Source organism: Scatophagus argus, chromosome 2 (assembly GCF_020382885.2).
Source record: "Scatophagus argus isolate fScaArg1 chromosome 2, fScaArg1.pri, whole genome shotgun sequence".
Taxonomy (NCBI): Eukaryota; Metazoa; Chordata; class Actinopteri; family Scatophagidae; genus Scatophagus; species Scatophagus argus.
In genome coordinates, this window is record NC_058494.1 from 132,779 (window position 1) to 421,136 (window position 288,358).

General features: G+C 42.9%; 4 protein-coding genes and 1 non-coding gene across 12 annotated transcripts; 2 read left to right on the forward strand and 3 right to left on the reverse strand.

Annotated features, from left to right (window-relative positions):
• Positions 1–3,309: 3,309 nt before the first annotated feature.
• LOC124064755 (glycine receptor subunit beta-like) lies at positions 3,310–44,402 on the forward strand. Its single transcript, XM_046399468.1, has 4 exons — positions 3,310–3,705; positions 5,264–5,412; positions 36,902–37,060; positions 42,900–44,402. Exons 1-4 carry the CDS (start codon positions 3,609–3,611, stop codon positions 43,191–43,193), a joined length of 699 nt encoding a protein of 232 aa, XP_046255424.1. The 5' UTR covers positions 3,310–3,608; the 3' UTR covers positions 43,194–44,402.
• Positions 44,403–60,966: 16,564 nt separating this feature from the next.
• Positions 60,967–212,003, forward strand: LOC124064720 (glutamate receptor 2-like). Of its 5 annotated transcripts, XM_046399427.1 has the most exons (20): positions 60,967–61,571; positions 77,182–77,210; positions 77,421–77,561; positions 86,492–86,731; positions 108,632–108,753; positions 110,238–110,312; positions 113,615–113,668; positions 114,502–114,660; positions 131,640–131,807; positions 133,438–133,542; positions 133,645–133,752; positions 134,110–134,173; positions 134,328–134,470; positions 140,583–140,798; positions 143,487–143,641; positions 155,267–155,465; positions 158,924–159,171; positions 183,839–183,953; positions 191,476–191,610; positions 210,056–212,003. In XM_046399427.1, the coding sequence occupies exons 3-20, from the start codon at positions 77,474–77,476 to the stop codon at positions 210,188–210,190; spliced, it is 2,529 nt and encodes an 842-aa protein (XP_046255383.1). In that variant the 5' UTR covers positions 60,967–61,571; positions 77,182–77,210; positions 77,421–77,473; the 3' UTR covers positions 210,191–212,003. The 5 variants fall into 5 exon arrangements, 4 of the variants coding, with proteins under 4 accessions (XP_046255383.1, XP_046255365.1, XP_046255374.1 ...); XR_006844306.1 differs by lacking the exons at positions 77,182–77,210; positions 210,056–212,003 and adding an exon at positions 184,739–184,853 and having other exon boundaries at positions 191,476–191,599; XM_046399409.1 differs by lacking the exon at positions 77,182–77,210.
• Positions 212,004–239,670: 27,667 nt separating this feature from the next.
• Positions 239,671–260,312, reverse strand: LOC124064764 (zinc finger protein 239-like). 4 transcript variants are annotated; one of them, XM_046399517.1, is made up of 4 exons: positions 260,175–260,312; positions 258,105–258,227; positions 247,439–247,518; positions 239,671–242,476 (listed from the first exon to the last, which is right to left on the reverse strand). In XM_046399517.1, the coding sequence occupies exons 3-4, from the start codon at positions 247,449–247,451 to the stop codon at positions 241,380–241,382; spliced, it is 1,110 nt and encodes a 369-aa protein (XP_046255473.1). In that variant the 5' UTR covers positions 247,452–247,518; positions 258,105–258,227; positions 260,175–260,312; the 3' UTR covers positions 239,671–241,379. The 4 variants fall into 4 exon arrangements, with proteins under 4 accessions (XP_046255473.1, XP_046255454.1, XP_046255464.1 ...); XM_046399498.1 differs by having other exon boundaries at positions 239,671–242,474; positions 247,434–247,518; XM_046399508.1 differs by lacking the exons at positions 258,105–258,227; positions 260,175–260,312 and adding an exon at positions 254,489–254,591 and having other exon boundaries at positions 239,671–242,474; positions 247,434–247,518.
• On the reverse strand, positions 248,971–251,754 carry LOC124064762. The gene has a single exon (XM_046399482.1). It carries the CDS (start codon positions 251,297–251,299, stop codon positions 249,092–249,094), a length of 2,208 nt encoding a protein of 735 aa, XP_046255438.1. The 5' UTR covers positions 251,300–251,754; the 3' UTR covers positions 248,971–249,091.
• Positions 260,313–280,262: 19,950 nt separating the features above from the next.
• LOC124053872 lies at positions 280,263–280,454 on the reverse strand. The gene has a single exon (XR_006842249.1). It is a non-coding gene; the product is annotated as a U2 spliceosomal RNA (small nuclear RNA).
• Positions 280,455–288,358: the final 7,904 nt, after the last annotated feature.

Genomic DNA, 288,358 nt, shown 5'->3' on the forward strand with positions numbered 1-288,358 from the left:
GAGGAATAAGTAACTGAACCATCACATTTAATATTTTGTGGCCCCCCTTTGGCAGCAATAACTTCAACCAGACGCTTCCTGTAGCTGCAGATCAGTCTGGCACATCGATCAGGGCTAATCTTGGCCCATTCTTCTTTACAAAACTGTTGTAGTTCAGTCAGATTCCTTGGATGTCTGGCATGAATCGCTGTCTTGAGGTCATGCCACAGCATCTCAAGTCTGGACTTTGACTTGGCCACTCTAGAATGTGTATTTTGTTCTTCTGAAACCATTCTGAAGTTGATTTTCTTTTGTGTTTTGGATCATTGTCTTGTTGCAGCATCCATCCTCTTTTTAACTTCAACTGTCTGACAGACGGCCTCAGGTTTTCCTGCAAAACATCCTGATAAACTTTTGAATTCATTTTTCCATTGATGATTGCAAGTTGTCCAGGCCCTGAGGCAGCAAAACAGCCCCAAACCATGATGCACCCTCCACCATGCTTCACGGTGGGGATGAGGTGTTGATGTTGGTGAGCCGTTCCATTTGTCCTCCACACATGACGTTGTGTATTCCTCCCAAACAATTCAACTTTGGTTTCATCAGTCCACAAAATATTTTGCCAAAACTTCAGTGGAGTGTCCAAGTGCCTTTTTGCGAACATTAAACGAGCATCAATGTTTTTCTTAGAAAGCAGTGGCTTCCTCCGTGGAGTCCTCCCATGAATACCATTCTTGGCCAGTGTTTTACATATAGTTGATGTGTGCACAGAGATATTGGACTGTGCCAGTGATTCCTTCAAGTCTTTAGCAGACACTCTCGGCTTCTTTTTTACCTCTCTGAGTAGTCTGCGCTGAACTCTTGGCGGCATCTTTGGTGGACGGCCACTCCTTGGGAGAGAAGCAACAGTTCCAAACTCTCTCCATTTGTAGACAACTTCTCTGACTGTCGATGGATGAACATCCAGACTTTTAGAGCTGGTTTTGTATCCTTTCCCTGCTTTATACAGATCAACAATTCTTGATCGCAGGTCTTCAGACAGCTCTTTTGAGCGAACCATGGTGCACATCAGACAATGCTTCTCATCAAGACAATTCTTACCAGGTGTGTTTTTTATAGTGGGCAGGGCAGCTTTAAGCAACTCATCAGTGATTGGGCACACACCTGACTTCAATAGTTTGGTAAAAATTGGTTTCAATTGCCCTTTAAGTCTCCTTAGGCAGAGGGTTCAGTTACTTATTCCTCCCCCTTCTGTTATTGTTTGCATGCTATTCTCCTTAAAATATGAAAACCTATAAATGATTGGGTGGTTTTAGTTAAAGCAGACACTGTTTTTTCATCTGTGTGATTTTGACAAAGATCAGATCACATTTGATGGTGATTTTATGTAGGAATGTTAGGATTTCCAAAAGGTTCAGATACTTTTTCATACCACTGTAGGCTGATGAAAGAGTGAATTTCTCCGTGTGTGTGTGTGTGTGCATGCGCACCAGCGTGTACATGCGCCACAAAGTCCAAAAAGTCTTTTAATTTTCCGACGCTGCCTCGCCTAATGTGCATGTTTTTGGTATTGTTGGAGGAATCCGGAGTACCCAGAGAAAACCCATGCAGGCAGAGGGAGAACATGCAAACTCCACATAGAAGGGCCCAGACCGGGATTTGAACCTGGAACCTTCTTGCTATGAGGCGACAGTGCTAACCACTGCACCACCGTGCTGCCCTAAATAATAATAGTCAGTAATAGTAATGTAAAATGTACAATAGAAGAGAGCACAAAAAGGAGATGTCTCTGGCAGTCATATCATGGGGAGGATGTCTATGAGTGTAATGTCACATACATTTTACTGGATTTAATTAAAAGTTCATTGCAAAATAAGTGTGTATTTCAGTACTGGTAAGATTGTCTTCTCAAGAAACTGGAATGTCTGTGCAGTAGAAGGAAGAAAATGTACCATACCAAAAATGCTCTAGTTGATGAGTGGTGTACTGTGAGTTAGGCTGTGCTCGCTTTGGCTTGCCTGAATGGCAGCTGGCTGCTAACAAACAATCTTGTATTACAGCTAAACAGTACAGTAAATTATGTTTCTGAAATTGTCTGAGCCAAGTTAAACGTAATGAACAGGGTCATGGTTAATATTTTGTCAGCACTTTCTAGTTTTATTGTTTTGTTTTATTTATTTATTTATTTATTCACAGTACAGGTAAGAATATGGAAGAATATCTGAAGAAGAATATTTTTTCTTTGTCTTTGAAATTTAAAGAATATATTAGGTGAGGATGCAAATCTTATTTTTTCTTAAATGCATCTCCATTCAATTCAATTCATTTTATTTATATAGCACCAATTCACAACAAAAGTTATCTTATGGCATTTTCCTCTTTGATTAAATTTATACTGGAATGGCTATGGAAATATATTTATTTACAATCCATTCAAATTCTTTAGCTTCTTAACTTCTAAAGGAAAGTAGAAATATACTATATTGCCAAAAGTATTTGCTCACCTGCCTTTACATACATATGAACTCAAGTGACATCCCATTCTTAATCCATAGGTTTTAATATAACATCGGCCCACCCTTTGCAGCTATAACAGCTTCAACTCTTCTGGGAAGGCTTTCCACAAGGTTTAGGAGTGTGTTTTGGGGAATTTTTGACCATTTTTCCAGAAGCGCATTTGTGAGGTCAGACACTGATGCTGGACCTGGCCTGGCTTGCAGTCTTCGCTCTAATTCATCCCAAAAGTGTTCTGTCGGGTTGAGGTCAGGATTCTGTGCAGGCCAGTCAAGTTCTTCCACACCAGACTCGCTCATGTCTTTATGGACCTTGCTTTGTGTACTGGTGCACAGTTGTGTTGGAACAGGAAGGGGCCGCCCCCAAACTGCTCCCATAAAGTTGGGAGCATGGAATTGTCCAAAATCTCTTGGTATGCTGAAGCCTTCAGAGTTTTGTTCACTGGAACTAAGGGGCCAAGCCCAGCTGCTGAAAAACAGCCCCACACCATAATCCCCCCTCTGCCAAACTTCACACTTGGCACAATGCAATCAGACAAGTACCATTCTAATGGCAACCACCATTATACTACATGAAGGAGGTCTGTAGCGATTGACTCTGCAGAAAGTTGGCGATCACTGTGCTGTCTGAGTTGCTGTCGTTCCCAGTCGCTTTGTTATAATACTACTGACATTTGACTGTGGAATATTTAGTAGCTAGAAAATTTCATGACTGGATTTGTTGCACAGATGGCATCCTATCACAGTACCACACTGGAATTCACTGAGCTCCTGAGAGCAGCCCATTATTTCACAAATGTTTGTAGAAGCATGCCTAGGTGCTTGATTTTGTACACGTGTGGCCAGGGAAGTGATTAAAACACCTGATTCCATTATTTGGATGGGTGAGTGAATACTTTTGGTAATATAGTGTATGCATATAATACTTATGGTATATGGTTTTGATTCATTTTAGGTATGTTATTTTATGAAATTTATCTTACTTTGTGTACTTTCAGCAATTATATTCTCTAAATATTGCAATATTTTTGAGTGATTCATATTTACTCTGTCTTGCTAGGATACTACACCTGTGTCGAAGTGATTTTTACATTGCGTCGGCAGGTTGGTTTCTACATGATGGGAGTTTATGCTCCTACTCTACTGATAGTTGTATTGTCCTGGTTATCATTCTGGATCAACCCCGATGCCTCAGCTGCAAGGGTGCCATTGGGTGAGTAACGCAAATACATATTATTATGTGCATCAATTCGCATTCAAGAACAAGTATATATTGTCCAAATATTTTGAGGACTTAAGTACATTCTTCAACACTTAACAAGTAGGTGCACGACACAGCACAGAATTTTACAACTCTTTTTGCCAAAAATCAGTATCTGACACACCACTTCACTTGTAGGATTAAGTACAGGTGTTGGCCAAACTGCTGACATAGCTATAACACTACATCGACACAGGGCATTTTGAGGAGGAAGAAGGAGGAGGAAGATGAGGAAAATAAAAAGGAAGAAAGAATAAGACAAATGAAAAACACAGAGGGGTCCATCAGCAGAACTGACTTAGTCAAAATTATCATTAAAACTTGAAGTCAGGTCTGTAATTCACACAATGCAATGCCACAGTAGATGCAAGATGATCACTCTGCATCACCTAGGTCTTAAACTCACAACCTTTGCCACTATAGTGCACCACAGTTATGTTGAGCTGTGTACAGAGAAGTGCTTTGAGCTGACAGGAATTATGAGTTGCCTTTACACGAGGTTATACAAATACATGACGGTCTGTCAAGAGAGTCCTGGTCCTGAAGACTCCCTTGTCCTGCATGTTTTACAGATTCATATCAATGGGTTGTTATCAGGTTTCTCCAGAACTTTATGATGAGTTGAGCTCATATGAATCAGGTGTATTAGAAAAGGGAAACTACTAAAATATGCAGGGCAGAGTCCCCTGGACTGATTAGGTATATCATCCATCACCTTGGGTGATACACAGTCTGTTCTCGTCTAGTTTTGGAGAAGAACAAACATAACAGGGCTAAAATTAAATCAGGAAACAGACAAGAAAACCTACGGACCATGACATTAATACAGTGATTCCCTAATTAATGCTGAGGGCATTCTGTTGCGTATTTTATAAAAGTACAGCCACATAAAAACATTGAATGACAGGATGAGTAGTAGCGGCTTATTTTCTATTTGTTCACATGCTGTATATTTTCTATGTTGCTGGATTCATTTATTCATTTGCATTCTCAAGCAGGATTTTCTTTCTTGTGTATTAACTCCTTCACCCAGCCAATCATTGTGAGCACTTACCATCATTATGTGCCATTTGTTATGAACACAGAATGACCTCTAAGAACTTGCACTGAAACACTGAACCTGCTCCTACTTGTCTTTTTTGAGGAATGCACTTAGAAGTTGTGATTGCATCTAGCGCTTGTTATGGAGGTTGAAAACAAATGCTGCAAGCAGTTTTGGACAAAAGCATCTCCCAAATGAATGTAATGTTATGCACTGTTGTTATGGACATAATTATTACAATGAATTAATAATAATTAATACTGGTTTTCACAGCAGATTATAATGTTGCCGAAACTGTAAGACTCCAACAGAATGTATTTCAATGAAGAAATCATTGTGAATATTTGAAGTATTATTAATTTTCTCAGTTCTGCTTTTATCAGGTATCCTAGCGTTCTCATAGTCCATTAACTCATTAATTCACATCATAACTAATTGATTAACGCATAAACATATGTGTGTTTCTAGGTATTTTATCAGTACTCTCTCTGTCCAGTGAGAGTATGTCCTTGGCATCAGAGCTACCAAAGGTTTCCTATGTAAAGGCCATTGACATCTGGCTCATTGCCTGTCTACTTTTTGGATTTTCATCACTGGTTGAATATGCTGTGGTGCAGGTTAGTTGCTAAAACAAACACACATTTATGTCCAAATGAACATTTACACAACATGTCCATACCCACTTAAGAGTCTTGGGTTATGAAGAAAGCTGCACTGAGCAATGTTTTACTCATTACTTTTAAGCATTGGGAGGTCTAAACTGGTGGGTGTAGTTATACTACTACTTCTAATAATAATAACTTTAATTTATTTATTTATTTATTTTTTGATCTTTTCAAAACTCAAAGTGCTTCAAAATAAAAATTTGGCAAGCCAGAAAGTACAATCAATAATTAATTAGGTAAAATGCAGTAAAATTCAATAAAATAAAACAGGATGAAGTATTAAGAAGAGATTTAAAGTAGGACACTGTGTTTGCCCACTTGAGATCCTCTAGCAAGGAGTTCCAGAGTTTGGGGGCGTGGCCAGCAAAGACAAGACAAAACAAGACAACTTTGCTTGTATAGCCCATTTGTACAAGCACTTGGTCTCAAAGGGCTTTACATAACATCATAACAACATCCTTTGCCCTTAGAACCTCACATGGACTGAGGAAAACTCCTAGAAAAAAAACTTTAACAGGGAAAAAAATGGGAGAAACCTCAGGGTGAGCAACAGAGGAGGGATCCCTTACCGAGGACAGGCAGATGTGCCCGTTTAATATGGCACCCCCTCCATCGGCAATTTACATATGCTTATAAAAGAAATCGAATTGCATTGTTCTTACCACTGTCTTTAATTTATAAGTCACCCAACATGTCACCTAATATGCTTACAAAATTGCTTAACAAATTACAAAAGAATACAAAAAAATCTCAAATACAATATAAATAAGTATATACAAAAGCTATATAAAATACCTATATACAACCATATGCAAAACTATGTGCAAAAAAGACATTTTACAGACCTCTAGTAGTGCTTTTTATTACTGCATCCACTAGAGTGATAAACTATGCCACTACCTACTCAACCTCACCTCTCCTGCTACAGCTGTACTTTCCTAGATTTTCTCCCGGCAAAGACATCTATGAACTCATAACTCACTGGAGACCACATGATTTGTGCTTATTATTGAAAGTCCACAGAGATGAGTTTGCGTCATGGTAGACCTCAGGTAAGTTTTAATGAGTTTAAGCTTAGAAAAGCTTCTTTCAGCAGCAGCCACTGTGACAGGGAGAGTTGCAAAGATTCTTAGAGCAGCCCACATGTTGGGATAAATTTCTGTCAGTTTCCTCTCATGCAGGAAAGTCAACAGATCCATGTTGGTCATATTCTTTGTTGGCAGAGGTCGAAAATTGTACATTTCCATCGCAAGTTCAGTGCCATCAATGTCTGCCTGGCTGTCACGAGTTAGAGCTGTGCTCAAGGTTTGACAGTGTTTTAGAGCCTCTTCTTTTTTATGTTAGGGAAGTTGAGGAGCACTCCAAATTTGTCTTTTAGCTCTCAAAGGTTCTGAAATCTCTCATCAATAGAGGAGATGACTGTATCTACAAGCACTCTGAAAAATGTAGTTTCCATTTTTCACAGTGCGTCCTCAATGGGCTCATCTTGAGACTCATACCCAAAGTGCCTTTTTGTAGTTCTCAGCTGCTTCGGTTTTAGCTCAGCCTCTGTATTCATCTCATTACAAATTGCCTGTCTGTGCGTCAGAAAAGCCAGTGTTTCTGTGGGACATGAGAGCATCTCTGGCTTTCTTCAGTAAGTCAACTGAAACATCTAGCTGCATGGAGGGTGACTGCGTGAGTTTACTCACATGCTGGATCTTGCTGAGAACTTCATGCCAAATAGCTGTATAAATGCAAAAGCAATAAGATCCAATCTCCTCAGCCAAAGACTGAGCCTCAACTCTCACCACGGGTTCTGCAGTTGTTTCCCTCAAGAAGAGTCTCTTTGACTTGCCCCACCTGATATCTTACCGCCTCAATACTTCTTATCTTACTTTCCCATTTGGTCTCTGCCTATGATTTTAGACTTTTCTCTTGATTACTGATAATGTTACTTGTAATAAGTGTAGCCTTTTTGCAGCCCTGGAAGCGAGGCTTAGTGTTTTGGAATCCCGGCTTTGCATCATAGATAATGTTGTGCGACTTAGTAGGAGCAATTTGGTTATTGGCAAAGAGTCAATGATTATGGGAAATAATCATTAAAGTAAAATCACTGTATGCTTAATACACATAAATATCGGGGCACCACCCTGTCACCAGGGACCAATAGCCAAATTAATAAATGGGAAATAACAGTCTCTTAAAATTGTGAAGGATGATTCCGAGCACTGGCTGTAATGAATTCAGCTGTTATCACAAGTACATACACAATAACCACAGACAACGACAGGTTAAACTATAACAGGATTTATTAACCAGCAACAACCATCCAGAGATAAGTATCACTTTGTAAGAAACACTATTATAGTATATTTATACATAGGTGTGCATATATACAGGAGTGTGTGTGTGTGTGTGTGTGTGTGTGTGTGTGTGGGTGTGTGTGAGAGAGAGAGATGACAACAAACAAGGTGGGGGCTAACAAGCTAGCCAGGTAGCGGCTAACAAGCTAGTGGCTAAAAACAAACAAGATGGCAGTTAGCAAGGTAGCGGCTAACGAGATAGCAGCTAACAACAACAAGCTAGTGGCTGACTACAATTAAGATGGCGGATGGCCACATGAGTGGGGAAACTACAACCAAAATGGTGGAGGACTACAGGAGGGGGAGTCAGCACACGAGATGAACAACCACATAAAGGATGACTCAGCAAACAAACAGCTAGTCAACACGAAAGTGATGACTCAGCAAAACCCAAAATGACTATAGAAGAATACGCCGGCCGTATTATTCAGAGCCAAGTGATAACCAACGTGATGTTGCTTATGTGGTCACAGAAGAGAACAATGGGCGGAAGCCTTTGAGCGCCACGTACCCCTTGGTTACGGTTCGGCCTGCGAGTTGCAGAAACTGTGACCCGGGATCTAAGATGATGATAATCAAACGTCTGATTGTTGCTCCCTTTGGGCGGTTTGGACACTTGGAGAGCCTGGAGCAGCTCTCACTGTCACAGCACGCACGGGAAATAGCAGGGGCTGATGGTCGCAGTGACCTTTTATTACCTGAGTGACGTCACCTCGGACCCCCGTGGAGATGGCTGGCACACAGCCAATGTCCGTGCCGGTTCTGAGTTTGAACTCAGGAATTTATGACTAGGTGCATGTCATGAGTGGGGTCTCTAACTGTTAGTCACTCTAACTCAGGCTTTATGGGTTACATGTAGGCCGCTCTATTGTTCTCCAGAGCGCATGGCCAGAGATCCCAACAATAATAAACCATTAGCCTCTGTAGCTTGCCAGACCTCTGTAGCCGGTGTGGAGCAACCTAGCTTAGCCACTGTTAGCTGTTCTCCCTGCAGCTCCCGAGCAGCCAGGAAGCCAGGCTAGTTGGGTGATAATGTGAAGGGTGCATAGCTCAAAACAACGGCCCGTGGTTCACCACCAGCCCCTTCACGTCTCCAACCGGTATTCCCCACTCAGAGACACACCTGCTGGGAATCAAACTCTGGTCATTGGTGACTCTGTTCTTCGAACTCCAGCGAACATAATTAGGTGCCTCCCCGGGGCCAGAGCGGGCGACATTGAAGCTTACTTGAAGCTGCTGGCAAAGTGTAAACCTAAATTCAGTAAGATTGTAATTCATGTTGGTGCTAACGATACCCGACTACGGTAGTCGGAGATTACTAAAGTTAATGTTGAGTCGGTGTGTAATTATTAAGATAATGTCGGACACTGTAGTTTTCTCTTGTCCCCTGCCCAATCTGGCTAGTGACGACATGTGACGACATGAAGCATATGGTCGCTTCATTGCTGGATGTCTAGGTGGTGTTCAGCAAACAACGTGGCCTGTATAGACAACTGGGAAACTTTCTGGGGAAAACCCTGGTCTGGTTAGGAGAGATGGCATCCATCCTACTTTGGATGGGGCAGCTCTCTTGTCTATGAACACAGTAAATTCTGTACGCCACCCAAAACCATGACAACCACACAGAGTTCAGACCAGGAGGCAGAGCTACTGTCTTACATGCCCCTCTGCAAACTCCTTTCTACTGTCACCCGCCCAACCCACTTTTTTAGATTAGATTAGATTAGATTCAACTTTATTGTCATTACACATGTACACAAGTACAATGCAACGAAACGCAGTTTGGCATCTAACCAGAAGTGCAATAAGCAGTAAGTGCCAGGTATACAGTAATTTACAGTATGTACAGGGTATGTACAGGTGTCTATGCTACAGATATACTATAAACATGATATACAGGTAGTTGTCATGATATACAAGGTTTCTAAGTACTATGAACATACTATACAGATGGATATGTGCCTTAAGGTGCATCCAGTGTAAGCAGAAACTATAACACAATTTACAAATGATACTTACAGATGTTAAATTAAGCTGTAAATCACTAGTGCAATGGACAATATAGTGTATACAGCAATAGGCAGTAGGCTAACTATATTAACAGTGAGGCAGAGGAACTAGTGCAACACTCGGTACGCAGTACTCAGTTAGGATAGGGTGGTGTAGTGGAGTGTGGTGTAGGGTGAGGGTGTTAGTGGGGGACTGGGTTCAGTAAGGAGACAGCCCTGGGGAAGAAGCTGTTGCTTAGTCTGCTGGTCCTGGTCTTGAGGCTCCTGAAGCGCCTGCCAGATGGCAAGAGTTCAAACAGACCACGAGCAGGGTGGGAGGAGTCCTTGAGGATGCTGCGAGCTTGACGCAGACAGCGTTTCCTCTGGATGTCTTCAAGGGCTGGAAGTGGAGTCCCTGTGATGCGCTGGGCGGTTTTCACCACTCGCTGTAGCGCCTTGCGGTCTGCAGCCGAGCAGTTCCCATACCATACTGTGACACAGCTGGTCAGGATACTTTCACACAGCGGTAAAAGTTTACCAGGATGGCTGAAGACAGATGGTGTTTCTTCAGTGTCCTCAGGAAAAAGAGGCACTGGTGAGCCTTCTTCAAAGGCTGGAAGTGTTGGTGGTCCAGGTCAGGTCCTGTGAGATGCAGGTCCCCAGGAACTTGAAGCTGGAGACACGTTCAACCAATCACCAATAACTGTGGTGTCATCAGCAAATTTGATGATGGAATTGGATCCATGTGCAGGCCTACAGTCATGGGTGAAGAGGGAGTAGAGGAATGGGCTCAGCACACAGCCCTGTGGTACGCCTGTGTCGAGTGTGATGGTGGAGGAACAGATGTTGCCTGACCTAACATGCTGCGGTCTGATGGTCAGAAGTTTCTGATCCAGTAGCAGAGGGAGGTGTTGATACCCAGGTCTCCAAGTTTGGTGATTAACTTGGAGGGTCTGACGATGTTGAATGCTGAGCTGAAGTCAACAAACAGCATCTGTGCACATGTGTTGTTATTGTCCAGGTGTGTGAGCACAGAGTGCAGTGCTGTGGAAATTGCATCCTCTGTACTCCTATTGCTGCGGTAGGCAAACTGATGTGGGTGGGAGGTAGCTCTTCAGGTGCGGCAGAACTAGCCGCTCGAAGCACTTCATGACAATGGGTGTGAGTGCAACTGAGGGGCTGGTGGTCTGCTGAGAGTCTGGTGTTGGTTCCCGTTTCAGTGTTGTCCCTGTCAAAACTCATTCAGAAGGGAAACATCTGTGGCTGTCATGGACGAGTTACCTGGTTTGTAGTGACTGATGACCTGGATGCCCTGCCACATGCGTCTTGGATCAGAGTTGGAGAAGTGCTCCTCTACCTTTAGCTTGTAGCAGTGCTTGGTCTTTTTAATGCCCCTCCTCAGATTAGCCCTGAATATGCTGTAGGCCTGTGCATCACCTGATCTGAAGGCGGTGTTGCGGTTTTTCAGCAGGAGCCGCACCTCCTTGTTCATCCATGGCTTCTGATTTGGGTACGTGGTGATCTGCTTCTCTGTTGTGACACTGTCAATGGTGGTGTTGATATAGTCCAGCACAGAGGAGGTGTATGTATCAATGTCTGTGTGAGAGCCACAGATAGCCTGAGCAGCAAACACACTCCAGTCTGTGTTTTGAAACCTGCTCTGGAGTACATGGTCTGTCCCTTCTGGGGGACAGACAAACAGCACACTTTGATGATTTTGGTTGATGGCTTCACACATTGGATAAGTGGTGAGATAAGAGGGATAAGAAACAAAGAGAGATGGTCTGACTGTCCAAGGTGGGGTCGTGGTGTAAGCCCCAGGAATTTTTGTATGGACATGGTCCAAAGTTATGTTTCCTCTTGTGTTGCAGGAAACATGCTGGTGGAATTTTGGAAGCACTGTCTTCAAGTTTGAGTGATTAAAATCACCGGCAACTATAAAGGCAGCTTCTGGGTGAACAGTATGTTCTTTGCTAATGGCTGCATAAAGTTGGTTCATAGCCAGCTTAGCATTAGCGTCCGGGGGGATATAAGCAGCAGTTATAACAGTGGACGTGAACTCCCTTGGCAGATGGAATGGTCTACACTTAACCACGAGAAATTTGAGGTTAGCTGAGCAGTGCCTCTCAATAATGACAGAGTCTGTACACCAATATTTGTTAATATAAATGCACAGTCCTCCACCTCTTGTTTGACTGGAGTCATTTGCCGCTTTGTCTGCTCGGAGTGCGTGGCGTCCGGGTAGCTCAATAGCGTTGTCAGGTACACCGCTGTTTAGCCATGTTTCGGTGAAGATCATGACATTACAGTCCATAAGTCTCCTGTTGTTTGTAATACGGAGTTGTAGCTCATCCATTTTGTTCACCAGGGACCGCACGTTGGTGAGAAAAATGCTGGGTAGAGAGAGCCGGTGTGCTGTTAGCTTTAGCTTAGCTCTTAGCCCCCACTTCCGCGCACTTCTGCCCAGCCGGGTAGAATGCATAGCCTCCAGTGTTCTGGCGATCTCAGGGATAAGCCGAAGATTTATTATAAAATTGTTGGAATGTAGAAGTCCGATGTCCAAAAGCTCCTGTCGGGTGTAGGATGTTAAGCAGAAGCTGTTCTGTACGAACAGGCCCGAGATGAGCAGGTAGATTACTGCAAAATTGCAAAATCTGGAGAGACGCTGAGCCTCGCGGTGTACATGTGCCGCCATCTTGGTCTATAAAAAAAAACAAACCAAAAAACAAAACAAAAAAAACATAGAAACTGTGTCTCCATGAGGCTGTATAGACCTGGAGGAGTTCTTCATAAAAACCTAGTTAAAATCAGAACAACTACTTTAGTTGACCAATCCCAGTTAACTATTAAATGTGGTTTATTAAATATGCATTTCTTCATGTCCAAATCTCTGCTAATAAATGATCTGATACTCGATCACCATATTGATGTAATGTCACTCACAGAAACCTGTTTGCAGCAGGATGAATTTATCAGTTTAAATGAATCAACCCCTCCGTGCTACATTAACCACTGAGTTCCCAGAAGTATTGGTAGGGGAGGAGGAGTGGCAGCAGTTTATTAGTCACATCTGCACGTTAACCCTAAACCTACTACTAAATACAGCTCATGTGAAATTCTTACTCTTAGCTTATCACACCCAGACTGGAGAGCAGATAAACCACTCTTATTTGCTGTGGTATACCATACCCCAGAGCCTTACTTTGAGTTCTTAAATGAATTCCCCGATTTTCTATCATACTTGGCAATAAACTTAGACAAAGTTATCATAGTGGGAGACTTGTCTGACTGAATGACTGTCTAGTTTCTTCATTCAAATCACTGGTAGACTCAATTGGCTTCTCCCAGAGGGTAAATAAACCCACTCACTCCTTTAATCATATCCTAAACCTAGTGCTAACCTATGGCATTGAGGCTGAACAAGGGAACAAGAAAAATCAATTCAATTTCAATTTATTTATTTATATATCACCTTATACAATCAAAATTGTCTCTAGATGCTTCACAGAGACCCAGAGCCTGAACCCCCAAGCAAGAAGACAGTGGCAAGGAAAAACTCCCTTTTAATGGGAAGAAACCTTGAGCAGGACCCGGCTCACAAGGGAGAACTATCCTGCTGATAGTCGGCTGGGTGAAGGGGGAGAAAAAGAGATAGACAGGACAGAGAGGATGAAAGAGAGAGAGAGAGAGAGAGAGAGAGAGAGAGAGAGAGAAATGTACATGCAACAAACACCACACATTACAAAGGACAAACAGGACTTGTTGTTATAATTGGAATTCTGAAGACTATGTGTTGTAAGTATTTGTTCTTTAGCTGATATGTTGCTCGAGTTAGTTATAATAGCACTACACAGAAGAACAACATGGGCAGATGTTGACAGTAGACACTGGGTTTGTCAGAGGATGCAGTTCAACATCTGGATGGAGAGATACCTGCAGAAAGATACAGAGAGAGAAAGAAAGGGAGGGAGAGACACAAAACTACAAGGAGAACTGGACACAGTTAGTGACATAAAATAATGAATCGTATATTGATCTGATGAGAGGAGAGGAGGTGGGGGAGTAGAGATGGTGGTGGTGTTGGGGTTGGTTTGTGTCCCCCGGCAGCATAGACCTATTAGATTAAAGACTAACAATTAGTCAGACCTATTCTACTTGTGGCTGTATGTCAAGAAGTGACTGTAATACCTACCAGCCCTACACACTTTGTTCGAGGCTAACTATACACTTTACTAAACAGAAAGGTATTAAGTCTAGTCTTAAAAGTGGAGGTGGTGTCTGCTTGTCGAACCCAGATTGGAAACTTGTTCCACAGTGTCAAGTTTTGGTGTTTTTTTTTTTTTTTTTTTCTTTTTTTCTTTTTATTTGATCCCTCAGTTAATGCTCCACTTGAAAGAGCTTGGTCACGCAAGGAACAACTCTTGACAAGGATTTCCCCTTTTTATGTTTTATTGAACTTTGTTTTGTTGATGAAGGGGTCATTCAGTCATTCAATAGCAGGTTGAAAACCTTGAACACAAGAATAACAAGACATTGCGTTATTTGAAGTTTAACAAACACAAAATCATTAACATGTAAAATAAAAATCCATGCAGTAAGTACTATTACTAATTACAACTCTTTGAATGCACCAAACTAGCAATGCCTTAGCATTAAGTCAGCATGTGCTAACAAACCTTTAAGATTTAACCTTAATCACATATAAACAAATACATTTTTTTTCAATATTTAACTCAAGCAAATGAGTAACTCCAGTGGAGTGTTAAACAAAAGCAAAATTCAAGTAAAGCATCAGCTTTGCTGCTCCAAACAATTGAATAGGCTTGAGCCATTAAAAACTGCTTTGTCAAACTTAAAGTGCAGACTACAAACTACTGTAGGCAAACAACAAATTAAGTGGAAATAATCAACTGAAAGTCACTACCATTAAACAAACTAAGTCAGATGCCCAATGAGGCCAAACATTTTGCATGTGCACATGTGGAGCACATGTTGAGCACAAGTCCATCCATTCCACAACAACAGGTGAGTAATTTAAGAAAGTCACATCTCCTACCAGTTGCGTTTGACGGTGAACTGAGGGATTTTAGTTTTCTTGGTTTGGTTTGTTTCTTTAAGCTTTTGCTCTCTTGTTTTTGATGTTTTGGTTGTGCTTTTTTGTCAGTTGGCGTGACACACAGTAAAGGTGCCTGATAGCTAAAGGCTCGTCCTCCAATTCTACTTTTATGAATTCTGGGAACTGCTAGTAAACCTGCACTGTGTGATCTGAGTGTTCTATTGGGAATATATGGGACTATTAGATCCTGCAGGTACGATGAGGCTAGTCCATTTAGGGCCTTATATGTAGGTTGGAGAATTCTATTCTGAATTTTACTGGAAACCAGTGAAGAAAAGCCAAAAACAATGACCTCAGTTTTGTCTGAGTTTAACAATAAAAAATTGGAGGTCATCCAGTCCTTTATGTCCTTAAGACATGCCTGGACCCTGGCTAACGGCTCTGTTTCTTCAGCCTTTAAGTGTCATCAGCATAACAATGAAAGTTTATGCCATGTTTCTGAATAACAGTTCCTAGAGGTATAAGGTATAAGTGTATATATATGTATAAGGTGAACAGGATGGGCCCGAGTGCTGAACCCTGTGGAACACAGAGGTTAACCCTTATATGCGAAGAGGAAACATCATTAATATGAACGAAGAGAAATCTATCTGATTAATATGATTTAAACCAGCCTAGTGCTGTCCCTGTGATCCTCATCTCATGTTCTAATTTGTGTAATAAAATACTGTGATCTACAGTGTCAAAAGCAGCACTGAGATCCAGTAGAATGAGACAAGCCGACAGTCTGATGCCATGAGGAGGTCATTTGTAACTTTAACCAGTGCTGTTTCTGTGCTATGATGGGCTCTGAAACCAGACTGAAACACTTCAAACAGACTGTTCCTGTGTAGGTGATCAGTTAACTGACTTGCAACCACTCTTTCCAGTATTTTAGACAAAAATGGGATGTTGGATATCGGCCTAGAATAGAATAGAATAGAATAGAAAGCTTTTATTGTCATTGTACAGGTACAACGAGATTTCCGCTTTCCCATAAAGTGCACACAGCAATAAAGTACAGAAATGTAAACAATAAAGTACAAAAGTATAAAAATAAATATGTATGGCAGTATATGTCAGTATACAACAACCTCAACATACAGCAGAGCAGCGATAGTGCAGGTGACAAGAGTTCCAGGAGTTCCTGGATTTAGCAGCATTATGGTGTAGGTGGCGTTGCCAGTAATGTGCAAAGCCTGTCAGTTCTTTTGTGCTAGACTTGTGTTGAGTCTAGTGACAGCTTTAGGAAAGAAGCTGTTCCTCAGTCTATTTGTTTTTGTTTTGATGGCCCTGTAGCGCCTGCCAGAGGGCAACAGGTTGAAGTGGTGGAAGCCAGGGTGTGTACAGTCCTTTACGATGCTCCTGGCTCTGTTGAGGCAGCGGGAGTCGTATATGGAGGTTAGGGGAGGAAGAGGGCGGCCAATGATCTTCTGTGCGATGTTGGTCACTCTCTGCAGTCTCTTTCTGTCAGCCTCTGTACAGCTGGAGTGCCACACTGACACAGCATAGGTCAGCAGGCTCTCTATGGTAGATCGGTAGAAGGTCACCAGCAGGCTGGTGTCAAGTTGCCCCCTCCTAAGCACTCTCAGGAAGTGGAGCCGCTGCTGGGCCTTCTTGACCAGTGCTGTGGTGTTGGCTGACCAGGAGAGGTCGGCAGTGATGTGGACTCCAAGGAATTTGAATGTCTCCACTTGCTCTACACTTTCACCATTGATGTACAGGGGGGCGTGGGCAGCTGTGTTCCGGCGGAAGTCTAGGATGAGTTCTTTAGTCTTTGAGGTGTTCAGTGCCAGGTTGTTAAGGGCACACCACTCACTGAGTCTAAGGACCTCGTCTCTGTAGGTTGCCTCGTTTCCCTCTGTGATCATCCCCACCACTGTTGTGTCGTCCGCAAATTTCACAATGATGTTCTCGGGGTGGGTGGGTCTGCAGTCATGTGTGTAGAGCGAGTAGAGTAGTGGGCTCAGCACGCAGCCTTGGGGGGAGCCGGTGCTAAGCGTGCGGGTGGTTGAGGTGTGGGGCCCCAGCTTCACGTGCTGGGGCCGGTTGATTAAAAAGTCCTTTATCCATGAGCAGGTGGGGAGTGGGAGACCCAGGTTGGCCAGCTTGGGTATGAGAATGTCCGGTATGATTGTATTGAACGCTGAGCTGTAGTCAATGAACAGCATCCTGACATAGGCCCCCCTTTTCTCCAGATGGCTCAGTGCGGAGTGGAGGGCAGTGGCTATGGCGTCTTCTGTTGATCTGTTGGCCCGGTATGCAAATTGGTGTGGGTCGAGGGTGGGGGGGAGACAGTCTTTGATGTGTCTCAGCACTAGTTTTTCGAAGCACTTTGTGATGACTGGGGTGAGTGCTACTGGGCGAAAGTCATTGAGGTCGGTGGTAGGTGACTTTTTGGGGACCGGGATAATGGTGGCCGATTTCAGGCAGGCTGGGATGCAGGCTTGCTCCAGTGACAGGTTGAAGATGTCTGTGAATACTGGTGTCAGTTGTTCAGCGCATGCCTTGAGCACCTTCCCTGGTACTCCATCCGGACCTGTGGCCTTCTTTGGGTTGATGGCCCTAAGCACCCTTTTCACTTCATCCTCGTTTACAGAGAGTGGAGTGAGGGGGGTGTCAGGGGTTGGTATGGGTTGTAGCGGGGGTTGTGGTGAGGTGGCTGAGTGCTGCGCTTGTGACTCAAAGCGGGCAAAGAAGCTGTTAAGCTCCTCTGCCAGTGCTACATCTGAGTCCCCTGGTGTTACAGCAGAGCCCTTGTAGTTGGTCAGCGCCTGTATGCTCTGCCATACCTGTCTCGGGTTGCTGAGTTGCTCCTCTATTTTCCTTTTGTGGTCTGCTTTGGCGGCTTTGATGCCTCTTCTCAGGTCTGCGCGGGCTGTGCTGTAGAGTGCCCTGTCGCCGGATCTGAAGGCTGCATCGCGGGCCCGGAGGAGTGAGCGGACCTGGCTGGTCATCCACGGCTTCTGATTCGGGAAGACCTGAATGGTTTTCTCCACAGTAACCATATCCGTGCAGTACTTGATGTATGATAGTATTGTCTCTGTGAATGTGGCCAGATCTTCATGTTTCATCTTCATGGCCTAACACTATAATGACTTTATCTGTACTGAGCACGGGCGGCACGGTGGTGCAGTGGTTAGCACTGTCGCCTCATAGCAAGATGGTTCCAGGTTGGAATTCCGGTCTGGGCCCTTCTATGTGGAGTTTGCATGTTCTCCCTGTGCATGCGTGGGTTTTCTCCGGGTACTCCGGCTTCCTCCCACAATACCAAAAACATGCACATTAGGTTAATTGGCTACTCTAAATTGCCCCTAGGTGTGAGTGTGAGAGTGTGTGGTTGTCTGTCTTTGTGTGTCGGCCCTGCGATTGACTGGCGACCAGTGCAGGGTGTACCCCGCCTCTCGCCCGTAGTCAGCTGGGATAGGCTCCAGCTCCCCTGCGACCCTGACGGATAAGCGTTATAGAAAATGGATGGATGGATGTACTGAACACTAAACTAGATAAGAAGTCTGAAAACCGAGAAAGGAACTCTGAGCAAGCAGCAGCAGGTGGGCAATACACAACAACTAATAAAACTGACATTTCTGACTTCCAGTTTTGGTGAGACAGGCTGTGAGACTCTCCAATGAACTATGGATAGATTTGGGTTTGGGGTTAATCTGAAGACTGGAGTGGTAGATTGCTGCCACTCCTCCTCCTCGGCCTGTGCCTTGAGGAACATGATAGTTAATATAACCAGACGGAGTTGATTGATTTAAACTAACATACTTTTCATTCCGTGACCAAGTCTCAGTGAGACCGAATTTTATCGGACTGATGATTAGATCACTGACTAGGAGGGATTTAAAGTGGAGGGATCGTATATTTAATAATCCATCCATCTGGTTGTCCTATTTTTTGGTTCCAAATAATTAGATAGAATTAGCTAGATTTTTTTATGAGGTTATTCTGATTAACAGTGCTTAAATTTTGTGCTAGTTGGACTATGGGAGGACTTGGAACTGACACCATTTCCATGGGATTGTTAAACCCCAGGATGCATTTGACTATGGTCGCTGGTGTCGGCTTCACGTATTGCAAAACAGAATCGCCAATAACCAGGGTCAGGTTCTCAGCGGGTGTGTTGCTGAGTGGGGAAAAGCGGATAGATACATGAAGTAGTTGGTGGCGAACCACGGGCCTTTGGTTTGGGCTACGCTTCTTTCGAATTGCCACCCAACCTCCCTGACCCTGGCAGTCCCCCAGCAGCCGGGGGGATGACTGACATCAGCTAAGGTAGGCCAGTCCGCACAGGCTAACTGCTGCTGGCTGGCTGTCAGGGCTACTGGACCATGATCTACAGTACGGAGTTGTTGCTTCAAGTGTAGTAAAGTTACTTATGGTGTACCTCAGGGTTCAGTATTAGGGCTGTTATCTTCCATTGTCCTTGTCTTTGTGTTATGTTTTTGTTCATTTATTTAAGTTAGAATTCTCTTTTCAAAGAATTTATTTGCACACCATAGCGTGTTTTCTTGCAGAAATTAATTTTTCTGCACTTTTATTCTGGTTTTAATCATCTTTGGAGTACTCTTATCATGCCGGTCCCCTGTCCTGGCAGAGATGCGCCTGGGGCCCCATTGTTTACTCGAGGGATCAACTGATTGGCTTCCAACAAAGCGGTGTCTTTGGCGAAAAACATGAAATCCCTGCGGAGCTCAGAAGTAAACGTCGGGGGTGCAGAGCAGGGAAGAGACCGCGACTGCCAAGGAGGAGGTATAGACTGTACCTTCCAGCTATTATCATGGGGAATGTTCGGTCACTGGCAAATAAAATGGACGAGATAGCGGCACTCATGAGGAGTCAGCTTGTGTTTCGGGAGACCTCGGTGATGTGCTTCACTGAGACTTAGCTCCGCAACAATATACCGGACTCTACTGTGAGTTTACCCGGCTTTCACTGTATGCGGGCAGATAGGAGCTGCAGAGAGAGAGCGGCAAGAGAACGGGAGGAGGCGCTGCAGGGATGCTGTGAGGATGGAGCTCAGCCGCCTACGTCCAAGCAAGTCTGTAGGCCCAGATGGCTTGAGCCCCAAACTCCTGAAAGGATGTGCGGCCCAGCTGTGTGATGTTTTCTTCCTCTCCCTCTCCTTCTGCACACATTCATGTCCCATTAATGCATATTACTAACTCAACTTCTTCCCTGGAGTCCTTGTGCTTTCTTGTCCTGCAGATTCCTATCGATCATGACTGGACCTCCTGCTGCGGTCCTGCTGTCGTCCTGCTCAAAACCTACTGCAATTACTACTGTTTAGTCATAATCTGATTTAAATCTGTTACGACTCAGTACAGCTACTACCATTATTGTTACTACTATTGTTATCCAAATCACCACAATACCTTCTGTATACTTCATTGTCATTGTCATTATCTACATTTCCGATACTTCTGTTATTATTACTGCTGCTATGCATCCCTGCTTGTGTGCTCCTTCTCTCACACCCCACCCCCTCTGCCTCTCTCCCTTGCTCTCTCTTTCTCTCTCTCTCTCAACCGAACCGGTCAAGGCAGATGGCCGCCCATCTTGAGCCGGGGTCTGCTCTGAGGTTTCTGCCTTCTAAAAGGCAGTTTTTCCTCGCCACTGTCGCCAAGTGCTTGCTCAAGGGGGAATGTTGGGCTCTCTCTATTTACAATTTAATCAAAGAGTTTGGTCTAGACCTGCTCAAATTGGAAAGTGTCATGAGATAACTTTTGTTGTGAATTGGTGCTATATAAATAAACTGAATTGAATTGAATTGAATTGAATTGACAACGCCATCATCTACCTGCTGCACAGAGCCTACACGCACCTGGACAGGGCTGGCAGCACTGTAAGGGTCATGTTCTTAGATTTTTCCAGTGCTTTTAACACCATAAGACCTGCTCTACTCTGCAGTAAGCTCCTGGACATACAGGTGTATGACTCGATAAGACCTGCTCTACTCTGCAGTAAGCTCCTGGACATACAGGTGTATGACTCGTTGGTCACCTGGATTGGGGACTGCCTCACTGGCCGGCCACAGTACATGAGGCTGCAGAACACCACCTTGGACACCATATTGAGCAGCACAGGGGCTCCTCTGGAGACGGTCCTCTCGCCCTGTCTGTTCACACTGTACACCTCGGATTTCAGGTACAGCTCACAGTTCTGCTATCTGCAGAAGTTTTTGGATGACTCTGCCATTGTGGGCTGCATCACCGGTGACCAGGAAGCTGAATACCGAGATGTGGTGGACAGCTTTGTGGAGTGGTGTGGACACAACCACCTGCAGCTCAACAAAACTAAAGAGCTAAGGGTGGACTTCAGGAAGATGAGTACCCCCCACAACCCTATCAACATCAGGGGTACTGAGGTGGACATTTTGGACTGCTACAAGTATCTCGGGGTCCACAAAGACAATAAACTGGACTGGACAGTCAACACCAACGCCCTCTACAAGAAAGGGCAGAGTCGCCGCCTGAGGAGACTCAGGTCTTTTAATGTCTGCAGGACAATCCTGCAGATGTTTTACCACTCAGTGGTCTCCAGTGTCATCTTCTGGGCACTCCCAGAATGCAGGTCTGCTGGTGTGCTGGGGCAGCTGGGTGAAGACAGCTGATACCAACAGGCTCGATAAGCTCATCAGGAGAGCTGGCTCTGTCCTGGGAGTGGAATTGCAGTCTCTGGCAGAGGTGTCTGAGCAGAGGATGCTGAGGAAACTACTCAACATCCTAAACAACAAGTCACACCCCCTGCGTGCCACACTGGAATCCTACTGCAGTACCTTCAGTCGTAGACTGAGACCACCGAGGGGCTCCACAGAACGCCACAGGAGGTCCTTCCTCCCTGTGGCTATCAAACTCTTCAGCTCATCCCCTTTCTTCACATAGGACAAACAATTTATCCTGCACTACAATTAACACTTTAAGATTGTATCCGCACCTTATCTGTTGCCATTCTGCACCTTGTCTGTTATCTATCTATACCTTGTGTTATTTTCTATAGTACTCTGTTTTTTGTTTTTTTGTTTTTTTCATATATATTATTCTGTTATTTTTATATTTTGTGTGAAAAATTACTTGCTACTTTTGTGTGCTTCTTTGTATTACAACCCTGGCACAACAATTTCTTGTTCAAGTTCTTATCTTGTGCTTTTCACTCTCTACATGCTTCCATTGGGGAATATTATCTTTGAAGCACTCCATCAATTTTCATTGTTATGCTGATGATACTCAGCTATACTTATCTATAAAGCCAGATGACAGAAGCCACCTTGCCAATTTGGAAAACTGTCTGAAAGACATTAAGTCCTGGATGTCCACAGACTTCTTATTACTTAATTCAGAAAAAAACAGAAGTTATTGTACTTGGACCTAAACATCTCAGGGACTCTTTTACTAGCTGGACCGCCACCCTGGGTGACATCAGCTTTAACTCTATTACAGCGACTTATTTTAGTTATTTTCAACCAGGACCTGTCCTTCATTTCCCATATAAAAATATCACTAGGACTGCCTTCTTTCACCTTTGTAGCATAGTTAAAATAAGGAACATCCTTTCTCAGAGTGATGCTGAGAAGTCGGTCCATGCATTCATCACTTACAGGCTGGACTATTGTAATTCTCTTTTGTCAGGATGTTCTAAAAACTCTCTGAAGAGTCTCTAGTTGGTCCAGAATGCTGCAGCAAGGGTGCGAAGAGAGCATATATCTCACCTGTTTTAACCTCACTCCATTGGCTTCCTGTAGGATATAGGAACTTCAGAATCCTTCTATTGACTTATAAGGCTCTCAATAACAAAGTTCCGTCCTCTCTCAAGGACCTCATTGTTCCTTATTGCCCCAGTAGAACACTTCACTCCCAGAATGCAGGTCTGCTAATGGTCCCCAGTATCTCTAAAACCAGACTGGAAGGTAGAGCTTTCAGCTACCCAGCTACCGTGCTCCACTACTGTGGAACCAACTCTCTCCATGGGTCAGAGAGGCAGACACTCTCTCAACTTTTAAGTCCAGGCTAAAAACATTCCTCTCTGAAAGAGCTTTTAGTTAGGACTGGCTCAGGTAACTGAACCATTTTATAGCTATGCTGCCATAAGCTTAGACTGCTGGGGAACTCATCAGGATACAAGGTAGCCATCTCCTCTCCTCTCCTTCTACACATTTGCTGTTCTGTCTTTATCTGTTATACTGTGTAGTCTGGCCTTGGTGTCTTGCACTCTCTCTGTGTCTTCACAGATTTCAAACTCGACTGGCATCACCTCCTTTCCTGTGCTTCTACCCTGCCTGCCGTCCCCCTGCTCATCAACCAACCTACAGCTCCTACTTTCGCTATTCACGGCCCAGCCTGCCCACCAGGAGCTGCCTCCATCAGCTCTTCCCTGACTGAAAATTCCCCATCTATCCCATATCTCATGTTGTTAGCTGTTTTCCTTCCTGTTCAACCTCCATTGCACGTCTGTCTGTTCTGGGTGAGGGATCCCTCCTCTGTTGCTCACCCTGAGGTTTCTCCAATTTTTTCCTTGTTAAAGATTTTTCTGGGAGTTTATCCTTAGTACCTGGGGTTGGGGCTCGCAGGCGAGCGTCTGGTGGCCGGGTCTCCGCCCACGGGACCCAGTGGGGACCGCCCGAATAAGCGACGTGGGCCCGCTCTCTCGTAGGCCCACCACTCGCGAGAGGGTTCAGAAGGGGCCGGTGCAATGTGGTTTGGGCGACAGCTGTGGACGGAGGTCCTGGCGACCCAAATCCCAGACAAAAACTCTGGCTATGGGGACATGGAATGTCACCTCACTGGGGGGGAAAGAGCCCGAGCTCGTGCGGGAAATTGAGCGGTACCGGCTAGAGATAGTCGGGCTCACTTCCACGCACAGCCTGGGCTCTGGAACCCAACTCCTGGAGAGAGGCTGGACTCTCTTCTACTCTGGAGTTGCCCATGGTGTGAGGCGGCGAGCTGGTGTGGGCTTGCTCATAGCCCCCCAGCTTAGCCGCCATGTGTTGGAGTTCTCCCCGGTGAACGAGAGAGTCGCTTCCCTACGCCTTCGGGTTGGGGATAGGTCTCTCACCGTTGTTTCGGCCTATGGGCCGAACGGCAGTGCAGAGTACCCGGCTTCTTGGAGTCCCTGGGAAGGGTACTGGAATGTGCTCCGACCGGGGACTCCATAGTTCTACTGGGGGACTTCAATGCCCACGTGGGCGACGACAGTGATACCTGGAGGGGCGTGATTGGGAGGAACGGCCTCCCTGATCTGAATCCGAGTGGTGTTCTGTTGCTGGACTTCTGTGCTAGTCACAGTTTGTCCATAACGAACACCATGTTCAAGCATAAGGATGTCCATCGGTGCACATGGCACCAGGACACCCTGGGCCGGAGGTCAATGATCGACTTTGTGGTTGTGTCATCTGGCCTTTAGCCATATGTTTTGGACACTCGGGTGAAGAGAGGGGCTGAGTTGTCCACCGATCACCACCTGGTGGTGAGTTGGATCCGCTGGTGGAGGAGGAAGCCGGACAGACTTGGAAGACCCAAACGTGTTGTGAGGGTCTGCTGGGAACGTCTGGCGGAACCCTCCGTCAGAGGGGTTTTCAACTCACACCTCCGGGAGAACTTTGACCAGATTCCGAGGGAGGCTGGGGACATTGAGTCCGAGTGGACCATGTTTTCCACCTCCATTGTGGAAGCTGCTGCTCGGAGCTGTGGCCGTAAGGTCTCTGGTGCCTGTCGTGGCGTCAATCCCCGAACCCGGTGGTGGACACCGGAAGTAAGGGATGCCGTCAAGCTGAAGAAGGAGTCCTATCGAGCATGGTTGGCTTGTGGGACTCCCGAGGCAGCTGACGAGTATCGGAGGGCCAAGCGTGCAGCAGCCCGGGCAGTTGCGGAGGCAAAAACTCGGGTCTGGGAAGAGTTTGGGGAGGCCATGGAGGAGGACTATTGGTCGGCCTCGAGAAAATTCTGGTAAACCATCCGGCGCCTCAGGAGGGGGAAGCAGTGCCCTGCTAATACTGTTTACAGTGGAAGTGGGGGGCTGCTGACTTCGACTGGGGATATTGTCAGAAGGTGGAAGGAATACTTCGAGGATCTCCTCAATCCTGCTGACGTGTCTTCCGTTATGGAAGCAGAGGCTGAGGACCTTGAGGCGGCATTGCCCAAGCTGAAGTCACTGAGGTAATTGGGAAGCTCCTTGGTGGCAGAGCACCGGGTGTGGATGAGATTTGTCCTGGGTACCTTAAGGCTCTGGATGTTGTGGGGCTGTCTTGGTTGACACGACTCTGCAGCATCGCATGGCAGTCGGGGACAGTGCCCTTGGACTGGCAGACCGGGGTGGTGGTCCCTCTTTTTAAGAAGGGGGACCGGAGGATGGGCTCCAATTACAGAGGGATCACACTCCTCAGCCTCCCCGGGAAAGTCTATGCCAGGGTACTGGAGAGGAGAATCTGGCCGATAGTCGAACCTCGGATCCAAGAGGAACAATGCGGCTTTCGTCCCGGTCGTGGAACACTGGACCAGATCTACACCCTCCACAGGGTGCTTGAGGGTTCATGGGAGTTTGCCCAACCGGTCCACATGTGTTTTGTGGACTTGGAGAAGGCATTCGGAGCAGGAGCTTGGTCCGCATTGCCGGCAGTAAGTCGGACCTGTTCCCAGTGCATGTTGGCTGCCCTTTGTCACCGGTCCTGTTCATTATTTTTATGGACAGGATTTCTAGGCGCAGCCAGGGGCTGGAGGGTGTCTGGTTTGGGAACCACAGGATTTCATCTCTGCTTTTTGCGGATGATGTTGTCCTGTTGGCTTCTTCAGGCCAGGACCTTCAGCGTATGCTGGGGAGGTTCGCAGCCGAGTGCGAAGCAGCTGGGATGAGAATCAGCACCTCTAAATCCGAGGCCACGGTGCTCGACCGGAAAAAGGTGGTCTGTCCCCTTCAGGTTGGAGGAGAGTTCCTGCCTCAAGTGGAGGAGTTCAAGTATCTCGGGGTCTTGTTCACGAGTGAGGGAAGATGGGAGCGTGAGATTGACAGGCGGATTGGTGCAGCGACTGCAGTAATGCGGTCGTTGTACCGGCCCGTCGTGGTGAAGAGAGAGCTGAGCCGCAAGGTGAAGCTCTCAATTTACCAGTCGATCTACGTTCCTACCCTCACCTATGGCCATGAACTTTGGGTCATGACCGAAACAACGAGATCTCGGATACAAGCGGCTGAAATGAGCTTTCTTCGCAGGGTGGCGGGGCGCTCCCTTAGGGATAGGGTGAGGAGCTCTGTCACCCGGGAGGAGCTCGGAGTAGAGCCGCTGCTCCTCCACATTGAAAGGAGCCAGTTGAGGTGGCTCGGGCATTTGTTCCGGATGCCCCCTGGACGCCTTCCTGGGGAGGTGTTCCGGGCATGCCCCTCCAGGAGGAGGCTCCGAGGAAGACCCAGGACACGCTGGAGGGACTATGTCACTCAGCTGGCCTGGGAACGCCTTGGGGTCCACCCGGAAGAGCTGGAGGAAGTGTCTGGGGAGAGGGAAGTCTGGGCATCCCTGCTCAAGCTGCTGCCCCCGCGACCCAGTCCCGGATAAAGCGGAAGAAGATGGATGGATGGATGGATGGATTTTTCCTTAGTAAATGTGAGGGTCAAATGGCAGAGGATGTTGCTATGATTTTATGTAAAGCCCTTTGAGACAAACTGCTTGTAAAAATGGGCTTTACAAATAAAGTTGTCTTGTCTTGTCTTGTCTTGGAGGGGACAGAAGGAGTGATTGAGGCTGCTGAAGTTATGATATCTGTTAATGGCCCAACATTTGCAGAGTCTGGAGTGATGTGGTGATTCCTAGGAAAAAAAATGAAAAACCTAATATATACATGTCGCATACTGTGCATGTATAATATACAATGTATTTTTTTCTGAAATGCATATTACATTAGAAAAAACTTTGAACGCTGATGTAAAGTTTAAAACAATTAACATGCTTTAGACATGAACTGTGTTTTGAACCGTAACACAACTAACAACTTGTGTTAAAAATCTGATATATAAAGGGGTGAAAAGGCAATAGCATTTTGATTGACTATTAAAAGCAGGAAAAACGTTAGCTAGCCAGATGTAAATACAACAAATAATAAAAGCGTAGATTAGCCCAATATAGGCACCTACTGAGCAGGTTTAATCTCTACAAATGATCCATAACAGTTAAGACCCCTCCATGCTGCCCAGCTACAGAAATATAAAAGTGGTTATTTACTGATCAGCATACCATGTTGAGGCTAATTGCGCAGAAGGAAGTTATCAGCTTAACAGTACACTATGCTAAATAACTGACGCAGTACAACTGATACTTCTTTTATTACTGTATCTTTACCTCTTCCTTTCTCATGTTTTTCCTTAATACAATTATATTGAAGGTGAATTTTTTTTCCTGATTTTGGGGCGCCCCCTGGGGGCCACAGCGCCCCTAGCATTTGCCTCTATTGCCTAATGGACCAGGTGGCTCTGCGTGCAATGGAGGTTGTACAGGCAGGAAAGCAGCTAACAACATGAAATATGGGATAGATGGGGAATGTTCAGTCAGGGGAGAGCTGATGGAGGCAGCTTCTGGTGGGCAGGCTGGGCCATGAACAGGGAAAGCTGGAGCAGCAGGTTGGTTGATGAGCAGGGACGGCAGGCAGGGTAGAAGCAGAGAGAAGGAGGTTATGCAGGTGGAGGGAACTCTGGAGAAATCTGTGAAAACACAGAGAAGGGCGAGACACCAAGGCCAGACTACACAATATAACAGATAAAGATGGTACAGCAAATGTGTAGAAGGAGAGAAGAGAAGAGAGGAGAGGAGATTGTTCCCTGTATCCTGCTGTGTCCCCTAGCAGTCTAAGCCAATGGCAGCATGCTATAAAAAGGTTCAGAGTTACCTGAGCCAGCCCTAACTAAAAGCTCTATCACAGAGGAATGTTTTTAGCCTGGAATTAGATGTGGAGAGAGTGTCTGCCTCTCTGACCCATGGAGAGAGTTGGTTCCACATGTAGCTGAAGGTTTTTAGAGATACTGAGAACCACTAACAGACCTGCATTTCAAAAGTGAATTGTTCTACTGAGGCAATAAGGAACAATGAGGTCCTTGAGATAAGACGGAGCTTTGTTTATGATAAAATAAGATAATCCTTTATTAGTCCCATAAGGGTCCCTCAAGTTATGATTAGTGGATTATTGTACCGATTTGTTTCAGGAAAGACTAAGTATGTAGGTACTGATCCTAGTAGTAGTGTTACATGAGTAAGGATTATTGCACATGTATTATTGTAGGTCCAGTGTGACCATTTGTCCCCATTATTGATTTATTGTACAGTTAGCACAATGTCCAGTCTATCAGCTGTGCTTGTTGTGGAGTCTGACAGCAGTGGGCAGGAAGGAGCGGCAGTACCTCTCCTTCACACAGCGCGGCTGTAGCAGTCTGTCACTGAAGGAGCTGTCCAGTGCTGTCAGAGTGCCTTGCATGGGGTGGAAGGGGGTCTCCAGCATGGACGACAGCTTGGCTATCGTCCTCCTGTCACCCACCTCGTCCACTGAGTCCAGGGAGCAGCCCAGGGCTGAGGCGGCCCTCCTCACCAGTCTTTCCAGCCTCTTTTTTGTCCCGGGCAGAGATGCTCCCTGCCCAGCAGACCACACCATAAAAGATGGCCGATGCCACCACTGAGTCATAAAAGCTCCCGAGGAGTGGACCCTGTATTCCAAAGACCCTCAGCCCCCTGAGCAGGTAGAGTCTGCTCTGGCCCTTTTTGTACAGGGCGTCCGTGTTGTCAGTCCAGTCCAGTTTATTGTTGAGGTGAACGCCCAGATACTTGAGGCCGACGATCGCAGAGTCGTCTGAGAACTTCTGTAGGTTGGAGGTTGGGGTGTTGTACCTGAAATCAGAGGTGTAGAGAGTGAACAGAAAGGGAGCCAGAACTGTTCCCTGTGGTGCACCTGTACTACAGAGAAGCATGTCAGACTCACCGCTCTGCCTTCCTCACATACTCTGGCCTGTTTGTCAGGTTGTCCACGGTCCAGGCACCGAGGTGGTGGTCTACTTCTGCACACTTCAGATTGTCTCCCAGTAGGGTGGGCTGGATGGTGTTGAAGGCACTGGAGAAGTCAAAATCAGAATCAGAATCAGAAATCCTTTAAAAAACATGATTCTCCCAGTGCTCCCATCCCAGGCATCCTCCACTCCAATTCCTGGCTGGTAGGCAAACTGCAGGGGTTCCATTGATGAGCTCACTAGCGGGCGCAGGTGGGCGAGGACAAGTCTCTCCAGAGTCTTCATCAGGTGAGACATCAGACGCCACTGGCCTCTAACTGCTGAACTGCTTTGGATGGGGGGTCTTTGTTACTGGTACCAGGCATGATGTCTTCCACAGCTGTGGGACTCTGGCCAGTGACAGGCTCAGGTTGAACATGTGCTGGAAGATTCCACACAGCTGGTCAGCGCAGGATCTCAAGAGCCTGGGACTGATTCCATCTGGACCTGCTGCCTGGAGTGTGCAGTGGCTGAGGGCTGAATGGAGGGGGAGCAGTTCACAGCAGGAGAAGTGGGGGGTAGCAGCAGGGACTGAGTGGGGGGAGGTGCAGGTGCCACATCAAACCTGTTGAAAAACTTGTTTCAACTCTTTTGCCCAAACCTGGTCCCCCCCAGCCAGAGTCTTGGGTTCCTTGTGGCCTGAGATGGTCTTCAGGCCCTGCCAGACTCTGCTGATGTTCTTATTCTGCAACTGGTCCTCCATCTTCTTCCTGTAGCACCTTTTCCCCTCTTTGATCCTCCTCCTAAGCTGGTGCTGCACAGGCTTCATCTCCTCTCTATTCCCTGACATGAAGGCCCTCTTCTTTTCCTTCAGGAGAGCATTGATGTTGGGGGTGATCCAGGGTTTGTTGTTGGAGAAGCACCATATGGTCCTGGTGGGTACAGTGTTCTCCACACAGAAGTTGATGTAGTCTGTAACCATATGAGTCAGGCTGTTGATGTCCTCCCCGTTGGCATCACTGAAGACTTCCCACACAGTGGAGCTAAAACAGTCCTTTAAAGCCACTTCAGCTTCATCAGACTATTTCTTCGCTGTGCGGGTCACAGCTAGCTGCCTGTGCACCAGAGGTTTGTGCACAGGCTGGAGGAGCACCAGGTTGCGGTCAGCTCTGCCCAGCGGGGGGAGGGGGAGTGACGTGTATGCCTCCTTGGTGCTGGCATAGAAAAGGTCCAGTATTTTATTGCCTCTGGTGTGGCAGGTAACATACTGAGTGAATGAAGTTAGAGAGGATGAAGGAGCGGCATGATTGAAGTCTCCAAAGATGAGGAACAGGGCATTGAGTTGCTGTGTCTGCAGCCGGCTCACAGCTGAGAGCAGGAGGTCACAGGCCGCTTCGCCGCAGATGGAGGGATATACACAATTATCGCGATAACCTGCATGAATTCCCTTGGGATGTAGGAGGGTCGCATGCTAACCGCTAACAGTTCAATGTCCTTGCCGCAGAGTTATTCTTTGATAGTGATGTGCCCCGGGTTACACCATCTATCATTCACAAACACCACCAGCCCTCCTCCTTTTCTCTTACCGCTCTCTTTCATCCTGTCAGCCCGTATAAGTTGGAAGCCATCCAACTTGGCGACCGCGTCCGGATTCCCCGTCGTTAGCCACGACTCCGTAAACAGCATCAGGCTAGCCTCCCGGAAGTCCCTCTCATGCCGGGTTAGCGCCGCGAGCTTGTCTATCTTGTTGGGGAGAGATCTTACAATCCCCATTATGACGGAAGGGAGGACAGGATGATAATGTTTCCTCCTGGCGCGGTGCGCGGCACCCCCATCTCTTCCGCCCCAGCTCACGGGGGACATCGGGTCTCTCTCCATACAGTAGTAGGGGCTGCTGCAACAGGCTGAGAGAGAGCCTTATGAGAGCCTAATAAGTCACTAGAAGGATTTTTAAGGCACGGTCACCCTTAGTGACCAGGATTTGGGGACCAGAGTCAGCTGTAGTAGGTTGAGACTTTGATAAGTGCAGTCTCTGTACTATGACGGCTCCAGGAACCAGACTGGAACTTTTCGAAAATGCAGTTCTTGTTCATAAAAAACTGTGAGGCCACAACTTCTTCTAGAATTTTGGATACAAATGGTAACTTAGAGCTGGGTCTGTAGTTACTTAGAACACCGTGGTGGAGTGATGGCTTCTTTAAGAGAGGGCAAACAATAGCATGTTTGAAGGGAGATGGAAAGATTCCAGAGAATAGAGAGCAGTTTATAATGGCTAAGGTGTTGGGACCAACCGTGTGAAGTACAACTTTTAAAAACCAGGTAGGGATACAATCTGAGAGACAGGTGGTAGGCCTCAACAATGCAGCAAACAAATTTTGTTGTGAAATAGTTAGAAACTGTGACCTTTGCAATGGCTTGAGAACTTTACATGTTGGGTCAGACTGAAAGATTGTAACAATTTAATGAAGTTGGAGGCAAGTGCAGAGGAATCAGGACAACAGAAGTGAACATTAAAATCCCGCAGAATGAGGACCCTGTTGTATTTTACCAGTATGATCAGCTAAAAACATTTCTATGGATAAGAGCAACCCCGCCCCCCTCGATCTGTCAGTCTTGGCTGGTGAAGAAATGAATAATTAGGTGGAGATGACTCAGTGAGGGGGCATGTTCTACAGGGGATAGCCAAGATTCTGTTCTGCCAAAAAAGTCATTTGTCATAATGAAATTCTGGCAGCTGAAAGATTTATTAATGAGAGATCTTACATTGAGTAAACAAAAGTTGGCTGAGTTTGCAACAAGGGTGGTAGAATTTTTATCTTAATGAGTTTTTTTCCACTTAAGTTTTTAGAGGGGGCCGATGTTGCACTGCCTCTCAGATATCTTAGCTGAGGTGAATGAAACAGTACCAGCAACAGCAGGATCCAATGAAGTGAAGTGCTAAGGCAATAGAGTCAGAAAACTGCACTGGGTCATGCTGTGAAGAACATTAGTCACAACTAAAAGCAATAAAATCAATAAATTAGGTAAGTATTTTTGAACCACTTTTGTTGAGATGTATGCCATCCTGTTTAAAAAGATTCGGTCTGGTCCAGAAAGAATCTAAATTACTGATGAACCCAATGCCAGTGGCACTGGTGAAATTTTTAACTAGTTATGCAGGCTAAAAAGACGGCTGAAATGCTCGGGATTTTGGGAAATCACAGGGATGGGACCCGAGAGGACACACCTCCTCCCCACACTTTGAACAGTGGAAATGAGAGATTCAAGTTCACATTGCAGTTTTGTAGACTGCCTAGCCATAACATCATTAGGCCCTGCGAAACCACCGTGCGCACAGATGGATACATGTCAAGGAGAGCTGGGATAAATTCATTAAAGTCAGTAGTTTTGCCTCCAGAGAGCCAATAAGTGATGCCACCAGCAACGCTTAGATAACGGATTATGGAGTCTCCAACCACTAAAGTCTCAGGAGAGATCGAATCCAGACTGCCATTGATCACTGCAAGTTTTGAGTTGGATTCGAGCCTGGTAATTAACGAGGTGGGAGAGTGCATGTTAGCCGAGTGATTAGCCAGCTCAGTTGCTCGAGTGAGAGCAGGAGGGTGAGCAGAGGAAACAGCAGTGGCAGCAGCGGCAGGAACAACAGGTAGCTGTGGGGGAGCCTCTTAGGCCGCGGTGGTGATAGCCGAGGCCGTTGGCAATGCTGAGTCGCCAATGAGGAGAATAGAGAGGAAGGTTGATATGAGGGTAGACTGACTCGCTTTAGAGAAGAGCGTTTTTGGAAAGCATGCTGCGCTACCTGCATGAGGGGAAGGTGGTGAAGCTGGCTACGGGGAAGCAGGAGAGAGAGAGACAGCTTCTTTGTCTCCTTCATGACGGATGACCAGGTTGAGTTGAGTTCAAGCCAGGGACATCAATAGCAGGTCCTGCAGGACCCGCTGGCTGTAGCCGCTGGTTTTCCGGATGCTCTAGACAAGATAGCCCGGAGCCCAATGCCGACTGCCGCTGGAGAAGGTCCTCAATAATCCGTTCTGAGGACCAGAGTTCCGACTTCAGTTCAACAGTCACTGCTTGTGAGGCCATCAGTAGAGACAACAGGGCCCCATGAGGAGTCTGCAGCGGTGAGAGAGCAGATTTCGCTCCGATAGCTTGTAAAGTATTTTAGACGGAGAATGGAGACTTACCACGAGGGCCGTGATCAGACATACTGACATGAAATGGCTCTGGTAAGTCAATCCAAATCGTTTTTCTAGCAGGATCCGTTGTATGATTTCTCCGTTGTATACTTTATCTCAAATAAATTCTCTTGATTGAAATGCTGGTTGATGTCAGCAAAGGGAACATAATGGCCTTTAAGGTTTAGAGTTAAAATTGAACTTCCAGTTAGTACAAATAGAATATAGAATAATAAGGTTTGGGAGGTTTTACTAAAAGAGTCTGACTGTAGCAGCATAAATAGGGGCAAGACTAACAGGTCAGTCCTAACAATAAGGTTTATCAAAAAATAAAGTTTTAAGCTATATCTTAAATGTAGAGAGGGTATTTGCTGCATGTACTGAGACCAGAAGATGGTTCCACAAGAGAGGAGGTTTTTAACTGAGGGCTCTGGCTCCTATTCTACTTTTTATGGACTCCAGACATCACAAGTAACTCTGCATCTTATCCTACTATGAGATTTTTCAAAAATGATTGTGCCTGCCAATAAAGAGCTTCATATGGGAGAAAGGTTTTTAAGGATGTGCATGATTTTTGCAGTGTTATGCCAGTGAAAGAAGGCAGTCCTTGAAATTTGTTTTTTGTGTGAGTTAAAAAACATAGCCTGTATTTTCCAGATTAGTAGTAGTATTGGAGGCCAAAGAAATGCCATCCATTTGCTATATTATTAGATAATGTGTTTCTAAGATGTCTGAGTTAAGCAGCAAATAATTGTAGGTCATCCAAGCTTTTATGTATTTAAGATGTGCAAAAAGTATAGTTAACGGATTGGTTTTATTCATAAGTGTAATTGTGTGTCATCCACATAACAGTGAGGATTTGTAGATTGTTTCCCAATAATATTGCCTACAGGAAGCATACATAAGGTGAATAGCATTAACCCAAGCAAAGAATGTTGTGGAAGTCAACTCACTAACTGTATGCATGTATGGAATATTCCTTGTTGGCAAGAACCAACTGATGGATCTAAAAAAACAGGGCTTTAAACATCTTGCAGCAGTTCCATTAATACCTTTAAATGCTCGAGTCTTTGTAACAGGATGCCATGGTCAGTGGTATCAAATGCAGCATTAAGATATAACAATAGAAGTACAGAGTTCCCTCTTCTAATGCAATAAGAAGGTCATGTGTAACTTTGACCAATATTGTCTCTGCCCTGTGTGCACTTTAAAACTTGAACGGACATCCTCAAATGTACTATTGTTATGTACAAAATCATGTAGCTGATTGATTTGTCAAAGATCTTGGAGAAATAAAGGTTAGCTATAGGTCTGTATTTGGCTGAAACTTGTGAATCAAGATGAGGATTTTTGAGAGGTGGTTTGATTACAGCTACTTTAAAGGACTGAGGTACATGACCTGTTAGAGCAGAGGTCGGGAACCTTTTTGGCTGGGAGAGCCATGAAAGCCAAATATTTTAAAATTTATTTCAGTGAGAGCCATATAATATTTATCAACACTGAATACAACTTAATGCGTGAAAGTAAGACCAACGTTTTTAAAGTATAACGCATCTCTAAATGAAATACTTCTTACCATTAATGCGACTTCTGGGGCTGCATGGTTTTGCTGATGGCCTTGTAGTGTGGTTGATACATGGTGAGGTTACGCTTCATGCAGGCGTTGAGGCTTCCGTCCGTTAATGGTAGCTTAGTCTTTATGTTTTTCAGATGTGACAAAGATTGTTTTTCCACTTGTCCAGTAGTCCACTTGTACTACCTGATTAAAAGGAGGGAAGTTTACTTCTTGACCTTACAACCACCCGTGTCGTAGGCTACCGTATTATCCAATGAAAATAGAGTTTTGGTGTCGAGCCCCCTGTACCGCCCTGTGATTGACAGACTCCAGCCACCTGCCGCCCTGAACGGGATAAGCGCTAGAAGATGGATGTTTTACTTTAAAACGACAGTAGAATTATTCATTACTCATCGTGTTAAGAAATGTCAGCTAAAATTTGTCTGCGAGCCAGATGCAGTCATCAAAAGAGCCACATCTGGCTCACGAGCCATAGGTTGCCGACCCCTGTGTTAGAGGTACAGATTAATAATATTAACAGTAACAGTAAAAAAGTGATTGTTAGTAGTAGAGCTTCTGCGTTCCAGGTCTAAGAGACAAGTTGAATGTTTAGATGAAGAAAATGTTGAAGTTTGAAGACTGATGGGAGAAAAGCATATCTGGTCTTAAAGTTGTTTCTAAGGTTGCTGTGTTTCAAGATACACTATATAGTCAAAAGTACTGGGATGGGGCTGTTTTTTTGTTTGCTTTTTTGATATTGCCCCAGTGCACCAAGCAAGGTTCATAAAGACATGGTTGGATGAGTTTGGTGTGGAAGAACTTGACTGGCCCACACAGAATTCTAACTGGAATGAACTGGAGCAGAGATTGTGAACCCGACCTTTTCGTCCAACATCAGTGCTTGACCTCACAAATACTTAAGTGCATGAACTGCCAGAAATTTCCACAGAAACACTGTGGAAAGCTTTTTCAGAAGAGTGGAAGTTGTTACAGCTGCAAAGGGGCTAACAACTCCATATTAATAAGTATGTACTTAAAATGGGCTGTCATTAACGTCCCTGTTGGTGTAATGGTCATGTGTCCCAATACTTCTGTTGATATAACGTAAGTAAAATAGTATGATTGAAAAAAAAAATCACAAAGTTGTTACTACTGGAGATAATAGGAAAACAAGGCTCAATAGAGCCATGGCTCTCTGTCAGCATGGCAGATCTAATGCTGAATAGTTTGGTGTCATTTTCCTCTATTATTACCATGATTTTACAATTAAATCTGTCAACCCATCTTAATACTGTGGTGATGAAAAAACTGACATGGGGGAGACAAAACATGGCATGACAAAAAGCATAGCATCCAGACAAAAGAAAAAGCAACGAACTGACAAAGAGTGACAGGGAAGACGAGGACTAAATAGACAAGATAACAAGACACACATGAAACACATTTGGGAGGAGCAAGCAATCAAGATACATGAAACAGAGACACACAGGGGAAGCGACACTTTCAAAATGAAACAGGACATGACAAAAACTTGGAACATAATACATGGAAACACATGACAAGACAAACATGAAACATGATACATGGACCAAAAAACCAAAAGACAAAATATAACCAAAAACACACGGCGTGACACAAACTTGGAAATCAAAATTACAGTTGCCACCCTTTTCTTTGTATTATGTACTATATACAACAAAATATACTATATCTGTATATGTTTAAGGTATTAAAAAGGCAGAGAGCAGAATCTGAACTTTTTGGGTCATCATTCAAATAATTTGTCACGTGTTCAAGGTCATAAAAATACTTGAAGAATACATATTTGATAAGCACATAACCTCTGTTCTATCTACAATTTTGGCTGGATAGTCAAAACAACTTTGAAGCCGTGTTTCTCAGTTATATCATTAGGTACATCAGTTTGCCTTTGTTTGATGGTATAAGTCTTATAATTGGACAATGGTCAGATGTATGGCAGAGTGCAGTATCAGTATCTGTATGACATCTTCCAGTCCAATCTAACAATCACAGCCACCTGAAATGCTGCCCCTTTGATTCAACACAGTGAGAAAATAATAAGTTCAACAGGTATTCCTTCAGTGATCTCCAAAACTGATGCAACCTTGTGCAGATATTCAAAGGCTTTAAGGGGACACATTTACATAACCTTTTCCATAAATGCTTACAGCTGAGTTAATCTGAATAAACAGCATAAATGGGACATTGTGTATTATTGTATGTTAAATTTACATGCAGTAAATTGTGTCCATGAAATTCTCTCTCTCTCCTTCTCTCTATCTCTTTCTTTCCCTCTTGCTGTTTCTTTGTAGGTGATACTGAACAGTTCCAAACTGATTGAAGAGGAGAAAGCCAAAATGGCCACAAAGGAAAAAGCTTTGAAAGAGAAAGAAGGAAAGAAACCTCCAAATAAAACTAACAACACGGTGAATGGGACAGGTGAAACACCCATACATGTCAACACTCTGCAAGTAAGTTGGCCAAATGGCCTGCATTTCTGCTGCTCACATCATTTGCAAAAAGAATTATTTGCATCCTCGAGATGAGATTATTTTACTGTAGTTTATAAATATATCATTTTTTAATTTTAGATTTTTTTAAAATAGACTCCATATTAACATCTATTTATTTAGAATACAATGTCATTAAAGTCCCTGTTAGTGTAATGGTCAGATTTCACAGCACTTTTGTCCATATAGTTGAGCATGTGGTACAATCCGACGATGAGTGAAGGATGAGTCAGGGTTCTTACACTGGTGGTTAATGTGCTATAGGAAGAGAGGTATTTAAGAACTGCCATGTGCTCAGTATACACACACACAGACTGGCAGACAGTGGACAAGGAGACACAAGGGAGACAGGAAAACAAGAGGGAGCCAGAAACATGACAGGAACAGTGTCAGCCTCAAAGACGATCATCTAGGATCACCAGACAGTGAAGGCAGGGTGGTCATTCATGGTCCATGGCGGTGGAGGGGGATTGGCTGGGGGGCACAGGGAACTGGTGGAGACAGGCTCAAGCAGAGACTCATGCAAGGTAGGATGGATATTCAAAGATGCGTGAAGTTTGGGACTGACTGGTTAGTGGATAACCTTGTCTAGTTCAAAGGGGCCAGTGTGACTGGGCAACAAGTTCCACTTGACCTGAGGTGGAGCTCACAGGAGGAAAGATAGCGGTAAGTCGGTAGCACGCAGCAACCACTCCGGATGCACTATGGTGTCACTTCAGGACTGCTTTGAGAGCACTCTTGGGCACATGTTTAGAAAGCTACAACTGATGGCGACCGCACCAACTTGGAGGTGTTATGGTTTGTGCCTTTCCTTCCTCCCCATGTGTCAGCTGTTTTCTCCCTCTCCTTTGTTTCTTGTGGTTCCTTGTTTGTCTCTCTCTGTGTCTGTGTTCTGGGTGTGGCTCATCAGACCTGCTGCCAATCAGCCTGCTCACCTGAGATCCATCCACTAATCATCTCCAGCAGTACAAATACCCCGGTTCTGCAGTCTACTCTCCGCGAGATCATTCAGTCTACCTTGTGGTACTAATGTTGGCCAGTTAATTATTGTTAGCCTTTTTTTTTTTTGCACAACAGAACGATCTGGCCAGCATGGACCAGCAGATTCAGACCCATAACTAGCCACTCTAAATACCATTTCCAATCAAGGAATTCTTCTTGGACAACATGAACAAATGTTCTGGGCTTCCTCTGACAGCTAACAAGCCATTACTCAATTGTCCAATCAAGTCGCTGCATTACTCAACGCAGTTCCGCTCAGCCTCCTCCAGACTCCTCTGGCCAGATCGTTCTCCAGCTCCGCCTCCAGTCCCTCCTTCACCCAGAGAATCACATGCTTCAGACCTGAAACCCTTTGCTGGAGACTTGGACAAATGCAGAGGTTTTCTCTTCCAGCACTCCCTGATTTTTAGCCAGCACCCCTTGAAGTTTCCCTCAGACCAATCCAAGGTACATTATACTGTGGGTCTACTGCGGTGAAGGGCATTAGCCTGGGCAAAAGCAATTAACGGTAGCAAGCCTCTTCACAGTCTCTCACTAAGTGATTTTGTTTAAAGGAGTGTTTGATCACCCTGACCATTGTGGGGATGCCTCCAAACGTCTGCTAAACCTCCGCCAGGGAAATGGAATTGTGTCTGATTTCTCTGTGTTTAGGACACTGGCAGCTTATGCTGGGTGGAATGACCAAGCACTTCAGGGGGCGCTTTTGAATAGACTTGGCGAGTAATTGAAGAATGAACTTGCTGTTCGTGATGAACCAACTAATTTTGACTCTCGTTTCCCTCGCCATCAGACTGAATAATCGTTTACGTGAGTGGCGCAGGGAGAGGGCTGGTCATTTCCAAACATCACACACTGCTCGGTCTTCACCTCCAACTCTCACTAGAACCGGGTTTCATTCATTCCCTGAGACCAGAGTTTATACACTTCCAGTGACATTAGAGGAACCCATGCAGCTGGGTCAAGCTAATCTCTCCCCCGCTGAGCGCCTCCGCGATCAAGGTGGGTGAGTGAATTTACTGTGGAGAACATGGGCACTTACTTGCTGCCTGTCCAGTCTGACCAAAAGACAGGGCTCACCAGTAGCAGTGGGTGTACTGGTGAGCCCAACTACTCCCTCAGCCCCTGATTGTTCCAAGATGCAGATTCAAACCACACTGTGTCATAAAGAGCTTTCCCTGCCTCTCCTTGCTTTAATTGATTCTGGTGGTAATTTTTTGGATAAGGAGTTGGCCCTCCAATCTGGCTTCCCTCTTGAGAAGCTTGAGCTTCCACGCACTGCCAGTGCTCTAAAGGGAAACATTTTGGCTCAAGTGACCCATTGTACTGTTCCTTTAACGCTGGTTCTATCTGGGAATCATAGAGACAGCACTGAGTTGAAGATCCTCTCCTTCCCCAAGACTCCTTTGGTTTTGGGCCATCCCTGGTTAAAACAACATAATCCTCACATTGATTGGTCTGCTGGAAAAATTCTCAGCTGGAGTTCATTCTGCCACTTATCATGTTTGAGATCTGCTCATCCTCCTGAGGTTACAGTCCCTCCTCCAACCACTGAGTACCCTGATTTGTGAACTATACCTGCAGAATATCATCTGAGTGAGGTTTTTAAAAAAGATCTGGCTCTCTCCTTACCCCCACACCATCCCTATGACACAGATTTGCTACTGGGTGCTCCGCTTCCTACTAGCCATCTCTACAATCTCTCCCGTCCAGAAAGAGAGGCTCTGGAGAAGTATATTAAAGACTCTCTGATTACTGGCATTATCAGACCATCTTCATCTCCTGTTGGTGCTGGTTTCTTTTTTGTTTCCATGAAGGATCACTCTCTGCACCCTTGTGTTGACTGTCACAGGCTAAATAACATCACTGTAAAAAATCACTGCCTTTAATCACTTCAACCTTTGAGCTTCTTCAAAGTGCCACCGTGTTCTCAAAACTGGACCTCAGGAATGCCTACCACCTGGTTCGAATCAAAGAAGGGGATGAATGGAAGACGGCATTCAACACTCCCCTTGGACATTTTGAATATTTGGTAATGTCTTTTGGTTTAATTAACGCTCCAGCACTCTTACAGACATTGGTGAATGGTGTGCTGAGAGATTTCCTCAACTCTTTTGTTTTTGTGTACCTTGATGACATTTTGATTTTCTTCCAAAACATAAGCCATAGTCTGAGGCAGAGAAATGCAAATTCCACGCCAGTTCTGTTACCTTCCTGGGCTACATCATTGAGAGTGGGCAGGTGAAGACTGATCCTGATAAGATCAAGGCAGTCACAGAGTGGCCAAGACCATCCACCCATTTTTACCACAGGTTCATTCGGGACTACAGTAAGAGAGCAGCTCCCCTCACTAAACTCACTTCCTCCTCTATTCAGTTTGTCTTGACCCCTCAGGCTGAAAGCACATTCTCTTGTTTGAAGACTCTATTTATTTCTGCTCCCATCCTGGTCCAACCCTTTCCATCCCGCCAGTTCATTGTTGAGGTGGATGCCTCTGACACTGGAGTGGGCACAGTCCTCTCCCAATGCTCAGGCTCAGACCAGAAGCTCCATCCCTGTGCCCTTTTCTCCTGGGTGTAACTACGATGTTGAGCAACCATTTGTGGTGTGGACCACAGACCACAAGAACCTAGCCTACATACAGACAGCTAAGTGTCTGAACTTTCGCAGAGAACGCTGGGCATTGTTTTTTGGTCGTTTTAACTTTTCTCTTACTTACAGACTTGGGTCCAGGAATGTGAAGCCTCATGCTCTTTCCTGCCAACACACCACGGATGAGACTCCACCTAGTCCAGACACCACCCTCCCCTCACCATAAAATGTGGCAGCAGTTTCCTGGGAGATTGAGTCCATAGTTAGAGAGGCTCAGCAGACTTGGCCAGATCCAGGTAATGGCTCTCCTAACCACTTGTTTGTACCGGATTCAGCTTGTTCCCAGGTCCTCCAGTGTGGACACACGTTGCATTTCGCCTGCCATCCTGGTATGAACCGCACCCTGACCCTCCTGAAGTGACACTTCTGGTGGCCCACCATGGAGGCTGAGGCCAGAGGGAAGTATTCCCATCGCTCACCTGCTGGTCTGCTGCATCCTCTTCCCATTCCTAGTCATCCATGATCCCACATTGCCCTTGATTTTGTTGCTGGATTACCTGAGTCACGAGGTAATACTGTCATTCTTACCATAGTTAACCAGTTTTCCAAGGCTGTTCACTTTGTTGCCCTCCCCAAATTCCCCACAGCCTGTGAGACAGCACACCACCTTATCCAGCATGTTTTCCATCTTCATGGTATTTTGCTGGACATAGTCAGGAGGAGTATGCATCATCAGTGACTAGCTATATTGGCAAATGCTTCAACAACGTCACTGGCAAAGACCATCACCACAAGGGCCAACCACAAGCCATAGGTGACTGCGAAAGTGTGCTGAGGATTTGAGTCAGAGCCTTCAGAGCTGGCGACAAGGTGGTGGTGAGCACAGTGAGGGCCAAATAATCCTGGCCCATCAGAGAGGCGTACATGCCCAGACAACCCACAACCACTTTAAGGACAGCAGATAAACTCAACACTTACACACATCTTCAACATATCCCTGAGATGTTATTGTCAAAGTCAACAACCTGTCAACAAAGTCAACAACCTGTCTTTGAGCAAGACCAAAGAGATGGTTTGTTCAGAAGAGTAAGACAAGAGTGACCACTGTCCGCTCAACATCAGTGCCTCCTCTGTGGAGATTGTAAAATCATCAAATTCCTTGGTGTCCACTTGGCAGAGAATCTCACCTGGTCCCTCAACACCAGCTCCACCATCAGGAAAGCACAGCAACAGGTGGGGGAAGAAAGATGAGCTTTCCTGAAGAAGCTGAGGAAAGCTCATCCTCCCCCTTGGACTCAAAGGCAGACACAAATGGATTTGAATGATAGGTTTATTATAGAAAAGAATATTAGCTTAAGCACAGGAAGAGGTGTACACTATAGTGAGCGGCTGAGAGAGTAGCGACCAGATTGCAGGCAGAAGATGAGTGAAGGATGAGCTGGTGTTCTTATACTGGTGATTGATGAGCTGATGGAAGACAGATATTTGAAAATGCCCACAAGACATGCACAGAGAGACAGACAGACAGGAGGAGGAGGAGACACAAAGGGGACAGGGAAAACAGGGAAACATTAGGAAAGCTGGAGTCGCAGAATGAGTCATGACAAGAATGGTATTTAACTAGTATCTCGGTAACAACTGAGGCATTATGTATTTAGCACTACCAGTTTCCTTTTTCTAAGGTTATTGAGTTTTGAAATTGAATTATTTGAATAAAGGAATGACTTATGTTTTCCTTTAATGAAGGGAAAATTAACTGAAGAACATGATCCTTCATGTGTTGGGAATACAGTGTTGCCCTCATTAACTAAAACATCACATAAGCAGGGACATTTTTAATTATTCATTTATAATAAAAAGACATAAATATGTACGCTCTCCTGAGGTTCCCCTCTTTCTTTACACAGCAAAATCAAATGTGTGACAGTATTAAAATAGTATTCAGTCTGTCTCTTTTAGCATCAGCACAGAGACTCAGTGGTTAGCACCATCACCCTGTGTTATTTTCTCAGCTGGGGAAGAGCCTTCATGTTAATCCTCCAGCTAGTGCCCTTAACAAAGGCGCTGGATTAGATGTGGAGTTGGCCCATGGGTGCAGTGTGGAGGCTGACCTTTTCATGGTTGTCTTAAAAGTAGAGAACAAATTGCATTACGTTGCACCTATGATTTTAATAAAGGTTTGTTTTCTTCTTTGTCTTCTTCTTACCAGGTGGTAGAAACTCGATGTAAGAAAGTTTGCACATCCAAGTCAGACCTTCGCTCCAATGACTTCAGCATTGTGGGGTCTTTGCCTCGAGATTTTGAACTTTCCAACTTTGATTGTTATGGTAAACCAGTTGAAGTAACAGGGGCCCTCAAGTCTCAGAACATAGCAAATAAGAAACCCCCACCACCCAAACCTGTCATACCTGCTGCTGCTAAACGCATTGACCTCTATGCGAGAGCCCTCTTCCCCTTCTCCTTCCTCTTCTTTAATGTTGTCTACTGGTCTGTCTATCTGTGAGACTGAACGGAGGATAAAAGGATGAAAATAAAGTAGTTTTTATCCCATTGTTTGTCACCATACTAATATTGCATTTCATAGCAAATTCATATGCTGAAGTGTGGTATAAACTGGTACAATCAAGATTTCCAACAAGATTTTTTTTAACCATGCTTGCCGTGCTGTAGCAGCTGCTGGGAATCCTTGCAAACAGTCAAATCAGCTACAAAACCCCTGGGCTCTTGGCCTGAGTCTCTTTTAAGCCCAGGCATTAAGTAGGCTCTGCATGTATGTCTCTGTCTGACACAGGACAATATGCTTAATGTAGACCATATTTTGCTGTGGCTTTTTACTGGAATTACTGGTAACACTTTATGTTAAGAACTCCAAAATGGCCATTAGCAAATAAGTATTATTATAAATATTACACAAGATAAATCAACATATTGTAAAACAATTCAATAAATCATTGCAAACATGTAACTTCTATGTCATGTCATCATTCATACTTTAACATTTATCATTTTTGATGGGTGTCATCATGACAATAAAATAAAATATTTTCTTGCGTCTATGAGATCCTTTTGAACAAGACTTGAACAAAAGAGCAATTTTGGCCACCAGTAATAATAATCAAGGATGATTTGAATTATTGAAAAATTGAATAAAGCTCATTAACCAAATTTAACAGCACACCACTGGGAAAACCCAGATCCATGACCAAAATAGTGAGTTTGACTCAAATGGGGTGTTATTTGTTATTTTCATTGTTATTTTCACTATTCATTAACACTTAAGAACACAATGAAGACCAAAACAATTTTAATTAAGACAGCCTTTATTAGGCTGCTAAAATATTAGTATGGAACAGTCAGAACAGGCCATTTTACGTTGGATCAGGCCCACATGCACATTATTCAGCAGCAAATGATGGCCAAAGGAAAAATTTATCTGCAGTCTTGAGTTACAGCTAAATTAATCTATTGTTATGACACAACAGGCACTGGTCTACCTTGCAAGAGCAGTCACCAAAATCACATCAGGTTCCAGCTGTGTCGAATATAGAATATTGTGATTACCACTGTCTAATTTCAAACAGGGAAAGATGGAAAGTACCACTGAAAATTCCTGCCTTACTTGATTGCATCTATATTGTCTTGAAAACATTTTATGGGTCATATGCAGTCATATTTGGGGGCAGGTAAAAAAAAAACAAACACTCTGACTAAAAGTAAATGGGTTTCAGTTGGCTGAAATAATACATAATTAGTGATTCTCCTGCAACACAAAGAATATTTGGGTCTCTATATTATGAGAGATACCATTTACTTCGCTCATTATTTAGCTCTGATACGCAAAAAGGTTTGGTCAGTATTTTATGATCTTCTCACATCCAGTCACATATCACATGCTCCAGGTTAGAAACTAAAATAAAGCAGCAGTCCTTCTCATAAATTCTGAGCTTCATCACAGTTTAAAATATTTACTTCAGAAGCTAAAAGCTAAATTCAAAGTTTTCTGTTTCCCTGTTCTTTCAACTTTCTAACTACTGTTTTTAATTTTACAGTCTTTATATCGAAATTATAGCATCACGTTTACTAAAACGTTATGTGCTCGTTAGTGCTCCAGTTTCCTGAACTATTGCTGTTGAAACCAAATAACTGTCCACATTAAGGAAATTAACATTGATGAGCTGATCTATTATTGGACAAAATTCTGAATAGGCTAAACAATTTATAGCCATATTGACAATACAATAGGCCTAAATAGTCTACTAGCAAATAGACTACGGAAGAATGCTTGGATCTTGCTTGTTAGGCACGGACAAGGACATCCACGATTGCCAGAACCCAAGGTTTCGCCATAGAACATAGCATAGCATTTTGTACACAGACGATTAATGTTACTCACTTCAGTGATATTATTGCTGTGGCTGATCAGTGTATATGTCAGTGGTCCTGAAATGATGTCTGATGATGATGTTTGTCAGTCTATTGATTAGTCTCCTTTGTTTTAGTACTGTTCACAGTTGCATTAATGGCACACCCTCTTGGAACACATGTTGTTGTTGAGGGATCACTACAGGTACAGGCATTGTTTTGGTTCCATTGTTATGGTTAAAAAATTTGGAATTTCAAAACGCAGACCACTCAACAATAAAATTAAACGTTTGAAACAAGTCTTTACTGAGGTCAAAGAAGTCAAAATTTACTAACTAGCAAAAGTCTTAAACTTATACAAGAGGTCCAAACTGACAGGGTGGCAGGTGAGTGCATGAGGTCTTAATGAACAAAGGGTTTCCAAAAGGAGCTGGTAACACAATAGGTGCACAGAAGGGGGGAATGCAGGTAGGAATGCCCAGCTCAGCTCCAAATTGATCCACACAAATGGACCAGACAAATGTACAAACCACACACAGGGAGAGAGGGGGAGAGGTGGGAGAGAGTGGAAAAGTACCAGAACCCCTATCCTGAGACCCATCCTCAATTGGAATGATAATTACTAAATCTTTAAAAAACATTCCTGGTACTCCAGCTTAGTCGCTGCTGGTTATATTTGCTTTGCACCCTCTATAGCCTGTTTGCTGCTGCAACACTGTAATTTCCCAGTAATGGGACTAATAAAGGATTATCTTATATTTGATGTCATTTGCAGGGAAGAAACATGGTAATTTCACAATATAAAAACTGTGAAAACACAGGAAAATAGACAAACTCTATTTTTTAATTGAGTGGTTATGTCTCCACTCTGATCTCCAACATACAGCTGATTGATACTACATGACATAATAGAACTGTATGTTTAATGGATTCAGCATGACAGCTTCAGATGCAGCACAATGTTTGACGCTCACATGCAGCTAGAACACGAGTCCCACAGGGCAGACATATTTAGCACATCTATATCATATAGCAAACAGAACTCCTTGTGAGCAAACAAACCATTTTACCCGTTACCTTCTTCAGGTTTGCTCAGCACAGTCACATGAGAACTCACAGGTGTGATGAATACATGTGGGTCACATGATTCATTACCACAGTTTTTACTATTTCTATAAAAAAAAAAAAAAAAAAAAAAAATCACTGTCCAATGATATTAGTGGCTTAACACTTTTTCAGAAGTGTACATTCATAAAATAACTTGCTTATAATATAACACTATATCATAACACTATGACATACAATTGACTGAAGAGGATATGACAAATATCTTGGAAAGATAGACTATAAACTGACTATACTACACTATACTATACTGAATATAATCTCCAGTGTTAAGTGGAAATGGTGTATGCTAGGGAACCTAATTGTTCTTTTATTTTAATTACCTGTCAAGAAAGATGATAGTTATACCAGCATAACTGGGGGCCTAAGCGTGCTGAAATCTATAAACTTCATTCAATGGAAAGTTTTAAGTCTACTCTTAAACGTGGAGGGGGTATCTGCCTCCTTGACCAAGACCAAAAGTAGGTTTCACAGGAAAGGAGCTTGATAATAGATAGATAGTCTGTTGAAAAAGGCTCTTCCCCAGCTGAAGTTGAACTTTGTGGGGTTTCAGGCATTTCTGTAGAACAGCACATTTGATTTGGCATATTATTCAAAGCACACAGCAGTGGAACAAAACATGGTTTTAAGAAATAGCAAAACTGGATTAATCACAACTAACAGGAAAAAATGTGTACAGGCAGGTAAAATTCACAGATAAAACACACTGCTACTTCTATCTTCACACACAAATGAGAGCAAAATACCACACACCTATAGGCTCCTGCTGGGGAGAAGCAGCAGCAAACTCCTCGTGGCCTTCCTGAGACATGGTAGGAGATGCCATAGAAGCCATAGCGGCCATAGAGGTGGATGGGATCTGCTCATCCTCTGCTACAGATGAGGCCTCTGTTGCTGGAGACTCATCCTGGGCAGGAGGCACTCCAAAATATTTAAGCAGTGCCCCTGGAAAAGTGCATCAATGTAAACATGCATGACCGGCACACTTAAATACATTAGCTATCACTTAATGTCATTACATGCTATTAACCTCCAGATTAACCAACAGGGAGAAATGCTTCATTGCCCAAATTCTATTAACGTTATACTGAGACAGAAAATAATGGGCGAAATGTGGGCAACGTCCGTATTTTTAAGGATAGCTTACTGCATGGAAAATTCAGACGGCAAAATACAGTACCCAGCGATAACCAAATGGCCACAAAGCAATGACAGCAAAGGTGCAGACTGCTTAATTGTAGACACATTTGTTGGTATGTATGTATGTTAACTCAGAAAATTAGGGGCAGTCGTGGATCAGCGGTTAGGGTGTTGGACCCGTAACCGGTGGATCGCTGGTTCGATTCCCTGTCCCGGTGTCCATGGCTGAGGTACCCTTGAGCAAGGTACCTAACCCCCACTGCTCCCCGGGCGCTGCACGCGGTCGCCCACTGCCCCGGGTTTGCTGTGTGTGTGCACGTCACTTGGGTGGGTTAAATGCAGAGAACAAATTTCATTGGAGTGAGTTCCCTCCAATGACAAAATATGTCACTTTCTTTCTTTCTTTCTTCTTAAAATGTTCAGGCAAACTATAACTAGCACACAAAACAGCAAACAAACTAATGACCACTAAACAATTAACGTTAGCCCCTTTTCATAACGTAATTACAGTCGTACGCTACAGAGGGAACATTAGCTACATACCTTTGTTTTTGGACCGTTTCTCCTCTTCAGTCCTTTTCTTTCTGAAGTAAGCACCTGATAACTTTGGCCTTTGTCTGTCCATTATGTTTATTACCTGAATCGGAGTCGCTTCGGTAATCAACAGGTTATGCTAATACCAATGCCCTCTGACGTGACGGACAGCAGGGGTCAAGACTAAACCTGAAACCAGGGAGTATATGGACCCAAGTGCAACACACAGGACAAAGTCAGTAAGGAGCAAAAAGACTTTACTAATTAGTAAAAGGAGGCTTTGCTGAGGCAGTAATGTCCACCAGGGAGCGGGGCTGGTCAAGGAGTCCACTGAAAGGTTAAATAACAAAAATCCTTTTCAGCAAAACTTTAGCGACAATGAAAAAATCCTTCTTTCTAAATAAAACCTCCACAATAGTCCAAAAACAAAAATCTCTTCAGCAAAAAATAGTTACAACAAAAAACGAAGGGAAAAAATCAGAGCCTACTTTACCAAAAGAGAAGGCAGGAGGCAAAAACGGAAGCAGGCAGGGTTATCAACTGGCAAGGCAAACAGGAATACAGAACTGGAGAGTCATGCAGAGCAGAGGGACAATCCGGCAATGAGGGAAGGACAGGGGTTGCCTTTGTAACCTGTGAGGAGAACAGGTGAAAGCAGTGAGGCTGATTGAGGTGATAATGGGCTGAAGGATGAGGCATTCAGGGGAAAACAGAAAAACCAGTGACTGATAGACAGCAGATCATGACAAAACCAATACATTGGTGGTGTGTAGACAGTCTCATTTTTGTATAGTAAGGCTATATTATTGGCCTTCGCACAACCCACAGACGACAAACAAGAGTGTATGGAATCTGAAATAGGCCTACAGTAATCAACTAGTGTTATGAATGAAATTTACTTTGAGTGTTTTTTGATTCCATAACTGTGGAGCAATTAGGAGGATCCCCGTTCCCCCTCCTCCTTATTCCAGTGGTTTGACCTCGGTGAGTGACCCAGTGACCCTACCTCCAGGGTGGAGGTAACTTAAGTGAATTGATGGTGGTTGAGAAGACTTCCATAATAAGAGAATTCTCTTACGAGCAATAAGGGAGGCAAAGGCGATATGTGGAGTTGGGATTAGATTTATGCCTAATATATTTGAAATTGTTTTAAAGAATAGTTGCCAGAATTCAGACAGCTTGGGACATGCCCAGAACATATGAGTTAGAGGGGGTCTGTGAGCATCTACTACATTTCTCATCAAATTTGTCTGGATAAAGCTTTGAAAGATTTTCCTTACTATAGTGTAGCCTATGGAAGACTTTAAGTTGTATTAATTAAAGTCTGGGACAGCTGGGTGACAAGATAACAGCTCTCATGGCTCCCTACCAGAAGGTCTCAGAGAAATTCAATTGAAGTTCTGACTCCCACTTCATCCAGATCTTACGTAAAATCGGTTCACTGGTTGAGGACAGTAAATTATAAAAACAGGAGATATGGTCCTTTGATAAAGTTTTAGCCTGGAGAGCCAGGCCCATCCCACTGGGTGTTGGTATCTGTGGGAATGATGCAGCATGCATTTTTACAAAGTCTTGCAACTGGAAGTACCGTAAAAAGTCTGATTTATGTAGATTAAACATAGAAATTAATTAGTCGAAGCTTGCAAACACACCATCAATGTATAAGTCTCCCAGACTACGTAGTCCTTTGTCTTCTAAAGCGGAGAATTGTGGATTGATCTGTGCTGGAATAAACAGGTGATTATTGCAAATATGCAATAGGCAAATATACAATGGATAGAGAAGCTCTCATATCTAGGAATCTGACGTTTCTTATTAAACCAAAACCCTGAAAACCCAGAGTTAAGACCAGGAGGCAGAGTTGCAGTCCTACACGCCTCTCTGCGCTTCCATTAGGACAGTTACCCACCCAATATCCCATAGAGACTGTGTCTGTTCCCCCGACCACTTAAATGAATTAAATCAAATACAAAAAGAGGAGTTATACATAAAAATCTAATAAAGATCAACACCAGCACCTCCATAGCTACAACAAATAGGAGAAATAAATGTGGACGGTTAAAGGAAAGGAAAGGAAAGGAAAGTGACATATCTTGTCATTGGAGGGAACTCACTCCAATGAAATTTGTTCTCTGCATTTAACCCACCCAAGTGACGTGCACACACACACACAGCAAACCCGGGGCAGTGGGCGACTGCGTGCAGCGCCCGGGGAGCAGTGGGGGTTAAGTACCTTGGTCAAGGGTACCTCAGCCATGGACACCGGGACAGGGAATCGAACCAGCAATCCACCGGTTACGGGTCCGACACCCTAACCGCTGATCCACGACTGCGACATCAGATCTCTCTCATCTAAAGCTGAACTAGTAAATGAGTTAATATTGGACTATAATATAGATTTATTTTGTTTAACCGAAACCTGGCTTCGGCCAGAAGAATATGTCAGCTTAAATGAATCCACTCCCCACAGTCATATCAACACTCACATTCCCCGGGACACCGGCCGAGGAGGTGGAGTTGCAGCCATTTTTGACCCAAAGCTATCATTCAATCCAAAGCCCAAAGTCAACTACTATTCATTTGAAAGCTTTATTCTTACACTCTCACACCCTACCTGGAAAACAGTACAACCAAATTTTATTGCTGTAGTGTACCACGCTCCTGGGCCATACTCTGAATTTCTATTGGAATTTTCAGAGTTCCTATCGAGTCTTGTCCTTAAAACTAATAAAGTAATTCTTATGGGCGATTTCAACATCCATGTGGACAATGGTAATGATAGCCTTTGCGCAGCATTTATCTCTCTATTACATTCAATCGGCCTCTATCAGTGTGTACATAAACCCACTCGCTGCTTCAGTCACACTCTTGACCTTGTTCTGACACATGGCATTGAAGTAGAACATTTAATAGTTTTTGAACAAAATCCTCTTCTTTCTGACCATTGTTTAATAACTTTTGAGTTTGTACAATTTGACCGTACACCACCAAGAAAAAACTCCTACACTACATACCTGTCTGATAGTGCTGTGGCTAAATTTAAAGAAGCAGTTCTATTGTCATTTACTTCAGTATCATGTCCCGATACTAGTGAACATTACAATAATCCCTCTCAAATTGACCATTTTGTGAACAATACTGCAAGCTCATTAAGGACAATGATAGACTCTGTTGCCCCGCTAAAAAAGAAACACATAAAGCAAAAGAAACTTGCACCCTGGTATAATACAGAGGTTCGCAAATTAAAGCAAAATGTGCAAAAACTTGAAATGAAATGGCATTCCTCTAAACCTATTGAATCTTGCTCAATATGGCAAGACAGTCTTAGATTATAGGGCCCTACGGACTGCCAGATTATATAGGGCCCTACGGAATGCCAGAGCAGCCTATTACTCGAAATTAATTGAGGATAACAAGCACAATCCCAGGTTTCTCTTCAGCACTGTAGCCAGGCTGACAGAGAGCTATAGTGCTATCGAGCCTTGTATCCCTGTGACCCTCAGCAGCAATGACTTTATAACCTATTTGAATGACAAGATTTTAAACATTAGAGACAAAATTCAGCACCTACTGACCTCAGCTGGTACTGATGTGACATCAAACACTGGTGTCTTAGAACCAACAGTAGAAACAGATAATCATCTTGACTGCTTTTCACCTATTGATCTCCATCAGCTATACTCACTCGTATATTCATCCAAGCCAACAACATGCCTCTTAGACCCCATTCCTACCAACCTTCTCAAAGAAGCTTTACCCTTACTTAGCACCTGTCTATTAGACATGATCAATCTGTCCCTGATAACAGGCTATGTACCCCAGTCCTTTAAAGTAGCTGTAGTCAAACCTCTCCTTAAAAAACACACACTTGACCCAGAGGTTTTAAGCAACTATAGACCAATATCTAACCTTCCATTTCTTTCCAAGATCCTTGAAAGAACAGTCGGCAATCAGTTATATGACTTTCTTCAAAATAATAACTTATTTGAAAATTTTCAATCTGGCTTTAGAGCTCATCATAGCACCGAAACAGCATTGGTCAAAGTCACAAATGACCTCCTCCTGGCATCAGACAAGGTATTTATCTCTGTCCTTGTACTGTTAGACCTTAGTGCTGCATTTGACACCACTGACCACTCTATATTACTGCACAGATTGGAACACCTAATTGGCATCAAAGGAACTGCATTAAGCTGGTTTCAGTCTTATTTATCAGATCGATCTCAATTTGTTCATGTTAATGATACATCGTCCACACTCACAAAAGTTAGTCATGGAGTTCCCCAAGGCTCTGTCCTTGGGCCAATATTATTCAGCCTGTATATGCTCCCCATTGGTGATATTATTAGGAAACACTCCATACATTTTCATTGTTATGCGGATGACACACAATTGTACTTATCAATGAAACCAGATGAAACAAATCAGCTAGTCAAGCTTCAGGCATGTCTTAAAGACATAAAAACCTGGATGACCAGCAACTTCCTACTTCTAAATTCAGACAAAACTGAAGTTATTGTTCTGGGCCCCGAACACCTTAGAAACAAATTATGCAGTGATATTGCATTGCCAGATGGCTTAGCCATGGCCTGAAGCTCCACTGTAAGAAATTTAGGAGTTATCTTTGACCAGGACATGTCCTTTAACTCGCACATAGCAAATATTTCAAAGACTGCATTCTTTCACCTCCGCAATATCGCAAAGATTAGGCACATCCTGAGTCAGAAAGATGCAGAAAAATTAGTCCATGCATTCATTACCTCTAGACTGGATTACTGTAACTCCCTTCTTTCAGGCTGCCCCAATAAATCCATAAAGACTCTCCAGCTAATCCAGAATGCTGCAGCACGACTACTGACAAGAACCAGCATGAGAGATCATATTTCTCCTGTTCTGGTTTCTCTACATTGGCTACCTGTAAAATTCAGGATAGATTTTAAAATTCTCCTCCTCACTTATAAAGCCCTGAACGGTCAGGCTCCATCCTATCTTAAAGAGTTAATAGTACCCTATTATCCCACCAGAACTTTGCGTTCCCAAAATGCAGGGCTACTTGTGGTTCCTAGAGTCCTCAAAAGTAGATTGGGAACCAGAGCCTTTAGTTATCATGCTCCTCTACTATGGAACCATCTTCCGGTTTCGGTCCGGGAGGCGGACACCCTCTCTATATTTAAGAGTAGACTTAAAACTTTCCTCTTTGATAAAGCTTTAAGTTAGGGCTGGCCTAGGCCGGCCCCTAGTTATGCTGCTATAGGCTTAGACTACCGGGGGCCCTCCCATGATGCACTGAGACGGCAGATGGCCGCCCATCTTGAGCCGGGGTCTGCTCCGAGGTTTCTGCCTTCTAAAAGGCAGTTTTTCCTCGCCACTGTCGCCAAGTGCTTGCTCAAGGGGGGAATGAAATAATGCATTATTTAATTTACTCACACACCAAATATTTACACACAACACAATATCTTTACGCAAACACCACATAGCCAACACCATAAAGAAATATAAACCCCCTGAGTGCAATGGGCCGTGCCCCCTTGCTCAATAAAATCTGCCCCTGCAGCAGCGCGCTCTCCCGCAGGGCACGCACCCGCGTGTACATGCGCCACAAAGTCCAAAAAGTCTTTATTTTCCGACGCTGCCTCGCAGGCCACGTCACCAAAAGACAGTGACAAGGGGGGTGCTCACCTTCTCACAACACAGTAGATCACAACATTTTATTACACAGATTAGAACATGAGACTAGGATCACAGGGACTGCGCTACACTGGTTCAAATCATATTTCAGAATCAGAATCAGAATTCCTTTATTTATCCCCGAAGGGAAATTCTTTAAACAGATAGATTTCACTTTGTTCACGTTAATGATGTTTCCTCTTCATATATAAGGGTTAGCCTTGGTGTTCCACAAGGTTCAGTGCTGTCACACAGCGGTGAGGTATTGTCTCGTTTTGGTTTTATGTCTCGTCATTTCCTGTTTTATTTTGAAAAGTAACTCTCCTCTCGTTTCAGGTCACTTGCCCTTCCTCTTGTGTCTCCGGTCTGATTGTCTTCCCGATTACCTGATTGTGTCCACCTGTTCCCCATTATCCCTTGTGTTGAAATAGTCTGCGTTTCCCTTCTCTTGTGCCAGTGTGTTATCGTCCTCGTGCGTTCACTCTAGCTCTTTCCTCGCCACAGCCACAGCCTCGAAAGTATTCTTTGTTTGCCTTTTTGTTCGTTCCTCTGTACAGAGTGTTTTTTGTTGTAAGTTTCATAGCATAGAGTTTTTCGCCCATAGATTAGTGACAGGTTTTTGAGTTTTTGCTTTTGTTTTCCTCCAGAAGAGTGATTCTTAGTTCGATAGTAGTTTTGTCCTCCTCCTTGTGAGTGATTTTTTGTTCTCCAGTAAGTTTATTACCTACAGTTATTCTTTCCTCCTATGGGAGCGCTTTCATTTGTAGACAGAGCAGATATTCTCCTCAGTAATTTTGATAGCTCTTTTGTTTCTTCCCCTAGTAGGTTTCATAGTTGCGCTTCGTCTCAGGATGACACTCAGGTCATTTGTTAGCCTTTTGTTTAGTCACTCTGTTTGTAAATCTCTAGACTGAGCTTTCTAATAAAGACTGCTGTTGCGCAACTATCTCTGCATCTGAGTCCTATTGAGCCCGATCCTGACAGTACACACTGGCCAGCATGGACTCAGCAGAGACCCGCCCGATTGCATGGAAATGCCGCAGATGGCAGCTGCTCTGCGGGAACAGGAGGCTCGATTAAGTCGCCAGGAGGAGTTCCAGATAGCTATGGCTTCACACGTCAACAACCTAGCAAACCGTGTACAGGATCTCCTTGACCAACTGGCTAAGCCATCGGCTCCTCGGCAAGCTCCTGTCCTTCCCGCAGTCACCACACCTGCTCCGGCCTTTCCTACAGTTGGAACTGGTGCCAGACTGGCTTCTCCAGAGCGATACTCGGGAGAGGCTAAGAAGTGTAAGCCGTTTCTAATTGACTGTTCGATTCATTTTAAACATTCTCCTTACGCTTTTCCCACTGACAGATTTAAGATCGCGTTCATGATCCCCCACCTGGCGGGGCGCGCTAGGGCTTGGGCTACGGCGGAGTGGGCACGGGACTCAGCGCTCTGCAGCTCTCTCCCTGACTTCCAGGACGCCCTACTGAAAATCCTCGACCCCGTCTCCGGAGATCGCGAAAAGGCTCGAGAGCTGAGCAACGTGAGACAAGGTGCCGAACCAGTTAGCGATTATGCCATCTGCTTCCGTACCCTGGCAGCGGAGAGTGGATGGAATAGCACTGCACTGTACGACGTGTTCCTGAAGGGTCTGGCGCCTCCCATTCAGGAGAAAATGATTCCACTGGACCTGCCTCCTGATCTGGACTTGCTCATCGCTCTCGCCATCCGGACCGATAACCATCTCCGGGAATTAAAATCTCAGCAATGGAGCGGATTCACGGAGAGAATGAGCATCCCTCCCTTACAGCCTGCTGATGGTCGTTTCGACCGCTGACCGCCTTCGCGCTCCTATTCCCTCTTCCCCGCAAAGGAAGACGATGAACCCATACAGTTAGGCCGAGTGAAACTCACGCAGGAGGAGCGGCTACGTCGGCAGCAGGAGGGCCATTGCTTTTACTGCGAAGAGTTGGGTCACCTGATTGCTGCCTGTCGGGCAAAGAAACCCACAGCGGTGAGTCATGTCACGGCTGTCGGTCCTATTCAACGCATTCTCACACCAGTCAGGTTAGTACACCACAACTTTAATTCGAAGCTCCGTGCTCTCGTTGATTCAGGGGCAGACGAGAGCTTGATGGATATAGATCTGGTTAAGAAGATTGGCCTCCAAATAGAACTTCTGGATAGACCATTCAGGGCCAGTGCTCTGGATGGGAAGGAACTATTCACAATCACACATAGAAAAGAGTCTCTGGAACTAATAATCCAGGGGCATAGAGAACTCATGACTTTTTATGTGTTCAAGTCTCCTTCTCAGGCTCTGGTTTTAGGATATCCCTGGCTGAAAAAACACAATCCACATGTAGATTGGAGATCTGGACAGATTCTGAGTTGGGGGAAAGATTGTGAGGGAATGTGTTTGGGCCCGCAGGAACCTAAGATCACTGAGACTATGACTGATGTTGTTTCCTCTGACTCCGCCACAGACCCTGAGTACCCAGACCTAGGATCCGTGCCCACCTGCTACCACCACCTCAAGGAGGTGTTCAATAAGTCAAAGGCTCTGTCACTACCTCCGCATCGTCCCTATGACTGTTCCATAGACTTGGTTCCAGGGCTCACTATCCCCAAGGGACGCCTATACTCCGTTTCCAGGCCGGAAAGAGCAGCTATGAAGGAGTATATCCATACCTCTGGTCTTGGGCCAATCCTGTTCACCTTATACATGCTCCCTCTAGGAAGTATTATTCAGAAACATGGCATAACTTTCATTGTTATGCTGATGACACTCAGCTGTACTTATCCTTAAAGCCTGAAGAAACAGAGCCGTTAGCCAGACTCCAGGCATGTCTTAAGGACATAAAGGACTGGATGACCCCCAATTTTTTACTATTAAATTCAGACAAAACTGAGATCATTGTTCTAGGCCCCAAACATCTTAGAACTAGAATAACTGATGATATTCTCTCTCTGCATGGCATTACTTTGGCCTCCAGTACAACTGCAAGGAACCTCGGCATTATCTTTGATCAGGACGTGTCATTTATCCATAACATTAAACAGATCTGTAAGACCGCCTTCATTCACCTCTGTAATATTGCTAAGATTAGGAGCACCCTCTCTCAGAGTGATGCTGAAAAACTTGTCCACGCTTTTGTTACTTCTAGGCTGGACTACTGCAACTCATTATTATTGGGATGTCCAAATTACTCTATTAATAGCCTGCGGCTGATCCAGAATGCAGCAGCTATAGTTTTGACAGGAATCACTAAAAGGGATCATATCTCCCCCATCTTAGCTTCTCTTCACTGGCTTCCAGTAAAACTCAGAATAGACTTTAAAATTCTCCTACTTACATATAAGGCCCTAAATGGACTAGCCCCACCATACCTGCAGGATCTAATAGTCCCATATATTCCCAATACAACACTCAGATCACAGGGTGCAGGTTTACTTGCAGTTCCCAGAGTTCATAAAAGTAGAACGGGAGGATGAGCCTTTAGCTATCAGGCACCCCTGCTGTGGAACCATTTGCCAATCTGGGTTCGACAGGCAGACACCACCTCCACTTTTAAGACTAAACTTAAAACCTTTCTGTTTAGTAAAGCATATAGTTAGCTCCAAATAAGGGCTGGCAGGCATAGTTACACTCACCTCTTGATATATAGCCACAGGTAGAATAGGTCTGACTAACTGTTCATCTTTAAATCTCTATCATAGCTATGCTGCTATAGGCCTATGCTGCCAGGGGACACAAACATGATCCACCAAGCAGTTCCCCCTTCTCCTTTTCCTCTTCTATCCTCTCCCCTCATCAGATTAACATACAATTCATTATTTTATGTCACTAACTGTGTGTCCAGTTCTCCTCGTAGTTTTGTGTCTCCCCCTCCCTTTCTCTCTCTCTCTATATATATCTTTCTGCAGGTATCTCTCCATCCAGATTTTCATGTTGAACTGTAGCCGGCTCGATGACCAACCCAATGTCTACTGTTGACATCTGCCTGTCATTCTTCTGTGCACCGACTATCGGCGGGGTGGTTCTCCCTTGCGAGCTGAAATTGAACTGAATAGAATTGATAGGATACTGGTTTTCAACAGCATATGAAAAATACATGAATGATACAGCATTTCATTATTATAATTTCAGTCTTGTGAAATGTTAAAATCATATTGAAGTGGTATCAAAAGTGAAACTGAACAAATGAATCACATGAAAATGTAAAAAATTTTTATGAGTTGAGTTTTTTTTTTTTTACTTGTCTTTTTAGTGATGTCGTTCTCATGTTGTTAACTGCTTTCCTGCCTGTACAACATCCATTGCACATCTGCCCGTCTTGGGTGAGGGATCCCTCCTCTGTTGCTCACCCTGAGGTTTCTTCCATTTTTTCCTGTTAAAGGTTTTTCTGGGAGTTTTTCCTTAGTTGATGTGAGGGTCAAAGGGCAGAGGATGTTGTTGATGTTAATGTTAAGCCCTTTGAGACAAACTGCTTGTAAAAATGAGCTATACAAATAAAGTTGTCTTGTCTTGTCTTGTCTTCTATCAGGCTGCCCCAATAAATCTATAATGACTCTCCAGCTAATCCACAACGCTGCAGCAAGATTACTCACAAGAACCAGCATGAGAGATCATATTTCTCTTGTACCGGCTTCTCTACATTGGCTACCTGTAAAATTCAGGATAGATTTTAAAATTCTTCTCCTCACATATAAGGCCCTGAACAGTCAGGCACCATCCTATCTTCAAGAGTTGATAGTTCTCTATTATCCGACCAGAGCTTTGCGTTCCCAAAATGCAGGGCTACTTGTGGTTCCTAGAGTCCTCAAAAGTAGATTGGGAACCAGAGCCTTTAGTTATCAAGCTCCTCTACTATGGAACCATCTCCCGGTTTCAGTCCATGAGGCGGACACCGACCCTAATAAAGCTTATAATTAGGGCTGGCCTGGACCTGCCCCTAGTTATGCTGCTATAGGCTTAGACTTCTGGGGGTCCTTTCATGACGCACTGAGCTCTTTCTTCCTCTCCCTCTCCTTCTGCACACATTTATGTGTGCTTTCTCGTCTCGCAGGTTCTCATGGATTGTGGTCGGACCTCCTGCTGCGGTCCTGCTCGAAACTTACAGCAATTTCTAATGTTTAGTCGTAATCTATTTTAATTCTATTACTACTCTGCTGCAGCTGCTACCATTATTATTGTTACTAATATTGCTATCATAATCACCATAGTACCTTCTGTGTATTTCATTGTCATTATCATTATCTACAGTTCCAATACTTCTGGTATTATTGCTGCTGCTATGCATCTCTGCTTGTGTGCTCCTTCTCTCACGCCCCACCCCCCTCTCCCTCTCTCTCTTTGTCTGTCTATCCTTCTCTCTTTCTCTCTCTCTCTCTCTCTCTCTCTCAACCCAAACGGTCAAGGCCACACATCTTGAGCCGGGGTCTGCTCTGAGGTTTATGCCTTCTAAAAGGCAGTTTTTCCTCGCCAATGTCGCCAAGTGCTTGCTCAAGGGGGAATGTTGGGTTCTCTATATTACAATTTAATTAAAGAGTTTGGTCTAGACCTGCTCCAATTGGAAAGTGTCATGAGATAACCTTTGTTGTGAATTGGCACTATATAAAGAAACTGAATTGAATTGAATAATAGTGTTCTATGAGTATGTTAATTTATACTGCAAGATGGGGTATAGGGATTTGTAGGTGAGAAGGCTTTTAAATTCTTCCAGTATAGAGCAGAAAGTCATCTAACTGATAAAAGGGGATTCAGTGGAAAGACTTATGGTCAACTTCAATGTCATATGTCAGAACAAGGTCAAGGGTGCAATTAAAGTGAGTGGGTTCATGCACATTGACAAAAGGCATTCAAGTCTTATAATGATGATCAATCCAGGACCAAGGCTGTTGCTATCAATGTCCACATTAATATTAAAATCACTAACAACAATTAATTGTTTTAGAGAAGATAAGATGACATAGGCCTTTATTAGTCCTACACAGGGGAAAGTCACATTGTTACAGCATCACAGGGATAGCAAAAATAAAGGTGAATTTACTGAAGATGATTTTTTTTCTTAATATATGTTTTTTAACATATATTAAGAAAAAAAATACCAGGATATTTACATCCTTGTTTGAAGACATTGTCAAAAACACATGATACAAACACAATGTTTACAGATTTTACAATTTTTAAATATTTTTTTTTTACAAAAATGACAGTATTGAACTAGGAGATGGGGGATTATTGCACAATGATTTAATGAGATTCTGTTTATTGTGGAGTGCATGGGGTCTGCCGGGAGCAGTCCTGGTTGTACAGTCTCACAGCAGCAGGGAGGAAGGACTTGCGTTAATGCTCCTTCACACACTTGGGGTGCCACTCAATTAAATTTATTTATATAGCATCAAATCACAACAACAGTTGTCTCATGACACTTTCAAATTAGAGCATCTCTAGACCAAACTATAATTTGATTTTTAGAGAGACCCAACAAAACCCCCATGAGCAAACAGTTTGTGACAGTGGTGAGGAAGAACTTCCTTTTAGAAGGCAGAAACCTTAGAGCAGACGCCGGCTCAATGAGGGTTATGAGAGAGAGTGAGCGAGAGGGGGGGGGGGGGGGGGGTACACAGAGATGCATAACAACAGCAATAACAACAGAGTATTGAAATGACAATGACAGTATTAACAATAATGATTTTGATAGCAGCATAGTAATAAAAATAGAAATAGTAGTAATAATAATAACAATCATGCAGAAATATAACAGGTGGTAATAACAGTCGTTGTGTCAAGCAGGACCATAGCAGGAGGTCCAGACTTGATGCATAGGAACCTGAGAGACAAGAAAATGCAAAGACTCCAGGGAAGACGTCAGGTTAGTGACATGCATTGATGGAACATGAATATGTGTGTAAGGAGAGTTAAAGGAGGAGAGAGAAGCTCAGTGGGAGATCATTATGGGAGATCCCCAGCAGTCTAAGCCTATGGCAACATAACTAGAGGCCAGCCTAAACCAGCCCTAACTAACTAACTTAAGCTTTATCAAAAAGGAAGATTTTAAGTCTACTCTTGAACGTAGAGAGGGTGTCTGCCTCCCAGACCGAAGCCAGAAGATGATTCCATAGGAAGGGAGCCTGATAGGTAAAGGGTCTGGTGCCTGTTGTACTTTTGCTGACTTTAGGAACCACAAGTAACCCTGCATCCTGGAAGCGTAGAGTTCTGAACTTTACAAAAAACTAACAAACAACCAACAGACTGTGAGTGTTCACTGTGTAAAAAAAAAGGAAAAAATTAAAGCTTACTGTTTCTCTTGGTCTTGGTTTTTACATTCTTTACTGATTTTATGATGCAGGCCTACTAAAATGACTAACAGTGCATGCACACTAGACTGTCGAGCGAGAGATAGCTCACACACCTACACACACACACATACACACATATAATATTATCATATGCATACATTCTGGAATTTTTAATGACATATCACAGAAATGTGATATATCACACCCAAATATGTGTTACTCGGAAAATTATTTTAAATACTACTTAAACATGTCTAGAGGATATATTTTATATCATACTAATCGTAGGCTATAAAGTATATAATATTAGATTAAATTTTAATGACTTACTCACATTATCTAATTAATATATTTATAATATTATATTCTACCTATTACACATTAGACATACATTAAACACTAGACTACACCTCGTCTTGGTTTCATAAAAGCCACTTTATGTTGCTGTCGGCTGTTCTCGATTCTCTTTCGTGCCTCATCGGCATTCCTGGGCAATGCGCGGCGCGCGCCCCTGTCTTTCAGCAGCGGTGGCACGCGCATCTTTGGGAAGAAGATAGGACATCTGCAGAGCTTGAGTTTCTGAGCTAATCTGGACAGACGGCATGAGCTCGTATCGTGTGTGATGTTTTTGTGGGAACCACTACCATAAGTTGCGGCGGCGTCGCGTGAGGACCCTGAACAGGACTATGAAGCTACTGCTTGTGGTGACACTCTTATGGCGCGAGGGGTTGTGTGGATCTCCGAGCGTCCAAATCGGTAGGCGTTTCATTTCTGTCACCACCCCAACCATCCTTATCTTTAACTCTCATTCATCGCTCTCTTTTAATTAATGTCACGTTCTCCTATTCACTGTCTCTCGCTTCTACTATGTGCGACTCTTTCATCTCTCTCCTCCTCGTGCCGTTTTCATTACAAAGGGCCTTCTCACTGAGGCGGGTGCTGCGGTGCTTTAATAATGTCAGCATTTAATCTTATCGTGTGTGCGTGTGTGTGTGTGTGCGCGCGCGCACAAATGGGCGTGCATTTTACTAGCTGTGCAGTGTGTGACGTCTTTGCACGCGCGTGCTTACACATATGTCTTACTGAGTGAATTGGCAAACAGCTGAAACGTATGTTCATCCAGCACTTTCGACGTTTATCCTGAACTCCAAACCTCGGTGCACAGCAAATGCATGCGTTGGAATTTTACCCGCACACCACTGCATAAAAATATGACTAGACTTTCCAATTACCAAATATGTTATGTTATTATTATTATTGTTAAGAGTAAAATATTCCACTAAGAATGATTTCATGCTTACTATGGTGCTTTCTCAATCATTTCACATTTCAGTGGCCAACGAATATGTCATGTCACGTTATGTTATGTCATGAAGATTCAAAGAACAGACAGAGAAAAGAGAATCACAAATTAATGGTAACAGGCGATGATATCATAAAAGGCTTGAAGGCAAGGACATGGTGAGGTTAACCACTGTTGTCAGTAAACAGTTAATTTGCAAATTAGTGCTTTCTGTTTTTATTTACTCTAAGTGCAATGTCACAATTTATGGGAATTCTGGTTGTAAAACCAGCTATTATATAAACATCGAACCATGAACCAGCTATTATAAAAACAATGAACTGATCAAAACTGATTCTTTTTCCTTTGTCATGTCAATTATCTTGCACAAAAGCATTGTGTTTTTTTCAAGAATTGTATAAAAATGTCACACTGAATCAAAGTAACAAACATTAGGGTCAGACAGACTCCTGAAGAGAGTTCAGAGGGTAACTGCCGTTACTGCTGTGTACAGTAATTTGTAAGACTTTTGGAAGTATGATTCGGTTAAAGCTCTTGATTCTAAAATACAGCTCATGACTATAGCTAGCTCAAAGACAAAAGTACCATACTCAGTTCAGTTCAATTCAATTCCGTTTATTTATATAGCGCCAATTCACAACAAAAGTTATCTCATGACACTTTCCAATTAGAGCAGAGATAGACAGACAAAGAGAGGAGGGAGAGGGGGGTGGGGCGTGAGAGAAGGAGCACACAAGCAGAGATGCATAGCAGCAGTAATAATACTAGAAATATTGGAACTGTAGATAATGAAGTATACAGGAGGTACTATGGTGATTATGATAGCAGTATTAGTAACAGTAATAATGGTAGTAGCTGTACAGAGTAGTAACAGAACTAAAATAGATTATGACTCAACAGTAGTAATAGCAGTGAGTTTCGAGCAGGATCGCAACAGGAGCTTCAACCGTGATCCATGGGAACCTGCGAGGCGAGAAAGCGCAAGTACTCCAGGGAAGAATTTGGGTTAGTGATATGCATTAATGGGACATAAATGTGTGCAGAAGGAGAGGGAGAGGAAGAAAGGGCTCAGTGCGTCATGGGAGGACCCTCGGCAGTCTAAGCCTATAGCAGCATAACTAGGGGCCGGCCTAGGCCAGCCCTAACTATAATTTATCAAACAGGAAAGTTTTAAGTCTACTCTTGTAGAGAGGGTGTCCGCCTCCTGGACGGACACCGGAAGATGGTTCCATAGTAGAGGAACTTAACTAAAGGCTCTGGTTCCCAATCTACTTTTGAAGACTCTGTGAACCAAAAGTAGTCCTGCATTTTGGGAACACAAAGCTCTGGTCTGATAATAGGGAACTATCAACTCTTGAAGATAGGATGGTGCCTGACCGTTCAGGGCTTTATATGTGAGGAGGAGAATTTTAAAATCTGTCCTGAATTTTACAGGTAGCCAATGTAGAGAAGCGAGAACAGGAGAAATATGATCTCTCATGCTGGTTCTTGTGAGCAATCTTGCTGCAGCGTTGTGGATTAGCTGGAGAGTCATTATAGATTTATTGGGGTAGCCTGATAGAAGAAGTTACAATAATCCAGCCTGGAGGTAATGAATGCATGGATTAATTTTTCTGCATCTTTCTGAATCAGAATATGCAAATTTTTGGAATACTGTGGAGGTGAAAGAATGCAGTCTTTGAAATATTCGATATGTGTGTGTTAAAGGACATGTCCTGGTCAAAGATAACTCCTAAATTTCGTACAGTGGAGCTTGAGGCCACGGCTAAGCCATCGAGCATTTCTATATCACTGGATAATTTGTGTTTCTAAGGTGTTCGGGGCCCAGAACAATAACTTCAGTTTTGTCTGAATTTAGAAGTTTGCAAGTCAATCACGTTTTTATGTCTTTAAGACATGCCTGAAGTTTGACTAGCTGATTTGTTTCATCTGGTTTCATTGACAAGTACAATTTTGTGTCATCTGCATAACAATGAAAACGTATGGTGTGTTTCCCAATAATATCACCGATGTGGAGCATATAAACGGTGAATAATATTGGCCCGAGGACAGAACCTTGGGGAACTCCGTTACTAACTTTTGTGAGTGTGGACGATGTATCATTAACATGAACAAATTGAGATCGATCTGATAAATATGACTGAACCCAGCTCAATGCAGTTCCTTTGATGCCAATTAGGTGTTCCAATCTATGTAATAAGATCGAATGGTCAATGGTGTTAAATGCAGCACTAAGATCTAACGGTACAAGGACAGAGATAAGTCCCTTATCTGATGCCATTAGGAGGTCATTTGTGACTTTGACCAATGCCGTTTCTATGCTGTGATGAGCTCTAAAGCCAGATTGAAAATTCCCAAATAGGATGAGAGAGAGAGAGAGAGAGAGAGAAAACGAGAGGCCATTTGGACAAGAGAGGCATTGTGTAAGTAATGTTAACATGATACAAAAACTTTATAAGCCCAGCATTACTTTACAATTCTCTGATTATAGTCTGTGAACTACACTGCAAACTAGAATCTCCACTAACAGGCAACAGACTGCTTGACTCATGAATGGGTCCAACATGCGTTGAATATGAATAGGTTTGCATTATATAGCAAAAGTCTTGTGTTTGTAATGCCTTTATCCTCATTATACTGCATTTTTATTCATTTTTTAAAAAGTTTTATTGCATTTTTAACCATAATCTGGTTATGGGTCACTTCTCATTTGGTGCGGGCTCTGTGTTACTCCCTTTTCCTCTTTCTGGGGTTGATAAGGGCATATTGGGTCAGAATAGCAAGTGGCAGTTGTGCTGTTAGTCATAACATTTTAAAACTTTAAACTTTACTCAGTGTATTTTTTACAAACACCAGAATTTTTCTCTGCATTTAACCCATCATGGATTGAACACACACATGAAACATGCAGTGAAACACACAGGTGCAGTGTTGCTGCCATTGTCAGGTGCCTGGGGAGCAATTGAGGGTTAAGTGCCTTGCTCAAGGACACATCAGCTGGCTAATGGAGAGGAGGGCATTGATTAATCATACAATTGAGCCAGCAACCCTCTGGTCACAAGTCGCTTCTCCGACCTCTAGGCCACGGCTGCCCTCAAGCAGCACTGTGTTAAAAAATGTTACATAATGCAACTCAATGACAACGTTGATGAAGAAATCAGTGAAGTTAGTTGGTGAAGGTCAATGGGAGAAAAGCATATTGATAAATATATGGTCCTATAGTTATGTTTCTAAGGTTCCTGTTTGAAGACAGATACCAGTTAAGAACAGGAAGTGTCGAATTTTGTACTTAACTACTGCCTTTTAAAAAGGTCATAAAGTCAGCCTGGCTACACTGCTGAAAAGAAACTGAGGGTTGTTTTTATTTTCTTCTATTAATTGTTTAATTAATGGAATACAGTGTTTACTTGTTGTGAGTAGTTTCACATCAGGTTTTGTGAGAGGGCAGTTTGCAAAATGATGCCTGTAAATGTCTCTGGTAGGATACATCGAGCTCAGTGACCCGAAGTTCCCTGTGGTGGTTCCGTGTTAATATGACAAGTAATCTTATCCAAAGCTGCAGTTACCAAGTTTGACATGATCGCATACTTTGGTGAAATGTCCCTTTTATTTACACTGTTAATGCATTTCTGTTTTGTAGCTTGGCAGTTTTTATCATTGGCCATGTGCGTATTAGATGTACATCTGAAACTATGACATTGCACTTACCATTTAACTGTCTGTGATGTCCTTGAGGTGGTGCAGGTGTGGATGCTATAGTTGTTCACGTTCCTTTTTCCCCCCTGAAAATGTATGTTTGGAACATTGACAGCCTATTTTGGTGCAGTCAAGGCTGTACTGGTTGAAGAAAGCAGTGTGGCATTTTTAAAGGCTTTAGGGATGGCTATCATTAAGTTTTACTCTTGTTGATAGATGAGATGTAACTCAAAATATAACAAATTAAAGATGATGTGTTATTGTTCATTAAACTAGCAAGCATTTTATAAAAATAAAAAGCTCCACCTTGAACAGATATTTTTACTGCTTCCCAGTTGCAGTCTTTTATATAATCAAATTTGAACGTTCATGGTCCCAGTGTCTGTGTTTTATCATCAAACTGCTATTTTTTAAGAAAATTTTTTCACAAGGTGCCCCTGTAGCTCAGCTGGTAGAAAGAAAGATAGGAAAGTATTTGGAAATGTTGCATAACATAATAAAAAGATTCAGGGAATCTGGAGGACTTTCACTGCATAAAGGGCAAAGGCTAAAGGCCAAGCTGAATAACTGATCTCTGAACCTTCAGATGGCACTCCAACAAGGAGCATCATGGTCTACAGAAAGGGCAAGAGCCGCCTCTACTTTCTGAGGTGGCTGAGCTCCTTCAACATCTGCAGGACGATGCTGAGGATGTTCTATGAGTCAGTGGTGTCCAGTGCCATCACATATGCTGTTGCCTGCTGGGGCAGCTGCCTGAGGGTGAGGGACACAAACAGACTCAACAGAATTATTAAGAAGGCCAGCCATGTTGTGGGAGAGAAACTGGACTCTCTGACAGTGGTGTCTGAGAGGAGGATGTTGTCCAAAATAAGGACTATACTGGACTTTCCCTCTCACCCTCTCCACAATGTGCTGATCGGCTACAGGAGCTCATTCAGCAAAAGACTCTTACTCCCACGATGCACCACGGAGCGACACAGGAAATCATTCCTGCCTGTCGCCATCAAACTGTTAAACTCAGCACTGTGACCGACACACTCACTCACTTTATATATGCAATGTATATATTGGTTTTTTACACATGTACATACCTGTATTTTTAAATTTTCAGCGATAGCACGTTTTGAGATTTGATTTATGACATTTGGCGTGTTTGGAGTGTAGTTTAGCGTAGTTAGTGTGTAGTACAGTGTGTTTAGTGTGTAGTTTAGTCATTTTTCTGGTCTTTGGAGTTACAAATAACTTGTGGTGTATTTTGTTGTGACACTGATTGTGTTGTGCTATAGCTGTACTGTACATTACTGTACAATAAAACGCCTGACGCATTTCCTGCATTTTAGGGTGAATAGTTGTAAATAACTTCTTGTTTACTAAATGTGCACATAATTATTTTAAATTTACAATTTATATTTGCATTCTAAGTTATAAAAATTGCTCGTTTTCACAGTGAAAAATCAAACTTTTCCCCACTCGTATTTTACATTTTTGTGTGATTTTAGGTCCAGTGTGTTAATACAGTATGTCAAAATGAAAAATTAACAGTAAAGTCACACTTCAGAGGTTGTTCTGAAAAAATGATACTAAGCAAGGCAAGGTAAACCATTTTTAAGTTGAAATATAAAGGTAAAATCAAAAGTATTCAAAAACGGACAATTAAACAGATGACTCCAGTGGGTTAAGAGACAGGGAAGGTTTGAAATCGGTCTATAGTTGCCCAGAAACGGGACTTCTTGATGTTCTTTGCCATGTGATCTTTAATGTGAAGACGTGTGTGCGGAGGCTCTGTGAAAAAGTAGTCGTAAATTATAAATAACACCACACTTCTATATTGCAGGGGGTTAGACAAGTAAGGGTTTGGTATAGGAGCGAACGAGTAAGTTCTCAGCGCAGTTCAAGACCGAAAATGACCTCTTGATCAACTCGAACGGGTGGTGAGAAGCAACAGGTGACTAGCGGTCTGACCTCCTCAGCTAAAAAGGCTAATGCTAGCCCGACACACACAGACAGCATACCTCAGGGGGCTGGTGATATAATGTCCGAGATTAAAAGAGGCAATGTTGAAATTTCAAAATACAGAGAGGAGACAAAGACTGAGATTGCGATGTGCAAAGGAGAAATAGAAAAGGGGAGAAAAGAGACAAATGTAGAGATGGAAAAATGGACAAGGAGCTTGGAGGGGAGTACCAATTTGAGTTGTTATGAGGGGAGGTGAGGCTAACTGGCGATCAAACTAGCAGTTTGGCTAATAGGATGGACGTACGGGAAAAAGAGGTGGATGAGATGTTGAATGAGCAGTCTGACACCATAACTAGCGTGGGGACAAGGCTGAAGGAAATGGAGAAGGAGATACTGAAGCTGAAGGGATGGCGTGAAGATCTCGAGGCATGGTCACGTCGCAACAACATACTTGTCGTGGGGGTAAGAAACGGGGTTGAGGCAGGCAAAAAGCCATCAGACTTTATGGCTGGCTTACTGAAGGAAATATCAGCCACTCTGGACTGAGCACACCGGACTCTGGGCGCAAGACGAGATGGGAACGGAGTCCCACCGAGAGCCTTTGTCGTGAGATGTTACTACTATACAGAGAAAGAGAAGACATTGAGGAAAACGAGAGAAATGGAGAGGACACCGGAGGGCCAGAAAGACCAGATTCACATCTTTCCGGTCTACACCCAGGAGGTAAACAGTAAGAGAGTGGCCGCCAAAGAAGCAAGAAGCCTCTTGCGGTCATGTGCGGGGATCAGGTATGGACTTCGATACCCGGCAACTCTGGTGGGAGGGTGTCCAGTTACAAAATCAACCTAGAGAAGTGTTCTTTTCCCAATTAATAAACGGACAAGGAGATTATCATTCCAGGCCTACCCATTCACAACATGTAAGGGTAAGTTCACCTATCTTAACGTAACCAGTAGGTGCAAAGATTATTTATTAAATTTAAAGAAACATTAGATAAAGTAAAATTAGATATGGAAAGGTGGTCTTTTCTCTCTCTCTCATTGGCTGGGAGGATAAATTCTGTCAAAATGATTGTAATGCCACAGTTTCTTTTTTTGTTCCAGACAATACCAATTTTCATTCCTAAGTAATTTTTTAAAGAATTAAATAAATGTACGTCTACCTTTATTTGAAAAAAAACAAAAACAAAACAGTGCCCCGAATAAGAAGGGAGTTTCTGGAGAGATGGGAAGAGGATGGAGGCTTGGCACTACTGGGCATTATTGGGCTGCAAATATACATAAGTTGTTGTTTTGGATCTCACAGTTAGATGATGATGAAACTCCAGTGTGGGTACATATAGAAAGATATGCGTCTAGCCCAGTGTCTCTGTGGTCTTTGATCTGTGCCCCTCTGCCCTTAAGCAAATACCTTTACACAAACAACCCAGTTTAGAAATAGAAGCGCCCTCCTGTCTGCTCCTGTCTATGGCAATCATTTGTTTTCCCCAGCCCTTGGGGGAACAGCATTTAGGGAATGGTTTAGAGCTGGGGTGGAATGTGTCAAAAATCTTTTCAAAGATGGTGTATTTGTGTCTGCTACTCAGCTGGAGAAAGAATATGGAATCCCCTCAAAGACAAATTACTTCAGATACTTCGATGTTCGAGATTTTGTAAAAAAAACAAACAAAAAAAAAACACATTCTCCTCATCCCTCACATTGCCACAAGGTGGGTGGCTGGATGAGCTATTCAATATGAATCTGACTCTTAATGCTCTATATGAGTATCCAGAGGGTGGCTTCTGGGAAGAAGCTGTCCCTCAGTCTGGCGGTCCTGCTCTTAATGCTCCACAGCCTCCTGCCTGAGAGGAGAGGGGCAAACAGTTTGTGTGAGGGGTGGGTGGGGTCCAGGAGGCCCTTTTCCTGCATCTGGAGTTGTTAATGTCCGTGGTTGCGCATAGGCTGCATCCCACAGTCTTCTGTGCAGCTTTCACCACCTTCTGCAGAGCCTTCTTCTATGCCGCAGAGCAGCTGCCATGCCACACAGTGATGCAGGAGCACAGGACGCTCTCCACCACACCTCTGTAGAATGATGTCAGGACTGAGCTTCCCAGTACGGCACGCCTCAGCCTCCTGAGGAAGTAGAGGCGCTGGTGTGCCTTCCTGATGAGGTAGGAAGTGCTGTTTCTCCACGTGAGGTCGTCCGTTATGTGGACACCCAGGTACCTGAAGCTGGAGACCACTTCCACCACTGTCCTTCCGATGTGCAGGGGGGAAAGGGGGAGATGTCTGCCCCTTGTGAAGTCCACGATCATCTTCTTGGTCTTCTTCACATTAACTCTGCACCGACCCTCCAGGTGTTCCACCTCCTACCTGTAGTTGGACTTGTCGTTGTTGACGATGCGTCCAACTACAGCTGTATCATCTGCAAACTTCATGATCTGGCAGCTTGGATGTTGCGCTGAGCAGTCGTGTGCGAGCAGGGTGAACAGGAGGGGGCTCAGCACACAGTCCTGGGGGGAGCCGGTGCTGAGGGTGATGGGGGAGGAGGAGATGTTGTGGATCTTTACAGACTGCAGCCTGTCCGTCAGGAAGTCCAGGACCCAGTTGCAGAGGGTGGAGCTCAGTCCGAGAGTACTGAGTTTGTGGATCAGTGTCTGTGGAATGATGGTATAGAAGGCTGATGTAAAGTCCACGAAGAGCAGACGGACATAGGAGTCTTTATTCTCAGGGTGGGTGAGAACTGTGTGGACCACAGAAGGTATGGCATCCTCTGTGGATCAGTTCTTCTTGTATGCGTATTGGTGTGGGTCCACAGTGACGTCAATGACCAGTCTCTCAAAGCACTTCATGACTATCGGAGTGAGGGCTACTGGCCGATAGTCATTCAGGCTCGTCACTGTGGAGGTCTTGGGGATGGGGATGATCGTGGCAGTCTTCAGGCAGGTGGGGACTGCCACCTGTTGGAGAGAGGTGTTGAAGATGTCCGTCAGCAGCTCTGTGAGCACAGCCCTTCAGCACCCGCCACGGGATGTTATCGGGACCTGCAGCTTTGTGTGGGTTTATCCTCTGAAGAGTCCTCCTCACTTCTGCTGGGGTCACACTGAGGGGCTCTTCACCATGTGTGTGTGTGTGGGGGGGGGGGTGTCCGGGTCCTCAAAGTGGGCGTAGAAGCTGTTGATAGCATCAGGCAGAGAGGGGTCCCCGGGTTATTGTGCATCTTTGGTGTTATAGTCTGTGATGCACTTTATGCTCTATCCACATACTCCCTGGATCGTTGGATGCAAAGTGTCCCTGGATCCTCTGGGCATATGTGGTCTTGGCCCTCGTCACTCCTGCAGTCAGCTCTCTTCTCGCCGCCCTGAGTGCCAGTCTGTCACCTGACCGCAGCATCCCTGGCTTTCAGCAGAGACCGGACCTCTCTGTTCAGCCAGGGTGTCCTGGTACTGGTGATATCCTCTGTACACTTGTGGATGTAACTGAGGACAGCAGATGTATAGTCCTCCAGGACAGCTGCTTCCCCGAAGACCTCCTAGTCTGTTCGCTAGAAACAGTCTTGTAGTACATGGACAGCATCAGTGGGCCACACGGTGATGGTCCTCTTTGTTGGAGTGTGGCGTTTGAGCAGAGGACGATAGGCAGGAACCAGCATGATGGATCATCCATTCATGGTAAATATATAGAGCCTAATCCTCTAACAGCCATTTTTGGTGTGACACCAGAGGAAGCACAACTAACAATCTCTCAAAAGAAAACAATGGCGTTCTCTTTGCTGTTAGCCAGAAGATTGATTCTATTTAACTGAATAAAAGCAACTCCACCATCCCACAAACGATGGATAGAGGAGGTGATGGCACACCTCAAATTAGAACATGTTAGATTTACTCTGCAGGGCAACACTAAGGGATATTGTAAGGTTTTATTTCCTACATTGAACACATTTGTCTTTTTATTTGTTTATCCTGTGCATGTCTGGGATATAGGCATGATAGGTATGTGTGTTGCCTTGTTAGTATGTTGCGTCTTGTTATTGTTTTGTATACTTGTACCTTTTGGAGTCTCATTTCCTTCTTCTCTTGAGTGTGATGTTTGTTGTGTAAAAATGGAAAATTAATAAAAACACTTTGATTATTATTATAGTTGCCCAAAACAGTAGGGGTTTGATTTCAGCTACTTTCAAGGACTCAGGAACATAGCCTGTTATTAGAGACAGATTTATCATATCTAGTAGGGAAGTGCTAAATATGGGTAAAGCTTCTTTGAGCAGCTTTTACAAGGTTTCCTTTTGCTTTAAATAACGAGAGCAGTGAGTTTATTTGGTGAGGTCAATGGGAGGAAATCCGTGTAGATAATTATTCCTTGATTCCTGTGTTTGAATGTAGGTCAATACCAGTTGATGTTAGGACATTACGGAGATTAGCTTAATTTTGTCTCTAATGACTCAAAGCTAAAAAAGATCATAAGATTATCATAGTGCTATGATTCTCTGTCAGCCTACAGTGCTGAAGGGAAACCTGGGGTTGTTCATATAAGGGAAGACTACAAAAACTGGATGAAATCCAAGTATTAATTGTTTTTTTTTTTTAACCCTTTGGTAGCTGACCAGGGGCAAAGGTTTAGTCTCATAGTTTTGTTGGCATCATGCATGACCACAACAAAGTACAAAACGTGGTAGTATGGACATAATTACATTTTGTGTATCCCCGGTAACATGCCATTATTAGTGGCTATTACTATTAATACTATTATTATTATTTATCAGCCCACACTTTTTTCATGTCTAGCAGTTGATGTTTCGAATATCAAATTTGCATGTGATGTGAGCCCTATCACCTTCTCCCCTTCAGTAAAATACTAGCATAGCATTCCTAAATCGGTCATTATTATTAAGATAAGATAATCCTTTATTAGTCCCATTACTGGGAAATTACAGTGTTACAACAGCAAACAGTATATAGAGGGTGCAAAGCATGCAAGAATAAGGGAAGGCTGAGCATTCAGAGAATAAATACACATTGGACATTACACATGATATTAGGAAATTATATTGCGTATAATAGTAAGGATTGATATTGATATTGTCCATGATATAGTAGAACGGTGATAGTACAAATGTTTCCACAGTCCAGCCTGTTTCAGGGAGGAGTTCTAAACTTTGATGGACACTGGTAGGAAAGATCTCATGTGGTATTCTGTGGTGCTCCTTGGTGGTCTCAGTCTACGGCTAAATGTGCTCCGATATGACTCCATTGTGTCATGCAGGTGATGAAATGCATTATTTATGATACTTACAAGTTTTCTCAGCATTCTTCTCTCTGACACATCCTTCAAAGACTGTAGTATTGAATATTGAATGCACTGGAAAAGTCTAAAAACATGCCTCTCGCAGTGCTGCCTGCTTCCTCAAGGTGAGTTTAAGCCCTGTGCAGCAGGGAGATGATTGCGTCCTCTACTTCAATGTGGGGCTGATAAGCAAGCTGCAGGGGGTCCAGTGATGATTGGACTACTGAACAGAGGTGCTTCAGGACCAGCCTCTCAAATGACTTCATGAAGTCAAAGCCACTGACCTGTTGTCACTGTGTGTGTTTGGGTGTTCTTGGGCAGTCATCATGCTTAGATTCATGTTGAAAATGTGCTTAAAGTTAGCTGTGCAGTTTTCGTGTGAGCTATCTTGGCTTTGTACCCCAGGCGCCCGGAGAGCAGTTAGAGGGTTAGGTTGCTTGCGGTCTGGGGAATCAAAACACAAGCTACATCTCCAATCTCAAGGCCACGTCTAGATCATAGCTAGATCATATCTAGTAAAGACCTGCTAACAAAGGGTAGAATTTGTGAAGCAGCTTAGTTTGGATTAGGTCTAATAGACACGGTGGTGGGTTAGATGAAGGAGTTATTGAAGTTAATTGTTGAAGTTCGGTGGGAAAAATCAGTCTAGATGTCTAGGAATCTCCTCTCCTTGAGAGAACAGTCGCCAATCAGCTACGTGACTTTTTACATAGCAATAGTTTATTTGAGGATTTTCAATCTGGTGTAGAGCTCATCATAGCACAGAGACGGCATTGGTCACAAATGACCTTCTACTTGCATCAGACGAGGGACTCTCTGTCTTTGTACTGTTAGACCTTAGTGTTGCATTTGACACCATTGACCATTCTACCTTACTGCACAGATTGGAACACTTAATTGGCATTAAAGGAACCGCATTAAGCTGGTTTCTGTCCTGTTTATCAGAATGATCTCAATTTGTTCATGTTGATGCATCGTCCATACTTACGATGCATCAACGATGCATACTATTCTTGTACAGGCCATGGTTATCTCCCACCTGGACTATTGCAATGCCCTTCTGATGGGCCTCCTGGCATGTGCAGTCAAACCATTACAAATGATCCAGAACACGGCAGTGCGTTTGGTTTTTATTGAACCCAACCGGGCTCATGTCACTCCATTTCTCATCCAACTACACTGGTTTTCTATGGCAGCCAGAATCAAATTCAAATCACTAACGCTAGCTTACAGAGTGACTTCGAGGTCTGCATCCAGCTACCTAAGTGTTCTCATTCAGGCTTGCAACACTTCTCGGACTCTGTGTTCAGCAAATGAACATTGTCTGGCTCTGCCATTCCTTCACACAAGGCATTCCCAAGCCAGACTTTTCTCCCACAATGTTCCATGCTGGTGGAACAGCCTACCAGCCACATTAAGAGCAGGGGCATCCATTTCTTTAAAAAGCACCTGAAAACTCTTCTCTTCCAACTGCAACTTCTCTCCTACCAACCCTAATCCTCTAACACCCCTTCACTCTTTCATGTTCTCCTGCTTTCTATTCTAGCTCTTCTACTTAAGCACTTTTAATTATGTTTTTGCTTTTATTGCTTTAGTTCAATTCTATTGTACCAAAACTTGTTGTTACTCATTCTGTAAATCGCTTTGGATAAAAGCGTCTGCTAAATGAAGTGTAATGTAATGTACTATTCATTCACCTTTTATATGGAGATACTATTAGGAAACAGCCTGTGAATATTCTCATTCATCCAGGTCATGGTTATCTCAAGGAAATTCAATCGAATGCAACTGGACTTAGTTATTTGTCTTTGAAGACGTTTCACCTCTCATCCAAGAGGCTTCATCAGTTCCTGCTCGCTTGACTAGGCTGGGACTAGTCCAACTAGCTGGTGTGGAGATCCCAGTATTTAACCTCTGTGGAGGCATTCACATGGCCAGTGTTGTCATAGGCTCGTTTAGTGCCCCATTGTGCCAAACGACAGTCGTTGAGAGACAGTCTGGGGATGGTGAAGTTGGTTTCGACTTCGTTAATGCTCTATTGTGTTATAACGACAGTCGTTAGAGTCACATGGGGTCCTTTGTGAATGGCAGTTCTTAGAAGCTAAGTTGTTGAATCTCCTGGGAAGGGATGAAAGGGCAGCATTGTAAATTGGAGATAGGTGGTGTCGCAGACCTCCTCCTCTGTTGAGAGATGGTTTTTCTAATTTCACATAGATGGCTTCTTTGACTCCTCTTTCAAACCATCTATCCTCTCGTTGTTGTCGTTATAACACAATAGAGCATTAACGAAGTCGAAACCAACTTCACCATCCCCAGACTGTCTCTCAATGACTGTCGTTTGGCACAATGGGGCACTAAACGAGCCTATGACACCACTGGCCATGTGAATGCCTCCACAGAGGTTAAATACTGGGATCTCCACACCAGCTAGTTGGACTAGTCCCAGCCTAGTCAAGCGAGCAGGAACTGATGAAGCCTCTTGGATGAGAGGTGAAACGTCTTCAAAGACAAATAACTAAGTCCAGTTGCATTCGATTGAATTTCCTTGAGATATTAGGAAACACTTCATTATTGTGCCTTTTATCAGGTTGCCCCAGTAAGTTTCTAAAGGCTCTACAGCTAATCCAGAATGCCGCTGCATTATTACTCACAACAACCAGCATTAGAGATCATATTTCTCCTGCACTGGCTTCTCTACATTGGCTGCCTGTAAAATCCAGGATAGAGTTTAAAATTCTTCTCCTCACATATAAATCCCTGAACGGTCAGGCACCATCACATCTTAAAGAGTTGACAGTACCCTATTATCGTTCTCTACATTTAACAGTAGACTTAAAACTTTCCTTTCTGATAAAGCTTATAGTTAGGGCTGGCCTAGGCTTGCCTTTAGTTATGCTGCTGTAGGCTTACACTGCTGGGGGATCTCCCACGATGCACTGAGCTCTCTCTTCCTCTCCCTCTCCTTCTGCACACATTTATGTTCCATTAATGCATGTTACTAACTCAACTCTTTCCCTGGAGTCCTTGTGCTCTCGTTTTGCAGGTTCCCATGGATCGTGGTTGGACCTCCTGCTGTGGTTCTGCTTGAAACCAACTACGATTACTACTGTTTAGTCATAATTTATTTTAATTTTCTTACTACTCTGTACAGCCACTACTGTTACTATTGTTACTACTATTGTTATCATGATCACCATAGTACCTTTTGTATACTTCATCATTATTATTATCTACAGTTCCAATACTTCATGTAGGGATTGCTGTTGATACGCATCTCTGTTTGTGTTCACCTTCTCTCACCCCCAACCCCACCCCCCTCTCTCTCCCTCTCTCTCTGTCTATGAATACAATTCATAGACAGAGAATTCTATTGAATTGTCTCTCCTCGTCAGACCAGGTCTTTCCCAGAAAGTCTGCCAGTCATCTATAAAGCTAACATTGCTTGCTGGATACCACACTGACAGCAGTTGAATGATAACATGCTGCTGAACATGTCATCACTGCTCAGCTAATGATTTTGTTTCTATGGTGTGGCGTCATGTTTCAATCAGTATCACTGAATGAGGCAGATAAGTATCTTAACATTTGCTGCATCCAACACTAAACATGAAATAAAATTTGCAAGAAAGTTGTTAAAATCGGGACTATGAGTATTGGAGCTTAACAAATGTGAGTTTGAAAGTTCGTATACACACATCAGGAAAAAAGGGTAATAGGGTAATGCCATCTGTTGGGAGAACATCATACAACAGTACACAGTGTTATCTTGATTTGATTAAACTTCGAAAGAGGTATCTATATGTATAGAAATACTCATACAACTGAACCATTGCTGATCTTAAATCCAAACTAAAGTAAGGGAACCCATCACTGTAAAGCATTCTGGGGGAAAGGATGGGGAGAAAACTATATAGAGGCCAAAAAAAAAGAAAAAAAAACCCAACTAGTCTGCCTGCTGTCTGCCATTGCAGTAGACTAAACTAGATGAATCTTGGAGCAAGATTTCTCAGGAAAGCTATGTCCACGGCCTCTGTGTAGATGTGACATTAGGACTTCTGGGTGGTTGCCTCTGTTCACAAATCTGCCACGTACATAGAAATGTATGTTCTTGATGACCTTTATTTTTTTATTCTATATTTCTTTTTTTAGTTGGATGTGCATGCAGTAGCTGTATTGAGGTGAGGGTCACTCCAGTCAGCTTTTTCTATTGCCTCTGGAGTGTCATAATATTCTTCAAGTCTTAACCAAATTACACACAGAACAACTAAAGAAGTGTTTTGATTTACAGGCTCTGAGTGAAACCTTTTAATCTATACAAATAGATATGCAGATATATATATATATATATATATATATAGTGTAGTCCTTTCTGTCTGTCTCTGTCTCAGGTGGTTTATTCCCCAGGGGTGCAGATCAGGAGTACAGTGCATTCAGAGTTGGCATGGTTCAGTTTGGGATGGCAGATTTCCGACTGACTCCGCATATAGATAACCTGGAGGTGGCCAACAGCTTTGCTGTCACTAACTGCTGTAAGTATTGGTGTTTTTACGCTATTCTTAACATAGTTTGATAAACTACAGGTGCTATTGTAACAGTTAGTTGTTATATGCTTTTATGTTTTTGAGATTTTAAAAATGTATTATTAGTAGTTAAGAGGCTGACTAGTGAACTGTATTTTAGAGCAACAAACCTGGGGGTTGTTCTTCTTTTCCTCTGTTACTTAGCATTAGTGAGTAACAGGCTCCTCAGGCATTGTGTAGGACCTTCCTGCATGATTTAAGTCTAACTCGTCAGATTCTTTCAGTTTGGTGGAATGCCATTTCATTTCAAGTTTGCTTGAATTTGCAGATTTGAGAGTCATATCATTAAGCTAATCTCTTTTACTTGATGCGCTTCTTTTTAGGGGGCAATGTCACTGACAGTGAGCTTGCAGCACTAACACAATGATCTGTTTGGGGGGGACTAAACTTAGCAGTTTAGTCCTCTGTTATATTTAGACATCATTTTAACTAAATGCGGATGGAATCATTTCCCTAAATTTAAAGTGCTTCCTTAAACAGCACAATAACATAGACACCCAGTGTGTCCTAGTGTCTTGTAGTCAAGTAATAGAAATTCAGAGGTTATTAGATAATGGTCATATAAAAGAGGATACTGTGGAAAGACTATTAAATGTTTGATTTTAGTGTCATATGTTAGAGACATGAACAGGTTGGTGGTGAACACAGCAAATAAACTGCATTTACTTCTTGTACCAGTATTGCTAAAGGAGGCAGAGCAGTAGCTGAACATTGCACTCAGTGAGCAAGTGAGAGCAGGAGAATGAGAGACGTTATCACTGGCGGCAAGGCTAACCTACCTAGCAGAACTGAACAAAATAATGTACAAACAAATACACATAAAATAAGTTAATGTATACATATAACAACACCATAAGATAAGCCTTTACACTCAGATGAAACAATGTACGGCTTCACACATTGATCTGTTGTCACTGGTGTTTGGTTTACCATGGCCAAGGGGACAAGCGATGCTTCACAATCCCTGGTCATGGGTACATGTTATGCAACACAGTCCCTCCTGTAGCTATTGCTCACATGCAAAGGACAGACTTGACTGGTTAGAACCAGACCTGACTGGGTGGAAGAAAAGAAAAACATACTATACTAGCTTCAACCGGAGAACATCGTTGAGTGACCATGTTCTCTGATGCACTGAATATTTGCGCAGATGCTCCACTTGAAACACATTTGATAGGTATTTGCTGGCCACACTGGTAAGCATATATCCTGCGTATATACAAGGTCAAAGTTGTCTTTTTCCTTAGGGCCTGCTGCTAATCTCTCCTCTCTTGTTGTGTACTCCACCCTAATGTTGAGTTGACCCATTTGCCTTCCCAGTGCCATAATTTTTTCCTCCATCTCTTGTATTTTATCATTTACATTGTTATCATATTTTCCAAGATGACAGGAATCAAAAATGGTGCATTTTCATCACAGTCATTGGTCAAAGTCATTGGTATATTTGTCCTTTTTGTCCATCCCTGATTGCACTTGAGCTGTTAACTGCACGTCTCCTTCTGACTGGGTCATAGTGTCCACCTTCAAGACTTGTGGAATGAAATGAGAAATGTGGAGGATAAGGTACATAAGGATACATAAGGATCAATTTCATTTGTAAATGGATTTGAATAACAGATGTTGAATAGGGTTGAGTATATATAATTTTTTTATTTAAATTTTGAATCCATATCAGTACCAGAATGGGTACCTGGGCCCAAAGGTACCTTTGTGTAATTGTGTGTTAAAAAAACAAACAAACAAACAAACAAAACAAACAGAAAAACATTAGTCACCAAACAGTACTGGCATTTGGAGGAAGTTGTTCAAAGTTCTGGGAGCAGCAAGACAAACTCTTTTTACACATTTCATTACTCATTTACTGAACCTGGATAACCGCACTAAAATGAAGAAACTGATAGTATGTCAGCACAGCATTACACTAAATAAAAACTACAACTGTCAAAAGGATAATTAATAACAAACAGTGAAGGGTAGCAACACGCCACTGCAGTATCCAGTCTGCCTTATCCAAAGAGGAACTGTTGGAGTTATTGTCACTTTAACTGTAAATATGCAATTCCTGATGAATTACTGGTTTTATACTCAGGTGTTGGACATACTAAAAATCTCACATACTGTTTTAGTATGTTAAATATAATATTAGTAAGGAATTTCAAATGCAGTCAATGGCTGGCTATGTATTGAGGCTGACTGTTGGCTAATGCTAATGCCCCCACCCAAGACAGTGAAAAAGCCTAATCAGACGTACAGAATTCGGTACCCAACCCTTTCTTTATTAATGAGAAAATGTAAAAGTTATTTCAGTAAATGTTATAACCTATAATTACGAAGTATTACAAAAAAAGAAAATGAGAGAAGCTACAAGGAGTGAGGTTATACGCAAGAATCAGTGTCACTAAGTTGGTGATCATACACAGCAAAGTCAGGTGGAGCGCAACAAGGTATTGTCAGTAAAGTATAGTTTTTTTGGCTCTTGGCCTCCGTACTCCAGCACACTGAATTTGACATTTGAAACACTCAATATGTGAGCGAAGTGAAGACTTTCAGCTTTAATTTTAGAGATTTGACAAAAGTGTGGCATTAACCATTTATGATTTAGAGCCATTTTTGATGTGATGTGAGAGACCACGTTTTATTTTTTATGGAATCCTGGCTAAATGACAACCTCTCAGACTTCACTATCCAGCTAGCTGGGCTAACATGCTACTGTGGTGACCGAGTCTGTATAGAAGGAGGTAAGACTCACAGCACGGGAGTGTGTGTTTGCATCAGTGACACTTGATGCTGTATACAAACACTTTTCTCTGTTGGCAGAGTTAATTATCATTTAATGCCAACTCTTCTACTTACCAAGGGAATTTACATTGATTCTGCCGGTTGCTGTTTACATCCTTCCCACCACCACCTGCCATAGGAGTGAGGCACACAATGAACTCTACCAGGCTATCAGTGAACAACAGACAGCGGACCTTCAACCACGCAGACTTAAAGGTTTCATTGCCCAAAATACATCAACATGTGGATTTTCCAACAAGAGAAGACAACTTACTGGACTTGGTGTACACAAACTGCAAGGGAGCATACAAGCCCCCTCCACCTCGACCTCTTTGATCACATAACAATGTATAAAGACTCAGATTGAGAGCCATCTGTCCAACACAAAAGGAGGTATGTGTGTGACCAGAGGGAGCCTCCAAAGCTCTGAAGGTTTGTTTTAGCATTGCAGACTGGGACATTTTCAAACAAGGAGCCACAATGACCACATGGACATAGAGGAATACCCTGAGGCTGTTACAGCATACAATGCAAAATGCACTGATGATGTCACTCACAGCAAAACTATCACTGTTCGCGCCAATGAGCCCTAGGAATCTCACCCGTCAGTCAAGACTTCTGCTTGACTGACGGGTGAGATTCATAGGGCTCATAGGGCTGAGGGCTCGGGAAGCAGCCTTCAGGGCTGGTGACAAAAGACCACTCCTCCCTCGGATGAACAGGCCATGTGTCTGGGTCGTGCAAGCGTAAAGAGGACCCTCTCTACGATCAACCCATGCAAGGCAGCTGGACCAGACAACATACCTGGTCATGGTCTGAAGGACTATGCTGAGGAGCTCAAGGATGTTCTCGCGGACATCTTCAACATCTCCCTGAGCCAAGCTGTTGTCTAGATAAGAGCCCATTTCTGCTGCTCTCCACCCAGCCCTCATCCACCTGGACTCAAAGAACTCCTATGTGCGAATGCTGTTCTTAGTTCAGGATTAAACACAATCATTCCCTGGCAGCTAATACAAAACTCAGAGACTTGGGACTCAAAAGCTCTATCTGTAACTGGATGCTGGACTTTCTTACAGAGAGGCCACAAAGTGTGAGGGTCAGCAGCTGTTCCTTTCCTTCTCTGTACTTTTTTCTTGCCATTCTAGAACAAGTTAATCTTAGTTTCATCAGTCCAAAGAATTTTATTCCAGAACTGGGCAGGCTTTTTTAGATCTCTTCTGGCAAAGTCTGATTTGATCTTTCAGTTCTTGAGTGTTAAAGGTGGTTTGCACCTTGTTGTGAAGCCTCTCTGTTTACATTTATGAAGCCGTCTCTTGACTGTACACTTTGACAATGGCATACCTACCTCCTTAAGAGTGTTTTTGATTTGGCTAGACATTGTGTTCTTCACCAATAAGAGAATTCTGTGGTCATCCACTTCAGTTATCTTCAGTGGTTTTCCATGCCTTTTGTTATTACTGAGCTTACCAGTTAATTCCTTGTTTTTAAGAATGTTCTAAAGTAATGTTTTTCCTGTCTTTCTGTTGGGTTTATTTTGTTTTTTGAGGCTAATGATGGCCTTTGTTACTTGCATAGACACTTCTTTGGACCTCATGTTGGGTCTCCCGGTTAACAGCTACCATATGTATCCAGCCCTTTATCTGCTTAACTTCTCAAGGACAAACAAGGGAACAGGCCATAATGGGCCATGAAGCTGCTTGTCAGCCATTTGTTCAATCATTTATGAGCCACCAAAAGTGGTGGTTGGTTTATAGAAATGGCTATGATTCCTAAATGGTTAATCCCAGACTCTCAGACAAGCTGAAACTCATCACTTGTTTCACATCTTGAGCACTTCCTTTCAAATTCAATGTGGTGGTGTACAGAGGCCAAATGCTGAAAAACTTGTTCCAATATATATGCACCTAATTGTATGTACAACAGTAAAACTGCAAACAAACTGCTACAGCTGTGTCCACTGTAGAGTTGTTCAACCCTGTCATGACATTTGGAAGCTTCCTGTCGACAAACTTAACTGGAGGTCTCTCCCTACTTTCTGTCTCCCCCTCACCTTTCCTTCACTGACCAAATGAAAGAGCTGGTCACTGGTGGAATTTAATGCACCACTTGTCCTACTTCCATTTTATCTTTTAACTCCACTTTTGTGTTTCATTTATTGAAATTACTTGATTCTCAATTACAAATAGTTCTCATCTATAATTAAGAACCCAGAAATGAAAGGAACCTGTATTTAAACAAAATAAAATAAAAAAAAAATACATTTTACTAAATTATAAAATGCTCTGGTGAAAATTATGACCTTTGTGTTGTTAGGGTCAGTTTCGACTCAGTTATAATATAAGATTATAAAGCAATAATAAGTGCCAAAACTGAAATCACAACACACACACTTTCAGCCAACAGCCCACAGCCAGCTCCTCCTCCAACCACTTGAACTTCAATTAAAGGCTTCTATTTTTGCCTGTTTGACAAAATAAATAAAGACAGATGAAAACTTCTCAGGAGGAAACTCACCATAGTGGGCACAGTAAAAAAATAAACAAATAAATAAACCTGAGCTGCACCCTGAAATGTTGCAAGTGAAGGACAGGGGTCCACCTTCCTCAAAGTTTGTTTTTACAGAAACCACCACTGCTGTTTCATACTGTCAAAAGAAATGACGGAATGTGGTAATGATGTCCACTCTTCACAAAGATGCAGTTGTGTCATCTGGAAGAGATAAAAAGCCCATAATCATTCTGGACTATAAAAAACAAAGGAGGAGTGGACAGCCTGGACAAGCTGACCGCCACCTACACTTGCCAGCGAATGACCAGGAGATGGCCTGTGGTTGTGTTTTACAACATCCTTGATGTGTCTGCATTGTACATCGATTTGTGTCATGGACCCACATTCACCAAGGGTGGAACTCAACCAAAAAACAAGCAGAGAATGTTTCTTGTGGAGTTAGGAAGTTCCTTTGTCAAGGCACACATTGAGCGAAGCCTTGGTCAGACAGCTGGGAGCACACCAGGCACTCTGTCCACAACCACAGCAACTCGAAGAGCATCAGCGCCAGCATCCTCCCCAGCCAGCCCTGCCTCAACATCAACCACAACAGCCACAGCCACAACCCCAGAGAGACAAGACACAAGATAGGTTTATTTGTCACACACACAATCATACACGGTACAATGTGCAGTGAAATTTTTTATGTCCCTGCTACCAAAAAATAGGTAAGTAAAAATTAAAAATTAAATATTGTAAAATAGAAACCTTATTAAAAATAAAATTAAAAATGTGAGAATGTGCCATATTTACATGTGCAGTATTTACATGTAGTGCAGGTGGGAGTAGGATTGTTCAGATTAACGCTCACTGTTGAGCAGACTGATGGCCTGGGGGAAGAAGCTTTTCCTCATCCTCTCCGTGTTGGTTCTCAGGCAGCGGAACCGACGGCCTGTTGGCAACAGGGAGAAGAGTGAGTGTCCAGGGTGATGGGGCTGAGGATCTTCTCAGCTCTCGACCTGCATCGTTTGATGTAAATGTCCTGTAGGTTGGGTAAAGTTGTTCTGATTGTCCGCTCAGCTGAGCGGACTACCCTCCTAAGGGCCAAGAGAGATCCTGCTTTGTGCAGCTGCCCATCCATGTGGTGATGCTCCCACTCAAGATGCTCTCAGTGGGGCAGGTGTAGAAGTTCCTGAGCACCTTGAGGGGGAGCCTGAAGTCTGTGAGGCGTCTGAGGTGGAAGAGACGCTGCCTGGCCTTCTTAACAGTCCTGTTAATGTGCAGTGACCAGGGCAGGTCCCGTGTGATGGTCACACTGAGGTATTTAAAACTGTCCACCCTCTCCACCTCAGACCCGCTGATGCAGAGTGGACGGATGTCCTTCTGCTGCTTTTTCCTGTAGTCCACAATCAGCTCCTTAGTTTTGCTGACGTTCAGCAGGAGGTTATTCTCCTGGCACCGGTTCTCCAGGTGGGTGACCTCCTTCCTGTAGGCCTCCTCCTTGTTGTGGGAGATTAACTCCACGATGGCTGTATCGTCAGCAAACTTTATAATGATATTGCTGTCTGATGTGGACACACAGTCGTGTGTACAGGGAGTACAGCAGGGGACTCAGCACGCAGCCTTGGGGGGATCCAGTGTTGAGGGTGAGGGGGGATGAGCTATAGGGGCCCACGCGTACCACCTGTCGTCTGCCAGTTAGAAAGCTGTGGACCCACCTGCACAGGAAGGAGTTCAGTCCAAGATCACAAAGCTTAGTGACCAGCCTGGAGGGGACTATGGTATTGAATGCTGAGCTGTAGTTCACAAACAACACTCTCACATAGTTCCCCATCCTAGTGTCCTAGTGACCACCTGATTGTAAAAGAAAGAGGTGTCAGGTCTTCCCTAGCAATAAGGACAGAAAGACTTTTCATTTTGTATTTGTATTAAAGTTCTATTTTTGGAAAAAAAAAAAAGACTTGTTTTTTGCGTTTTTCTTGAAGTAAATATATACAGGTCAAAATTGACCCATAAAACCATGGATGTTACTATAGTTAATAATAAAATTATTATTATTATTATTATTTTAACAATTAAGATGTGTTCTAATTCCCCTCCATAATAGTCAGGTAACATAAAAACATTTTATTTATTTATATAATTCGCTTGAGTTGCATTTGGCAATTTTTTTTATATTCAAAACGAGGGGTATGCCATGAAAAGAAAGGCCCAAGGGGCCACAAGAAAAATACTAAAACCAATATTTTCATGGATAAGGAAGCCTAACAAGGTAACCAAGAGTTGTTTTTAGGGTATTGTATGGCTGATTTAAGACACAGGTCAAAGCCGACCCGTTAACATAAGAGATAGTAACAGAAAGCTAACACAAGAGGAAGGTTAAATGTAGAGAGAATGTTTTCTGTACTGAAACCGGAAGATGGTTCCAGAGGAAATTTTGGATTAGTTTAAGAGTCTTAGGGAGTTGCAGTAGTCCAGCATGGAAGTAATAAATGTATGGACTAATTTTCTGCATCTTTCTGAGACACTATGTACCTAATTTTTGCAATGTTGCATAGGTGAAAGAAGGCAGTCCTTGAAATTTGTGCTATGTGATTTAAGGGGCATATACTGATCAAATATAACACAGATTTCTTATAGTTGGGCTGGAGACCAAGATAATGCCATCTAGGATAATGCCATCTTCACAAGATAATTTATTTCTAAGATGTTTAGGGTTCGGCACAATAACTCAAGTTTTGTAAGTCAAGTTTTAATATCTTTAAGACATATTATTATATATTATTATATATTATTGACTATATCTGGTTTCTATGACAAACATAATTATGTGTTATCTGCGTAACAATGAAAACTCTACGGCCAGTTTCCTAATAATATCACTAATGGGAAGCATGTATAGGGTGAACAATATTGGTCGGAGCTCAGAACCTTGGGGAACTTTTGTGTGTTGAGTTTGAGCTGATTAATAACAATGAAACCAGTTTAATGCAGTTCCTTTCCGTTCCAGTCTGTTTAATAAAATGTAATGGTGAGTGGTGTCAAATGCAGCCCTAAGGTCTAACAGTACAGTAAGTACAGAGACAAGACCCTCACCTGATGCAAGTGGAAGGACATTTGTGACTTTGAGCAGTGCCGTCTCTGTGCTGTGATGAGCTCTAAAACCAGACTGGAAATCCTCAAAAAAACAAACAAAAAAACCCCACAAAATTATTACTATGTAGAAAGTCACATTGCTTATTGGTGACTGCTTACTCAAGAATCTCTAGATATTGGTCTTAAAACTGCTCAAAACCTCTGGATCAAGAGTAAGTTAAGGAGAGGTTTGATTACAACTGCTTTAAACGACAAAGCCTAATAATAGAGACAGATTCATCATATCCTGCAGGGAAGGGCTAAGCAAGGGTAAGACTTCTTTGAGCAGCTTAGTTGGGATGGGGTCTAAGAAGTATGTTAGGTAGGTAGGTAGGTATTATTGCATGTCTTTAGCATAAGAATATCCTACTTTTGTCACTTTTTTCAAAATTTTGTCTGCCTCCTATGAGTTTATTCTCTATGTTTGCTTGTTTCTGTTTAATGTTTTATTAAAATATTTCTCTATCTCTGTCTTCTAGTTTGTTCACAGTTCTCTCGCGGTGTCTATGCCATTTTTGGCTTCTATGACAAGAAGTCGGTAAACACCATCACATCCTTCTGTGAGACACTTCATGTGTCCTTCATCACACCTTCTTTCCCAGCAGAAGGAATGAATCAATTTGTTCTCCAAATGAGGCCGGACATCAAGGGGCCACTAGTTTCATTGGTGGAGTACTACAAATGGGAAAAGTTTGCCTACCTGTACGACAGTGATAGAGGTAATGAAAGTCTCTTCATTTATCAAATGCATGTGACTGTAGTGTTGCTGGTGCTTGACTTCTATGGGGACCACAAAAGTAACAGAAAAAGTAATACAGGATTTAATTAATCAATAACTAATTGTAAAATAAAAAGAGACAAATTAAATGAATATTTGCATTAAGAATTTGAATTAAATTTGAATAAAATTAAGAATACAAATTTCTGTTGAGGCATATAAAAGGTCATTGTCCTTTCTCATTTCCAATTTCATTTGCAATTTCTATTAGCATACCGATTTGCTCAGACATTTAGCTCCTCCTTTAAGCTTCTCCATTTAGTCTTTCTGTGACACTTTGGGCCATGCACTTGCAAAACAATGCAAAGCTAGCTAGCTTTGGAGTGTGGTTCGTTTTGTGCCAAGTCCAGGTTGAAGACATGGACTTGGCAGACACTGTTGCATCTGTAGGGAAAGCCATGTTCAGCACTCAATTTAGACAGGAGGATTATTTTCCAAGCAATATGCTATTCTGGATTGGATCATGTAAGACTGACCATTGCTGTGGTTACGGTACACATAGCTGCTTCACTTCATCTTCAGTTCATCTTCAGCTGGCAGCTGGAAACAACTCTGGGGAGGAAAACATGAGTTATACAACTTTTTTTTGCCTTTTTTACACCATAACGGCAGAAAGGTCTCTGTCATGGTGAGGTAGATATATCTATCTATCTGTTGTGCACTAGTAGGAGCAATTTGGTTATTGGCAAGAAGGGTCAATGATTATGGGAATAATCATTGAAACAAAATCATCCAAAATCATGTATCCATTATACACGTGAAAATCGGGGCACCACCCTGTCACCAGGGACCAATAGCCAAATTAATAGGTGGGAAATAACAGTCTCTTAAAATTGATGAAGGGTAAATCCGAGCACTGACTGTCATGAATCCAGCTATTATTACAAGTACATTCACAATAACCACAGACAACAAATTAAACTATAACAGAATTTATTAACCAGCAACAACCACCCAGAGATAAGTGTCACACGTGTCTCGCGAGGAGATTCGTGATCGCGTGCTCGGACCTCTACTTCATGCCCATGTAAAAATGTGACATGGGCATGTAGGCCTCTCTATTGTTCTCATGAGCACATGGCTAGAGATCCCAACACTGATATAGATAGACAGATATAGATAGATAGTACTTTGTTATATACCCTTTGTTGGTAATGACAGAGGTCAAACGTTTTCTGTAAATCTTCACGAGGTTTTCACACTGTTGATGGTATTTTGGCCCATTTCTCCATGCAGATCTTCTCTAGAGCAGTGATGTTTTGGGGATGTCGCTGGGCAACACGGACTTTCAACTCCCTCCAAAGATTTTCTATGGGGTTGAGATCTGGAGACTGGCTAGGCCACTCCAGGACCTTGAAATGCTTCTTACAAAGCCACTCCTTCATTGCCTGGGCGGTGTGTTTGGGATCATTGTCATGCTGAAAGACCCAGCCACGTTTCATCTTCAATGCCCTTGCTGATGGAAGGAGGTTTTCACTCAAAATCTCACGATGACCCCATTCATTCTTTCCTTTACACGGATCAGTTGTCCTGGTCCCTTTGCAGAAAAACAGCCCCAAAGCATGATGTTTCCACCCCCATGCTTCACAGTTGGTGTGGTGTTCTTTGGATGCAACTCAACATTTTTTCTCCTTCAAACACGACGAAGTTGAGTCTATTTTGGTTTCATCTTATTCTCGCAAACCTCTTCTGGATTATCCAAATGCTCTGTAGCAAAGTTCAGGCGGGCCTGGATATGTACTGGCTTAAGCAGGAGGACACGTCTGGCACTGCAGGATTTGAGTCCCTGGTGGCATGTTACTGATGGTAGCCTTTGTTACTTTGGTCCCAGCTCTCTACAGGTCATTCACTAGGTCCCCCCATGTGGTTCTGGGATTTTTGCTCACCATTCTTGTGATCATTTTGACCCCATGGGGTGAGATCTTGCGTGGAGTCCCAGATCGAGGGAGGTTATCAGTGGTCTTGTATATCTTCCACTTCCATTCCAGTATAGTCCTTATTTTGGACAACATCCTCCTCTCAGACACCACTGTCAGAGAGTCCAGTTCCTCTCCCACAATATGGCTGACCTTCTTAATGTCTGCATTGAGTCTGTTAGTGTCCCTCACCCTCAGGCAGCTGCCCCAGCAGGCAACAGCATATGTGATGACACTGGACGCCACTGACTCATGGAACATCCTCAGCATCGTCCTGCAGATGTTGAAGGACCTCAGTCACCTCAGAAAATAGAGGCGGCTCTGGCCCTTTCTGTAGACCATGTCCACGTTCTTGCACCAGTCCAGTTTGTGGTCCAAGTACACCCCCAAGTATTTGTAGTCCTTCACCACCTCCACAGTGGCCCCTTTGATGTTGATAGGGGTCACTGGAGCCTTAGTCCTCCTCAGGTCCACCACCAGTTCCTTGGACTTTGTCACATTGAGTTGTAGGTGGTTTTTCCCGCTCCGTGTGACAAAGCTGTCCACTACCGTCCTGTACTCTCTCTCATCCCCCCCAGTAATACACCCAACCACTGCAGAGTCATCAGAAAATTTCTGAAGATGGCAGGTCTCTGTGCAGTGCTTAAAGTCCATCCATCCATTTTCTATACCGCTTATCCGTCAGGGTCGCGGGGGAGCTGGAGCCTATCCCAGCTGACTACGGGCGAGAGGCGGGGTACACCCTGGACTGGTCGCCAGTCAATCGCAGGGCCAACACACAAAGACAGACAACCACACACTCTCACACTCACACCTAGGGGCAATTTAGAGTAGCCAATTAACCTAATGTGCATGTTTTTGGTATTGTGGGAGGAAGCCGGAGCACCCGGAGAAAACCCACGCAGGCACAGGGAGAACATGCAAACTCCACATAGAAGGGCCCAGACCGGGATTCGAACCTGGAACCCTCTTGCTATGAGGCGACAGTGCTAACCACTGCACCACCGTGCCGCCCAGTGCTTAAAGTCTGTGGTGTAAATGGTGAAGAGGAAGGAGAGAGCACGGTCCCCTGTGGAGCCCCGGTGTTGCTGATCACTTCATCTGACAAGCAGCACTTCAGGCGTACATACTGTGGTCTGCCCGTCAGATAGTATGCGATCCAGGACACCAGTGGGGCATCCACCTGCATCGCTGTCAGCTTCTCAGCCAACAGAGCCGGCCTGATGGTGTCAAACGCACTCGAGAAATCAGAGAACATGATTCTCACAGTGCTTGCCGCTTTGTTCAGGTGGGTGTAGACCAGTGCTTCTCAATTATTTTCTGTTGAGCCCCCATCTAGCAAGAAGAAAACAATTCGCGCCCCCCCCACCCCACCACCCACTCTCCGCCGCGACTATAAATAATAGTAATAATAATATGTAATAATATATAATAATATGATGCTAACAGTGCTCGCTGGTTTACTGAAGTAGCATTCACAAAGTGGGATGATTGTTGGTAATATTCGGCACGTTTTCGCTGAAAAAACTCCAGCGACTTATCAGCATGATTGGGATGTAATGTCTTCAAGTGGCGCCTTAATTTATTTGGCTTCATGCTGTCCGCTGCCAGCATTTTTAGACACAGTAAATACACCGGTCTTTCCTTGTCTCCCACTGTAGTCACAGTGAAGCCAAGCGCTACATATGCTTCGTCACATTTCCTCGTCTTAGCTTTCGGGTGAGCTTTCTTTGTCTCTCTCCGCCTTTCTTTTCATCCCTGTTAAAAATTTCTTCATGTTGTCTCTTAAGGGTTCGTTTACTGCAGTTCATATCGCCTGCTCGGTGCAAAAAAAACGCTACACCATAGAGCTAATACTCCCTGCGCACACTCTGATAATGAGAGCGCCACTGCCAACTACTGTAGTGGATGTGCAATTACACTTTATTCTAGTACGGAAAAAAAAAGCATGTTCCCCAGGGTCCAGGAAGAGTCTTTCCAGGGTCTTCATGATATGTGACATCAGAGCCACAGGCCTGTAGTCCTTGGGGTCACCGGGACGTGGTGTCTTCGGGATAGGAACGAGGCAGGATGTCTTCCACACCACGGTTGAAGACATGATGAAGTACTCCGCTTAGCTGGGGGGCACAGACTTTCAGGACCCTGGGGCAAACACCATCTGGGCCTGCAGCTTTGCATGCACGGAGTCTCTGCAGCTGTCTTCTCACCTGCTCAGCTATGAAGGTCATCGTTGAGGTGGTGGGTGGGGCAGGAGTGCACGTGGTACCCAGGTGAGAGTGGTCCATCCAGGCTTCTGGGGACAAGGTGTGAGCGAGGCCTTGTCCCCACTCCAGCTTCCTCCAGTACCTCTCCTTTGCCTCCCTGATCTTTAATCTCAGGATTCGCTGAATAGCTCTCACCTCCTCCCTATTGCGTGCTCTGAAAGCCCTCTTCTTATCGTTGAGAATGGCTTTGATGTCCTTGGTTACCCACGTCTTGTTGTTGAAGTAACAGTTTACAGTTGTGGTTTCAGACAATGGTGCCCACACAGTAGTTTATGTAGGCAGTGATGCACTCAGTGAGCCCATCAATGTCCTGGCTGTGGGGCTCACAGAGTGCTTGCCAGTCTGTCACCTTGAAACAGCCCTGGAGTGTCTCATTGGCCTTGTCTGTCCATCTCCTCACAGTCCTTGAAGTAACAGGCAGATGCTTTACGAGAGGCACATAGCAGGGGGAGAGGTGGATCAGGTTGTGATCTGACCTGCCTAGTGGGGGGTGGGGGGAAGAGCTGTAACAATCCAGGAGTGGGAGTGGGAGTGGAACTGCAGTCTCTGGCAGAGGTGTCTGAGCAGAGGATGCAGAGGAAACTGCTCAACATCCTAAACAACAAGTCACACCCCCTGCATGCCACGCTGGAATCCTACCGCAGCACCTTCAGTCGTAGACTGAGACCACCGTGGTGCTCCACAGAACGCCACAGGAAGTCCTTCCTCCCTGTGGCTATCAAACTCTTCGTTCGTCCCCTGTTCATAGGACAATAACAATTTATCCTGCACTGCAGTTAACACTTTAAGATTGTATCCGCACCTTATCCATTGCCATTCTGCACCTTACTTGCCGTTATCTATCTATATATATATATACTATACTATTATATATATACTATATATAATATATATAATACTATATACTGTTATTTTTTTTATAGTACTCTGTTATTTTTTTTTTATATATTATTATATTTTGTGGGGAAATTACTTTCTACCTTTGTACACTTGCTTTGTATTACCCTGGCACAACAATTTCCTGTGGGATCAATAAAGTTCCTATCTTATCTCATCTTATCTTATATATATATATCGATAGATATTTTTTTCCATTTCCCTAGCATATGTTGTGCACCACTAGGAGCAATTTGGTTATTGGCAGAATAATCAATGATTATGGGGGATAATCATTAAAGCAAAAATCAGTGTGTGCTTTATACACATAAAAATTGGGGCACCACCCTGTCACCAGGGACCAATAGCCAAATTAATAAACAGGAAATAACAGTCTCTTAAAATTAGGAAGGATGAATCCGAGCACTGACTGTCATGAATTTAGCTGTTATCACAAGTACATTCACAATAACCACAGACAACGACAGGTTAAACTATAACAGGATTTATTAACCAGCAACAACCATCCAGAGATAAGTATCACTTTGTAATAAACACTATTATAATCTAAGTTTATCAACACACATTAACTATTAACTAAAGATAACACAGGTACAACAGCAGGAGTATATCTATACATGGGTATACATATATACAGGAGTATGTGTGTGTGTGTGTGTGTGTGAGAGAGAGAGAGAGAGAGAGAGATAGTGGTGGAGACCAGGATGGCAGAGGGATGACACACATGTAAAAATGTGTTTGAGAGATAAGGATAGAAGAGGAACTTCTATTAAGAACCCAGTAAAGATCACCACTTCAGTTCTTTTGAGTCTCACACTATAACCACACAATAGCGGAGTCAGTAAACCGAAGTTTATCTGCTCAGATATTATTCTTTTAACCGGTGATGCGCGAGCTCACGGAACTGATGGATTTGGATGATCGATAACAAAAATGAAATGAGTGCGGCGCTTACAAGCGAAAGTCACACATTAGCAACTCTATCTTAATAATGCCAGTACACAAATTAAATGATTGCAGCACATATAAACGAGAGTCACACGTTAACAACTCTATCTTAATGCTGGTAACAAAAATTAAATGATTGCAGCACATATAAGTCAAAGAAAATCATGTGTAAATAACCCTACTTTACACTATCTCTGCCTTAATAATGCGTCTGCCTTAATAATGCCTCTGCCCAGACATAAACCTCTTACTGTGAGTTGCTCCGGTCCTCAGCGGGGTGCTGGCGATCTGTTGTTTCACTCCTTTGGCGATGCGGCGTATCACTGTGTGTCCCTCGGCAGCAGCAGGGAAAATCACAGATGAAGAAAAAAACTAACTTTGTTTCGTCCTTAAACAAAGTCGGCGCACGGCTTGTTAATGTGCGATCAGCTGATTGCAGCGATCCACGTCGGCAGAAGGAAAAAAAGGAAAGTTAAAAAAAGAAAGAAAACAGCAGCCTGTTTCTTGGCCTGGGAGTTGAAACTGTGACCTAGGATTTTAAAGTGATGATAATAATCAAACGTTTGACTGTTGCTCCCTTTCGCCGAGTTGGACACCTCGGGGAGCCTGGAATAGCTCTCATTGTCACAGCAAGCACAGGGAAAAAGCGACGACTGTGGGTCGCAGTGAACTTTTATTACCTGAGTGACGTCACCTCGGACCCCTGTGGAGATGGCTGGCACACAGCCAATGTCCGTGCTGGTCCTGAGATCGAATTCAGGAATTTACGACTAGGTGTGCGTCATGGGTGGGGGGTCTCTAACGGTTCGTCACTCTAGATCAGGTCTCTTGGGTTACATGTAGGCCTCTCTATTGTTCTCCAGAGCACATGGCCAGAGATCCCAACACATACAAAGCAGCCCTGATGGAGTGTCTGACAGAGGGATGTTGCAGGTCACTAAAGACTCTTGGGCATGAGTTCACACCTTACCAGAAGATCACCAAGAATACAGTGGGTTGCATCTCACTCAGTGGTCATGATTTAACACAGGTTTTGTGTCAAGGCTGAGGTTTGGACCATAGACTGCAGGAGACCAAAGACTGGTTCAGTTTTAAGTTTTAATTCCAAAGACAAGTTCAAAGGTTTCTTAGACAATAACTCGGCAGTGAAGGCTGGAGGCAGGCTAACAGGCAGGGCGCGCACACACAGGTCTCAATGTTCAATCATCTGGCAGAGTGGTGAAGTCAGACCAGGTTTAAGTAGAGCCAGGGTGATTGCTGCAGGTGTGTGATATCAGTCAGAGACCAGCCACGCCTCCCGTCACAACCTGAAACTCAAAAGGGGAGGGGAAAAAACAGAAGAGCAACAAAAAACCAGACCATCACAGTACCCCCCCCCCCTTAATGGACGCCACCCGGCGGCCTCCCAGGCTTATCCGGGAAGGCCCGGTAGAAGTCAGCGAGCAGAACGGGGTCCAAGATGAGGGCCTGGCTGACCCAAGATCTCTCCTCCAGACCGTACCCCTCCCAGTCAACGAGGTACTGGAAACCACGGCCTCGCCTGCGCACATCCAGTAGGCGGCGGACCGTGAAAGCAGGATGACCCTCCACGAACCTGGGGGGTGGAGGGGGCTCGGCTGGAGGGCTCAGAGGGCTCTTTACGACAGGCTTGAGCAGAGACACGTGGAAGGATGGATGGACCTTCAAAGTAGGAGGGAGCTTAAGCCTAACGACATTAGGGTTAATGATGCGTTCAATGACATATGGCCCGATGTACCTGGGAGCTAGCTTGCGTGAATCAGTCTGGAGAGGGAGGTCACGTGACGAAAGCCAAACCTCTTGTCCAACTCGGTAATCTGGAGCAGGGGTCCGACGTCGATCTGCCAATCCTTGGTTCCGGATCGCAGTGCGTGTCAAAGCTGCTCGGAGCAGGCAGAGACAAACTCTCGGGTGTCAGCAGACATGGACGGCCACCAGAATCTCTGCTGAAGCAGAGCTAGAGTCCTATAGTAACCTGGATGGCAGGCCAACTTGGACGAATGACACCACTGGAGCACTGATGACCTCACCGAGGGTGGAACAAAAAGCCGTCCTCTTGGGCAGTGCTCGGGAATGGTATGGCCCTGGAGAGCATCTTGAACTTCCTGCTCGACTTCCCACCTGGCTGCTCCAACCACACAGGAAGATGGAATGATGGTCTCCACAGGGGCCTCCTCAACTGGGGATGAAAACTGGCGGGACAAAGCATCTGGCTTGGTGTTTCGGGAACCTGGGCAGTAAGTTAGGATGAAGTTGAACCTCCCTAGGAAAAGTGCCCACCGTGCCTGATGAGGGTTTAGCCTATGAGCAGAGCGTAGATATGCCAGGTTCTTACGATCTGTCCATACTATGAATGGATGTACTGCACCTTCTAGCCAGTGTCTCCACTCCTGTAGGGCCAACACGACTGCCAGCAGCTCTTGGTTTCCTACATCGTAATTCCGCTCAGCTGGAGAGAGGCGTCTGGAGAAAAAGGCGCAGGGGTGAAGTTTGTGGTTGACTGGTGATCGCTGAGAGAGTATGGCTCCAACTCCTGAATCCGAGGCGTCGACCTCCACGATGAACTGTAGATTTGGATCAGGGTGCACTAAAACAGGGGCACTAGAGAACTTCTCTTTGAGGTTAGTGAATGCGGTCTGTGCTGTTGAGGACCATACAAAAGCCTGCTTTATTGAGGTCAACTGAGTGAGTGGGACCGCCAGCCTGCTATAGTTTTTAATAAATCGTCTGTAAAAGTTGGCGAACCCCAAGAACCTTTGTAGGTGCTTGGGAGTGGTTGGGACTGGCCACTCTAGGACAGCCTTGATTTTGGCTGGATCTGGTTTTAGTTGGCCTTGCTCAATGATAAAACCAAGGAAAGAAACAGTCGAAACACCAAACTCACATTTTTCTGCTTTAACATAAAGTTGGTTCTCCATTAACCGTTGCAACACGGTTCTGACATGCACTACATGCTCTTCTCTACTCTTAGAAAAAATCAAAATGTCGTCAAGATAAACAAACACAAATCTATTTAACATGTCTCGGAGGACATCGTTGATCAGGGCTTGAAACACAGCAGGTGCGTTAGTTAGTCCAAAAGGCATTACCTGATACTCAAAGTGTCCAAGGTGGGTATTAAAAGCAGTCTTCCATTCATCCCCTTCCCTAATTCTCACCAAATGATATGCATTTCTCAAATCCAGTTTGGTGAGAATCACTGAGTCGTGGAGGGGGGTGAAAGCAGAGTCAATGAGTGGCAAGGGATACTGATTTTTAACTGTGATTTCGTTCAAACCTGTGTAGTCTATACAAGGGCGCAGGGACCCATCCTTCTTTTCAACAAAGAAGGATCCCGCCCCTAGTGGAGATGATGAGGGGCGGATGAGGCCGGTAGCCAGGGAGTCCTGGATGTATCTCTCCATGGCTTCCTTCTCTGGCTTGGAGAGGTTGTAGAGCTTCTTTGAAGGAAGAGGAGAACCAGAGAGAAGGTCAATAGCACAATCATAGGGTCTGTGAGGAGGTAATGAAAGTGCCTTGTCCTTGCTGAATACCTGCTTGAGGTCATGGTACTCACTGGGAACAGCTGATAAATCAATCTCCTCCGGGAGGCTCTGAGAGATGGAAACACTGACGGGTATGGCTGAACGAAGACAGTTTGCATGACAGAAATTACTCCAGTTAACTATGGAGGCAGTGGACCAGTCAATAAGCGGATTATGTATCTCTAGCCAAGGTAGCCCTACTACAACAGGGGACATGGGTGAGGAAATAACATAGAGTTCTATCAGTTCATGGTGATTTCCAGAGAGAGTCAGGGAAATGGGTTCAGTGCGATGAGTGACTAAGGCTAATTGCTTTCCATCAAGGGCCAAGACCTCTTTGGGCTCTGGAAGAGCTATGGTGGGTATATTAGCCTGGCTTACCAGTTCATAGTCAATGAAGCTATCATCTGCACCTGAGTCTATTAGAACTTGAATGGGCAGGGTGTCATGCAACCAGCGTAGCATACCTTGAACCTGGATCCTTTTGCTTTTTGGGGGGGTTGAGGTTAGGGAAGTTTGGCTCACCAGCGCCCCCTGCTGGCTGATGAGCCTCTCCTTTTGGCAGAACCGGACACTTTGCCAGGGGATGTCCTTCCTGGCCACAGTAGAAACATAAGCCAAGGTTGAAACAACGTCGTCTCTCAGCTGGAGTCAATTTGGCTCGTCCCAGTTGCATGGGTTCCTCGGTGTTAGCCGGTGGCTGTGCCTTTGTCTCAGGACCTCCACTAGAGACTCTCCAGGAAGTGAAAGGCTGCTGGTAAAGACTAGAAGCAACGGAGGAGGACCTAGCTCTCTGTCCCTCAGCTTTCTCCCTTTGTCTTTCCCTTAGTCTATTATCTAGGCGGGTGGCTAACTCTATGAGCTCTTCTAAGGACGTTGTTTCATCCCTAGCGGCTAACTCATCCTTAATTTCCTCTGATAACCCCTTTAAAAACACTCCCTGCAAAGCTGCCTGGCCCCACCCACACTCAGCAGCTAAAATGCGGAAATCCAGTGCATACTGGGTAACGGAGTTTCTGCCCTGGTTCAGTGTTAATAACTGGCTGACTGCTTCCTTTCCTTTAACAGGATGATCAAAAACCCTCCACATCTCCGAAGTGAAAGCTGGGTAATCTGAACACAATAAGGGGGTGTTTTGGGAAATGGCTAAAGCCCAGGCGGCTGCTTTATCTGAACATAGACCCATTATGAACGCTGTTTTTGATTGATCTGTTGCATAGGTTGCTGGTTGCTGTGTGAAAACTAGTGAACACTGGAGCAGAAACTGTGAGCAAGTACCTAGGTCACCAGTATACCTGGCTGGGATTGGGATGAACGGTTCACGAGGCAGGGGAGATCGAGGATCAGATGGAGCAGCAGGAGGTGCTGGCGGGGGTGGAACACTGACAGGGGTTGTGATGCTGGCGAGCCGGGTTGCCACATGGTCCAGCCGACCATGGAGCTGCGTCACACTGGAAGTGAGCTGTTGCAGAGCCTCCATTACCTTTCCCAGCGTGGCCTCGTGTTGGCTGACGAGCGCACCTTGAGACGACAAAGCACATTTCAGTTGTTCGGTCTCTGCAGGGTCCATAGCTGGCCAGATGATTCTGTCAAGGCTGAGGTTTGGACCATAGACTGCAGGAGACCAAAGACTGGTTCAGTTTTAAGTTTTAATTCCAAAGACAAGTTCAAAGGTTTCTTAGACAATGACTCGGCAGTGAAGGCTGGAGGCAGGCTAACAGGCAGGGCGCGCACACACAGGTCTCAATGTTCAATCATCTGGCAGAGTGGTGAAGTCAGACCAGGTTTAAGTAAAGCCAGGGTGATTGCTGCAGGTGTGTCATATCAGTCAGAGACCAGCCACGCCTCCCGTCACAACCTGAAACTCAAAAGGGGAGGGGAAAAAACAGAAGAGCAACAAAAAACCAGACCATCACAGTTTTGTGTGAAACCAGCAGAGATGTTTTGGTTCCCAGGTTTCAGGGTGAGATTATTATGAGTCAGCCCAGTCCTACAATTCATATTGTCCTTGATCTTGCTAAGTCACATTTGTTTATTGGTGATGTACAATATATGGACAAAAGTACTGGGACACCTATGACATTACATTCTAAATACATAGACATTAATATGAATTAGTCCCCCTTTTGCAGCTATGACAGACCACTTTTCTGGGAAGGCTTTCCACAAGATTTGGGAGCATTTCTGTGGAAATGTTTGCCCATTCATGCAGTAGAGCATTTCTGAGATCAGGCACTGATGTTGGATGTTGGAGTCTCTTCCAGAATCCCTACTAATGTTTGAAACGTCAAATATCTTTATGTTGACTCGCCATCCTGACAGTTCTAGATTGTCTACAGCCACTTTATCTGCCAACTTGAAGACAGTTGTTCTCTTTGGGAATAACAGATTGAGTTCTTTGAGTGGGTTGAATATGTCACACAAGTAAGCAAGTTTTGTGAATCATTCCGTGTTACTGAAATATGCTGTCTGAAATGTAGTGACTGTTTTTCTAAAAGAAATCTCTGAAATGGCTCTTGTAACTCAAACAACCTGGCCAGTGATCTACCTTTAGAAATCCATCCAACTTCTGTGTATAAGAGAAGACGTTCTGCGTCCATCTCCTCACAAAGTGGCTCAAACACATCCTAGTTCAAAGCATATACTTTGATATGGTTAATAACTATCCTGACTCAAAACACTGTTAAGTCCAGCATTTTTCTATGAAGTGCGTAGACTCATATTCAGACGTGACCTCCTTGACCCAAGTACTGAAACCAGAAAGACACCCAATCATGGTATGTATACACTGACACAAGCATTATTATTCGCCACTTAGAATTATGCTCTCAGTGTAGTCACATTTGTTGATGTGGTGGCCTTTAATAATTGCATAATAATAATTAATCATGCATTTTTTCCTTCAAAAAACTCAAAAAGCTTGTCTTTTAATGCTAGGTGCTTGGTGTCTATGTGGCAATGCAGTTTTGAAGGCTTAATGGCCTCATTGGATAGCCAGTTGCCTCATACCTGTCGCGATAAACCCTTAATTTAAGTCTTGGTGTGTTCTTTTAAGTGCAGCTTTCTTTTTGTCAGCACTCTTAGAGTCTTCTTCTGTCTCATCATTGGGTCTTTACTCTTTTTCAAAGAGGCTCTGCAGAGATGTTTTTGATTAGAGATTATAGTTGTGTTATCATGTTAACTTGTGGAATTATTTCCTGGGAATCCTAGCAGTATGAGTCAGCTACTGTCAGAAGTTGACTATTAATGACATGCTGTTGGGGTCTTATGACAAAGATGATTACATGGCTAACTTCCTCATAAGCTAGTTAGTGCTGAGACTCCAAGGAAATATATTCGCTAGCTAACATAACCATAATTGTGTGGACTGTGGCAGCAAAAACTTCAATGTCGACAAAAAAGAAAAAACGTACACAATATACGCTAAGTACATGTGAAAGGCTCTCAATAAAATGCCTTGCGGCTTCACCTTATATACATCAAGGTCTGGACCTATCCACGCCTATTGTCCATCCCTTTACCATCTTTATTTTCACACCATTAAGTCATCTTCTTTCCCTGGGTCAGTTCAGGACTTTCCATGGCCCACATTTTTGGTTGTCTATTCCTAAATAGAATTGACAATTTGTTTCAGGGGTTTTCCATTTATTTATTTAATTTATTCCTTCTTAAACACAGTTTACACCAACATTTCTCTCCCCCTGACCTACTTCCAGTTTTAACCTAAGTTACTCAGACACCATTATTTCCAGGCCTCTTTGTATAATATTTTTTAAAAATAATTGTTTTGATGCAAGATTACAGTGAGATGTTCTTTCCAGGCTTACAGTGATTATAATGAGGTTACAGAAACAGTGTTTTACTACCATAGACAGTGTTTCACACAGTTTTTAGCTTCCATAGCTTACAGGCCCTTAAACAGTTGTACCTTTGTAATACAGCTGTATCTTGCTTTTCTTTCAATCATAATCAGAACATAACATGACTATTTCATGGAATCATATGGCATTGCATACTACAACTTTACCTCATCACAACTTACTTAAAAATTATACCACAAACCCCATAACTGAAACCTCAAACTCATGCTCTAGCCAAAGAACTACATCTGAATGAATACATCTGAAATATTTGTTGCTCCAATATGAACAGGGCCACTTCCAGAGTCATTAGCCGTACATATTAACGTGAAGAGGGTGTCTTGCAAGAGCTGATGTTGAAGATGTATCCACCGGTAAAACACTGGGGATTGGTGCTCCTTTCCCTGGCAATCTCTTCAACTTTAAAGCTTTAATCTAAGTTACTGCTGGCCTCATTTGGACATTTTCAGAGAATGAAATCCTAAAGTGCCTATTTTGCATCTGAACATTGTTGTAAGATGACAGCTATGAGGTGTGTGAGGCTCAGTAACCAATTAAAGAGCTTGTTATATCCCATGGCAAATTTGTATTGCCTTGCAAGTTGCAACACCCAAAGTATCACAGAAAGGCTAAAGAGAGAGACTAAAAGGAGAAGACTAAGAAAATCGACTGGCTGATAGGAATTGCAAATGAATGGGAAATTAATATGCCCTTTTGCCTGTGAATATTCTCATTCATCCAGGTCATGGTTATCTCAAGGAAAGCGATTGAATTTCCTTGAGATAATATGCCCTTTTAAATACCTGATTGATATCTGTATTCTTAATTCCATTTGTGAATTCAGTTAATTATTTCTCTTAGATACATACTTAGATCTTAGATACTACTTAGATACAAGATACATTCAAAATTGACTTTTGAATAATATTATCTATGTATTTCATTTGCTGTTTTGTATTGTTCTGGTAAATCCCACTTCAATTTGATCTATTTATTGATAGATTAACATTGCATTTTCTTATTCTTATTGGCCATTAAAATGTCAAATAATTATTAAATTTGTACACTGTTTTTTTAATAGTTTTGTATAATAATAACAATAACAACAATAACAACAACAACAACAATAATAATAATACTCTGTTTTATTTTATGATTCGTTATTGATTAATTAAATTCTTTATTACTACAAAAGATTCAATAATTTTACTTTTTCAAAATCCATCCTAGTTACTAAACTGATTGAATTTCACTTAAGTTAAACAGTGCATGGATCTAAGTGTGCGGAAATATATACCGGTATTGACAGTAACTGTGACATTTGAAAACTGAGTTATTAAGATCATGTTATTAATACATTATGCTAATATTGTGTTAATAACTCTTAGCAAATATTTGTTGAAACTTTTGTTGACTAATTCATTTGGTTTTCTTTTTACTGTTTATTAATGTGAGAGTTTTTTGTACAGTCTTGTACAGTTATGGTTACAGATGCTCTCTATATCTTTTTCCACTGCATATTTGCCAAAAAGGTGACAAAACACACAATAAACTAGGTTAAAGACAAATTTGATTGACTGAATCTGTAGCACAGTTTGTTTCATCCATCCACTTTCTATACCGCTTATCGCGGGTCGCGGGGGAGCTGGAGCCCATCCCAGCTGACTACGGGCGAGAGGCGGGGTACACCCTGAACTGGTCGCCAGTCAATCGCAGGGCCAACACACAAAGACAAACAACCACACACTCTCACACCTAGGGGCAATTTAGAGTAGCCAATTAACCTAATGTGCATGTTTTTGGTATTGTGGGAGGAAGCCGGAGTACCCGGAGAAAACCCACGCAGGCACAGGGAGAACATGCAAACTCCACATAGAAGGGCCTAGACCGGGATTCGAACCTGGAACCCTCTTGCTATGAGGCGACAGTGCTAACCACGGCACCACCGTGCCGCCCCAGTTTGTTCCAAATTGTCATAACACAATGAGACAAGGAGAAATTATCTTGAGAAATCAGGCACTCCACTCTGCAATGTAGTTCATACACATACACTCATACACTGTTAAACCACAGAACTGTAGAAAAACATTAGTCTTTGTGTCAACAATAGCTTTTATATCACGTCTACATTTCTGTCATATTCTCACACTCCCTCTTTTTGCTTGTCCACATGAGCTTTCTCTCTCTCTCTCTGTCTGCTGCAAATCCAAATAATTCATACCGAATCAAGTGGTGATTTTTCTGTTACTTTTTTGTTTGTTTTTAGCGTAGAGCACCCCTACTTCCTGTGTACACATTCCTTTTTAATTTCAATTCCATCATTGGTAATTAAGTAATATTTTAAGATAAGATAACATCTTTTCACTTGGTTTTCCTTAACAAAACAAAAACAAAACAGATAATGTGGAGCGATCTCGGAATGGGGGAGATGATTATATCTCCCCCCTTGACCTGTAGTCCTGGCTCCCCCTTGTCATAGCATTGTTGTACCTCATTGTACCTCATTGATCTCTAGGTGTGATAGCAGTTTCCATTTGCAGATGTTGGAACACTGTGCTAGTTTGCCTCTTTGTTAGCATACATGTTGGTTTTCGAAACATCCATATGTCCCAGAGCCTCTGCATGTATCCTCTCTCTGGATTCCAAAAGTTCCCTTTTATCCACTTTTGTCCACAAATGCCTTTGTTCCAGTAACCCATTTCTCTACCGGTCAACATCCAATAGCATTAAGGACCTTGCCTAAGGGTCTGCACTGCGTTTGTAGCCCCGTCCTTATTGGGTTTTGAACCCTGGCCTCCTGTACCAAAGGTTTCTAGACTGGAAAGCTCTATCCAGGTTGGACAATTCTGCTTTAAGATAAGGTAATCCTTTATTAGTCCCACAGTGGGGAAATTTGCAACATCACAGCAGCACAGGGACACCAAATAAAAAATACAGATTAGTAAAAAAGTACAAACATAAATATTTAAAAATAAATAAGGAAAACATAAAAAACACACAATATTTGTAATATCTCAGGAATATTTACATTATTGCAGTAAAAAGAGTAAAAAATACATTATTGCACATAGGAGATGGTTACTATTGCATAGTGACTTGTTCAAGTTAAATGTCACCTTTTGTCTTGATTGATACATACATAGATAGATAGATGGATATACTTTATTGATCCCAGGCTGGGAAATTACAGTGCAGCAGCAGCATTACACACAATAAACTACACAAAATATGTTAAAAATAGCAACAAACAAAGCAATATAAAAAGTGTATATAAAAGTGTATATACAGCAAATAAGCAGTGTAATGTTATGTGCATAATAAAGTAGAATGTAAGGTGCAGTGAACCAAGTGTGTAAAATATATAAAGTGCCGAGTGACTGTATGTTATGACCAGAGTTTAGCTGTTCTTGTACAGTGTGATGGCATGTGGCAAGAAAGATTTGCTGTATCTGTCCCTTCGACAGCGGAGCTGTAGCAGCCTGTGGGAAAAGGTGCTCCGCTGTCTGTCAGCTGTGTGATGGAGAGGGTGTTGATTATTGTCCATGATGGATAACAGTTTGTTCAGCGACTTCCTCTCCACCACGGTTGGACTCCAGCCTGAGACCAAGCACAGAGCCAGCCTTCTTGATGATCTTATCAAGTCTGTTGGTGTCACTGGCCCCAACACACAACAGCAGAGAAAATGGCACTGTCAACAACAGACTGGTAAAAGATCTCCAACATCTTGCTGCACATTTTGAAGGATCTCAGCTTCCTCAGGAAATAGAGTCTGCTCATCCCATTCTTGTGCAGAGCCTCGGTGTAACCTTCATCACATGAGATGTGAGGGCGACTGGTCTGTGGTCTGCCAGGTCAGATGACATCGACTTCTTAGGGACTGTACAAGGCAGGATGTCTTCCACAGTGTCTTGAGACACTCTCTTGAGATATGGGTAAAATGCCAAGATTTGATGAATGGAATGACCAGGTAGAATATGGAAGGAAGAGGATAAAAACAGGTTGAATCAAAATTTTACTGGAAGCCAGTGGAGAGATGCAAGAACAGGGGTAATGTGGGACATGGGACATAAGTGTGTGCAGAAGGAGAGGGAGAGGAAGAGAGAGCTCAGTGCATCTTGGGAGATCCCCTGGCAGTCTAAGCCTATAGCAGCATAACTGGGGACTAGCCTAGGTCAGCCCTAACTGTAAGATTTACCAAAAAGGAAGGTTTTAAATCTACTCTTAAATGTAGAGAGTGTGTCTGGTTCCCAATCTACCTTTGAAGGCTCTAGCAACCACAAGTAACCCTGCATTTTGGGAACACAAAGCTCTGGTGGGATAACAGGGAGCTGTCAACTCTTTAAGATATGATGGGGCTTGGCCGTTCAGAGCTTTATATGTGAGGAGAAGAATTTTAAACTGGATTTTACAGGCAGCCAATGTAGATAAACCAGTATGGGAGAAATATGATCTCTAATGCTGGTTGTTGTAAGTAATCGTGCAGCAGCGTTCTGGATTAGGTGTAGAGTCTTTAGAGACTTACTGGGGCAGCCTAATAGAAGGGAGTTACAATAATCCAGCCTGGAAGTAACACATGCATGGACTAATTTTTCTGGATCTTTCTGACTCAGAATGTGCCTAATTTTTGCAATATTGCGGAGGTGAAAGAATGCAGTCTTTAAAATGTGTTATGTGTGAGTTAAAGGACATGTCTTGGTCAAAAATAACTCCTTCATTCCTTACAATGGGGCTTGAGGCCAAGGGTAAGCCATCTGGAGTTGCTGTATCATTGCATAATTTGTTTCTAAGGTGTTTAGGGCCCAGAATAATAACTTCAGTTTTGTTTGAATTTAGAAGCAGAAAATTCTAAGTCATCCAGGTTTTCATGTCTTTAAGACTTGCCTGAAGCTTGACTAGCTGATTTGTTTCATCTGGTTTCGTTGACAGTACAATTGTGTGTCATCTGCATAACAATGAAAATGTATGCAGTGTTTCCTATTAATATCACCAATGGGGAACATACAAAGGTACAGTATTGGTCCCAGGACAGAACCTTGGGGAACTGAGTATGGATGATGCATCATTAACAAGCAAACTGAGATTGGTCTGATAAATAGGACTGAAACCAGCTCAGTGCAGTTCCTTTAATGCCAATTAAGTGTTCCAACCTGTGTCATAAGATAGAATGGTCAATGATGTCAAATGCAGCACTAAGTCCCTTTTCTAATGCAACTAGAAGGTCATTTGTGACTTTGACCAATGCCATCTCTGTGCTATGATTAGCTCTAAAGGCAGATTGAAAAACTTATAAAATATTACTATGTAGAAAATCTCTCAAGGAGCAGCAATGTACAGAGACGTCCTTGCTGACAACCTGCTCCAGAGTGCAGTGGACCACAGACTGCGGTGAAGGTTTCTCTTCCGACAGAACAATGACCCTAAGCATACAGCCAACATCACAAAGGAGTGGCTTTGCCAAAGCTTCAACAAAGTGTAGATCACAGGGTTTGAATACTTATGTACATGTTATATTTTTGTTTTTTTTATTTTTAATACATTTGCAAATAAAAATTCAAGCAAACTTGATTCACTTTTCAGTATGGGGTATTTTGTAGAATTTTGAGGGGAAAAATGAATTTAATCTGACTGTAACATAAATTGTGGATTCCTGGGTCTGCCTTGGGGCCTCCTCCTGGTGGGATATGCCCGGAACACCTCCCCAGAGAGGTGTCCAGGTGGCATCTGAAACAGATGCCTGAGCCACCTCAGCGGACTCCTCTCAATGTGGAGGAGCAGCAGCTCTACTAAGAGCTCCTCCCAGATGACAGAGCTTGTCACCCTATCTCTAAGGGAGTGCTCCGCCACCCTGCGGAGGAAGCTCATTTCAGCCACTTGTATCCGAGATCTCGTTCTTTCAGTTGTGACCCAAAGTTCATGACCACAGGTAGGAATGTAGATTGACTGGTAAATCGAGATCCTCACCTTTTGGCTCAGCTCTTTCTTCACAACGATGGACCGATACATTGACCTCATTGGTGCTGTCACTGCACTGATCCGTCTGTCAATCTCACACTCCCATCTGCCTTCACTTGTGAACAAGACCCCAAGATACTTGAACTCCTCCACTTGATACAGGAACTCTCCTCTGATCTGGAGGGGGCAGACCACCTTTTTCTGGTTGAGAACCATGGCCTCGTATTTGGAGGTGCTGATTCTCATCCCAGCTGCTTCACACTCGGCTGCAGACCTCCCCAGTGAATGCTGAAGGTCCTGGCTCGAAGACGCCAACAGGACAACATTGTCTGCAAAAAGCACAGATGAAATCCTGTGATTTCCAAACCAGACACCCTCCAGTCCCTGGATGCACCGAGAAAACCCTGTCAGAGTCCAGCATGCACTGGGAACAGGTCTGACTTATTGCCGACGATGTGAACCAGACTCCTGCTCTGGGAGTACAGAGACCACACAGCCCTCAGCAAAGAGCCCCGGACCTCATACTCCCGGAGCACCTCCCACAGGATGTCGCGGGGAACATGGTCAAATGCCTTCTCCAAGTCCACAAAACACATGTGGACTGGTTGGGCAAACTCCCATGAACCCTCGAACACCCTGTGGAGGGTATAGGGCTGGTCCAGCGTTCCATGACCAGGGCGAAAACCACATTATTCCTCCTGGATCCGAGGTTCAACTATCGGCCGAATTCTTCTCTCCAGCACTCTGGAATAAACTTTCCCAGGGAGGCTGAGGAATGTGGTTACACCCTCAGGTCCCCTTTCTTTAAAAGAGTGACCACCACCTTGGTCTGCCATTCCAGGGGCACTGTCCCTGACCTCTACATAATGTTGCAGAGGTGTGTCAGACAAGACAGCCCCACAACATCCAGAGACTTAAGGTACTCAGGACGGATCTCATCTACACCTAGTGCTCTGCCACTGAGCGACTTCCCAACTACCTCAGTGACTTCAGCTTGGGTAATCAATGGATCAGCCTCTGGGTCACCAGCCTCTACTTCCATGACGAAAAGCGTGTCAGCAGGAATGAGGAGATCCTCAAAGCATTCCTTCCACCACAATGTCCCCAGTCGAAGTCAGCAGCTCCCCATTTCCACTATAAATAGTATTGGTGAAGGACTGCATCCCTCTGCTGAGACGCCGGGCGGTTTGCCAGAATTCCCTCGCAACTGACTGATAGTCCTCCTTCAAAGCCGATCTTCCCAGACCTAAGGTCTTGCTTCCACAACTCCCTGGGCTGCAGCACATTTGGCCTTCCGATACCTGTCAGCTGCCTAGGGACTCCCACAAGCCAGCCAGGCTTGATAGGACTCCTTCTTCAGCTGAAAGTCCACAAATCCATTACTTCTGGTGTCCACCACCTGGTTTAGGGGTTGCCGCTGCACCAGAGACCTTATGACCACACCTCCAAACCGCAGCTTCCACAATGGAGGCAGAGAACATGGTCCACTCGGCTGTTTTCCCCAGCCTCCCTTAGGATCTGGTCAAAGATTTCCCAGAGGTGTGAGTTGAAGACCCCTCTGACAGAGGGTTCTGCCAGACTTTCCCAGCAGACCCTCACAATACGTCTGGGTCTGCCAAGTTTCTCCGGCTTCCTCCTCTCCCAGAGAAGAATTTGAACTTGGGACCCTTTTGTTGTGAGGGACTGCCTCCATTTCCAACATGGAAAATTAAAATAGATATTGCTATATTTATATTATATTGTTATTTATGTCATTATATATGAATCAAATAATATTTGATTGATTGAAGCCGCATATTTTTTAGGTATGATGTAAAAATCAATATCAGAACATTGGACATCAGAGTGAAAAAAGAGAACATGCAACCGGCCAGGACACTTGTGTCACTTTGAAAATTTCTGCACTCAGTAGGACATGAAAACTGCCAAGTGGCTTCTACCTGATTGTCAATGAGAGTTTTATTTATATTTAATAAGTAACCACAATGACATACAGACTTGGCCAAAATAATTAACAATTAAATTAGTGCATTATCTGCAGAAAATGCCATTGGCCAAATTCATCTGTAACTTTGTTAACTGTGTGTTTTGTCTAATTTTTGGTAAATGAATTACACTGAAGACACACGCTAGTGTGGTTGAGAGACTTTTAATCATAGCTGTACAAAAGAGTACAAAAACAACAATTACAGTGTATTTAATAAATAAATATAAAGGCAGCCATAACTGCTAAAAATCTGCAAGGGCTAACATCTGCACTGGATTACTTATGTGATAAATCATATGTGTAATTATATATGTACATGATATCAATATTTTAGTTATTAATTATCATGATTATAATTAATACTGGTATGCATTCCTGACTTACCTGTCTTTTTACCCCTTTAGAGAAAAAATTAAGTTAAAACAGTACATAAATAAGTATTCAGATTGGACTAATAAAATTTTTGTGTGCGTAGGCCTCTCCACTCTTCAAGTAATACTGGACACTGCTTCAGAGAAAAAGTGGGTTGTTACAGCAATAAATGTAGGAAACCTGAAAGACGAGAGGAAGGATGAAGCCTATCGTTCTGTGTTTCAGGTACTAATTTTCTGCTTGTCAAGATACACAAGAAACAAACACAATGGTCAGATGGTGGTGCATCTTTTCCCACTATTACTGATTACATCTCAAGATCAGCACTATAGTGTCCATGGAACAATGTGGACCACCCACCTGTTATGTCTTCCCTTTAAAGTCCATCCTAGCAGGTGAAAAGTGGCTGGTGACCCGTTGTGTCATGGAGTGTCTCATCAATTCAATTCAACTGAATTCAGTTTATTTATATAGCACCAATTCACAACAAAAGTTATCTCATGACACTTTCCAGTTAGAGCAGGTCTAGACCAAACTCTTTAATTAAATTGAAATACAGAGAGCCCAACATTCCCGCTCAGCAAGCACTTGGCGACAATGGCAAGGCAAAACTGCCTTTTAGAAGGCAGGAAACCTTGGAGCAGACTCCGGCTCAAGATGGGCGGCCATCTGCCTTGACTGGTTGGATTGAGAGAGAGAGAGAGGTAGACAGACAAAGAGGGAGAGTTGGTGGGGCGTGAGAGAAGGAGCACACAAGCAGAGATGCATAGCAGCAGTAATAATACTAGAAATATTGGAACTGTAGATAATGATAATGAAGTATACAGGAGGTACTGTGGTGATTATGATAGCAATATTAGTAACAGTAATAATGGTAGTAGCTGTACAGAGTAGTAACAGAATTAAAATAAATTATGACTAAACAGTAGTAATTGCAGTGAGTTTCGAGCAGGATGGCAGCAGGAGCTTCAACCATGATCCATGGGAACCTGCGAGACGAGAAAGTACAAGGACTCCACTGAAGAAGTTGAGTTAGTGATATGCATTAATGGGACATAAATATGTGCAGAAGGAGAGGGAGAAGAAGAAAGAGCTCAGTGCATCATGGGAGGACCCCCGGCAGTCTAAGTCTATAGCAGCATAACTAGGGGCAGGCCTAGGCCAGCCCTAATTATAAGTTGAGTGGGTTGAGTTTATGAACAGTTTTTGATTTTCAGAGGAAGTTTACTAGATAGAACTGGATTTATTATTGAGAACTCTTGACATATTAGTATTCTACACTGAGAATTTTGCATGTTTAGGTGATCTACTGTGTCCTAAAAAATCTAATGTATGTTAGCAAATAATTAAATAAGAGCCTCCTTAACAGATGAAAGCTACATCAGTTGTTATCTAAGAAAATTCCTGAGACTTTATGGAATCTGTGAAAAAGGCACTGCCAATAGGTTGTGCAGTGAAGATTTTTTTTCCCGTTTTAGGTTTTGTGATTTTAGCAAGGTCAGTATTGGTGCATTTACTTACCAATTATGTTGACAAATGCAGCACACAGACTCCTATCATTGAAGATGATGGGCAGTACACCGAGAATTTGGAATTGAGACTGATCAATTAAACATCTCTCTCGCTTACTGTATCTTTGAATAGCGTGTTTACAAACAGCAGGTGACTTACTCTGTGTGCTAAACCTTTAAATACTTCTCTGTTTTTAGGACCTGGAGATTCGTAAGGAGCGACGAATCATCCTGGACTGTGAACAAGACAAAGTCAAAGACATCATGGAGCAGGTTGATTCCAGTCATGTTACTCTTATTTTCACCTCTAGTATAAATAATCCCTGTCCTTCAAGCTTTTTTAACCCCTTCAGTGTACTACAGATCCATCCTCTGTAGTATCTGTAAAATACAGTACCATTTTCAGATGTTCTCTTAGGTCATCTGGTAACAAAAAGACCTTTTCTTGTACATTTGTTTAACTTCATTTTTATCATAATTTCTCCCAGCGGTTGGTCTTGGTGTCATTACAGGTTGAGGAGAAGAATACTCTGACTTAATGTAATACTTTCCAAAGTAGATATATCATGAGTGTTTTTCTATGTTTATGGCCCAGCACAATAACTTCAGTTATGTCTGTTATAACTGATTGCACTCTAAGAAATGAAACGCTGATGTTGTTTGCTTTACATAGTTGTTTTACTTTGAAATTATTAATACTATTTAATTTTTACTGCCAAAACAAACAGGTTTAGTTGTGTCTAAATAATAATATGACATGTTAAGGCTACAAAATAATGCCAAACCAACGCAACCAGTTCACTTTAAACATACTTATGGACTTTTATGTACCTACAGGCTTTCTGCACCCGCACATGCACAGTAATTATGAGTTAAGTTGTGAGCATATTTCACTGTAAATGGAGCAACGTTCGTTTTCTGTATACTTAGAGGACCAAGTAAGTTGTTTTAAGTTGCCACATATTCTATCCATACACTTTCACTTATGTTGCTGTCCTTTGCTTGAGTTCTACAGGATTTTTTAGCAAGTTGCTGTTGCTTTGTGTGGAAGAGTTGTGTTCACAGTTAGTAACCCCCATCCAGCCTGACCAACTCCTATCATGATTAAAATAAAAGGAGTGACCTGGGGGTGCATAATAGGAGTATCTTTTATGGAGTATCTCTACAATTTAAAAATATAAAGTTATTTTTTAATGTCTGGAAAATTAACAAAATTCAAGAGCATCAGTAGAACCTAAAAATGCTAAGTGCACATGAAGTACTTGTCAGTAGATTCAAAGTAATGTTAAGTTAATTTCACATAATTCTTTGATGTAGCATTTAATTAACACAGTTCAGTTAGATTTACTTCAAAACATGTTGTTGCAATTACTTGTACACTGTTGGTTACATTTAAACCAAGTTTTGTGGAACTGGTTGACAGAACTAGATTACGTAAATATAACATTTTATTTCTGTGTAATTTCATGAAAATATAATTTGGTATGATCTGAATATCAATTAAAAATAATAAAAATTGTGTTTTCCCCTATAATATTACATTAAAAAAAGAACCTTGTGGAACTTTGTGATTAACTTTTTGTGCACGGTGGATTCATCATTAACATGTACCAACTGAAACATCTCCAAGTCAGACTTGGTATGTTGTGTTTTTCCTGTGTGATTTTGTTTAGTTTTATCTGCTTTTTCCTCCCTAATTAGGATCAGAAACTGATTCAGAATGCATTATTGATCCCTGGGGTAAATTGGGTTTGTTACAGTTGCTCCAACCAAGATAAGAAGTAGGCTAAAGAATTATAATAAGAATAGAAATAAGAAAATATCTAGAATATAAAAATAACTATTAAGTGTGCAGGTATAAGATAAGATGAGATATACAGGTAAGATATACAGGTATTCTGCGTTGTGTATGTGTATGTGGTAAATTTACATTACATTGTGCAAAAACAGTGCAGCAAATACAGTGAAAATTGTAGAACCAGTCTCACAGTCTGTTGATTCAGAGTGTCTGACACGCCCAAGGAGGAGTTGTAAAGTCTGATGGCCAGTGGCAGGAATGACATCTTGTGGCACTCTGTAGAGCATCACTGGAAGAACTCCTGTGTCTGACCAGGACATTGTGGAGTGGGAGGCATTGTCCATGATAGTGTTGTACAAAAAGTCTGCTAGCATCCACTGTCCTCATCCTGCTGACTCAGCGCACAACAGCAAACAGGATAGCACTGTCCACCACAGACTCATGAAACATCCTTGTAGATGTTAAACAACGTCAGCCTCCTCAAGAAACAGAGGTGTCAGGCCCTTTGGCCCTGTAGACAGCATCAGTGTCCCTAATCCAGTCCAATTTATTGTCTTTGTGCACTCGCAGGTATTTGTATTCCTCCACAATGTCCACAGGGGGCCCTTGGATGAAAATGGGTGTCACCAGAGCCTTGGTCCCCCTCAGATGAACTACCAGTTCCTTGGTCTTTGTCACATATAGCTGCAGATGGTTTTGTGACAAAGATCATGTGACAAAGTTGTCTCAGTCTCCACCCTTGTTGATACATCCAACTATATATATCCAACGATACATCCAAGTCATCAGCAAACTTCTGAAGATGGCAAGACTCTGTTGAAGTCTGTGGGGTGGAGGTTGAAGAGGAAGGGAGAAAGGACAGTCCCCAGTGACAGTGCCCAGGGCCCCAGTGTTGCTGACCACTCTGTCTGACACACAGTGTTGCAGGCACACATACTGTGGTCTGCCAGTCAGGTAGTTAACAATCCAAGGCACAAGGGGGGCATCCACCTGCATTGCTGTTAGCTTCTCACCTAGTAGAGCTGGACGGATGGTGTTAAATGCACTGGAAAAGACAAAAAGCATAACCCTCACAGTGCTCACTGGCTTGTCCAAGTGAGGATAGACACGATTCAGGAAGTAGATGATGGCATCCTCAACTCCTAGCTGGGACTGGTAGGTGAACTGGAGGGGGTCCAGGAGTGACCTAACCATAGGCCTTAGCTGCTCTTTCCAGGGTCTTCATAATGTGTCAGTGCCAGGGGTCTGTAGTTCTTGAAGCCACCAGGACATGACATCTTTGTCACAGGTCTTCCACAGGGACCCTCTGAATACTCAAACATAAGGTGAAGACATGGGGAAGGTGGGGGTTGGTCGTAGTTGGCAGCTGACAACAGAGTAATCCAGGGGTTCGTGGGTCAGGGCCATGGTGTCAAATCTGTTGAAGTGCAGATTAAGTTCACTGGCCCTCTCCTCCTCCTTGCCCCCTATTTCCTTCTCACTCCATCCCCGTTAGCTGGCCATATTGTCACTGTCCAGGAAAAAACATGTATCTTCAAAATCTGTGATTTTAATTTTTTCTGACAGATTGAAATATAGTATTGTGTTTATGGCTTGAAATAACCTTTGAAAACTCACAAAATTATTATGTGTAAGTGTAAGCTAAAAACTTCTTTGGAGATTCATGTTTTCTGCTGAACCGCAATGAGGACTTGCAGATGTTTAAAAAAAAACATATATTGACAGTTATTCTGTTCTTGTTTGTTATTGAGACAGTTTGTATTTTTTTCCCCCTCAGGTGATCACTATAGGCAGACATGTGAAGGGATATCACTATATCATCGCTAACTTGGTGAGTCCCTGCCTCTGGTTCAACCTGACCAAATGCTGCTTATGCATGGCTGATGAAGATATGGTTAAAAGGCCATTGTTAAAAGGCACTTTGGTGTCAAATAGTAGTTTCAGGCTGTTGGGTGGTCAAAAAGTTAAAAATACAAGAGCAAGTAATCAAGGAAGTAAAGGTAGGCTGCTGGTGGCAACAGATAATGATTTCATTCAGACTGGGAATTAATAATATATGGTAAAAATCATATATACCAGTACAGACCAGACCTAAAAAATATTATTTTGACAAAAGTGCAAACATATACAATTGTTTGAACTGCTAGAAGCAAAGGTTGTCTTTGGGTTGTTGAAGATGTTTCACCTCTAATCCGAAAGGCCTCTTCAGTTCTGAGATTGATGGGGAGGTGTGAAAGAGGCTGTCTATGTCCAGATAGAACAAAAATCATTGAACACAGGTGGCTTAACCAACCAACACCAACTTTCAGCCACCCTAAAGTGAAGTCTTGAGATGCCTCCCCAGATGGTTTAACTCTGTTACAAAGAGTAGAAAGAGGGACAGAAGAATGCAGAGAAAAGTAACAAAACTATGCCCAGCCATTGTCACAGCTTTTATGAACAGGTTGTGATTAATCAGAAAAACCAACAAACAGGAATAAACCAACAAACAGACAAAGGTTAAAAAACACGATGGGAGCTGCAGCTGCAGGCTGCCATCTGAAACAGTGGCATCTCAAATTAGGTTGACCGAGATGACTGAGAAGCTACATCAGCATAAATGTAGTTGGATTTTTTGTTTTGTTTTGTTTTATGTAAATTTCAATGTTTTTCATCTTGTTCCAGGGTTTTGTGGATGGTGACCTCTCTAAAATCCAATATGGAGGTGCGAATGTGTCTGGCTTTCAGATAGTAGATTTTGATGATCCTGTGGTGGCAAAGTTTGACCAGAGATGGGAGGCACTGGAAGAGAAGGAGTATCCTGGAGCTGGTACACGGATCAGAGTAAGATTTACACATTCAACATTAGTCCATATGGTAGTTTCAGTTAGTTGTTAGTAGCTGAAATTATTAATGTACTGTGTGAGGGGGATTCAGAAAATGCTAATATTTTGTATAGTAATCATAACTTTTCATGTATTATGAGTGTTTCAGAACATCATTTTTTGTTGTGAAGCCACTAATGTTGACCTAAGGAAGGTGAAGCTGTGGACCCTCTCCATGCAGTCACCGTTGATGTGAAGTAGGGGTGGGTCTGCTGTGTGCTCCCTGAAGTCCAGGATAATCTCCTTGGTCTTAGTGGTGTTTAGGATTAAATTGTTACCCTGACCCCATACAGACTTCATCTCTGTAGGCAGACTCATCATCCCCAGAGATCAGCCCCACCACGGTAGTGTCATCCACAAACTTCACTATGGTGTTGCTGGTGTGGGCTGGTCTTCAGTCTGGGGTCTAGAGGGTGTAGATCAGTGGACTCAGCACACATCCCTGTGCTCAGTGTCCGGGTGGAGGAGAGGTGAGGTCCGAGTTTAACTGTCTGTGGTCTGTTTGTGAGAAAGTTCTTGATTCAGGAACAGATGAGTGAGTGGAGTCCTAGGTTGGACAGTTTGCTGACTAGGATGTCGGGAATGATTGTACTAAAGGCTGAGCTGTAGTCTACAAAGAGCACCCTTGTGTAGGTGTCTCTGTGTTCCAGGTGACTCAGCACATTACGGAGGGTGATGGATATGGTGTCCTCAGATGGTTGGAGGGAAGCAATCTTTGATGTGGCCTAGGACCAACCATTCCAGGCACTTGGTGATGACAGGGGTGAGTGCAACTGGACGGTAGTCAGTGAGGCTGGCTGCGAATGATTTTTTGGGTATGGAAATAATGCTGAATGACTTCAGACAGGCAGGAATGGAAGCCTGTGCCAGAGACAGGTTGAAAATTTTTGTGAAAACCTGGGAGAGCTGGTCGGCACAGGCCTTTAGTACCTTACCGGGAACACCATTGGGCCCAGCCGCTTTCCTGGGGTTCACCCTGCTGAACATCCATACCACATCCTGTGCCTGCACAGTCAGTGGTTTGGAGCTGGGAACAGATTGAGGCATAGGTAGTGTGATTGCAGACTGTTGTGGTGTAGTCTCGAAGCATGAGAAAAATGTGTTCAGTTCTTCCACCAGTGCGGAGCTGGAGTGTGCAGCTGTCCTGGTCTGTCCCCTGAAGTTGGTCAGCTGCTGTAGTCCCACACCTGCCAAGGATTGCTGTTGGAGAGGTGGTCCTCTATTTTACTCCTGTTATCCGTGGCCTTTCTGATTCCTCCCCTCAGGTCAGCTCTAGCAACACTGTATAGTTCTTTGTCACCTGACCTGAAGGAGTGTTACGGCCTTTTAGGAGTAGTCAGACCTCACTGGTCATCCAGGGATTTGATTGGGAAAGACCCGGATGTATTTCACTACAGAGACAGTCCCCATGCAGAATGCAATGTATTCCATCACTCCCTCTGAATACTGTCAGATCCTGGTTTTCCTGAGCGACATCCCCACTTCTGCTTCCCGTCTCTCCTCCGTCTCCTGCCGGCACGGATAACAATCCAGGTGACACCCGTTGGTCTCGCAATCTCCGTAGGAATGCCATGTGAATGGTGAAACTTGTCCGTAAAACCAATTTCCAGTAAGGTCTGTCGACTGTAATGGTTATTAACGTGTGCCGAGAAGCACGAAAAACAGCACAGAAAACACAAAAGTAGCAAAAATAACACCACAGTCTGGGAGCTGCGAGTTGCCGCATCCATACGCTCCGCCATCATATCTCCATTTATTTGGTAGTTTGGATTGGTTGCTAGTCAGGAGAGTTTGGTCCCACATTTAGGTTGTGTTGGAGCAATTATTCTGGTGTCAGCTATCCGTTATCAGTGACTGTCTAATTCTCCAGTGTGGTAAGTTTGAATGCTTGTAGAGTTTAATTAGCCAGATGCTAACCTGCTTGAAAACTAGAATTCAGTTCCACATTATTTTGGAAGGCACTATTATTGTTGTTTGGTGCACTAGTTGATCTGAGGGGTAATCAAATCAGGTTTAACATAGACAGGCTTTCTTTGTGTGAGCAGGCTCTGCAAAAGCTACAACTCCAGTCACAGATAAGTGTCACAGAGGTGGTTATCGACTTTTTTGTTGTTCACTCAGGCTTCAGATTGTGTGCATGCTCCCACAGAATGGGTCATGTGACGCTCTGAGTGACTCTCGCAGGATTTCAGTCAGCAGGAACCGAACCGAATGTAGTTTAAATTTATCTTCCGCTGCCCAGTGCAGAGGTTGAATTTACTCACAGCTGAGGGTCATTGGCCAGCTATCTCTGAGGTGAACAGGCCAGTCATATTACATCCAGTACATTCAAGGACGCACAGTAGGTTACACGAGTTCAGTAGAAAAATACAGTGTACACAAATAAAGTGTACACAGTAAAGGCCAATTATAACATCCCAATGTTTCTTTTACTGAGACAGAGTAAATTACATGACATCTTAACCATGCTTTGTCTGTTCTAAATCCGATCTTTTTTACCTAAACTTACATCTCTTTAAGGAATGCCACTGACACCTAGTGGCCTGAGGTAAAATACCACAAATCATTACAGTGCCCTCATAATTCTTTTAGTATCATATGCTGTGTAAAATTTAAAGAGCAGTGCTATTTATAACCATTTCAATCTGAACAGAACCCCCTCTGGACTAGGTTTGGTCCACAGCAGAAGTTACTATGCTGATCTAACCACGTTAAAAGAGATCCACTCTTGTGACAATGAAACCCTGCCACAGACTCAACGTACGTCAGTAACCCATTAATCTCATTTTGTCAGGTTTTGGCTCACGCAGGACTCAGACGCAGAGATAGTGATAAAAAATAGAGTTTATTCTCCAGCCCCAATCAAACCTCTCACAGAGCATCAGAGAAAAGGCTATGAAATTATTCTAGGCGAAAGGCTCTAACTAGGTTAAGAATTCTTCTATAATCTAGTAAAACAGAAAATCACTCCTACAGGAGGAAATAAATAACTAAGGAAAAAACTTCTAAGAACCAAAGATCACTCTAAGCAGAGGAAAACCATCTAGGGATAAACTACTAAGAACCAAAAAATCACTCTCAGTTGAGGATATCTATCTTAGAAAACAAATGGGGCTGGATGCTGGAAAACCTCAAAAATGAAAGATGAGGTCTATCAGTGCTCATCAGTGTGATCTGTAATACAAAATAAAAAGAGTTTGTATTCTTTTAGAAATTGTTCAAGAGCCCTGTCAAACACTTTTTTAAACTTACTTAACTTATTTTTTACTTGTTGTAGAATGTGAAATTTTACAACGTAAAGCTCAATAAATTTACAGAAGGGAGGGTCTGCTTTCACTGGCATTGCAGTGTTGCGGTATTAATGGAGTAGAAACAAATCTATCTGAGTGAGTTGGCTTGTTATCCAAATTATTCCATTAACATTTCATAATATTTACAGTTTTGTTATTGGGCTGATGCGAGCTTTACTCATTAGGTACAGTTGGTTACATCTGCAGCCATGACCTAGAGCAGTCCTTCTCAAATAGTGGTGCGATGCCAGGGGGAAGGCGTGTGACCCTGGGGAACATGCTTTTTTTTCGCCGTACTAGAATAAAGTGTAATTGCACATCCACTACAGTAGTTGGCAGTGGCGCTCTCTCTCTCATGCGCAGGGAGTATTAGCTCTATGGTGTAGCGTTTTTTTTGCACCGAGCAGGCGATATGAACTGCAGTAAACGAACCCTTAAGAGACAACATGAAGAAATTTTTAACAGGGATGAAAAGAAAGGCGGAGAAAGACAAAGATAATGAGACAAAAGTAACTCACCCGAAAGCTAAGACGAGGAAATGTGACGAAGCATATGTAGCGCTTGGCTTCACTGTGGCCACAGTGGGAGACGAAAGACCGGTGTGTTTAGTGTGTCTAAAAATGCTGGCAGCGGACAGCATGAAGCCAAATAAATTAAGGTGCCACTTGAAGACATTACATCCCAATAATGCTGATAAGCCGCTGGAGTTTTTTCAGCGAAAACGTGCCGAATATTGCTAACAATCATCCCGCTTTGTGAATGCTAGTTCAGTAAACCAGCGAGCACTGTTAGCATCATATTATTACATATTATTATTACTATTATTTATAGTCGCGGCGAAGAGTGGGTGGGGGGTGGGGGGGTGTCCCGAGAAGAAAGATGTCTTTAATGTCGTGAGTCTGTCGGCGAGTACAATCATGTATATGCCCAGCTGCAGCAGAAGACGAACCAATTTGACTTTTTTTCATTAGCACTGGATGCCAAACCATGGAAGAGTTGGACCTGGACTGGTCAAAGCTTGCCAGCATCACAACTGACGGAGCTCCTAGTATGGTGGGCACGTCTCGGGGTCTAATAGGACTCATGAACTGGGAGATGGAAGAACGTGGTCTCACCGCCCCGCTACAGGTCCACTGTCTAATTCACCAGCAAGCAATGTGCTGCAAAGTGTTGAAGTGGGATTCTGTCATGAAGGTTGTGGTGTCACGCATAAAATTCATCAGAGCAAAGGGACTTAAACACAGGCAGTTCCAACAATTCCTGTTTCAACTGGAATCTGCGCACGGCGATGTGCTGTACTACACAGAGGTCCGATGGTTGAGCCAGGGCAGTGTTTTGAGGCGTTTTTACAAGCTGCTACCCAAAATTAACGCATTTCTTCATTCAAAAGACAAAACGGTCCCAGAGCTGATCGACCCAGAATGGAAATGGCACCTCGCATTGTGACAGAAATGCTGAACAGCCTTAACTTGCAGCTACAAGGCCAGGGGAAACTCATTTGCGATATGTATTCCCACATAAAAGCATTTGAGGTGAAACTAACGCTGCTTTTGGAACAAGTGAAAAAACACAACATCATCCATCTCCCTGCTACCCAAAACCTCTCTGCAGAGAACCCAGCGGTCCCGTTCCCAGCTGAAAAATGTGTGGAAGCACTGGAAATGCTGAAAGCGGAGTTCGGTGTGCTATTCCATGAACTACATGTTAATGCAAACGAAATCCTTCTTTCCAGAACCCCTGTGTTGCCGACATCGATGAAGCCCAGCCTTCTTATCAGTTTGAGTTGGCCGAGTTACAGAACTGTGATGTTCTGAAAGACGCATTCAAGCCCAACAGTCTCATTGACTTCTATGCTGCCCTCTCAAATGACACGTACCCTAACATTAAAAAACACACCATGAAGATGTCCACACTTTTTGCAAGCAAACCTTTTCATGCATGAAATACCTGAAAACTCCGATGAGATCAAGATTGACAGATGAACATCTGCATCAGTGTTTGAGACTGGCTGTGACTAAAATGGAACCTGACATTCAACTTCTCACCAACCAGATGCAGGCCCACAGTTCACACTGATCCAAAAGGCAGATGGCCGCCCATCTTGAGCTGGGGTCTGCTCCGAGGTTTCTGCCTTCTGAAAGGCAGTTTTTCCTCGCCACTGTCGCCAAGTGCTTGCTCAAGGGGGAATGTTGGGCTCTCTGTATTTACAGTTTAATTAAAGAGTTTGGTCTAGACCTGCTCAAATGGGAAAGTGTCATGAGATAACTTTTGTTGTGAATTGGCACTATATAAATAAACTGAATTGAACTGAATTGAATTGATGAATGTACATAGGTTAGCTCACTTTTCTGACTTGAATGAGTCATTCTGAGTATGAACAAATATAATCATAATAAAATCTACTGGGATAAAATCCATCTCCACAACCATACTGGTAGTGAAATGTATTGTGCTGTGTAGGTGCTGTATCACTTAGTTTGGTTTCTCAGCCTGCTTGCTTTGTGGTTTTCACAGTGAAGTTGATGAGAGAGAGAGCTGCAAGCAGTGGTGTCTACAAGCCTACTGGAACCTACAAAAGAATAATAAGGAAGAAACACAAGAACTTTGAGAGACTGCTCATATGAGTCATTTAAGTAAGAGATTCTGCTCTGACAACTAAGCTGAACTGTCACCTGTTAAGATTGTGCATGGCACAACAGAAAGTTAATATTCCATGGACTTTTTTTCTGTGACGTCACACGCCACTAACCTCTGCTGAGACATCGCCCAACATTTCAATCAAGAAAATTTATTTGAAAGAAAGTATACAACGGAGAAATCATACAACAGATCCTGCCAGAGAAACGATTTGGATTGACTTACTAGAGCCGTTTCATGTCAGCGGTGGTCATAAGTCTCCATCTAAAATACTTTACAAGCTCTCTGAGTGAAATCTGCTCTCTTGGCGCTGCAGGCTCCTTGCAAAGCTCTGGCTTGTAAGTTTTGCTCTCGCTCGAACAACTGAGCTAGCTAATCACTCGACTTACATGCACTCTCCCACGTCGTTAATTACCAGGCTCGAATTCAACTCAAAACTTGCAATATACAAAGGCAGTCTGGATTCGATCTCTCCTGAGATTTTAGTGGTTCGGGACTCCATAATCCCTTATCTAAGTGTTCCTGGTGGTATCACCTGTCTTGCCTCTCTGGAAGCAAGATTACTGACTTTAATGAACCTATCCCAGCCCTCCTTGACATGCATCCATCTGTGCGCACTGTGATTTCGTACTCAGGGTATAATGACATCATGGCTAGGCAGGCATGGTTTTTCCTGTTTCTGACCACAGCGCAGTTCAGTTCCAGGTTCCGCTCCTTCTTCCTGACCCTAAACCCACCAAACAATCTACTCTTGCCCTCTGAGCTCACTCTCTGTTCCAGTTTTCTGTCAAGCTTTTTCTGAAAATTGGTAATCAAAGAATGATAATGGCACCACAGTAGATGTGCTTGTTAGTACCTTTAACAGCACATGCACTCGCATTTTAGCTCCATAACTCCAGTCAGATGCAAAGTGTTAAAGCCTGCAGCCCTGCCCTGACTTAATAAGATAAGATAAGATTTCCTTCATTGTCCCACAATGGGGAAATTCAGAGACAAGGAACATAAAAAGAAATTGCAGGAAGGCTGAGAGAAAATGGAAGCAAGACAGACAATCATCATCCCTGATGTCTTTAAAAAACTTAATGTTTACTTATCAACGTTGCGTCAGAGAAGATAGAAATGACTATTTTTCTAAACTCACAACAACAAATAGTCATAATCCTTTTTAAAACAGTCAATTCTGTATTGAATCCCCCTGCCAATGAGTCTGTTGAACCCTCTCCAGAGAAATGTGACAAATTTCTCAATTATTTCATAACAAAAACCAACGATATTCGCATGCAATCCCACTCTGTCTTTAAAGAACCAGAAATAGTCTGTTCCACCCAGGGTGACCGCACCTTCATTGTTCACGTCCCCAAACTCTGAAACTCCTTGCCAGATGATCTCAGGCGGGCAACCTCAGTGTTCAAATCTCTTCTTAAAACTCACCTTTATCGCTTGGCTCCTAGTCATTGATCCTATCAAACTCAGTTTGATAGAGTATTCCTAATTCTCCTGCTGATGGTTAGGTAACATATTGCATCACTTCCTGTTTCTGCTCTGTCTTACTCATTTACTTGCCTGCTTTTGGTGCTCGGTGGTGTGGATTTACTTCAATCGACATACTTTGTGTTAGCTTTCACTGTGGTTGGCTTTGACAAATAAGTACACAAGCACTTTAAGAAAAGTTTAACTGCATGATCCTCTGGATTCTTTCCTTTCCCAATCCCTGTTCTGTCTCTGTCACTCAGCTCGGCTAAGCTTAGTGCTAGCATGGCTTCTTCCACTTTTTCTTCCGCTCTCCCTCTCCCTCTGCCTCTCCCTCTCCCATCTTCTGTAAGGTGTGTGAAATGTTTAGCTATTCCTCTGCCTCCTTAAGTGAGAGTGAGCCCCCGAGCAGCCGGAAAGTCAGGGAGGTTGGGTAGCAGTTCGAAAGAAGCATAGTCCGAAACAAAGGCCCGTGGTTCACCACCAACCGCTTCGTGTGTCTAACCGTTTTTCCCCACTCAGCAACACACCCAACCCTGAGAACCTGACCCTGGTTATTGGCGATTCCGTTTTGCGATACATGAAGCCAACACCAGCGACCATAGTCAAATGCATTCCAGGAGCCAGAGCGGGTGGCATAGAGGGCAATTTAAAGCTGCTGGCGAGAGATAAGTCTGACCAGTGATGACATGTTTAGCCGCATGTCGCTGGCTGCCACGGTGGTGTCCAGAAAACAACGTGGCCTTTATAGATAACCGGGAGACTTTCTGGGGAAAACCTGGCCTTATTAGCAGAGATGGCATTCATCTCACCTGGAGTGGTGCGGCTCTTATTTCTACCAATATAGCCAAGTTTATTAGACAACCAACACCCTGACAACCCAGGGTCGAGGCCTGGAGGCAGAGTCGCTGTCTTACACACTTCTCTGCTGCTTCTGTAGGACTGCCACCCTCCGTTAAAAGTAGAATAAATAAATATATAAATGCACACAGTAACACTAAGTTTAACAATCCCATAAAAATAGTGTCAGTGCCTCGTCCTCCCATAGTCCAACTAGCACAAAATTTAAGAAGTGTTAATCAAAATAACCTCATAAAAATACAAACTAGCAACTATTTAGAACCAAAAAAATAGGACAATCAGATGTGGATTATTAAATATACGATCCCTCCTCTCTAAATCCCTCCTAGTCAGTGATCTAATTATTGCTCATCAGTCCGATATATTCTGTCTTACTGAGACTTGGTGACGGGATGAAGAGTATGTTAGTTTAAACGAATCAACTCCATCTGGTTATATTAACTATCATGTTCCTCGAGACACAGGCTGAGGAGGAGGAGTGGCAGCAATCTACCACTCCAGTCTTCAGATTAACCCCAAACCTAAATCTATCTATAGTTCATTTGAGAGTCTCACTCTCAGTCTGTTTCACCAAAACTGGAAGTCAGAAAAGCCAGTTTTATTAGTTGTTGTGTATCGCCTGTCTGAGTTTTCTGACTCCTTATCTAGTTTAGTGCTCAGTACAGATAAAGTCATTATAGTGGGTGACTTTAACATTCATATGGGTGTTGACTCTGACAGTCTTAAGACAACCTTTAACTCACTCTTAGATTCAATAGGTTTCCTTCAGATAGTAAATGAACCAACACACTGTCATAATCACACCTTCGATCTAGTTCTCACCTACGGCCTAAAAACTAAGAACCTGTTAGTTGTCCCTCAAAACCCTCTACTTTTAGACCATTCACTTATAACTTTTGAGTTAACTCTAACAGATTTTACAGCACACAACAAAAAGGTCTACTATACCAAATGCCTCTCTGAGAATACTGTATAATACAGAATAGAGATTTAGGGATACAATCCCATCACAGAGGGTGTGTTTATTTGGTCTACGTTGCGCTGGGAGCAGACACAGATTGTCCCACTTCAGCGTAAGTGCCTACTGATAGTTTATTGAAATCCTCGTTAAGATATTTGCAGTATTAAATATCGTTTGTCACATCGTGTGTTGTTACCCATGTAGAGGGGAGATAGAGAGCTGTGTGTGGTATGACTGAGAGAGGGGCAGTGCTCTCAAGCTACAGGCTGGGAGTAAGTGCACACACAATTTTGTGTTCTGATTACAGTGTATTGTGAGTGGATTTGGATTTGAAAATTATAAATTTTGTATATGTATGTTGAGTTAAAACCTGATGTGTATGATAAAATGTCAGTTACAATGAGAAGCGTGGCTAGAAATGTGTTTATGTATGTTTATTTCCTGTTTATATAGGAGAGGATTTGGCCACTGCTGTTGTCTGTTTTGTCTATTTTGCTTTGTTTTGTCTCGTTCTGACAGACATCTAAAGTTAATGCTGTCCTTGTTCAAAGGCAGTCGGGGTATTAAAGAACCACAAATAAATATTTCAGCTCAATAGAGCAAAACAAGAACAACCCACGTTTTCTCTTTAATGTTGTAGCCGGACTGACAAAGAGTCACAGCTCTGTTGAGCCTTGTATTCCAGCAGCTCTTGGTAGTGAAGGCTTCATGAATTTCTTCACCAATAAAATCACTAACATTAGAGAAAAAACATCAATAAAGATCTCCCCAGAATAGTCAATATACAGCCCTCTCCAGAATCCTTTTTTAGTCCTAATCAGAATCAGAATCAGAATTCCTTTATTTATCGAAGGGAAATTCTTTTTCGTACAGACATTGTACTTACAGTATTCCCGACCAAGAAAGAAAAGTGAAAGGTATAAAAATAGGATAAACAAAACAAGATAAGTATAAATCTAAAATCTAAAAGTACAGGTATCTACATGTGTTCAAAATTGTTCAAAAAAAATGTAAAAATACAGGTATGTACATGTGTAAAAATAATATATACATTGTATATATAAAGTAAGTGTGTCCGTCACAGTGCTGAGTTTAGCAGTTTGATGGCGACAGGCAGGAATGATTTCCTGTGTCACTCTGTGGTGCATCGTGGGAGTAAGAGTCTGTTGCCGAACGAGACATGCAGGCAACAGCATATGTGATGGCACTGGACACCACCGACTCATAGAACATCCTCAGCATCGTCCTGCAGATGTTGAAAGACCTCAGCCACCTCAGAAAATAGAGGCGGCTCTGGCCCTTTCTGTAGACAGTGTCCACGTTCTTGCACCAGTCCAGTTTGTGGTCCAAGTACACCCCCAGGTATTTATACTCCTCCACCACCTCCACAGTGACCACTTTGATATTGATAGGGGTGACTGGAGCCTTAGTCCTCCTCAGGTCCACCACCAGTTCCTTGGTCTTTGTCACATTGAGCTGTAGGTGGTTTTTCCCGCTCCATGTGACGAAGTTGTCCACTACCGTCCTGTACTCTCTCTCATCCCCCCCAGTAATACACCCAACCACTGCAGAGTCATCAGAAAATTTCTGAAGATGGCAGGTCTCTGTGCAGTGCTTAAAGTCTGTGGTGTAGATAGTGAAGAGGAAGGAGAGAGGACAGTCCCCTGTGGAGCCCCGGTGTTGCTGATCACTTCATCTGACAAGCAGCACTTCAGGCGTACATACTGCAGTCTGCCCGTCAGATAGTCTGCAATCCAGGACACCAGTGGGGCATCCACCTGCATCGCTGTCAGCTTCTCAACCAACAGAGCCGGCCTGATGGTATCAAACGCACTTGAGAAATCAAAGAACATGATTCTCACAGTGCTTGCCGGCTTGTCTAGGTGGTATAGACCCTCTTCAGCAGGTAGATGATGGCATCGTCCACTCCAAGGCGGGGCTGGTAGGCGAACTGAAGGGAATTCTGAAGTGGTTGGACCATGGACTGGAGCTGTTCCACGATGAGTCTTTCCAGGGTCTTCATGATGTGTGACGTCAGAGCCACAGGCCTGTAGTCCTTGGGGTCACTGGGATGCGGTGTCTTCGGAAGAAACAGAGCCGTTAGCCAGGCTCCAGGCATGTCTTAAGGACATAAAGGACTGCATGACCTCCAATTTTTTATTATTAAACTCAGACAAAACTGAGGTCATTGTTTTAGGCCCCAAACATCTTAGAACTAGCATAGCTGATGATATTCTCTCTCTGGATGGCATTACTTTGGCCTCCAGTACAACTGCAAGGAACCTCGGCATTATCTTTGATCAGGATGTGTCGTTTATCCATAACATTAAACAGATCTGTAAGACCGCCTTCATTCACCTCTGTAATATTGCTAAGATTAGGAGCATCCTCTCTCAGAGTGATGCTGAAAAACTTGTCCACGCTTTTGTTACTTCCAGGCTGGACTACTGCAACTCATTTTTATCCGGATGTCCAAATTACTCCATTAATAGCCTGCAGCTGATCCAGAATGCAGCAGCTAGAGTTTTGACAGGAATCACTAAAAGGGATCATATCTCCCCCATCTTAGCTTCTTTTCACTGGCTTCCGTTAAAATTCAGAATAGACTTTAAAATTCTCCTACTTACATATAAGGCCCTAAATCACATGTGTCAAACTCAAGGCCCGCGGGCCACATCCGGCCCGGCGTATAATTATATCCGGCCCGCGAGCTCATTTCATATAGATCTATTATTATTGTGACCAATGGCCCGCCAATATGAAGCACTGATAACACACGAACTACAGGTCCCATAATGCAGCGCAACTGCCGCCTTACCTTACTATTGGCTACCTGGGAACATTCCCGCGTCAATCAAGTCGAGCTCTGTTGCCGTATACAACCGAGGCTGTTGACTTGTTGGCCTAGCTTGTTCTTTTACGATTACTTTCAGCGCAACAACAACGTCTCTACTTGCGCAATTAGCGCACTGCTCCCTCCTGTCGGAAAACGGTCACGACACGCTCATCTGTGCCGCCCCGGGCTCGAAAGAGTGATGTATCGGAGTGGGAAAACCGCAGTGCATTGTGGGCTTTTCAGGCAACTGAAAAGTGTGTTTATGCCTGCTGCTTGCATGATACTGCTCTTGTGTTCTGTTGTTTTGTTTCAACAAGTTAAAACATGGTGCCAACGTGCTGTGTCGTTAACTGCCACAGTCGTTCACATGATCAAACGATCGGGTGAGTTTTTTTTCTCATTTCCTACGTGCACGCAAACCCAAGGACCTCGGATCTGTGAGCTAACAAGGAGACACCGAATGGCCTGGAGAGCAGCCGTGAGACGACCAAACATCACTTTCAGTACAATCACCCGACACATGTTGGTGTGTTCACGGCATTTTCAGACTGATGTTGGTGGTGTTTTTCTGAAAATAAAATGAATGGCTGGCTTTCTTCCTCTGCTTATTTCTGTTTATCCGTAACATGTCATTGATATGTCAGGCACAAAATCTCCTGATCTGCTACTTGCTCATATGGTGACAAACACCAGGCCTGCGCTTTACAAAGAAAGTTAATGAAACTATGCCTGATGGTGATAATAAATATTGTAGTTCACTAGCAATATATAAAACTATATTCCAACTACTTTAATTGAGCCATAATGTTCTCATGCCATTTACTCAAGCAATAATGTCTTGCAAGTCTTTTCAGCTTATTACAAACATTCTTGTGAGAAAGTTTTTTTTTTTGTAGCATGTTCGTATTTTTACTTGTTTTGACAGGAGATTGTAAGTTATTTTATTTATTTTGGAATGATATTCCTGTCTGTTTTTATTCTGTATGTTTAAAAATGTGTTCAAAGTGTTAACTTTAGATCGGCCCGCGATCTAAGGTGTGCTTTGAGTTTTGGCCCCCTGTGCAACTGAGTTTGACACCCCTGCCCTAAATGGACTAGCCCCATCATACCTACAGAATCTAATAGTCCCATATAACATAACATACAGTCACTAGTCACTTTAAATGTTTTTCTCACTCGGTTCACTGCACCTTACATTCTGCTGGCACCTTACAGTCTACTTCTACTTCTTTTTGCACAACATTACACTGTGTATTTGTTGTATATTCACTTTCTTATATTGCCTTGTATGTATATTTCATATTGCCACTTTCATATTGTTATTTTTAACTTTTGTATAGATTGTTATATGTATTGCTGCTGCACTGCAGTTTCACATCCTGGGATCAATAAAGTATATCTATCTAGTATATCGAGCCTTCAGCTATCAGACACCCTTACCGTGGAACCAGTTGCCAATCTGGGTTTGAAAGGCAGACACCACCTCCACTTTTCAGACTACACTTAAAACCTTTCTGTTTAGTAAAGCATATAGTTAGCCTCAAACAAAGTGTACAGGGCTGTTAGGCATAGTTACAGTCACTTCTTGATATACAGTCACAGGTAGAATAGGTCTGACTAACTGTTAGTCTTTAATCTCTATCATAGCTATGCTGCTATAGGCCTATGCTGCCAGGGGACACAAACATGATCCACCGAGCAGTTCCCCCACCTCCACAACACCACCACCATCTCTACTTCCCCACCTCCTCTCCTCATCTTCCTCTCCCCTCATCAGATCAACATATAATTCATTATTTTATGTCTATGTGTCCAGTTCTCCTCGTAGTTTTGTGTCTCTCTCTGTCTCTCTCTCTTTTCTTTCTCTCTCTGTATCTTTCTGCAGGTATCTCTCCATCATTCTGACAAACCCAATGTCTACTGTCAACATCTCCCCATGTCGTTCTTCTGTGTAGTGCAATTAGGATGAACTTGAACAACATATCAGCTTAGAAACAAATACATAAAATACATAGTCTTCAGAATTCCAATTATATCAACCTGTCATGTTTGTGCTTTGCAATATATGATGTTTATTGCCTGTATGTTTCTTTTTCTCTCTCTTTCATCCAGCCAACTATCAGCAGGATGGTTCTCTCTTGCTTGGTTGGGGGTTCAGGCTCTGGGTCTCTGTAAAGCATATAGAGCAGGGGTGTCCAAACTTTTTTCACTGAGCGCCACATGCATAAAAATATAGAAGGGGCTGGGCCACATACTAGAAATTAAGTATATAGCCTTAACTTTAGTGTATTAAAGTTAGAAAAATCAATTAAAAGTGGGCAAATATGTTAAATTGTTGAATATAATTAAAAACAAAACTGCCTTCATCACAGCTTTCTTAACTGATTTATTCAGAAAAAGCTCATTCTCAGAACAGCAGCCTCAGATTTAGACAGTTAGATTTACAGTACAGAGAAAAAACAATGAAGTGGAAAATGGAACGGCTAAATTTCAAGCTTGTTATTTAAGTTATTAGGGTTAGCAACACACCTATTAACGTTCGTTTGAAACGGAAACAACATTAACAGACTGAACTGGACTTAATAACAGGAGTGCATATAATTTTGGTAAATTATTCTGGTGAGTATCAGCTGCGCTGGGTATGTAAATTGGGCCATCCAGCTGCGGTGCTGATCCGACGCCACTCGTCCCAAAAATCCGGGCAAATTCACTTGATCAAGGAGCAAATCTTCATCAGATGAGATCAGCTGACTTTGCGTGTGCAGTGTGTGCACTGTGCACAGCGGTGTGTACTCTGTGTGTTAACAAGAAAAACGCATATAATAAAGTGGTGCGCAAAAGCAGGGTAGCGATAGAATTGATGCGCATTATTGATATTTGTTGCACATGCATGCTAACACACGGGTACTGTGGAATACATTTTACTCACCTAAAGTGGGAACGGCATTGCACTCAGTGGGAGCAGTGATGCTGCGCTTTGGATCGAAGTCTGACACAGCTTCAAAAATATCCATGCCCGTTGTTGTGCCTTTTAGACTTTTAAGATCGAGCAGCTCCTCTGTAACTCCGAAATTGTTGTCCACTCCCCGCAAAAAAATTAGCAGCTGTGCGGTGTCTGTGGCATCAGTGCTCTCATCGCATGCGATGGAGTAAAAATCAAAAGCACAAGCTTTATCAGGCAGTTGCAGTTTAATGTTGGCTGACAAGTCTTCAATGCGTCGCACAATTGTATTACTGGACATGCTAACGTTGTTGAACTCCTGCACTTTTTCCAGGCACATAGTTTCGGCGACTTTAACGACACAGTGTTTTATTAAGTCTCCATCTGAAAAAGGCTTGCCATGTCTTGCGATGAGTTGGGCGACCTCATAGCTGGCTATTGTAGACTTTTCCTGGACTTTTTGAGCACAAAAAAAATACTGTTGCTGACCCTGCAGGTTAGCTACCATTTGCTTTACTTTCTGCTCTCGCTCAGCACCAGTGTAGGATGCATAGGCCCGATGTTTTGTCTCATAATGACGTCGTACGTTATACTCTTTCATAACTGCCACAGTTTCAGTGCAGATCAAACAGACACACTTCCCCTGAAATTCTTTGAAGAAATACTCACCCGTGTCTGAAATTTTCTGCACTCACTCTCTACCTTTCGCTTCTTTGGTTCTGCCATGTTGAGTAATTTGGGATAAATTTCTTCTCTGATTAGTGTCTTTTTTGCTGGAGCAACTGCCTTGAAGGCCCTTGATCAACAGTAGCTCCCCCTGGTGTTAAAATGGAGAAGTGCAATACACTCAGGCAAAAGTTGAAGTGTGGGCCATATTCTATTCTATTTAAAAGAATTCTTGCGGGCCAATTAAAAATGGACCGCGGGCCGCAGTTGGCCCGCGGGCCGTAGTTTGGACACCCCTGATATAGAGAGAATTTTGATTGTATAAGGTGCTATATAAATAAAATTGAAATTGAATTGTTATTTCACTTCTTCTTTATCCTGTTTTATTTTATTTTATTGAATTTTACTGTATTTTATCTAATTAATCACTGATTGGTCTTTTTGGTTTGCAATATTTTTTTATTGTGAAGCACTGTGGTTTTTGAAAAGTGCTATATAAATAAAGTTATTATTATTATTTAATGTCCTCATCTTTTTCTGCCTTTGCCCTTCAGCTGCTGAAGGGCAAGAAATATGGGTCTTGTGGCAGTGGTCCAGGTGTATGTGAATGTTTGAGTTCAAAGTGAGAAAGAGATTTAACACTTTGTAGTCACTTATAGTTTTTTGATGTTCCTCTCTCTGGAGATGATATCTGTCAGTGATGAGGCCTTGTCCTCCCATGATAGATGGAACTTATTTCGCATTCGGGAGAGGTCTGTCCATTCTGCAGAGATTGTTCATTTGCCCTTGTTAACCCACCTGGGCTCCGGTGCAAGTTGTTTTTCACTCAAATATCCCATTCTGTTTAGTGTCAATGAGATTTTTGTAGAGAGTGGGTCAAAGAAAATCCTAGACTCTGCAAACAAGCATGTAGTACCGAACATTCTTTTATGGAATGCTCCTGGTGTGGCTGCATAAATGTATCAGAACCCTGTCGTTTTCATGTAAAATAGGGCCCTTTCATGTTTGGAGAAGTCATGATCTGGACTAGAATTTTGTGGATTTGTCTTTTTCTGGCCATTCAACATGTTTGTAATAATAGACTACCAGAGAAACATATGCACACAATACCCCTACTGAGTAATTGGTTTCAGAATTGAACCAAAGGGCCTCTACTTCCTTTATGACCCCACATTAGACAGCACAAGGGTGATGTTTCAGCATCTGGTATGTCAGCTCAGCTCTAACATATGTTGTTACTGAAGTGATAACAATTCTGTGTTTCTGTGTCTTTCAGTATACCTCTGCCCTCACCTTTGATGCTGTCCATGTGATGACTGAGGCATTCCGCTTCCTTCACAAGCAGAGAATAGACATGAGTCGACGCGGTAACAGTGGGGACTGTCTGGCGAATCCAGCAGTGCCCTGGGCACAGGGAGTGGAGATTGAGCGTGCCCTCAAACAGGTAACCATGGATTAAATCCTCCTTAGAAAGAAGAGTGAGAGATTTACTGTCAAGTGGTCCCTCACTGTTTAAGGTTTCACTTGAAAAAGGCAGGCAGTTTCAGGAAGATTAGACAGGGTTCCACTCATTGATCACACATTTTGCTCTTCTTTCATTTTATTTTAGAAGTTTTGATGCTATGTTGACCAATCAATCAGGTTAAAAACCTTCAACACAAATACAAACACCAATTGATAACATGAAAAACAAAATAAGCACATGAAAAATTCAATTACTCAAATTTCAAATACTTCAATCCAAAAATAATCCTTGTAAATGAGTAGCAAATATCACAGGTAAATAAGAGTGCAATAAAGATATTTTTAATAACATAATTAGTCAACAGCTTTCTACAGGATAAATTGTCCAAATGCAATTTTATTTAACCCACATGAATCTTAAATTATCAGCAACCATGATTTTTAAACTATTTATCTTTAGCACACATGATTTTTCCTTTTTATTATTTATCTTTAAAGAACATGATACTTAAATTAACTCCATTTAGCAAACATAATTCTTAAATTAACTGCATTAAGCATTTTAGTTATACTTGTCCAATATAACCCAGCCATCAATCAATCAAATCAATCAAACTCCCAAGCAGCCCACAAAATTGCCTCACAAACAGTACTCTAAAATAATATGACTCAGCCAACGGGCTGAAGCAAGGCATCTGGACTTAGAAGATTAACATGAAGACGCTTCATCAGTTCTGAACTGATGATTCAGAACTGATGAAGTTTGGCCCTTTGACTGAATATGACCTGAAGTCTTGATCTCTGCTAGCACACTGTTTCCCCCCGCTCTGCTGAATGATTCTGTGTGTGACGGACTGGTTGATTAGGTAATCAACGATCACATATATTATGGAGAGAACAAAACAATGAAAAGTAACTGGACATAAAAACTATTACGCAAATGGACGGTGACGCAAGTTGATTTTCTGCAGATTTATAGTAAGTTAACAGTTGTTTTCAAATTTGTTGGCAGCGAAAATTTGTTTGCCAATCATTTCGGTAAAGAAAAGGCCTTGGTTGACCTACAGTAAATACTAAATACCCACTTTGATCAATAAGAGCTTAATTTGTGCTCTTGGTCACAAAATGTGCTTTTATGCAGATGATGTTTTAAATAAATAGTGAAATAATTTTTACCCCCCATATATTTTTTACCCTCCATAGAGATACCCCCCAGAAGTTTCTGCCTTCTAAAAGCTAGTTTTTCCTCACCACTGTCACCAAGTGCTTGTTCATGGGGGTTTTGTTGGGTCTCTCTAAAAATCTAATTAGTTTGGTCTAGACCTGCTCTAATTGGAAAATGTCATGAGATAACTTTTCTTGTGATTTAGCGCTATAATATTAAATTGAACTGAAATGAAATTTAATTTTTGTAACACAAAGAGATGATACAAAAATTGTAGTGACTTGATTACTTACGTTGCAAAATCAAGTCATAAAGGGATCTTTTTATTGAGAATATATGGTTGTTATTCAAGTGTTTTTAATCCATTGAGGTGTAATAGTTTCTCTAAACATTAAAAAAAAAACTTGAACCTAATTATAAAACTTGAGTATTTATATGTATGTAGGTGCGTGTAGATGGTTTAACAGGAAACATTCAGTTTGACCAGTATGGGAAGAGAGTCAACTACTCTGTGACAATTATGGAACTGAAGAACAACGGACCTGTAAAGGTAACTGAAGAATTACTTTGCCATTACGAATACCATCATAGCATGTAGCTACACGTGGAAGATATATATGATGTATCTTTGTGTATGTGTTTGTGTTCTTAGATTGGTTATTGGAATGAGCTGGATAAGATGGTGGTGACAAAGTCTGACCTTTATCCTAACGACACCATGGGAATGGAAAACAAGACAGTCATTGTTACAACTATATTGGTAATGAACAATGGAATTAAGTGAAAAAACACTAAAGATTACAGTGGTTGTCCAAAGTTTCCTGTCAAGACCTGTTTGAGAATCATTGCAATTATTCATTGGCAGTGGAAATGAGTCGATCTTAATATAGATGTACCTAAAAAAAAGAAACCCCTCTGACTTGAGGAAAAGAACATATAAGCATGCAATGAAGGATTGCGAATGTGAATGTGAATACAAATGAAAATGGCAAAACTGAAAGTGAGTTAACATTAATCATTTTGCCAATATGGAAAACAGACCACAGTTCTCAAGGATAAATCCCTATGTGTGTGTGTGTGTGTGTGTGTGTGTGTGTGTGCACGCGCACACACATAGGAAGCCCCCTACGTGATGCTAAAGAAGAATGCTGAGCTGTTTCAAGACAACGACCGTTACGAAGGTAATATACTGCTCTGTTTGTTTACTTGTTTTTTATTTATTAAACCTTCAAAACAGTCAAATTTTTATACACCTAACACAGTAACACAACAATGGTCACCATGCAGTGAAAAAGCATCATATCATATCATAGCTCCCTTTGTGCTATATGCTAGGTTACTGTGTTGACCTGGCAGCAGAGATTGCAAAGCACTGTGGTATACGCTACCAACTAAGGATTGTGGGAGATGGCAAATATGGGGCAAGAGATGCAGAAACCAAGATCTGGAATGGTATGGTTGGAGAGCTAGTGTATGGGGTAAGATTCAATACACACACACACACACACACACACACACAAACTATAATGTAGGAAAACTCAGTTTTACAACTCCTGATAGTAACTTTAGGATTGACTTTGGGTGTTCTGACTTCTTTCATTGATTTATCAGCCAATGCCACTTCACAAAAATTTGGACCAGGTTGGATGTTGGTAATGTAGTTTTTGGTAATTTGACAGCGATAGTCGAGCGAAGCAAACACTCAAGAACCCATGGCATTCCATTTGGATGAACTCCAGATGAGATTTAATGTGAACTTCCTTGAAGAGTGGCTCTCTCCCATAAAGCTTTGACTGGTGAAGAACCTAGGTGACAGTTGCTATATGCAGAGTCTCTCCCATATCAGCTGTTTATGCTTTTAACTCCTTCATAGTAGCCACAGGTGTCTTGGTGGACTCCCTCACTTTTCTCCTTGCACGGTCACTCGGTTTGTGAGGATGGCCTGCTCTGGACAGATTTACACATATTCCTTCCATTTCTTAATGATGGATTTAACTGAACTCCAAGAGATACTCAGAGACTTGGAATTTTTTTTGCATCCATTGCCTGACACTTTTCAATACTCTTTTCTCACAGTTGCTGGGAGTGTTTATTTGTCTTCATGGTGTAATGGTAGCCAGGAATACTGATAAAGCAGTGACTGTACCTTCCAGACACAGGTGTCTTTATACTACAGTCACTTTAGACATACTCTCTGCACTCAGGTGATCACTAATTGTGAGACTACTAGCATTACTAGCAAGTGGCTGGATCTGTGCTAAATTATGTCAGTCACTTAAATGAATGTTTATGCAATCACTTATTTCACAGTATATATTTTTTTATTAATTGACATTACTTTGTAGAAATCTGTTTTCACTTTGACATTAAAGTTTTTTTGTAAACTTTTGTCAAAAAAAAGACCATTTTAATTGATTATGAAGGGAATTATAAAGGGAAAAACATCCAAGGAGGTGAAAAATTTTTGTAGGCATTGTAATAGTTATACAAACTTCGGTAGTCAACTTCCTGAAACACTTGATTCTGCTGCGCCCATAAAAAATAAAGGACAGATGGTGAGACTAATCCCTAGGCAAACGAGAGCTATCTGTAAATTAAAAAGTGAATGTAGCGCAGCAGAGTACAATGAAGAAACCATAAATTGGCTTTTCACCAGTGTGTTGACACCACATTCACTCCACAAATCTCTATTTATTCATACAAATAGAATAAATGAATGAATAAATCATCATACAAATAGTTGCTCTTAATGATGAAATTCTAAGAAAACTCTTAGAATTAATAAATTCCTCTTAAAGTTGACAGAAGACCCTGCTAAACAAAAACTTAATTTTTAAAGCATGTTAGCCTAAGATGCTTAAGGTGAAAATCTGTTAGGAGAAGGAGAAAGATTTTAAAATCAGAATCAGAATCAGAATCAACTTTATTTGCCAAGTACGCGTGACCATACAAGGAATTGACTCTGGATTTTTCTCTCTCCTGTGCACCATACAAAATACAAAATAACAATAATAATAATAAAAAATGAAGAAAATGAAGAATAAAGTATTTACAAGAAGAAAAAAAACAAGATAAATATATATATACATGTAGTGCAAACAGTGGAATGGTTCATACAGTGGCAGGTGGATTACGGGGAGATCAGGGAGACAGTCTGGGGGAAGAAACTGGTTTTGTGTCTGGTAGTCTTGGCATACAGAGCTCTGTAACGCCTACCAGAGGGAAGCAGATCAAACAGTTTGTGTGCAGGGTGTGAGAGGTCTGCAGTGATGCTTCCTGCCCATTTTCTGACCCTGGACTGGTATAAGTCCTGAATGGAGGGCAGGTTGGCCCCGATGATTTTTTCTGCAGACCTGATTATCCGTTGCAGTCTGTTCCTGTCCTGTTTGGTGGCCCATCCAAACCGGACAGTGATCAAAGTGCAGAGAACAAACTGGACGATGGAGGTGTAAAAGATGGTCAGCAGCTCTTGAGGCAGGTTGAACTTCTTCAGCTGTCACAGAAAATACAACCTCTGCTGGGTCTTTTTCCTGATTAGGTCTATGTGGGACTTCCACTTGAGATCCCGGGCGATTGTGGTTCCCAGGAACTGAAAGGAGTCCACAGTAGACACTGTGTTGTTGAAAATGGTGAGGGGGGGTTAGGTGGGTGGATTCCTTCTAAAGTCCACTGTCAGCTCCACAGTCTTGAGCGGGTTTAGCTCCAGGTTGTTCCGACCACACCAGAGGACCAGCTGGTCTTCTTCACGTCTGTAGGCAGCCTCATCACCGTCCCTGATGAGGCCAACTACTGTTGTGTTGTCCGCAAACTTAAGTAGTTTAACGGACGGGTCCCCTGAGGAGCAGTCGTTTGTGTATAGGGAGAAGAGCAGTGGGGAAAGAACACACTCCTGGGGGGGCGCCGGTACTGATGGACCTGGTGCTGGAGGTGATGCTCCCCAGCCTCACCTGCTGCCTCCTGTCAGTGAGGAAGTTGTAGATCCACTGAGAGGTGGAGGCCGGCACTGTGAGCTGTGAGAGCTTCTGGCGGAGGATTTCTGGAATGATGGTGTTGAACGCAGAGCTGAAGTCCACAACCAGGATCCTGGCATATGTCCCTGGGGAGTTAAGGTGATGGAGGATGAAGTGCAGTCCCATGTTGACTGCGTCATCCACCGACCGGTTTGCCCGGTAGGCAAACTGCAGGGGGTCAAGCCGGGGGCCTGTGATGAACTTCAGGTGGTTCAGCACCAACCTCTCAAAGGATTTCATGACCACAGACGTCAGAGTTACGGGTCTGTAGTCGTTCAAGCCCATGATGGTGGGTTTTTTGGGGACTGGGATGATGGTGGAACGTTTGAAGCAGGAGGGTACTTCACACAGCTCCAGAGATCTGTTGAAGATCTGGGTGAAGATGGGTGCCAGCTGGTCAGCGCAGATTCTCAGGCAGGAGGGGGACACTCCTTTATGTCCTGGAGCCTTCCTGGTCTTCTGCCTTTGGAAAAGCCCATGTACCTCCTCCACATTGACCTTCAGTGCTGGTGGGAGGTCTGAGTTGAGGGGGGAGGGGGAGGTGTCAGGTATGGCACAGAGGTTGAGTGTTGTGGATGGGGTGGGAGAAGGGTGTGAAAAACGGCAGTAGAAGCTGTTCAGCTCCTCTGCCAGTACCTTGTTACCCACAGGGTGGGGGGATGGGCTCCTGTAGTTGGTGATGTCTCTCAGGCCCCTCCACACTGAAGTAGGGTCGTTGGCTGAAAACTTGTTTTTCAGCTTCTCAGAGTAGCACCTCTTTGCAGCTCTGATCTCCCTCGTCAGTGTGTTCCTGGCCTGTTTGTACAGGGCCCTTTTCCCACTTCTGTGGGCCTCCTCTTTAGCCTGGCGCAGCTTCCTGAGTTTATTGGTGAACCATGGTTTATTGTTGTTGTATGTGCAGAAGGTTTTGCTCTGCACACGAGTCCTCACAAAAACTGATGTAGGATGTCACAGTGTCAGTCAGTTCGTCCAGGTCTGTGGCAGCAGCCTCGAAGACACTCCAGTCAGTGCAGTCAAAGCAGGCCTGTAACTCCAGCTTTGACTTAGCTGTTCATCTCTTAATTGTTCTCACTACAGGCTTTGCTGATTTTAACTTCTGCCTGTAGGTTGGGATGAGATGGACCATGCAGTGGTCAGAGAGTCCCAGCACGGGAAACAGAGTGATAGGAATCCTTTAAAACAGTATAACAGTAGTCCAGTGTGTTAGCATCCCTGGTGGGACCCTTTATCTGTTGTCTGTATTTTGGGAGTTCTTGGCTGAGGTTTGCTCTGTTAAAATCCCCAAGAATGATGAGCAGGGAGTCTGGATGTTTTGCCTCCATGTCTGATACCTGGTCAGCTAGGTGTTGTAACGCCTCCGTTGCACAGGCCTGAGGTGGAATGTAAACACTGACCAGGATGAACGAGGAGAACTCCCGAGGTGAATAAAACGGTTTACAGTTTATGAATAAAGACTCAAGATGAGGACTGCATGATTTCCTTAACACTGACATCTTTACACCAACCTTCGTTGACAAAAAAGCACGTTCCACCTCCCCTCGTCTTACGGTCCGCACGGAAAAGCCAGAAGCCGGGCAGCTGGAGAGAAGCGTCCAGGATGTGTTCGCTGAGCCAGGTTTCAGTGAAACACAGGGCGGTGGAGTTCCTAAAGTGGGAGTTTTTGGAGATTAGAAGCAGCAGTTCGCCCATTTTGTTTGCCAGGGAGCGACCATTTGCCAGGTGAATAGATGGGAGCGCTGTGCGTAATCCCCGCTGCCTCAGCCTGACGAGCACTCCTGCACGCTTCCCCCAACGGCGTCTCCGTCTCCGCGTAATTCCATAGAGAGCCACTGCGCCTCTGACCAAAAACCCTGGAAAACTTCCAGAATTGTGGAAAAGTGTTGTAAGATTGGGTAGAGATGTATCTCTTATGCTCAAGAGTTCATCTCTGGTATATTGGAATGAGAAAACTACCGGAAAACTAACAAAAAGCACAAAAAAGATCGTCCACAGGGTGGAGAGAAACTCCGAGGCAACCGTCCGCATCGCCATCGTGTTGTTAAAAGACATAAGAGTTTCTTAGGTAGAAGAAAAACAGAAACAGGGTCAAACAGGGTGCATTTACTTGAATTGGTGTCTTTATGAAGCAACGATACACAACATTTTACCAAGGCTATTGTTAGCGACATAGGTGGGCATATTCAGATTTTGCACCCTGTAATGCTTTCATGGACATTACTCCTTTATATGACTCCTTTATTCATGTTTTATCCTTTAGAAACACAAAGATTCTCAACAGCTGCTCTTTGCACTGCTTTAATCATTATGCCACAACAATATGGAATTCTACCTTTAATTCTTAGGCTTGCTAACACAGTGGATAATTTTAAAAAGCAACTCAAACCTTATCTTTTCAGCCTGTAAATTGTAGCTATCTGTTTTAGTCTTTCTAACAAGACTGTGTTAATGCAATTTTAGACATAGTAATCGAATGTTAATCCTCTCCCTACCTCCTTGTAAATTTATATGTTTTCGCTGGTATTTCTGGTTATTGATACATTCTCCTTCAGTCATCCTTTGTTGTTTGTTGTTGAGTAGCTGGATTCCTGACATAGCGTATGACCAAGGTGGTGAAAGGTGCATAGGAATAGAAAGGTGGTTAGGTATATTATATGATAAATATATGAAATATGTACATGTATAATATGTCATGACTATATGGTTAGGTGTTTGGATAGGGTAGATAGGGTTAATGCAGCTTCTTGGCAACTAAGGGACCAGGTTTGAACCCTAGTCAGAGAACCTCCTCAGTTAAATGAGGTGGCAAATCAGTGGAATAAATGTAATGGGATCGGTAAATTGAGTAAATGCCATAGCCATATAACTGAATACTAAGATGGTTAGCTGGAGTAGACAGGTAGTAACATGTTGAAGGGGTAGTTTATGGTTAGATGAGTTGGAACTGGAGTATTAGGAGAGTAGGAGTGAAGATGGATTGACTGACCAGTAGGTAGATGTACTATAGATAAGTGGTAGATGTTTATAATGGATGAGGTGGGTGGCTAGATTGGTCAGGTTGGTTGGTAGTAAGTTTAGTGTGGTGTATGTTAGAGGCTGTTACAAACCCTAAACCCTACCATAATACTTTGGTAATCTTGAGAAAAGTCTAAATGTTTTCTTATGTTCTCAGGAATGCATCAAGGGGTCCACACGAGAGATTTAATCCAAACAAAATCTAATTTTTTACAACTTAAGTTAACACAAAACAAGCATGGTAGGTAGGTCAGCAACATCACCAATAAAGGTAGCATATAGATAAGTGAAAGATGTTCTGTGGCAAAAGTGAAAAGATGATTTAAGGTGGATACCAAACACGAGAGTGACAATGTCCACCAGCTTTTGTAGATGACCCTTTATTGTCTGCTAATTGCCTGCTGAGCTTGACAAGAACAGCCTCCTAGACAGTGGTATGGGCATCATACCAGGAGTTTTTTTTAAAAAAAGTCTTTTTTAAAAAAGGATTTTTTTGTAGCAGCTGATTCAAGCCCATTAAGAGGTCACAATGTCAAACATTCTCACTGTGTCTTTGTCTCTCCATTAGAAAGCAGATATAGCAGTTGCTCCCCTGACGATCACTCTTGTGCGTGAAGAAGTGATTGATTTCTCCAAACCCTTCATGTCTTTGGGAATTTCCATCATGATCAAAAAACCACAGAAATCCAAACCAGGAGTCTTTTCCTTTCTGGACCCACTGGCCTACGAAATTTGGATGTGCATCGTCTTTGCCTACATAGGAGTTAGTGTTGTACTGTTCCTGGTAAGTCAGTCTGTTCATGCGTGTACATGTGTGTTGTTCCTACCAGATCTCTTAAGTATTATACTGTCACAATGACTGTCAGAGCTTCCTCTTGTGGGTGCGTTGTGGGCATATATGAGTACTCTGCATGAATTGTGCCTGTGCAGACTGAGTGTAGTTTAAGCCTAAAAATTAGATTCACATCCCTGCAATACACAATGTGTCAAGAGCATTGACATATTAAGAATGACTGTAGGTCTCTACTTCCACACACTGTACAAAAATGAAGCCATAGCAGCCTGGATACAAGTGGTGCCATCTTGCAACAATGACATCATTCGGAGCCCACAACTAGGCAGTGGTGATCGGGTGGTGGAGCTGCTGGATCAAGTTCGTGCCCATACACCTGTTTGACCCAATTGCAATAATGTTTTGTCCCCTTTTTATTGTATCAAATAGCTAATTAAAAACAAGTCTCAGAATAATGAACACTTGAACATGCATCAACGTGATAAGACCCACCTAAAGTGACAGAAACCTTTTATGGAAAAAAATTATTTGAGGTAGACTTTGAATTTTTACCTTGGTCTGTGTCCCCTTTGCCGTTGAGCGATTTCTAACTGGAGCCAGTCACCATGAAGTGATCCAGGTGTTTTGGCTCCACTTTTGAGAAACTCTCATATCACTCATCTTCAATGGCCAAAATCTTGTTGGTTATAACCAAAGTGTGGTCTATCACATGGATGTGAAATCATGTGTGCTGAACTGCTTAGACAACTAGTGATCGTCTGCAGTTGTATTACATCCAATATCACAAGTTTAGATTCTTTTGCATATCCATGCACAAGACTCCCACAATCTAACCTTGATCAAACTAGAGCCACATTTTTATATTCTATGTTTATATATGCCAAAGTTGTTTTGTTTCCACTTTAATCCTAATCCAAGTTATTATTGTGTTCATCCCCCAAAATAATGCAATCAGAAATATTGTCTTGAATACACTTCAAATCATGGTTGCATGCATATCGCACAACTTATCGCAGCCATGGCCTAGAGGTTGGAGAAGAGTCTGTGATCGGAGGGTCGTCGATTAATGCAAAAAATGCTCCCCCTGCCATTAGCCAGCTGATGTGCCCATGAGCAATGCACTTAACCCCCAATTTGCTCCCCGGGCGCTTGATAGTGGCAGCCCACTGCTCCAGTGTGTTTCACTGCATGTAATTTGCTGGGTGTTGGATGTGTGTTCAACTAAGGATGGGTTAAATGCAGAAGACAAATTCAGTGTGTGTATGTAAAAATATATATACTGCCAATAAAGCGATTCTTAATTCTTAATTCTTTAAAGCTGCCACCTGTGTAGATCTGTGTGACATAGATGGCTAAAAAAACACATGGCTGAAATGCCCTCTGAGTAGACAAGAGTTCAGTCGTGTTTATCGTCACATGAGCTCAACAGGTTTTTCTTTCACCATGGGGATTTCTTCTGGTGGAGCCACAAGGCTACACAAAAGAACAAAGCCACAAATACATAACACCGTTTTATGTCTCCATTACCAAACTCCATCTGATAAAGATGGCCTTGAGTTATAATTTTTTTTGTCACTTCTTTTTTGAAACTTCTGTTTCATAGGTCAAGAATAAAGTTTCATTATCAACTTAATGTCACAGGGAAAGAGTTTTACATGCATTGCATACATTGTAAAGGTTTTATGGTTGTACTTTTAGACTTTCAACAATGTGAAGGTTGTGCCTGAAGCTGGCAATCTGCAACCAGAAATATGCATGATTGTCAGATTGCATACATACTGATTTGACAACGTGTGACCTTAACCTGCTGTGTGAACATTTAAGTTTTGCTTTTGTTAATATAAATTATTGCTTGTGTAAATTCTAAACTAAAAAAGAATCTCTGTCTGGCCAGATATTGCTTGATTTTTTTTTGACAACTATTCATGCACTTGACTTGACACTTGGCTGGTGCATAGCCAAGGACACAAAGGAGTGTGGTGTGAAGTAGTTTGGATGAGCAATTCTTGAGGCCCTTTATCCTACACACACACAGTTCGCTGACAGTGGAGAGTGACTAAAGTGTCTTCCACCTCGAGGCTGAGATGATAGCTCAGATTTGAGGTTTGATGAGGGGGAAGGGGCTATTATTAATAAATCTTTATTAAAATACTTCAAAGAGTGAGATCGAGACCAGCACTGGCCAAGAGCTGAGCTGACAGTGAATTAAAAGAAGGAATGGGGGAATACCAAGAACAGTGTATAAAAGAAATAAAAGGTTTTTTGATTGGTTTCACAGTGGTCACATTCAAAAGCACAAATAAACACACCTACAACCCCAGGAAAAATGCTATATTACTGCTAATGCAACGCATTGTTCACTTCTCTTGACGCAGCTTATTGTTCAGCAGTTTCTTCAAATTTGCCCCAAACTCAATAGTTTAGGTGTGCCTTATGTTTTGGAAATATTTCAAAGAACTGTCTAAAACTGGTTGCATATTACAATATTACTGTTTTGTTAATAAAACCAACAGAGTAACAAAGAAAAAAAGACAGCAGAATTACTGGTACATGCATATGTCTAAAACTGTAGGTCTAGAACTTCAGGGGCTCTCCAGCTCTGTGAGTGAAAGTTGTTGCCTGTTGCTAGGGTACAGTGCAACAGGCAAAGTGAAAGTAATAAATGATAATATTTTGCAGGTCTCCCGATTCAGCCCCTATGAGTGGACACTAGAGGAGCCAGAGGATGGAGCCTTGCCGCCAACAACCGAATCCACAAATGAGTTTGGGATCTTTAACTCCCTGTGGTTTTCTTTGGGCGCTTTCATGCGGCAGGGTTGCGACATCTCACCAAGGTTGGTATAACTATGACTCTGTTCCAGATTTCTTTTGTAAGAACGAATTACAGATTCTTACTGATTTTACAGATTTACAACTTACTGATTTTTTTCTCACACTGTTCATACTGTCAAGGGTTTTATGTACTTATTATTTGAGTTTTTTTCTTATTTTGTCAACTCCATGTAATATACACGAAGCTGACACAAAAACTCTGGTCATGTTGTTAACTATAAGCATGTGCACTTCGGTTTAGTCATCTTCAACTTTATTGTCCCTGATGGGAACTTTGTTTTGCAGCCAGGTAAAGAAAAACCCAGAGACACAGGAATACAAACTGAGGTACCTAAAAAATACTAAAATACATATAAAACATTATACATTAACTGACAGCAGGGACTTTTTAGCCATCGCTAAAAACACATCAGCTCTCAGTAGTTAATGGTGAGGTAAGTGATTCTGGAGAAAGAAACTTAATTATTTGTTAAGTACTTTAAGACTAACATTATTGACTCTCATTCCCAGGCCATCTTTATTGGATGATCTCGTAGAATGAGACTCAACTAAACACAATGGTATAAACCACCAACCCAAAGCAGCTGTAGTTGATAACCTGGGAATGACGCTCAACAGTCTTCCTCCTGAATTGTTCACCTGTTCCTTGTCACCTACTGAGAGAATACCAAACCAAGTAGTAACAGAGAAAGTGATGAATGATTCAACATAGAGCTGCAGAAGAGCATCACGAGCTTACTACACACCCAAACTAGTTGATCTTATAGAGGAAATGAAGTAGTTGCTGGGCATTCTTGCAAACTGTGCAAGGTGGTGGAGCTTTTCAAACTCATCTTTTCAACTTATGCTTTAAAGTCATTTGTATTAAATTAAAAGTCATAAAATTACCAGCTACATTCTTGTTAGATTCAAAACCATCTAATAACTTTTTAACTCATCTGCATTTTTCTCCTTCAACCCAATGCCCACTTGGACTCAAAGATGAACTGATTGGATTTTGGTAGTCACTGACCTTATTGTATGTCCATCCCATTCTTGTTAATGTGATATCCCAGGAACTCATGGAGGGAATTTCATTACTCCATCTTAGGGTAATGAAGAATTTCATATCTCCGTTACCCTAAAGGTGTTGGGAGCTTAGATGCTGAGTTGTTAGTCAATGGGAATCCAAGCTTAATCCAAAGTTAAGTTTGAGCCCTCTCATATACCAAGACATTTTTTGGATGGTCAGCTTCCATGCCCATGAACTGGGTGTCCTCTTGCCAAGGTAAACCAGATGTTCTATACTTTATAGTGTAATACTCCACAATATCTTAAATACTGCAAATGATGGGTATAGCCTACATACATGTTCAGTTTAACTACATTTGAACTGTATTTGTACTTACAGCAGACAGAGCTGCATAACAACAGCAACAGAAATAATATAACTATGCCAATAAGAATACTGATATCTATAATACTCCTAGTGACAATAATAATACAGAAGATGGTTCCACAGGAGAGGAGTTTGATAACTGAAGCTTGTGGCTCCTAAGGCTCCTTTGGTGTGTATTCAAGATTCAAGATTCAAGAGTCTTTATTGTCATTATGCAAGCATAACGAAATTTTGTGCAGATTCTCAGCTTCAAAACACACTTATAAATAGGAAAATAAAAAATTGCACACCTTAGAAGAAAATATAAAAATATAAAATACAAAGTACAAAATGCAGAATACAGAGTGAGGTAGATAAAACAAAGTGCACTAGTGCCAGACTATGTGTATGAGTGTTTCACTGTAGGGGGGTTATTGCTTTAACAGCTCTGGGGAAGAAGCTGTCCCTGAGTCTGTTGGTGCTGGTTTTAATGTTCCTGTACCGCTTTCCTGATGGAAGCGGTACAAACAGTTTGTTGCCCGGGTGGGTGGGGTCTGTGGCAATGCGTCTTGCCTTCTTCTGGACTCGGGCAGTGTAAACTGAGTCCAGATCTGGTAGACTGCAGCCCACAATCCCCTGTGCTGTCCTCACCACCCGGGCTAAATCTTTCCTGTCCTGTGCTGTGCAACTGCCATACCACACAGTCACACTGAGACACAGGATGCTTTCGATCGTGGCTCTGTAAAAGTTCACGAGCAGCTGAGTTGACAGTCCAGTCCGTTTCAACTTCCTGAGAAAGAAAAGCCGCTGTTGGGCCTTTTTCACCAGGTGTGAGGTGTTCACTGACCAGGAGAGGTCAGAGGAGATGTGGATGCCCAGGAACTTGATGCTGTCCACCCGCTCAACCGCCTCCCCAAGTATACAGACGGGAGCGTGATCAGTTTTCCTGGATCTCCTGTAGTCTACTATGACCTCCTTGGTTTTGCTGATGTTCAGGATGAGGTTGTTCCTGGAACACCACTGTGTCAGGTTCTGGACCTCATCTCTGTAGTGGGTCTCATCATTGTTGGATATGAGACCCACCACAGTGGTGTCGTCCGCGAACTTGACGACCATGTTTGTGGGGTGGATAGCAGAGCAGTCGTGTGTGTACAGTGTGAATAAGGCAGGGCTGAGTACACAACCCTGCGGCGTGCCAGTGTTGAGGATCAGTGGGGCTGATGTAGACTCCCCTATCCTCACCACCTGGGGCCTGTTGGTGAGGAAGTCCCTGATCCAGGAGCAGAGTGAGTCTGACAAACCCAGGTTGTGGAGTTTCAGGGCCAACATGTCCGGGGGGACAGTGTTAAAAGCCGAGCTGAAGTCCACAAATAGCATCCTGACGTAGGTGTTAGGATGCTCCAGGTGAGTCAGTGCCGTGTGAAGTGCTGTCGAGACGGCATCCTCCGTAGAACGGTTCTCCCTGTAGGCGAACTGCAGACTGTCCAGGCCAACGGGGATGGCGTCCTTGATGTATCTCAGGAGGATCCTCTCGAAGCACTTCATAATAACCGGGGTCAGAGCGACAGGTCGGTAGTCGTTGAGACAGGTGATGGTTGATTTCTTTGGCACAGGCACAATGATGGAGGACTTCAGACACACCGGGACCATGGACAGCTGTATGGACAGGTTGAAGATGTCCAGGAAGACTCCTGCCAGTTGGTCAGCGCATGACTTCAGTGTGCGCCCTGACACCTTATCTGGACCTGCAGCCTTGTTGGTGTTGATCCTCCTCAGAGCGGAGGTCACTTGGTGCAGCTGCAGGACGAGAGGCTGCTGCTGCACCTCTGGCTGAGGAAGGTGTGCAGTTCTTCTGCTGCTCGGAGAGTCGAAGCGTGCAAAGAAGCTGTTTAAGGTGTCAGGTAGGGTCGGGTCATGGCTGACCTGCTGGTCATTCCGCTTGTAGTCCGTGATGGTCCTGATGCCTTTCCACATGTTACGTGGATCGTTGTCATTGAAGTGCTCCTCAATGCGCTGCTTGTGCCTGTGTTTAGCCAGCTGGATGCCCTTTTTCAGTTCTTTCCGGGCCCTGCTGTAAGCCAGCCTGTCTCCTGACCTATAGGCTGCATCCCGGGCTTTTAGCAGGGGCCACACTGTGCCGTCCACCCATGGTTTTTGATTAGGAAAAACCGTGATTGTCTTTGTGGGTAGGACAGCATCAGTACAGAAGTGAACATAGGACAACACAGCTGACGTGTACTCGTCCAGGTCAGCGTCTGCTTTGAACACTCCCCAGTCTGTGTGCTCAAAGCAGTCCTGTAGGGCTGAGGAAGCCTCCTCAGTCCACACCTGGATGGTTCTGGTGGTGGGTTTGGTCCTGCAAATCAGAGGTCTGTAGGCAGGGATCAGCTCCACAGAGATGTGATCTGACATGCCCAAGTGAGGAGCTGCTACAGCCTTGTATGCCCCTGGAATGTTACAGTATACCTGATCCAGTATATTGCAGTCTCTGGTCGGAAAGGTGATGGATTTGTGGAATTTGGGGAGAACAGCCTTTAATTCTACATGGTTAAAGTCCCCAGCCACGATCACAGCCGCCTCTGGATTAGCGTCCATTTGGCTGCTAATCAGGCAGTATAGCTCCTCTAGCGCTAGCTTAGCGTTAGCCCTCGGTGGAATGTAGGTCGCTATGATCATGACCGAGCTGAGTTCTCTAACTAGTTTAAACGGTCTGCACTTCACTGCTAGATATTCCAAGTCGGGGGAGCAAAAAGTTCCTATTATGTTCGTTGCTGTACACCACGAGTTGTGAATGTACAGCGCCAAACCTCCGCCTTTGGTCTTGCCTGAAGCTGCAGTCCTGTCGGCACGGAACAGCGAGCGCCCCGCTAGCTCCACCGCTGCATCGGGGATGTTTTTATCCAGCCAGGTCTCGGTGAAGATCGCTACACAGCTGTCCGTCTTACGTGAGACGATCCTCATTCGGATCTCGTCCAGTTTGTTGACGAGTGACCTGGCGTTGGCGAGGAGGAGACTGGGCAGAGCCGGTCTGTGTGGGTTAGCATGTAGCCTAGCACGCAGCCCGCTCCGCTTACCCCGCTTTTGTTTACGTTGTCTCCTCCGTCTCCGAGGCCACAGAGGGGGGATGGCAAGAGCCTCTGTGGTCCGCTGCAGCTCTGGTGGGATAAAATCCAGCTTTGGGGGTGCAAACAGTCCGTAATTATTCCCCAATTCCCACAATTCAGCCCTTCCGTACTGAATTAATGCCTTGACTGGTGAAAACAGTAGTGAAAACACAGACAAAAACAAGAAAAAATACACAAAAAGCCGAGAGCCTCGAGCCGCTGCGTGCACCCGCGCCGCCATCTTGGATTTAAAATCCAAGGTGTATGGTTGAATTTGTACATTAACATGTACAGTCTTAGACTGGTATAATAAACAGGACTTAAACCCAACTTATGCAGTTCCCTTAATGCCAATTAAATGTTCCAATCTTTGTAATAAGATATGATGGTCAGTGGTATCAAATGAAGCACTAAGGTCTGAGTAGAGAGTTCCTCATCTGATGCCATTTGACCAATGCAGTATCTGTGCTGTGAACTCTAAAACACTAAAACTGCCCTGAAAAATCTTGTTATGTATATAGATTGGTAACTGCTTTCTCGAGGATCTTACATATAGGTCTATAGTTGACTAAAACCTCTGACTCAAAAGTGGACTCTTTAAGGAGAAGTTTGATAACAACTACTTTGAATGTTGGTGCATAGCATATGCTTAAGCAGGCTAATGAAAAACTCATTAACCAAATTATGACCATACTCTTGGGTGCCCACCATGAAACTGTGGTGATTCTATAGATCCTCTGTGAAGATAAGTGGAAAATCCCTGTTCTAGAATTTGTAGGTTCATTATAGCAGCATCCATATTTGAAGCCTTGTATTCCACTACAAGCTCTTATTGTTATTGTGCTGTTATTGAGCTTCGGGCGATTGTCATTGCACCATGTAATAAGTTCTAAAGTCCTCTGGAAAAATAATCTTTAATTGAAGACACAGCATGTTTGAGGGACATTGTTGTTAAGTTTTTTAAACTCACACCAAAAAATAGCACTACATTGTTTGTTTGTGTGTTTGATTTGGGGTTAACTGTGAATTTGTGTTAAAATTTCCTAAAATAAAATGCAGAAAGTCTGGACTCTCTCAGTTGACTTGGGGTACGTAAACAACTTCTGTGCTGGTTTTCAAGTTCAACTCCCTATCATGCAAATTATGTTTATTTATTTATGTTATATTTGACCATTTAAACATTTAAACAAGCTCTCCCTAAGCTCATGCAAACAAAACAAAACATAAACAAAATTGTAGAAAAAAGTCGACAAGAAAAAGTGGAGTGAAAAAGAAAAGCATGGAATGTGTTGAATGCATGCATATGCAATATGTGAAGATACATTCAAAATAAATGTATTGGCATTATGGTGAAGCATATACAGTGGGTAAAATAAGTATTGAACACGTCACCATTTTTCTCAATAAATGTATTTCTGAAGGTGCTATTGATGTGAAAACATCACCAGATGTCAGTAACAGCCCATGCAATACACACATGCAAAGAAATCAAACCATAGATGTCCATAAATTAAGTTGTGTTTAATAATGTGGAATGACACAGGGAAAAAGTATTGAACACATGAAGAAAGGGAGGTACAAAAAGGCATGGAAAGCCAAGACCCCAGCTGAAATCTATCAGTAATGAGAAAGCAATCCTGCCCCTTGTCAGTGCAAATTAATATCAGCTGATCCTACTGATGGCCTATAAAAAGGTGTCACACAAGAAACATCTCATGATGGATAAAAGTAAAGAGCTCTCTCAAGACCTTTGCAACCCTATTTTTGTAAAACATACTGATGGCGTTGGTTACAGAAGGATTTCGAAACTGCTGGTTGTTCTAGTGAGCACTGTTTGGGCCATAATCTGGAAGTGGAAAGAACATCATTTCACCATAAACCAGCCACGACCAGGACCACGACCTTGCAAGATTTCTGACAGAGGAGTGAAAAGAATTATCAGAAGAGTTGTCCAAGAGCCAAGGACCACTTGTGGAGAGCTTCAGAAAGACAATTTTACCTGCTAATTCCAAGCAGGTAAAATTGTTTCAAAGAAAACAATAAGTAATGCACTCAAACACCATGGCCTGTATGCACAGTCATGGTGACTTTCTCTTTCGAGACATTCTTGATAAAAATCTGCTGCCATCTACCAGGATGATGAAGATGAAATGAGGGTGGACATTTCAGCAAGACAATGATCCCAAACACACAGCCAAAGAAACTCTCAATTGATTTCAGAGAAAGAACATAAAGGCCAACGGAACCTTCAAGATTTGAAGACTGTTTGTTTGGAAGAATGGGCCAAAAATTACACCTGAGCAATGCATTTCTCCACACAGGAGACATCTTGATGCCATTATTACCAACAAAGGCTTTTGTACAAAGTATAAATAAAAATGTAAATTTCAAAAAATAAATTTCAGTGCGTTCAATACTTTATCCCTCTGTCATTCCATTTTATTACACATGACTTAATTTATGGACATCTAAGGTATGATTTCTTTGTGTGTGTGGATTACTTGAGTTGCTATTGACTTCTGGTGTTAATGTCAATAGAACCTTTAGAAATATATTTACTGAGAAAAATTGTGAGATGTTTAATACTTATTTCACCTGCTGTATTATGTCTCCTCTCTACAGTGTAACTAGCAAAAATACAAATTAGTTGCACATAATGTTTTAGAGTCAAGGATGTTATATGGCATTTAAGACAAGTAATGTCACCCCCACCCCCCCCCAAAAATGTAAAATGATAGACACAGTGGCATTTCACAAGCATGTTCTCATAAGTATGTATGCGCCACAGTGGTCCATGTTTCTCCAAAGACAGCCAAAGTGAAAACCGAACTTTTAGGTTCTGCATAGAAAGTAACTGTCAGGCTTAGGCAGGACACAGATGCAGAGACCGTGGTACTTTCTGCAGACTTTATTATTTTTCGGCAGCGGGGAAATCCCTCTTGGCAGAGTGAACAAACAAATGAGTTATGAAAACTCCTGATGCGCATCCCCTCTACCATATAAAACTTTATATTTTCTGAAAAGAGAAAACCAAACAGCTATGAAAAATTACAAATGACATAAACTATATTCCTAAGAACTAAAAATCACTCCGAAGGGAGGCTAAAACAAAAGACAGGATATACTACAAAGAGAAAAATCTCACTCCTAAGCAGAGGAAAAACTCTCAGCCAGAATTATCTATAAAATAACAAAAAAAATCACTCCAGCAAGGGGAAAGCACAATTTTTTGCAAAAGAAAAGCAAAAACAAAAACCTGAGCTTTGAAACTTACAAGTAAAATTCACTCTTAAACATAGGCAAATAACAGGAAGAATACACAAGGCAAGGCTGGGGTGAATGTCCACGGACAAAACACACTGGCACAAGACAAGGGAAACATAGACTATTTGAACACATGGAGGTAATCAGAATCAGAATCAGCTTTATTTGCCAAGTACGTGTGACCATACAAGGAATTTGACTCCTGGATCCTGCAGGTATGGTGGGGCTAGTCCATGTAGGGCCTTATATGTAAGTAGGAGAATTTTAAAGTCTATTCTGAGTTTTACTGGAAGCCAGTGAAGAGAAGCTAAGATGGGGGAGATATGATCCCTTTTACTGATTCCTGTTAAAACTCTAGCTGCTGCATTCTGGATCAGCTGCAGGCTATTAATAGAGTAATTTGGACATCCTGACAATAGTGAGTTGCAGTAATCCAGCCTAGAAGTAATGAAAGCATGGACAAGTTTTTCAGCATCACTCTGAGAGAGGACACTCCTAATCTTAGCAATATTACGGAGGTGAAAGAAGGCGGCTTAGAGGTCTGTTTAATGTGATGGATAAATGACACGTCCTGATCGAAGATAACGCAGAGGTTCCTCGCAGTCGTACTGGGGGCCAAAGTAATGCTGTCCAGAGAGACAATATTATCAGCTATTCTAGTTCTAAGATGTTTGGGGCCTAGAACAATGATCGCAGTTTTGTCTGAGTTTAATAATAAAAAATCAGCAGTGTCATCAGCATAACAATGAAAGTTTATGCCATGTTTCTGAATAATATTTCCTAGAGGGAGCATGTATAAGGTGAACAGGATTGGCCCAAGCACTGGACCTTGTGGAACACCGAGGCTAACCCTTATATATGAAGAGGAAACATCATTAACGTGAACAAAGTGAAATCTATCTGTTAAATATGATTTGAACCAGCGTAGTTTGCTAAGATGTCTGGGTCAAGTGAAGCTTTTTTAAGTAAAGGTCTAATGACAGCGGTTTTAAACGCCTGTGGTACATAACCTGTTGTTAAAGATAAGTTGATCTGATCTAAAAAGAAAACGTCAATCAAGGGAAAGATGTCCTTGAGGAGCTTAGTTGGGATGGGGTCTAAGAGACATGTAGTTGGGTTAGATTTGTTAATGCTGGAGGTCAGCTCGGGGAGGTCTATGGGCAGGAAGCTGTCCAGAGATGGAGTAACATTAAAAGAGATTTCTAGAGATGGCACTATATCGGCTATTCTGGGGAGATCTTTATTGATTTTTTCTCTAATGTTATTGAATTTATTGGTGAAGAAACTCATGAAGTCTTCACTACTAAGAGCTACAGGAATACAAGGCTCAACAGAGCTATGACTCGTTGTCAGCCTGGCTACAGTGTTAAAGAGAAAATGTGGGTTGTTCTTGTTTTGCTCTATTAATGTTGAATAATAGGCAGTTCTGGCTTCACAAATGGCCTTTTTGTATGCCAATAGACGGTCTTTCCAGGCCCTCTGGGATTCAGCTGATTTGGAGTACCACTTCCTCTTCATCCGTCTTGATGTTTGTTTCAGTGTTCGTATATTTGAATTATATCAAGGAGCTAGCCTCCTATGATTTGCAACCTTTTTTTTCAGTGGAGCAACCATATCTAAAACTGTGTGCAATGTCGCCGTAGGTGAGAACTAGATCAAGTGTGTGATTGTGGCAGTGTGTTGGTTCATTCACTATCTGAAGGAAACCTATTGAATCTAAGAGTGAACTAAAGGCTGTCTTAAGACTGTCAGAGTCAACATCCATATGAATGTTAAAGTCACTCTCAAATGAACTATAAATAGATTTAGGTTTGGGGTTAATCTGAAGACTGGAGTGGTAGATTGCTGCCACTCCTCCTCCTCGGCCTGTGTCTCGAGGAACATGATAGTTAATATAACCAGATGGAGTTGATTCGTTTAACTAACATACTCTTCATCCCGTCACCAAGTCTCAGTAAGACAGAATATATCGGACTGATGAGCAATAATTAGATCACTGACTAGGAGGGATTTAGAGTGGAGGGATCGTATATTTAATAATCCACATCTGATTGTCCTATTTTTTGGCTCTAAATATCTGCTAGTTTGTATTTTTATGAGGTTATTATGATTAACACTTCTTAAATTTTGTGCTAGTTGGACTATGGGAGGACGAAGCACTGACACTATTTCTATGAGATTGTTAAACTTAGTATTACTGTGTGCATTTATATTTTTATTTATTCTACTTTTAACGGAGGGCGACAGTCCTACAGAAGCAGCAGAGAAGTGTGCGACTCTGCTTCCTGGCCTCAACCCTGGGTTGTCAGGGTGTTGGTTGTCTAATAAACTTGGCCGTATTGATAGAAATAAGAGCCGCACCACCCCAGGTGGGATGAATGCCGTCTGTGCTAATAAGGCCAGGTTTTCCCCAGAGAGTTTCCCAGTTATCTATAAAGACCACGTTGTTTTCTGGACACCACCGTGACAGCCAGCGACGGATCGATGACATGCGGCTAAACATGTCATCACTGGTTAGATTCGGGAGGGGACCAGAGAACACTACGGAGTTCGACATGGTTTTTGCCAAATTACACACCGACTCAGTATTAACTTTGGTGACCTCCGACTGGTAGTGGAGTGTCGTTAGCGCCGGCGTGAATTATAATCTTACCATATTTACTATTATCTCTGGCCAGCAGCTTTAAATTGCCCTCTAATGTCGAAGCCGGGCCTCTAACTCAGTTAGCCTCGCCTCCAAGGCTATGAATAAGCTACACTTTCTACACATCTCACTCTCACTAAAGGACGCAGAGGAATAGCTAAACATTTCACACCTTACAGAAGACGGGAGAGGGAGAGGCAGAGGGAGAGTGAGTGGAAGAAGCCATGTTAGCACTAAGCTAAGCTGAACGACAGACAGAAAGGGGATCGGGAAAGGAAGGAATCTAGATGATCGTGCGGTTAATAAACTTTTCCTAATAAACTTTTCCTAAAGTGCTTGTGTACTTATTTATAAGAATCAACCACAATAAAAGCTAACACAAAATATGTCGATTGAAGTACACCGATGCCACCGAACACCAAACGCTAGCAAGTGAATGACTAGTGCATCCAGGGAAAGAGACACTTTAAAAATAAAACAGGACATGACAAAAACCTTGAACATAAGATGAAGAAAGATGAAAAGATGAAAGTGACATATTTCGTCATTGGAGGGAACTCACTCCAATGAAATTCGTGCTCTGCATTTAACCCACCCAAGTGACGTGCGCACACACACACAGCAAACCCGGGGCAGTGGGCGACTGCGTGCAGCGCCCGGGGAGCAGTGGGGGTTAGGTACCTTGCTCCTTGCTCAAGGGTACCTCAGCCATGGACACCGGTACGGGGAATCGAACCAGCGATCCACCGGTTACGGGTCCGGCACCCTAACCGCTGATCCACGACTGCCCCCACACCACGACTGCCCCTAACACATGGAAACACAAGACACACATGAAACATGACACGTAGACTCAAAACTAAAAGACAAAGCATAGCGAAAACACCGAGCATGACAGAGGAAGGTCAAGTGACCTGAAATGAGAGGAGAGTTACTCTTCAAAATGAAACAGGAAATGACGAGACGTAAACCCAAAAGAAGACAAGACATCACCGTGGTGTGACAGTACCGTGGCTTTATTAAAAGTCACATTGATATTTTGATAATATAAATAGCTAGAATCCAGCCCTATAACATTACTAAATTGTAAGTTGTATGGTTCATTCCATTTGTCTAGATAGTAATTGTAAAGTTTATAAAACAATGTAATGATTTAATAATTAATAAGGAAAATTATAAATAATAGAGTGATACTGCAATCATAGCATACCCTTTTCTGTTTGTCTATGTTTGTGTGTGTGTGTGTTCCCGCCTGCAGGTCTTTGTCTGGTCGTATAGTTGGGGGTGTGTGGTGGTTTTTCACTCTGATCATCATTTCATCTTACACTGCCAACCTGGCTGCCTTCCTGACAGTAGAACGGATGGTTTCTCCTATCGAGAGTGCTGAAGACCTGGCTAAGCAGACAGAGATAGCATATGGAACCCTGGATTCTGGATCCACCAAGGAGTTCTTTAGGGTAAGGACTTAACACAATATCGAAAAGATTTAATGTAACCACATAAGCAACCTGCAGTTTAATTCAGTTCGATTCAGTTTATTTATATAGCGTCAATTCACAACAAAAGTTATCTAATGACACTGTCCAATTAGACCAGGTCTAGACCAAACTCTTTAATTAAAATGTAACATAGAGAACCCAACATTTCTCCTTGAGCAAGCACTTGGTGACAGTGGTGAAGAAAAACTGCCTTTTAGAAAGCAGAAATCTCGGAGCAGACCCCAGCTCAAGATGGGCGGCCATCTGCTTTGACCAGTTGGGTTGAGAGAGAGAAAGAAAGAGAGAGAGAAAGAGAGCGCAGGAGTGAGAGAAAGAGAGAGAACAGGAGTAAGAGAAAGAGAGAGAGAGCTAGAAAGATAGACAGACAAAGAGAGAGGGGGGTGGGGCGTGAAAGAAGTAGCACACAAGCAGAGATGCATAGCAGCAGTAATAATTCCAGAAGTATTGGAACTGTAGATAATGATAATGACAATGAAGTATAAAGAAGGTACTATGGTGATTATGATAGCGATATTAGTACAAATAATTATGGTAGTAGCTGTACAGAGTAATAACAGAATTGAAATAGATTATGACTAAACAGTAGTAATTGCAGTAAGTTTCAAGCAGGACCGTAGCAGGAGGTCGGACCACGATTTTACAGGTAGCCAATGTAGAGAAGCCAGTACAGGAGAAATATGATCTCTCATGCTGGTTCTTGTGAGTAATCTTGTTGCAACATTCTAGATTAGCTGGAGAGTCTTTATAGATTTATTGGGGCAGCCTGATAGAAGGGAGTTACAATAATCCAGCTTGGAGGTAATGAATGCATGGACTAATTTTTCTGCGTCTTTCTGACTCAGAATGTGCCTAATTTTTTGCAATATTGCAGAGGTGAAAGAATGTAATCTTTGAAATATTCGATATGTGTGGGTTAAAGGACATGTCCTGGTCAAAGATAACTCCTAAATTCTTTACAGTGAAGCTTGAGGCCACGGCTAAGCCATCTAGCATTGCAATTTCCCTGGATAATTTGTTTCTAAAGTTTAGATGACAGCAAGGTGAGAACCCTGTTTCAGCCCACTTAATTTCAGTCAGGAGACAAAGAATGCAATCTTGTCACCTTTCTGGAAAAATTGCAGTTTTGAATCTGTGAGGACATCCGCAAAGACAGGTAATAAATGAAACCACACCATCTGAGTTGTCACAAAAGTGCCTGGCTTCTGTACTTGGCAAGTGTGATAAACCTGATTCTCTGGGAGGTCAATTTTCGACTGTGTCACTTACATGACAATATGTTGATCTTGGGACTGTTAATTAATGAATGTTGGCCATAATAATTGAACATTAGATGTTAATATTGTTTCTGCGAAATCTAACTTTCGCCACTGTATTTTTTATTGCAAATTCTGTTTAATGGTAATTTAATGTTAATGAGATTAGGGTTCAGGGATAACAAGTTTAATGCTACTAATATTAGTGTTAAATGCATTTCAACCAGGAACTACCTAAGTACGGGCAGCATATCAAGAGTCCCACCAGGAAAAAAAAAAAAAACACACTGAACCACTGGGCCTCAGGGATGCCTATCATGCTGTTTCCTGGGCAGCTCTAGGACTCTCCGACCACTGTCTGCTTCATCTCATCCCAACCTACAGGCAGAAACTAAAAACGTCTAAACCTGTGGCGGTGTGTGTGTGGTGGTGGTGTCCAATGTAGACTCCTTTAGCTTCCTGGGATCTACCATCTCACAGGACCTAAAGTGGTCACCTCACATTGACTCAATACAGAAAAAGGCCCAGCAGAGGTTATACTTCCTGCGATAGCTAAGGAGGTTTAACCAGCCTAAGGAGCTGCTGATCACCTTCTACTCCGCCATCATTCATTCTGTCATCTTCACTTCCATCACTGTCTGGTTTGGGTCAGCCACCCAACGTGACAGGGCGGGAGAGGATTGTTGAGCTGACCTTCTCTCCATTCAGGACCTGTACAGGTCCAGGGTCAGGAAAAGGGCAAGAAAGATCTCTGCAGATCCCTCACATCCTGGTCACAAACTGTTTAAACTCCTTCCCTCTGGCAGGCGATACAGGTTACTGTCTGCCAAAAGCAGACGGCACAAACACAGCTTCTTTCCCCAAGCTGTCACTCTTTTGAACACTCTGAAATAGCCCCCATCCTTACACTGGACTATGACAACCACAAATGTTATGCTCATCCACCTCATTTATTTAACCATACAGTATCATTATTATCTGTCTATTGCACAGCATTGCCTTGCACTGTTTGTGTTAGTTTTTGTACTTGAGAGCAAAGTCTAACCAGAGTCAAATTACTTGTTTGTATACGCAAACTTGGCCAGTAAAGCTGATTCTGATTTTCTCAGAATAACTACAAAAGTTGGGCTCCTCAGCCTCTGACTCCCTCGTATGAGTCCATTTAGTTTAGACAGTGATAATATTAGTAAGACCATTAATGTCATAAGCATGATGTAATTAAACAAGTTGCTTATGGATTTGTTTTGAAAGCTGAGACTAATTCATGGGATCACAGAGTGCACATTTGCAATCAGTTCAAAAAAGTTGGAAGTGCTATATAAAACACAGTGTGGTAAATATGGTAAATTGCTTGTCCTTTTTTGACATTTAGCAGAGAGAGAAACTATTGAATTTTGTAAATATATCCTTATTCTGAACTTGATGCTAGCAGCACATTTCAAACAAGTTGGACTAGAGATAACAAAACATTGGAAGTTGTGAAATGTTCCAAAAACAACAGTTTGAAACATTTCACAGATAAACAGGTTAACTGATAAGAAAAATTTTGCTTATTTGTCTCTTTTTCATGCTTGATGAATTTGCAGTCTCTGAAGCGAAGCATACAATTCTGAAATACTGAAAGCTGGCCTCAAAGATACATTTGTAGCAAAGACTGGAGAGAGACCTCAACCCCAACTATACAGCTATCAATACTACACCACCTCCAGAGGACTGAGCGCTTTCATTATCTACAGTGCAAGAAGAACCATATAGAAAATGAATGTGATCAGAGCTACTGGGTCTAATGACACCTCAACCATTACTGACATTTCAAACGTACAGCTTAGACAGGAGATGTTTCAGATGCTTCGATTTTGAAACCATTGCCAGTGTACCTGAACAAGTTTACAATGTTTAGTCTCAACAACAGTCCTAGTCCCCAGCATACCCTGTGAAGGAGAAAAAGGATTGATGAAAATACACTGTCGAAATATTTTAAAAGTTAAAAGTTTCAAAAGCCTTTGTAAACATTCTATAAGGAGACATGTTCACTATTTTTATTTGTCCTCAGTGATACAGAGTTGTTAAAGTACTATGTGCTTAAAGGTATTGAAGTGTACTTATAGCTACCAAAGCTGAACAAACTACATTGTAGTTTCTTAACTGTGTCTCTCTTTTTAGCGCTCTAAAATTGCCTTGTTTGACAAGATGTGGCAGTACATGAAATCAGCAGAACCATCTGTCTTCGTCAAGAAAACATCCGAGGGTGTCCTGCGTGTGAGGAAGTCCAAAGGAAAATACGCCTACCTGCTGGAGTCCACTATGAATGAGTATATCGAACAGAGGAAACCCTGTGACACCATGAAAGTGGGAGGAAACCTTGACTCCAAAGGCTATGGCATCGCCACACCCAAAGGATCCCCATTAAGGTGGGTGGATCAGTATAACAATGTTAGCCATCCTCCACTACCATGTACCATTCATGCTACTAACCTGCTGCCTAGTATACCATACTGTCATTTCTCTACACTTTGACAGAGCAATTGAGTTCAGCAGAGCATCTGCTGTAGTGGTGAGGTAATTTTTAGCAAGGGCAATGTAGAATGGCACAAAACCATAGTACCAGTTAGGTGTTGCAGCATGTGAGTTTGATGAATGGTGCATGGCGGCTTACTTGTTGTTATAATAATCCACCTACCCTGATGACATCATCTCAGTGGTTTGTATATTTACCACGGTCAACACCTCTGACCAATGGCTAGTGGTGATGGTTGTGACAAATGGGAAAGTTTAAGATTTCAGGTCTTCAAGAAATAGTTCATCTGAAAATAACTAAAGATGTCCTGTATTGTATGTGAAGTTAGTATAATGTAATCACTTTTGTCTGAGTGTAATTGTTGCTTTATTAATTTCCTCAATCATTTCAAACTGATTTTATATTCTTTCAAATGAGTAAATTTGGCTTAAGGGTTTTAAAAAAATTATGAGGTAATTCTTTAAGACCTGGATCAAGAAATTATTGTTGTTTTATGACCTAAATATTTGTGAGTGTGTGTGAGTTTGTGTGTGTGTGTGTGAGGGCGCGTGCATAGGTATGTAGATAATGTCAAGTTATTTATCCAGTTACTCAGTACTTGATTTATTCTGAAAAGGAAAATGCAATTTGGTACTGAACAATGTTCAATTGATACATTTCTAAGTAATTAATTCCATCTAAGTGCAAGTACAGAGAATAATTGTTTCACATTTTCAGATCCATAAATCACTCTTACAAAAGAGAAAACACAAAATTAAATTATATAAATTAAGATATAATATTTACAGTTTGGTACATATATTGACACTAGTATAAGTTTTTTGGCATTTGGCCTCTGTACACTACCACATTGAATTTAAAATCAGAATCAGAATCAGAATTCCTTTATTAATCCCTGGAGGGAAATTCTTGTTTCTACAGACAATTGCACATGCAGTATTCCCGACCAAGAAAGGAGAAAAGTGCAGAGTATATAAATAGGATAAACAAAAACTAAAATCTCAAGTACAGTAGTATTTACAAAAACTGTATTCAAAAAATTTTTTAAGAAAATTTAAAAATACAGGTATGTACAATGTGTAAAAGTAGCCAATATGTACATTGTATAAACAGTGAGTGTGTCCGTCACAGTGCTGAGTTTAACAGTTTGATGGCGACAGGCAGGAATGATTTCCTGTGTCGCTCTGTGGTGCATCGTGGCAGTATGAGTCTGTTGCTGAACGAGCTCCTGTAGCCGATCAGCACATTGTGGAGAGGGTGAGAGGGAAAGTCCAGTATAGTTCTTATTTTGGACAACATCCTCCTCTCAGACACCACTGTCAGAGAGTCCAGTTCCTCTCCCACAACATGGCTGGCCTTCTTGATGATTCTGTTGAGTCTGTTAGTGTCCCTCACCCTCAGGCAGCTGCCCCAGCAGGCAACGGCATATGTGATGGCACTGGACACCACCGACTCGTAGAACATCCTCAGCATCGTCCTGCAGATGTTGAAGGACCTCAGCCGCCTCAGAAAGTAGAGGCGGCTCTGGCCCTTTCTGTAGACCATGTCCACGTTCTTGCACCAGTCCAGTTTGTAATGAAACACACATTAACCATTTAGGAATTACAGATATTACATATTATAAAATGTTATGTATTTTATACACCTGTCAACAGGCTATCCACATCACTAGGATCTACAGCAATGACATCGAAATGTCATTCAGACTGGATAAGTGCTGTCAGATGGTAACAAAGAGAGGTAAGATGATGAGAACGGAGGGCGCTGAACTACCAGAAGTCAACATAACAGATGTTCAGGACAGCTACAAATACCTTGGCATCCCGCAGGCAAATGGGAAACATGAGGAAGCTGCAAGGAAGTCAGCCACAGTCAAATATTCAGATTCTGATTCTTTTATCTGTCGGTGGTGCATGCTGTGCAGGGGCTTGTCCCTTCCTGATGAAGTTTAAGTTTAAGTGTAAAGTAATCCTGGATCTTTGTTGCTTCGCCCTGGACAGTGGCTCTGAAACTTACCAGTCCTCGGACTTCCTCGTTCCACTTAGTGTACACTCTCATGGTGCTGGACCTGGGGTGAAAACCCCCCATGCATCGTGATGAGCTTCCTTGTCTTGATGTCGGTGGCCTCTATCTCTTTCTTTGGCCAACTTCTTATGCCAGTGGGGTATCTGATGATTGACAGGGTGTATGTGTTGATGGCCTGGACCTTGTTCTTACCATTCAGCTGATTTCTTAGGACCTGCCTCACTCTGTTTAGGTATCTAATTGCAGTTGACTTCCTTGCGGCCTCCTCATGGTTTCTATTTGCCTGTGGGATCCCAATGTACTTGTAGCTGTCCTGAACATCTGTAGTGTTGTGTTCCGGGAGTTCAGCCCCCTCTGTTCTGATCATTTTGCCTCACTATCTTACCATCCCACCATGATCTGGTCTGAATGACATTCTGATGTCATTGGTGTAGATTCTGGTGATAAGATGAACATTATTGATCCCACAGTGGGGAAATTCACTTGTCGTGGCAGCTCACAAGAACAGAAAAGAGTGTAAAAACAAAAAGTGTGCAAAAACAGTTTCAAAAATATAAAGAGATAATAAATTAACAATTTCCAAGTAAACACTGTGCGATATACAGCTACATACAAGTCTGCATAAGGAAGGAAAAGAGGACTAGACTGTTGAGTTGTACAGTGTAACAGCAGTGGGAATGAAAGACCTGCGGTAGTGCTCCTTCCTACACTGGGGGTGTAGCAGTCTGCCACTGAAGGAGCTGCTCAGAGCCTCCACTGTCTGATGTGGAGGGTGAGAGGTGTTGTCCATGATGGATGTCAGCTTGGCTAACATCCTCCTCTCACCTACCTCCTCCATGGAGTCTAGTGGGCAGCTCAGGACAGAGCCCTCCTGACCAGCTTGTTCAGTATCTTCCTGTCCCGGTCCGTGCTGCCAGGTCCCCAACAGACCACAGCGTATTGAATAGCAGAGGCTACCACAGAGTTGTAAAATGTCCGTAGCAGGGGCCTGCACACTCCAAAGGACCTCAGTCTCCTCAGGAGGTGGAGGCGAATGTGGCCCTTCTTGTACACAGCATCGGTGTTATGTGACCAGTCCATTTTATGGTTGAGGTAGATACCCAGATCACCGGTGTATGTGGTACATACATACATAGATCGTTCCACTCATGTTTTACGTGTGTGAAATGACAATAAAGCTCCTTGAATCCTTGAATCCTTGTAATGTCCTTCTCCGGAGGTCAGTCACCATCTCCTTGGTTTTACTGGTGTTTAAGCACAGGTGGTTGCGCTCACACCAGTCCACAAAGTCCATGATGACTGAACTGTACTTTGTCTCATTCCCCTTAGATACACAGCCAACAATGGCTGAGAACTTCTGGAGGTGACATGTGCTGGTGTTGTAGATGAAGTCCAAAGTGTAAAGGGTGAAGAGGAAAGGTGAGAGCAGCTAAATGTCCACCCACTCCTGCTCTCTCCAGCTTTCCTCTCAGCAGCACTGATTGAATTGCATTGAATGTGATTGAGAATTCAAAAAACATGATTCACATAGCACTCCCAGCACTCTCAGGTGAGTCAGCACCCAGTGCAGCAGGTAGATGACAGCATCATCTGCCCCGCTGTTTGACTTGCAGGCAAACTGCAGCGTGTCCATCGCTATGCTCACCACAGTGCAAAGGTGGCTGAGGATGAGCCTCTCCATGGTCTTCATCAGGTGGGAGGTCAAGGCGACAGGCCTGTAGTGGTTTGCCTCCTTCGGGTGTGCAGTCTTAGGAACTGGAACCACACAGGAGGTCTTCCACAGGACAGGGACCCTCTCCAGACTAAGGCTGGGGTTGAAGATGTACATGACCACCTCACAGAGCTGGTCAGCACAGTCCCTAAGCAGTATGGGGCTGATCCCGTCTGGTCCTGTGGCTTTTCTGCTCTTCAGCCACCTCAGTTCTCTCCTCACCTTGTGCGATGTTAAGGTTAAGGAGAAGGGTGAGGAGGGGAAAGGGGTCGACAGTAGGGGATGGGGGGGCTGATGGTGGAGGGGGCTGGTGTGAAGTGGTGTAAATATGGGGGGGGTGATGGGAGGTGAAGGTGAAGATGGTGATGGTTGGGTGATGGTGGTAGTGTCTGCTGGCTTGAAGATGAGTGAAGAGGGGAGAGGAACGGTGGCAGGGGGGGTGGGGTTGTAATTAAATGTCATCCATGTAGAGGAGGCAGCTGATGGTTGCCCCACAACCGGTATCCATAACCACTCTTTATGATGATCTGGCAGAGGGGGTTCAGGCTTATACAGAACAGCAACAGGGATAGCGCACCACCTTGGTAACTTGTGCAAATGGCTTTGAGTTGACGTCTAGCGTTGTCTCCCATCAGGTTCTTTATGAAGGCTCTTGATATTGTATGATAGATTGTATGTTGATATTGTATTCCAGTATCCATTTGTATGGCATTGAGTTGTAGGATTTCTTGTAGTCAGTCCAGGCAGTTCACAGGTTGGTCTGCCTGGTTTTGCAGTACCTTGTGACTGCTTTGTTGATCAGTAGCTGGTGCTTGGCTCCCCTGGAATTGCTACCAATTCCCTTCTGAGCCCCACTCATGTACCTACATGTTGTGCACTTGTAGGGGCAATTTGGTTATTGGCAAGAAGGGTCAATGATTATTGGGAATAATCATTGAAGCAAAATCAGTGTATCCTTTGTACACGTAAAAATCGGGACACCACCCTTTCACCAGGGAATAATAGCTAAATTAATAAGTAGGAAATATGAAGGGTAAATCCGAGCACTGACTGTCATGAATCCAGCTGTTATTACAAGTACATTCACAATAACCACAGACAACGACAAGTTAAATTTTATAATAGGATTTATTAACTAGCAACAACCATCCAGAGATAAATATCACTTTGCAATAAACACTATTATAATCCAAGTTTTATCTACACACATTAACTACTAATTAGGGATAACACAGGTACAGTAGCAAGGGTATATCTATACATGTATATGAGTGTGCATATATACAAGTGTGTGTGTGTGTGTGTGTGTGTGTGTGTGTGTGTGTGTGTGAGAGAGAGAGAGAGAGAGAGAGAGAGAGAGAGAGAGAGAGAGAGAGAAAGATGGCAATGGAGTTATGTGATATTCATGTAAAAATGTGTGAGAGAGATAAGGATAGAAGAGGAACTTAAAGAATTAAAAACTCAGTAAAGGTCACCACTTCAGTTCTTTTGAGTCTATCACCACACAATAAAACCAAAGTTTATCTGCTCAGATATTGGTCTTTTAAACGGTGATACGCGAGCTCACTGAACTGATGAGCTTGGATGATCGGTAACAAAAATTAAATGAGTGCAGCACTTACAAGCGAAAGTCACACATTAGCAACTCTATCTTAATAATGCCAGTACACAAATTAAATGATTGCAGCACTTACAAGTTAAAGAGAATCATGTGTAAATAACCCTACTTTACACTATTTCTGCCCAGACATAAACCTCTTACTGTGAGTTGCTCCACTCCTTCGGAGTTAGAAAAGTAATGGTCCACTTACATTCGCTGTGTTGTCCTAAATGGGGTGCTGGCAGTCTGTTGTTTCGCTCCTTTAGTGATGCAGCGTATCACTGTGTGTCCCTCGGCAGCAGTGGGGAAAATCACGGGTGAAAAAAAAAAAACTAACTTTCTTTCATCCTTAAACAATATTGGTGCGCGGCTCGTTATCGTGCGATCAGCAACGTTTTACTGTTGCTCCCTTTTGGCAGCTGGACACCTCGGAGAGCCTAATAGCTCTCATTGTCACAGCATGCACGGGGAAAAAGCCACGACTGAGGGTCGCGGTGAACTTTTATTACCTGAGTGACGTCACCTTGGACCCCTGTGGAGATGGCTGGACCACAGCCAATATCTGTGCCGGTTCTGAGTTCGAATTCAGATTTATGACTAGGTGTGCCTCATGGGGGGGGGGGGTCTTGAACCTCTAACTCAGGCTTTATGGGGTACATGTAGGCCGCTCTATTGTTCTCCAGAGCACATGGTCAGAGATCCCAACAGTAACAATAATAATGGTATCAGCTGCAGCAGAGTAGTAATTAATTAGAGTAGAATTAAAATAGATTATGACTAAACAGTATTAATCGCAGTAAGTTTCAAGCAGGGCCGCAGCAGGAGGTCCAGCCACGATCCATGGGATCCTGTGAGACGAGAAAGCACAAGGAGTCCAGGGAAGAAGTTGGGTTAGTTATATGCATAAATGTGCGCAGAAGGAGAGGGAGAGGAAGAAAGAGCTCAGTGCGTCATCTGAGGACCCCTGGCATTCTAAGCCTATAGCAGCATAACTAGGGGCCGACATAGGCCAGCCCTAACTATAAGCTTTATCAAACAGAAAAATTTTTAGTCTACTCTTAAAAGTAGAGAGGGTGTCCGCCTCCCGGACCGAAACCGGAAGATGGTTCCATAGTACTTTTGAGGACTCTAGGAACCACAACTAGCCCTGCATTTTGGGAACACAAAGGCGGGATAATAGGGAACTATCAGCTCTTTAAGATAGGATCTTAGATTAGCTGGAGAGTCTTTATAGATTTATTGGGGCAGCCTGATAGAAGGGAGTTACAATAATCCAGCCTGGAGGTAATGAATGCATGGACTAATTTTTCTGCATTTTTCTGACTTAGAATGTGCCTAATTTTTGCAATATTGCAGAGGTGAAAGAATGTAATCTTTGAAATATTCGATATGTGTGGGTTAAAGGACATGTCCTGGTCAAAGATAACTCCTAAATTCTTTACAGTGAAGCTTGAGGCCATGGCTAAGTCATCTAGCATTGCTATATCACTGGATAATTTGTTTCTAAGGTGAGCAGGACCCAGAACAATAACTTCAGTTTTGTCTGAGTTTAGAAGTAGGAAATTGCAATCAACCAGGTTTTTATGCCTTTAAGACATGCCTGAAGTTTGACTAGCTGATTTGTTTCTTCTGGTTTCACTGACAAGTACAATTGTGTGTGTCATCTGCATAACAATGAAAATGTATGGAGTGTTTCCTAATAGGGCCCTGCGATTGACTGGCGACCAGTCCAGGGTGTACCCCACCTCTCGCCCGTAGTCAGCTGGGATAGGCTCCAGCTCCCCTGCGACCCTGACGGATAAGCGGTATAGAAAAAGGATGGATGGATGTTTCCTAATAGTATCACCGATGGGGAGCATATAAAGGGTGAATAATATTGGCCTGAGGACAGAACCTTGGGGAACTCCGTGACTAACTTTTGTGAGTGTGTACGATGTATCATTAATATGAACAAATTGAGATCGATCTGATAAATGAGACTGAAACCAGCTTAATGCAGTTCCTTTGATGCCAATTAGGTGTTCCAGTCTGTGCAATAAGATGGAATAGTCGTTTCTTTGTTTGCATAGATGTTGGTTTTGGCCTCTGCATGTATCCTTTCTCTCTGGGATTGCTTGTGTAGCAGCATTCCAGCAGTTCCCTATTCGCTGCCCTTGTCCACAAATGTCTTGTTCCAGTAGCCCATTTGTCATCAGGTTGCCCTGACGCAGACCTTGTTGGTGACGTCCAAGCCGGTGTGACTCTTATTTGATAGCATTAAGTACCTTGCCCAAGGGTCCATACTGGATATGTAGCCCTCCACTCCAGACTGGAGTCTCTGTTAACAGTGACAAGTAGGCAAACTACCTTTAAACATGCTCATCTTGTCTATGAAATGTCTGTATCCTCACTGAGCTGTATTATTATAAATTACGAGTCTGTTTATACCTGCCATCAACACCCATTATTGCTGATCCCATCACAAGTGTGAAGAGCTTTGTTCATACCTGGCATCTTTGGTGACCACTTGTGATAAGATTTCACTTTCCCTCTCTATATGCAGATAAGCCTATTTGCTGTTTTATTACTCAAGGAAAATAAGTAAGAAATAACAAATAAGTTACTATATTGCAATTGCAAATTTGCAGAAGCCCCAAATGATTAAAAATTTGTCATATAAACCCTTTCATAAAGTCTATAAAATTTCTTTAACTGGATAATTCACAAAATTGAGATATTTTGTAATAAAATAATAAGAATTATTTATTTCTCTATTGGCAAAAAGGAAGTAGTCTACATTGGTTGCCATCAATAATATGTTGTCTTCTTTCATAAATTTCTTGTTGTTAATAACTATAACTATAAGACACAGTTATCCAAGTATTTAAAATTAATATAAACAATGTGAATAGACCACAGTTTACTATAACTACTGTATTATATATCTGGTGCTAGATTAATTACTCTGCCTTCAATTTAGATTAGTTTCCCTGGTCCGAGTATAAGCCCAATAACATATAAATATGCAAAAATAACTATAAATATAAAAACAACAGTATAAAAGTATACAGTATAAACAGAATAAAGTGTAACAATGAAATGGCAACAATATATGCAACAGTCCTGCACCATTTGAGGTAGTGTGCAAATGGAGTTGAGGTGGCGTATTGTGCAAAAGTCAGCGCAAAAGTTCTGTGCAAGACAGCTGCAGTTTGTGCAATATTTCCGTGGGTGGCTGTCGGGGAAGGCAGAGGGAGGGTGATGTGTGTGTGTGTGTGTGTATATATATATATATATATATATATGTGTGTGTGCGGGGGTGGGGTGGGGTGGGGGATGTAGGGGAGCAGGGGCTACAGAGGTCCTCCAGAGTTCAGCAGTCTCACAGCTTCTGGGAAGAAGCTGTTCCTCAGGCTGGTGGTCCTGCTCTTAATGCTGCACAGCCTCTTGCCTGAGGGGAGAGGGACACAAAGTTCGTGTGAGGGGTGGGTGGGGTCCTTCATGATGCAGGAGGCCCTTTTCCTGCATCTAGAGGTGTAAATGTCCATGGTGGGATAGGCTACGTCCAACAATCCTATGTGCAGCTTTCACCACCCTCTGCAGAGCCTTCCTCTCTGCTGCAGAGCAGCTGCCATGCCACATGGTGATGCAGGAGCACAGGACGCTCTCATCCACACATCTGTAAAATGATGTCAGAACTGAGCTCCCCAGTCCAGCACACCTCAGCCTCCTGAGAAAGTAGAGGCACCGGTGTGCCTTCCTGATCAGACAGGAAGTGCTGCTGCTCCAGGTCGTCCGTTATGTGGATGGTACCCAGGTACCTGAAGCTGGGGACCACTTCCACCATTGTCCCTCCAATGTGCAGGGGAGGAAGGGGGAGATGTCTGCGCCTTCTGAAGTCTACGATCAATTCACAAGTGCATAATGTCATTTCCGCAAAATTGATTTTATCTCTATCACTTCTCATCTTTGTGAGTTGCCAATTTCTGAAATGAGGACACTTCTTTTAAATCCTTTGCTTTCTGAATCACAGCCTGACTTTACATAATTTGCAAGTGGTAAGTTGGAAAAATAACTTTAAGTTATATTTTCCATATGTTGCAGATTGTTACATATGTCTTTTTAAAGCACAGTGTTCATATTTGTGTTATTTGTGTAACTATAATGAGAGGAGCAGGTATTACATCTACATCTAATGCATGTTATACATACGCAATAAATTATTTGCAGTTCAGTTTGTAAATACAGACAGCAGAGTTTTTTTATTTTTTACTAATGTACTTCAGGGCATTTCATTTAACATTGTTATTTACATGTACATAGAGGCAAAAATACATTGACCAAATTAACATACCTTTAAATAAGGTCATCTCAATATGTAATATTTATTTCAATTTATAAAAAATGTGCCACTTACTTGATACTGGCATGATTTCTATCTTATTGTAAGCAATGATCAAGATGTGCGTGCGTGTGTGTGTGTATGTCAAGCTGTATTTGAGTTGCTCATTTTCTTGTTAACTTTTGTATCTTTTCAGCACATTATGGATAGCTGCATCATCTTGTCCTTCTCTTACTCTTCTGTCTCTTTTTCTCTCCCTCTCTGTCAAGCTCTCAAATTTCACTTCCTTTCCTCAGCAGAATGTTTTTTGTTATTAATTATCAATTGTTTTTGTCAAATTTGCAGTTAAAGCTGCATTAAGCGATTTTTGAACACTCACTCTAATTAGTCTAATATACTCTAGTATATTGACAGGTCAAATTTGTAGCTGATTGGTTGACAGCTTAAACAGAGAATTCATCCCAAAGAAATTCTCGTTATTGACTAACTGGAGCAATATTTTAAGTGGTCATGAGTTTCACTGACTTTTTGTTCTAAAAGATATAAAACCAAATATTTGTTTCAGGGACCGTTTGACAAAATCTGATTTTTTTTTAGTTTATAGCTGCTTGATGTGAAAAGGTTTGGGAATCACAGAACCAAAGTGTGTTGGTATAGTAATTAACTTTTGGATGCCCTATTCCTCCTCTTCTTGTTCCAGTATGTACAGTATTCACCTGCTGAAATGTTACATGCCTCCAGGTTTGCTGTTTTCAAAATTAATTTTGGAAAATACAGGTAATATATATACATCACAATATCAGCTTACAGTGCATCCGGAAAGTATTCACACCGCTTTGCTTTTTCCACATTTTGTTATGATACAGTCTCATTCCAAAATGGATTAAAATAAATTTCTCCCTCAAAAGTCTACACAAAATACCTCATAATGACCATGTGAAACAAGCTTGCTTGAATTTTTTTTGCAAATATATTAAAAATGAAAAACAAAAAATGGAACATGTACAGAAGTATTCACACCCTTTTCCATGACACTCAAAATTGAGCTCATGTGCATTCTGTTTCCATTGACCATCCTTCAGAAGTTTCTACAACTTGAGTTGAGTCCACCTGTATTGTGAGGACAGTATTGTGCCAACACGCACCAGGGTGAGTTATAACAATGACAAACCCTGGTTCACAGCTAAACTCAGACAGCTGAGGCTAGTGAAAGAGTCTGCTTTCAGGAGTGGGGATAGAGACAGCTACAAAGAGGCCAAGTACAGGTTTAGCAAGGAGGTGAGAAGCGCTAAATCCCTGTACTCTGAGAAAGTTCAACAGCAATTCTCAGCTAATGACTCGGCCTCTGTGTGGAAAGGGCTTAGGCAAATCACCAACTACAAGCCCAAAGCCCCCCACTCTACTGCCGACCTGTGACTAGCCAACAGTCTGAACGAGTTCTACTGTCGCTTTGATGGACTATCTGCCGGCCCTGACACCCCCACTCGCCCCATCAACACGGCCATTCACACCCCCCACACCCCTGAAGTCATTCCACCAGTATCCACCTCGGACCCCTCCTCCTCCACCACAGCCCTCTTTATCCAGGAGGAGGACGTTAATAAGCTGTTCAGGAAACTGAACCCTCACAAGGCTCCTGGACCAGACGGTGTGTGTCCCTCCATCCTGAGACACTGTGCGGATGAGCTGACTCCAGTTTTCACAGATATTTTCAACACCTCTCTGGAGTCATGCCATGTGCCAGTCTGCTTCAAAGCCTCCACTATAGTCCCAGTCCCCAAGAAGTCAAGGATCACTGGACTTAATGACTACAGACCTGTGGCACTGACATCTGTAGTCATGAAGTCATTTGAGCGCCTGGTTCTGTCCCACCTCAAGTCCATCACAGCCCACCTCCTGGACCCCCTGCAGTTTGCCTACAGAGCCAACAGGTCTGTAGACGATGCAGTCAACCTGACGCTACACTTCATCCTGCGGCATCTGGACTCCCCGGGAACCTACGTTAGGGTCTTGTTTGTGGACTTCAGCTCTGCCTTCAACACGATCCGCCCAGCTCTCCTCCAGGACAAGCTGTCCCTGCTGAACGTGCCTGACCCCATCTGCCGGTGGATCACTGATTTCCTGACAGACAGGAAACAGCATGTGAGGCTGGGGAAGAATGTCTCGGACACCCGGACCATCAGCACCGGTACCCCCCAGGGCTGTGTACTTTCCCCTTTGCTCTTCTCCATCTACACCAACTGCTGCACCTCCGGCCACCAGTCTGTCAAGCTGATTAAGTTTGCAGACGACACCACCCTCATCGGTCTCATCTCGGACGGGGATGAGTCTGCCTACAGGAGGGAGGTGGACCGTCTGGTGTCCTGGTGCGGTAACAACCACGTGGAGTTGAACGCCCAGAAGACGGTGGAGATGATCATCGACTTTCGGAAAGTGCCAGCTCCATCGCTCCCCCTCACCCTGACAGACACCCCCATCTCCACGGTGGACTCCTTCCGCTTCCTGGGTACCACCATCACCCGGGACCTCAAGTGGGAGCTGACCATCAGCTCCCTCATCAAAAGGGCCCAGCAGAGGATGTTCTTCCTGCGGCAACTGAGGAAACTCAAGGTGCCTGCCAAGATGATGGTTCAGTTCTACACGGCCATCATCGAGTCCATCCTCACCTCTTCCATCACCGTGTGGTATGCTGGGGCCACTGCCAGGGACAAGCACAGACTGCAGCGTGCTGTGCGCTCTGCTGAGAAGGTGATCGGTGCCTTCCATCTCTCCAAGACCTGTACACCTCCAGGACTCTGAGGCGTGCAGGTCGGATCACAGCTGACCCTTCTCACCCTGGACATGGACTCTTTGTTAAACTCCCTTCAGGCAGGAGGTTACGGTCTATTCGGACCAAAACTGACTAACATGCTGCCCTGCACCTTAGCAATTGATTTTGCTCATTCACTGTCCACCTGCAGTTCATTTGCACTGTCTACCTCACCCACTTGCACTATACTTCTCCCTGCACTACCTTACTTTGAACTACCTCCAGTAAAGTATTTATTTCGCTTATTTTATTTTGTGTTACCTTATTCTATTTTTTTTTATTATTTTTTATTTTTTATTTTTTATTTTATTTTATTCTTCAATTATATGTTACTGTTATGTTCTATGTATGCACCAATCACCAAGACAAATTCCTAGTAATGTGAAACCTCTTCACTTACATGGCAATAAAGTCTTTTCTGATTCTGATTCTGATTCTGATCTGTGTTAAATTCAGCTGATTGGGCATGACTAGGAAAGGCACACATCTGATCACTGGGGAAGGGTACAGAAAGATTTCTGCAGCATTAAAGGTCCCAAAGACCACAATAGCCTCCATAATCCATAAGTGGAAGAAGTTTGGAACCACCAGGACTCTTCCTAGAGCTGGCTGCCCATCTAAACTGTAGTGATCAGGGTTGAAGGGCCTTAGTCAGGGAGGTGACCAAGAACCCAATGGTCACTCTGACAGAGCTCCAGTGTTGCTCTGTGGAGAGGGGAGAACCTTCAAGAAGGACAACCAACCACCACTGCAGCACTCCACCAATCAGACCTGTATGGTAGAGTGGCCAGACGGAAGCCACTCCTCAGTAAAATGCATATGAAAGCCCATCCGGAGTTTGTCTTGGTAGACTAGTAAGGGTCGAGGGAACGATGACTGCACTAATGTACAGAGACATCATTGCTGACAACCTGCTCTAGAGTGCACTGGGACTGGGGCAAAGGTTTATCTTCCAACAGGACAACGACCCTAAGCATACAGCCAAGTGGCTTCAGGACAACTCTGTGAATGTCCTCGAGTGGCCCAGCCAGAGCCCAGACTTGACACCTATTCAGCATCTCTGGAGAGATCTGAAAATGGCTATGCACCAACACTCCCCACCCAACCTGATGGAGCTTGAGAGGTTCTGCATTGAAGAGTGGGAGAAACTGCCCAAAAATAAATGTGCCAAGCTTATAGGATCATACTCAAAAAGACCTGAGGCTGTAATTGCTGAATACTTATGTACATGTTATACTTTTGCGTTTTTATTTTTAATAAATTTGCAAAATATTCAAGCAAACTTGTTTTACTTTGTCATTATGGGGTATTCTCTGTAGAATTTTGAGGGAAAAAATAAATTTAATCCATTTTGGAATGAGACTGTATCATAACAAAATGTGCAAAAAGAAAAGTGGTGTGAATATTTTCCGGATGCGCTGTAAATGGAGGGCTTACAAGATTTTAAAACAGGCCAGTTTTCAAGTCTTCAAGACATGACATCAGAGTAGATATTCACATTGAACTGACATTGACTGAATCTCATGTGAGATAGCAGCATTGGCAAGCCTTGAACATTACTTCTCCTACACTTTACTAGATGGATTAGTTGGTGTTAATACCAAGAATATCGCTTAATGGAGATTTAAATCTAACCCTTTTGTATGACTTCTGTCATTGAACTATAGCATGTTAGAGCCAGAGACATATTTTGCAGTTATTCACTGAATCTCTGCAATCATCTTCTGTTTTTCCATGTCTCGGTTTCTGGCATGATGTTACCTTTCTCACTTCATGTTTTTTTTGGGGTTTTTTTTTCCCTGTACTGCCACTGCTATAGGCATAGTGAATGATTAATGCTAAGTTAAAGGCAGGTTCATTTAAAAAAAAAAAAAGACAACTGAAGTGCTCATAACCCTTTGGGCTACAAAAGACATCCTATTCGAAATATTAAACAAATATTTAGCAATAATTACTCAGTCAATGAGAAATAACTTACTGTTATTATACAGTATTTCCAACCAGTCAAAGTGAACAGAACCCAAGCCGGGATATTTGTCACATTTTTAGTTTGGATCTCTTAAAAGCATTACATTATACACAAGGTTCAATGTTGTTTGATTTACTCAGTCACAAAATACCACATACCATTAGCGACAATGTCATCACCTTTTCATCCTATCATTACATCATTACTATTATGTAAAAGCTCTTCCTGCTGGATTGTTTCTTCTCCTCTCCAAGAGCTAATCAGTAAAAATGGGCACTATGAAAGCTAACAAGAAATAAAAAAATCTCATGATGTTAGAAGCAGAATTTAGGGAAAATAAAACAAATGACTGGGCTGGTTGCACAAAGATACAAGATACAACAGATTTAGGTCACTGTTTGATATGTTCTGGTGTAAGTTAGTGAAATGGTTTCACAAAAAAGAAGCTAGACTGATGACTAATTATTTTAATTAATTAATTCAATCCCAGAAATTATGCAGTGTTTACATTATGTTGAATGATGACATTAAGTAACCCAAAGTTCTTTTTCTAATTTTGTTGGATGTTTCACTTTGGGAAATATAGCCCACTCCTGGATTGCAGAAGTTCTGTTGCCATAAAGCACTTAATTTAATTCAATTCAAATCATAACACATACATGCAGCCAGTGTGTCAGAACATTAAGATCATGATGGCTGATCTTAATGTCTGCTGTTCAGATAGAGAAAAGAGGGTTTTGAGGCTCGATATGTAGTTGTTCCATCTTTGAGTCTGTTTCCTTAATGATGTGGTTTTAATGACCATCTCCATGGCCTTCGTTTTGAGAGAGGTGAGAGCTACAAGTTTGGGACCTTGACAGTACCGGTCTTGAGTATAGGAGTAACTGTGGAGTGTTTTCACAGATGGGAGACTACACTCTTGGCCATTGAGCTCTGAGACAAGAAATGAAACATGCTTCCTAGCCGCTCAGCACACCATAGGTGTTGTCTGGCGCAGGTGCTGTGTTTACACTTGTCTTCTTTTGTAAGGTCTCACCACATTGTTGTGTTTATGATGGGAACAAAGTCACTTGGGTTGATTTGGACATAATTTCATCTAGCTGGGTGCTGTTGTCTTTCTCAGATCTGGTATAGAAGGAATTGATGTCTTTGGGGAGTGATGCTTGGTTACTCCCTGCAGCGTGCTTTGTGGGAACTGGAACTGGAAACCATTTTCACAACTTCCATCATCTTGAGGCTCCACCACTGCTGAGTGGAAGATTTGACCTCAGTTCACCACTTTGTTTTGATTTTTCAGTTTGGCACTTTGTGGCATTCTTGACCTCTCTGTTAACTGAAAAATTCCCTTCAGATCTTCTCAATCACCAAAAGTCTAATGTTGGGGAAGAAATTTTTGGGTGTGAATGACTTAAAAAAAAAAGTAATTTAAAACAAATTTCCTGTATATGTACACCACCAAACCACTTGGAATAAGCCACTTACACTAGTCTAAAAAAATAAGCCAGGGACAAGACGTACTTTTATATTTTTATATTTTTATAGTCTACTTACTGCTCCTGGGACGTGAGTCCTAATTTTGTACCATAAACATGTGAATGTGAGCTGGTATGACAATAAAGTTCCTTGAATCCTTGAATCCTTGAAAACAAGACCTAATAATATACATTATACACCATATTCACATTATGGGCAGTAGTCCTATGCTTAATATCCAGCTTAAGCCAATTCCCCTTAAGGTATTAAGGCTCTTATACTGAGATTATTATCATTTAAAACGGCTTGCTAAACAGAACCTTATCAATGGTGTCAGTTTTTTCACTGCCCATAAAGTGAATATGGTGTATAGTGTGGAGTCATACATCTCACAGTACCTATGTTCCCTTAAGGCAACGTGTTAGAGGAAGGTCCTCAATCTTCTGAACAAAAGATCTGAAAGTGAAAAAAAAAAAAAGAGAGATTTGATATATATAAAAAAGAAGGAAAATCTGAAAACAAGAAATGTGCAACTGAAAAAACAAGACCTCAAATATTGAAATACATATGAAAGTGAAAATTGAAAATAGATAATTTATTCAGGACTGAATAAAAACTATATTTAAATTGTAAAAAGCTTTTCCTTCCTTTGAAAGTATGAAATCTATATTTCAGCTTTCAAGTTCAAATCCTTTTTTCAAATTAATGAAACTTTTGGTCTGATTTGGCTCCATATAAAACCAACTTGGAAGAAATTAGAGAGAAAAAAAGGACATAATCCAAAGTGTTTTATAGTTGCTGTGCCTTCATCATCCTTTTAGTGTATGGATATACTGTGTAAAATGTATTAATATTACCTGAAACAAAAGGTTAAAACAAGATATTCTACTTCAAGTTCCATGGGATGCATACAGTTTGTGCTACTGTAACACAACTTTGTTTTGTTGGCACTACTAATGTATGGCTCAACAAATTTGCATATATCCCATCAATGTGCGCATGCGTCGATATGTTTGCAGCCTGTTATAGACGCTCCCGACTTTCTTCACTGTTTTCTATTGTTTTTTATTACTTTACGCTACTTCTTTTTTATTTCTATTACTTTTGGACTACACTCAAAGAGTTAAAGCAAGGCGTCTGGACTTGTGAAGATTTGGCTTGAAGACGTTTCGCTGCTAATCCAAGCAGCTTCATCAGTTCTGAAAAAACTGTCTGGTGGGGAACAAATATATACCCCTCAGTGGGAGTGACTAAGTGAAACTAACTAAAACAAAGGATCTGATAGTCCTGCAAATTTGTCTATGTAATTTGACTGCCAGAGATGGCCCTCTGTGTCTAACAACTGGCTATCTGAGTCTAACAACTGGCTAATGGCTGTGAGACTGTTAATGAGTTTGGGTATGACCGGTTAACGACCTATTGCTCTTATGGCTGTCGTGTGAATTGGGGTGAAACTTCCTAGGTATGGATGGGAGGACATCATTGTAAGTGCAAGAGAGATGATGTCTAAGTCCACCACCTCTGTTAAGTGAAGGCTTTTCCAACTTAACATAGATGGCTTCCTTCCTCTGTCAAGAATGTGGACATCGTTGTCATCAAAGGAATGTCCCTTTTCTCAGTCTCAGTGTAATCACTGGTTTGAAATGGACCGGGATGTCGTGGTTGTTGAAAATTCTTCTTAGTTTTTCTGATAATCCTGACACACAAGAAATGACAATGTTACTCCTCTTCCTGTTATTGTCTTTTTATTGTTGGTGGGTCTTCTTTTTGTGGCTTTGGTGAGTGCCCAGTTGGGGTAGCCACATGTTTTTAGGGCTGACTTGAGGTGTTGTTGTTCCTTCATCTGTCCTGCTGAGCTGGTGGGGACTGTCTCAGCTCTGTGATGCAGGGTTCTGATGACTCCCATCTTGTGTTCCAGTGGATGGTGTGAGTCAAACAGTAGGCATTGGTCTGTGTGGGTGGGTTTCCTGTATACTTCCACATTAAGGCTTCTGTCACCCTCAGTGTGAACAGTACAGTCCAAGAAGGCTAGATTGTTATCACTGGTGTCTTCCCGTGTGAACTTGATGTAGTGGTCCACTGCGTTAATGTGATCTGTGAATCGTTTCACTTCCTGGGTCTTGATCTTGATCCAAGTGTCATTCACATATCTGAACCAGTGGGAGGGAGGTGTTCCAGGAAAGGACATCAAAGCTCTTCTTTCCACTTCTTTCATATAAAGGTTGGTCACAATGGGAGACACAGGTGATCCCATGGCACAGCCATGCTTCTGTCTGTAAAAGTTCTCCTTATACTGAAAGTAAGTAGTGTTCAGGCAAAGGTCCAATAAATCACAGATGTCGTCTGGAGAGAGATTGGTTCTGTCCTTAAGTGTGTTATCCTGTGAAAGGCATCTTTTTACCATCTGTGTGGCTTCTGAGGTGGGGATGCACGTAAACAAAGAGGTGACATCAAAAGAGACCATGGTGTCCTCTGGGTCCATGATGATTTCCTTGACTTTGTTCACAAAATCCTGGGAGTTGTGGATGTGATGAGGAGTGTGTCCCACTAGTGGTGCCAAGATGTTGGCCAGGTGTTTCGCCACCTTGTATGTGACCGAGTTGGTGCTGCTGACAATGGGCCTGAGGGGGACTCCTTCTTTGTGTATCTTTGGGAGTCCATACAAATGTGGAGTGGCCTCTCCGGGGTAGAGCTGGAAGTAGAGCTTGCGGTTGATTATTTGATCTTTTTCCAGTTTTTGTAGATAACTAATTAGCTGTTATTTGTATTTGCTGGTGGGATCTCTCTTCAGCTCCTCATATGTGGCTGTGTCGCTGAGGAGGGGGGCCACTTTGGAGTGGTAGTAGTGGTAATAACGTGAGTGCAGTTTGATGTGCTTTACGGAGACATGGTTGCACCAGGATATACCCGATGACAGTGTGACAGTGACAGGCTTCCATAGGGTCCGGGCAGACAGGGATTGCGCTGGTAGCAGTAAGCACAAAGGGGAAGGGCTTGCTGTGCTCGTTAACCGGTGGTGTAATCCAGCTCACATCACAGTGAAGGAGTGCATCTGCAGCCCAGATGTGGAACTGTGTGCCGTTGGGCTACATCCATATTACTTGCCCAGGGAGTTTTCACATGTTGTCATGGTGACCGTTTATGTCCCCCCTCTGCAAGCCCCAGCACGGCATGTGACACTATTCACTCTGCAATAGCCTGGATACAGACTCAGCACCCTATTGCATTCATTACTATCTCCTTGGAATAGGCGATGCCATCATCTACCTGCTCAACAGAGTCTACATCCACCTGGACAAGTCGGCAATCACTGTGAGAATCATGTTCTTTGACTTCTCAAGTGCATTTGACACCATCAGGCTGGCTCTGTTGGCTGAGAAGCTGACAGCGATGCAGGTGGATGCCTCACTGGTGTCCTGGATTTCAGACTATCTAACTGGCAGACCACAGTACATACGCCTGAAGTGCTGCATGTCAGACAGAGTGATTAGCAACACTAGGGCTCCACAGCAGACCGTCCTCTGTCCCTTCCTCTTCACTGTTTACAGCACAAACAAGCACTGCACAGAGACCTGCCATCTTCAGAAATTTTCTGATGCCTCTGCAGTGGTTGGATGTATTACTGGATGTGATGAGAGAGAGAGTACAGGACTGTAGTGGACAGCTTTGTTACTTGGAGTGGGAGAAACCACCTACAGCTCAATGTGACAAAGATTAAGGAACTGGTAGTGGGCCTGAGGAGGACTAAGGCTCCAGTGACTCCTACCAGTGGTGCCACTGTGAAGGTGGTGGGGGAGTACAAGTACTTACTGGTGTACTTGGACCACAAACTGGACTAGTGCAAGAATGTGGACACTATGTATAGAATATGCCAGAGCCTTCTCTATTTTCTGAGGCGACTGAGGTCCTTCAACATCTGCAGGACGATGCTGAGGATGTTCTATGAGTCGGTGGTGTCCAGTGCCATCACATATGCTGTTGCCTGGTGGGGCAGCTGCCTGAGGGTGAGGGACACTAACAGACTTAATAGAATCATTAAGAAGACCAGCCATGTTGTGGGAGAGGAACTGAACTCTCTGACAGTGGTGTCTGAGCGGAGGATATTGTCCAAAATAAGAACAATACTAGACATTCCTTGGCGACACAGGAAGTCATTTCTGCCTGTCGTCGTCAAACTATTAAACTCTGCATTGTAACAGACACACATACTTTTCCCCAGGATGTATAAATGTACAGATATATGTAACTATCTGATATTTTATATTTTATACTTTATTTTAGTTTTTATTTTATTTTATTTTATATTTTTCATTTTTGTTTTCTCGGTCGGGAAAATTGCAAGTGCAATGTGTGTACTAAAAAAGAATTTCCCCTCGGATAAAAAAAAAGGAATTCTGATTCTGATTCTGATTCTGAATTGAGAATCTTTACCACTCACAGAGAATTTGATCAGGGAAAAAGTAGTAGGTAGTGGTAGTGTTGTTATAATAGCAGATTTTTGCCACTCAACATATACTCCGCACCTAACCTGGGCCAGATGTCAGAAATTTAAAATTTTAAGGTAATTGAAAGCAAAAGCAGCAAATCTTCAGTGTTATAGCAGGCCTCAAAATATTTTTTCTGTTTCCTATCCATGGGAAATAAAGTTAATTTTGTGATATCTGTTTGTCAGAAATCCATTCAGCTACCAAATACTTTACTCACAGAGCTCCTCAATAACCCAATATCGTCTGCATACTGTAAGTCACTGGGAGTTATGCAGATGGCGTTAGGTGTCATACTTTCCTCAGTGCCCAGGACAGAAGATCATAGTGAATGGGTCGGCGCCATGGTTTGCTTTCCAGAAGCCTAATTATTTTTCTACCCTATGCCAGGGTGAACACTGAATGGATGTCAGGATTAGCCACAAACCCTTCTCATTGACTTTAATGTCCAGTGTGTGCCAGTGTAAAGCTAGTGTAAACCTTGAAGAAGCATTGGCTCCTGACAAGGTGAAAAGGCAATGAATGTTAACCACTGCTTTTTATGGAATCAACACTGTGGGAACATACCCATGACCAAGATGGAGGTTCTTGTTAACAACTGTCTCTGACCCTCTGGCATCTTGGAGCAAGGACAAGGAAATGTCTGGATGAGCTGAGGGAACTAAGTGTATGTTCTCAAGAGAAGAATGAGAAAACAAATTTGTAGGGGTCAGCTGACTACAGCAATATCGAGGTTACTGGTTTCCGGATCTAGTGTTGCAGGTGTGGCATCAACTTGGGGGTGATGAATCATGATTGACAGCTTAACAAAGAAGGCTGAAGACCTTCCCGTATCACATTGCCTTCAGGGAACATAGTTGTTCAAGAGAAGAATGAGAGAACAAATTTGCAGGGGTCAGCTGACTACAGTAATATCAAGGTTGCTTTGTATAAGTAGTTCTATACATATAGATACCTCTTTTGAAGTTTGATCAAATTGCGATAACACTGTGTACCGTGTACGGTGTTTTCCCAACAGATGGTGTTACCCTTAATGTGTATATACATTATTTAGGCTGACTGTATATAGTGGGGGAAATAATTATTTGATCCCCTCCTGATTTTGATTTTTGATTTGCCTCCTTACAAAGACATGAACAGTTCATAATTTTTATGGTAGGTTAATTTTAACAGAGAGAGAGAATATAAACAAAAAATCCAGAAAAAAAGTAAATAGGGGTTATAAATTGATTTGCATTTGATTGAGTGAAATAAGTATTTGATCCTCAAGCAAAAGATGACTTTGTACTTGGTGAAGAAACCCTTATTGGCAAACACAGAAGTCAGATGTTTCTTGTAGTTGGTCACCAGGTTTGCACACATCTCAGAAGGGATTTTGGTCCAATCCTTTTTACAGACACTCTCCAAAACCTGAAGGTTTTGAGGCTGTTGCTTGGCAACTCAAAGTTTCAGCTCCCTCCACAGATTTTCTACGTGACTACGGTTCGGAGACTGGCTAAGCCACTCCAGGATCTTAATGTGCTTCTACTTGAGCCACTCCTTTGTTGCCTTGGCCGTATGTTTTGGGGCATTGTCATGCTGGAAAACCCATCCACGGTCACGAGGTTCACATCCACAATTCTACAGTACATGGTCCCATTCACTGGCCCCTCAATGCGGTGAAGTCTTCCTGTACCCTTGGCAGAGGAACAGCCCCAAAGCAGATTCTTTCCACCTCCATGTTTGACAGTGGGGATGGTTTTCTTGGGGTCATATTCAGTGTTTCTCTGCCTCCAAACATAGCAAGTCGAATTGATGCCAATGAGCTCAATTTTGGTCTCATCTGACCACATCACATTCTCCCAAGTCTTCTCTGAATCGGGCACTGCAGGATCTCCATTCATTTCGGCGTAGTGTGTTCTGGGCTGATCCCTCACCTTTTTCAGAATCATCCTTACCCCACGAGGTGAGATCTTGCATGGAGCTCCAGAGCAAGGGCGATTGACTGTTATCTTGTACTTCTTCCATTTTTGAATTATTGTGACAGTGGTCTTTTTCTCACCAAGCTTCTTGCTGATGGTCTTGTAGCCCATTCCATTGTGCAGGTCTACAACCTTGTCCCTGATGTCCTTTGGCAGCTCCCCGGTCTTGCCCATGGTGATGGAGAGGTTTGAATGGAAGAGATTGATTCTGTGACCGATGTCTTTTATACACATAGCAAGTTAAGATTAGAAGCACTTTCTGAGAGGGACAGGACTAACTTGTGTGCTTCATGTGGACAAGCATACCATGGCAATGGAAGGTCCACAATCCAGACACTTATATCCACAGGCCAACAACAGTCATTTATTTAGTACTAACTAAATACTAAGTAACTTGGTATTATGAAAGGGAAAAGTAGAAAGTCTTCGGTTGGCCCTGTTGGTAAATACTTCCTTTTTAAAAAGAAACTATTAAAGACAGTATGTGATAAGTTCATTTGCAATTTAACAAATGAAACTAAAAAGCACAGTCAATTACAAATAAGAATTATGAAGAACCTTATTTTTTAAATATGAATCGATACTACTTCTATGCAAACATTAATATGAGATCAAACTGAATCCTAAAACAGGCCGGTGCTTGTCATTCCAATTATAATGAGTGCTAAATTACTTTTACCAGAAATGTCCTTAGAAAAACGTAGCAGGAAATCAGCGGGATATTAAGGGACACATAATAAAGTATTTGCTTCATCTCTTAGAAAGTTCATTTGTTATATTTAGAAGCATCAGTAATTGTCTAACTTTGTGCAACCAGCCCCTGGTCATACAGTATGAGACAAAATGTGTGCCTTAATTTGACTTTGCCCATAGAAAAATTAGCATTTATGCTAAATGGTCCCTTTGCTCTGCTGAAAGCAGAATTCCACTTTCTCCACAAATGTGGAAGTATTCATGAAAACTAATGTTAGCCTTATGTTTGCAATTAGCCAGAATGATGTTCCTATAGAGATGGTCCCTGAATAAGAACAAAAGCACAACAGTTACTGGTGTCAGTGATGCAGGCAAATCCTGAATAAGAACAAAAGCACAATAGTTACTGGTGTCAGTGATGCAGGTAAATAGTTTGACTGTAATAGGAAGATGGAGCGGTTATGTGTATGTATGGTTGCGTTTTTGTGGCATTTAGAATAATCTTATTAAATGTGAATCCAATTATCGAAATCAAATTAAAATAAATAAATATTTGCACTTGAAAGAGAATGCCAGCCTATGTAATCTGTGGATTCAGACATATTAAGGGAACAATCCTGAATTCAGACATATTAAGGGGATAATCCTAAATAGTTTATGTAATATGAATGAAAGCTGAGAGTTTCCAACAATTCAAATTGGCATCACAGACAATCCCTGCAGTACGTGTCTGTTGAATAATCTTTTTGAAGGATTCTTCTGTTAATTTAAAGTGACATTTGGCTTGTTTGTCATCTTTTGCAGTATCTGACCTAAATTCAACCTTAGCCAACCTTTAACTTTAACTTAAAGAAATACTACAGTTTATTACAACTCTTTTTTCTAACAGTAATACATGCATTGGAAGACAATGACATAATTAAAAATAGTTCAACAGGCAAAGAAGAACAGTCACATTATTACACAGGTTGTAAATACAAGCCCAAGGTTAGCAAAAGTACATATTTGAAATAAAAAATTCAAACTTGCTTGTTTCTGTTGCTATTCTGGAACATTAACCAGACAACATCCAAGCTTAATTTAGGGTTTTTAGAAAGTAACTTTTGAAGGTTATGTTGTAAGATATAATCTGTTGCTGGCGATTTCTTTTTATTTTAATTGGCCAAAACAACAGTGCATGGATGTTTTATATAGTGTTACTGAAGGAAGCAAGAGATTTGTAATTTATCAACCAAGACCTGCCATGAGATCTCAACCCTATCTCTGCAGTTCAATAAGGACATTCATGTCATTCAGAAATATTATTCATGTGTCTTTAACAGGTTGAGCTTAGCTACAAAGACCTGTTAGATAATCTAATACTGATTAGTTCACTGTTGAGAAAGGAGAAACATTCCAGCCATGTATATTCTGTTTATATTAAGGATTAATAATTAATTCTACTAACATGCATACCAGAAGAAGGACTGAGACTAACAATCACTGAACTGCTAACAGCCACTGTGTTCATGTAGAAATGCTGTGAACCTGGCGGTGTTAAAGTTGAACGAGCAGGGCCTGCTGGACAAACTGAAAAACAAGTGGTGGTATGACAAGGGAGAATGCGGCAGCGGAGGAGGGGAGAGCAAGGTTAATACACACACACACTCACACATATAGATAACACACAAACACAAAGGCAACAGAGGTAACAGGCATAAGAAAAGCTAAAGAAGCAGCACAGTTATAACGCCACATGTGAATGCAAAGATGGCAATCTAGCAATGTCCTTTAACTGAATTTTAGTAAATTAATATTCACTGATATTACATGTAGTTATTGGATTTAGCAGTTGCTGAAAAGCATCACTAACAGGTAGCGTTGTAGTCTGTACTGCTTCTTTCCCCTATGTGTTGCACCCTGTTTGGAGAAGGTCGGGGTTACGGTAGGCTTCAGCAGAAAGGCCAGAGTCAGGTGACCTCGCACCAGATGGCAGCAACAGTGCGGAAGAAGGGCTGTTGATAAAGAGTTTGTGCAACCTGGCCAAACTCTATCTATGGCTCTTGTCTGGAATATTGCTGCTGAAAAAGCAGAAAGGTTTTTTACTGCAGCGCCTCTCATATTCTGTCTCAGGGGCCAACAGACGGACAAATGAATAGAGAGATTACTTAAATATTTACTTTAGAACACTTCTACACAAAGAACTAATCTTACATTTTGGCATGGTTTTTAAATTAAAAGTAAAATATGTGGCATATGTGGCAAAATATTGTAAAGACAAGCTTTAATTTTGGTCATGATGGAATGTGTTTCTGCAAATAGCAAGTATTAGTGGGCCCTGTCTTGGTCGCTAAACCAGAGTGTGAGAACCGCTGCCCCACTAATAACATAACATAACATTGATAATGATGTTATTTATGTTATTTTCATTGAAGAGTGCCAGTAAACCTTGCCGTATTGAAACTGAATGAGCAAGGGACCCTAGACAAGATGAAAAACAAGTGGTGGTACGATAAAGGAGAGTGTGGCTTCAAGGATTCCACTAATAAGGTCAGTTGTTTATGTCTGTGGATCAACAGACTATTTCTTTACACATTTAACATGCACAGTAATTTTGTATCAGGAAAGTAAACCATATTTATACTTCTTTAAGATTACAGTACTCCTCTATATGTGTGTTAAACTGACAAATGACAGTATTAAATCCATGTCTATTAGCAATTAGGCTCATTGATGTGTCTTTGTCTTGTGTGTGTGTGTGTGTGTGTATGTTTTGGATATCTGATGAATAATCTCATCTATTATGTTTGTCTTTAACACTTAATGTCTATTTGTAAGTCAAGGTTCTGTCAAAAGAAGGAAATAACATAATATTAATTATTAATTAATATTAGTTAATATTAGTTATTGTAACCAACCAATAACCAAGCTGGAGAGCATTCAATTTTGTGTTCACTGAGAAATGTCAGTATCTGAAAGATATTAACACTAATCAAGCGAACAGTAAAGGGTTGAATCAGAACATTAGCTGTCTTGCATGCTGAATTCAGCAGTTGCCACACCAATATGCAAATAATCACATACAATGACCAGTCAAGCTATAAAAGAATTTATTAACAAAAGTGACATCCATTGGTAATCAGCACTATTTTCAATTAATAAAAAATCTGTCATACTACAACTAGAGCAACAAACACAAGCAATCATATTACAGCAAAGCAAAAGAACACATGTAGTGTATGTGTGCATTTGTGTGTGTGAGAGAGACGAGAGAGAGGACCAAGATGGCAGACGAAGTGATGGCGGGTTCACCGTCTAGGGTTTAAACAAAGGCAGTGTGGGGAACAAATGGGACAACGCAACCTAGCACATGCCCAACAAAAAGTGTGATCCCTATGTTCAGGTGGCTGTAGGTGTTTAAAGTGTATATAGGCAGGTTAGTAAAATGGGAAAGAAGAAGAAATACATAGAGCAGGGAGGATCCTAATTATCATGAAGCACAATAAACTGGGTTATTTTACTATGCGGTAACAAGGCAGGTGAACTGTTCATCAGCTGACTTGATGCCGGTCCTTCAAATGGTAGAATATCAGTTTATTGGTTGGTGGCAATAGGCTCGAGAAGAAAAACACTCATGATGTGAAAGAAGCACAAGTGCAGAGTGTAAACAAAGTGACGAGGAGCTTGAGTCTTATGAGCGTTCAATAAACAAAGGACACGGTGGGTGTCCTTAATAAACAAGGGTCCCACAACAACAAAGCACAGTTAATATAGTGTTTAAAGACACGCTATAAACGTTCAGTTGTGCAGATGTTTTTAAGTCTGGGCATGCTGCTGGAATTTGTGAATTTCCCTTGGGTGGGTGGGTGGATGGATGGGTGGATGGATGGATGGATGGATGGATACATACTTTTTTGAACCCGAGGGAAATTCAATAATAAAGTATCTATCTCTCTATCTATCTTCCGTAACAAAGAACACAACAGTTCTATAACAACAGCACACTATCTAAGTTTCTGTCCAGACATTAGCCTCTTTGTGTTGCTCCAATCTGTTGCAATTAGAGGCTGGAGCTGGTGGGGCCGTTGTGCGCTCGTTCAGTGTTCACGGCACACTGAGTTCCTCAATGGGCAACGGGAGAATTTAAACTAAATGTAGTATGTGTGATGTGAAATATTAGGATAGGCTATGACCAGAAGATCAGGATTCGGCTCAGGGAGACCAGGGACTGATGGACATGAAATAAATCAAGACTCAGAGGCCAGAAGGTTTGAAGTGCATAGGTGCCATGTATTAAAAAATAACAAAGTAAATTAATTCCAAAAAACATTATGGTCATGGAAGAGAAATATATCTAAATACAAAATTACAAACAAAAATAATCACACTATTTACAAGATATGAACTGGCTGTTTTCGCATTTCTGAGATTTTAGTTTCTTAAGTTATTAAGTTAATTTAGTTAAGGTAGAATAGCTAAGTCAAAATACTTTAGGTGCACCTTTATTCCTTTCAATTCAATTCAATTCAATTCAATTCAGTTTATTTATATAGCGCCAATTCACAACAAAAGTTATATCATGACAATTTCCAATTAGAGCAGATCTAGACCAAACTCTTAAATTAAATTGTAGTACAGAGAACCCAACATTCCCCTTGAGCAAGCACTTGGCAACAATGGCGAGGAAAAACTGCCTTTTAGAAGGCAAAAACCTCAGAGCAGACCCCAGCTCAAGATGGGCAGTCATCTGCCTTGACTGGTTGGGTTGAGAGAGAGAGAGAGAGAGAGAGAGAGAGAGAGAGAGACGGACAAAGAGAGAGAGGCAGAGGGGGTGAGGCGTGAGAGAAGGAGCACACAAGCAGAGATGCATAGCAGCAGTAATAATATCAGAAGTATTGGAACTGTAGATAATGATAATGACAATGAAGTATACAGAAGATACAGTACTATGGTGATTATGCTAGCAATATAGCAATACGAGAAAGCACAAGGACTCCAGGGAAGAAAACTACTACTTTCCAATTATTAACTTAACCCACTGCGTTGAATAAACACAAATAAATGAAATAAGCTTAACATCACTATAGAACTCAGTAAATCAAATTGAACCTAACACTTGAATCTTAATTAAATAATTCAAAATAAATAAACTGAATAAGTTCACTTAAATCACAGGAAAACCTTTCAAAATAACCACAAATTGAACAAAAGTACCTCTTTACAGAGAAACTGAATGAAACAGGAAAGAATGGTTGAGTTCAATTTAGTTATTTGAGAGTTCTGGGCATAGTATGTGTGTTTGTTGGTGTGTGCACGTGCACATGCACGCGCGTTCCAGAAAGGAATTATTCTGAGCAAGTGTCTTCACATGTGTCCTACTGCTGTGGCAGGGACGTATGGAAGGAGTTGTTTGAGCTGTGGTTGGTGGTTGTTTCCTCCAGACTTGGCTCCCGGTTAGTTGTCGATTGCGTAGCTTGTGATCTTGGAATCTCTCCTTGGTTATAGAAAAACCTGGCCTGTTGAGGTACAAGCCATAAATAAATCAACACACAAATGAATAAAACACTCACACTGTAAGACCAAATACACAAACACTCTGGTAGCTGTATGTGTGTGGTAACTGCAACAACTTAGCTCACTCACCAATTCAGGTAGTTCATAAAGGTTCAAGGTTGTCAACAGTTCCTTTGGTTTTGCTGCAGATAGTTCATACGGTTCAAAATCATCAACAGTTCGTTTGGTTTTGTTGCAGGTAATTCATCTGCCGCCGCTCCGCTCTCAACAGTAGCTCCAGGCGTCTCACTAATGTGAGCGGCGGCTTCCTGTTTCTAGGGTAGTAGCACACTTGATTGGCTGCACCTGCATCACATTCATTAGTAGATCACATGATTTTTTTGACGTTCGGTAATTCAGACTAGTATTTTTATTATTAATTATAGTATTTATTACTTATGTTTATTTTTTAATGCAGAGTTAGTATTTTTATTAATTATTTTATGTGTTATTTATTTTAGAGCACTGGGTTACGTAAGCCTCACACCTAGGCCTGATTAGTGAGGCTTTGGTGCTCATTCATATGAATGATTGCAAAACTCTTGTTCAGGATTCTGGGACTCTCTGCTATTGTTTTAATCTTGGCACATGGCATGAGATCCCAGCAGGACTTATTGAGTGCAACCTGTGGTAAAAATTATGGAATCATCACACTTGCAAGATCCATAGCACAAAACAAATTTTGTTAAACAGCTGAACATTGTGACTTTGTGGAACAGACTTGAAACAAATCAAAGGCAATGCTTTTCCATAGTAAAATAATTTTTTCATATCAAGCAAAGGAAAAAAATATGGAATCACTCAAGGCTGAGAAAAAAAAAAATATGGAATCACCTTCAAATTATCATTTCTATTACAAACATCAGTGGTGTGGTGCAGTGGTTAACATTGTTGCCGTGAAAGTAAGGGGGGTTCCAGGTTCAAATCCCGGTCCCCTTCTGTGCGGAGTCTGCATGTACTCCCTCTGCCCACATGGGTTTTCTCTGGGTACTCTGGCTTCCTAATTGGCTACATTGCCCCTAGGTGTGAGTTTGTGTATGTGTGGTTGTCTGTCTTTCTGTGTCAGCCCTGCAATTGACTGGCAACCAGACCAGGGTGTACAATGGGCAGAAGAGAAACAAAGAGTGCGGATGACTGGATAAAAGTGAAGTTCAGTGATAAATCTGAACTTTTGTCTGGTCCCACTCCAATAAAGCATATAAAGATGACTGCCTGAAGAAAACAAACTTCCCCAGTGATTGTTGATATGGGGTTGCATGTCAGGGGAGATGGCAATCATTAACTCAATGCTCAAGTGTACTTGTAATTTCACACGTTTCTCATTTCATCCACTAGAGAACTTGGTTATGAGGAATCAATTTTCAAGTCAACTCAATTCAAGTCAATTTTCAGGATGACAATGCATCTTGCTACAGAACCAGGAATGTCAGTCAGAGCTTTTCTTCAGGAAAGGCATATCCATTCTGTGACAGGACCATCAAACAGTCCCGATCTCAGTTCAATTGAGAATTTGTGGTAAAAATTGAAAAAAGTGGTCACCGACAAGACTCACAAAATTGAGCTGTCAACTGCAGTACATGAAAATTGAAACCAGACTGATACAGAAGACTGTTTTTCTGTAGTCAAATCTCTGCCTCAAAGAATTCAGGCTATCCTGAAGGTCAGAGGACGTGCAACAAATTACTAATTGTTTTTTGTTCATTTGCTACTAGCAAAGTAGCTAGCTCCTGCAAGGAGCTTCAGGATGAGTGTGTGAGTGTGTGTGTGTGTGGGGGGGGGGGGGCCACCATCTCTATGGTCACCAAGTATTTGGAAGAAAAAATATAACCTAACTTATTGAGAACTTTCAAAAATTTCCTACATAACCAATTTGTCATTGCGTTTAAACATCACTAGGGAAGAGTTGTCTACATATTTAATTTTATTTTTGTGATTGACTTAAAGGTGAAAGTTGGCTCACAAAGGATTGTGATCAGGAAATGCAATGAAACGGTGCAGAGAGGCCACCACCATCTCTAAAGTCACCAGCTATTTTGAAGAAAAAAATATAACCTAACTTGGGATCAGGAAATGCAGAGAAATGGTGCAGAAATGATCGGTAGTTAAAAGCTTAAAAAAAAAATCTGTCCACTAACTATGCATAGGCCTACAAAACAAGACATTAGTCTTGATACATTACAAAGACAAATTGATCATTCTACATGTATTATTGACAAGAAGATAAAGTCTGTAGCAATGATCAGGTAAGTTGTACACACACATTTGAAAAATATGGATTACACAATACAATTACAGAATGTTTGATTTAAATTTGATTTTATGTCTTTCTGTCATTCATTGCAGAATTAAAAATACTACTGTATATTTATCAGTTTTCAAGCCCCTTCTGTCTCCCCTGTAATTTGAGGTGTATCAGTAGTCATTCAGGTGGAGAAAGAGAAAGTCACCAATAAACAGTATTTTGAACACAAACTTGTAGAAGCATAAAAACTCTTGCAGTAATGGCTGAGGTGGACTGGAGGCTAACCCAGCATGAATGAAAGAAAATGGAAACACCCTGGGCATATGTTGATGTTAACATAATTATGCTCTAGGCTATGAGACTAGCTCCTGAGCACAGTGATGAATGAAAAACCAGCAAGGTAGATGTTTGACCTTGAGCATTAGAACACTGCAATACTTATTTTTAAGCATTTGCACAATGGCTACTGTTTACCAAAGCACAAGTCTGACCACATCCGATCAGACTGGGCAGCGAAGCATTGCTTCTCAGCCTGCTGTTGAAAGGAATGTAAACTGGTTTATAATACAATATATGTGACATATGGACAACAGTTTTCACATTGTCTGTCTCGCCTAAGATAAGGTAGGCAGTTACTTTTGTAAAATATAAATAAAAAAAAGTCGGATGGGCCAAGAAACACAAGCAGTCAAATGGCCGGCAGATTGGAAACAACCAAAAATATAATGCCCAAATTTTGTAAACATCAGTCACAGTTTACACATCCATTTCTCGCTTCAGCATCAAAGAGATGATATTGTGTCTTCACTTTCTGATTGAAATAAAGTAGTTTAGATAATCTGGAGGAATTCAGATTCTCTGACTGTTCATGTTTGTTGCCCTTTTGACCTATTTTTAGTGATGTAACTGCATTACATTTCAGCAATGTCTTACTTGAGTATGTTATGTTATGTACTTGAGTATGTTCTGTTATGTACTTGAGTATGTATGTTATGTTATCAAACCTCATATAAATGATGCCCGGAGCCATTTTAATGGAAAAAAAATGCTTTTGATGGTAATTGAGTAATTTACTAGCTTTTTCAGAATAGACAGTGTCTGCAAACACACCTATAAAACTGTACATGCATGTGTGCTGATTTTAATGCAGACAAACTAATAAAGAGAATGAATTGTTAAATGTTGCTTCAATGTGTACAGGTCAAGTTTGGTTTGGTTCTCTGTCATTATGTGTTGTCCTAATCTAAAACTTCCATATGAAGTCCATAAGAAATGGCTTAAGGGTAGTGATTAAAGTTAGCTCATAACATAAAAATACCCCACTAATAAATTTCTTTGGGTGACTGCCCTCTTTTTTCCCTCTGTGTGATGTACCAGGAGAAGACCAGCGCTCTGTCCCTTAGTAACGTAGCAGGAGTCTTCTACATCCTGGTTGGAGGTCTGGGTCTGGCCATGATGGTGGCACTGGTAGAGTTCTGCTACAAGAGCCGTGCTGAGGCCAAAAAAATGAAGGTACGTTATCTCTGCAGATACCAGGGATCTCATTTATAAAACAGTGCATCCATGCTGAAAGTGCAACCAAAAATTTAAAAATATTGTGTGCCAAAAAATTATTACTAAAATCCTGTGTATGCAAAAATTCAGGCAGTATAAATGGTCAGTTTTGGATTAGGTATGGCTCACTACTAGTGCAAGTCTTTGTAACACAGCTGAGTTGATCTTTTTGCAGCCATAACAGCTTCCACTCTTCTGGGAAGGCTTCCCACAAGAAGCCTTGTTTCTGTGAAAATCTTTACAATTTCATGCAATACAGCATTGTGGATAAAGAGGGCTGTGGTGGTGGAGGAGGAGGGGTCCGAGGTGAATACTGGTGGAATGACTTCAGGGGTGTGGGGGGTGTGAATGGCCGTGTTGATGGGGTGAGTGGGGGAGTCAGGGCTAGCAGATAGTCCATCAAAGCGACAGTAGAACTCGTTCAGACTGTTGGCTACTCGCAGGTCGTCAGTAGAGTGGGGGGCTTTGGGCTTGTAGTTGGTGCTTTGCCTAAGCCCTTTCCACACAGAGGCCGAGTCATTAGCTGAGAATTGCTGTTGAAGTTTCTCAGAGTACAGGGATTTAGCACTTCTCACCTCCTTGCTAAACCTGTACTTGGCCTCTTTGTAGCTGTCTCTATCCCCACTTCTGAATGCAGCCTCCTTCTCTAGCCTCAGCTGTCTGAGTTTGGCTGTGAACCAGGGTTTGTCATTGTTATAACTTACCCTGGTGCGTGTTGGCACAATACTGTCCTCACAGTACTGGATATATGAGGTTACAGTATCTGTATACTCAGCAAGACTATCCGCAGCTGCCCTAAACACGTCCCAGTCCGTTGAATCCAAACAGAAACGAAGCTCTTCCACAGTCTGGCTGGTCCACCTTTTAGATGTACTCACCACAGGTTTGGTGCGCTTCAGCCTCTGTCTGTATGTGGGAATCAGGTGGATCATGACGTGGTCAGATAGACCAAGAGCGGCGCGGGGCACTGCACGATATGCTCCGCTTATTGTGGTGTAACAGTGATCCAGTGTGTTCTCCTCTCTGGTCGGGTATTTGATCAGCTGATTGTATTTGGATAAGTCTTGGCTCAGATTTCCTTTATTAAAGTCGCAAAGGACAATAACTAAGGAGTCCGGATGTGTTTGCTCCACACACAGTACCTGATCCGCGAGTACGTGCTGAGCTTCGTGCACGTCCACACTCGGCGGGATGTAAACAGCGGCCAGAATGAATGAAGCAAACTCACGCGGAGAGTAAAAAGGCTTACAGTGTATGAATAAGTACTCCAGAGCAGGAGAACAGTGCTGGGAGATCACAGTCACATCGGTACACCAGCCGCTGTTGATGTAAAAACAGACACCTCCACCTTTAGTTTTGCCGGAAAGTTCCTTGTGACGATCCGCTCGGAGAAGCTGGAATCCCTCCAGCTGCAGCGCGCAGTCCAGGATCTGTTCACAAAGCCACGTCTCTGTGAAGCACAAAACACAAGATGAAGAAAAGTCCCTGTTATTTCTCATCAGCAGTGTCAGCTCATCCATTTTGTTGCAGAGTGAGCGTGCGTTAGAGAGAAAGATCCCAGGTAACGGTGTGCGTGTTCCATGTCTGCAGAGGCGCACGAGTGCACCAGCTCACTTTCCTCTGCGTTGGCGCCTCACTTTTTTGACTAAAACGCGGAGTAAGCAGCAGATGCTCAAAAAACTGGAGATAAGTCAACGGGTATGGAGTTCATGAGCTCTTCTCTGGTGGAAGAGCATGCGGACACACAATATTTACACAAAAACAGACAAAACAGAGCGCACCAAAACACCAGGGTGTCCATCCTCGGCGCCATCTTGAACACAGAAGATGTGCTATGCAGTTACTGTTGTGTGCACTCACAATGCAGAAATGCTCCCCCATGAGGATGCTTTTTTTGAGTAATTGTTTTGTATTTGCCATCATATTCACATACTTGTTTATTTATGTGCACAGTTTTTGAGATTTATTGTCATAATTACTAGCTTTTCCTCAGCTTAAAGCCACATCTCAGTCTACATCAGCATATGGGATTCACTCAGTAGTCATATGTAAGAATGTTAATCAAGTCTTAACAAGCGGTGGTAGTTAACAACCCCCTCTATTAAAATATTGTCTCTGGTGTCTTCTTATTGCCCTACTTGATTATCCCCTAGCCATCCAGGGTTTTTGGCAGGTGTTCACAGGCAGCTAATGTTATGTGTTTCTGATGGTTGTTTTGTCTTTTGTTTTGGGTCCTTGCTGTTTCAGTGATATTAGGTTCCACCCAGCTGTGACATGCCACAATGATGTCATTTGCCACTCAAACAAATTTTGTGAAATACACTAGTAAACTGACAGTGATTCTCTTTATCAGTGTTTGTTGCAGGTATGAACCTTAAACCTGCAATAACATTGATAATATTTTTTGTACATTTGGAGGCACTAGCATTTAGTTCACGTTGTGTTTCTGGCCTCCTGGTGAATATTAATTCAATATTAAATATTATTACCAATAATCTGCATATTGCTCTTTTGTTTTTTTGGGGGTGTTGACAAATGTCGGAACTTTGAGTGCATAGTTATTGACATGCTGCAGGTTTTGTGATAGTGAAACAAGTGTGTAATTTCAAGCATTATTAAACTAACTGGAGTAACTTTGCTCAGCTTGTGGAGCCAGAAACTCGCTTGTTGCTGTTCACTGCTTTGATATGGGCCACTTATAATATTGACTGATTGATAATACAGTTTGTAATATTCACTCATACTTCAGCTTACAAAGTTATTGGAGAGGTCTGGGAGTAAAATATATATACACACAATCCAATAGTTTTTGAGTCATTATGGGCTAGCTTGCTTGTCTTGCTAAAAATATTGTAGTCCCCGTGGTGTTACAGTTGGAAATGTTGCAAATGCCATTTGCGAATGCTCCATATCCAGTTAAAGATGTCTTTTTTGCTTGTACATTCCATATTTTCATAAAACGACAGCAGACAAAAAGGTGAGCAGGGAAGTCTCTGGATGCCGTGCAGTATTACATCGTAACATAGATAAGTTATGAAACTAAAGGCTGGACTACTGATGTGGTATTTGAGACAGTTGAAGAGCAGTGTTTCAGTGTTTTCTTGCTGTGTTCTTTGGCCTTGTAACATTGCATACATAACACAAGAAGGTAAAAGGTAAACCTGAAAAAAGGATAACGTTCTGTTTGAGACTATGAATAATTCAAATACTTCAATTCATGATCTTCTTTGAATGGTCATCTTTGGATAGTCAGCTTTGGAATACAGCAGCCTCGCTCTCATGCAGACCTCTTATAGATGTCTTATTTGTCTGCCTTGTCATACTCAATCTAAAGAAATTACAGCGGACATGTCCCATGAAGGCCTAAACATTTTGGTCTGGCACTTAGTCACCTAGCCAATTTAGTTGCAGGTAAAGGTGCTGCTTCTGTGATGTGCAATCTAGCAAGTAATATTTTCACATTTTGTCTAAAAAATACATTACGTTTTCATCTTTGTCTTTTTATTTATTCTGATTTTCATTTTACTTGTTAGCAGGCAAACCAGAAATTGTTTTTTACATTTTACAAAAAGAAGACTTACTGAATCTCTCTCTCTCTCTCTTGCAGTTGTCAACTATTGGTGCTATTAGTATTTAAATCTATTGTCACTTGAATCAGTAGTAATAATCAAAACACTAAAGAGTCATCATTCTTCCCAAAGTATAATAACATTGATTTTATTTTTGTTATAAAGGTGGCAGCCAACACCCCTCAGCACACAGGAAACTACACACACACTCAGTCTTCTTAACATGCCCCCAACTTCAGCCTGCTGTCCCCCAGCCACCAGCCAAACTGACTGATGGCTAAAATTTTCCTCACTTCACAGCCATAGACATTGTTTAGACAACTTTTAACTGGCATTAAAATCATACCATGTAACAACTCAAACAGCAGCATTCACATTATGGTGGTGCATACCAACTTCAACTGCATTTTCTCGGTCACTTGGCCCCTTTTCATTATTTTTAATCACTGATAATCTGACCTCAATGAAACTTTCCCAAATGCTTATAATTTCTGGCACTCTGTTAATGTGAAACATCTCCAAGTAAAGTCATCTGCCTTCACCAGTTTTGAGAGAGACAAAGAGAGATTTCTGTCCAATTAACATCCGTTAACTGGACATGAATGTGTACAGAAGAAAGGGGTAAGGAGGAGAGAGAAACTGAGTGTATCATGGGAAGCCCCATGGCAGCTTAAGCCTATCACAGCATAACTAACAAAGTAACACATGTTCTAGTTGGGTAAGGGTACAGTAAGCTCTTTAAGGTATGATGGTAGGATTTACTGTTAACATGAACAATCTGAGATCAGTCTGATGAACAGCACGTAAACCATCTTAAGGCAGTTCCTTTAATGTCAATTAAATTCTCCAGTCTTTGTGATGGGATGTGATGGTCAATGGTATACAGAACTAAGGTCTAATAATGCAGGTAAAGAGTCAAGTCCCTCATATGATAAAATAAAGAAGAATAAAGAGGGTCATTTGTAACTTTGACCAATGCAGTGTCTGTTCTGTGATGCGCTCTAAAACTTGTCTCCAAATCCTCAAATAATTATGTATGAAGCCACATAATTGTCTGCCTTTTCAAGGATCTTTCTCAAGATTAGATGCATTTTACTAAAACTTCAGTAAATCATTAATAGCCATTTACATGGAAGCTATGTGCTTACTAAAGTCAACAAGGAGGCAAACATTGTCACAGAGGTTCACTGGAATTGGAAGTGCAGCAACTGTTTTTGATAAACAATGGTAACATGAACATAAACACTGAATGCAAGGTATCTGATCAAAGTTGTATGTGGCTGTGATACCCCTTTTCTTTGTTTACTCATTGCCCAAGATCATGTTAACCTCCTTTCCCTTTGTTTATCATTTTATTAAACCCACCTGAACTCTAATCTTTACCACTCCTCCTATATCCTGAGCCGTTCATCGAGACTGTCCAGATGGCAGCCTGTAGCTGCAGCTCCCATCGTATTTTTTTAACCTTTGTTTATTTGTTGTCTTTATGAACAACCTGTTCATAAAGTTGTGACTATGGCTGGACTAAGTTTTGTTACTTTTCTACTCTTTGTAACAGAGTTGGTGCTAACTATATGCTTTACTAAACAGAAAGGTTTTAAGTTTAGTCTTAAAGGTGGAGGTGGTATCTGCCTGTCGAACCCAGATTGGCAGCTGGTTCCACAGTAGGGGTGCCTGATAGCTAAAGGCTCGTCCTCCCGTTCTACTTTTATGAATTCTGGGAACTGCAAGTAAACCTGCACTCTGTGATCTGAGTGATCTATTGGGAATATATGGGACTATTAGATCCTGCAGGTATGATGGGACTAGTCCATTTAGGGCCTTATATGTAAGTAGGAGAATTTTAAAGTCTATTCTGAATTTTACCGGAAGCCAGTGAAGAGAAGCTAAGATGGGGGAGATGTGATCCCTTTTACTGATTCCTGTTAAAACTCTAGCTGCTGCATTCTGGATCAGCTGCAGGCTATTAATGGAGTAATTTGGACATCCTGACAATAGTGAGTTGCAGTAGTCCAGCCTAGAAGTAAGAAGGCGGTTTTAGAGGTCTGTTTAATGTGATGGATAAATGACATGTTCTGATCAAAGATAATGCCGAGGTTCCTCGCAGTCGTACTGGGGGCCAACGTAATGTCGTCCAGAGAGACAATATTATCAGCTATTCTAGTTCTAAGGTGTTTGAGACCTAGAACAATGATCTCAGTTTTGTCTGAGTTTAATAATAAAAAATTGGAGGTCATCCAGTCCTTTATGTCCTTAAGACATGCCTGGAGTCTGACTAACAGCTCTGTTTCTTCAGGCTTTAAAGATAAATACAGCTGAGTGTCATCAGCATAACAATGAAAGTTTATGCCATGTTTCTGAATAAGATTTCCTAGAGGGAGCATGTATAAAGTGAACAGGATCGGCCCAAGCACTGAACCTTGTGGAACACCGAGACTAACTCTTATATATGAAGAGGAAACATTATTGACTTGAGCGAAGTGAAATTTTATTGACTTGAGCGAAGTGAAATCTATCTGTTAAATATGATTTGAACCAGCATAGCGCAGTCCCTGTGATCCTAGTCTCATGTTCTAATCTGTGTAATAAAATGCTGTGATCTACAGTGTCGAAAGTAGCACTGAGATCTAGTAAAACAAGTATGGAGACAAGCCCGCGGTCTGATGCCATGAGGAGGTCATTTGTGACTTTAACCAGTGCTGTTTCTGTGCTGTGATGGGCTCTGAAACCAGACTGAAACATTTCAAAGAGACTGTTCCTGTGTAGGTGATCAATTAACTGATTTGCAACCACTTTTTCAAGTATTTTAGATAAAAACGGGAGGCTGGATATCGGCCTATAGTTTGCTACCACAAACAATGTCTTACTGATAGCAGGGTGACAGACAGTCTTGTTAGTATGGGCCCAATGGATCACATCTCTCAGCAAGCACAAACCCAAGGAATGAGACAGAGGGTTTGTGAAACTCGTCGGAGGGTCTTGTCCTTCTTCTCCACAAAGAAGAATCCTGCGCCGGCAGGAGATGAGTAGGGACGAATAATTCCGGCAGCGAGAGAATCCCTCACGTAGTCCTCCATGGCTTTGCGTTCTGGAGCTGAGAGAGAGAACAACCTGCCCCTGGAACAGGTGCTACCTGGTAAAAGGTCAATAGCACAATCATAGGGGCAATGTGGCGGCAGGGACATGGCTTTGGCTTTACTGAAGACCTCAGCTAAGTCATGGTAACATGGCAGCACATTAACTCGGTCTGGGTTCAAGGGGTCAGGAATAGCAGCTGGATTGCTGGACCTGGGAAGGCAGTAACCAGCGCATTCAGGGCCCCAAGAAGTAATCCTCCCACTGCCCCAGTCAAAGTCAGGATTATGGGCCCGGAGCCAGGGGTGACCTTAAATTACCTGATGAGCCACCGAGTCAAAAACAAACTTAACATTTCGGTGTGAGCGTCAGGAAAAATTAGCTTAACCGATTGAGTACGGTGAGTTATCCTGCCCAGGAGGGTGCCATCCACGGCTTTAACCTCAAGAGGCCGTCGGAGACTGAATTTTCTCAGCCTCTTTCTCAGTCTCCTGACGAGAGAAGAGTTCATGAGGTTAGCGTCAGCACCAGAGTCAATGAACACGGAGACCAGGAGTGAATTAGAGTCTGAAATAAACTTGACTTGTGGCTGGAACCTGGCAGGGTTACCAATGACGAAGCTTCTACTCACCAGGATCTGCTTCTTAGACTGTGCACTGGCCCCTTTGATATGGCAAGCACTCACTAAATGTCCAAGTGGTCTGCAGTAGTAGCATCTTCCATCCCGTTGTCGGCGGAGATGCTCCTCCACTGGAAGGTGGGTCCGACCCAGCTGCATGGGTTCCTCCGTGGGGTGGTTGATGGAAACCAGGCTGGATGCCGGTGGACGGACGTGGTTCGGCCAATCCTGGGAGTCGCTTCTCCACCCGTGGTGTGGCGATGCACGAGCCCGAAGCCGTCCCCTCTCGGTAAGTCTCTTGTCGATTTTGATGGCCAAGGCGATGAGCAAATCCAGATCCTCTCGTAAATCAATGGGAATCAGCTGTGCTTTCACAGACTCAGAGAGTCCTTTAAAAAAAGCGTCATTTAATGCCACATGATTCCACTCGCTTTCAGTGGCGAGGGTACGGAAGTCGATAGCATAGTTTGAAACCCTGCATTTACCTTTCCTCAACTTGAGTAATGACCTGGCGGCTTCCCTGCATGGCGTGGTGTGTTGGAAAACCTGCTCGAGGGCTTGAGTAAAACTGGTGAGAATAGAGCAGGCTGCGGACCCGTGGCTCCATTCTGCTGTGGCCCACGCCTCTGCTCGCCCTGTGAGGTGGGAGATGATGAAAGCCACCTTCGCTCGGTCTGTGGGAAAAGCCGCAGCTTGCATTTCAAAATGCAGTTCGCACTGTGTCAGAAAAGGTTTCACGTCACCTGATTCCCTGGAGAATTGCTCCGGGTGAGAGAGCTGCAGGCATGATGAGGCGGCGCTATCGGGCGACTGTGAGTCCGAGGGTAACCCTGGAAGAGTGGCTGGGTTAGGCGGCGCCGCAGCAGGAGTTTCCCGTGGCAGGTGACCGAGCAAATTATTAATCTGTGAGCCCAACGCTGTCATCATTGAGTCCTGGTGGAGCGCCAGTTCTCTCAGATCAACACACAGAGACATGAGCTGCTCCTGTTGCTGGGCTAGCTTCTGTCCCTGTGCCTGAAGGGCTTGCAGAACTGGGTCCAAGTCAGCTGAGTCCATATTGGCCAGTTCGTACTGTCAAGAACTCAAGAACAAGGTCAAAAAACTAGCAGGGATCAAACACTAGCTAAGCTATGACTATGACTGTGAAAAAACGCTGGTACGTGAGGCTGTGAACATCGATGAACTGGCAACGAGACAAGACACAAGAGGGTATATATGCAGGACTAATGGGGAGAGATTAGAGACAGGTGAGGGAGAAACAATCAGGGATCAGGTGCACACAGACGGGGGAGGCGCAGGGCAGACAGGAACCAGGCAGGGAACACGACAAAGTTATTATTTTCAAGAAAGTCACATAGCTGATTGGCGACTGTTCTTTCAAGGATCTTGGAACTAAATGGAAGGTTAGATATTGGTCTATAATTACTTAAAACCTCTGGGTCAAGTGTGTGTTTTTAAGGAGAGGTTTGACTACAGCTACTTTAAAGGACTGGGGTACATAGCCTGTTATAAGGCACAGATTGATCATGTCTAATATACAGGTGCTAAATAAGGGTAAAGCTTCTTTGAGTAGCTTAGTGGAGATGGGGTCTAAGAGGCATGTTGTTGGCTTGGATGAATATATAAGTGAATGTAGCTGAAAAGGGTCAATAGGAGAAAAGCAGTCAAGATGATTATCTGTTTCAGCTGGTTGTATCTAAGGCACCAGTTTGATGGTAGGTCAGTACCAGCTGAGGTCAATAGGTGTTGAATTTTATCTCTAATATATAAAATCTTGTCATTAAAAAAGGTTATAAAGTCATTGCTGCTGAGGATCACAGGGATACAAGGTTCGATAGCGCTATGGCTCTCTGTCAGTCTGGCTACAATGCTGAAGAGAAACCTGAGATTATGCTTGTTACCCTCAATTAATTTCGAGTAATAGGCTGCTCTGGAAGTCCGTAGGGCCTTCCTATATAATCTAAGACTGTCTTGCCAGATTGAGAGAGATTCAGTAAGTTTGGAGGAATGCCATTTCCTCTCAAGTTTTTGTGCATTTTGCTTTAATTTGTGAACCTCTGTCAGAGTCTGTCGTTGTCCTTAATGAGCTTGCAGCACTGTCCACAAAATGGTCAATTTGAAGAGGGACAGTTGTAATGTTTACTATTATCGGGATATGATACTGAAGTAAATGACAATAGAACTGTTTCTTTAAGTTTAGCCACAGCACTATCAGACAGGTATATAGTGTAGGAGTTTTTACTTGGTGGTGTGAAGTCAAATAGAACAAATTTAAAAGTTATTAAATAATGGTCAGATAGAAGGGGATTTTGTTCAAAGATTATTAAATGTTCTACATCAATACTATTCTGCCTTCCATAAGAAGTCATGCATTATATTGACTCTGACTTAGTTTAATTTAGCTGATTTAGCTTAGGAAATACTGCCACCGTGTGGGCGTTATGCGCAACTGCGCTAACTGCGTAAGTTAAGCTTCCTGTTTAGTTTCCTACTCTTGTATTCAGTGAATTGCCACAAGTTTCATTGCTGCATTTATGTTCGACATACACACTGGAGCCTTGGACATTATTTGTCTGCAAGTAGATATTTTGTGTTAGCTTGTGATATAAGGTGGAACTACACTGATTTTGACTGGATTACGTTAGTTTTTCTGGCTCTAGATGTAATGATTGTTATTCATGTTTAGTGGCTAGTCATGCTAGCTCTCGTCACGAACGTGCAGGCTAAAAATAGCTCTTTACTTGGAGCTCTGTCAATAGCATTTCTGTTGAACGTAACACACATTTATTACGTGGAATTTATGTATCTTTATTTCTGTATTTTGTTGCAGTTTTACAAAAAGTATACAAGTGAATGTACGAGTGACTGAGGATCAGTAAAAACAAGAAAAGAACGCCTTGTTGATTTATTGGGATCTCGACCATTCATTTACATGTTAGCTAGCTGTCTAGTTCTGCAAGCAGACTGGAACGCAGTGCGAGGGCAGCATAGTAAAAAGACAACAGCGCAGCGGGCTCAAGTAAAAAGACAACAGCGCAGCGGGCTCAAGTAAAAAGACTAGCCAGGAAATCATGAGTCTTCACTCAAGCAGACCAGAGCAGGATGCCGTTGAACAGGCTCAAGGTGCAGCCGCTCTAGAGCTAACCGAAGACAGTCATAAGACAACCGAAAGACAAGAGCCCGGTCTCAGTTATCAAAGAAATCCCATCAGCCTTCACAGTGCTCCAGCAACGGGTCGACATCAACAGCCGCGGCCAGAGCACGAGCCAAATCAAAAGCTGCACAAGCCCAGCTAGACTTTGCAAAAAGGGAAGCCAGCGTGAAGAGACAGAAAGCCGAACTGATGAGGCAGAAAGCTGAACTCGAAGCCAGTCTCCATGTCCTCAGCTGCCAGAAGAATGCTGCTGCCGCCGAGGCCGAAGCAGCTGCCTACGAGAAAGAGGAGATTGAAAGCGGGGAGAAGCGCCAAGGACCATATGTTCCCGAAAAGCCTCTCAGTGCAGCCGAACGAGCCGGTAACTATGTCCAGCAACATGCAGAGCTGTTTTGCAAAGAACCACAGCCACTGAAACATACGCCAGTGGACCCGCAAAGAATATCCAGACACCAAAATGCCGGACCAGCTGCTCGCCAATGTCCGATTTTGAACGTCACAAACATCAAAAAGGAAGAACCAAGCGAGAGACCTCCATCTAGGACTTGTCCTGGAAAGTTTCAGCAGACTACCAACCCTCACAGAGTTTTCCCACATGAGCCACAACAAGCACAAGACCTCGCCAGATACCTAATGCGCCGAGAACTCGTGAGCTCAGGTCTCCTCAGGTTCGATGACCGTCCTGAACATTACTGGTCATGGAAAGCGTCCTTTGTGACTGCCACTAACGATCTAAACTTGTCACCCAGAGAGGAGCTAGACTTGTTAGTGAAATGGCTCGGAGCCGAGTCAGCCGAACAGGCAAAGAGAATTCGCTCAGTTCATGTCCTCAATCCTGCCGCAGGCCTCAGCATGGTGTGGCAACGCCTCGAGGACTGTTATGGCACACCCGAAGTCATTGAACACGCACTGCTTAAAAAGATAGAAGATTTTCCTAAGCTTACAAACAAAGACAACGCCAAACTCAGAGAACTGGGTGATATCCTGCTCGAATTGGAATGTGCCAAGGCAGAAGGATTTCTACCCGGCCTTGCCTTTCTGGATACAGCCCGAGGGGTAAACCCCATAGCGGAAAAGTTGCCCTATAGTCTTCAAGAGAAATGGATAACCAAGGGGTCCAGGTTCAAAGAAGAGCACGGGGTAGCTTTCCCTCCTTTCCCCGTTTTCTCACAGTTCATCCGCCAACAGGCTAAAGTGAGGAACGACCCCAGCTTCGCCTTCACCGCCTCCGGTGGCAACGTACAGGCCAGAGCTGACAAGGCCATAAAGTCCAGCCAGAAAGCGACAGTGAGTGTGCACAAGACGGATGTTGAATCCCAGTCCAGCGTTGGTCAAACCAGCTCCACGGAGAAGAAAACAAGCGAACCAGACCGAGTGTCCAATACACAGGAAGCCTCACCCACTCAAAAAGTGTAGGGCCTTTAGATCCAAGACTATTGAAGAACGTAAGGCATTCCTGAAAGACAACCGCATTTGCTACAAGGGTCAACTCAGCATATTGCAAAAGACTGCAAAGCGTCAATCAAATGCACCGAGTGCAACAGTGAAAAACATATTGCAGCCCTCCACCCTGGTCCTCCGACTGCAGCAGAGCACGCCATGGTGGACAAGGAGGAAAGCGGGGAGCTCAACGTTGACACACCAACAGCCGTGTCCAACTGCTGCACCGAGGTATGTGGCAATGCAGACACCCCACGTTCATGTGCCAAGATCTGCCTGATCAAAGCCTTTCCTGTAGGGAAAAAAGAAAAAGCAATCAAGATGTATGCAGTGCTAGACGAACAGAGTAACAAGTCACTCGCAAAAGCTGAGTTCTTCAGTCTCTTTGGCATCAAAGCCAGTCCAGCGCCGTATACTCTGAAAACCTGCTCGGGGACCACAGAAACCTCCGGCAGGCGAGCCACCAACTTCATGCTTGAATCCATGGATGGGAAACTACAACTCCCTCTCCCCACACTGATCGAGTGTGACATAGTGCCTGATGATAGATCAGAAATTCCGTCACCACATGTGGCGCTGAATCACCCCCACCTCCAGCCAGTTGCGCACAAGATTACTGCTGTGGACCCTGACGCACCCATCCTCCTGCTCTTGGGAAGAGACATCCTGAGAGTACATAAGGTACGGGAACAAATCAACGGGCCACACAACGCTCCTTATGCACAACGGCTCGGCTTAGGCTGGGTCATCGTGGGCGAAGCCTGTCTGGAGGCTGCCCACAAACCAGCTGAAGTTAGCGTGTACAAGGCAAATGTGCTACCTAATGGCCGTACATCCTTTCTCCGTCCCTGCCCAAACAGCATCCAGGTGAAGGAAGACTACAGTGGCAAGCCACATCGTCACAACTGCCTTTCCTTCACACACGGAGAAGTGGATCAGGCAGTAAGCACAGATAGGCTAGGGCACACAGTTTTCGTAATCTCAAAAGATGACAACAAACCAGCGCTGTCAATGGATGACAAAGCGTTCCTGACCATCATGAACGACGAGGTCTACCAGGATGATGACCACAGCTGGGTAGCGCCTCTGCCGTTCCGGTCGCCACGACGACTCCTCCCCAGCAACCGGGAACAAGCAGTGAATCGTCTTGCCTCTCTCAGGAAAACACTGGAGAAAAAGCCAGAAATGAAAAGTCACTACACAGAGTTCATGCAAAGAATGCTGGACAACGACCAAGCCGAACGCGCACCACCTCTGGAACCAGGTAAAGAACACTGGTATCTGCCCACGTTTGGTGTCTATCACCCGAAGAAGCCGGGTCAGATAAGAGTAGTATTTGATTCGAGTGCTGAATGTGAGGGCACCAGCCTGAATGATGTGCTCCTCAGTGGGCCTGATTTGAATAACTCACTGTTAGGAGTGCTCCTTAGATTCAGAAAAGACCCAGTAGCTGTTACAGCAGATGTGCAGCAAATGTTTTATTGCTTTGTGGTCAGAAGTGATCATAGAGACTACCTACGCTACCTCTGGTACGAGGACAATGACTTAAACAAGGGGGTAGTGGAGTACAGGATGAAAGTCCACGTATTTGGCGATGTGGACGCTGTCAGTTTCTTCACAGATAGTAGAATTGTGCTTGGCTACATCCATAATTCGTCAAGAAGATTCTACGTGTATGTATCCAATAGGGTGACCCGTATCAGACAATCCACCCATCCAGACCAATGGTCCTACGTCCCTACGGACCTGAACCCTGCGGACCACGCTACAAGGTTTATGCCTGCAGAAGAGCTACAGCAAAGCAGTTGGTTCTCCGGTCCAAGTTTCCTCACACGTGGGAACACAGAGGAGATCCTAGAACCCAGTGTCTTCACCCTGGTGGAGCCCGAAGCAGACGCTGAGATCCGGCCTGAGGTCGCGGTTTTGGCTACCAGAGCCCTGGATGCTCACCTGGGCTCACAGCGGTTTGAAAGATTCTCTAGTTGGTTAAATCTCTGCAAAGCTACAGCCAGGCTAATCCATGTTGCAGCCTCTTTTAAAGAAAATTCAGCCAGCTCGAAGCGCAACAGGTGGGGCTCTTTCCAAGACACACTCACCACAAGCGAGCTGTCACATGCGAAGAGAGTTATCATCCGTGCGGTCCAGCATGAAGTCTATGAAAATGAACTGAAATGCCTCAGAGAGGGCAAAGCACTTCCTAAGCAGAGTCCACTCAAAAAGCTCAATCCAGTGACCGACGAAGACGGCCTGCTGCGGGTCGGAGGTCGCCTGTCATACGCCCCGGACCTGTCTAGTGAAGAGAAACATCCTCTGATCATCCCACGCACTCACCATATCGCCACACTTCTGGTGAGGTACTACCATGAACAAGTAGTGCATCAGGGCAGACACATAACTGAGGGCGCTTTAAGAGCAGCAGGATACTGGATCATAGGAGGAAAGCGTCTGGTGTCTTCTGTCATTCACAAGTGTGTGATCTGCCGCAAGCTTCGCGGGCGGCTACAAGAACAGAAGATGGCAGACTTGCCTGCCGACAGGCTCACGCCAGAGCCACCATTCACTCATGTAGGCCTTGATGTTTTCGGGCCATGGGCCATTATGACACGCAGAACAAGAGGAGGAAGTGCGGACAGTAAGCGCTGGGCAGTGATCTTTACATGTATGTCAACCAGGGCTGTCCACTTCGAGCTCATCGAGTCCATGACCACCGACAGCTTCATCAACGCCCTGAGAAGATTTTTCGCTATCCATGGTCCAGCCAGGCTTCTCCGCTCTGACAGAGGGACTAACTTTGTTGGAGCCTGTAAAGAGCTGGGCATTAACATGGAAGACTCAACAATTACAGCTTACCCCCAAAGCAAGGGGTGCTCATGGCTTTTTAATCCGCCACACTCCTCGCATATGGGGGGCTCTTGGGAAAGACTTATCGGCGTTGCCAGGCGCATCCTGGATGCTATGCTGCTCCAACCTGGACACACCCGCCTGACACATGAGGTGTTGAGCACTCTTATAGCAGAAGTCATGGCTATAATGAATGCGAGACCCCTGGTGCCTGTGTCCTCTGACCCTGACACGCCCACAGTCCTTACCCCGGCGATGCTTCTCACCCAGAAGATGAGCACAGCCTCAGCTCCCTCTGGACACTTCCAGATGGCAGAATTGCATGGGAAACAGTGGAAACATGTCCAGTGCCTTGCAAACACCTTTTGGAAGAGATGGAGGAGAGACTACTTATCCACTCTGCAGGGCCGACGGAAGTGTACTTGTATTCAGTGAATTGCCACAAGTTTCATTGCTGCATTTATGTTCGACATACACACTGGAGCCTTGGACATTATTTGTCTGTAAGTAGATATTTTGTGTTAGCTTGTGATATAAGGTGGAACTACACTGATTTTGACTGGATTACGTTAGTTTTTCTGGCTCTAGATGTAATGATTGTTATTCATGTTTAGCGGATGAAAGATGATGATGAAAGTAACATATTTTGTCATTGGAGGGAACTCACTCCAACGAAATTTGTGCTCTGCATTTAACCCACCCAAGTGACGTGCACACACACACACAGCAAACCCGGGGCAGTGGGCGACCGCGTGCAGCGCCCGGGGAGCAGTGGGGGTTAGGTACCTTGCTCAAGGGTACCTCAGCCATGGACACCAGTACGGGGAATCGAACCAGCGATCCACCGGTTACGGGTCCGACACCCTAACCGCTGATCCACGACTGCCCGGGAATATCCTCCAAAAAGCTGGTATTAACCAAATGCCACTGGAAGGCAAATGAGATACCACCAAAAGGAGGCGACCGCTGTCTTAGCCAAAAGGCCGAGAAGCGGCTAGTCATGCTAGCTCTCGTCACGAATGTGCAGGCTAAAAATAGCTCTTTACTCGGAGCTCTGTCAATAGCGTTTCTGTTGAACGTAACACACATTTATTACGTGGAATTTATGTATCTTTATTTCTGTATTTTGTTGCAGTTTTACAAAAAGTATACAAGTGAATGTACGAGTGACTGAGGATCAGTAAAAACAAGAAAAGAACGCCTTGTTGATTTATTGGGATCTCGACCATTCATTTACATGTTAGCTAGCTGTCTAGTTCTGCAAGCAGACTGGAACGCAGTGCGAGGGCAGCATAAATACCGTATGTCAGAACAAGGTCAAGAGTGTGACTGAAGCAGTGAGTCGGTTTATGTACACACTGACAGAAGCCGATTGAATCTAATAGAGAGATAAATGCTGCGCAAAGGCTATCATTACTATCATCCACGTGGATGTTGAAATCACCCATGAATCACCCTGCTTCAGCCGATGTTAATATTTCGGCATGAGAAGGACTGCACTGTGGTCCGAAAGGCCAAACGGAGGCAGAGACTTGGTCTTGTAACCATCCTTGAAAGGAGAGTTATAGTGGTTCAGAGTCCTCTCTCCTCTGGTGGAGCAGTCAATGTGTCGTTTAAACTCTGGTATCACCTTCCTCAGGTTAGCACGGTTAAAGTCCCCGGCCACGATGAGGGCTGCATCAGGCTGGTTAGCTTGATAGGTGGATATAGCCTCATGTAGCTCGGTGAGAACAGTGTCCGTGTTCGTCTGAGGTGGGATGTAAACAGCGCTGATGATGACCGAAGTAAACTCACGGGGCAGGTAGAAAGGACGGCACTGGATGGTCAGGAGCTCCAGGTCAGGAGTGCATGAGTGTTTGAGAGACCCAACGTTCCTGTTGTCACACCAGTTGTTGTTCACCATCAGACACACACCATCTCCTCTTGATTTACCAGACTCGCCCGTCCTGTCCTTGCGGTGAACTGAGAAGAACTCCACTGGTTGAACAGCGTAGTCCGGAGTCAGGGGGGGTCAGCCATGTTTCAGTGAGACAGATGACTTTATTCTGGCCCTGAGTTCATCAAGCTTGTTTTCCAGTGACTGGACATTGGCGAGTAGTATACCGGGCAGAGGTGAATGGTGTGCTCTGCGTCTCAGTCTGTTCCTAATACCAGCTCGTTTCCCTCGGGGCCTCCTCCGTGACCTGTGGCCTGTGTGTCCATTGTTGTTGTTGTAGCCTGCCCGTAGGATGCCGAGGTCGGGTCCAGGATTAAGTTGATAGGAGCACAGTTTACTGTGGATGGCTTAACAAGTTAAAAATTATGCTAAAAACAACTATATACAAACAAATCTTGGGAGCAGGTACGACAGCAGCCGACCTCACCAGCGCCATCAAGCTCAATATTTTCAGCCTGCACAGGATTTGCATTGGTTTTTCAAATGTAATTGCACAATGCAAATAATTTGCTTCATTTTTTGGTAAATACACTATCATTTTAGTCTATGGTCATAACATGTAATTGTAATTGAAAGTAATTATTCAAGAATGCCATGCTGTTGCAGCATCAGTCACTATATCATTATATTCTTATATATAAGATATAATACAAACCAAGAAATAATATTCACATAAGGCGACTATTCCTTTGTCAGTGAATTGGTTTGAATGTCTCTTGCTATTTGGGCCTGCTGCTTGGGTTGAACCTATATTCTCCATTCATTCATTACATAATATGAGACAACTGTCACTTTGCTCCTGCTCTTAGCAGACTGCAAAAGTAGTTTGCAGTCTACAACATTTCACTCATAAGTCACAGAATTACACTGAATAATTAGCAGTTAAGTTTCCTTCTTTGTCCATGTGCATACTCCCTCTTTGTTCGCTCAGTCGCATAGACATTCTATCTCTCTCTTCTCTTTCCCTCATGCTGTTTCTTTCTTTTCTCCTTTTTGTTGAATAAATGAGGTTAAAAACATTTGTATTGTTGTATTATTTTCTGGGTCCCATTTACAACAATATTTGTGTTGACCTATTCAGATAGACAGGGTTTGGTTTAGATGTGGATCAAAGTCCCAGCACAAGTTTTACTAACATAATTATGTCAGTCTGGAAGTGTAGGGTACGTGTCATAACAAAGGGTTTCAATGTAAAAGTTGAATATGGGATGAGTCTGATATTACTGATTGAAAGTCAATGAATATGGAATAAAACAAGATTACGCCACACTGTCTCATCATGTACTGTACATGTGAATCACACAGATCAAATGAAGAATGTATCAGCATAAATGTATGCCCTGGAATTATTTCAAAAATTAACTGCAATGACTATGTGTATTTTAGTCAACTATATAAAGAGTTTTTCTTTTCACTTCATTGCAAGTTTTGATTGATAGTAATCCAGAACAAAATTCTCTGAAAAAGAAGCTTAGCTTTTCTTTTTTTAGCATTTTCGGATCTATGTTTTGTAATTTCAAATATCTGTATCTGTTCTATAGTTGAAAGCAATACACAGAAGTGCATTTACATTAATTCCAGTCCTGAGACAATCTTTTCATACCACTCTCAGAAATAAGCATTTTATAAAATAATGATCCATTTCTGTCAGAACAAATGGCCAACAAGAAATTCTGAAGGACAAGCTGTTTTTCTATCTGTTTTTATTTTGATGTTCAGAATATAAACATTTTCATCAAATCATTAACATATTTTTTCTTTTTGCATAGATGAAATTCACAGATGCAATGCGCTCCAAAGCTCGTCTATCCATCACAGGATCAACCGGTGAGAATGGTCGTGTACCTGTGGCTTACCTTCGTCCAGGATTACCCATGAGCCTCAGCATGACTGATCTCTCCTGACCAACCCCCGAGCCAGTGCCTTACAGCCAATCTTGCTCTTTTACCATCTAGAAAGACTGGATAAATGTTGTCATCCTTCCTCTTGGCTGTCAGGCTTCAGCAAAGACCTGCCCAGCTACAAAGTGAATCACTTGACCATCAGTGAGAAAGGTGGTGGCTGGTCATTTATAAGTTCATGAGAAACAATCAAGCACAGTGGACAGTTTTCCAAATAAACACAGATTATTGTTTCATAGACTTTTGCCATGAAAGCTCATCTTCTATAAAAAAATAAGGACAATAGTGATTTTGACTGCAATAACACCACTAATCAGGGATGTGATAAGGAATTGTGGATATAAAAGCAGAGCTATGAACAAAATCACATCCAGAAAAATCATGTCCATGAAATAATAAAATAATAGTGATTTGTTTGGTAGCAGATAATGGTAATGTTATTGTTCCTAATTGTTTTTCTTGTTTCTGTCTGAAATCTCCTAATTAATTGAGACTTTTACGAGATCCAAGAGATGCATGGACAGATGCACATGTGCACACACACACATAAAAACACTTGTACAACATACTTACATAAAGCTACCAGTATAAGAACACTATACTATCTAGTATACACAGGGATGGGCAGAAACAAGCAAAAAATAAAAAAAATCACGCTTTATTTTGAAGCACTTATGTGGATTGGAATACATCTGACTTTGGTCAACATTTTTGTCCCTTTTGGTAGCTTCAAAACTCCAATGACTGCGTTGACAGCCACCAGCCACACATGGACACCAGTTTTCAATGGAATTTACTAAAAATTCTCAAATAAATAAATACAACAAAAAACTTAGTACATCATAATACTTTGAAAGGGGTCTATATATATATGTGTGTGTTCATTATAGATCATATGAAATAAGTTTAACTATTATATTTCTTCAAATAATGACCAGGGCCATTATTTACCTCAACTGCAGAGGGTACCAGGCCTTTATATAAGCAGGACTATATTTGAGGTAGTCCTTTATTTTCTCTTTGTTTAAAGTACCCTTTAATTGTTCAGAATTTCAGTACAACATCTTGTTTTGATCTACCACCCTTTGCCCTGTTAAAGTTACTGTATTGTGTTTTTTATACAAACTCATCACTTCCATCCATTTCAAATTAAAACCCTTTCTGACAAGGCCCTTTATTGTGAAATATTTGCAGGTATACCAGATGAAAGAACAACCAGTCAAGGTGTATAAATGGCAACAAAGCAAACGGCCTCATGATGAATTAATCAAAAGCTGATATCTAAATCAAGGTGTCCATACCCTGGATATAAACATTAACAGCTATTACTATGGTAGAGTAAAATGTCTATGAACAATCACAAACTAACACTTTAATTTGGATATTGACTGATTATTGACATCGTCACAGCTTACCTTTAAATGATAAATGATTTATTATGTCGCCTTTGCACCAGTTTCGACACGCAGTCCACAAACTCTGAAATACTTTCTGATCATATCCTTATCCAGTTTGCCCCAGGAAGCAGTATAAAACCAAATCAAAATTAAACTGCAGTCTGGTCCATTGCAATGATGTCCTACTCCAAAATCTTTTTATAGCTGATAGCCTTGCCATTTGAGTAGATTTTCAAAATTTTATATTCTGTTTTCATAATTTTTCCTGGCACTTGGTTGTATTTGTTCCACAATGAGTTCCAGTAAATTCACTCACTTATTTGATTTATCCAGTATCTGATTCTTAAGTCAATGTCAAAATGGCTTGTAGCATTCTATCCTGAATAACCAATGATATCTTCAAAACAAAAGCTTAAAATCAAATCTTCATCTTAGTTTGATGCTGAAGTTTGGTGCCCAGTGTGTTGTGATGCATTCAGTCTTTTGCACATTTAGTCCTGGTCCTTCAGTTCCTATCATTACTCTCTCTTTTTTTTAATATTTCAAACAGCAACAACCTGTCTGTACTAACCATGTAGTGAAAGCATCATGACAGCAACATCTTAAATCCTTCTCGAATGTCTAGATTAAATGGACTCAGTCAGTCAGGTTGTGAATAACACATATACATACATGATGCCAACTTTGCAAGTTTTAATTTTCTCCTAGCAACTTTCTAAAAATCCATTAGCAATAATATTATTTCTATGTATGCTACAAAGTAGACCATTGATTGATAACAACCTGTCATATAATATTTAAATTAAGATTTTTTTTCCTTATAGTGCTTGTTCAAATGTTTTTATCTCTCAAGATTAAATGGAACTAGATTAAGAAATGATTTATTATTAATAAATAATAACTTTGTAGTTTCTGACCAATTTCTGAGAGAACATGACAGTAATATGACATCATTTCACAAAGACTTGACAAAGCTCATTAAAGAGTCCCAAGACTCTTTTCAGATGCTGAGGAGGAACCTATGAAATATATGTTTATTATATAGTACTTTACATACACTTGAGAAAAAATGCCTATCCCTGTTATAGATAAGCACACAAATACAGCAAGGAAGACACATAACATGTCTTTAATCATCTTAACAGTACATCAATACACACTGACATCCATTATAACACATGAAACAAACTTCTACCCCAACATTTGCACGTCCACATGTAAAGTATTGTCATGCAATTTCTGAAGTCAACTGGATGATGTGCCAAATGGACTGAAAACCAAGAAGAGCTCTCCAAGCTGAGCCAGTGGCAGCTGCTGATCCTGAAACCTGAGCCAATATGAGCTCTCACTGATGTGAGGTGGAGAAAAACTGTGAATAAAAACTTTCCTGTCCTTAATAAATATACTACACTGATTATGTCAAGATGAGAAGGATGAAGTCAAGAAGGATGAATAGAATGTTTGCTTGCATGTCATTTTGAGATCTTTTTTTCACTTTAACCTGTCAGCCTGAAGCTTTGTATCTGGCTGCATTTTAGTAAATAACAATGTTACTAGTAAAAATGATTAATAAGTAATGATAATTAACAGTATTAGTTGCAGTATTAATGTGGTTCTTGTTATGTATAGTGTATGCTTTTAAGAAATCAAGTCTCCCATTTTCTTTTAACAGGGAGTTATTATTTGTGCTGCTAGTTAGAACCTGACTAGTTAGCTAAAAAGATTTTCCCACATTATATCCACATGTGGTAATTTCCATGAGATTTTTATGGTATTACTATGAAGTGACTTACCACAGAATGGCTTTCAATCTACAATGTCAGACATTGATGATCAGTCTTCATTTCTGACCTTAACTCTGGTATAACTTAAGTTTCTATTAAACTCATCAACTTTGAGAAAAATCTTTTTAATTTTTTGTGTGTGTATGTGCGTTTTTTAATTTTTTAAATTTGTATCTGGGTCAACTTAAATAGTAATACCTTTGACTGAAGGTCAAAGATGTGGGCACAACAGTCTAAGATTTTCTGTTTCTTTGCCAGAGTTCTATTTGGTCAATTTAATTTTCATTAGCCGAGAGCAGTCTTAAGCCCAGGTTGGGCCATCCTGGCGGGAACAGAGACATTAAACAACTCACTAACATGAACTGTCCTTGAAACAAAAAAATTGTTCCTTTCATTACCCTTTTATTAACATGTCATTACCTTTATTTATGATTTCATGATAGCGACTCCTTGTGGTCATATGTATTACAATCAGAATCAGAATCAGCTTTATTTGCCAAGTACGTGTGACCATACAAGGAATTTGACTCTGGATTTTTCTCTCTCCTGTGCAGCATACAAAATATAAAATAAATAATAATAATAATGATAATAATAATAAATAAAGTATTTACAAAGAGAAAAAACAAGATATAACAAATAAACAACAAATAAAGGATCAAAAGGTTGTTACGAAGATGCCTCCTAGGGAGGAGGTGAAGTATGGTTTCAAGGATTCTTTATTGTCAGCTTCACAATATGTGCAGAACATATAGAAAAGCCGAAATGTTTTTCTACTATCTAACAAGTACCAGGTGAAATAACTTAGACAAGGGCACAATAGCTGAGAGGACAGTATATATAGACTATACAGTAATTACAGACAGAATAAATAGACAAAACAGTAAATACAGACGATAGACAATATAGTAGGTAGTGTAAATAAACACACAGCAGCACGAGATGTGGTGGTATCAGCAGGTGTCACAGTACAGTTGTAAACATGTTTGTATGAGAAGTGTGTGCAAGAGTCATGTGCAAGAGTCAGACCTGCAGCAGCTGAGGTAGTTCCTTTAGTGCAGGGGGCAGAAGAAGGGGGGTAGGTAGTGTGAGAGGGTAGTGTATAGAGTTTAGCATCCTCACAACCTGATGCATTAATATGTTTCCCAGTCTTTTGGTGTGGACCTGGAGGCACTGGTACCTTCTACCTGAAGACAGGAGGCTGAGGTGTGAGTTTGAGAGGTGAGAGGTGTCCTTTGCAATGCAGAGTGAGGCATGTGTTGAATATGTGTGAAATGAGGGTGCAGAGGGGCACCTATGATCCTGCTGGCTGTATTCACTATCCATTGTAGTTTTACGGGATGAGGCGGTGCAGCCTTCATGCCACACAGTGATGCAGCAGTGATAAAACTTTCAAGTGGTGCCCCGGTAGAAGGAGTACATGATGGGTGGTGGAACTCTTGCTTTCTTTAGCTTGCGTAGAAAGTAGAGGCGTTTTTGGGCTTTCTTGGCCAGTGATGTGGTATTCAATTCAATTCAATTCAGTTTATTTATATAGCACCAATTCACAACAAAAGTTATCTCATGACACTTTCCAATTGGAGCAGGTCTAGACCAAACTCTTTAATTAAATTGTAATACAGAGAGCCCAACATTCCCCCCTGAGCAAGCACTTGGCAACAGTGGCGAGGAAAAACTGCCTTTTAGAAGGCATAAACCTCCAGCAGCACCATCAATGGTCAGTGAGAGATGTGGTGGAGGACTTCTCGTGAAATCCACAGCAATCTCTTTGGTCTTCCCCATATTGAAGAAGAGGTTGTTGTCCTTACACCACTGGACCAGTTGGCTCACCTCACTTCTGTAGTTGGCCTCATCATTGTTGGTAGTGAGGCCCACAGTAGTTGGTAGTGAGGCCCACAGTAGTGTCATCCTTCGGGGATGACACCACTGTGAACCTGTTTGGTCTGTATGCAAACTGAAAGGGGTCATGGGAGGGATGGAGGACTTGATGCTCTGCATGACCAGTTGCTCAAAGCACTTCATGATGACTGACGTCAGTTCTACAGGCCGACAATCTGATTGGGGTTTCTTCGGGACAGGTACTACTGTGGAGGTCTTGAAACAGGTAGGGACTGTCGATTGGCTCAGGGAGATATTGAATGTGTCTCTGAGCTCCCCAGCACAGTCCTTTAGGACACGGACCAGGTATATTATCTGGCCCAGCTGACTCTGACAACCCAGAGTTGAGACCAGGAGGCAGAGTTGCAGTCCTACACGCCTCTCTGCGCTTCCATTACAGTTACCCACCCAATATCCCATAGAGACTGTGTCTGTCCCCCGACCACTTAAATTAGTTGAACCAAATTCAGAAGAGAGATACAAAAATCTAATAAAGATCACAAACACCTCCACAGCTACAACATATAGGAGAATTAAATGTGGACTGTTAAATGTTAGATCTCTCTCATCTAAAGCTGTACTTTAGCTGAGTTAATATTGGACAATAACATAGATTTATTTTGTTTAACCGAAACCTGGCTTCGGCCAGAAGAATATGTAAGCTTAAATGAATCCACTCCCCACAGTCACATTAACACCCACATTCCTCGAGACACCGGCCGAGGAGGTGGAGTTGTCGCCATTTTTGACCCAAACCTATCATTTAGTCCAAAGCCCAAAGTCAACTACCATTCATTTGAAAGCCTTATTCTTAGTCTCTCACACCCTACCAACAATACAACCAATTTTTATTGTTGTAGTGTACCATGATCCTAGCCCCTACTCTGAATTTTTACTGGAATTTCCAGAGTTCCTATCGAGTCTTGTCCTTAAAACTAATAAAGTAATTATTATGTGTGATTTCAACATCCACGTGGATGATAGTAATGATAGCCTTCGCACAGCATTTATCTCTATTAGATTCAATCGACTTCTGTCAGTGTGTACATAAACCCACTCACTGCTTCAATCACACTCTTGACCTTGTTCTGACATATGGTCTTGATGTAGAACATTTAATAGTCTTTGAACAAAATCCTCTTCTGTCTGACCATTGTTTAATAACTTTTGAGTTTGACTATTTGACTTCATACCACCAAGAAAAAATTCCTACACTAGATACCTGTCTGATAGTGCTGTGGCTAAATTTAAAGAAACAGTTCTATTGTCATTAACTTCAGTATCATGTCCCGATACTAGTGAACAATACAATAATCCCTCTCAAATCGACTATTTCATGGACAGTGCTGCAAGCTTATGAAGGACGACTTTAGACTCTGTTGCTCCGCTAAAAAAGAAACTCATAAAGCAAAAGAAACTTGCACCCTGGTATAATACAGAGGTTTGCAAATTAAAGCAAAATGTGCATAAACTTGAGAGGAAATGGCATTCCTCCAAACTTATTGAATCTCGCTCAATCTGGCAAGACAGTCTTAGATTATATAGGAAGGTCCTACAGACTGCCAGAGCAGCCTATTACTCAAAATTAATTGAGGATAACAAGCATAATCTCAGGTTTCTCTTCAGCACTGTAGCCAGGCTGACAGAGAGCCACAGTGCTATCGAGCCTTGTATCCCTGTGACCCTTAGCAGCAATGACTTTATAACCTTTTTTAATGACAAGATTTTAAACATTAGAGACAAAATTCAGCACCTGCTGACCTCAGCTGATACTGATGTAACATCAAACACTTGTCACACAGCGGTGAGGTATTGTCTCGTTTTGGTTTTATGTCTCGTCATTTCCTGTTTTATTTTGAAAAGTAACTCTCCTCTCGTTCCAGGTCACTTGCCCTTCCTCTTGTGTCTCCGGTCTGATTGTCTTCCCGATTACCTGATTGTGTCCACCTGTTCCCCATTATCCCTTGTGTTCAAATAGTCTGCGTTTCCCTTGTCTTGTGCCAGTGTGTTATCGTCCTCGTGCGTTCACTCTAGCTCTTTCCTCGCCACAGCCACAGCCTTGAAAGTATTCTCTGTTTGCCTTTTGGTTCTTTCCTCTGTACAGAGTGTTTTTCGTTGTAAGTTTCATAGCATAGAGTTTTTCGCCCACAGATTAGTGACAGGTTTTTTTGAGTTTTTGCTTTCATTTTCCTCTAGAAGAATGATTCTTAGTTCGGTGGTAGTGTTCCTTTTCGATAGTAGTTTTGTCCTCCTCCTTGCGAGTGATTTTTTGTTCTCCAGTAAGATCTTTACCTGTAGTTATTCATTCCTCCTATGGGAGCGCTTTCATTTGTAGACAGAGCAGATATTCTCCTCAGTAATTTTGATAGCTCTTTTGTTTCTTCCCCTAGTAGGTTTCATAGTCGCGCATCGTCTCAGGACGACACTCAGGTAATTTGTTAGCCTTTTGTTTAGTCACTCTGTTTGTAAATCTCTTGCCGGAGCTTTATAATAAAGACTGCTGTTGCGCAACTTTCTCTGCGTCTGAGTCCTATTGAGCCGGATCCTGACAACACTAGTGTTGTGCGACTTAGTAGGAGCAATTTGGTTATTGGCAAAGAGTCAATGATTATGGGAAATAATCATTAAAGTAAAATCAGTGTATGCTTAATACACATAAATATCGGGGCACCACCCTGTCACCAGGGACCAATAGCCAAATTAATAAATGGGAAATAACAGTCTCTTAAAATTGTGAAGGATGATTCCGAGCACTGGCTGTCATGAATTCAGCTGTTATCACAAGTACATACACAATAACCACAGACAACGACAGGTTAAACTATAACAGGATTTATTAACCAGCAACAACCATCCATAGACAAGTATCACTTTGTATTAAACACTATTATAATCTAAGTTTTATCAACACACATTAACTATTAACTAAGATAACACAGGTACAGCAGCAAGAGTATATTTATACATAGGTGTGCATATATATAGGAGTGTGTGTGTGTGTGGGTGTGTGAGAGAGAGAGATGACAACAAACAGTATGGAAGCTAACAAGCTAGTCAGATAGCGGCTAACAAGCTAGTGGCTAAAAACAAACAAGATGGCGGTTAGCAAGGTAGCGGCTAACGAGATAGCGGCTAACAACAACAAGCTAGTGGCTGACTACAATTAAGATAAAATAATCCACTCTAATTCTTTAGACACTCGCGTGTCACCACACAATAGCGGAGTCAGTAAACCGGAGCTTATCTGCTCAGCTATTGGTCCTTTAACTGGTGACGCGGTCTCGCTGAAACGGCGGAAATGACCGACCGGAAACCAAAATCAATAATGCAGCACTTAAAAGTTACAAAGCATGTGTAAACAAACTCTATTTTACGCTATCTCTGCCCAGACATAAGCCTCTTACTTTGCGTAGCTCCGATCTTTCGGAGTTTGAAATAATGATCCGCTTAAACGTTCGCAGCGTCGTCCTCGGCGGGATGCTGGCGGTCCGTTATTCAGAAGATGCGGAGTGTTGATCTCTCGGCGGCAGCGGAGAAAATCACCGGTGAAAAAGTTAACAAACTTTGTTTCGTCCTTAACAAAGTCGGCGCGCGGCTCGTTAACGTGTGATCAGCTGATTGCCCAGCGATCCACGTCGGATGAAGAAAAAGGAAAAGTTACAGGAAAAATACAGCAGTCTGTTTCTCGGCCTGCGAGTTGCAGAACTGTGACCCGGGATCTAAAATGATGTTAATCAAACGTCTGATTGTTGCTCCCTTTTGGCGGTTTGGACACTTGGAGAGCCTGGAGCACCTCTCACTGTCACAGCACGCACGGGAAAAAGCAAAGGCTGATGGTCGCAGTGACCTTTTATTACCTGAGTGACGTCACTTCGGACCCCCGTGGAGATGGCTGGCACACAGCCAATGTCCGTGCCGGTTCTGAGTTTAAACTCATGAATTTATGACTGGGTGCATGTCATGGGTAGGGTCTCTAACAGTTAGTCACTCTAACTCAGGCTTTATGGGTTACATGTAGGCCGCTCTATTGTTCTCCAGAGCGCATGGCCAGAGATCCCAACACTAGTGTCTTAGAACCAACAGCTGAAACAGATAATCATCTTGACTGCTTTTCTCCTATTGACCCTTTTCAGTTACATTCACTTATACAACCCCTGGCAAAAAATATGGAATCACCAGTCTTTGATGAGCACTCAGTCAAACATTTTATTCTGTAGATCAAACTCACATCAAAAATATGAAGCAATAATGAGATCATTCAAAAGTGCAGCTCCTTGCCATTCAGAAACACTAAAAGAAATGAACAAAAATCACTGTGGTAGTCAGTAAATGTTACTTTTATAGAGCAAGTGCTTGGAAAGAAATATGGAATCACTCAATTCTGAGGAAATAAATTTGGAATCACTTAATGTTGAGGTAGAGAGTAAGGGCTCAATCAGTCAATTACAGTCTTTTAATTGGGCACCTGCCTCAGATTAGTTCTGCTCGATAGTCTAGAGTTAAAAACACTGCAATTATCACAATTTGGAGGGCTGCAGGAGCAAGTGGAGTGGCAAGGATCATGGCTCCAACAAAAGAGATGTCTCTTGAAACCAGAGAGAGGATCATCAAGCTTCTTGAAGAAGGGGTTTCTTCTCGCATGGTAGCCAAAGACGTGGGCTGTTCACAGTCAGCTGTTTCGAAGATATGGACCAAGTACAAACAGCATGGGAAGGTTCTTAAAGCCAAGCGCTCTGGTAGACCAAGGAAGACATCCAAGCGTCAAGACAAAAACCTAAAGGCCTTATGTCTTGAAGACCGAAAACGCACCTCAAGACAAATGAAGAAGAAGTGGGAGGAAGCTGGAGTCAATGTATGTGAGCGAACCGTGCGAAATCGTCTTAAGGAAATGGGATTTTCATACAGAAAAGCTAAAAGAAAACCATCATTGACGCCTAAACAGAAAAGAACAGGACTGCAATGGGCTAAGGAGAGGCAAGCATGGACTGTAGATGACTGGATGAAGGTTATCTTCAGTGATGAATCAAGAATCTGCATTGGACAAGGTGATGATGCTGGAACTTTTGTTTGGTGCCGTTCCAGTGAGATTTACAAAGAGGACTGCCTAAAGAAGACCTCCAAGTTTCCACAGTCCTTGATGATCTGGGGCTGCATGTCAGGTAAAGGTGCTGGAGAGATGGCTGTAGTTAAATCTTCAATAAATGCACAGGTATACATTGACATTTTGGACAGCTTTCTTATCCCTTCGATTGAAAGATGTATGGGGATGGTGAAATCATATTCCAAGATGACAATGCATCGTGCCATAGAGCGAAAACTGTGAAGGCATTCCTTGCAGAAAGACACATCCAGACAATAACATGGCCCTCTAATAGCCCTGATCTCAACCCAATTGAAAATCTGTGGTGGAAATTGAAAACAATTGTCAACAACAAGGCTCCAACCTGCAAAGCTGAACTGGCAACAGCAATCAAGGAGAGTTGGAACCAGATTGATGAAGAGTACTGTTTGTCACTCATCAAATCCATGCCTCAGAGACTTAAAGCTGTAATACAAGCCAGAGGTGGTGCAACGAAATACTAGTTAGGTGTTAAGCTTTTTCTTTTTGTATTTTTATTGAGTGATTCCATATTTTTTTCCTCAGAATTGAGTGATTCCATATTTCTTTCCAAGCACTTGCTCTATAAAAGTAACATTTACTGACTACCACAGTGATTTTTGTTCATTTCTTTTAGTGTTTCTGAATGGCAAGGAGCTGCACTTTTGAATGATCTCATTATTGTTTCATATTTTTGATGTGAGTTTGATCTACAGAATAAAATGTTTGACTGAGTGCTCATCAAAGACTGGTGATTCCATATTTTTTGCCAGGGGTTGTATATTCATCCAAGCCAACAACATGCCTGTTAGACCCCATCCCTACTAAGCTACTCAAAGAAGCTTTACCCTTATTTAGCACTGTGGATTAATAAATATAATTAATACCAATAATTAACATGCCTTATTTTGTTTTATGCTATATGTTTTATGCTGTATTATTAATGGTATAATTAATAATGTTATAATCATGTAGAACTGGTTGTTTGTCTCAGGACTGCACACTCTGAGGGAGATAGAGGTATCATGCATAGCAGGAGAAGGACACCATATCTCAAGTCACTCTGACCGATGGGCGAAGACACTGATACACCGCCCCTCCCCTCCGGCTTGAGTGGAAAGGTGTTGAGACTAACAACCACTATTATCTTAAAGTATATATAATGATGTATTTCCTTGAGTGCTTTAGATCCCACTTGGCGTTTGGCTGAAGCAGACTTGTGTTCTGAGGTGGGATCTCCAAAGATCTTTGTTTCTAAATAAATAACTCTGTTTTAAGGCTATTCAACGACTCTGTTTTAACTCTCTCACATCAACCTACTCGGGGAAGCAAGGTTGCTTCAACAGCACCTGTCTATTACACATGATCAATATGTCCCTAATAACAGGCTATGTACCCCACCTCTCCTTAAAAACACACACTTGACCCAGAGGTTTTAAGTAATTATAGACCAATATCTAACCTTCCATTTCTTTCAAAGATCCTTGAAAGAACAGTCCCCAATCAGTTATGTGACTTTCTTCAAAATAATAACTTATTTGAAAATTTTCAATCTGGCTTTAGAGCTCATCATAGCACAGAAACAGCATTGGTCAAAGTCACAAATGACCTCCTCCTGGCATCAGACAAGGGACTTATCTCTGTCCTTGTACTGTTAGACCTTAGTGCTGCATTTGACACCATTGACCACTCTATATTACTGCACAGATTGGAACACCTAATTGGCATCAAAGGAACTGCATTAAGCTGGTTTCAGTCGTATTTATCAGATCGATTTCAATTTGTTCATGTTAATGATACATCGTCCACACTCACAAAAGTTAGTCATGGAGTTCCCCAAGGTTCTGTCCTTGGGCCAATATTATTCAGCCTGTATATGCTCCCCATTGGTGATATTATTAGGAAACACTCCATACATTTTCATTGTTATGGGAAAAGAAGTCATTTAGACTGTTTAGCAGTGAGATGTTATTATCACAAGTTCGGGGAGGGGGTTTGTAGTCTGTCAGTGTTTGAATGTCCCACCAGAGACTCTGTGTCCCCCAAGTGTTGCAGAAGTGATCCTCTATTTTTTTGCTGTACTGTTTCTTTGCTTCCTTGATACCACAGGACAGGTTGGCTCTTGCTGCTGAGAGGCCTGCAATGTCTCCAGCCCTGCAGGCTGCATTCCAAGCCCGCAGGAGCTTGCGAACCTCCCCATTCAGCCATGGTTTCTGGTTAGCACGGACAGTGATGGTTTTGCTGTGTGTAACATCATCTGTGCATTTTGTGATGTATGCTGTGACAGCCTGAGTGTATTCCTGTATGTCTGTCTGATTGTTTTGAGTTTCTGCTTCTTTGAAAATGTCCCAATATGTGATGTTAAAACAGTCCTGCAGAGCATGGAGGCCCCCCTCTGGCCATACACGTACCTCTTATGTTGTTGGTCTGATGGCGCTCACTCTAGGTCTGTATGCAGGCGTTAGCATAATGGTGCAACTCATTATGCTGTCCACTGATGCTTCAACATGAAGCCGAAGCCAGGCATTTAACCAACAATCTTCCAATTAGTGGATGACCTGCTTTTTCTCCTGAACCAACCCAAAGTATTGATTTTTTCTGAAATCCTTTAGATTTTATAACTCAGACCTGTTAGAATTCAGAGCACACTGTAAAATTTACTCAAAAATTCATAATGTTTCCAGTCCATGCCAGAATCCCATTGGACTTTCTTTGTTGAACTGGTGAATGGGCATAGCTGTCTGCCTTTGACGCGGAAGACTAGAGTCCATTTCCTGTTGAAGAAAAAGAATTAAAGCTCTCCTGTGAAGTTTTAGTTAACCTTCAGTTTTACTTGCAAAACGTGTGTATTCTTGAGATCTACATGTAGAATGCATCTCTCTCCAAATAATTTATAAAGCTGGAATGCTTGATTCAGGGAGCACGCACATTGAGTGAAGAAGCAGAGTGCAAGCTGACAGCTGCTGACATAGCCCTAAGCCTTTGGACTGTTCTGGAGGGTGGTGTACTTGTTGGCTGTGGTGGTCTTCTCACACAACTGAAATGCATTTATGATCTGGACATTGAGATTTATGGAATCTGATTTGTGGTGCCAATGTCCCTGGTGCCAGGTCAAAGAAATGGCTTGATCATTAGGAGCAATGTGCTCTGGCCTGTCATTAAAAAAAGTGAAGTCTGACCCAAAATACTGGGAGCTCATATCATCCAAGTTGAGACAGGCTGTCACTTAACTGCCTTGACAGGAGTATATTGTTTGGGGGAAATTACCATTCTCTGATCCTGTTTCACCAGGGAGCACTGTGGTTGTGGAGCTGTCATCTGCTTGGTCCACCCCAAGAAGCATCATGGCAGACCATGATATAACAACTTTGTGGGATGGGTCCCACTGAAGGTTCTCAGTTCCACCCACAAGTCTGTTATACTAATGTCAAGGTTGTTGATGTGTTTCCATGTGTTGATGTGGGATTTGTCCTTTTATCAGGGTCTGTGCAAAACTCAGTATGCACAGTGTTACAACCCTCATAACTGTATAAGAAAACAAACCAGATGGAGTAATAAAAGCAGAAATTTCGTTTGCTCTTTCAGATAGGGGGACTGGCCAATAGCCCTTCAGCAGGTCAAATTTACTGACAAATTGAGCAGATCCAACCTGGTCAATACAGTCCTCTACCCGTGACAAGGGATATGCATCTGGTTTGGTAACTGCATTTACTTTCCGAAAATCTGTACAAAACCTAGGACTTTTGTCAGACTTTTCAACAAGTAGGGAAGGTAAAGCTGAAGATGAATGCTGGGCAATGCCATTTTCAAGCATGTATTTAATTTCTGCTTCCATTAGTTTGTGCTTCTCTTCAGATACGCGATAAAAACGCTGGCGGATGGGCTGTGCATCGCCAACATCTATATCGTGCTCCATAACACGTGTTTGAGTAGGCGTATCCCCAAATAAACAGGAATAGCTACAGATTAAAGCACACAACTCAGCACATCTCTCTCCAGATAGATGACTCAGTAGGGATTCGAGTTTACCTAGTGTTTCAGAATTTTTCAGTTTGCCATGCAGCAAAATTTCATCTGGCACCAACACTCCATCATCACCATCAGTGGGAAACTGGCTCCTCACTGCTGCTATCGGGGAGGGAGGGAATCCATTTACATAATCTATAAGATTACTCGGTGGCTCAGACAATGCAACAGCATCATGAGCCAATGTAAGTGGCCCACGCACTGTGTGACCAAAGACAAGCTCAATGGGACTAAAGCCCATACTTTCCTGTGATACCTCCCTAGCAGCTAAAGCTCCGCAACAATGACTTTAAAGTTTGGTGAAACTTCTCCAAAGCTCCCTGACTGTGGATGATAGGCAGACGCCCAATTATGTTGGATTTTTAGTTCCTTCATTACCTGAGCAAAAAGTTTGGATGACAAGTTTGATCCTTGATCACTCTGGATCACCTTTTGAATTCCAAAAATAGAAATGAACTGTGTCAGAGCTTTGACTATTGATTTTGTTGTTATTGAGCGTAACGGATATATAGCCGGGTATCGCGTAGTTTGGCACATTACAGTGAGCAAATAATTACTTCCTGCTTTGGAGCGATGTAGAGGTCCAACGCAATCAATGATCAAGCGCTCAAAGGGTTGTCCGACAGCAGGAATGGGGCACAATGGAGCAGATTTTAAGTTCTGAGTAGGCTTCCCTGTCATTTGACATTTTATATAACGAGACACATCTTTCTTTAAACGAGGCCAAAAAAAGTAGTGTAAGATATAATTGTAAGTTTTACGCACCCCTAAATGTCCCAACTGATTGTGTGCTGTCTTAAGGATGTCGTCACGGAATTTTGCGGGTACGACACTCTGAACCACTGGCTTACCTATAAAGTCTTCCCCATGTGGCAACCATTTCCTCACCAAAAGTTCACCCTGCAACAGGTAGCCACCAGCAGCACTGTTCACATCCTCAGTGGCGAGGACCAACTCGAACAATGGTCTGAGGGAGAGATCAGCTCTCTGCTCCACTGCAAGATCACTGCGAGATACAGACAACAGTGAGTCAGGGACAACAACCATATCCGCCTCACTCACCTCTCCCTCATTCAACTTAAATTCTTCCTTGGCACGGCTCATAGTTGGCGTCACGGCACAGGCTGCAAACACTTCCGGAAAAAACTTAGCATTCTCATCCAGGTCAACAGACACAGTAGTTGTCGACGATACAATTGGAGGAGGTGGCCTATCAGGCCACACTCGACTACCCGCCAGGCCGTTACCAAGTACCACTCCTTCAATAGGCAGCGCAGGTTGAACCCCAAGAGCAATCAGCTTTCCAGTGCCCTCTTCCCCTACAGAAGTTACATGTTTTTGAAGAGTCAAAACACATCTGACCTCGTGGGGCCTGTTCAAACTTACCGGGGCATTGTGGAGGCCTCTCCTCCCATCTACCTGAGTTACGACACATACCACCCCCCTCTGAGATCCTGGAGACCCAGTCACCCCTGTGCGTCAGCACATACACGTCAGCCAGAGCAGCAGCTTCAGTGGCAGTCTTCACTTTGTGCTCACTGATATATACAGCAATGTGGCTGGGGACAGAATTTTTAAATTGTTCCAAAACAATCAAGTCACACAGAGCAACATCAGTATCTATTGCACCACCGGTTAAAAAAAGTAACCAGATCTCTGGCAAAGTCCATATGACTTTGATTGCTGGATTTCTCCCAAGCTCTAAACTTTCTATGGTAGGCCTCTGGGACTAACTCATAAGCTTTTAACACAGCAGCTTTAACTGTTGAGTAGGCTTTACTTTCTGCCACTGTCAAAGCAGAGTAGGCTTCCTGCGCTCTACAGTGTTGCCATGTGTTGTCATGTGTTGCAGCACACATTACAACAACAATGTACACTCTGAATTGGACCACTCCCTGCTCTCCGCTACTCTTTCAAAGAGCGAGAAAAATGTATCTGGATCATGCTCATTGAACTGAGGAAGTAGACGCAAATTACTACTACTACTACTACTACTAACAACATCAAAAGAAGTAGCTGATCTACCCAAGCCTGAGACTGAACTAGCTGTTCCAGCAGAAAAAACTTAACCTGCATCTCCATTTTGTTTAATTTCAGCCTCTCTCCTTAAGAGTGCCAGCTTCTCCATCTCTGTCTGCAAAAGCAACAACTCTCTCCTCTGCTCAAAAGTGAAACTTGCCTCACCACAGCCTGTTTTTGAGACCCAAACATACCTCGATCAGCAAGATTAGCCTTTATAATGCTTTTAATGTTATCCTTCATACGTTTATCATCAACATCTAAATTAAAATAGTCGGCAATACGAACTAACTGTTCACACGAGCAGCTCTCCAACAGCTCCTCTGACAGCGCTCTCAAAAACTCCTACACACTTGCCATAACTACAACGCATCTACTAACACATTCACTCACCTGATGCGTCTAATCCGCTTGGCGCAGACGGTCCTCCACACACACAGCCTTGACGTCACCGCGGCCCCGTCCCCCTAACTGCCTAACCAGAAGACTAACTAAGCTCCCCCCTAGTCCCCCCTACACAACAGCAACTTCCAGCGGCTGCATCGAACCTCTGAGCCCACTACCACGAACTATAACCACTGCTCCTCAAACAACCAGCAGTCACACTGAAAAAACACACAATAAGAGCACTTACCCTCATTTACACTACTCCTGACACAGCTGTACACGCTACACAATCAGCTGCTACAAGCATCAGCTGTGTGATGACGTCACTACTGCCGATCCATTCACAAAAATTACCTACGTACGACGAGCCCCTACTTGTTACAACCTGGCTCAAAGGCTGCAACCAAGAACGGGAGCAGAAACGAGGAGAAATGTAATAAACTAAATTTATAACAAAATATCACAAATCACCAAATCATAATAACAATAATCAGTGTCTGTATCAGTAGTGTAGGCATGCATGATGATCTGTGAGTGTATGGATGCAAAACCAAATGAACAAGAAAATAAACAAAAAGCCTGCAACACTGCAGCAATCACATGGCGCGTCTGAACCGAGGAAGGAGAAGCGCAAAAGACTGAAGACTAGAGGCCTTTTCAAGGCACTGCACTGGGCCCAGGTGCAGCTCATCAACTAAGGACGACCCCTGCAAGACAGAACATAAAGAGCAACCACAGCACCGCTAGAGGTGTGGAGGGGTCGTCACAACAGTCTGATGATTCAGCAGTGTCGTCACACATGGTGCAGGACCCTGTAAAACTGCTCAAGGACTGTGGTTTAACAGATATTGACATTGACAGTTGTTGTGTTAGCCTATCAAAATGTGTTTTCCTGGGACAAGCTGGACTTGTCCACCATATCCACCTCACTGATCACTGCCCTTTCAGGCTTGCCTATCTCTGGGTGCCACCAGCACATTATCAAAAGCTGAGGGAGGAGCATTCTGAGATGGAGATGATAGGCATTATCATTACGTTCACCAGTGAATACGCTTTACCATTGGTAAATGGTCTGAAAGTCAGGCGATTTGAGTATGACAGGTCGTCTCTCTCCCTGCCACTATATGGCGCTGTGCCAATGCACTGAGCGCCTTGACTGAGGGGCGGCACAATGCGCCATTACATAAAGAGGTGCAGACACACCTGCCTCTTCCTCTTCCTCCGCTTTCTTCTGGTGGATACCTGTTTGGTGTGATCATCGTGGTTGATTGACGTGGCTGTTGTGGGTGCACAATCCTCTTCACTCAGGTAATGCACTCTGTTAGTCTTCCGTTGCTCAAATGTGCATAGAATGGGACTTTTGGTGACTCAATCTCTGTTCTTTGTAGCGAGACCAGCTGCCATGGGGGATGCATTGCTTCTCGGGGTGCCCTTCCTGAAGGTGTTTACCCAGCACTTTCGGTAAGTCTGTGATTGTCTGCCGCCCAGAAGCTCTGTCACTCAGTTCCCAGCTGATTGCAACATGGTGTTGGCGGATGGAGCAAGACATGATGTCCCAGATGTGCTCAATTGGATTCAGGTCTGGAGAACAGGTGGGCCAGTCCATAGCATCGGTGCTTTTGTCTTGCAGGAACTGCTGACACACTCCAGCCACATGAGGTCTAGCATTGTCTAGCATTAGGAGGAACTCAACTGCACTGGCATATGGTCTCACAAGGGGTCTGAGGATCTCATCTCGGTACCTAATGGCAGTCAGGCTACCTCTGGCGAGCACATGGAGGGCTCTGCGGTCCCCTAAAGAAGTGCCACCCCACACCATTACTGACCCCCATCCAAAGCGGTCATGCTGGAGGATGTTGCAGGCAGCAGATCATTCTCCATGGCATCTCCAGACTCCGTCACGTCTGTCACATGTGCTCAGTGTGAACCTGCTTTCATCTGTGAAGACCACAGGGCGCCAGTGGCGAATTTGCCAGTCTTGGTGTTCTTTGGCAAATGCCAAACGTCCTGCCCGGTGTTGGGCTATAAGCACGTCCGGCCCTCCTACCACCCTCATGTCTGTTTCTGACCGTTTGAGCAGGCACATGCACATTTGTGGCCTGCTAGAGGTGCTCCTCCTGTTCCTCCTTGCACAAAGGTGGAGTTAGTGGTCCTGCTGCTGGGTTGTTGCCCTCCTACGGCCTCCTCCATATCTCCTGATATACTGTTCATACCAGTTTTGTTGGACTTTTGGGCTTGTTTTATTAAATTGTTTCTTCTGTTGCCAGGTGCTGTGGGCTCCCTGTGGCAGTTTAATCCCTGGTGGTGCTTTTCATGATCCCCCTTTTTCTTTGATTGTGTGTACGTGTGTTTGCAGTGCACGGGTGATTCTTTTGAGGACCCCCTCATGGTAAGCCCCAGCCAGGTTTCACTCGTTTTGCCCAATGGTTTATTTTAGTATGTGTGTTAACTGGTGCGTGACTGGCTTGATTTATACTCTGTTCTAAATTATTTTGTTAAATGTTTTCCTGATTTAGAACAGTCTCGCCCTGTGGTGTTCGAACCTGTGTGACCCTGGTTAATAGACTCAAACATCTTTTTACTCAGATTTCCTGGGGTGTAATTCCGCAAGTGGTGTTGTCGCAGCTATCATCTTCATTAGTTACTGCCCCGGGTTTGCACTGCCCCGGGTTTGCTGTGTGTGTGTGCACGTCACTCGGGTGGGTTAAATGCAGAGAACAAATTTCGTTGGAGTGAGTTCCCTCCAATGACAAGATATGTCACTTTCCTTCCTTCCTTTCCTTTCCTTTTCCTTTCATTCTCCATAGTGCACACCTCACCACATTTGCACTGACGCTGGCTCAATGTCAAGACTATCAAGGATGCTTACCCACTGCCACATCAGGCTGACTGCCTGGCTGCCCTTGTCAGAAGTGACATCTTCAGTACATTAGAATTTTACAATATCGTGTTGGGATCTCTAGCCATGTGCTCAGGAGAACAATAGAGAGACCTATGTGATGGGGAAACCAGTGTTGCCTTCATTAAGTGGTAAGTTCTTGAACACACCCTTGTGTTCAGGCCAAACCGCTCCTACTGCTTCCTGATTAGACTGAGGGCATTTAAGTCACCTGTGGCCTCATGGCTGCCTCTTTGTTCTTCTCTGGCTGTTGTGTGAACTTCCTGACTCTGAGTTCCCCTCTCCTTCTTGCTTGGTTGTATTGGTGCCTGCATTCACTACTGAATCAAGGTTTGTGTGAACTACTGGTTTATGATGTGATGTGAAGTGCCACTAATGAACATGAACTTCTGTTCTTTTATAGTTCTCCACTGTCATGGGCACTGATTAAGCTGGGGTGGCCGGTGTACCTTTTCATTGAGGTATGTGATTTTGATCTGTAAGCAGGATATCATAAATGACAATACATGTTTTTTTTGTTTGTTTTTGTTATTATTATTAATTCATCTTTTCTGATCCTATAGGTCATTGTGTCCTGTCCTGTCCTGGTGGTTGACCTATAGGTCAAGTGGTTGCACTCCTGGAACACATCCTACAGTAGGCTGCCTCCCTTTAGGTGGCTACTGTCCACTCCCTTTTGTTGATTTTGGAGTGTTTAAAAATAAATCATTTTATTGTTTCTCTTACAAAAGAATCCTTTGTTGATTAAAATTGTTACTTTTTATACTTTGATTCACCCTTGTTGTTATTTCCTTTCTTTACAGATATTTACCTTCATTAATCAATTTTAGTTGATATTAATAAATTTGTTTTGATTTTGGAACCACGTCTCTGTTTGGTCTAAGTTAACGAGCTTGTGTTGTCCGTCAGGTAATTGAGGTCTTAGTCAGATTGATATAGGATATAGTATTTCCTGGGGTGAGATTCCCCAGGTGGCGTTGTCTGGTGCAGCTCTGGTGGCCTCCGCCTCGCCACACCTACACGTACCCCAAGAGTGACTGACCGTTGGAGAACACCCCCCCCAACGCACACCTAGTCGTAAATCCTGAATTCAAACTCAGGATCGGAACGGACATTGGCTGTGGTTCAGCCATCTCTACGGGGGTCCGAGGTGATGTCACTCAGGTAATAAAAGACCACTGGGACCCTCAGTTGTGGCTTTTTCCCTGTGCATGCTGTGATAGTGAGAGCTACTCCAGGAGCAACATTCAAACGTTTGATTATTATCAATTTAAAATCCTGGGTCACAGTCTTCAACTCGCGAGCCGAGAAACAGACTGCTGTGTTTTTCTGCAACTTTTCCATTTTTCCTTTTTCTGACGTCGATCGCTGCGCAATCCGCTGATCTCATGTTAACAAGGACTGCGTGCTGACTTTGTCACCTGTGATTTTTCCCACTGCCGCTGAAGGGCACATTAATACGCTGCATCGCCTCAGGAGCGAGATAACGGACCGTCAGCACCTTGTTGAGGACAGCGCTGTGAACGTTTAAGCGGACTATTAATTTTCCAACTCCGAAGGATCAGAGCAACTCACAGTAAAAGGCTTATGTCTGGGCAGAGGCATTATTAAGATAGAATTGTTGTAAAATTGATGTGTGATTTTTCACTTGTAAGTGCTGCACTCTTTTAATTTTGTTACCGATCATCCAAACTCATCAGTTCAGTGAGCTCGCGCATCACCAGTTAAAAGAACAATATCTGATCAGATAAACTTTGGTTTACTGACTCTGCTATTGTGTGGTGATAGTGTGGGACTCAAAAGAACTGAAGTGGTGATCTTTACTGTTTTTTTTATTTCGTCTTCTATCCTTATCTCTTTTTCTCACATTTTTACATCGGCATGAAGTAAAGGTCCGAGCATGCGATCATGAATCTCCTCGCGAGACACGTCACGCTCGAGGGTCTTCGCCTTTGTAGTCTTTGTTTGCCACGTAAGTCACATCACGTGGGCAATCGCCATCTTGGCTCTGAGCTACACGCCCTGCGTGCCACTCTGCTGCCATCTTGGTTCTTGCTAACGTCACTCACGTGACGACCTGCCATCTTGACTTCAAGGGATACCTGTTATCCCTTGAAGTTAGTAGTTAATGTGTGCAGATAAAACTTGGATTATAATAGTGTTTATTATCATACTTATCTCTGGATGGTTGTTGCTGGTTAATAAATCCTGTTATATTTTAACTTGTCGTTGTCTGTGGTTATTGCGAATGTACTTGTAATAACGCTAATGCTCAGCATTATGCTATGCTATGCTCTTACAGCAGGTCAAAAGAGAAGAATCCTTACCCACTAGACTCCGTGGAGGAGGTGGGTGAGAGCAGGATGTTAGCCAAGCTGACATCCATCAGGGACAACACCTCTCACCCTCCGCATCAGACAGTGGAGGCTCTGAGCAGCTCCTTCAGTGGCAGACTGCTACACCCTCAGTGTAGGAAGGAGTGCTACCGCAGGTCCTTCATTCCCACTGCTGTTAGACTATATAATTCTATGGTCCTCTTATAGTCCTCTTTTCCTCCCTTATGAGGACTTGTATATAGCTGTATATTGTACTGTGTTTACAGTACCTTGTAAACTGTTAATTTATTTTACCTCTATATTTTTTTGTAACTGTTTTTGCACACTTTTTGCTTTTTGCACTTTTCTTCTGTTCTTGTGAGCTGCCACGACAAGTGAATTTCCCCACTGTTGGGAAGTTCATCTTATCTTATCTTAAACATGCTTTTCAATGCTAAGACCAGACAGTTAAAAGAGTGGTGAAGAAGGTATGGGATGGGTTTTCTGCATTTATTGCTTCCCACTGCACATCAACTCCGACCAGGTGACAAATTTTGAGAGTGAGCTGGTCAACAAGTCTCACACCTCCCCTTACCGTCCAATGGGTAATGGGACAACAGAAAGGTTTAAGTGCACTCTGGGCAACATGCTAAGGTCTCTGCCACCTAGATCAAAGCAGAAATGGCTGCAGATGATTCAGTCATCGACCTTTGTGTATAACTACACTACTCATGAGACAATAGATTTCTTCCCATTCTACCTGATCTTTGGGAGGGTCCCCAGGTTGCCAGTCGACCTAGTGTTCAAGAGTTTCCTTCATTATGATACCATTTGTGACTACAACACTTATGACCAGTTCACTGTTGGACGACTGATGCTTGGCTATGCTACATGCCTATCCGAACAGCCCTAAGGAGTGTAAACACCAGTGTGACCAGTACAACAAGAGGGGCACAGGTCTCCTTCTGTCTCTTAGGGATCAAGTGCTAGTAGCAAATAAGACAAGACAACTTTATTTGTATAGCCCATTTTTACAAGCAGTTTGTCTCAAAGGGCTTAACATAACATCATTGCAACATCCTCCGCCTTTCGACCCTCACATAGACTAAGGAAAAACTAAAGAAAAAAATGGGAGAAATCTCAGGGTGAGCAACAGAGGAGGGATCCCTCACCCAGGACGGGCAGACGTGCGATGGATGTTGCACAGGCAGGAAAGCTGTTAACAACATGAGAACAACATTACTAAAAAGACAAGTAAAACTAAATCTCACTCATAAAAATATTAAATTTTCATGTGATTCATCTGTTCAGTTTCACTTTTGATACCACCTCAATATGATTTTAACATTTCACAAGACTGAAATTATAATAATGAAATTATAATGAAATGCTGTATCATTCATGTATCATACGTGTTCTGTTGAAAACCACTATCCTATCAACTGGTTCCACAGTAAGGGTCCCTGATAGCTGAAGGCTCGTCCTCGCATTAAGGGTCCCTGATAGCTGAAGCCTCATCCTTGCATTCTACTTTTATGAATTCTGGGAACTGCAAGTAAACCTGCACACTGTAATCTGAGTGTTCTATTGGGAATATATGGGACTATTAGATCATGCAGGTATGGTGGGGCTAGTCCATTTAGGGCCTTATATGTAAGTAGGAGAATTTTAAAGTCTATTCTGAATTTTACCGGAAGCCAGTGAAAAGAAGCTAAGATGGGGGAGATATGATCCCTTTTACTGATTCCTGTTAAAACTCTAGCTGCTGCATTCTGGATCAGCTGCAGGACAATTTGGACATCCTGACAATAGTGAGTTGCAGTAGTCCAGCCTAGAAGTAATGAAAGCAATTAGTTTGTCAGCATCACTCTGAGAGAGAACGCTCCTAATCTTAGCAATATTACGGAGGTGAAAGAAAGCGGTCTTAGAGATCTGTTTAATGTGATGGATAAATGACACGTCCTGATCGAAGATAACGCTGATGTTCCTTGCAGTCGTACTGGGGGCCAAAGTAATGCCGTCCAGAGAAAGGATATTATCAGCTATTCTAATTCTAAGATGTTTGGGGCCTAGAACAATGATGATTTTAATAATAAAAAATTGGAGGTCATCCAGTCCTTTATGTCCTTAAGACATGCCTGAAGTCTGACTAACGGCTCTGTTTCTTCAGGCTTCATGGATAAGTATAGCTGGATCTACTGTTTTCACTTATATCTACTGTTTTCACTTATATTCCACTGTTTTTATATTATATAGCATTGTTTATATTTATATTTATTTTGTTTAGGAAACTGGGCTTATACTGGGACCGGGGAAACTAATTTCGTTCCACTCATGTTTTACGTGTGTGAAATGACAATAAAGCTCCTTGAATCCTTGAATCCTTGAATCAGCATAACAATGAAAGTTTATGCCATTTGTAACTTTGACCAGTGCTGTTTCTGTACTGTGAATGGTTCTGAAACCAGACTGAAACATTTCAAAGAGACTGTTCCTGTGTAGGTGATCAGTTAACTTGATTTGCAACCACTCTTTCAAGTATTTTAGATTAAAAATTGGAGGTTGGATATCAGCCTATAATTTGCTAAGATGTCTGGGTCAAGTGAAGGTTTTTTAAGCAAAGGTCTAATAACAGCAGCTTTAAATGCCTGCGGTACATAACCTTTTGTTAAAGACAAGTTGATCTGATCTAAGAAGGAAACTCCAATCAAGGGAAAAATGTTCTTGAGGAGCTTAGTTGGGATGGGGTCTAAGAGACATGTAGTTGGGTTAGATTTGTTAATGCTGGAGGTCAGCTCGGGGAGGTCTATGGGCAGGAAGCTGGAGTAGGATTAAAAGAGGTTTCTAGAGATGGCACTATATCGGCTATTCTGGGGAGATCTTTATTGATTTTTTCTCTAATGTTATTGATTTTATTGGTGAAGAAACTCATAAAATCTTCACTACTAAGAGCTGCAGGAATACAAGGCTCAACAGAGCTGTGACTCTTAGTCAACCTGGCTAGTGTTAAAGAGAAAACATGGGTTGTTCTTGTTTTGCTCTATTAATGTTGAATAATAGGCAGTTCTGGCTTTATGGACCTTTTTGTATGCCAATAGACTGTCTTTCCAGGCCCTCTGGGATTCAACTGATTTGGAGGAGTACCACTTCTTCTCCATCTGTCTTGATGTTTGCTTTAGTGTTCCTACATCTGAATTATACCAAGGAGCTAGCTTCCTATGATTTGTAACCTTTTTTTTAGTGGAGCAACCATCTAAAACTGTGTGCAATGTGGCTGCAGTGTTTTCTATGGGATTGTTAAACTTAGTATTATTGTGTGCATTTATATTTTTATTTATTCTACTTTTAACGGAGGGCGGCAGTCCTACAGAAGCAGCAGAGAAGTGTGTAAGAGAGCGACTCTGCTTCCTGGCCTCGACCCTGGGTTGTCAGGGGGTTGGTTGTCTGATAAACTTGGCTATATTGGTAGAAATAAGAGCCGCATCACCCCAGGTGGGATGAATGCCGAATTACATGCAGCTAAACATGTCATCACTTTTTAGATTCGGGATAAGGGCACTAGAAACTTTCCAAAAAATGGGAACCAGTTGTTTACACAGTGGTAGACTAGTAAAACTCGCTCTTCGTATCTAATGGATCAGAGATCGTGAAGGAAATAAGTGTGTGCTTGAATGTAATCTGTTCCTTGATGTAAATTTCTTACCTCTGGATGTGACCTTGGACAATGGGTGTAACCTGGTCAATTATATAGCTGCTATTAAAATTACACAAAATATGTTCCATTTTTCTGCTGCCAGAGCTTTAACAGTTTGTGTTAAGCAGTGGACTTTCAAAGCTCCTCCTCATTCTTCTTCTGTGATACTCCCTATAAATGTTTTTTTTTTTTTTTTTTTTTTTGTTACTTTATTAATCCCAAGCTGGGAAACTTCTCTGCATTTAACCCATCGCTGACTGAAACACATGCAACATACAACATACAGCATACTGGGGGATAAGGGCCTTGCTCAAGGGCACATCAGCCAGCAGCTAATGGAAGGTGGGGTCACTATCACTCCTCTCCAAATTTTTCCTGCCCATCTGGTGGGGGAATCGAACCAGCGACCTTCCGATCACAAGCCGCTTCTCCAACCTCTAGGCCACAGCTGCCCCATTTTGTTTCCATGCCCCTCTTTCTCTCCCCTCTTGTACAATTCTCCTGAGGGAGAGGTGAGTGTCACATTTTTTTTAAAAAATCTCAATTCATCCTATTGTTTCCTATTGTTATCATGATTGTTTTTGTTGTCATCATCATAGTAATCAGTTCCTACCTGAGCATACAAAAATTGGGACATACTGTGTGACTTTTAAGTGTTAGTTGCTAGCATAAAAAAAAAAACTGTGGTGCACTGAGCTGATTTCCTGTTCTTCACATCTGTTTGCGTAGGAGCCGGAGCGAGCAGCTAACCTCATTGTCACACATGTCCTATTATTGTTGTTTATCACCAGAACAAAAGGAAACCATCTCCAAAGGTTCACAATGTGCCATGATTTCTCCTCAATACAACACAAAGCAGAATTTCCACTGGTTACATACATATTTATACGAGTAAAATAAGTATTGAACATGTCACCATTTTTCTCCGTAGATATATTTCTAAAGGTGCTATTGACATAAACATTTCACCAGATGTCAGAACATCCCAAGTAATCCATACATGCGAAGAAATCAAACCATAGATGTACATACATTATGTTGTGATGAAATGGAATGACACAGGGAAAAATTACTGAAATTTGTGAAATTTCAATAATTTTGTGAAATTTATATAATAACATAATTAATACTTTGTACCAAAGCCTTTGTTGGTAATGATGCCTCCTGTATGGGGAAACGTGTGTGTGTGATTTTGGGCCATTCTTCCACACAAACAGTCAAATCTTGAAGGTTCCGTGGGCCTCTTCTATGAACTTTAATTCTTTCCATAGATTTTCTATTGAATTCAAGGCAGGTGATTCTAGCAGCTTTATTTTCTTTCTCTGAAATCAGTTGAGAGTAGGGCTGTCAAAATCATTCAATAGTAGTAGTTTGCATTAACGTTTTGACACATTTTTGCTTACTAGCTATCTAATCGTTGTTAAAAAACTGTTAATGCGCAACAAAAGAAAAAATAGTAATTGTTAATAATACTGTTAATTATCACGTGAACACATTATTATGACTTGTGATTATTGTGACTTATGCGTTACCTAATGCGTTAACATTTTGACAGCCCTAATTGAGCGTTTCCTTGGGATCATTGTCTTGCTGAAATGTCCACCCTTGTTTCATCTCCATCATCCTGGTAGGTGGCAGCAGATTTTTATCGAGAATGTCTTGGTACATTTTTCCATTCATCCTTCCTTTTATATGAAGTTTGCCAGTGCCATATGCTGAAAAACAGCCCCACATTCAAGATTTAAGATTCAAGATTCTTTATTGTCATTATGCAAGCATAACAAAATTTTGTGATGTTCCCACCTCCAAACTTCACTGTTGGTATAGTGTTTTCTAGGTGATGTGCAGTGCCATTTGACCTCCAAACATGGTGTGTATTATGGCAACCAAAAAGTGCAATTTTGGTCTCATCTGACCAAACTATATTCTCCCAGTATTTCATAGGCTTGTCTAAATGTTGGACAACTCTTCAGTCTTCAGTCGCCAGTTTATGATGAAATTATGTTCTTTCCGCCTCCAGATTATGGCCCCAACAGTGCTCACTGGAACATTCAGCAATTCTGAATTCCTTCTGTAACCAATGTTTTCAATATGTTCTGCAAGAATAAGGTTGCAGATGTCTTGAGGAAGCTCTTTGCTTTTATTCAACATGAGATGTTTCTCGTGTGACATCTTGTTAATGAGACACCTTTTTATAGGTGACACAGCTGGTATTAATCCCTTCCTTTCTTCATGTGTTCAATACTTTTGCCCCGTGTCATTTCACATTATTACATATAACTCAATATATGGACACATATGGTTTGATTTCTTTGCATGTGTGGACTGAGTGGGCTGTTACCGACATCTGGTAAAAAATCCATGTCAATAGCACCTTTAGAAATATTACTGAAAATAATTACAGTGACAATGGTAACGTGTTCAATACTTATTGTACCCGCTAAAAATGGTCCTCTGATTTCTGGAAACTGTAACCTTCAGGTTTAACATTGTTTCACCAGGTTTAATTATCCAAGTCATATATGATATGTTGTCACATCATTTGACTTAGAAATTGTTTGTCTTGTTGTTTCACATTGAATATGGCTTACTAATCTGCAACTTACTACCAGTTTAGGCTGCATGATATTCCTAAGAATATAATTTCAAACATGAAATAACCCTTTTGCTAAAAATATAAAAAACAAAAACAAAACAACAATCCTATCTCTATTCATTCAATTACTTCATGTATTCACTGTTTTCAACTATACCCTCAATGTGACTCACTCAGTGTTTCTTATTCCAAGTGGTCTGGTGATTTAGAAATATAGAAACATTTAGTTTAAATTAATGAATCAATGAATTATTAAATGCAATTCATTAATATAGTCAATTATTTTGTCCAAAACACGGTATAATGTCCATAAATAGCCATGAAATGCTGTTACATAGTTCCCAACCAATCATCAGATGTTGATATCTTCCTTTTAATTTAATGTCTTAAGTCAAGTTTCTCTGAATTTCAACATAATCTTGGTATCAAAATAAAGCCAAGAAACAATCAAAGGATTTATTGGTTATACACTGTATCATGTAATCAGACTTAATTTTTTGAACATCTGTCTCTAACCCTGAGGATACAGTGATAAAAAAAAAATGATCTCTGAGCTGCTGAGCTGAACATCTGCACTCAGAACAGTAGTAATATGGTTTTGGACACAACCTGGTAATATTGATAATATATGATAATATTCACTATATCTTTTTTGTCTGTAGGACTAAGAAAAATGGCCACTGGTCTCATTCTGGTCACCCCACTGAAATTTGCATGGAAATAAAGTCAGCTCTGTTATCAACAGGCACATATGAGATGAACTGGAAGTTGCCTATTATCCTCAACAACAATAAAAATGTAAAACTTTTGTTCTTCATTTTTTTATGAAACCAATTAGAAGTTTTTTTAAACACACATACAAGACATTTATCTCAGATGTTATGATAAAATTTGTTAAAATCCATGTCAGTGAGCACTTGGCTTTCCTGTTGTGTTTCCCATTTTATTTCGTATTGTTGTCCCTGAGTATATTTAAGCTGTACTCAGTCTGTCTGTCTTTGCCAGTTCATTGTGTACCTTTAGGTCATTTGCTCCAGTGTTTTGCCTTTCTGTTTTTTTGGACTTTTGCTTGCCTCGTGACATTGCCTCTACTCAACCCTTAGGATTTGTTCTTGATTTGTGGTTGGGTTCTACTCTCTGTGATCAGCCAGAGATTATACTTGGCATCCTTTGCAAAGGTAATCTAGCCATTTGAAAGGCTTATCAATATTTGGATTAAACAACATCATTATTGATGTGCTTTTGACTGGTCACAATGAAACTCCACACTAATACACTCTAATACACACTAAAAGCACACTAAAAGCACACTACAAAGCAGTCAAACTTCCTACAACCCTGATTCCAACAATGTGGTGATGGTGTAAAACATAAAATAAGACAAAATGTAAACATTTGCAAACAAATTGTTTACCAACAAGTTTTACATTACCAAGCCCATGTAGTAATATCTTTTGCACATTCACATTTTACAAGTAGTGACCTTTGCCATCGAGGATGTCTCTTTCATAACCAAGACGACACTATTGTTACCAATTAACATTGTTTACCTGGCCCGCACAGCACAGGTCCCAGGATTATTTTTTTCATTGCTTTGACAAATTAATTATAATCAATTCAGATTGATGTACAAGTTGAGACCAACACCAGACTTTAATACAACCATTTCTTAACATTAGTAGTGTAAATGGTAAATGAACTGTACTCATATAGCGGGTGTTCATATGTTCTTTGTATATTGGTAAAAATTTTTCATCCTCCATAGTATCACCAGTCCAATATACACTACATACAAAGTAGTAATTATGAGTGTACTGTTTTCACTGCTAGCATTCTGCATGTGGATTATTTGCAACTGATAACATGATAACAGTTTTTCAATCCAGCTATCAATTAAAATTTGTCTTGTTTCAAATGTTTCCAATTGTAAGTGTAAGTTGCATTTTAGAACGACCATGATCAACAACAGTCTATTAAAACAACTACATAGTGCTATCCAAAAAGAGACAGGGTAAACAAATTAAACATGCAGTGGGTTGGACAAAACAAAAGCATCGGGATAACATACTTTCCACTTCCATCTATTCTTTAATATATTACATAACTTTGAATATAGGAGACCAAAAAGATTGACAATAATCCCAAAACTAGACTTCACACATATCCATTACTGCATTTAACTTCAATGCATTCAAATAAACATTGTAGAGATTCATGATATGGATTTTTTCCAGTCAATTACCTATTCGAATGGGGCTGTTTCAGGGGTTGGGCCAGGACCCCTACTTGCAGTGAAGAGAAATCTTAATGCTTCAACATACAACAACATTTTGGACAATGCTATACTTTGTGACAACAATTTCAGGAAATGCTTTATTTATTCTAGCATGAGTGTGCCGCTGTTCACAATGAAAAGTTCTTAAAGACTTGGCCAGATGAGTTTGGTGTGGAAGAACTTGACTGGCCCGCCAAAGTCCTGACCTCAACCCCATCAAACTGGAATGGAGATTGTGAGCCAGGCCTTTTCGTCCAACATCAGAGCCTGACCTCACTATTACTGTACTGCATGAATGGGCAAAAATTGTCAATGGAAGCAATTTGACGTTGCATCACTGCAAGAAAAATATTTTAGCTTCCTGTCTGTGATGCTGCAAGAGGTGTTTCAATGAGTCTACAGGATCCCAATGTATTCTCAGAATATGAGCACGTGTGACTGGTTGACAAAGGTTATGAAAACCAGCCTTAACAGGGACACTGGGGGTAAACCCTTGTGCTCACACTAAAAAAATGCCACCTTTGGAATCATCAGGTTCTTTCTGTGTCTCAGTGGTTCAAGTTCCATATTCTTGTTCCTAGAGGTGTAGTTAAGAATACGTTTGGTGACATATATGCTACATTTTTCTTTATGTCCTTGGGAAAGACTGAATCTAACAATGTGCCTATTCTAAAAACGCAGTTATTACATATATATCCAAAACCAGACAAGTCTTACTCCTCTGCTGTCCAAAAACTATTAAAACAACACTGAGTCACACCCTTGCATGGGGTAACACCTTTCTTCATTAGCATGAACATGCACTGTGTGATTTATTTTAATGGTTATTGTTGGTTGTCATTTGGTGTATCTGCTGAGCAGCTAAACTGTACTTCTTTGCTACAAAGGGTCAAACTCTCTTCATCTATTTCAACACAGCGGTGCTTCTTTAGGGATTGTGATCGGGTAAAAAGTCTCTTACACTGTGAACACCAGTATGGTTTCTCTCCAGTGTGGACACGCAGATGTCTGCTGTAACTATATGAACTGTTGAAACATTTGCCACATTGGTCACATTTATATGGTTGCTCTCCAGTGTGGATACGAAGGTGGCGCACGTAGTTGCTTAGCCGACCAAAACCTTTCCCACATTCTTTGCACTGGTATGGCTTCTCACCAGTATGGGTATGCACATGTTGTTTATATGTTTTTGAAATAGAGAAACTTTTGTCACATAGTTCACAGCGGAATGGTTTTTCTCCAGTGTGGATACGCATGTGTGATTTGTAATTACCTAGCTGAGAGAAACTCCTCCCACACTGGTCACAGCAGTATGGTTTCTCTCCTGTGTGGACACGCAAGTGTATTTTATAGCTACTCAAGTCACTGAAACTCTTGTCACATCGGTCACACTCATATGGTTTTTCTCCAGTGTGATTACGCAGATGCAGACTGAAATGCCCTGACTGAGTGAAACTCTTTCCGCAAAAGTCACACTGATATGGCTTTTCTCCACTGTGGCTAAGCTGGTGCCGCTTGTATGAACTTAAAAAACTAAAACTCTTCGGACACTGGTCACAGCAGTATGGTTTCTCTCCTGTGTGTACACGCATGTGTATCTTGTAAATACTAAAGTAAATGAAAGTCTTTTCACACTGGTCACACTGGTATGGTCCAGTATGATCACGCAAGTGTTTTCTGTATAAACTCTGACTGCTGAAATTCCTTCCACACTGGTCACAGCAGTATGGTGTTTCTTCAGCATGTGTATGCAAGTGTAGCTTGTATGCACTTTGTTGGCTGAAACTGCTGTCACACTGTCCGCAGTGGTACAGTCTCTCTGCAGTGTGAGTGAGTTCGTGTCTTCTTAGACTACAGATCCGACTGAAAGACTTCTGACACTTCTGACATTGAGTTCTGCTCACATCGGTCTGTTTCACCTGAGAAAAACAGTAACAAAAACTTGATCAAATACTGCTACCCATGCAACTGGACATCACTACAGAATTGACTTTACTGGCCAAGTGCACATACAACAAGGTTTCTCCCAAAAAAGTTGTTGGGCTCAGGGGCAAGTGTCTTTTGATGGTGGCTTGTAGTCTACAGATGTGAAATGCCATAGCTTAGAACCAACTATTTGTATCCAAATTGCTCACTGAAGTAACAGCTTTATAAAAGGAACTTCAATCACACAGTTCCATTGTAAATGGCTTAACTTCAGTTCATTGAATTTAGTCTCACGAAACTTTAAAAATAGAGCAGGTCTAGGAAAAACTGGCAACAGTAAAACTGTCTTTTACAGGCAAAAACCTCAGAGCAGACCTGGGCTCGAGGTCGTGGTGGAGGTGGAGGCCATCTGCATTGACCAATTAGGTTGAGAGAAAGAGACATGTGGTGTACAGCAACTACAGTAACTTAAAAAATACTATGACTAATAATGACAATAATAATCATAATAATAATAAGGAAATATGGCTAATAATAGTGGTAGTTGGCCCCAGGGAGGTCCACAGCAGGAGGTCAAACAAAGATCCATGGAAACCTGTAAGAGAAGAAAGCACAAAAACTCTGGGGAAGATGAAAGTTAGCACCATGTAATAACAGGACATGAATTTGAGAGGGGAGAGAGAAGCTTCGTCTATCATGGGAAATCCCCCTGGTCGTTCTCTGCATTTTTATGTTTTAAAAAAAGGTGTTCTTGAGTTACAGAAGTGAAAGAAGGCAGTCCATGAAATTACTTTTATGTGTGAGTTAAAGAACATATTCTGATCAAAAATAACTTCCAGATTCCTTACAGTGGCCAAGATCCCTTTAGTGTCATTTTCTCTCCCTTTTCTTTCTTCAATAACCCACCGTGTAGGTGGGTTATTAAACACTGTAGACACTCACGACCATCTGAGCGTAGAGATCACATGGTAGCATAACTCAGATTTGCTCTATCTCCTTGATGAGCACATGCTAAAACCAGTTCCCCACTCTCTGTTCAAAACCTCACCATCACTCACGCGACACCTCATCCGCCATCTTTGTCCTCTCTGGTAGAATAGTTGCTTGCTCAACCGTAGTTCATGACATATCATTCATATAGTTCATTTTTATTAATTGGAAGGACTGTTGATTGTTAATTGATATTACTTTTGTTAATAAATTAACAAAATTTAATTCATTATAGCTTTGTTATATAATTTGTTATAGCTTTACTCGTTGTTGTCGTTGTTTGTGATTATTTGCATATTGATGTGAGAACTGCTGGATTCTGACAGCTAGTGCTTGGATTCTACCCTTCACTGTTCACCTGGTTAGTGTTAATATCTCTCAGATATTGACATTTCTCAGTGAACACCGGATTGAGAATGCCTTTCCAGTTTGTTTATTGGCCTGTAATTAACCATATTTGTTAATCATTTTATGACTATCAATGATTAACTTTGATAATTAATAAACTACTAACTCTACTACTACAAATCTGCTCCTACATGTGCTGTCCTGTTTTTGGTTAGTCAGTTCTCCAGATCAAATTCTCTATTCAGACCAAAATCAAAATTAAGATAAGCACAGGAACAGGTAGCATAAAAAAAGAAAATAGCATAGAAATTATGCTGTTTTAAATACTAAAATATACAAAATCATACATACAAGTATAATGTATAGATAATAATGTAATATAATGTAGACTGTTGAGTTGTACAGTCTAACAGCAGTGGGAATGAAGGACCTGCGGTAGCTCCTTCCTACACTGAGGGTGTAGCAGTCTGCTGCTGAAGGAGCTGTTGAGAGCCTCCACTGTCTGATGCAGAGAGTGAGAGCTGTTGTCCATGATGGATGTCAGCTTGGCTAACATCCTCCTCTCACCCACCTCCTCCAGTCCAGTGGGCAGCCCAGGATCTAGGTTGCCTTCCTGACCAATTCAGTCTCTTCCTGTGCCGGTCATTGCTGCCCATTCTCCCACAGACCACAGCGTAGTGAATAGCTAGAGGCTACCACAGAATCATAAAATGTGTGTAGCAGGGGCCTGCATACTCCAAAGGACCTCAGTCTCCTCAGAAGGTGGAGGCGACTTTGGTCCGTCTTGTACAAGGCATCGGTGTTACAGTATGTGACCAGTCCAATTTATTGTTGAGGTAACTGTCCACCATCTCAATGTCCTGGATGTTCACTGGTATATGTGGTAGTGTCCTTCTCCAGAAGTGAATGACTTCTCCAGAAGTCAATCACCATGTCCTTCATTTTTCTGGTGTTCATTCCCCTCAGACACACAGCCAACAATGGCTGAGTCATCAGAGAATTCTGGAGGTGACATCTGCTGGTCTTGTAGGTGAATCCACAGTGCAAAGGGTGAAGAGGAAAGGTGAGAGCACTATTCCCTGGGGGGTGCCCATGCTGCATACCACCACCTCGGACACACGGTTACGCAGTCACGCATACCGTAGCCTGTTGTTGAGGTAGTCGGTGATACAAGCAGCCAAATGTCCATCTACTCCTGCTCTCTCCAGCTTTCCTCTCCGTAGCACCGGTTGAATTTTGTTGAATGCGATTCTTACAGTTCTCCGGGCACTCTCCTGGTGAATCAGTGCCCGGTGCAGCAGATAGATGACAGCGTCATACACCCCAGTGTTTGGCCTGTAGGAAAACTGCAGCATGTCCATCGCTGTGTTCACCACAGAACGAAGGTGGCTGAGGATGAGTCTCTCCATCCGCCTTGTCAAGGTGACAGGCCTGTAGTGGTTTGGCTCCTTGTGGTGTGCAGTCTTAGGAACAAGAACCTATGTAGTCTGGGGCTGATCCTGTCCTGCAGCTTTTCTGTGCTATGGTGTGGCTTGAGGGGGGGTCTGGTGAGGATGATATCAGTCTGTGGTCTCCACTGCTGTTAAACAGTCTGACTGCAGTGGGCACAAAGGCAACTGAGCGTCTAAATTGCTCCGTCCTGCTCTTGGGCTTAACTGATTAGGATTTGTCATACTTTCATTTATTTGTGGCTAGGAATGGGTATCGAAACCAAGTATCAAATAGGCCCTGGTGCTAAATTTATAAGACTAGAGAACTGATAAGCTCTGACGTTATCAGTTTTCTTCCTTTATTATTCCTGCATAAAAGTTATCGTGACCATTTTATCTCACCAAATCTGTTTCTGATTAACACACTTGTCTATGATACATTTTTTTGCTGTCACTCACATGGTAGCACCGAGCAGCACACACGCAGTAAACAGAACTAAACAGTCAAAGGTGTAGTTAAACTTCACCAGAGTGGATGCCGACAATGCTTGTTGTTTTCCCAAGTCTAACAAATCTTTCACCTGTTAAGATAGAAACATGAAGAACCTGTCTACACATCTGGCAAAAATACAATTAAGTTGCCAACACAATGTAGCCCACACATAACTAAATGATGGGTTAACAATTAAAGGTATGCATTAGTCTGATGGCTGTTATGCGGGCACTTTTCAAGTCAATCTGCAATGGTCAGTGTGTATTCTGAACTGTCACTCAGAAATTCAAAAAGTCAGACAGAATCTGAAATTTACCTATTTAAAGATTTTACAACTTTCTTGTTAAAATTACAGCAACAATGAAGCAACACACTCCTCCCTCTACTACTGCTGGTCCGAGCCAAAGACAAGCCCAAAGTCCCTTCATAATGGCAGATAGTGGGAATTTATTTATATAGAGCATGTGAGAAAATAATTCTGTTAATTTGTTTGTTCTTGCTTCATTTTTTCTCTTACAAAATATCACAAAGAGCCTATTAGAGTAAAAATAATAGTGCCAGACCAATAAGCAGCATTAGTAAGAGAAGCAGTACATGTAAAATCTAAATGAGAGTGAGAGTACATCCTTCTTTATGGGGGCTTGCCACAATATCACCATCGTGCACCACATATTAATTTTCTATTTTTGTAAATGTGCACCCTCTGAGAGAATGATGTCATCCATGGTCAATTAAGTACAGTGAACCCTCGCTATATCACGCTTCACTTATCGCAGCTTCGCGTTTGTTTTTTTTTACAGTGCTTATATTTTCCGCGCTTTTTTTTACAGTGCATTGTGCTCTGAATCCTAATTGGCTTCGGGGCTTTACTGTATAGAAGTGAAAAAGTTGATATTGTTGATATTGACAACTACCCATAACGATGTTCTTCTCTCGGGGAAAGACTCCTGCGCAGCCTTCAGTGGAAAAAGACGCTACAGCGCAGCGGAGTCAGGACGAAGAGGCACAGCTGGACGGACTGTGAAATACGCGTATCTCCTTGGCCGCGTATCTCCTAGGCCTGAAAACAAGTTTTGATGTTTTGTTTCATTCTATAGTACAATATTGCATTGTAAAATAATAGTAAAAATAAAGATATCTACTTCGCGGATTTCACTTATCGCGGGTTATTTTTGGAACGCAACCCCCGCGATAAACGAGGGTTCACTGTAATGGAAAATCTCCTGCTTGTGAAAAAAAATCCAAATCGAGAGCTTGAGTCCTGTGAACTGGGGGAAGGGGACATCTGTATATCAAGCTTGTTCTGTCGCAGATGCTGAATCGAATTGGGAGTTGGAGGACTTGGAGGCCAGGTCAATGCTTTGGGCTTTGTGTCATATTCCTCAAGTTGATCCTAAGCAGTTTTTGTGGGTAGGCAGGGTGCACTGTCCTGCTATTCAAGTGACAATGAAATTGGTGGGGTGGGGGCTTGGTCTCCACAGTATTTAGGTGAACGGTACATATCAAACAAACAATCACATAAAAGCCAAGACCCAATGTCTCCCAGAAGAACACCGCTTTATAATAAGATGACTAATGATATTCACTTCACTTATCAGTGGAGTTAAGGTGTAATTTGGTCAGTAAATTTGGTTAAGAAAAATTTATCTATTTATATCTATTATCTATCAAATTTTGGAGCCTGATCTCACCTCTTCTGATGAACTCATTTCAGCGGCTTATCAACGAAAGTTAACGTCCTCCAGTTGCTTTTCTTCCTGTCAGCACGTTTCAGCTCTGAAATCATCAAATAACAGACTGGTCAGAGCAAGAACTCCCAATAAGATAACAATAATAATGCAGTTAAAAGTGACTGTAGACACCTTGGCAGAGATCAATATTCAATCAATACTCAAAAATACACTCAGCTAACAGCTGTTAGGAAAACCTAGCTAAAACTTTAGGTTATTTGCATAACCCCGGTTCTCTGATTAATATGAGTGAGATGTCTCACTATGGGATGCACGCCTCGCTGCAGACCTCAGAAGCATCAATCTCATTACGCCAATCCTGATTGGCTGGTGAAACGTGTCCGTCCGCCCCAGGTAGTACCATCTACCTTAAATAGTTCATGCGGACGGCAACACGTTATTCAAAATAAGCACCTCTTCTCACTCGCCCAAGCAAGAAGGGTTGTCTGGTGAGACATCTCACTCATATTAATCAGAGAACCGGGGTTATGCAAATAACCTAAAGTTCTCTTTCATAATATTTCGCTCGATGTCTCACTATGGGATATGGTTGCTCCCGTATTGCCAGACAAGCTTATCAAGTGTCCACCAACCCACAGGGAAAAATACTCTGTTCCAATCAGGACAACAAAACCGCTCGTGCCACGCACGGAGCAGAGACGTCCAACATATAGAAACGGACAAAAGTGAGAGGCGAGGACCAACTCGCCGCAGCACAGATGTCCTGAACAGAAACTCCCCTGAATAAGGCCCAGGATGCGGCCATGCCACGAGTCGAGTGCGCTCGCAGGCCCACAGGTGACTGCAAACCCTGACTCGTATAAGCCAAAGCAATCGCCTCCACCACCCAGTGGGACAGACGCTGCTTTGTGACAGGTTTCCCCTTATGAGGGTTAGCCCAGGAGACGAACAGCTGTTCGCTCCTCCTGACACCCCTCGTCCTCTCCATGTATGTGCGCACTGCACGGACTGGACATAACGCATGCGACCGCTGCTCACCTGGTGGGGTAGCAAAAGCCACAAGGTCAATAGGAGAGCATGAGCCCACCACCTTAGGCACAAAAGCCGGGTTGGGCTTCAAAATCATCCTCACATCCCCAGGAAAGAGCTGGGTGCAAGAGGGATGCACCGAAAGCGCATGTATGTCACTAACCCGTTTAGCCGAAGCCAGAGCCAGCAATAACACTGTCTTGAGAGACACGTGTTTCAAGTCTGCCCCCTCCAGTGGCTCAAAGGGGGGCCCTTAAGCCCCTCCAAAACCACAGCCAGATCCCATGGTGGTACCAGCGGTCTGGACACGGGGAGAAGCCTGCGCGCTCCCTTCATAAAACGGCAAACCAGCGGATGCTGGCTCGCTGTTTTCTTCCCAAACCCCACATGACAAGCGGCGATAGCCGCCAAGTACACTTTAACTGTGGAGAATGCTTTCCGTTTGTCAATCAGGTCCTGCAAGAATGACAAAATCACTCCTACCGGACACTGAAAAGGAATGTGGCCGTTTTTATGACACCACCCCTCAAACACTCTCCACTTACAGTCATACAGAGACCTAGTGGAGGAGGCTCGAGCACTTTGTATGGTGGAAATCACCCGCTGTGAAAGACCCACAGCTGACAGATTTAGCCACTCAGGGGCCAAGCCCACAGTGCCAGGCGTTCCGGGTGCGGGTGGAAAACAGTCCCTCCCCCCTGCGATAGCAGGTCCCTGCGCAGCGGGAGCTGCCAGGGCTGAGCGCACATCAACTGATATATCTCCGCTAGCCAGTGCATCGCAGGCCAATGCGGAGCTATCAAAATCAGCGCGTGGCCGTGCTCTCTCACTCTGGACAGAGTGGGTGGTATCAGGGCCAGGGGGGGGAATGCGTACAGACGCTCGTGCGGCCAGACGTGCGCTAGTGCGTCTACCCCGAGAGGAGCATCCGCGCTGCGCAGAGAGTAAAACAGCGCGCACTGCGCGTTGTCTCTCGACGCGAACAGATCCACCACGGCCCGACCGAAACGAGCCCATATCTGTTCCACAATATCCGGGTGTAGAGTCCACTCCCCGTATACTGGCGCGCCCCTGGACAACAGGTCCGCTCCCGTGTTCAGGACTCCCGGGACGTGCGTCGCTCTCAGCGAGAGGAGACGACCGCAGCTCCACAGGATCAGTCTGCGTGCCAGCATGTGTAACTGACGGGAGCGTAATCCCCCCTGACGGTTGATATACGCCACCGTCGTCGTATTGTCCGTTCTCACCAGGACATGATGACCCATAAGAGACGGAAGAAAATGTTTCAGGGAGAGGAACACCGCTGAAAGTTCCAGAAAATTTATGTGAGAGCGACGGAGGCTCACACTCCAGCGGCCCCTCACAGACCGACCCTCGTGAATGCCGCCCCAACCCGTCAGGCTGGCGTCCGTAGTGACCACCTTCCTGGACAGGACGGAACCCATAGGCACGCCGCGGGTCAGAAAGGACGGAGCTCGCCAGTGGCGCAGCGTCCTGGCGCACTCCGGTGTGATCAGCACTCTCCGTGCGCCATGACGCACGGGATCTAGCCCGCATGAGGCCACCCAAAGCTGGAATTCCCTCATGTGGAGCCGACCCAGATGGACTACGTGAATGGCAGACGCCATCAGCCCGAGTAACCGAAGACATAATCTGAACTGAACAGATTTGCCTGGATGAAAGAGCGCTAGACATGCCCTGAAAACTTTCACTCGGTCCGCCGAGAGGCGCGCTGTGAAAGTCACCGAGTCCAGAGATAAACCCAGAAAGATTATGCTCTGTGTCGGAGACAACATGCTCTTTTCCGAGTTTATAACAAAACCCAGATCGGACAGGTGTCGTATGAGAATACGCGTGTGCGTCCTGGCCTCCTGCTCCGACTGAGCTAGCAGCAGCCAGTCGTCCAGGTATGTGGCCAAGCGGATGCCCTGCCGTCTCAGCGGGGCTATCGCCGCTTCCGTGCACCGCACAAACACCCTGGGACTCAAAGACAGACCGAAAGGGAGCACGCGGTACTCGTAACAGATCCCCTGGAAAGCAAACCTCAGATACTTTCTGTGGGGAGGATAAATCGGGATGTGGAAATACGCGTCTTTCAGATCGACAGAAGTGAACCAATCGCTCTGACGCACAAGACGCAACAGGGATGCGTGCGTTAGCATCCTGAACTTGTATTTCCTGAGATGTCTGTTCAGAGCACGTAGATCCAGGATAGGGCGAATACCGCTCCCCCCCCGTTTGGGGACCAGAAAATACCTGGAGTAAAAACCGCTCTGACACTGTGCGGGAGGTACGACACAAATTGCTCCTTTGTTCAACAGTGAGACGATTTCCTCCTGTAAAACGCGAGCTGACTCTCCCTGAGCCTGGGAGTGTATTATACCGGCGAAGCGCGGGGGAACAGCGGCAAACTGCAGCCTGTATCCCCTCGAGATCGTCTTTAACACCCAGGGTGGGGCTGCGAACGCGGCCCATCTCTCCCATTTGGAGGAGAGAGTGGATGCATATCGCAGCTTCTCCAGCATAAGAGGCTCCAGCCGCGGTGCGGTGGTGCCCTCTGCTGGAGGAACAGTGACATGGCTCCCGGGTGTCGCTGAACATTTCTGCCCGGGAGGACAGCGCAGCGGCGGGGCCGACACTTCCCCCGCCCCGGGGAAAACCGTGGCTTCTCGCCGAGGCGGGACAGCGGGTGCCACCACCGCGCTGTTCATTTTGGGTTCGACATTTTGTTTTTGTTTTTTATTAGCTGCGCCCTCGGCACTCGGCCTGGATGCGGCAGCGGGACACATTTTATTTTCTCTGGGAAAAGATGTGTGATTGTGCGTGCTTGTGGACATGAGGGAACTGAACTTTCTGCCGTCAAATGTCCGTGTCTCCCGGATAACTCTGGCACGGTCCGTGGCAGCCGGGAGATGGGGGCGTGGTGGGCCCGGAGCACGCTGAAAAGCCGAACTGGCGGAGCTAGTGAACGAGGAACAGCTAGCTGCATCACCGGTGGAGAGAGAGGTGTATCAGGCCGCTCTCTTCTTTTTCCTGACCTGGTCGAGGGCAGCTCGCGCGGGCTGAGCCGGCGGAGCTGTGACCGGGGTTGCGGATTTCCTGGGCCAGCTGGTCCGACCGGGCGGGAGGGTCGGGGCGAGCTGAGGTTTCGGCTGCTTAGGGATTTTAAACTGCGAAACCTGGGAAGCAGCCTGCGCTAGACTTTTACGCTGCGCAGGTGGCGAGGGAGCTGGGGGTTTACGTGGGAGACAAAGCCGGAGAGCTTCATCCTCTTTCTTCTTGGCTTCACACCGCCGTTGCATGGAGTGCAACGCGGAACCAAAAATCCCCTCCGGGACAACGGGCATATCCAGGATGTCATCCTTCTCCCGGTCTGACAGGTTGGTGAGGTTGAGCCACCGTGCACGTTCCTGCAGAACCATAGTCCCCAGCGCCTTTCCCGTGGCCCGGACCGCGCAGCGTTGGACGCGGAGACACAAGTCAGTGATGACCGGGATCTCCTCCCACGCAGCTGGGTCCTGAGTTTGCCCAAAATCCTCGCATAACTCAGCCTGATAAGCCGTGAGCAGGGAGAGGACATTGAGCGCTCTGGTTGAAACCGCTACCGCCTTGTACGCCTTTTCAGTCAGGGCTGACTGAAAACGGTCGGACTTGGACGGCAGGCTGGGACTCCTGGAGGACAACGCCGACAGCTGAGGGTGAAGGTGCGCTGCGACGAGTGGCTCCATCGGAGGCATGCGGAGCAGACCCAGGCTCTCCATCGCCTCACAGTCGAGGGACGAGGCCCCGGGAATCGGGCTCCTACTGCTGTAAGGGCGGTCTCTCCATGAGCACGCGACCTCATCCAGCAGTTCTGGGAAGACGGGGACAAGTTGCTTTGTCGCGCTCTTGGCCAAGGGCAATTTCTTCCCTTCGTAGCGGGATCTGGAGGTCTCAGCTACGACAGCAGGCCAGGGGATGGACAGCCGGGCAGCAGCGCGTTTGCACACGTCGAGCATGTCCGAGCTGGGGAGGGGAGAAGCTGGTGTGCTGCTCTCATCTCTATCCCGAGAGGCGACGGAAGTCGCGGGCTTTGCAGCCCGAACCGGAGTCATGAAGATGTCGTCCTCGTCTTCATCCTCTGATATGAGGGGCACTGAGGCGCCATCTTCATCGTCCCCATAGTCCAACAACAGGACGTCATCCTCCTGCGGGGGGTCCGCTAGGTCGAGCCGGGAGCCCCAGCTGACGCTATCCTCAGATGCCGCCGCCGCGACCTCCCTCTCCTTTCCGCCCTCGACGGCGGCGCCGTCGGAAGGGAGATAGGGGTCATGTCCAGACAAGCTAGCCTGGCGGGCTAGCCGTCTGCGGAGACTCTTAGTCGTGAACACCGCACAGTGTTGACACGAGCCGGGGACGTCGATAGCCAGCCGGGCATGTTCCAGCCCTAGGCAGCTCGAGCAGACCTGGTGTGGGTCCCTGCTCGATATCTTATTCCCACAGAGACAGGGACGGGCCTCAGAGTCTCCGTGTCCTCTGGTGTGAGGGGTTCTAGCCTCCATTCCTCACGAGCTGGTGTGCAGGCAGGGAGTAGAGGTGGGTAGCTGGTGTGCTACTCTGAAGAAAAACCGAGGGAATAGCTGGTGTGCTAGCGCTCGGAAACTTGAACAGCCGTGGTGGGGCGTCCAGGACAGTGCTAACCAGACCGTGGTGGGGCGAGGAAAGCACAGAAGAGCGATCTGGTGTGACCGCCGAAGCAAATAAAATGTCCAAAGCTAGGTAGCGCCCGGCGACAGAGGCTAAATAAGATCCGTCTGTGGACAGTTAAGCTAGCTAGCCCAGGACACGAGATATGCTCCGAGTGAGAAGAGGTGTTTGAATAACGTGTTGCCGTCCGCATGAACTATTTAAGGTAGATGGTACTACCTGGGGCGGACGGACACGTTTCACCAGCCAATCAGGATTGGCGTAATGAGATTGATGCTTCTGAGGTCTGCAGCGAGGCGTGCATCCCATAGTGAGACATCGAGCGAAATATTATGAAAGAGAACTGCTGCAGTTTGATAAAACTGTTGTGCCATAAATTTAATGCTTACATGTTTGTTAATGGAAAATGTTTGTGTTCTGATCTGTTTAAACAGAGCATTGACGCAAGCATATGGTTAGTTTGGAGGCTGCATTTTGTTTGGCTGTCGAACTGTATGAGTATTATTCTGTTACCTTTATCCACTTAAAATAAATACCTCTACTGAAAGTTTAAGATATAATTAATTCCTCTCCTACCACAAAGTCACTAACAGGAAAGTAAATCTGTCCGTATTGTTGGATAATCAGTGGCTCTTTCATCACTGTCACGGAAAATCTTACTCCTATAAAGACAATAAACAGAAAATAAGCACCTGTCTCTGCTGAAACCATAAAACAGCTTTCCCCTAAAATTGAAAGGGCTTTGGGAGACATCAGTCCAATGAAAACCCCAGTCAGGCCAATACAAACTTTTTAACATCAAATATTCTTTCATTCTTTTATAATGAAATATTATTTAGCAATTAACAAGTCTGTTTCCAATTCTGTCTCTTTCTCCACACTGTCTGTATTTCATGAAGTTTAATGAAATTATCCTGGAAATTAAACTTGATAAGAGTTAGACTGGTCAGTCTAATACAGTTAGTTCGCCTGAATTACTGAACAGATATACAAAAGAGGAGAAGTGTAGACAATGCTATTTAAGTTGACAACTCCTTATGACACTATAAGTCAATATAAGCTTCCCCAAAAAGTAAACTGAATGCTGCAGGAACTGCTGCAGCTTGCATGTCCACAGAGACAGCTTTGCTGCTACAGCGCTGCTACTGCCAGCCATTTTTACATGAAGCTTCCCTTCAATAATGATAATGTGATGACTTTTTTTAACCTCGGTCATTTTTTTCATGTGTGAGGTAGGTGTAGGTACAGACATTGAAACTAGTTTAAAATGGGTATGATGTCGATATGACTAACAGATTGTTTTCATGTGTGTGACTTGTGTGTAAAAATACATGATATACCAAATCTCCAGAAGAGTCTGTCAAAGAGTGCGGTGTCGCTGATGCTGAGGGTTGAACCCCGATGCAGAGTCACACAGAGGCAGGGCAGGCAGGAGTTCAAAATAACAGTCTTTCTTTAATTTAACAAAAAAAAAAAAAAACCTCAAAAAGGATGTGTTGGATTTCTCCCCGGTGAATGAGAGAGTCATTTCCCTGCGCCTTCGGGTCGGGGATAGGTCGGCCCATAGGCTGAAACAACAGTGCAGAGTGCCCGGCTTTCTTGAAGTCCCTGGGAACCCTGAGTACTGGAAGGTGCTCCAGCCAGGGACTCCATAGTTCTACTGGAGGACTTCAATGCCCACATGGACGATGACAGTGACACCTGGAGGGGTGTAGTTGGGAGGAACGGCCTCCCCGATCTGAACCCGAGTGGTGTTCCGTTGTTGTACTTCTGTGCTAGCCACGGCTTGTCCATAACGAACACCATGTTCATGCTTAAGGGTGTCCATCAGTGCACGTGGCACCAGGACACCCTAGGCCGGAGGTCAATGATCGACTTCGTGGTCGTGTCATCTGACCTTTGGTCATATGTTTTGCACACTTGGTTGAAGAGAGGGGCAGAGCTGTCAATTGATCACCACCTGGTGGTGAGCTGGATTTGCTAGAGGACAAGGAAGCTGGACAGACTTGGCAGACCCAAACGTATTGTGAGCGTCTGCCAAGGTGGAACTCTCCATCAGGGGGGTCTTCAACTCACACCATTGCAGGTGACTTTAATAAGGCCAACTTAAAGACTGTACTCCCGAAGTTCACCATGTCAAGTGTTCCACAAGAAGGGAAAATACTCTGGAATTCTGCAGTGGAAATGTGACTGTGGACAAACATATCCGGTTTTTTCCAAACCAGAAACCCTGGATGACCAGCCAGCACATTCCTCAAGACCCACGACGCTGCCTTCAGGTCAGGCGACAGAGCTCTGTACAGAGTTGCTCGAGCCGAACTGAAAAGGGGAATAAGAAGAGCCAAGGCGGACCACAAAATGCGCATAGAGTCCCACCTGTCCAGCAACAACACGCAGGAGGTGTGGCGAGGCATACAAGACATCACAAACTTCAGAGGCTGTGATGCGTCAACAGCAGATCTGAGTGCGTCACTAACAGAGGAGCTAAATTTCTTCTTTGTCCGCTTTGACTCATCTCAGCAGCACTCGTCTGCTCCAGCCCTCCCACCACCCCCACCTGGCTTCTGCACCATTCCACTCACTGTACAGGAGCACGATGTCAGGAGGGTGCTCCTGGCAGTGAACACCAAGAAAGCTGCTGGCCCAGACAGAGTACCGGGCAAGGTGCTCAGGGCATGCGCCTATCGGCTCGCCCCCACCTTTACCAGGATCTTCAACTTTTCCCTGGCCCAGGCAGTCATCCCGCAATGCCTAAAATCAGCAACAATAATTCCCGTGCCAAAAAAGTCTCCCATCACCAGTCTGAATGATTACCGTCCCATGGCCCTCACTCTAGTAATCATGAAGTGTTTTGAGAGACTAGTTCTTCAACACATGAAGGACTACCTCCCCCCAGACTTCAACCCTCACCAGTTCGCATATCGTGTGAATTGATCCACAGAAGACGCCACTGCCATAGCCCTCCACTCTGCCCTGAACCACCTGGAGCAGCAGCAGAGCTATGTCCGGATGCTCTTTGTGGACTACAGTTCAGCTTTCAACACAATAATCCCAGACAGACTCACTGCAAAACTGGTCACTCTAGGCCTTCCTCCTCCCACATGTGCCTGGATTAAGGACTTCCTTCTAAACTGACCCCAGGCTGTGAGGCTTGGCCCCCACCTCTCCTCGACCCGCACGCTGAATATCGGCTCCCCACAGGCCTGTGTGCTGTGCACCTTCCTGTACTGCCTCTACACCCACGACTGCAGTCCGACCCACGACAACAACTTTATTGTCAAGTTTGCTGAAGACACTACAGTGGTCAGACTCATTTCAAAGGGTGATGAGGCAGCATACAGAGAAGGAGATCCGGAAGTTGACAACCTGGTGTTCAGAAAATATCCTCTCTCTGAACACCAAGAAAACTAAAGAGATCATCATTGACTCCAGGAAGCACAGCACCGACCCAGCCCCCCTTTACATCAACGGCGTGTGTGTAGAGAGGGTCCACACTTTAAGGTTTCTCTGCGTCCTCATCTCCAGTGACATCTCCTGGACAGAGAATACTACAGCAGTCATCAAGAAGGCTCAGCAGCGGCTACACTTCCTGAGAGTCCTCAGGAAGCACAATCTAAACTTCAACCTGCTGCTGACCTTCTACCGCTCATTTATTGAAAGCCTGCTGACATACTGTATCACAGTATGGTACTGGAGCTGCACCGTGGCAGACAGGGAGAGGCTCCAGAGATTGTAAAGGCAGGACAGAAGATCCTTGGCTGCCCTCTCCTCTCCCTGATGGGACATTAACACCTGCCTCAGTAGAGCCAAAACCATCAGCAAGGACAGTTCCCACCCTGGCTCTAACCTGTTTAACCTGCTGCCCTCAGGGAGGCGCTACAGGTGCATCAGGACAAGGATTAGATTCAAAAACAGTTTCTTTCCAAAAGCAATAACCACTTTGAATTCTCATATGCACTGATTCCATAGTCCATTCACCTCAACCACCAGTCTTGTACCTCCTGTGCAATACCTCTCTATGTGCAATATCCTGTTCATAATGTGCAATACATATATATATATATATACATATATATATATATATACATATATATATATACACACACAGGTAAAACATATTAGAGAGGAGAAAGCAATCAAGATAAACTAAAGAACTAAAGCAAAGCTACATGAAACAGACATACAGGGGAAGTGACGCTTTCAAAATATAACAGGACAAAAATCTGGAATATAACACATGGAAACAAATACACATGACAAGACAAACACGAAATATGACATGTGGACTATACAACAAAAGACAAGACATAACCAAAATTAACATGGAGCGACAGTGGGTTGTGTAGCCGCTCAAAAATGGGTTCCGAAATGAGAAGCAAGAGGTTCTCTGATAAACACATGCTGTTCGCACAGGCAGTGTTTCCAATGTTTCAAGGGTAGTCCACACAAAGAACAATAACTATAATGTTTATGTTCTGTGGCACAATTATCATAATAATATGATTCTGTAGAACAGGTGACTTACTTACTTACTTACTAACTTTGACTGACTGACTGACTTTTTGGTTCACTTCCAGGGGACAGCAGGGTAACTGTATATAACTCATATAATATTCAGCAGGCTGGATGGGAAACTTCGGTTGTGCAGATGTGTCCTACAGCCTGCCAGCTGACAATAAATGTTTTAAAAGAAACCTATCCAAATAATATGTAACATTAATATCAGTTGTCTTTGAGGTTGATAACTTTTGTGCATGACTTTTGCCCTCATTCATAATGTTCATCTCCAGGAAGAACACAGCAATCAGTGCACGTGGGGTAGACTTAACTCCCATCTTTGCATCATGAAGATGTGTTTTCTTGTGCATTCTTATCAAGTGATTCTGTTTCCTGTAACGTGACTCACATTAAGTTACACAACTCCCCAGTGGTAAAGTTGCCATTATAGAGCCATACCTGCCAATTCAAATCTTGACTGCAGTCCAAAGCCCTCTTACTCGTGGTGTTCAGTTATGAAAATTTCAGGTGGAAAGGAAGACAAACTGGACTGAGGAGGAGAACCTTGTGTTGTCACATCATCTGCCAGAAAAAAAAGTAATAATAAAATAAGTGATTCTGATGCAATCAAAGTGTCAATAAGAAGCAAGACAAGATGAAATGAAGATTTTCCAACACACTCTATTGTCATTTTCTGTATCAATGAGAAAACGCAAATACTTTTTAGAGGAGACAGGTAACAACTGAAGCTCTCTCAAGAGTGTTCTCTTATTTAGGAAAATGTTCTGATGATCCATGGAGTCTTAAAAATAAACTAAAACCTTATTTAATTAGTATTCAGGAGAGTTTTTTCCCACCAAAAAACAATCTTGAAACAGATCATTTGGACTATACTGGACGTTTAACAACTACAACCAAGGTACATTCCAAGCAGAAAATTTTATAATTGAAAAACCAACCACTCTTTACTCTCATTTAACAAAATATGTAATGGTAAATTACCTCTAATTTGCTAATTTGGCATTTGTGAACTGCAATTTCTCATTCTTTTTTGGCATCAATAGAGATAAATCTGTCATAAACCAACATCTGCAAACATATCAACTGTGCCAACTTATCCATTTCTAATAAAGGTGATAAACTGCCCAAATAAATACTATGGGAGATTAATTCAAACGCTTCATAACTAATTTAAGAATCAGTGTTGTGTTCACTGTTGGTGGGATGGCAAAGATTGTGCAACCCTGATTTTAACAAAACTCGGGACACTGTGTAAATCATTTGCTAATCTTTTTTTTTAACAGATACTGAATTGCACAAGGACAACATTGTACTGTATAAAGGGTGATACTATATGGGCTCGGGAAAACTTGGTAAGTGAAAATAGTTTTTTTGCAAATGCTTGCATTCTGTTTTTGTTTACATTTTACACAACATCAAAACTGTTTTAAAATGAGGTTCTCTCCTCTCCACTTTGGGCAGCTCTACCGTAGGTTAGCCCTCCTCACACACAAGGAGTGGAGCAGAGCAAGAGAGAGGCAGGTGACGAAAACAATACTTGATTTGACAACTTATTACAACATTATGTCATTATGTACTTTCTCTGTTCTGTTTAAGATGTTGTATGAATCTGGAAGCAGCAAAGACACTGAATACAACTTACAACCCAACTCAATTTTCTTTCATGACCCTAAAGAAATGTCAGTGTTTCCACAGATGGATATACAACTTTTTTCTGTCTGACAACCCAATATTCAGTTAGAATAATGTTTAAGTTGATATGCATTCTCCCTGTCTTCCTTCTCTTATTATGAATACTCTGGTTGTTATGTTTTTGTTTTGGTTAACAGCACAAAGAAGGAGAGTGAGCAGGATGGAATGAGTACAGAGAAAGAGAGAGAGCAAGAATCAGGTGAGTAGGAGGACCGGTAATCAAGATCACAACATTTTAATGCCAAGTCATCTACTGCTTTGCCAACAGTCATGACAGTGGACACAACATTTTCAGAAGACCAAGCAGTGCACTGGTGTATTGTTTTAAAATGTGAGTTCTCCCCAACCTTCTCTTACATTTATTTTCATCATAATAATTAATCATCCTTTGCTTTATGTAAGAGAGAGGGAAGTAGTAGGCGATAGCGAAGTCGGGGTTGTTATGGTGGGAAAACGGGAACCGCTAAAGTGACAGAAATGGATGCTAATCCTCCCTAAGAGTCAGCACCTACAATCGCCCCTGCACTACATCCACTTAATGCGTGACCCGTTTTATCACAGAACCCATCATATCTCAAGGGAAAATACTTATATATATATTATATATATATATATTCATCCACTCAATCACTTTATTCGTAGGTACCAATTCACACAACAAAAATATCCAGCCGCCTGGCATCACACACCTAAGCTAACAGGCAAATACAAACGCCAGCGAGGGTCCAGAACAACTCCGCCATTTTTACAATAGTTTACAGCTTACAGTGCGAACAATAACCATTAAGGCGGCTGCCAAGCAGATGTTGCATATACCTTTCGCTCTGCCACAGTCACTCCGTTGCAAATGCTGCAATAGTGCCACGCACAAAGTCAATATACCGCTGTCGTGATGAGGTCGTCTTCTTCTTCTTCTTCTACAAATTCTACTGATTCATCAGCATCTTCTTCTTCTTTTTCTTCGTCTTCTTCTTCTGATGTTTAATGGCAGTTGCAAAAGGACAACTTTTAGGTGTATTACCGCCACCTTCTGGACTGGAGGATGAAACAGACCTGACATGGCATAATTAATTTGAATTCTCCCGCTGATCCCCGTGCCCTCTCAAAACCTGAAAATTACTCTGAATCATCTGAATTCCTTTGCGGCAATTCTTTTAAATTTGGAGCCATCTGGTTCCTCTGGAGTTTGTTTTGAGTGTTTGTCTCTGTTGCTGATACCTTCAAGAAGAATCAACTTTTATTGGACATTGTAAGAATATTTCTCCTACTGTTTCCTGCACTCTGCAGTGTTCACAGTTACGTGAAGCATGCTTCTACGCAGTGTATAATGTGCTATTTTGGCCAGTATGACCAAATCTCATCCTTGATATGATGTCTTCTTCCTTTCTGCTTCAATTGCTTTCCCTGACTTCTACTTTATTTTGGATGCTGTAGAGGTGTAGACTTTACTCCCTAGATCCCACTTTATTCAGTTCAGTTTATTTATATAGTGGCAAATTAATCTCAACCAAACTTGTAAATTTAATTTTAAGGATAGAGAGACCCAACAAAGCCCCCATAAGCAAGCACTTGGAGGAAAAACTTCTTTTTAGAAGTTCAATCGAATGCAACTGGACTTAGTTATTTGTCTTTGAAGACGTTTCGGACTAGTCCCAGCCTAGTCAAGCGAGCATGAACTGATGAAGCCTCTTGGATGAGAGGTGAAACGTCTTCAAAGACAAATAACTAAGTCCAGTTGCATTCGATTGAATTTCCTTGAGATAACCATGACCTGGATGAATGAGAATATTCACAGGCTTCTTTTTAGAAGGCAGAAACCTCAGAGCAGACCCCAGCTTTAGGTGGGTGGTCATCTGCCTTGACTGGTTGGGTTATGAGAGAGACAGAAACAGAAAGAGAAAGAGAGGGAAAGAGAGAAGCAGAGAGACAGAGAGATAGGGAGAAAGAAAGAGAGACAGTGGTAGAGAGGGGGCACAGAGACAAGTGCAACAACAATACTTGTTAACGAACTATATCTGGAGAGAAGGAGGATAGGTTCTCACTAAGAGATTTATTAACACAAAAACCAACAAAAGGTGTCCTCAAACGGAGGGTAAAAATACAACAAAAGGTGTCCTCAAAAGGAGGGTTTTAAACACAACGAAAGGTGTCCTCAAACGGAGGGTTTCAGAGGAGAAAAACACAACGAAGGACGCCGTCACTGCCGGGCGGGGAACTGGAGCTGGCGATCTGAAAGAAACGGAGGATCAGGAGGCAAAAGGTTTTTTCAGGAAGAGTTTTAAACATTTGCCGAGTACTACCGCGAGGGAAAGCTGAAGAACTGGCGGAGAGTGGATGCAGACCAGGTCCTTAAATAAGGAGCGGAGAACAGGAAACAGGTGGGCTAAATGACACAGGTGATAGCACTCAGCTCCAATTCCCCGTCCTGCCGACACGGCTGTCCCCGGCGTGCCTGAAGGAAAAAAGAATAACAAAAAACCAAAACAAAGGGAAGATAGCCGAATATTCGGCCACAATCCTAACAATACTAATAGAGGACTGGAACTATTAAGAAAAGAATAATAAGAAGAACAAGTGTGGTAGTAGCAGCAATAATGATAACTAGAAAATTTCTTAACAAGAAATTTTGAGTGGGCCAATGGCGCTCGCCGGGGTTCTGGGTGTCCATTGCAATGTTTTGCAATTTGGACTTTTTTTTTCTCCGTCTATATCATTCATCGTCTATGTCATTCGGCCATTGGTTTTTCGCGATTTTCTCGAGAACCGTTTATCGGATCCTAACCAAAAGACATTATTCTCGACATGGCCACTTGTCTGGTAAAGGTTTCAGGATGCTCACGTAAAAGCTGCGGGACTAGTTAAGGGCCGAAATTTTGTATGGGAAACGGAGAATAAGAAGAAGGAGTACAAGCAACAGTAATTGTAATACTAGAAAATTTCTTCACAAGAAATTTTGAATGGGCCAATGACGCTCGCCGGGGCTCTGCTGCCGGCCGGGAACCTGCCTGCCTGGCTGGACACATTCCTTGGTAGATCTCAAAACATGTTCGAAGCTTTTATTTTGAAAAGCTCTGTGACAGCCACTTCCTGTAATTTGAAAGAGGCTTTTATTTTGAAAATCTGTGTGTGTGTGTGTGTGGGTGTGTGTCTGCGTGTGCTCATATATGCATGTTGTTGTGTGTGTATCTTATTAATATACACTGGGTGTCCAATGAGTTCCATGTAGTAGTAGTGGGAGCAGCCATTTTGTGTGCTGATTATAAATGTATTTCATTAATAGTTGCAAGGCATTTGAGCAGCTGTGCACGTTACCATAGAAACAGGCCCCCTCCTCGCACCAGCCCCACCCTTCCCTGTCAGCCAAGGAGGCTCTCCTAGGTAAAAGAGAGAGAATCCTCGATCGCCCCAGAGAAAGAGGTAGCTAGAACGAGTCGAAAAAGGCCCTCGAACAAATGCTTCTTGCGACCAAACGAAAAGTCACAGAGCAAAAATTCTTTCACCGTGAGCACCAGGCACTTGTCTACTAACGTCACGTCGAATTTCATCTTTCTCGGTCAAAGCATGTTTTTGTAATAGCAGGATAGGAACGCCTTGATTTTCGGGATCGCCTCCGAATAACTCGACCGAATTTAACATGGGAGTGAATGAGAGGAGGGAGGCGCGCTCCCTGCACTTGAGGGGCTCCTAACCAAATACCGTTAGTGACATGCCAACAAGTGGCATGCCATCTTACCCGGGACGAAAATCCCTACGCTTTGATGTATAATTTGTGCATATGTGATACACACTGCGGCCACACAGGTTGTTTTTCAGAAGCTGAAATTTAGAGTGCGTGAGTGCGTGACATCATCACGGCTTGGCGGGAAAAATTTTTTCGTCGCTCCAAAATCTTCATAAAACTTAAACTGCTCCAGCTCAAAAACCAAAAAAAATGGTTAGTTCTCCTGTTGTTTGAACTGTGGTGTTGTTGGTGTTTATAATTTTAGTTTTTATGTAGAACTCTTTTGTATTTGTTTTAGGTGACTGGAGGACAGACAGGCTTTTAGGGTGGATAACTGTTATAGTGGAAGTGCAGAGAGATTTGCCAGTTGTCTACAAAGCCCACATCGTTTGCTGGACACCACCTCCACAGCCAGCGGTTGAATGATGACATGTGACTGTACATGCTATTACTGGTCAGATTGGGTAGGGGTCCAGCAAAAAGTACAGAGTCCGACAAAGTCTTTGCAAACGCACACTCCCATTCAACATTAATTTTAGTTAATAATTAATTTTATCCCAGCCTGGCACAGCTGGGTGCCATTACCACTGTGGGGGAAAAGTTATCATGCAACATATGGAGTACAACGGTCTCCTATTTTGACTGTTAGTGTGATACTGTTGAAAGACTCTACTGTACTTTTAGTGAACTTCTACACTGTACCTGAACTGCCTTTCTGAGTAAACTTCTGAAGCATACATGAATGGCCTTTGTTAAGCCTGACCAATATATCATATGCACATAGTGAGTTCTGTATTGAGCACCCGAATAGAACTTAGGAATTACCCAAAGATCCAGGCGGATAATTTTAATGACGATGAGTCATCTAACTGCTTGTACATTGTGTATAACCATGGTTTCTTTGTTTTGTGCATATTAAAAATGCTGATGAGGATGCACTCCTCACTGACTCCTTCAACAGTGCCACTTTGTTGGTTCGTTCCTCTTGTGCGAGAGCTAAAATAAAGGTACTAAGACTCTGGAACGACAGAAAAGTGCACAGAAATAGAAGATTCCTCCCGTGGAGCGGAGTCTGGCCAGCGATTGTCAAGGCAAGAACCAAAACTTGCGCAACTGGAGACGGTGAGAAAGAATTGGGATGCTAGTCCACTACCCTTGGGTAAAACATAAATACAATGTTAGGCTTATGAAAGATGTGACACCTCTGGTAATTCACCCAAAATCAGACTACAGGCCTTGTTTGAGACAATACCAGTCAAAACAAGAAGCCATAGATGGCATCCCACCAGTGTTGGACTTGTTGGACTCATAACTTAAGGCACTCTTAATTGTCCCATGTGATGATTGACCAGCGCGCACTCCGATATTTCCCGTTAATCAAGTCAGGGATTAGGGTCGGCCAATAGAATGGAGATTTGATTTGTACAAGATTTGCAAGCAGTAAATGCTGCAAGTATCAAATCCACACACCATTCTGTCCCTCATCCCACCTAACACCGCTTATTTTATTGTCATCGACCTCGTGAATGCATTCTTTTCTGTGCCAGTCCACCCTGAAAGCCAGTACTGGTTCACGTTCATGTTTCAGGGGCAGGGTTACACCTGGACTAGGTGCCAACAAGGATTTTCGGAAAGTCCAACATATTTTCATCAAAAAACTGAGCCAAAATTTGCGAAATGTTGAGTTCCTATCAGGCTCCATACTACTGCAGTATGTAGATGACCTAATGGTATGCAGCCCCTCAGAGGAGGCGTGCAAAACAGACACAGTTGCATTGCGGACATTTCTGGCCAACAATGGTCATAAAGCTAGCTTGTCAAAAATACAGTTTGTCTAGACTGAAGTCACTTATCTGGGACATGTGATCACAGCAGAGGGCAAAGTTTTGAGCTTCCTGGGAATGATGTCATATTGTAGACAGTAGATCCCTAACTACTCAGAGTGAGAGACACCTCTCTCAGCTACAGTCCATGGTAAACAATTGGCAGCTCATGACAAAGTCACATGGACTCCAGAAGCACAACAGACCTTGAAGATTTGAAAAGTGCACTTCTTACTGTTCTCACACTTGGACTGCCGAACCCAAACAAACTATTTGTGCAGTTTGTGGACCAGAAAGGTCGATATGCTCCTTCTGTCCTTTGTCAAAACATGGGGAGGAACTGTTGCTTATTTTTTTACTAAACTGGATCCAGTTTTGTTATATATGCCATATCCCACTAGGCAATGTGATCAGGCAATCTATAAATTTTCGCTGTTATGCTGATGACACCCAATTGTATTTATCAATGAAGCCAGATGAAAGCAATCAGCTAACGCAACCACAATCCTGTGTTGCAGATATTAAGTCCTGGACATCTTAGACAATCTTTAGCTAATGATACAAACTAAAAACAGCTGGGTTATTTAATCTACTCAACCGCTGGGTTATGAAATGTTTAACTCATTATGGGTTATTTATATGGGATTTGGGTTACTTTGGGTTATTTTTGTGCAACTCATGCGCTGGGTCAAAATCCATCAACCAAACATACATCAGGTTGACTTTGCACCTGGGTTGTTTGCGCCTCCAACGTCATCACGTGATCACGTGGACAAACGCGCTCCACCACGAATCGGAATCCACACATCGCGCCGGGCTACATCACTGAGCGGTCACGGCCACGCATATTAGCACCAGAGAACCTGATTGATCATCCTAGTGGCGAGGCAAATCCATAATAAAAGGTTTGTGCACACTACATATCTAATTCACATTGTCTGTGTTGTGTTACTAATTAAAGTAGTACGTTATCTTTATATTGTCCAGGCTAGTTGGTTGGTTTGGCTAACAACGTAGCAAAGATACTTTACGTAGCTAGCCATTTAGCCGTTATCATGGAAGCACACACGGATATAAGTTACCCTTTCTGTTTGGTTTCGGCCATTTACCGAATGAATTAATGAAACTAGTTCATAATGTCCATGGGCGTATGGTCATGTTTATTTTGAGTTCGCCAGCTAGCCAGCTGGTTCGCTAACGTTAGCTAGCAGGCTAATATGCCAGCTAGTTAGTTTGCTAGCTATCAGGTTGTTTGCAGTCACTGACGCCCGAAACACATTACAGGCGTCTAAGAAGCGTGGCGTGATCGTCACGTCTTGCTTTTCATTTCGGTGTCCATGTTAACGGGTTGTGTGTCCGACACACGCTTGTGAGCCACAGCAGTTCAGCGACACTCACGCCACGCTTCTGAGACGCCTGTAACGGTGCTAATACAAGGACGCGAATTCAGCACGCTAGCGACTCGCTTGCCCGCGTCTGATTAGCATATCTTTGAGCCTAGCTCTACTTTCCCGCCCGCCGCGTGCTAGCCTCGCTTGTCTACGTCATTGGCTACCTCTTCCTGGTCGCTTCCCAACTGAAAGCAATGGAACGCCTCGCCTCCCCCACGTAGTTCGTAACTAAACTACAAACTAACCAGCTGCAGGGCGGGAATTGGCTGCACGTAACAATTAGCATAGGTTTTATTTTAGTTGGACACGACAAAATCACAGCTATGCCATTCCACATTGTACCTATAATGTCTTCCTACAGATGCAGTTGGGGAACTGGCCTTGAGGCAGCTGCCAGCATTGCTTCCACCAACTGCTTACAAAGTTGGCCGTGGCCGTGGTGCAAAAATGGTTCGCCACACCTTGGATGAATGCAGCTTGGCCTTCATCGACCATAAGCCTGTAAGTTCTCCAGCACATCTAAAGGGGAACTTTATTCATTTTATTAACATATACCTGCTATTCCTGGGCTCATTAATGTGTGCGCGCATGCACACACACACACACACGCATATCCAGGTTTGTTTTACTATACTTGTGGGGATAGGCATCAAAAATAGCTTGACAATAATTGGAAAACAGCTTATCTACAAGCTTACAACGTGATGGTCACTATCTAACCATCCTGGGCTTCTAGAACACCTCAGCAGTGCCACAGGCTGATCACCCCTGTACCACACCACACTGACGCAGTTATTTATTCTAAACGGGCACCTATCTGACCACCTAACCTGGCTGCCTATCAGCCAGATAGGATGGTCAGATAGGTGGGTCGCACGCATTTTCAGAACATGTTTATTGTAATGATAAACCATCAATTGATTTGTGGCTTCTTAGGTCAGTTAAGGTTTGAATCCTTTTTTTCTGTAATGTGAGCTATATGCCATAACTATCAAGACAAACAAAAAAAGGTTTGGAATATTTTGTTATGTGCAATGAAAGGTAGACTATTTAAGTTCAACTTTTTTGAATTAGAGATGCACTGAATCTTTTCCAAATTGTAAACCTAACTAGTCTTTATCTTAAAACAATCATTTTTCTCGTGAGGACCAGAAAAATGGTTCTCACAATGTCTATTTTTTAATTCTACGATAGTTGGTAGACATTTGGTCCTTGCTCACTTATACTCTCTCACTTGCTCTCTTGCATTCTTTCTTTGTTTCTTTTTTAGCCTGGAACTAATATGGTGGAGTACCTCCATGAGGCCAAGGCATCCAGGCCATACCCTCATGTCTTGACACTGGGAAATAACAATCACCATCCATCTCAAGCCTTTGTCATCATCGCTGGACAGGCTTTGGAGCAAGACGCACTGCTTCAGGCTATCGATGTCTGCTTCAAGGCATTCTTCATCTTAGACATTAAATACCCAAAAGAGTGTGAACATGTGTGGGAATTCCTACAAAGTGTCATTTATGAAATTCCCGGAGGGGAGTCCAAACTAGTACGGTTTCTCCAAAGTAGAATACTTGCTTGCCCTCAAGGGCAGCTTGTTTCTGCCAAACAAACAGGTGTTTGAAAAAATGGACACTGTTAACTGTTGTCAGTTGTTTTACTGACACTGATTTGAACTGTTCCTGTTCTTGAACATTTTATATTGTTATTTTGTAATAAATTTTTACGAAGATTCCAGTATTGTTTAAGTGTTTATTGCATAATGCTTTGCATGACCAAATCTAGCATGTACTTTGTTGTAGGTTTGTAGTTGAACATTTTTATAGATATGGGTAGTGTATTGCAATTTATTTGGATAGATTACTGAACAAATATATGTAGTTGAAACAACACAGAATTGTAATTAATTTGACCCAGCATTTGGGTAGAATATATAACAAATACGTGTGGTTGAATATACCCAGATTTACAGTTAATTTGACCCAGCATTTGGGCAGAATATTTAACTCATCTGTTGGGTTAAATTTACCCAGATTTGCAGTTAATTTGACCCAGCATTTGTGTAGAATATTTAACTCATCTGTTGGGTTAAAATGGACCAACCCATCTTGCTGGGTCAAATTAACTACTGCTGGGCTGGTGCTATATTGACCCAGCAGTTGAGTTATAGAACAGCCCAAATTGGGTTATTTTTAACCCAACAGTTTTTAGTGTGTAACCTTTCATAACGGACTAAGATAAGACGTTTATTGATCCTGCAGGAAACTGTTGTGCCAGGGTTGCAATACAAAGAAGCAAACAAAAGTATCAAGTAGCCATACAAATAGAAAATAACAGAGTAATACAAAAAATAGCTGAGTACTATAAAAAATATAACAGAGTATATACATGACATAGATAATGGCAGACAAGGTGCAGAATGGCAACAGATCAGGTGCAGATACAATCTTAAAGTGTTGACAGTAGTGCAGGATAAATAGTTATTGTCCTATGTGGGTAAAAGAGTTGAAGAGTTTGATAGCAACAGGGAGGAAGGACTTCCTGCAGTGTTCTGTGGAGCACTTCAGTGGTCTCAGTCTACGACTGAAGGTGCTGTGGTGTGATTCCAGTGTGGCATGCAGGGGGTGTGACTTGTTGTTTAGGATGTTGAGCAGTTTCCTCAGCATACTCTGCTCAGGCACCTCTGCCAGAGACTGCAGTTCCACTCCCAGGACAGAGCCAGCTCTCCTGATGAGCTTATCGAGCCTGTTGGCATCAGCTGTCTTCACCCTGCTGCCCGAGCGCACCACAGCATAGAAGATGACACTGGAGCCCAGTGGTAAAGCGGTAAAACATCTGCAGCATTGTCCTGCAGACATTAAAAGACCTGAGTCTCCTCAGGAGGAAAAGGCGACTCTGCCCTTTGTTGTAGAGGGCATTGGTGTTGACTGTCCAGTCCAGTTTATGTGGACCCCTAGATACTTGTAGCAGGCCACAAAGTCCACCTCAGTACCCCTGATGTTGATAGGGTTATGGGGGGGTACTCATCTTCCTGAAGTCCACCCTCAGCTCTTTAGTTTTTCCTATGTTGAGCTGCAGGTGGTTCTGTCCACACCACTCCACGAAGCTGTCCACCACACCTTGGTATTCAGCTTCCTGGTTACCAATGGCAGAGTCATCTGAAAATTTCTGGAGATGGCAGGATTGTGAGCTGTACCTGAAATCAGGTATCAGGTGTATAGTGTGAACAGATAGGGTGAGAGGACCGTCCCCTGAGGCACCCCTGTGCTGCTCAGTATGGTGTCCGAGGTGGTGTTCTGCACCTCATGTACTGTGGTCGACCAGTGAGGTAGTCCCCAATCCAGGTAACCAGGGAGTCATTCACCTGCAAGTCCAGGAGCTTACTGCAAAGTAGAGCAGGTCTTATGGTGTTAAAGCACTGGAAAAGTCGAAGAACATGACTCTTACAGCGCTGCCTGCCCTGTCCAGGTGCGTGTAGGCTCTGTGCAGCAGGTAGATGATGGCGTCATCAGCTCCAATACGTGGCTGGTATGCAAACTGTAGGCGGTCCAAGTATGGTTCCACCACTGATCGGACGTGCTTTAGGACTAGCCTCTCCAGTGACTTCATGGCGTGTGATGTCAAGGCTATGGGTCTGCAGTCACTGTGTGAGTTTTGGTGGTTGTTCTTCAACACTGGGACCAGGCATGTTTATTGTTGCAGGAACAACCACCATGTTCAGGATCAGTGGGAAAATGTGCTGAAAAACATCACACAGCTGTGCCGCATATCCTTTCAGGAGTTTGGGACTCAAGCCATCTGGGCCTGCAGACTTGCTTGAACGTGGGCGACTGAGCTCCCTCCTCACAGCATCCCTGCTGATGGTGATTGGAGGCTCTGACCTGTTGGGGAAGGACAATGGTGTTGGATGGGGAGGAGTGTTAACAGGGAGGGATTGAGGCTGAAGTCCACAGTGGTGAGGAGGGGTGGGGGAGTAGTTAAGGAGGTGTGCAGACTCCCAGAGAAGTGTTGATGGTGTGGGTGAGGGGTGGGAAGTGTCCACAACATGAAACCTGTTGAAGAACAGGTTTAACTCGTTGGCCTCTTTTTTGGTCTCCTCCCATCACTGCTGCAGTCTTTCTTTCTTGACCAGTGATGCTTCTCATCCCATTTCCCACCTCCCTGGTGTTGTTTTGGGCCAGTTTGCTCTCCAGCTTTCTCCTATACTGCTCCTTCACATCCTTGATCTTGTTCCTCACCTCGGTCTGTGCTCTCCTCATCTCTTCCCTGTCCCCCTTCCTGAAGGCAGCCTTCTTCCTATTCAGGGCTGCCTTGATGTCCTTGGTCACCCATGGTTTATTGTTGGGGATACAGCGAACTGTTTTTGTAGGGACTATATTATCTGTGCAAAAATTAATATAATCTGTAATACGTCCGTGAGGGTGTGAATGTCCTCCCCATGTACATCACAGAAAACGCCCCAGTCAGTCGCCTCAAAGCAACACTGCAGGGTCTCCATAGCCTCCTGTGGACACCTCCAAACAGTTCTTGTGGTCACTGGCTGCTGCCGAACAGCTGGGTTGTACTGGGATTTGAGGTAAACTAGGTTGTGGTCTGATTTCTGTCTGTCCCTGATAACAGGCTATGTACTCCAGTCCTTTAAAGTAGCTGTAGTCAAACCTCTCCTTAAAAAACACACACTTGATCCAGAGGTTTTAAGCAACTATAGACCAATATCTAATCTTCCATTTCTTTCCAAGATCCTTGAAAGAACAGTCGCCAATCAGTTATATGACTTTCTTCAAAATAATAACTTATTTGAAAAATTTCAATCTGGCTTTAGAGCTCATCATAGCACAGAAACAGCATTGGTCAGAGTCACAAATGACCTCCTCCTGGCATCAGACAAGAAATTTATCTCTGTCCTTGTACTGTTAGACCTTAGTGCTGCATTTGACACCATTGACCACTCTATATTACGGCACAGATTGGAACACCTAATTGGCATCAAAGGAACTGCATTAAGCTGGTTTCAGTCTTATTTATCAGATCGATTTCAATTTGTTCATGTTAATGATACATCGTCCACACTCACAAAAGTTAGTCATGGAGTTCCCCAAGGTTCTGTCCTTGGGCCAATATTATTCAGCCTGTATATGCTCCCCATTGGTGATATTATTGGGAAACACTCCATACAATTTCATTGTTGGGGATGACACACAATTATCAATCAAACCAGATGAAACAAATCAGCTAGTCAAGCTTCAGGCATGTCTTAAAGACATAAAAACCTGGATGACCAGCAACTTCCTACTTCTAAATTCAGACAAAACTGAAGTTATTGTTCTGGGCCCCGAACACCTTAGAAACAAATTATGCAGTGATATTGCATTGCCAGATGGCTTAGCCGTGGCCTCAAGCTCCACTGTAAGAAATTTAGGAGTTATCTTTGACCAGGACATGTCCTTTAACTCGCACATAGCAAATATTTCAAAGACTGCATTCTTTCACCTCCGCAATATCGCAAAGATTAGGCTTATCCTGAGTCAGAAAGATGCAGAAAAATTAGTCCATGCATTCATTACCTCTAGACTGGATTACTGTAACTCCCTTCTATCAGGCTGCCCCAATAAATCCATAAAGACTCTCCAGCTAATCCAGAACACTGCAACACGACTACTGACAAGAACCAGCATGAGAGATCATATTTCTCCTGTACTGGCTTCTCTACATTGGCTACCTGTAAAATTCAGGATAGATTTTAAAATTCTCCTCCTTACTTATAAAGCACTGAACGGTCAGGCACCATCCTATCTTAAAGAGTTAATAGTACCCTATTATCCCCAAAATGCAAGGCTACTTGTGGTTCCTAGAGACCTCAAAAATAGATTGGGAACCAGAGCCTTTAGTTATCAAGCTCCTCTACTATGGAACCATCTTCCGGTTTCGGTCCGGGAGGTGGACACCCTCTCTATATTTAAGAGTAGACTAAAAACTTTCCTGTTTGATAAAGCTTATAGTTAGGGCTGGCCTAGCCTGGCCCCTAGTTATGCTGCTATAGGCTTAGACTACCGGGGGCCCTCCCATGACGCACTGAGCTCTTTCTTCCTCTCCCTCTCCTTCTGCACACATTCATGTCCCATTAATGCATATTACTAACTCAACTTCTTCCCTGGAGTCCTTCACTGTAAAACCTGACAAGTTAACTTTACTAAAACAAAATGTGGAAACCGATTGCCTGGAAAAAGTTAAGTAAATGAACAAGTACTTTTTTCATTTAAAGTAAACTAATACACTGATATTAAACAGTACTCAGTTTACCCCAGTTTAGAAAATGTCAAAAACTAATTTAAATTCACTTACGACATTGCAGTAATGTGAACTTAAGATTCATAAGGTTGTGTTAAGTTCTTTGAACTTGAATGAAATCAGGAAACCGATTGTCTGGAAAAAATCAAGTTTATTTCACTCAAGCCGTAAGAAACCTCTAATATTTCCAGACTTTGCAGTTTCTGAAAGACTTAAGGATACAAAACAGCCTGGTTTAAGATAAAATGTAACTGTAGCCTCTCAAACCAATGGCACTTGACATTTCAATACTGACAAATGGAAAAGAATGGCAAATTCTGATTAAGAACATCCAAAAAAATAAAATAGTTCAGCTCTCAATGTTCACCATATTTAAAAATACAGAATATCTTTGTTGCTGTCTGAAATTGACATAAAGTTTGCAAAACTAAAAGGCATACCAAACTAAAATATGGCATATGCATCATACACGTCTTTGAAACTGTTTTAAAACTGACTTTTGAAACATTTAAACCTGTCAAATAACACTGTAAACTGTACCCCCCCCCCCAAAAAAAAAACATAATTAAATCACACCATCTTATCAAAGAAGGGGAAACTCACGTCAAAATGAACAAACAGATTTTACAAACAGAATGCAAAAATGTATTTCCCCTGCCTTAAAAGGAATGGAAATGCAGCCATGGAAAAACAAAATGGCAACTAAACCGCCTGATGCATGGCCCCGTGTGTGTGCATGCATGTGCATGTGTGCGTGCGTTTGTTTGTGTGTGGGGTGTGCGTATAAGAGGGTATCAGTGTATGAATGTGGAGAGCGCAGGGCTGTTTACCATGGACATGCATTTGTGTTGTGATGTCCACTGGCATCTGTGTGGTTATGTCCACTGGCATGGTGTGGTTGTGTGGTTATGCATTCCACTATCTTCCAAACTGACTCTGCAAAACAAAACAAAAAAATAATTAATGAATAAACCTCTTTTCACACCTGTTTTTCACTTTGAACCAGTTTGTTATGGTCTGGCGAAATCACTATTTAAGATACTGTTTGCAGTTAACGTCACCCAATAAGAACCAAAGTACATTACACCCAAGTAGGTACTTAACTATAAATAAAAATGAGCATACTTACGTGTGACATTATCAGCTAATTACTGTCAATCTGCCAACACGGGAGAGCCCACTTCATTAAACCTTTTTGATACCTCACCGTCTGTTGAAACCGAAAGTAAAGGCATTACGTTTGACCACATGGCAAACTGATTCGTTGCTGAGCTAACGTTAGCAAACTAACGAACACTTAACAGCCAAGTGAAACTCATCCTCAAAATGTTAACGTTATCCTGCTAGCAGCTACAGTAACTAACACATCACAAACAACATTAACGTTACTCACGCCACTGACTAGGGGTGTGACGAGACACTCAGCTCACGAGACGAGACGAGACACGAGATTGGGTTCACGAGATCGAGACGAGACGAGATTTTAAGAAAAATAAATTACAAATTATATGAATGCGTGACAACAGACTTTTATTTAACTTAGTTGCACATGGATTTAAAACTATGTAAGCCTTGGATCAATGAACTTCTTCCTTTTAATTAACTTCTCATTTAACTTCTTCCTCTACAGTTGAAACTAAAATAAAATGTTATAAAAGTTAAAATATAAAAAAATGAATACAAAAAAATTAAATATATAGATATAATCTCCTTTTTTCCAATGCAAACGACATCTGCAAAAACAAAAAAGTTGTTCAATGTCAATACAGACTGCAATAGTGCAAACAAATCCTGACCAAGCATGTCACAAGTATGTCACTTCTTCCTTTACAAACTAAAATAAAATGTAATAAAAGTTAAAATTAAATAAATAAAACAATATATTTCTCCTTTTTTCCAAGTGCAAACAACGTGTGCAAAACAAGAAGTTCCTCTCTGTCAGTACAGACAAAGATGTATCAACCATAACACTGAAAGCTACACGTCCATGTTCTTTTTTAAGAATATTAGCATGTCCACATTCTCTGGCAGTAGTTGGGACCTTTGAGCATTGACTATGTCTCCAGCTGTGGAAAAGATGCGCTCACTGGGAACAGAGGTAGCAGGGACAAAAAGGCACGCTTCGGCAAGTTGAGACAGCAAAGGGTATCGGGAGCGTTTCGGGATCACTGTGCGAGTAAAATGTGTGCGTGATGGGATAGTGTATTTTGGTTCTAGTGTGCGGAGGAGCCGCCGAAATCCTTCGTCCTCTACCACTGAAAATGGCCTCATATCGGCAGCAATGAAAACACCAATGTCTCTCGTTATTGCTGTGGCTCTGGCGCTTGACTGTGTAAGTTGAGGTCCCAATGTGTTTGTGAGCGTTGTCTGGTTTTTGGGCATATTCCTCGCTGGTGCAGTTGTTGATTTGAGTAATGAACTGTGGTAGTGCTGTAAATGTCTTTGCATTGTGCTCGTATTAGCCGCACTGTACGGCATTGTTTGCTTGCAGTGTCTGCATATTGTCCGTGTCTTGTCACTTACTCTCTTGCCATTTATCATTTCTGCCGGGAACCCAAAATGCTGCCAAACAAACGATTTGAAAGTGGTGGGGGCATCTTCAATTTCAATACCTGTATTTTCCGACGTCATTTGGTGCTGCTTGTTGGATAACAAATCTCGCGAGACAGAATTTCAATGGTGCGCACAATCTCGTGGATTTTAATCTCGCGAGATCTCGTCGCACGAGATCTCGTCACACCCCTACCACTGACCGTATTTTTTTATCTAACAGCAAAACACTAGCCTCAATAGTATGTTACCTGCTGTCTGGTATATAGCAATAGCAGCTAAGCTTCTCGATAACTTCTAATTAAAGACAATTGAGCTGAATCATTAGTATGATTAAGAGATTTCACCCAGCTCACTTGAAAACACACGGCCAAATGACTAAAAACCATTTAATTTGACAACTGGGTCCTACAGAGCTAAATTCACACCAGCAGTTAACGAACATGTTCAGGCAACGCGCCTTGGCTAAGCAATTTTATTCGCATTCAAGGCAAATCACACAAACTTCCCTACTACTACTTGTGTTTAACTGTTAAGAAACTTATCACGTACCAATAGAAGTTGAATCCCGTGTCATCCAGAGGTCCGAATCCAAAATCAGCCGAAGCCAGGGGCCTAACATTACACACGTTCAAAGTCAAACAGGTCAAGACTGGGAAAAGAAAGAATGCAGGCGCTGTGCTGCGCGGTCAATTTCCGCTTTGGCGTCATCAATGTCATTGTGGGAAACGTTCAGTCAGCCGTAATTTGGTGATTCAAGATTAGAAAAATGTAATTTGTCACATGCATATTTGAGGTTGGCCTAGGCTATTAAAAAAACAGTGAAATGGAGATTGCGATTATAACTCCCAACTGTGTAAGAAAAATGTAATTGCATAAATAAAGGATGTTGATCATATATGCTGATCAGAGTGTGAAGACTGCATTATGTGTGCAATAGGCTACACTTCCTGTTATTTTTAATAAAATAGGTTATCTACTTAATAGCTCTGCTCTGCTCTGTCAGATAGGCCTGTTCATTTGAATGACGGTGTAAGCTTTTATCATTAAAGAATCAGAATAGCCCAAAGGGAGGAGTTTCATAGGCTGTATCCAACCCCCTCCCTGCACATCAATTGTGAACTTGGTGCAAAAATAACACTTACTTATGGAATTCAATTATAGTTTGGCTTGAATGAGTAAGTGACTTTTCATTTTAAAAAACTTAGTTTAAGCAAGTAAACTCAACAAAAGACAAAACACGAGTTTCAATTATTAACCATTTTAAGTAAAGTCGGTTGTTAGGTTTTACAGTGTTGTGCTTTCTTGTCCCGCAGATTCCTATCGATCATGACTGGACCTCCTGCTGCGGTCCTGCTGTCGTCCTGCTCAAAGCCTACTGCAATTACTACTGTTTAGTCATAATCTGATTTAAATCTGTTACGACTCAGTACAGCTACTACCATTACTGTTACTACTATTGTTATCAAAATCACCATAATATCTTCTGTATACTTCATTGTCATTATCATTATCTACATTATCTACTGCTGCTATGCATCTCTGCTTGTGTGCTCCTTCTCTCACACCCCACCCCCTCTGCCTCTCTCCCTCGCTCTCTCTCTCTCTCTTGCTCTCCTGCTCTCTCTCTCTCTCTCTCTCTCTCTCTCTCTCTCAACCCAACCGGTCAAGGCAGATGGCCGCCCATCTTGGGTCTGCTCCGAGGTTTCTGCCTTCTAAAAGGCAGTTTTTCCTCGCTACTGTTGCCAAGTGCTTGCTCAAGGGGGAATGTTGGGCTCTCTCTATTTACAATTTAATTAAAGAGTTTGGTCTAGACCTGCTCAAATTGGAAAGTGTCATGAGATAGCTTTTGTTGTGAATTGGCACTATATAAATAAATTGAATTGAACTGAATTGAATTTGCCCAATGGGAAGAGAGCTATGGTGCTGTATGCTTCCTTCACATTAGCATACAGCAGATCCAGTGTTTCATTTTCCCTCATTCTGCAATCCACAAACTGTTTAAATGTGGGCAGGGCTGAGTCCATTATGACATGGTTGAAATCCCCAGCAATGAAGGCATCAGGAGGCTGAGTCTGTAGTCCGGCGGTCGCGGAGATGATGACGTCAGCAGCCCGCGTCGCGTCGGCAGTTGGTGGAATGTAAACACAGAGAATGATGGCGTGTGAAAACTCACGGGGCAAATAATATGGACGGAGTCCTACTGCCAGCAGTTCGATGTCCGGACTGCAAACTCGCTCCTTCACCGTGATGTGTCGGGGGTTGCACTATTTGTTGTTCACGTAGATAGCGACACCTCCTCCCGCTATCTTGCTGCTGTCTTTGCAACTCCTGTCCGCCCGCACACAGTGAAAGCTGGGTAAACTCACAGTAGAGTCTGGTATGTTGACGCGGAGCCAGGTCTCAGTGAAGCACATCACCGAGGCCTTCCGAAACACACGCTGACTAGCTCCTGCCTCTAGCACCATTGTAAAGAACTTGGGTGTTAGCTTTGATCAGGACTTGTCTTTCAACACACACATAAAACAAATCTTGAGGACTGCGTACTTCCACCTTCATAACATTGCAAAAATCAGGCATGTCCTTTCCTTAGATGCTGCTGAGAAGCTCATCCATGCTTTTGTTACCTCCAGGCTGGATTACTGTAACTCTCTTTTGTCAGGATGCCCTAAAAAGTCCCTCAGGACTCTGCAGCTCATTCAAAACTCCGCAGCTTGTGTTCTGACTAAGACTAAGAGGTGTGAGCACATTTCACCTGTGCTGGCCTCTCTACATTGGCTACCAGTAAAATTTCCTCCTAACCTACAAAGCCTTGCATGATCTGGCACCGTTATATATCACTGATCTCATTGAACCATATCAGCCCTGTAAGATTCAGACTTACTGGTAATACCACGAATCTTCAAATGTAGATATGGAGCCAGGGCCTTCAGTTATCAAGCTCCTCTGCTGTGGAACCAAGTGCTGTGGAGCCTCATTTCGGGCCAACCCCTAGTTATGTTGCTATAGGTTATAGGTATAGGGGGAGATCCTTAGACACGAGCTTTCAGAGCAAGGGGACTCACTCATCATGTCCTATCACTAACTCACCCTCTCCCCCTGAGCTCTTGTGCTCCATCTTTTCTCAGCACTTCCGGAGCATGTTGCTGGATCCAGAATCTCCTACCCAGCCCTCCTGAGGCCTGGTACCGCTGTTGGATCCTGAGCCCTCTATGGCCCTGCCTATTGTACTGATAGTGCTGCTGGATCCAGACCCCTCTCCATGGCCCTGCCTGGATCCTGCTGCTCCTGCTCTGCACTGTTCTCTCTCCACCTCCCTGTCTCCCCTCTCCCCCCTCTCCCTCCCAGCCAGTCACAGTAGAAGGCCTTCTACACTGAGTCTGGTTTTGCTCGAGGTTTCTGCCTGTTTAAAGGAAGTTTTTCCTCACCACTGTCGCCAAATGCTTACTCAGTGTGGGGTTTTGCCCTGGGAAATGATTTTTTTTTTGAATGTGTTGTTTACACACCTGTAAAGTGTCTTGAGATAACTGGGTTATGAGTTGGCACTTGAGTTGGCACTGGCTCGGTAGCCAAGGTTGTCCTCAGAGAAATCATCTCAGGTGTGAATTCCCTTAAAATTCATCAGTGACAATGGTCCAGCTTTCATACACCAAACTATGAAAGAGATGTCTGAATTTCTTGTTTATGACCTTAAATATCACTGTTCTTATCATCCACAGAGGGCAGTGCTGTTGAAAGGAAAAATGGCACAATAAGATTCAAGAGTCTTTATTGTCATTATGCAAGCATAACAAAATTTTGTACAGATTCTCGGCACATATAAATAGCAGCAGAAAAATTAAAAATGAACTCTTAAGAAAAATATAAAAATATAAAACACAAAGTAAAGTAAATAAAGTGCACATAGTGCCAGTCTGTGGTATGCTGTGAGTGTTTGATTGTGTGTGTGAGAACGTGTGTGTATGTGGCTAGAGGGGGGAGGGTGTGTGTGAAGTGTGATGTGCGAAGTCCTGTAGGGGGGTGGGATGTGAGTGTTTCACTGCAGGGGGGTTATTGCTTTTAGAGCTCTGGGGAAGAAGCTGTCCCTGAGTCTGTTTGTGCTGGTTTTAATGTTCCTGTATCGCTTTCCTGATGGAAGCAGTACAAACAGTTTGTTGCCCGGGTGGGTGGGATCTGTGGCAATGCGTCTTGCCTTTTTCTGGACTCGGGCAGTGTAAACTGAGTCCAGATCTGGTAGACTTCTGCCCACAATCCCCTGTGCTGTCCTCACCACCCGGGCTAAGTCCTTCCTGTCCTGTGCTGTGCAACTGCCATACCACACAGTCACACTGAGACACAGGATGCTTTCAATCGAAAGTCCAGTCCGCTTCAGCTTCCTGAGAAAGAAAAGCTGTTATTGGGCCTTTTTCACCAGTTGTGAAGTGTTCACTGACCAGGAGATGTCAGAGGAAATGTGAATGTATGAATATGAATGAATGATGAATATATAGCTAATATTATACCTGTTTGCAAATAGTTGTTGTTTGTTGTTGTTTGCAAACTGCCCTGTGTGCTGCTTCCTTACTTAAAAGCTGCTGGAAATTCCGTTTCCCTGAGGGAGTCACCCCAAAGGAATCAATAAAGTGAAGTTTAAGTCTAAGTCTAAGTCTAATTTGCTGCAGCAGATATGCAACAGCAACGTCTACACCCATATGTGTCTGGTAGGCAAATTAGAGAGGATCTAGACAAGGTTTCACCTGTGGTTCAGGATGCACAAGAACCAGTATCCCCAAGACCTTCATGATATGTGACCTGAGGTCTGAAGGTCTGAAGTCATTGGGGACAGATGGGGTGGCTTTCCTTGGAACTGGAACTAAACAAGATATAAGTATAAGTGACATATTTTGTCATTGGAGGGAACTCACTCCAATGAAATTCGTGCTCTGCATTTAACCCACCCAAGTGATGTGCACACACACAAAAAACCAGGGGCAGTGGGCAACCGTGTGCAGCGCCTGGGGAGCAGTGGGGGTTAGGTACCTTGCTCAAGGGTACCTCAGCCATGGACACCGGTACGGGGAATCGAACCAGCGACCCACCGGTTACGGGTCCGATACCCTAACTGCTGATCCACAACTGCCCCACAAAAAAAAAAAAAAAAAAAGAAAACGTTCCCGGCAGCGCTGCAACACCGGGTCGATGCGTGGAGCGAACGGAGCAAGCCCCTTTTTCAGCTCCCAGTGCTAAAAATCCATTTAATATGCTGTCCCCTTACAGAGGACGTATCAGATATTAAACTGATAAGAACAGATACTACACTTGATCTAAGCCAAAAGGGCTGAGAAGCACTGGTATCCTTTCCTGCAACAGACTCAGATTGAAGATATATTACAGGGTGCCAGACAGCTGGGTAGCAGAGTACTTCAGTACAGTTCAGTATATGGTAGTGTTGGGGATTGGAGTTGGGTTGCTGTGATCAGGAGTAGACAGCTAGGAGGGGGGGTGAGAGCATGCTCTACAGGGTGTCAGGGAGGGTGTAAAGACTGGTCCAGTGCGGGAAGGTCCAGAAGAAGGTCCAGTGGCGTCCACACATTAGCACTGTTTGGGTTGCCACCTTGCTCACATTTTTTGATGTTGTAGCCTGTGATCTGCTTCATTCACTTCAGGTCACTGGTGATTCATGACTTGTTGTTGGGAAAACACCATACTGTCTTGATTGGAATGGTGGTGTCCTCATAGAAGTTGATGTAAACTGTAATGCACTCTGTAATGTTGATGATATCGTTCCCGTGTGGTTTGCAGAGCACATCACAGTCTGTTGTTTCAAAGGAGTCCTACAGGGCCTCACTGAACTCCCAAGTTCACCTCCTCACAGTTCTTGGGGAGACAGTCTGCTTTTGAACTACAGGGACATTCTAACAGGGTGAGGTTATGTTCTGATCGTCAAGCATTTAAGATGGCACATGCAGCGGCTCTCAACTCTCTGATGAGGTGTGTTAATCTTGTTCTGTTTGTGTTTATAGCATGTTTAAGAACATGGTGTCATACCAAACACATCTACAGTCACAAAGAACTCCTGAATATCTAAGTACCGCACCAGTTTGCAACAATGCAATGCATTATTGAGTGCACCAAGTTGGTTGACACAATTCATGTCTATGATTAAGGGTCTAATTTCTGTTTTTCAGAGGGAAGGGGCAGGGCATTGTGAACCTCATCATTTGTCAGGTATGAGGGGTCCAACGGACTCACTAGTTACATAGTCACAGAGAAACTTGGTTTAACATTTAACCTTAATAGACAAAAATCCTTGGAGGACATACTATACAGTGCAAACCAAAATCTATTTGAAAATCTACTTTAAAAAATGTTGTATTTACCATTTTCCCAGGTATAACTATTCCTACAGAGAACATCATACTAAAAGGATATCCCAGACAAGCCCCCATTTTTTACCACCTGACTCAAGGCTTGCAATAAAAAGGGGGGACACAAACAGAATGTAGAATTTAAAAAGTTATTTATTTACACACATTGACATATACAAGTAACTGACTCAGTATCTAAGTAGGAGAGGAATTAAGTCATGTTAGAAATGTGTGGATGAGTGGAAATATTGCATCAAACATGTAAATTGGTGCGGCAAACCAAACACAGAAAGAAGGCTGAGGTAGATGCAGCAGGCCCAGGTGAGAGACTTAAGCACTCAGAAGTGTGAGCTTTATGCCTTTCTGAAGACCCAGGCCAGATGGACAGGTACAAGCAGATGACTCTTCCAGCACGACCTAACACTTAGCAGTACCTGCAAACAAAGCAGCAGGGAACAATTCTTTTGCATGGCACAAGATATTCAAGAATTACTTCATGCCCTTGGACATTGCTTTCTCTATCCCTACTTAACATAGGTGGTTCATATGTTGTAACTGTTGTAGCCTTAGAGGTACAGATTTTGCTGAAAGTGAATATTGCTGTGGCCTATCAGAAATTCAGACAGACAACTCAGCCTCAGTATCCGGGAGTGCTGCATCAGCAATAATAACAGAGCACAAGAACTAATAATAATAACAATAATGATATGTACAGTAACTCTCTTACAATATGCAGTCTACTCTGCCTCCAGCAGAGGTTGCCATTGCCCCTTCAAGTCCTGAGGGGAAATTCTTTTTTGTACAGACATTGCACTTGCAGTTTTTCCCCATAGTGCAGCGTTTAATAGTTAGATGGTGACAGACGGGAATAATTTCCTGTGTTGCTCTGTGGTGCACCGTGGGAGTAAGAGTCTCTGACTGAATGAGCTCCTGTAGCTGATCAGCACATTGTGGAGAGGGTGAGAGGGAAAGTCCAGTATAGTTCTTATTTTGGACAACATCCTCCTCTCAGACACCACTGTCAGAGAGTCCAGTTCCTCTCCCACAACATGGCTGGCTTTCTTCATGATTCTATTAAGTCTGTTAGTATCCCTCACCCTCAGGCAGCTGCCCCACCAGGCAACAGCATATGTGATGGCACTGGACACCACTGACTCATAGAACATCCTCAGCATCATCCTGCAGATGTTTAAGGACCTCAGTCACCTCAGAAAATAGAGGTGGCTTTGACCCTTTCTGCACCAGTCAAGTTTGTAATCCAAATACACCCCTAAGTACTTGTACTCTTCCACCACCTCCACAGTGGCCTCTTTGATGTTGATAGGGGTCAAGACAAGACAACTTTAATTGTATAGCTCATTTTTACAAGCAGTTTGTCTCAAAGGGCTTTACATAACATCATAGCAAAATCCTCACATCGACTAAGGAAAAACTCCCTGAAAAACCTTTAACTAGGAAAAAATGGGTGAGCAACAAGGGAGGGATCCCTCACCCAGGACGGGCAGATGTGCAATGGATGTTGTGCAGGCAGGAAAGCAGTTAATAACATGAAATATGGGATAGATGGGGAATGTTCAGTCAGGGGAGAGCTGATGGAGGCAGCTCCTGGTGGGCAAGCTGGGTCGTGAACAGTGAAAGCAGGAGCAGCAAGTTGGTTGGTGAGCAGGGACGGCAGGCAGGGTAGAAGCACAGGGTGATGCAAGTGGAGGTTGGTGCTGGTGGATGGAGCTCTGGAGAAATCTGTAAAGACACAGAAAGAGTACAAGACACCAAGGCCAGACTGGAAGTGGAGAGAGTGTCTGCCTCTCTGACCCATGGAGAAAGTTGGTTGCACAGTAGTGGAGCTCAGTAGCTGAAAGCTCTACCTCCCTGTCTGTTTTTAGAGACACTGGGAACCACTAGCAGACCTGCATTCTGGGAGCAAAGTGTTCTACTGGGGCAATAAGAAACAATGAGATAGGATGGAGCTTTGTTATTGAGAACTTTATAAGTCAATCGAAGGAATTTGAAGTTTATCCTATATCCTACAGGAACCCAATGGAGTGAGGCTAAAACTGTTGAGATATGCTCTCTCTTATTAACTCCTGTCAATACCCTCACCCTGGGTCACTGGTCCTCCTCAAGTCCACCATTATTGTTGTTATAATAATAACAATAATAAATAATACATTTATTTGAAAGAAACAACACTATACAACATTAAAACGATCTTAATGTACAAAATCTGTCTCCAAGAAAAAACACTCCTCATTTCCCTGTATTTATTACCCTCTGACTCAAATCTCCACCTCTCCATGTTATCACAGTGTTCTCCAAGCTGAATATCAGGAATATCAGGTCATAATAAGAAAAGGAGGTAAATGGAAAATGGCTTTCAGACATCAAGAATCAAGAGTCTTTATTGTCATTATGCAAGCATAACGAAATTTTGTACAGATTCTCGGCTTAAAAGCACACTTATGAATAGCAGCAGGAAATTACAAATGCACACTTAAGAAAAATATAAAAATATAAAACACAAAATACAAGTAAGGTAAATACAGTGCACTTAGTGCCAGTCTATGGTATGCTGTGTGTGTGTGTATGTGGCTAGACGGGGGAGGTTGTATGTGTGAAGTCCTGTAGGGGGGTGGGATGTGAGTGTTTCATTGCAGGGGGGTTATTGCTTTTACAGCTCTGGGGAAGAAGCTGTCCCTGAGTCTATTGGTGCTGGTTTTAATGTTCCTGTACCACTTTCCTGATGGAAGCGGTACAAACAGTTTGTTGCCCGGGTGGGTGGGATCTGTGGCAATGCGTCTTGCCTTCTTCTGGACCCGGGCAGTGTAAACTGAGTCCAGATCTGGTAGACCTTAATACTTAAGCCCTTTGAGACAAACTGCTTGTAAAAATGGGCTATACAAATAAAGTTGACTTGACTTGACTTGACTTGACTTGACTTGACTTGACTGCAGCCCACAATCCCCTGTGCTGTCCTCACCACCCGGGCTAAGTCCTTCCTGTCCTGTGCTGTGCAACTGCCATACCACACAGTCACACTGAGGCACAGGATGCTTTCAATTGTGGCCCAATAAAAGTTCACTAGCAGCTGAGAAGACAGTCCAGTCAACTTCAACTTTTCAACTTCCTGAGAAAGAAGAGCCGTTGTTGGGTCTTTTTCACCAGGTGTGAGGTGTTCACTGACCAGGAGATGTCAGAGGAGATGTGGATGCCCAGGAACTTAATGCTGTCCACCCGCTCAACCGCCTCCCCAAGTATACAGACGGGAGCGTGATCAGTCTCAGTCTTACTGGACCTCCTGTAATCCACTATGACCTCCTTGGTCTTGCTGATGTTTAGGATGAGGTTGTTCCTGGAACACCACTGTGTCAAGTTCTGGACCTCATCTCTGTAGTGGGTCTCATCATTGTTAGATATGAGACCCACCACAGTGGTGTTGTCCACAAACTTAACGACCATGTTTGTGGGGTGGATAGCAGAGCAATCGTGTGTGTAGAGGGTGAATAAGGCAGGGCTGAGCACACAACCCTGCGGCGTGCCAGTGTTGAGGATCAGTGGGGCAGATGTAGACTCCCCTATCCTCACCACCTGGGGCCTATTGTTGGGGAAATCCCTGATCCAGGAGTAGAGTGAAGCTGACAAATCCAGGTTGTGGAGCTTCAGGGTCAGCATATCCGGGGGGACGGTGTTGAAGGCCAAGCTGAAGTCCACAAATAGCATCCTAACATAGGTGTTAGGTGATTGCTGCAGGTGAGTCAGGGCCGTGTGAAGTGCTAGCGAGACGGCATCCTCCGTAGAACGGTTCTCCCTGTAGGCAAACTGCAGACTGTCCAGGCCAGCGGGGAGACTGCTTTTCCAGTTTGGTTACTGGTCACTGGCAACGGGGTGGTGCTCCACAATTAATTAATCTGCTAATAACCAAACCTGCTTTCCTGCACAACATAACCATATCACAATAGTGAACTTTTCAAATGCGGATTGTTCAGGAGTCACACCCTGAGCAAAAAAACAAACAAACGAACAACAAAAAAAAAAGCTCTGTAGTATAGTGTGCTGGTAAGGTAGCAGATTCTTGTGTATATTGTAAGCTAGAAAAAAACACTCCCAATGGTCCAATGGTCTGGTCCAACCTGATCCTTCTCGTCAGTTTATTGATTAACTGATGCTTCTGTCACAGGTGTAGGAGAAGTACTCTCCTAGTGCTCTTTTCCAAATTAAAAGCTCTATCTCTGTGCCTTTTTGCCCATTTTTCCCCAGCAGAACTCAAATATGAAGTGGATAATACAGAGTTTCCTGGTTAATCAATTTAAGACATAAGAAGGCTCTGCAGGCATAACCCACACCCTAATAACAGTGCACCTTATTGCCTTTTTGAGCCTGACTCAGTCACTTAGTCTGACTCACTCAAAAAGTTTTTTTCCAAAAAATGTCCACAAAGTCCAGGAAATTGTCACATGGGTACATCAAACCTTTTTTGTTGAATAGGTAATCAATTCATCAAGCTGTCAGATTTAAGTTACCAAATATAGTGGGGATCCACCCATTCCAAGTGTTACAACTGAAACCACTCTCTTTTGAGCAGCTCATCTGGGTTATATTTTTCACTACTTCACCCATCCAGTAGATGTTGGTGACTGTGTTAGCTGACACATCTGTAACAAAGGCGCATCTCGGGGCATTTCCAGCATAGTGTAATGCTGGAATAGCAAAACATGATCATACAGTTTGCTCCTAAAACTCAAACCTGAAAGCAGTGACCTGCTCCAAGTAGTTGGGAGTAAAAGAAGCAAACCCTTTCACTATCTGAAGCGGTCATCATGTTTCAGCTTTCAAAATTAAGGCATCACCATGAATAGGTGAAGAGTAAAGGCACTTTACAGAGTGGCCTAAGAAGGAAAGCAGATAATTGGAGGTAAACAGTGCATTAACAGTAATACCAGTGATCCAAAATTGAAAAAAAAAATGGTTTGATAGAAGTGACTCCAGATTTAAAGAACTTTAAACTTGTTTTTGTAGTCACAAACCAAACAACCTGACCATGAGGATTACGATGGTGCCTAATGAATAGACTTACTTAAGAAGAAAGAAGAAAGAAGAAGGAAAGAAAGACTTTTATCTGATTTCCCATCCATCAAAGTGCTGTTTCAGTGGCAGCATCAGTACAAAAATATCTCACACAGCATTTAGTACCATCTGAATTCTAATTAATTATTCCTGGACATGTTTCTGGTGCCTCCCATATTAATTCCAATACACACATCAACTCCCCTACTGTATGTGGCACTAGTCAGGCCATTAGTTCTTATCATGTCACACACAACCCTAATGGTGTTAGCCACTCACACACACACAGCTGGACATAAAACATAAAACACAGTGCTCCATTATTGTCCATGTGTGTTTCTGTGTGTAGCTGTGTATGTGACAGTGTTATAGCTATGCATATGTGTGTTCACGTTTTACCAGGTTTTATATGTGTTCCCAGACCCGGTGATCAAAAACATGCCACAGTCAACTGGTCGGTCTGGTGGTCTGCCTGGACCTGGGTGGTCTCATGATTTACAGCACGATGTGTGTATGTGTGTGTGTTCTAAAGGGGTGTTGCTTGTTACCAGTCTTGTTGCATAATTTGTATCTTCTTACAACAATCTCGTTTCCTGGTCAGGTGTGCTGGATGGGTTTCACAGACCTATGGAATGATCATATCCCCCTTTTATTTTAAATTAAAGCATGAGAAAGAGTGAATTACCAGCAGTGGTGTTGTTTTCAAGCGGTGAGTTAAGTCTAGCACTGTTTGCCTCTAGCAAGTATTTCAGCGTTACACGGGGTTATACCTGGCTTTCTGTCTGCCTGAGATCCGCAAACAGGAACCATCTGTTGTTCTCAAATGAATGCTCTGTATGCTGAGTAGGTAGAGAAAACAAGCAGAGATTTGGAGTGCATGTTGTTATTGTACATAATCATAGATGTTGGTCAAACAGCTTATAAATAAAGGGTAAAATATATTCATTATTAATATTCTGATCAATAAATGTCCTCAGTGATAAACTTGGTTTTCAGGATTGTGTGTGTCAGGCTTCTCTAAGGATAATACTCTCTAAAGAGTTCTTTCACAGTGTTCTATTTCAGCAATGCTTTGTACTTTTTCATTATATTTTTTGACAGCAATTTAAATCAACTGAACAAACAGGCAATGTACACACTTGCCACTGAAACTGAAACATTTTAGTTATTTTAATTTATCTGATCAAAAAAAAATTGTTGAAATAAAGCAGCTAGAGATGAATTTTCCTATCAGACGAAATCCTGTATTTAACTTTTAGGGAGGTAGAGGTAGAGAGAGGGTCACCCAGGATTAAGTGTGAAACCTGCCAACATTCCAACTAATGACCAATAAATTGCTACTGTGACTGACCTACTCACCCTGCAATAAATCAACGGAAGAAAAAAAGAGATAGAGGAATGAAAACAGTATAATGTAGAAATGAATTCATGCCATGACTTTTGTAAACATATAATTTAAATTAAGATATACAATTTTATCGAATGTATATTTGCAATTATTTCGAAATGAACCCAGTGACTTTTGAAGTCTAACCCAAACAGCAATCGCTAGTGTTCAGGTGTCAGAAGTTGAACTTTCTCTAGATGTTTGCTCCAAACCAACTCTGTATTTATTTCAATACTATATTTTATGGGCTGCTAGTAACTGAATTTGAATTATTTATATATTGTTTTGAATTGCTCAACTTGAATAATTGCATTAGAACTTTAAGGTGTCCTCATGATGAGTAACATTTCAAGGCTAGACAGTTAGCTAACAGTAGGTCCTCCAATTGAGACAGGCGTGACTTTTCTTTAGATACATAAATCCAGTCACTGTGGAAGA

Bases quoted from the DNA above. Each gene is read 5' to 3' on its own strand.
- LOC124064755 (XM_046399468.1), top strand. From the start codon at position 3,609: ATGATGGGAGTTTATGCTCCTACTCTACTGATAGTTGTATTGTCCTGG. The intron at 5,413-36,901 runs GTTAGTTGCTAA...GTTTCTTTGTAG, and splicing joins TTGAATATGCTGTGGTGCAG to GTGATACTGAACAGTTCCAA. The intron at 37,061-42,899 runs GTAAGTTGGCCA...TCTTCTTACCAG, and splicing joins TACATGTCAACACTCTGCAA to GTGGTAGAAACTCGATGTAA.
- LOC124064720 (XM_046399409.1), top strand. From the start codon at position 61,502: ATGAAGCTACTGCTTGTGGTGACACTCTTATGGCGCGAGGGGTTGTGT. The intron at 110,313-113,614 runs GTTGATTCCAGT...TTTCCCCCTCAG, and splicing joins TCAAAGACATCATGGAGCAG to GTGATCACTATAGGCAGACA. The intron at 131,808-133,437 runs GTAACCATGGAT...ATATGTATGTAG, and splicing joins TTGAGCGTGCCCTCAAACAG to GTGCGTGTAGATGGTTTAAC.
- LOC124064762 (XM_046399482.1), bottom strand. From the start codon at position 251,299: ATGTCCACAAGCACGCACAATCACACATCTTTTCCCAGAGAAAATAAA.